The sequence below is a fragment of the Plectropomus leopardus genome, chromosome 2 (genome assembly GCF_008729295.1).
Source record: "Plectropomus leopardus isolate mb chromosome 2, YSFRI_Pleo_2.0, whole genome shotgun sequence".
Classification (NCBI taxonomy): Eukaryota; Metazoa; Chordata; class Actinopteri; order Perciformes; family Serranidae; genus Plectropomus; species Plectropomus leopardus.
Window position 1 is genome coordinate 3,954,021 of NC_056464.1, and position 288,358 is coordinate 4,242,378.

A 288,358-nucleotide genomic window follows, 5' to 3' on the forward strand; every position below is an offset into this window, starting at 1 on the left:
GGTGTTTGCATTAGATGTATTTTATATGTGCAATTTCAGTTTGCGCAGTTTGAGGGTTAATGGAAACCTGCTTAATGTAAAGAACCCAAAACTAAGTTTTATAAACTGCCGAAATGAAAACCTGAGCTTTTAAGAGGACAAAAGTGGAAAAAGAAAGTGTGGGATCCTGACACTCAGTGTACCATGAGCAGCAGGTATTTTGCTAATTTGACCAGACAAACTTTAGAGGCTGAAGCTAACTATTACTGTCCCTCGCTGGGAGACATACGGTGCTAAATTATACAGCTGACTTGCTGATATCTAGTGTTTTTAGGTAGACACAGGCATTTTACTGCTGTTTCAACATTGTTTGCATGCTGTGGTGCTGAGAGTCCCCACCTCTGAAGAGGTGAAGAGTCTTTATGCTGTTTGTTTTCTGATTCACCATCTGGTTAAAAAGCCGAACTATAAAATTCCCAAAAACAGCTTTTATCATTTATTACAAAGATTTTTCCTTTCACGATCTGTGATTTCCAATGTTAACTTTCATTAGGGATACAATTAAGTCAGAGAGAGTCTGTCTGTCAACAAGAAACACATTTTACATCCCCGATGCTCATTTCCATTCAGTCACACGTGAGGCATACTGAGCATCGGGTTTGATGAGTCACAGAATTTCAATTTTCTCTGATAAATAATTTCTAGTGTTTAGAAGACACCATGATCATATTCTGGGTTATTAAATAATGAATTAACAATCAGAATATCAATACAGACAGATGAAAATAATGAATAGGCCTAAATCATATAAAATGCATTCTGTGACTCTTAACTGAACACAGTTCTATATAAATAGACAAAGAGCATGAGTAATATACAAACCAATAATCAACAATTACACCAGATACAGTGTTTTCTGGTGTAATGTCCATGCATTTTCAATGAATCTGGCTAAAGCATGAATCTCGTCCTTAAAGAGCCAACTCAACATATCACATTCAGCCAACCAAAATAAGTTAGGGTTCTTCACCTGAACTTTTTCAAACAAATGCTTTCTCAGATAACTATACAGAGGGCAGAAGAACACAAATTAAATTCATTCAATGAACTGCTTCAACATCACACAAAACACACATACGTTGCTCTTAGGGAATACCTTTATATCTACCGATTTCTTTCACCAGAGGCAAGGTACCAGATGTTAACTGAGCACACAGGGACCTCTGTCCCCTCCTTAAGTTTAATGTTGAATAAGGTTCTGTGTGGTAATCTTCATTAATTTTAACATAACAAGACAAACCTACCAATTCGACACTGAAGCCTGCTACAACATTATGCTGTAGTAAATAAATTTTAGGCCAAAAGTAATAATCCACTTTGTTCATGTACTTTATTCATTATACATCAAGACGTGATTCACTTTATAAGTTACAGGACCATGTGGTATGTTGGGCTAGTCATGTATAGCTGTATCTACTCAAGTAGGCTGGGCTGGACTAAGGACTGCGCAGTGTAATCTGGTTTGCAGTTACTGAATTATAAAAAAGATCCTTAGTAAAAGACCAGAAACAAATGCTTTCTATATGAAAATGTTGTATTGTATATTGGCTGCCATGCATTCGAGCCAAACCTCCGAGGCTGAAAAATGAAGCCAACATGGAAATGCCAAAAATATGTTCTTTGAATGGCCTCTTGAGGCTCCAAAAACTGTCCGTCACATGATGCCCACAGGCCCAGAAAGACTTTTCCCCATGGACTTTGGGAAAGAGATGTCTGTAGATCAGTGGATAATTTTTTTTAAGAGCGTCAAAAAACTCATTTCACTATCTAGACTTAAGCCATCCTGTTTGACAACATTTGGAAAGCCTAAAAGAGCTGCAAGATTACATTTTCTAGACCACAATTCAAACTAGCGAAGTGCTTAACTGGAAGTCAGTCACTCTGCCGGCGCTCAGGCTCACTCAGCTGCATTTGGCCACCATAAGTTTATAGTACTAGAGCTTTTTATGCTTCATGCATCAATGAGCAGGTCTCAGAGGAATGAACGTGGTCCTGACTCCTGACATGCTGTATCCAGACTGTCTTTAATACATCCATAGTCCTACTTGATTGAATAATGTTGCACCTCCACACAGCACCATAAACCACCTTTAAGGATGTAGGAGCAGGACTGAGCCTTCCCCACAGTCCAAACACCCAGAGGTTCTGAGAAGCCAGGGTTACTACTGCAGAGACAGCCTTAATAAAGTTGTCAAAACCACTGCAGGATGCCCCGCAAACACTCAGCTGAAACACCTTTGTCTTGCAGTTCTTCAGAAGCTAAAATCTACATGCTACATAATAAAAACATCCCAACAATACATAGCTTCATGCAGCTATTTGCACAAAACACAGTCACACTTTCTTTCAGTGGTGACCTACTGTATTGCAAAACCCCAAAGCCAGCATCCTAAAATACCTGTTAGTGTTGAGAATCTTAACTGACATGAGCAAGAATGAACGATTCAGGCTGCTCTGGGAACCCCGAATCTTCTACCAGATGGTAATAGATGGAACTCTGAATAGAGAACGTGAGTTGGATCAGATACTATCCTCTGACAATTGACTGCTCAGAGATTGTTCATCTGTACCAAACAAGCAGTCTGTGATTTCAAATGCAAGTTACCATTCCAGGCTGTTATCCCATATCTTATAAGCCTCTCTAAGACTGCACAGTAAAAAATAGTAACATGAACGTCTGCTCAACACCATAGATTCAAAGCCTACATAAAAAGCACATCCGCTTTTGCAATCTTGAGCAGAGACTTTCAACATGCACCCATAGGATTACAGACAGTAATTCTACCTAAATCTGGGATTTTTTTTCTTCTTCTTTGTGTGTGTGTGTAACTGGCTCTGGAGTCTTTTTTGTGTGTAGCTGGCTCTGGAGTCAAGTAAAAAAGACATGGTATTGAAGAATGACAATTTTAGAGTAATTTAGGCCATTCAAATTGTACTTCCAAAAAAGTAAGAATACAGACAGACAGACACTGGTTTGCAAGTAGGTGTGTGTGCGTGTGTATATATATATAGTATTATTATCATTATTATTATTATTATTAATAGCAACAATAATAATATGCTTATGCTTATGCTTAAGTTCTTGCTATTTATATTTGATAATATGTTTTTCTAATTTTTGTCATTTGGGATAATAGGGATGTGGTTTGTTGACGTTTGCTCTGTTTATTCAAAATGAACAAAAAAGCCAATAAAGAGGAGGGGAGGGCAGAAAGACAGACAGGCAGACAGGGAAACTGACAGACAGACAGACGGAAAGACAGATAGGCTATATGTATTTCAATTCGTTAAATTAAAATTCGTTAAAATACCTATTTGAAATCAGTAGTAAAGCTTTTATTGTGAAAGCAGCCGCGCTTTGATTCCGGTCTGGTGCTGTAAACTGTCCTCTGACTCAGATGGATCATCAGGTGGCCGTTCATCTTTTGTGCTCACAGGCTGATCAAACTGATCCCAGAGCAGTTGGGGATCGGGTTTCAGCACCGCGGTCAGCTCCGGGCCCAGCCTCCTCCTCCTCCCCCCTCCTGCCCCCGACAGCGGAGCACCAACACATCAACGTTTCCTCCCTGCGACCCCTCCCCCTTTATATCAGCTCTCATGATAAATCCCTCCTATGTGCCACTGACTGCTCCACTTGAAAGGCTTGGAAATCACGCAGCCAACTCGACTCTACATCACTTTGGTTTTTCTTACTGAGACTGACGCGTCTGACGGCGTTTTTTTTTTCTTGAAAAGCATCAGTCAGAGACGCTCCTCAGTCAGCTCTCTGCTCCCCACAGCGGCTCCACCTGGTCTCTCTCCCTCTGAGCCTCACACACACATCCTCATCCGCATCTTTTTTCTTTCTTTTTCTACTTTTGCAGTTTTACCTTTGCAGCAGATAGCTTTAGACTCTCCATCCAAGCCTCTACAGCATGTTGGACCCGTCTTCCAGCGAGGAGGAAGGAGATGAGATCCTGGAGGTGGAGCGCAAAGAGGTGGCGGCCCCGAAGAGCCTCGGAGGAGCCCGGCTGTCACCGGGCCGAGCCTCCGACGGCAACGGCAGCGCAGGGCTGCAGCCCAGGGGCCGAGGGAGCGGCGGTGGCCGACCCTCCAGCCCCAGCCCCTCGGTGGGCAGCGACAAAGAAAAAGAGGACCTGGAGAGAAGATGCAGAGAGAGGAGGAGGAGAGGAAAAAGAGACTCCAGCTGTATGTGTTTGTGATGCGCTGCATCGCGTATCCGTTCAACGCAAAGCAACCCACTGATATGGCCAGGAGGCAGCAGAAGGTAAGAGCAGTGTGGAAAACCCAGACAGACACAACTTCAGAGCTGTTCTTTAGACATCCGTCACTTCTAGCAGCCATCGCTGAGATTCATGACACCAACTGTTGCTTCCACAGTCGCACCATGTCGCTGAATGCTCCAATATTCAAGAATGCGCAAATATAACTCAGTTTACTCTGTATTCGGAAATAATTCTTCACATCTTGAATTTATTGCACAACACACGAGGATTAATACTTTTATCTGTCGACAGTGATGGATGGAGGGCAGTCTGACATGATAGTTACACTACCTCACTGCACAGCACGAGCAAATGTCGACTGGATATCTCTCTTTCTTTTTTTTTGGAAATATCTTCTGTTCTTTCTCCTTCCACACAACATTATGGAAGGCTGATGACAAAGCTAAACTGCAAACGAAATCCAAACTAAAAGACGTACACAGGTGGCAAAAAAGGATGACATGCGCGCGCGCGAGAGACAGCGCCAGCATGTGTATCCATGTTGTTCCCACCCATTATAGTAGCTCCTGCATATGTGAATTACCTCAGGCCACAGAAGCATCAGTGCTGTCCCCTCCTCCTGCTCGTCTCTAGCCGAGCTCTTATTAGAACAATCTGTTGCACCGCTGCCACTAAATGACATCCTCAGTATGGGAGGGGGTTTCTCTACAGCCTACACTCCATGGCTGTGATGTGGCCCTTCAGGAATATCACTATACCTCACACAACCTGAGGTACATTAGAACACCATGAAATATGACATTTTTTGTAGTGCTATTTCTTAACTGTGTGGGGGGGGGTCTACAGACTCCCAGTGGTATGTACCGGTACTGCATGCAATTCAACACAGCATGGTCTACATATTACACTGTAGGTATCCTCCTGTGTCTGCTGTTGACGTTTTGGGATGCCGCAACAGAAGGCATCCCAGGATACAAAAGCACATGATTAGAGAAAAAAAATATCAGGGTTTGGTTCTGCACTCATACAGGAAGTGAACACCACACTCCCTGGTGAAAGTCCGGGGTTTATTGGACCACCATCCCTCCCACACAAGTCAAGTCAGCTTTACAGTCTTGTATCTATATGCACAGTATACAACTGAATGAAATGCTGTTGCTCTCGAATCAGTTGCCAAAGAAATTACATAAACAAGGCAGTATACATCATAAAATATAGGACACTATACTTGTATACAACATTATATAAACAAGATAAAAAAGACTTAAAAATGCATGCATATATATATATATATAAATATATATATATAAAATCAATTGAATTCATTAAAAATAGCATTAATTAAATGCTCTGTGATTAATTAATCTAAATTAATTGCATACATTCCTTTTTTTATTAAAGTATTTTTAAAAATTCAATTCATATTTATGAGCACAAATTCCACTCATCAGTGTACAACGGCATTAATTTTTTTCTGTGATTATTTAATCATAATTAATGCGTTATTTTGACAGCCCTAATGTATATATACATATATGTGGCTTTTTAACAGCTGTAGATTGACAGCCTCTAGTGGCTTTAACAAAGCACTTTACAAACTCAGGCAGTCAGAAACCTAATTTATGAAGTGTCGCGCAAAACCGTGTTTCTTTTATCAGGTTAACAGATTATGAGCATCTGTGTTAGCTCACAAAGGCTGTGCTTGAGGAAGTTGATTATTTGGCCATGAACGTGTGCATATTCCCATGACAAAGACCCACACCAGGGAAGCTTTACTTTGGCAGCCAATTACTAAAATAAAGGAAAAATCAGTGTTAGTATCTGTGCGCCATTCTGTCTAAAATAATTCAGGCATCCACAGTTTGAGTTAACCCAAACAACTCTATATTGATTCTGCTGTTCAGCTGAAGCTGAATCAATAATTCAGTTCACAACTTCTCAACACTGAATGTCTTTGTAAAATTAAACATGTGAAAGTAAGAAGAAGCAGGGCACTCTCTCAGTAAAGTGTCTGTCTTCAGATTGCAACAGCCAAAAACATAACAAATCTTTTTAACCCTTTGAAACCTGGGAAAGGGGGGGAGTGGGATGAATCAGCCAAACTGAGGTGTCAGCCTGACTTGTGATCCTCTTTGGAGAGAACAGGCAGTGGCTGGCCATGAACAGACTGCTGTGTCTCTATCAGAGGTCAGCTCACACTTGTGATTAGATATGGTGTTCAGTAAGACATCTGAGGATTGTATGCAGCATTCTCACTTTATTAGAGTAACAATAAACCTACTTGACAGTGTGTCATCTTCTGGCTTCAGTGTCGTGCTGAAAATGGGAAAAAACATGTTAGCAAAATTTTAAGTATTTACAACTTCAACTTAAAAGTTAAAGGTATACTATGCAGGATTTTCCTAAAAATCATACCCTCTGCTTGTATTTTCTTCTTATTTTTGTTTACTTGAGATTTTTCTCAACCTGTGTCAACCTTTGGATAGTCATGGGAAACCCCCAGCCAATAGCAGCATGGTGTGGCGTGGCGCGGCAGCTTTATTTGTATACATTTTATACAACAGGGCAATTCAAAGTGATTTACACAGTAATAAAATATAAAAAACATTATAAAAGATACAGATTTACAATAAAAGAGAAAAGAGATAAGATATACAAGGTAAAATCAATTACTAAATGATTTTTAAAAAAATGATGAGGTTGGGACCCTATTAAAACATAACATAACATAACCACCAGCAGTGGTGGAAGAAATTCTAATAAAACACTTGTTAAAATTCCTGCATTGAATATATTACTGTGAAGTAAAAGTATGTAAGTGTAATCAGGAAAAGGTACTTGAAGTATTCAAAGTAAAAGTAATCAATGTAGAAAAAAATCTCCCAAAAAACCCAAATGCCCTGAAAACTTAAAATTATAAATGAATAAAATGCAAAGGAGATGAAAAACAAACAAAAAAACAACAACCCCAAAACTCAAAATTATAAAAAAAAAACCCCATCCAAATGATAAGAAAACAAAACTCAAAAGTATTTTAGAAATTTGAGGAAAAAAAATTCAAGGTGATAAAAAAATAGAACCCTCTCCCCCTCAAATGATAAAAACACCCCTAAAACTCATACTTACTCAGAAAAAAAGAAGAAAAAAAAACCACCCAAAAAGGAAAAAAAAACCCCTAAAATTCATTATTATTTTTAAAAAGTATATAAAGATACCATGTTTATCACAATAGTTGTCAACTTCTTTCCTATCAATTTAGTGATTCTTTCATCAAGTAATTGTTGCAGTTGTACTTGTATAAACTGTTTAATTTATAACAAAACTCTTTTTAAGGTTTTATGCAAAAATGGTATTTTTTAGAGTAATATAAAGCTTTCTTACAAATGTAGTGAAGTTAAAAGTACAACATCTCCATCCAAAAATGTAGTGGAGTAGAATTTTATAGTGACATGAAAAGAGAATACTCAAGTAAAGTCAAAGTACCTTAAATTTCTACTGAAGTACAGTACTTGGATACACAAGTGTAAGCTCTGTAAAATGTGTAAATACCTGTGCTCATTATGAAGGAAAATAAAACTGGTAGCACAGTCACAGTGTTCACATAGGCCAGGCAGCCTGCCACACACACACACACACACACACACACACACACACACACACGCACACACACACAATTTCGCCATCATCAGACAGCCATATGACTTTCACTGCTTTACAGCTGTGAGGTAATTCTAATTTCTCCATCAGGTCATTTCCGTTAATGTGTAAAAACAATCACTTTCAGTGGACATAAATATAGGACAAATTAAAAAAAAAATGTATTCCTGTTAATCATAGACACAAACACATGGGAAAATAGGGTCCACTGGAGTTCCCCTTTTAGTTTTGTTAGAAAAGTTTTCAATTTCTTACAGCAACTGCTGTAATGGAGCCAGTGGAGCCAAAGTAGCCCCAGGAGCATGCTTAAGTTCTCAAAGAAAGACAGGTGAAGATCCTCCTCCTGTTTTCTCCATGTGTCACACAAATGAGAGCAGATCAGCCCCTCAGTATTCACCATAGTTCCTGTTATATTATGCCTGTGTCAACATGTTATTTTGGTGTCATCATGTGACTCTTCATGTACTTCATTGTCCCCGTGAGATGCTCCTCCAACTCTGGGGAGTGCATGATGAAAGACACTTTGATGTGCAGTGAGGGGCTTTCACTTCACTGTCTTCGTGTATGAAGTGATGCATAAACTGATGGTGGTTACGAGCACATTTGTTGACTACACCCACTTGCAAACTTGTCTCTTAAAAATAGCAAGCAGCTTTGTAATACCACGCTGACTAAAACTGAATGTAAATGACAGATTTCAGCATAAAGAGATGTAGTGGTGGAAATGATAAATAGTGCATTTAAAACATTAAAATGCTCCTTACATTAATGCATAAGTAGTAATTTCCGTCCCAAACCACCCACACCTGCATTTGTTTTCATCATAATTAATAATTTCTCTCCCACGCTGAACTCGCTCAGATGCGAAACATTAGAAAAGCTGACTCATAGGTGCAAATACTCTTACTCAGGTAGACACAGACATGAGTAACTTTCATTCATCATTTGTTCATTCATTGCTAAAAAAAAGAGGAAACTGACTGATCCAGATTTTCGAAGCAAAGAGAGGATGGAGGAACAAAGACATTTTTGTCACAGATTACTGCTATAAGTTGAAAGAACACTGTAAAAAGCTGAGGAAGGCGTTTGAAAACACATCAGCGTCCCGATTCAGACACAATGTCAGAATCAGTCTGTGTTACGAGAGGATATGTAGAGGTAGACAGAGAATGAAAGTCTAATTTGACATTCTGTGTTTAGATCACACTTTGGAGCTCATACGCCTTCTCAAACACATTTGCCAGTCAGCTGGGAAGTGGGTGGTACTGCGCTGGGCTTCAGAACTGTGGGCTGAGAAGAGATGAAGCCATGGCTGTTCCTTGTTAAAAGGTTTCCTTAATTTTTAAACCTGTCTTGTGACAAGTTGGGAGTTTTAGGGCTTCAAAGCTTTGTTGCAGGTAGAGCTGCTTTGGAGGCAAAAATAATCTCAGTGTTGAGTTAAACAACAATAAACCAACATGTTCTCATCCTGTGTTGTATTGCCGCTTTGCAGTGGATTTCCGAGTCTACATAGTATGCTCTAAGGTATCCTCCTGCATCTGCTGCTGACATTATGGGATGCTTTTACCCTGATGTCAGCCTAAAGCACACGGTGCGATTATGATGCACATGGTTATGTTTAGGCAACAAAAGCACATGGCAACCAACACAGGGACGACAACAAAAGCACATGCTGGCACTGATGGTTAGGATTAGGGCATGGAGGCACATGGTAAGGTGCAGAAAAAAAACCCATCACATTTAGACAGGAAGCAAACAGTCCGGGGTTTGCTCAACACATCGACTGCCCCTCCCACCCGCCCTATAGCCAACTTTGTGTTTCTTGTATAACATCGTTGCTTTCGGTGCTTTAACCTGACACCATCATGCAGCTTATCATGAGGTTGCAACAAGTTCCATCTGGCCAGCTGGCGGTGTATCATTGCCCTGTGAACAGTTCTGTCTGGCCGTGTTTTCAGCTGACACCGTCCAGCGGTGTATCACGCAGACACAAAAAGTGGCTTTCGGCATCGAGACCTTACGCCGAAAGCACTGGAATATCGCCAGTATTTGACTACTTGAATGAAATAAGCTGACATAACAAATAAAGCTGTTATGGTGAAGATGTTAGCCAACTTGATAACAATTTACATTAAAGCTTGGTAATACAACATATTCTCATAGAACAGGTGATAAGATATCATACGAAAATGTGCCTACAACAGTACGTATGAAATTAGCACCCGTGAATTACATTATGTCCTCAACGTAGAGTTATTTAATTAACGTACAGTTGCAGAGGTTAGTTTTTGGCAATAAAAGTTACTGTGGTTATGTTTAGGAAAGGAAACATGGTGAGGATGTACCTTAAAATGATTAACTCAAAGTTCACAGGGTTATGATCACGTGTCTCCAGAGGAAAGGCTGAATTTTTGTGACCCATTCGAAATACGTAAGATACAAATGAAATTAGGTGCAATGCTTTTCGTAAGAAAACATATGAACAGTCTTTAGAGCAGCGTGAATTATAACATAATAATAGTCGGGTAATAGTTTTATTGTTGGTGGGAAATAATTAGGCAATACCTTGCAAGTATCACAATATAATAATAGTCATGGCTTGGTATTAAAAATGGATATATCTGGGTAATGTCAATGTTAATTTTGTGAACAAAAACTATGCAGAAAAGTATTTGTCAACTACATTTTTTCTTGATGTAGACGAGCAATGTATTCTGGTATGATATCCTGTAGGCAAGGCTATAAGCTGTAGGTGGGCGAACATTCGACCTAGGGAAAAGATTGGCCAGAACATAAAACTATTTGAAAATCTCCTCAGTGAGTCATATTGACAACTTATTGAGCTGGGGAACAAAGGACACGGAGAACATCTGTTCATAAGGATTTCATGATCATGAATCAAATGTCTCATTGTGTTCTCTCACTAACTTTGCCTGTTTGCCGTTTGGTTCTGGACAGGTAGTGTCCATCTGGAAAGGGGGTTGATGAGGGCTGCTAGAGTGAACCAAAACAGCTGTAGGCTGTCAAACTAAAACTAACTAAAACTAGAGACCTTCTAAGACAAATATGGGCCAGGGCCCCCCTTGCTCAGACCACACAGATCTTCCATATCAGTCTTTATTTTGATCTCAGCCACGCAATCTCAGCCTGTAAAGTTTAGTGACTGCATCTTGCTTGGTAGTTATGCTATTGCAGCGACAAAATCATTCCTCAGACAGACATATAAATACCTGGATAAGTACTCAAAACTGCTTGTATGGAAGTTCCTGCTGTAATATGTGTCTCCAGGACCACATTTTCCCTGAGCAACCTAAGCAAATTGGTTTGATATCTTTCAAAAACATGGTGAGAAGGCAATTAGCAACTGAAGACATGGCCCAAAAAAAACAATAAATTAGTAAAAAAAGTTACAAGAAAATAACCTGAAAATAAGCAAATTTAAAAAAGTACATAAACAAACAAACAAACAAAAGGAAAACGATTATTTTGTAAAGAAATGTCTATGTATACAATTTATTCTGTAATGTAATTTTAAAAAAAAAATTAAAAATATACTTTTTTGGATTTTACCTTTTAAATAATTTTTTTATAACCTCCCCTTATAAAAGTACTTCATGTCATGTCACTTTTTACTTTTTTGGGCAATATGTGGGTCATTTCTTGTAAAGTTTGTCAGTGACTTTTTTCAAAGTTTCAAAGGGTTAAATATCTCGTGAAAGGCATCTGAATGCAGCAAAAGAAACCTGATGTTGATCCAGATATCAAAAGGTTGTTCTTAGGAAATGGATACAACTGAGCATGAGCCACATACTGTGATAAATGAAAAAAGGTTTTCAAGCGTAGCATCAAGAAGCGATGATAGTGGTTTTTGAGGAGTTATTGTTTGAACCCCAGTGAAGCTATGTTGATACACCTACTTGACATTCTGTCTGATGAAAACATCTCCTTTCATTAAACCCCCACGAGCCTCTGTTTCACTCCTGTGATAAACTATCTCTAGCACGGCTGATTGTATTTACCATGCCAATTATGGAAGAGCTGGGAAAAAAATGATGATGCTGAAGACACATTTTATAGTTATGTGTCATGCATACATACAATCCAAAACTTTGTTATAAAGGATTTTTCCATTTAATTTTTAAGATGTTTTTGTGTATTCAAGTAATTTCAACAATAGGAGAATTCAGGGAATTATCAGTGTAGCATGTACACTACAGAGCAAAATTAGACTTTTCTCTCTCAGTAGTCAAAGAAGTAATCCTAGTTTTTAATTGGACAAATAAACATCTGTAGCCTAATGCTGTCTGGATCTCTTTTGTTTTTATTCACATTGCTTTTCTCTCCTAATCAGGCCAGGGGGGATTAGTATGCCCAGGTGAGACACTCAACACCAACACAATCAGGCCATCTGTCTGCTTGTTTTCTGCACCACAATAGGTATTCTGATAAATCCACTCCTCTTTTCTGTCCTTTCATTATGCTTTTGTCATTTTATTCAAAATTGGCTTGGCCTTCAGCGTTCATACACATTTATAGCAATAAATTTCCATGACTGTTCCGTGTCTTTGAGGCAAATTTTCATGACCACTACTACTCTTATGGATGCTCCTCATCTTTTTTCTTTTTTTGTACACTGAAAACACAAAAAGGGCTACTGTTCACACAGGCAGAACCAAAAGGGATGGTGTTATCTGCTTCCTCGACCACACCGTTCTGATATCAGTGGTAACTGTCGTATGAGCGCAGTGCAGAGAGCTCATGATAAGCTAGCCAGTAGGGTACACGTGCACTAACATGAACACAGAGCCACCATAAGAAGCCCTAGAGAAGCTTAGTAAAAAGCAGCAGCAAACAAAGCAAGAGGGAAAAAAACTAACTTACTGTGCACAAGTTAAAGAAGCTGATTGGTTCACATTTCACTTAGGTTGTACCTTGACTTAACTGTCACAAATGATTGATTGATGGATAAATGGATGGATGGATGGACTGATTGGTTGGCCAGTTGGCCAGTCGGCTGCTCAATCAATCAATTGATTGACTGGTTGTTTGGCTGGTTGAGTGGTTTGTTGGTTTGTTTGTTGGTTGATTGACTGATTGATTGATTGAAGTTACAACACACACACACAGAGTTAATGTGACTTCATTCTCTGCCCAGGACACCATTACTCGATCTACTTTATCTTTCCATAGCAAGTGGTGGTTTGCTGCTATTTTATTACTTTGAATGGTGTACACTAAATTCATTCAAACACTTTCATTTGAAAAAGGGAGAACTGCAGCATTTAAAACCTATTGAAAATTGAATGAACTGATTTTCGCCCCTGATTGACAAAAGAGCTTCTCAGCATTATTATTGGAGAACTTGGCACTCACATCTATCCAGTAATGTAGATAGGGGCTCAAAAAAGAGCAGGATATAAAAATGCACCAAAAATAATTAATAAATAAATAATACAAAATAAATAGCTATATCTCTTCCTCGTGTCCTGTGAAAGCTATGGATTTTCCCTGAACACTAACTAGTTGTCATTGCTTTCAATCTCAGTGTGCATGGCAACACAAAACCAGCCAGTTAAAGAAAGGAAAACCTTTTTGAATTATGCCATCAAAGGTTTCCATCACATTGGCGTGTGTGTTTGTGTGTGTGTGTGTGCGTGTGTTGTGGAAACGGATCAATAGCATCTGCATAATTCAAGAGGACACCATGTAGCCTGCTAATGATGATGAAAGCCTTGTCAGTTGGCCTGTTGAGTTCGTGTACAAACACACCCACACAGCTAAACGCACACACGGAACACGCATGATGCTTGAGTGTACAGAGGTCCTTTGACACATCCACTTTTAGAAAGCAATAAGTGCAGTGTAATTAGGCTGGGGGTGAGTCATCATGCCAATCTAATCTATTGAGACGTTAATACGATACTCATCATCGCCGTCTGCAGGGTTACAGGGCAATTATCATGATGGGTCCGTAGCCTTTCAGACAGCCGATCAGAATGTTCTCCACAAGCTTCCTATCTCCATGATGCCATACCAAGCACAAGGCTGGAAGGATTAACCTACCAGAACATCAAATTTGGCACAAACCAAGCAGCAGTCTATGGGGCTGACAAATTAAGACAACCTACAAGTGTCAGTAACTGCAGTTCCTCGAATGGCTACTTGAGGCTGGCTCCAAAAGTGAGTCAATCTCCATAGATCCAATAGAAATATTAAAACGTCCAACTTTTCAGCAGAAATAAACATGTTTACAGCCTGCTACAAAAAAAAAGCAGTTTCGGTTTGTAATTTCAACATTCATGAGAACTGTACTGGAGGTTAATTTTTATATGACTCACCTGTCTGCTGATGGTGTCCTTGACTTCCAGTCAAATCTACACCTTATCCACAGCGCCAGCCTCTTGCCCAAATATGGTCACTGCTGGCTCCAAATGACCAAGATGACGACGGCCAATATGCCAAACTTTGAAGGTAAAAAGAGGTAAAAATGACTGGAGTGGTTATAATCTCTGGCACAGAGTAGTTAATAAAATGCAGGCTCATAAGGATAATAGCAGATAATAACTTTAATTTTACATTATCCATCTGTAAAGTTTGATAGACTACTTTCCAAATGTAAACAAGATTTTGGACAAATTAAACACATACAAATAACAGGAACAACAATATTGTCTATAATTGCATAAATGTCATGTCTGATCAAACTATAAATTGCAAACACGTGAAAATTGGGTCTCAAGAAACATTTAAGTTTCACAAAGACATAGCTGTGCTCTTACCACGGACATTACGTTATGTGTATTTACATGCTATGACTGTTTGATCCATGTGAGAGCAGCTGAAGACGTGAATACTGGGCGACACAGCTTGAACAGGCTGCACACGCCCCTGCGGCGACAATCAGTTTCTGGCAGACGATCAATTTTTGGCATGACAGGGTAACTGTCATGTCGTCCCATGACTCACACTCACCAACGCCCGAACACTGACCAATGGCCAGCCATCAGCTTGGTGTGTCAGGGCCTTATAGGCCAGTGATGACTACTGATGACAAATCATTCTTTGAAATATGACATTCTCAAAGAATTTCCCCTTATAGTTGGGACTAGATCCTGGTAAAGATTTGAGTCATTCATAAAGACTCTTAGCCCTTAAGAAAGCTTCTAAGGTGAGCAACTATTAGGGGTAGGGAAAAAGACTTTTAATAAGCTTTAGAGTTTCTTAAGCGGAGGAAAAAATGGTAGAAATGCAAAGAGGAAGGAGAAGTATTCTACAAACGTTGGATGACAGTGAGTTAATGAAATGCTACAGAGTAGATGGTTCTGGGGTAATGTTTGTGGTTAGTCTCACAACACTTACACATTTCCCACCCTACGATATCATGAAATAAAGTGATGATAATACTAAGAGATTTGGCAACTGGAAAAATGCAACAGTGCAGCAAAAAGCACTTTCACTGTCTCATATTTTGACACAGTTCGTTTTATTTCCACTGGGTGTCCACACCTTACAGGCTCACAGAAGGGCCTGTCTGTGACAACCAATCAAATCCGCTAAAAAATTGTCATGGCTAGCAACAGGATCAACCACACCTTCCCACTAAGGTTTCTGTCCCTTCCTTGCTCAGATTTGCTCTGAGAAGTCCCCTAAATCACTTCTAAGGTCCTTTCTTTAAATCTTTAGGTTAGGGGGTTCTCTGAGAGCATTCTCAGAATGTTTGGGAATATAGCCCAGAGTCAAGAGAGCAGAAGACGAACGGACATAGAGGCAGATTTCTGTCTGTCCCTCTACTTACTGATGAGTCCTTGGATTAATCCCTAATCTGTAAATGCAGATTAGTGAAATCTATCTTAATCGAAAGCTCTACACTTTGTCTAGAGTGTGACATTACCAGCTCAAGAAATGTATCACAGAAGGTTAATTTTATTGCCACTGAATGGGAAAAGTACAGTATTTTTGGCATCAGTGCCTGTTGGCTGGTGAGAGAAGTTGGTCGCAGATCAACTTTTGCCAGAATCACTCGCCAAAAGCCTTCCCGTTCCAGTAATGAGTGGGTGGTGTGTTTTGAAGCTGTCTTTATACAGCATCCATACACTCTCAATCGCAATGTCATTACTCTTAGATGAGGTTTTACACAAGTCTCACATGAAAGATTTTAAAAGCTTACTTGATTTTGCTTTAAGAACGTTCAGGGCACAAACATAGGGGCAGAGGCACAATTTTCTGTGTGTTTGTGTGTGTGCTGTAAGCATTTGCCACTGCCCTGTGTTCATGTGAAGGCATGTGTGTGAGTGTGTAAATCAGCTCTCACCCTGATGAGTACTTTCTCAATCCTTTGTGGGTCTGCTGTGCAGTGTGTAATCTGGGATTACACGTCCATTTGATGTTATGTCATCACCAGGGAGCTTGAGCATTTTTTCCCAGCTGCAGGAGGGAGAAAGGGTTAATGTTGATAATAATGTCTGGGAGAGCATGAGTGTACATGAGCTTATTCTTCTTCGGATTCCTAATGCATAGGTCATTTTATATGCACGTGCCTTAGTGATGGTATGGTGGATTGCACCTAGTAACCCAAACCAAAAATGGAAATATTTCATATATTTTGATCCAAATGTTGTCTGGTGTTCTGGAGGCAAGAATATGAAGGAATTTGCAAATTAATTTAAGGGTAATGTGAGTTTTTCTTTTAAATTCACTTTTTCAATGTGTGCTTTGATTCAGTCACTAGTAATTTAACATTTAAATGAACATTTATCCACAAAAATACTATAAATGTTGCATCAAATGTTAATTTAGTTTTGATCCAGTCTTCAGAAAAAATGTTGGCATTGTATGTTACTTCAAAACACAGATGTGTTACATTTGTATGTTACATAGTGGTTATGTTGAACATTTTGTTTCATTATATTTGAACAAGATTGTGGTTAACGCACTTGGTTATGTTTAGGAAAAGATCATGTCTTGGCTTAAAATAGCAGGTTTTACGCATACAATCTCCTAGCAACACAGCAATGTCTTTTTACTAGTTAATTGGAGCTTTATTTTGAACATGCCAAATAAAATAGGAGAACAAAATAAAATATAAGCAAGAAAAACAACACTAGAATGCCCATAGGCCATTCAGTAAACAAACATAAGTATTTAATGTCCGAAAAGGAGTAGGAGGAAGTGAATACTTGTCAAATCCTACCCCTTTTATTTCAGTTTTATAAAAAAGGTAATTGTAAACCTGAATATTCCTGCCATACACATCTTGATCTAATGAAACAAGTATAGTTAAAAAACAAAAATTAGTTAAATAAATGTAGCATATTCATGATTTACAAAAATGTACATGGCCAACATTTTCCTCAGGCAACTGGGCCGTTTAGCTTTGCCTTGTGAGCTCATATCCCATAAGACATCAACTTCTGGAACATTAGGAGTGTTTGCAGTTGTAATTGCAGCTTGTACCTCTTCAGTGCAGGGTTGTTATAGACTGTTTAGTCTATAAGTTTTTTTTAGTCAAAATTTATTTCAATATTCAGTTGGTGTTCCTTTAATTTTACAAGCAGGTTATCCTATTTTTTTTTCATTAAGTTGTTATATTTTATTTCTTGGAAATAGTTTTTGTACTCCAGCTGTAGCTTTACAAGGCTTCTTTTATTTGTTTGTCTAGAGCGTCCTCATGGGGCAGTCGCGGTAATGCCGCATTCCTGTGACGTCGGAACGTCATAGTTTCATTGTGTTGATGTTCTTTGACGTCCTTAAGTGGGAACAACACGGAAGCTACAAAGAATATGGGTTGCATTTTAATGCTGAGAGTGTTTAAACAAGTGGTTGATAGCAGTTTCCAGTTTATTTATATTTACATATATTATTTTTTAAGATATTTTATATTTAATCTAGGTCACTACACAGACAGCAACGATATATATATAATTTTTTACCTACAGTTGTTGACACTTCTTCCATATTGTCCGCCATTGCTTCTGCTATACTATAAAAGTAACATCACCCATATCACAGTGCATATCAAGTGACATGAACAGTCTCGTCACGTCATGTGACGGTCTGTTGTCATTTTGTGTTCATATTGTTCTGTTGAGTTAAGTCTGCTTGCTAACTCTGTGAGCTTATGTAGCAGCTAGTTGCTTTGCCTCAAGGGCTGTGCTTAGAGGAAAGGCTGCGTAGCTGATGTTAAAATGCCGGCTGCTCCAGTGTGTTAACTGCATTATTATTATTATGACATGTAGAGACTGAGACTATACTGTGTGTGTCACCATCACCACCAACTATGGAGATATGTTTGTCTAACAGGTATGTTTGCACATTCTTTGAGGAGAAATACTGTATTTATTTTTATTGAGCATTCTGTAAGCCTGCATAGAGATCTTTAGGATTTTTCATGGCACTTTATGCAACAGAGCAAGATGTTACAGAGATGCAAAGTGCACATTTTTATTAGTAGACTTTTATTTGCTAACACAAATGTATTTTTTAGTTATTCAACAAAGCTAAGAAGAAGCTGGAAATGTCAGCAAATTAAGGAAAACGGTGAGTTTCGGGAGCTCCTTACCTTATGAGCCATATCACTGAAATGATAAATGATTGTGATTGAACGATAGAAAGCGCTGCTTTGTTTTTTATGTCACACTAGAGGAAGACCCTGGTTTTTTCAATGTCACACCTGTCCCGTCTCTTTTGATTGTGGGATGCAGTGTATAATCACACACTGGAGCGGGATGATGATGCTGTTGTTTGGTTGGGGGCAGTAAAAAGAATGGACTGTTTCAGTCCTATAGTGCAATCACTGTGCAAATGTGTCTTATGTTTCACCATCTCCACCAAGCAGAAATGGTCATTTGAGTCTGCTGAGATTGAGCCAGAAAGAGGGGGTTACACCGTGTCACTTTAGCTGCTAGTTAATTAAGCCTCAGGTCAGGGCATCGTACCAGGTCAGAGCTAGTGACACAGGACAGGTGTAAATGAAATACCATCAGACTGTAATGCCACAGCAGATAAAGGTTAAATACACTGAGAGAGACTGAATGTACATCTTGTTCACATTATTAGTATCACTAATACATTTCTCATGTATGCCTTATGCTCAAAGGAAGATCAAATTAATTTACAAAAAAAATATTAAAACTGTGAATGAGGGAATTAGATCACTGTAAAGAAATGAAATGAAATCAGCCTGTGGTGTTAAGCAAATGAGGTTTAAAAAAATTATCCACAGCAATTTACAATTGCTGCAATTGGTAGTTTAATGGTGTAATCTATTTCTTTCAAACATGCTTGACATTTCAGTTCAACGCATAGTTAGAAATGCCACCTGCTGACTGAACACTTCTTTAAAGTCCTTGGCACAGAGGATACTATGTGTTTGTGTTGGTCATGGTCTTAGTTGATCATAATTGCTCCGTTGTTAGGCTTACACATTGTAGAAGACAAACAACAAAACTCTATAAACTCTGCATATATGTTCCACTACAGATAACTATAAAACAAAACATTTTTCAGCAGCTGCTGGAGGCTCTACAGAGACATACGAATGCGTCACCTGCTAAGGGATAGCTGTTTAGGTCATTATATGACCACTTCTGAGTGAGTTCTGCAGTGACACTGATGACAGAGAGGCCAGTTAGACATTCCTGTCCTATTGTTTTAATAAGCTTAACTTTTGAAAAACTTCACTCAGCAGAGGCATCTGATTGTTTTAACTGATAATAACGTAAAAGAACAGCCGCGCCGCTGTGCTGAGTAGTGATGGGGCTGGCCGTTGTCATGATAAACTATGAGATTGCAGAAATATTTCATGATCAGCAGATTTACTTATTTATTTTTTACTGATTCAGCTGTAGAAATCCTGCTAAATTACATTTCTCCTATTAGAAAGTCCTTTGTTTGGTTTGTTTTCATTCACACCACAAACGAACCATACCAGGGTTCACTTGGAAATGGGCCGAGACCCCTGTTTTTAAGGAGACCAGAGTTTGGTCCACACCAGAGTTCGTTTGAGCTTTCATATCAGCCAAAATGAATTAGACTATCCGAAGAAACAATCTCTGGTCCGTTTCAAGCAGACTAAACAGCTCTGGTGTGAAGGCTCCCTATAACTTGTCGGTTTTGGTCAAGGTCTTGGGTCAAAACTGTTCCGCCCAACGTGGGGCTCGAACCCATGATCCTGAGATTAAAATCTCATGCTCTACTGACTGAGGTAACTGGGCAATATTTCAGGGAATTTTATGAGATCTTCCCGCCACTTTTGGAGACCAATAGTCCCTTTTTTGATGAGCGTGGTAAACTTTGAGTATTGTGGATTTGGCCTCTGTTCACAAAGCATTTTTTTCCTGAACACTATCACTTTTTTTGTAAGTGTTCCCAATGAGGAGAGAGGGAAGAAGTGAATGGAGACTGGGAACATGTGTTTCGGCATCCATAAAGCTGTCCTAATTGCCAGCTTTCAAAGGTGCTTGGCATTGCAGTTACATATTCAACACGTACTTGGGAATGTGACCCGCTGACTGATCACTTCTCTTTGAAGTTCTTAGTAAAGACGACATTATGACTTGTTTGCTTTGGTCAAGGTCTTGGTTCAAAATTTGTACACCCAACGTGGGGCTCGAACCCACGACCCTGAGATTAAGAGTTTCATGCTCTACGGACTGAGGTAGCTGGGCAATTTTTCAGGGAATTTTATGAGATTTTCCTGCTGCTTTTGGAGACCAACAATCCCTTTTCTGTTGAACGTGGTAAACTTTGAGTACGGTAGATTTGACCCCTGTCCACAAAACATTTTTTCCTGAACACTATTATTTATTTCTATATGTTCCCCATGAGGAGAGAGGGAATAAAGTGATTGGAGACGTGGATAATGTGTTTCAACATCCAGAAGGATGTATTTGGTTGCCAGTTTTCAAAGGTGCTTGGCATTGCAGTTACATATTCAACACGTACTCGGGAATGCTACCACAGACTGAGCTAGCCAGCCAATTTTTCAGGGAATTTTATAAGATATTCCTGTGGCTTATGGAGACTAACAGTCCCTTTTCTGATGAACGTGGCAAACTTTGAGTACGGTGGATTTGACCTGTGTCCGCAAAGCAGTTTTTTCCTGAACGCTGTCATTTTGTTTGGTTGCCAGTTTTCAAAGGTGCTTGACATTGCAATTACACGTTCAACACATCCTTGGGAATGCCGCCTGTTGACTGAACACTTGTCTTTAAAGTCCTCACTCAAGATGACACTATGACTTGTTTGCTTTGTTCAAGGTCTTGGTTCAAAATTTGCACACCCAACGTGGGGCTTGAACCCATGTCCCTGAGATTAAGAGTCTCATGCTCTACCAACTGAGCTAGCCAGGCAATTTTTTTGGGAATTTTATGAGCTTTTCCCGCCGCTTTTGGAGACCAACAGTCCCTTTTCTAATGAACGTGGCAAACTTTGGGTACGGTGGATTTGACCTCTGTCCACAAAGCAGTTTTTTCCTGAAAACTATCATTTTGTTTGGTTGCCAGTTTTCAAAGGTGCTTGACATTGCAATTACATGTTCAACACATCCTTGGGAATGCCGCCTGTTGACTGAACACTTGTCTTTAAAGTCCTCACTCAAGACGACACTATGACTTGTTTGCTTTGTTCAAGGTCTTGGTTCAAAATTTGCACACCCAATGTGGGGCTTGAACCCACGACCCTGAGATTAAGAGTCTCATGCTCTACTGACTGAGCTAGCCAGGCAATTTTTCTGGGAATTGTATGAGCTTTTCCCGCCGCTTTTGGAGACCAACAGTCCCTTTTCTAATGAACGTGGCAAACTTTGAGTACGGTGGATTTGACCTCTGTCCACAAAGCAGTTTTTTCCTGTAAACTATCATTTTGTTTGGTTGCCAGTTTTCAAAGGTGCTTGACATTGCAATTACATGTTCAACACATCCTTGGGAATGCCGCCTGTTGACTGAACACTTGTCTTTAAAGTCCTCACTCAAGACGACACTATGACTTGCTTTGTTCAAGGTTTTGGTTCAAAATTCGTACGCCCAACGTGGGGCTTGAACCCATGAACCTGAGATTAAGAGTCTCATGCTCTACCAACTGAGGAGGCCTACTGCCTACTGTTACCCACAATGTATTACACGGACAGCTCACCTGTTGCTGTTGTGTCACCAGTGGCTTGAACCTAGCCATCACACAGCTTGGCAGACCTTCTCCACCAGATGGGGTCCTTGGCTTGCCCTAGTGTTACACTTTATTAATTAGGGCTTGCCAAAATCATATTTTTTTTCTTTTAAGGTCATTTACACTTCTTCTTTCAGGTAAACCACATTCCAATGTATGGTAATAACATTACAATTATACAGGAGACAAAAGCAAATTTATGTTTCATTTTTTAAAGTTTATTTTTTGCCTGTTCATGCATTTAATATAGTGCAATTAGAGAGTGACAAGAAAGGGGAAGAGAAAACGTGGATGACACACAGCTAAGGGCTGCAATCTGGAAACAAACCCGTGCCACTGCTAAAAACTCAGCCTACATGGAGCACACGCTCTACATGTACAAGATACAATAAGAAAGTTTAAAAGGGCACCCCGTATGACTGATGCAGAATAAAGAGGATAATAGTGCGTGTCCCAAGTAAAGCTAAATTAACACTGGGGGAACTCGGCAGTAATTTGAACATAACGGCGGCAAGTCTTTTCACTTCCAGTTGTTACAAAGGCGATATTCATCTCACAGGTAAGCCTTCATCACGATCGTTTACTTTATTGCAAACCGTAAATGGATACTACGCGGTAGCAGTTTTGCTATTGTTTGCTTCCACTTTCAAAAACTGGAAACCAGCCATGCCTGGCTCAGTATACTGCAAAATGGATCGAACTAAACAGCTATACTGCATACTACTGTCGAATGCAGTATATAGTATCTAAAACAGGCATCACCAATTGGCGGACCGTTGTCCGGATCCGGACCAAAACTTTGTCCTATCTGGACCCGTGGCCAAGTAGTAATTTTATTTCTAATAAAATGTAAGAATGAGAATATTTTTTAAGGAGTACTGCTGGGCAATTAATTGAAAAATAATCAAAACCAACATTCAGAACCTTTAACCGACATAAGGTTGCCAATGTTGGGTATTTCTGTCATTGACAAATTCTGTTAACCCTTTCCCCACCGGGGCTGCCAACTCCCACGCATCTGCCATATGTCTCATGCTTTCTGGCTCTGTCTCATGCTCTCATGACATCAAGGAAAATCACACGCCAAAACACAGGGAGGGCAGAAGTATTGAACAATCGTGTAAAAAAGTGAACGTCTTTGACTCTAGAACAGCTGAGTGTTTGACAGCCACAGCATTTCATTATCGCGGATCAAACAGCTGATGGTCCGACAGCAGCGCAGTGAGACAGACAAACAGAGCGCAACTTCTTCTCAAAGCACGAAAGTGTCTGAAGCATTTGCAGAGCTGGAAAGTGACTTCTTTAGACTTCTGCAGACTACTTTGTGTTAGTTTCAGGTTTAATCAGACTTTGGATGAATTATTTAGAAACACCAGGATGCATCGCTTCGTGTCTCATCCAGCCGCTCACGCTGAGCTCTCATTATTATTACCAGGGGCAGATGTAATGTTTTGGGGGCCTGGGGCCACAAGCACATGACCTTAGTTTCACCCTTTCTCTAACTGGGAATGTTGGCAGGCTGTTGGCAGCTATAGGAGAAGTAGGCCTACTCAGAAGCTTTTAATTCCTGAGTAAAATGAGTAATAGCACAGAAGTTTTAAGGAAATTGAAGTCTGAGTCCTGCAGTCAGGAGACATTGGCCTATTATCCACACAATGTGCTTAAATTTAAGTTTATTTAAAATGGAGCTTTTATATATAATGCTGGAAAGTTTAATAAATAATAATAAATCATATGTTTATTATACTCCAACACACCATGGTCACATGATACTGTGTCAGTGAACTATGAGGGCAAAAAAAAACCCCACAAAAAAAGCAAAATAATCATTCATTAATCTTAATTGATGTAAAAATGTTCAGCTAATCATGGTTGTGATTTTAGGTATGAGGTTCGGACCTTTGCTGGGAAGAAATTTTAGCAACTGGACACCTTTGAATTTAAATTAAATACTCCTGATGTAGAACATACTGCATACTGAGTTCAACTGTAGTATGCAGTACACCGTTTCGAAAACATAGCCTAAGAGTCTCATGCTCTACCTACTGAGCTAGCCGGGCAGTATAACAGGGAATTTTATGAGATTTTGGAGACCAGCAGTCTGTTTCAGATGAATGTTGCAAGTATTTTTAAATATTTCTTTAAAAAAGACTATTATGTCAGACCTCTGAGTGGTGTCCCAGACTGTTCTTCAATTTACAATTATTTCTAAAAGCATCCTCAGTAAAATGCTTTTCAGAAACAGTCATATTAGCCCAAAGATGAATGTTTGAATGAAAGATAACTATCAGATTGCTATATTGGTTAAGTAAAAGTTATCTGACAAAGGAAATTTGCTTCTAAAATACCCACTGCTTTCAGGCCAGATGTCAGTGTGATCTCTGTTATGTGTAAGCCAGATCCAGCTTCACTCCAGCAGCCATACTGCCTGGAGCAATTACTGGTAGGTAGATAGCACAAACACACGCACGCATGCACATGCTCACACTTGCTCGTGCACGTGCACACACACACACACACACATAGCAGTGTTATCTCAGTGTTTTCTAGCTCCCAGATGGCAGCTGTAGTGACTGACCATCCTCTACTCACACCAAAAACTCAGCTGACACTGCACTGCTGCTGTCTGCTTTTGCTTCTGTCTGTCTGTCCTTTTGTGTAGCAAATTGGGGTATCAGGTCTTCAAATATTTCCTAAAGGCAGAAAAGAAGGATTGGTGCTCCCATAGCTAACCTTTGGTATGGTATTAAGGCTAGCCACATCAGGACAGACAGGCAGCGGGCTTACAGCATCAGGAAGATTACAGAGGCAGTGGGCAAGCCAGACCAGGACAGGTAGGTCACTCTGCTGTGGTGTCCTTTTGCAGGTGTTCTGCTCAGCTCTCCACTGGTCCAATGTACAGTTGGGTCATTAGGATGTCAAGCCCCGGGCAGCCATCAAAGGTGTTTAGTGTACATGCTCCAGAAGGGTCCTTAGTCTGTTGTTGACTTTTGGACCATTCCCCAGAGGGGTTGTTTCTATGTTGCAGACAGCAGAGGTTAACAGTTCAAACTCTGTTTAAAAGGGTTGATCCCGGCACTGCTTGTTCTGAGGGTCTGAAACCTGGGCTTGACTCTTCCTAGAAATCTTGTGAAAGTTGTAACATACAGTGGAAAAGTTTCGTAGTTGGCATTTCTGCTAACTTTTTAGCTGTCATTCTTGCTGTCTAAAAACATCTAAGCCATTCTACTTTCACTCCACTTTTGTTGTTGTTTTTGTTTGTTTTTTGGTCTCATACTTCATGGACAAGGTTGTACTGTAAATATGCTCAACTACTAAAGCTTGGATTTTTTTAAATTAAAGAGTGCACATCTTATCTTTGTGATTTTGGAAATAATTGAAGGAAACACAGATGAACTAGTCATGGTTATTTATTGAATATTTTGAACAATTGAAATTAACGCACATATTTCAAACAATTTAAATCAAAGCACACATTGCTTGAAATGAAAATGTCCTATGAAAAAGGTCACATTTTAGTTTAAATGTGAAAAGCAAGTCACCTAAAAACAGTAGAAAATTACTTGGATTTCTTGCAAACAAAATAAATTATTAATTTGCTGTATATGATGTTGAAAGTCTCAGTTTTGATTAAACATTTGCCAAAGGCATTTCAACAAAGTTTTGTGTTGGAGTTTGTTATCTTCCAAATTTTGAATATTGACAGAAAGATTTAATTTTTTATTGTAAATGCAAATTGGTTTCAAATATCATCTATCAGTCTCATTAACTACCAATAGTATCTGTATCGGCCCTGAAAAACCAATATCGGTCAACCCCTACAATGTATCTTGCTTTTTATCATGATCTGAATCTTCCCATTCGTATCTCTATTTATCCCTCTGTCAAATTTTCTATTACTCACTCCTCTCTACTTCTTACTTTGTAGGATGGGATCTTTCATTGTTTTTTCTTTCTTTCCTTTTGGTGTCTGTCTCTCTTTCCTACTTTCATCCAGGAAATGCTGCTTTCTTTCCTCTTCTTCACTTGATTTTGTCTTCCCCCTTTTCTCTCTCTGTCATCTTCTCCTTGCAGTGGCAGTGGTAAGAGAACATTACATTATAACAGATGCCTCTTTAACATGCATAACTGGTGTGGAATGATATCTTCAGGAGAGAGTGGTTGTGGTGGTAGAGCCCTTAGGGGAAAATGGTTCTTGGGGGAAAAAATGTGGACCACATACTACTGTGTGTTGTCATGATTATACATGCATTCAAGAGATTGCATATATCTATGTAACTATATTAAACAAACCACATCCCCTCAGTCTGCATATTTGATGACTGGAAAACCCATTAACTTCAATAACAATATATAAAAGGAACATAAAGGATCCCAGCACTGTCCTCGGGTAAAAGCTTTCCAGCTAAACAATCAAAACTTAATTCAACAAAGTAGCAGGCCTTATTCTTAATAAATCAACTGAGAAAATTCAGCCCATATGAACATAGTTTATGTGTCAAAAATGTATGCATTGCTCATAAAGCAGCATTCATTCATTTTCTAGCCACTATGGGGAGTCACAACAAGCTGTTAACATGACACTGACATATTATCACCTTATGGTGAATATACTAACACCTTATAGCTAACACTAGCAATAATTTGAAGTTTGGTTTCTGTTGTTTTCTTCTGTTGTTGGTTTCTTATGTTTGCCTCACTGTTTGAGTCCTCTGGAACAAAGTGGTTACTTTTTGTCTGCTTGCTATTGTGGGAAATATAGACTCAACAAGCAGCATTCTTGAGTTTTGAAGGGAAAACCAATTTTGTATCCTTAGCACAATGGCATAAGTGGTTACTATTACCTTCACCAAGCATTGCTTGGTGGATACTGAACCCCGGTTTTCTTAGAGGTAGGACTATAAAGAATCCTGGAAGCTTTGAGAGGCTGTAATCTGCTTCTCTTGCACTTGCCAGGCAGAACAAGTGTTTATAAAGCAAAAGCACATCAGCAGGACCAAAGAGCTTATTTATAGGCCAATGAGCCTGTTGACTACACACATCTAATGATTTGATGATCGCTCAACTGTATAGAAAGTGAATGATATTAGCTTAGTGATTATGTTCATCACAAGGCTAAAACAAATTAGGTGTTTAAAATATGCTTGGCTTCCAACAGTTTTTCTACATTTGATTTAAAATGTATTACAAATGTTACACAAATGGCTTTATCTTCATTCCAATGAAACACATTTTGTAAGCTCAAATTTCTGCAAGTAACAGTATAGCTGGTGTGCATACTTTTTAACATAAATCTCAGATACTGATTTACATGGCATGCGCAGTCCAATTAATTAATTTTGCCCGAAATCAAAAGTTTGTCTTAAAGGAATTTATGTTTAGCATCAGATATCTTCTATCCCTACAACCATAGTTCAGATATGGCCTCAGAACCTGAATCTTGTTAAGAGAACCAATTCGATGAATAAGTAGCTGTGCAAATAATGTGGAGATAATGAACAAAGCAGTACTCAGCAGTGCTGCACAGCAGAAAGGGAACCTTTTGTATTATCTCTGTTAGCAAATTTCTCATTTCTCAAACACACACTGATACTGATCATACTGTCATTCACAGTAGGTCACTTGTGTAGACATGACTGCCTGAGTCTGGAACAGAAACAGTGTCCCAATTTATACTATACTGGCATGGTTTTAGCTGAGGCCAACTGACAGAGAGGGCCAACATGAATGTTGGTCATTTATACTCGCATAAAAATCACTTTGGTTTGGTGAACTTATGCTGAGGCTGTGGTGATGAGCTGCCCAATATATTTAATACATTTACTTCAGAATATGCTGTAGCCTCTTCTCTAAATTTGTGTGTATGCAGGGCTGGGCGAAAAACTGATTTTCTTGATTAATTCGAATTTGTGGTTCAGGGCGATTTTAAAACATGAAAATCTTGAGTTTTGCCTCTGCCACACACTCCCAAAAAGACACTGTCTGGTCATTCATTTGGGACCGGTTTCGGTTTTGTAGCGTCAGATCTTGAACAAACCACAGTCCTGCAAAGTTTATTTAAACGTTGTTGCAACAAAAGGCAGCAACACGACCACTTTGTTTAAACATCTCAAACAGAGGCAGCAGCCAAGGAGGCAAAGAGATGCACTGTGTCAGCCCACAAACAGCTGGTAAAAAGCGGCCGACATTAGTGGAAGCATTTTCCTGCTGTGTCCCGTACAATGTTAATGAGACTGAGACCCCCCGACTGAGAACCCTCCTGATTTTCCCAGGACACCCCTGTTTTTCCCTGCCATCTCCCGGTGCCCCCCCGGCGTCCCATCACTACTGTATTTCTTCCAATTTAGAGTCCCAGACCACGGAGGACTGGGGTCACGTCCGCTCCAGTATACGAAAGAGGGAAATTTGACGGAATATCCAACAGCAGCTGGTTAGAGAGTAAATACTGAAAATGCACAAAAGTAGTTGAAATGAAATGAAATGTGTCTGAATACAGAGTGTGCGCCAGGTGTGTGTACACATTTGGATACTAGAGCGCAGTTCGTGCCACACATTCCTGTTCGAACCAAAGTAACTGAGCCCAAGTGATTAATTTTACTATTTTCAAACGCTGACAAAAAGTGGGCCTAGTAAAAACAAACATCACATCTGGCTGATCACACAGCTGATTCATAGATCCATCAGAGCAGACTGAGAGCAGCCCAGTGACAGACCTCTCATCCAGCTGCTCTCTGCTGCTCTACTTGTTATCAGGGGTGGATTTAGTGATTTGGGGACCTGGTGTCCCAGCCTTTTATTATTATTAGGCTGTGGTGATGAGCTGCCCAATATATTTAATACATTTACTTCAGAATATGCTGTAGCCTCTTCTCTAAATTTGTGTGTATGCAGGGCTGGGCGAAAAACTGATTTTCTTGATTAATTCGAATTTGTGGTTCAGGGCGATTTTAAAACATGAAAATCTTGAGTTTTGCCTCTGCCACACACTCCCAAAAAGACACTGTCTGGTCATTCATTTGGGACCGGTTTCGGTTTTGTAGCGTCAGATCTTGAACAAACCACAGTCCTGCAAAGTTTATTTAAACGTTGTTGCAACAAAAGGCAGCAACACGACCACTTTGTTTAAACATCTCAAACAGAGGCAGCAGCCAAGGAGGCAAAGAGATGCACTGTGTCAGCCCACAAACAGCTGGTAAAAAGCGGCCGACATTAGTGGAAGCATTTTCCTGCTGTGTCCCGTACAATGTTAATGAGACTGAGACCCCCCGACTGAGAACCCTCCTGATTTTCCCAGGACACCCCTGTTTTTCCCTGCCATCTCCCGGTGCCCCCCCGGCGTCCCATCACTACTGTATTTCTTCCAATTTAGAGTCCCAGACCACGGAGGACTGGGGTCACGTCCGCTCCAGTATACGAAAGAGGGAAATTTGACGGAATATCCAACAGCAGCTGGTTAGAGAGTAAATACTGAAAATGCACAAAAGTAGTTGAAATGAAATGAAATGTGTCTGAATACAGAGTGTGCGCCAGGTGTGTGTACACATTTGGATACTAGAGCGCAGTTCGTGCCACACATTCCTGTTCGAACCAAAGTAACTGAGCCCAAGTGATTAATTTTACTATTTTCAAACGCTGACAAAAAGTGGGCCTAGTAAAAACAAACATCACATCTGGCTGATCACACAGCTGATTCATAGATCCATCAGAGCAGACTGAGAGCAGCCCAGTGACAGACCTCTCATCCAGCTGCTCTCTGCTGCTCTACTTGTTATCAGGGGTGGATTTAGTGATTTGGGGACCTGGTGTCCCAGCCTTTTATTATTATTATTATTATTATTATTATTATTATTATTATTATTATTATTATTATTATTATTAATAATAATAATAATAATAATAATAATAATAATAATAATAATAATAATAATAATTATTATTATTATTATTTATTATTATTATTATTATTATTATTATTATTATTATTATTATTATTATTATTAATAATAATAAATAATAATAATAGTAATAATATCTTTTTATCTATGGGTTTTAGCCAGCCTCTGGTGTTTCCTCACTTATGGTAGCATTTCCTCTGTTACCAGTTTTAGTGAGCACTCTTATTTGAGTGCTTTGATTAATTACAAAGTCCTGCTATTATCCATGTGCTTGTGTGCTTTTGTACTACAACTTTGTACTTACTAGCGTGCCGAGTGGGTGTGTGTAGGGGGAGACTTCTGGTTTTAATGTATAAAGCACCTTGTATATCAGTTTTTCTTGCATGAAAACTGCCTTACAAATAAAGTCTGATTGACTGAGTCTGATCAGAATACCTTGCAGGTTCACATCATCAATAAGTGCTAACTAAGAGCTTAAGCATTGGGTTTAGCAAAGTTAGTAAACTACGCTATATGCCTGTTCACTAACCTCGCTCAATCTGACTGCTGAATGAATTTGGGCATACATAACTTGTGGAGTGTTTCTAATGTTGTGTTATAGAGTTCAGGGAACTCTGAAACAGAGACGATCAGCTTTTCCTCCTTAACTCTCTGCCGTGCTTGCATGTGTTGCTTCTGGCTATGTCACATACATCTGGGTTTTGAAACATGCAGAGCACCAAGGGTAGCACTTCCACTTAGTTGGGTGCCACGCTCTCCACATAAGAAAACCAAAGCAAAGACAGCGTGGAGCGGTTTCAGTGCTGATCATTTGTGCGGCTTTACAGTCTTATGAATAAAAAATGTATTCTCACAAAAGCAAAGTTGTGTGAGGTTGTTACAGTGCCGTAAAGTCTTGTTCAGTTAGAGTTAGGATGGATAGTTAAGGGTACAAAGACTGAGTGAGTGCTTGATGACTTGTGGAATATTTTCAGCACATCTACAGTGGAATTACACAGTGTTTCTCACTGATGTGAAATATACTGAGTTGGTGGTCTACCACATGTGGAAAAAACAACAAATGGGTGTGAACCTTAAAATATTTTAATTTATGGAATATTTCACACACACATATTTCATATGTGTGTATGTGTATATTTCATATATATATATATATATATATATATATATATATATATATATATATCATAATTTTCTAATCACAGGTAGAGCTAGCCTTTATGACCTCCCTTTCTCTGTCTGTCTATCTGCTTGTTATATTTTTCCTACTACCCAAATCTAAAGCTACTATGGACATAGCGTAGGGCACATCAGGGCACTGCAGCCATAGCCACAATAGCAGAACGTACAGGAATGAGAATCAATAGCAGATGGTGTCGTTCTCTTGCACTGAAAAAAACAAAACAAAACAAAACAAGCCAAATAAACTTTGGCTGCTGTTATTACATTTGTGTTGCCTACCTGATTACAGCCTATGGGTGAAAAACACTTAACGTCATTCAGTAAGTGGGTTTTATTACAGATTTGTGCTAAACTTAAGCAATATTTTCAAAATGTTGTAGCGGTTATTAATAACTACGCTAGAATTTGGATTTTGCACTTGTTAAAGTAAAAGGGGCACCATTCTCCATTCAGGAGAAAATTAAATCTTAAATTGTGACAGTGTTAAGACATGTCATTACTTTAATCAATCTCACAATCTGTACCGTTTATTCTGTATACATTGATCTTGTTTCTCTCATGAAATAATATCCACAGACAACGACTTGGCGATAAATGAGAATAATTTATTTAGACTAATAAAATGATGAGTAAATAGAGGAAATAGTATGACATATAAAAGGACAGAGAACACATAAAAGGGAACCTACGTGATGTATGTTCAGGTGATGTAAATAATTAATTATGGATGATAGTGGAGAAAATACGTGACCATCTAAAGCGTGGATGCGCACTGAACGGTGACGTAGAATTTAGAAATTTGGCATTAAAGCTTCGCTATACGACTGATAGTTTGTGAAGCAGGTGTTGCTTCTAGATCCGTGGCAGAGTTGATGGCGAATCGTGGAGTGTCCTTCTCAGTTAAAACTCGCAGAAATAATCAAAAGTAGTCCCACTGGTCTGAGGGAGTCACTTTAAATTATTAATTTGAGTTTACTTAAAACAAATTACAAAAGTGTCTTTACTGACCAAAAACTGGTATAAAGAAAAGCGTCAAAGAGATTTAAAAAGAAAATGGCTTCAAAAGTTAAAGTTCAGCAAATCTCTGGTGAGCTGTTGCGGCTCCGCTTATAAAATTGAAGAAAAGAAAAAGTTGCGAGCACGGATGCACGAGACGCGCCGCGGTAAAAAGGAGCGAAAAGAAGCCTGAAGAGGCTTGAAGAAAAACTTGAGGAAAAAAAACTTGAGAAGCAGAGAAGCAGAGAGCTGAGCTGAGCTCACTCAGTTTTTATCTTTCAATTTGAGGTGCGGATGGAAGGCGGAGTTAGCAAACTTTTGCACCGAGCGATCGCACATCTGGCATTAGTTTCTAAAAGACCTGATGTAAATTAGGAGATATTTATGTCTCTGTACTTTATGACGAATTACGCGATCTAACCCGTGGTGTATACATTCACGAATCTCATCACCACTATAGTCTCATCACAGTAACTTCAAATACATGTTAGGAGACCTAAAGGCAATTTATAACGTAACACATGATTCTGAAGATCCTTTGCTCAATTCTGTTAAATGACCACACATAACATAACATCGTACCATGGATCCTAACAAACTTGGTGATTACTTAGATATAGGATTACTTTTTTACATTATACAATGAATGCAAAATAAGATGTAACTATAAAGTTGGTTACGGGATTAATGATAATTAAAGTCACTTAGATGGCAATAGGGCTCCATCACAAAAATGGAATAAAACATTCTTTTACCTAAATCATTCAAATTAAATGATAAAAGAATGGGAGTTGGTCCTACTTCTTCATCAAAGTACATAGACAAACTCTTACCTACAAAGAGAAGGATTAGAGAATTAAGTTAAACTTTAACTCACAACCTAGGTCCAAGCGATTCTATCAGATGTTAGTCTCAACACAAGGATGTATAATGACTTTACAACATGTTCTTCCTTTTGTCATCTCAGCAGTGGGGGCAATTAATGATGCTTCATGTGCCTGAGTGACCCCAGGAGGTCATTCAGATGTCTTACATCCTGTGGTATGCTGGATGTGGCCTCAAGAATGCCTATCTCCCACGCATCTTGTGATGGAAAGGGCCAAGTACTTGTACAAGTACTGACACTTTCTGTGGCTTAAAAGCAGAATGTGTTTGCAGATGTCTACATGGAGTATCAGTTAAGTTAATTAACAACCCTCTGTTGGATGTTTTGGGTTGTAAAACAATGTCTCTTGACGTGTCCCCCACTTGCCCAGGGGACGTTGAGCTCTGGAGTTCCTCAGAGGAAAAATGTAATGACAACGCCAAGGCAGTCCACTACAATGTCGATAAAACACTATTGTGAGATGACTGCGTTTCCATTGAGTGATTTTATACGACTTCTCTGGTGACAACATTCCAAAAGGCATGGTGATGGATGTTCAAAACATTAGCAGGTTTATTTCTATAGCAGCCACCACACTAGCCGTCATTATTTCTAATCTAAGGTGATGTAGGCGTGTTATGAGAGCAATAATGGAAAGGCAAGCCCCTTATCCTAGGGAAATCATGTTATGAGGGATTTCTGAGAGGTGATAGTCCACGATTTCACAGAAGAAATGTGGTTTCAAAACTTTTGGATGATCCGCTCAACTTTTGATGATGCAATAACAGCTCTTGTAGCACCTGCTGCATCATGAGGGAGCCAGTTCCTACTGACAAGCACATAGCCATAGCATCATGTGACCTAGAAAAGCCAAAAAAGTTTTTCCATTTCAGTTTTTCCAAATATGGCTTTTTTTGAATCACCTGAAATACTACCTCATGCAAGCTTAAAAACTTTTTTGCTCTAAATGGGATTTTTTTTTAAATCGACGTGGTTTCATTAGGCGTGTTTAAAATTTGTTATTTCAATTTGCACAATTTGAGGGTTAATGGAAACCCACCTAGCGTTCTTAAACATTAGTTTAACTGATGATTAGCAGAGATGTGTTGGACTTGTCTTTCACTTGGTGATCAGGTGGCCTCTCCCTGTTGAAGTGATTTAAGCAGCACTGACGTTATTATATATTTTTTTAAAAAAGCCAAAATACAGGAGAGTAAAATAAAGTACGTCACATTGTCCAGTGCCAGCTATGCCAACAGGATGTAAAGTTTGCACAGCCTGGTAACCTGGTACCTGGTACCCTGGTGTGACCATGCCAATAAAAGACATGCCACAGAATATCTGCATATGAATTAAATATATTACTTATTTTAGTAACATCTAGCAGTGAGGGTGCTTTTTGCAATGTGTGCTGACATGTTTGATTTGTCCAAAACTTCTCCAGCGGGATGATGTGTTTGATTTGTCTGCTCTGGGCAACTGTAGAAACAACATGGCAGACTCATTAGGAGAGGACCCGCTCTGTACATAAAACCCACACACTACACCTTTATAGACGTATCAGAAGGCGTAACTAAACCAAGTCAGACAACACACTGACCTACAATCTCACCAGCTGCACTTACAGTATTTTCATCTGACGTCTTTAACAATATTTAGTCATGCACTGAATTATGGATAAACATTAGCGCACAGCTGGCTCTACTGTAGTTAATCTGAACTGTGAACTTTGACCCCCATTATGGAAGCTTTAATCTCATGCTGCTTCCTCTGCTGCAGTGGCCATGGCAACGGTTACCGGGGCTGCGGGCAGACACTGGCCAATCGGTGTGGAGTCTTGTAGCAGGGATTGAGGCACTTCTTTGTCACTTAATTGTAGCGCTATTGTCTTTGCTGAAGGATGATTCAGTATTACATATAGTAATGTATTATTGCTTAACTTCATTTATGAAAATGTCAGTATACACATTTATGAGCCTCAGTATATGTCTGTATATATGGTTAGATTGTCGGTTGTAAATGGGGACCATCACACAGTGGGCTCAAGAGTATCATCACCTGTAGAAAAGCAATAGACCAATCAAAACTAAAGATACATAAGAGCTTCTCACACTCCTTAGCTGTGGGTGAATTTATTTTAAATGCTCATTTGTACACGTGACCAATGTTTACATTCTACAGTGTTCCCCCTAGAATTTCTTTCAGGCCCTGGTGGTACACACCAAAAAACCTTAACAGATGTGACACCTGGGATCACGTAATGGCGTGGTAGGCTTCAGTCAGATGACACAGGAGGATCAAAAATGTCATTATTTGCGTTCCAATTTAGGTTCACTCTGTATATTAAAAACAAAGTGAACACAACAAAGAGAGGATGACTGAACAAGCTGCATATATTTACAAAATAGTACATCATGTCACGATTGAAACTAGGACTTGAACCCAAATGCACGACTCAAGAGACAAGGTATCAAAAAAACAGTTTATTTAACAAAGTACAACGAAAAATCACTCTACAAGAGGAATGGCAAAAACTGAAAATCACTCAACTGAGGGAAAAACACAATAAACACTAAAGAACCAAAAATCACTTGAATGAGGAAAAAACTACAATCACTAGAAAACTTGAGCAAACAAAGTAGCAAACAAAACACAGCACTTGACCTGACTTTAGAGCTAAAGCAAACAACAAACAAAGCCTGACTTGACTTGGAACTTGGCATAGAAACGGTGCAGGTTGACTGACACACTGGACAAGACGAACGGGAGACGCAGACTATACACAAGGTAAGGGGGAACAGGTGGAAACAATCAGGGCAGGGCAGACAATCACACTGGCGGGAAACACAAAGGGAGGAAACAAGTTACCTGAAAAGAGAGGAGAGTTAACATTTCAAAATAAAACAGGAAGTCACGAGACAACATAGACAGAAGACAAGAAACAAATCAACATAACTTCTTGGACATGACACATCATGAGCAAAGTATGCAGAATTCACTGCTGCCCTTCATCTTTCTTGGCTTTGAGAAAAATTTCACCACAGCATCATTCTCCTTCGCCATCTTTATTTTTGCTCCATGGCTCAGTTAAGAAAAAAAGTGAATATATTGGGTAGTGTGTTAAACCGTTTTTTCTTTTTAAATGCTGGTTTCTGGTCATTTAGCTGACCTATGACCTTCTTTCCTTTTTCCCCTCTGCAGTCATTTAAACCTACAATCCCCGATTCTGGCAGTGAGAGTAAAAACAAAAACACTGTCAACACGTGCATATGTTGTAGCTCGCCATAGTTGATTAAGTAAAGCAAAACGATCTGCATGGGATGTTTTATTTTGAAAATTAACTGGATTGCATTGCATCTGTGACTTCCTGCATGACATGCAGTTTAAAGCAGCGAGCCACTTCCTCACTGCAGCTTCAGTCTATGATTGAGTGTCACACAACCAATGCGAAATTACTCAATTCATTATCAGAGTTAAATCCATGCACCTTGGAAAGTCTGGAGAGGCCTCACAATAATTTTATTTTATCCACAGTTAGATTAGCAGAACGCTAACCGGGAGGCTATCTCAGAATGGCAAAGGCATGACTGGCTTTGGCTTGCCTAATATTCTTACCCTAAAACTAACCAATTGTTAACTATTCCTGCTTCAGCTCCCTGACTATAGTCAGCGAGCACAGGGGAGATTTGTTTACCTGGGCCGAAGTAATTTAGGGATTAACTTTCTTTACTTTAACCGGCAGCTGGAAAGCAACACACAGGAGCTGCACTTAGTCTTGAGAAGCAGCAGCATTTATTAACTGAAAACTCTGACTTACACTGCACATTTACTGTCAAGATGACTACTTTTACTGCTGGGCAAAGACCAGTTTCTCTGCATTCACTGACACTCGTATCACTCACTTGCACGCTTTCGCTCGTGTAGAGGTTAAAGGAGGCATGGCACTCTTATAACACAATCTACCCAACGAAGGCACATTGCCATTTAGATGCAGAGCAACTTCCCAAGGGGAAAAATACAGTGTCAGTGTGTTAAACCCTGCAAATGTTTAGTTCTGGCGGGGGTCTCGTTGGCGTAGCACACTGCTAGGCCTGTAAGAACTGCACAAGATAAAATTATTTGATTGTCATTCAAGCTAGTGAGCTGCTGAACCAGAAGTCAGCCGCTGAAAGTTACTAGTCTCTAGTGCGCCTGCTCTTAGGGCTCTAAATCCGGGTACTTCCATACCGCAGCGCATTGAGTGCTTTTTCCTTCATGCACTACTGTCCCTGTGTCTGTGCCTGTGCTGTGAAGAATAGTGACGTTTAGCTTTGTAAGAAAAATGAATTAACCATGCACAGTAAATTTGTTATGTCCCCCTAATGCACAGATAACCCGGCAAATCATTAATTTCCCATCTGTTACCGTCTCTGCCCATTCCAAAGCTATCTATCGCCATTGTAAATAATGTTTAATTCCACTGCTGTCAAACTACATGTCAAAGTGAAAACTGTCCTCAGGCCTTTACACCTGCTGTAAGAACAACACTGCCACTCTTTCTGTGACATCTGTTTTTCATTAATGCTCTTAAAGATACATCTCTGTTGCTGCGCTGCACAGTAGCACCCTGTAACCCTGCTCCTCCCAAGCTCACGAGTGTTTTCATACAGAACTGTGCTAAATTTGAAAACACTTTGTTAGGAGGTAATTTGGGGTTTAAGGTGCTATATATCATTTATAGAAAGCCAGAGTGCCTTTGAAGTGGTACTATTATCTTGACTCCTGTAGGGTTTGTGGTTGAGCAGATGCTGTCAGCAGTGGTGCTTCTCTCTTCTTGTCCCTGCTGGCTCCTTTCATTACAACAGCTTTACTGAAGCATAACACTACAGTCTGTTTTTCAGCTCATGCTGGCTTTGGATGTCTGTCGGGCATCTCTTTAACATAACACCTTTAAATCAATCTCTTTACACATGCGAGCTGTGCTTTTACACATTTTTTCCTTTATTAAAGCAAAGTAGAGATTTACAGCACAAATCCATTACTTCAATGGTGCAGGGAGAAGGGATGAAGTCTGAGGAGGTCAAAACACCCATATCTCATGTAGGGGTGGGCGATATGTCGAATATACTCGAAATGTCTATATTGTGAACACTGGCGAAGTTTTGTTGTCCTCACCTCTGTAATCGGAGGATATTGCTGTATGAAGTGTGTGCTTTGTGTCATAGTGGCGTTGAACACATCCACTCTTCACAACTCCAACTGTCTCTGTGCAACTCAAACACATTGGTTTTGTGCTGGATTGGGGCAAAATGAATGCATATTTCTCTGTCCACTTGTCTTGGAAAACTTGGTTTTCTGAGTCAACTTTTCTTGTCTTTGCACATTTGGATAGTAACATCCTCACCACATTGGTGACATAATGTACACTGACAGAAGACACTGAAGTCAGTGTACACTGAAGTTTTCTCATGATAAATGAGAATGTGAACACCCATTAGCTGTTAACTAATACTTTATTTTGAACAAATGCCGATTTGCCGACCCTTAAACCCTGATCGTGGTCTGGTCCTGGTTGTGCCGATGCCGTGATCTTGCCTTTTGGACACCTCCCTATCAATATAAGCATGAGACTCTTATCATCACCCTCAACATCATCATAGAGTGCAATTAATAATTTCACACCTATCATTATTGTATTATGACATGCATCTGTTTCTATTATTACTGTGCCTCTCTCCCCCTCTCTCCCCCTCTCTCTTTCTCTTTCCTTTTTTGCCATGATTGTATTTCATTTGTTATTTACGACATCTGTTGCACATCTGTCCATCCTGGAAGAGGGATCCCTCATCATCCTCTACCGCTCTTCCTGAGGTTTCTTCCTTTTTTTCCCCATTTCAGGGGTTCTTTTTTGGGAGTTTTTCCTTGGGTGATGTGAGGGTCTAAGGGCAGAGGGATGTCGTACACTGTAAAGCCCTCTGAGGAAAACCATGTTTTGTGATAATGGGCTCTATAAATAAAACTGACTTGACAAACTGACTTGATATGCGATGACTTCAACATCATACATTTGCCGGCTGTCAGTGTCGCCATGACAATGATGTCAAACGGGGAAACAGTTATGTTTAAGGCTTAATCTGGGGCTAGGATTGATAATAGACTATTTTCTACAAAATGGACAATTTTTTGATAACTATTACTACTAGTAACTACTAGTTCCACACTTGTTCCGCCAGTGAAGAAGCTTCCTTTTCCTGATATTTGGAACATTTTCCAATCGTGACTTCTGCCCTCTTACATTCATAGTTTTCTAAACAGTCAGGAAAAACAGTCATCTATAGTCCTGTCCTTGTCTTGTCCTGTTGGTTTAGTTGCACTTTTTACACCCATGTGATTGGGCATTGACATTCTCCTGGCAGTCAAGGATCAATATTTAAGACTAATAAAGTGAAAAGAAACAAAACAAACTTTTTTGATTAAAGACCATCTTAATACAATTTCAGGAAATTTTTTATCAGCTCATATTGTATACTAGAGAAAAAAAAAATTTAGTTTTGTCTTGAATTATAAAATTAGGTATTTATTTAAGTTAAGTTTTAAGTTGTGGTTTTCACAAACTCTATTTCATTTTTCATTTCCTGCTGTCTCCATCAGATCAGTAAGCAGCAGCTGCAGACAGTCAAAGAGCGTTTCCAGGCGTTCCTCAGCGGAGACACCCAGATCGTGGCTGATGAGGCCTTCATCAACGCTGTCCAGAGCTACTATGAGGTGAGTCTGTATCATCTGTTGCATGAATAATAATAACTACGCAGTGCAGGCACCCTAATAATAATAATGGATAGGACTTATAGAAGCTTTATATGAAATGCAAAAATAAAACAAATACAAATGCAAAATAGAGAATACAAAAGTTGAGTTTGTTTTTATATGAGAGGATATTTAACCTCTTCATCGGCACACTCATTAAACAGATGTTTAATGTCATCTTTTTTAACCCTGGCATTCATAGCAGGATGCTACGATGTAGAAGGATTTAGGGTTAACTTTAATTTAATTTAATTTAATTTCTTCTTAAACCATGTTTAAGAAACATGACAAATAAATCTACCTTGTATCTTGTTCCTATAACCCTTTGAAATTGAGGAAATGACAACTGAGGAAATTGGCTTTATTTCTTACAAAACATGGGAAGATGGCAATGAGCAACCTAGGGAGACAAAAAATTTGCAAAGACAAAACCTACAAAAAAAAGTACATGAAAGAATAAACAAAAACAAACAAAACCCAAACAAACAAAAAGGGAAATGACAATGAAAACATGTGGTTTAAAAGAATAACAATTATGAAAAAAAAATATATAAATAAGACAATTGGAAATATAGTTTGTGGACATTTTTCCCTAGCTTTTTAGAAAAAAGTTTTTTTTTCTAAATCTAATTTAGAACTAATTACATTACAAACTATTTTTTTGCTAACACTTCTTGCCAAGTTCCTCATTGCTGTATATACTGCTATATAAGGGTGACCTCTGACCTAAGTGTAGATGAATTAATGAAAAGTTCTCTGTAGAATCAGTTCAATACTTGATGTTAACTCTATATTAATGTATATAAATAGGAAATTTCTGCAACCCTTTTTCCATTTGCAATGTCTAAACTACCTGTTGATTCCCCTGTGCAAACCTCTTCTTGATTAAATTGGATCTGTCCAAGCGGGAAAACTAATAATGGGTAGAAAAGTATCCAAACCTCAGCGGAGATAACTTGTCTTGGCTCTGATAAATGATGCAGAGTGTGCACTGAGCTCCGCAGGGCAGTCTTAATAATATGCTCCCGAACGACCAGGATTCAGTGGGCTGGATCTACCAAGAATAGAAGAGGGAAATAAAATGTGATTAAGGAAGAGCCAGCATCTTCTCTGCATGTCACATTTCTTACCAGTCTGGATTGCACTGCATTTACAAGTCATTTTCTACACAAAGTGACTTACAGCGAGAACATTCAGTTCTTGGATTACCTACATCACAAAAAGTCAGTAACAACGGGTCAAAGATCAAAACATTTGTGCTATTACAGCATTAATGTAAACAGAGAGTGATTATGTTCAAGCAAGTAAAGAATGAGGACTAAAGAGTTTGAAACTATCTATCCATTTATCTATCTAAAGAGACAGAGATACACAACTTAAAGGGAGATTTTTTTAAAGTTTATACATGTTCATTTTGAGATATTCCCCATACATATTACAAAAGCCTCAGTGGCTGTCATATTTTGAGCATCAGCTGTCAAAGCAGTGATATAAATTCTCTCAAGTACAATGGGTGAGTCATCAACGTCAGGCAGTTTACATAAGTAACTTGTTAAAATCGTGTTATGAGGTCTTTGTTATATTTAGTCCAATATAAATAGGTAACATAGAGAGTTGTTTATGTTATTTATCCCACCATCATTGATATCAGTGGGCTGGACAGAATTATAATAACACCTGTCAGTATAACGCAATACAGTTCAACAGCACCACCAACGACATCGTTCAAAATGATTTTAAAAGTCTCTCCAGATCAGTTAAAAACTGAAATTACCGCATTGAGGTTGTATGCCTTCTTGTATCCATCAAGTTGCAGTTACAAGATCTATAAAGTAAGCAGCTAAGATTAATGTCACCAATTTAGTATTCAGACTATGAATGTATTATAGTGAAGTCTGGATACTGCCCCAGGTGGGCGGGGCCTCATTCATTCCTATGTGAGCTGCATATTAACGCATGAAGCAGCTCTTTTTCCTGATGTAGAATTGTGTAAAATACCTGAATCTACTGGCCCATAGAGCACGCATGCTAGAGACTTATGGCAACTGAGCGTGGCCGAGTAAGCCCGAGTGGGGAACTTCCACCGTCAGAGCGACCGACTTCCGGATTAGCGCCTTGCTAGCTTGAATGGCGATCTAAAAAATGTAATCTTGTGGCTCTTTTACACTTTCCAAATGTTATCGATACATGCACAGCAAGTCTGTTGTGAATAGACTGCAAAGAAAAACTACATGTTAACTTAAAACTGCCATTACATTTTAAGTTGCTTAAACCTGGAAAGACAAGTTCAGGTAATTGATAACATGCTTCAACTTGTCTTCTCAAGTGCAGCCAACAAAAATGAACTTTTTTTGGTTAAAACAAAACTAATAGTTCTACAATGCACACTTCACATGCTACGTCTTCAGATTTCCTCTAAGTTCTATGATGATGTTTTGACACTGTTTTTTAAAAAGCTGATCCAAGAACAAATGTTGCAAAGGAGGACATTTGGAGATTTAAGGTTGCTGTTGGGTGCTAGAACAAAACAAAGGAGTGTATCTGTTGCCTTGTTGGCTCTGACACATTGACTGGCACTTCCTTATCAGTTAATGTGGCAGCACAAGCAAGCGAAATGAGAACGGTGTGATATTTAACAGAGGAAGCCGGTGGCACAGGTTATCCAATTCAATTAAAACCCACAGCTCTCAGCTCAGCTTTAGCTTCAGGCTAAACTGACGCAGGCAGACAGAGAGAGGGAGGGAGAGACACAGGGAGACAGACAGAAATAGAAAGATAGAGAAAACAGAGACAAAGGGTTACAAAGAGCCGGGCAGTGTCGTCAGGGGGTAACAGAAATTTACCACCCATCAATCACAGGCTACAGTCTCACCCAACACAAAAATGCTTAGTTTGTGGTCGATGTGTCCAGGTTTTAAGATATCTGTCTCTTAGAGTTCACAATACAGTGGAGGCAGATAGAATCTCATTTATGCTTTTCACAGCACTGAAAATAACATAAAGAAGAATGTGTCTTTTCAGAAACAGTGTCCCGGTGATTCTGAAAAATCCACAGTCCTCTCTGTCAGCAGTTTTCTAATACTGAAATTGCAAATGACATGCAGTATGATCTCAAAGTCTGTTATATGCTTTTATTATGAAAATATTCCCTATACTGCACAGAAGGGTAGCATTTTGACACATATCTCAACTTTGTGACTAGTACAGCTGCATGTAGTGCGGAGGATGAAGTACCCGAAAGCCATACTTGACACAAGTACAAATTTCTTACCAGAAAATGACTCTGGAAAAATTAAAGTCACCTTTGAGAATATTGGTAAAAGAATTGCATCTGATATTTACTGTAGTATTAAAAGTAATTGTATGATATTAAATGTAGGTCTACTTAAGTATTGAATGTAAAAGTACAAGTAAATGCTGGTAACAGAAGAAAGAAAATTAGTCAGCATTTTGACAATTATGACGTTTATTTCCTTTTAACATACACCACCTTAAAAATGGAGCCTAAATTAACAACAACTTCAAGAACAAAATTCAGTTTGTCCTTCCCTCCCATTCCTTCATTCATCTACCCACCTCCCTGCTTTATAGAGAGAAGCTAAGATGCTTAGGAGAAATGTAGTGGAGTAAAAGTGAAAGTTGACAAAAATATTAAAACTCAAGTAAAGAAGTAAAGTTCAGATACCCTCAAAATATACTGTAACAGAGGACTTTGATGCAGTATTATTACTTTGTTACATTACACCAATGCTTTAGTGTATCTACATACACAGCAAAATAAAATATATATATATTTAAATACAGATATCGAAACAAAGCAAAGTAAAAGTCTTAAAGCATTTAATATTAACTGTACTAAAGTATCAAAAGTAATTTTATGATATTAAATGTACTTAAGTATCGAAAGTAAATGTACGAGTCCACACTGGTAATAAAAAGCAAACAGAATTTTAAGAATTATGGTGTTCACACTTTTGCGTCATACATAACCTTAAAAAAGAGCTTGAACAAAACTAAGGTCTTTTTTACAACTTCAATGATTTGAAAAACAATATCCAGTCTTTTCTTCCCTCCTTCCCATTCCATTATTCATCTGTCTGTCCTCTCCTCCCTTCATCCCTGTTTTGTACTAAGTAACTAAATGCTTAGGGGAAAGTAATGGAGTAAAAGTATACATTTTATTAAGGAAATGCAGTAGAGTAAAAGTGAAAGTTGACAGAAATATAAAAACTCAAAGTACAGATACTACCAAATATATTTAAATACTGCAGAAGGTATTATTACTTCCTTTCACCACTGGTAGTAGCCCATGGTGTTGTTTAGCAGTATCCCTCTCTTAAGATCCACAGCCAGACTGGAGACAGCCTTCCTGATGACCTTGTTATAAATATATATATACAATAAATTTAGAAAACCTGTGGTTAACTTCTTTTCTTCACAAATGGCTCAGGTCTTCCTGAAAAGTGACCGCGTGTCCCGGATGGTGCAGAGCGGCGGCTGCTCGGCCAGTGACTCTCGGGAGGTTTTTAAGAAGCACATAGAGAAGCGGGTGCGCAGCCTGCCTGAGATTGACGGCCTGAGCAAAGAGACAGTGCTGAGCTCCTGGATTGCCAAATTTGACACCATCTACCGAGGCGAAGAGGACCCCAGGAAGCACCAGCAGAGAATGACGGCCAGCGCCGCCTCCGAGCTCATCCTCAGCAAGGACCAGCTGTACGAGATGTTCCAGCAGATCCTGGGCATCAAGAAGTTTGAGCACCAGCTCCTCTATAACGCCTGTCAGGTCAGTCCTCAGCTGTTATGTGTTTAATGTGGGCCTATCATATGTTACTCTGCTTGTTGGAATATGTGTGTGACACAAGTGTCTGTCTTTCCCTTCAGTGGATTATTTACTATGCCTAATCTCTGGTTTAACATCTGTCTAGAAACTTGATTAATATGTTGTCTTCCTTTTTCTTTGATTATTATGTCATTTGACACAAATCTCAGTGTGGAGGAGCACTTAGAGAGCTGTTGTACCATCTTGTCCTCATTTAAGAACTCCAAACTCATTGTCAGATTTTTCATTCATTTCATATTTCAGACAGACATTGTGTTTATAGTAGCTTGGTAGTAGAGGCTGTTGGTTTGTCAGTAATGGCTGATGTATCACTGCAGTTGGTGTTATTTTCAGTTTTTGTAGAAGCTGTGGTAGTGCTTGGTTTGAGCAGGTAATGATGTCTGATTGAAGAAATATGTTGATGTAAGGCTCTGGCTGGGGAAGATTACACTGCCCGTTCGTAACCCAGCCTACAAAGCTCTGATTGGCTTGTTTACACACCAGCAGACTGATTAGAGTCAATGAAAAAATGAGAGATGTGGTCTGTAATCCAGACGCTGTAACCCAAAATATTGATTTATGTATGTATTTATTTATTTATTTACAAGATACAAAATGCAGGGTAAATTTATTACTTATATTTTGAACAAGGTTTTATATATATATATATATATATATATATATTTGTATAAAATATATTTGTAATGAATATATTTGTAATGAATATATTTGTAGTGAATTTATTTATTTATTTATTTATTTTCTTATTTATTTATTCTTTTATGAACTTTCAAACTTAAATCTAAAGACCTGATGTTCTTACACGATCATAAAAGATTTCGTCTAACAATGGAGGAGACCAAGGGGAGTTGGGAGAAACATAATCTTTTATTAATAATGTAGATTCCCACCACCCCTGCCTGTTTGTCTGATCTCGCAAACCCTCCTTTTACACAATTTACTTGATGTTTTTATCTCTCCCTACCTTTTATTCTTCCCACTTTTCCCTACAGTTTTATTATTAACTATATAATATTGCATCTCTTTACTAGCTTTTCACTAACATCAGATCATCATGTATGAACGATCTTGATACATTACCATACCTTTTTTTACTTAAAATACTCCATGTATTGCGGCTTGTTCCACCTGTGATATATAAAAATGACTAGTATAAATTGTATTATTATTTGACAGCAGCTACTTTATTCAACTTTATTGTAACTGCAGTTCATTCAATAATTTTATATTTCAGAAGTTAAAATTAGTTAAAGGACATTTCAAAATATCAGGATATATACTGTGTATCGCGATAGCCTTAACATATCGCAATATTATTTTGAAGCCATATTGCCCAGCCCTATCGCTGAGCAAAATGTCACACGTTTCATTGCTCTGATTGGTTGTTTGTCTTGAGGCAGACTTTGCACATCAAACCATCCACCCAGACTTCCCAAGATGTTTCATGTCATGTTACTTCTGTCTAAAGAGCTGTTCTTATTCTCACCACAGCAGAATCACTGCATGTACACTTTTAAGTGTTTAGTTGATTTGAGGCTTTTAGCAAGAAATATGAAGCATCAAGTGAAACAATGCAAAAAGATGGTAATTTCGACGAGGCAGAAGAAGCCTGAATGCAGAGCAGCAGTCTGAGCATGGGGGAGGAACAATAAGACGGCTTCTATACATAGAAGATCCACTATTTAAGTGCCAGGTATTGCATCAAGTAAGAATGTGCTGCTGGATGGAAAATTAGTTATTAATATATGCAGAGTGTAATGATAATAACAGGGCAGAGAGCAGGGCTGTGAACGCAGGCTGATGGGCTAATAATGTGTCCAGGCATCAGCAGCTGGGGGCTGGTCTATAGGTAGTTTCAGTCTTTTGTCAGAGCCGAGTCCATCACAGGGGACACTGTTGGGGGTGAATTCTGCTCACTGTCAGGGCTCCTTTATCCCCTTATCTCCTTTGTTCTCCTTCATTCCCTTTCATTCCAGCAATGGTGGAGGCGACTGTCCTGGAGCACAGTAGTGTCCACTTTAAGCCACTGAAATCAGAAAACAACGTGCACAGACTGAGCCAATGTTTTTCACACCCAACAACAGAGCTAATTCATTTGAAAAAACCACAGAGGACAAAGATGAAAACATTTTTAATTGTTCAATCATTTTAGTATCTAGGTCTGAAAACACAAAACCCCTCAAAATTAGTCAGCTGAACAAGGCCAGAGGAAGTTTCTATATTGAGTATTGTCTAATGAACTCCAAATGTAAAATGGTTGTGTTTAATCCCTTTAAACCTGGAAGGACTTTAGTTTTCTTGCGCTGCATTCAGATGCCTCTCACATGCATTTAAACCTTTATAAACTTGGTTTGATTTCTTTTCAGTACATGGCAAGAGATGTTCCACAAAGAAATCAGGAAAAGAAAACAACCAGAAAATTAGTTTTACAAGTAAGAGAGAGGGAGAGAGAGAGAGAGAGAAAGAAAGTGAGATATTAGAAGTTAATAATAATTGAATAGAATAGGGGGAAACTAGAAAACCAGAAAACTATCATTATCATTGTTTTTATGGTTATTATGATATATATACATATACATATACATACATATAAATATATGATATTATTATTATTATTATTATTATTATTATTATTATTATTATTATTATATTATTAGTATTAGTATTTATTATTTTATCTATTTTTCTATTTATTTATTTACTATTATTATTATTATTATTATTATTATTATTATTTATATATTCATTCATGCATTCATTTATGTTTTCTACCTTTTTTCTTTTTTTTGCTAAATGTCAGGTAATGTTATTGTAACTCTTGCAACTTCTTCCCATGTTTTTGACAGAATTTAAGCCAATTTTCTCAGGTTTCAAGGGATTAAAGCAAAATATTATTTCTTCGTTAGTTTCTAATGAACCAATTATGCCCTGATTACATGTCCACCACCAGTTTCCATGGGTCCAAAGTGAGGTTTTCATTTTATTTATTTTTTTTATTTCACAACTGCACTATAAGGATGCATTTCAATTTCATTGTACTTGTGCAATGACAATAAAGACATATTCTATTCTATTCTAAAAAGTCCAAAGATGTGTAAAATACCTTATGAAATGAGCACAGAAAGAAAAAAAAAGGGAAAAAAAAGGAAAAGCAGTAAATCCTCATGTCTGAGATGCTGGGACTAGCTAATTGTTGAGATGTTTTACCAATTATTGGATTATCAACATTTCAGTAATTTTCAATAAAAGATTTTAAGTTGAACAATGTAATTTAAAGGTATGCTTATACCCATACACATGACAGCTACACATCTCTTGTTCATCACTAGAAGACCATGACCTGTAATGCGGTGACAGGTCCATGAAGAAATTATCATTTTAAAGTCATATTTGATCAACTAGATCATCTCTGAAAATCAACACATTGTGTAAAAAAAAAAGCCATATGTTTCGTGCCATATTTAGGCAATAAATATAGAAAAGAGATACAGGAAACCAATATTACACCGTTTCAACATTCAAGCTTGTTGCATAATTAATGTGACACAACAAACTGTGAAACGTTTGTAGGCATAAGCTGGAAAGCTTGTGGGAGGAAGAAAAAACACACTAGAAATCTGGCAAGAAAATCCAAGGCTTAAATAAATGCTTTTCTTTCAGGACTACAAACTTTTACACTCTAAATCTGAGAATGACAGCTTTTCTTGTAGTGTTTGCTGACGCTTTATACGCTTCATTTGGATTTTGTTACAAGGCATATCTAAATTTTCAAAGTGTAGAGGCAAATTTTGGCAGCCAAACAGACGTGTAAGAAAAGACAGCAGTGGTTTCCGTGAAGTAGCATGGAAATGTAATCATATAAAAAATTGGAAAAGTGCTGTCAGTACAGTGGCTCAGGGGCATATGTGAGGAACAGGGAGTGCAGGGCAGGCTGAATGCAGAACAGTGGTGAAATGAGGAGGCAAAACTGAACAGGTTACATCATCAAGGTGTACTGACATTGATGATGCGCAACATACCTAAACCATCTATAGCACGTGGTGTAAAGATGGGATGGGCGATATATCGAATTCACTGGATGTATCTCGACTTGTTCCACGTGCGATATATAAAATGACTGGCAAACATCAAGTCAAAATAATCTTGTTCTTTTAGCAACCGGCACGAAACTCGCGTTTTCCCTCTCTCTCCTGCAGCTCTCTGTCTGTCTGTCCTCAGACACACGCACACACACACACACACACACACTAGAAGCAACAGCAAAAACATCAACACGTCCTTCAAAATAAAAGCACCATGGGTTCCGCTCTGATTTATTTGATTATAACAATACTTTATTTAACTTTACTGTAACAGTACTTTATTTAACTTTATACTTTGCTTTATTTAACTTTAAAACAGTATTTTATTAAACTTTATGACAACAGTATTTTAACTTTATTTTATGGCAGTAGCTACTGTATTTGTAACTATAGTTCATTTAAATTCTTTTATTGTATTAGTTTACAGTAGTTTAGAGGAGATTGAACAGCTGTGGGATCCAAAATTGCTGTTTGATTGGGTTTTAAATTTTTTTTTTTTTTTATTTAAAAAGTTTTAAAAAATACACAATCTTGCCAAAATGTATGCTATATGCATGAACACAGCAATAATTAATTAAAAAAAATGTTAAGAATTATTTTTTGTCTTAAAATGAACACCGTCAAACTCTGCCTACAGCTTCATAACTGATCATGGAACTGTTAAAGTGATTTGTAAATCAATAACATAAACAGTGGCACTGGGCTTGCTGGTAGCCAACAGGTATCATTTTATGGTCGCTCTTGTGTCCTTGTGTATCCTAAAAAAGCTTTTTCCATGTCAGACTGAGACACAAAATGGAAGTTTTTTTTATTCTGCTCTTGTCATGGACAATTGCCTTTTCTGGAGTAACCACTCTGAATTAATGAGCTGCAGGCTGAGAAATCTGTTGCTGTCTTTTGCAATACAGCTCTGAATGGAGACATGGGGGAAGGGATAATAGGAGGTCTTGCTGGCGATGGCGAGGCTGTTGCTCTGCGTTTGTGATGCTGCTTTGCAATTCTGAATCAGTTATCATTGAAATGTGTGCTATTTTCATTTGTAAGTACATATAGTATACATACATATGGCTGTGTGAAAGGTTTTCTCTATCCATCCGTCTGACATCTGTGCAGTGTTCTTATTAGCCATATGGGCCTGATCTCAGGAGGAATGGAAGGAGGCAGGCTGCTAATAGAGAGAGGCTTTTATTTCTAATGTCCGCTCTTTATTATGAAGGATTTTTTTAAAATTATATTATAGTAAAAAAATGTATTTTCCATTGTTGTTTCTGCAATTTGCTTTCAAAAGGCCTAATAGTATATCAAAAATGCACTGAAGCACACATCTTTGGGTATTCTTATATTTGTTATTTTTCAAGTATAAATACACTTCAAACCGCTGTGTTATCCAGAGTTGGAACACAACTAATTGTCTGTCTTCCTTGAAAGGCTTTTATTGTGAAACATCTGCAGGAAATATGAATTGTAAGCACTCTCCTTAATCGATTGTTAGTAATATAACGATCAATTAATTCATCGTTTTTTTTTTTTTTTTTAAATTTTACTTATTTCAAACAATAACAAATGTGTTTTTCCCCAGTGCAAGCTCACAGCAACATATTGCTTATACTTTAACAGCAATGCATATCCTATTGATTGATTTCCCATTTCACATGTTCGATTCCCTTCTTAACGACCGATTGTTATCATCCCTATTTTGTAATTAATAGCATGAAAACAGGGAAACAGTAATTTTAGTAAAAAGATAAACTCAGTGCAGCAGTGGTGACTGCATTGTTGAACTGAAAGAAATAGTACTTTAGAAATGTATTGATTATGTGACCATGTTAGCTGTAATTTCATTTTTAACCCCATTTTGCCCCAAACTTTATTTGACATTTACCTTTAATAAAAAGCTTGCATTCCCTGTGTGAGCCATTTGAACCCTAATGTTAAAGGAATAGTTCAGCTTTTCTGAAGTGGGGTACTATAGGGTACTCCATAGTCAGTGTATTATATGCAGTAAATGTCTGTTGGCATACCCCCCGTTTAGAGAAACAGGTTGGAGTCCCACACAGAAGCTAAGTAATGTACTGCTGTGGAAGGGTCAGTAACAAAACATATTTAGTTTAAGTGTGCGCTTTATTTAAGGTCGAGGTGTGATTGAGGCTCATTCAGCAACAGCAAATCAGAGACTGCTCTATGCGCACATCTTCACAGAGACATGGTTAACCCCTAACATCCTGGATCGGGCTGTTGCGCTGGATGGGTGGACCTTGTTGGGAGCCATGGGCACACAAGACTCTGATGCAAATTCAAAAAATGCACTGCAGGAATTGAATGATGCCATCAGCAGCAACAAGCAAACTGATCTTCATAGTAGCTGCTGATTTTAATCAACTCATCCTTCAACTCCATAGATGTAACAGGATCAGGGACAAATGTAATTTCATTTTTTTAAACTTGGTTTAAAAAATGACTCAATCTAAAAATCTTAATCTAAATCTACTATCCTTCTATCTTCTATTCTGGTAAATCGGAACTAACCTGTTTAAATGCCAAAGTCACATAATAACACAAACTCAATAACTGTTCCAGGCAGCAGTAGATGAGCAGCTCCTGTGTTCAGTGATGTTAAACCACTGTTATTCTCGATGGAGTCTGGCTTTGAAGAGACTGATATAGAAGTTTAATTTTCCAGTTAGAAATCACTATCTGACAGCAAGGTAAAGCAGTGGAAATACTCTCAATGTAGCATAGACGTAGTGATACTGACTTTTTTAGGTGCGACTTAGTGATATGGATTAAGTGGAGATATGGCTGTGAGGATGTGTTGATCTGAATAAGTTCTTTGGAAAAGCTTTGTGTTCCATGTTTCTTTGAAAAGAAAATTTAACAACAGTTAAAAGCAGCAATTTGTGACCTCTGTGGAACCTCTAGTTACATTTCGCTGTTTTCTGTTATTGAGTTTCTTATTCCCATAGCTACCTGACCAAATGCTCATGAGGTGACCACCACAAAGATATGATTAAAAATCATACATGGAAATGACACCCTACTTAGCATGCTGCACTTGGCTCTTTTTCCTCTGCTCTGTAGCTGCATTTACACTGTCTGTCCAAGGTGGAAATATCTAACACAAACGGTACTGCCAGTAATGTTAATGTTAGCAGTGTTTACCAGCAAGCTTGTCAGACAGGTACAGGTCACGCTACTAAGATGAAGCAGCCACCATTGGACAGGTTTTACAAAAACTGACGCAAAAAATATATCAGTGCTTATAAATACTGAAATAAGCTGCTTGATTTGTAAAATCTATGGTGCTGCTTTTACCAATCAGTGTTACAAAACTTCAACTTTGAGTCACCACTCAGATGGCATTGTCATACAGCATGGAGGCAAGAAAGAAGAGGGAGCCACCAAAAGACACACTAAGGACACAGATGGAGCTCAAAGAGATGACCACTAGAGAGAAGGAGAAAGAGACAACAAATTACAGCAACATACACAGTTCACAGAATCCACAGAGTGACAAAATGCAGTCTGATGTAAGAGTAGGAAAACTGCAGAAAAGAATGAAAGAGGATAAAAAAGAGACAGGAAAAAGATGATTAGGGTGTGGAGATGAGCGTAAAATGGAAAGAGAGGAGAACAAGGGAGCTGAACTGTTTAAACAGGGGTTGGTGATTAGAAGGAGGCAGGCAGGAAGGGAGGTCCAGGCATTACAACAAACAAAGAAATTTCCACCAAATGAGCCGTTTGTTTCCAGTTATCAGCACAGAGAGTAAATATTGGCTTCTTGGTGCAGGAGCTGCACTCTGTGGCTAATAACTGCCAATTAAAATCCACCAGCACCAAGCCACAGTTAAAAACCTAATCGCACACAAGGCATATGGTGACTCTATAACAGAGCATTCACTGGAAACAGAGAAGGCTGATTTTTGAGACTTCAGTGCACAAGGAAATCATTGCACTATATGTAAATCCTCGTGAAAGCTCTGACAGATGGCTTGCTGAATTAAATGATGATCTGACACCAAGTAACTTCTGCGCAAATATTTTCTTACGTGCGTGGAACACATGCACATCATTTGCACTGGCTCTAAATCCAAACCAGCACATGAGGTAATCCTTTAATCCACATTGTGAGCTCGGAAATCCCTCCACTTAACGAGATGTTGCAACATCCTTTTGCCACACAAGCTTATGTCTTCACTTTGGTGGTACCCAGCAGGCTAATGCAGCGTGTGTGTAACCTGGAGATGACCCTGGTTGGGACCAGTTAAGCACAGATGCAGGTTACGGCAGCTGGAATGGGATTTGTTCCCCTGCTGTCATCTTTTGCTGACCATGGCTCTGGTTGTGTGCTTTTGAAGAAGAGCCAGACAGAGTGCCCCCCCAATGTGTTCCAAAGCAACATGTTGCTGCCCTCATTAGTGGAGTGACTGCTGTCTGATCCATGCACAATGAGCCAGATGCTGAATGTCTCCACACAGGAGCTCAACGCAAGAGACATGCAAATAAATTCTGTGATAGTGTAAATTTACTTTCCCACAGGTAGAAGCTGCAAAAAGTCTACACCTGCACAAGTCTACACAAGTCACTGTTTATGTTAATGAGCCCTTTACCAGCCCTGCACAGCTATAGTTGTGTTAGAAAAGATGTATTATTTCCTTTAGGTTTCAGTGCTTCCCACAGAATTATAATCTATGTATGTAAATTAGGAGTCGACAGATTATCAGCCTGGCTGATTATTGGGGCGGATATTTGGCATTTTGCCAATTATCTGTATCTGTGTTTTCCTTTAATAATCGCCAATAAAATTAATTAAAAATTACAAAGAAAGTGTCAGCATAGGAGGAGCTTTGTTTATGTCCCTCTGTGATCATTCCGTGTCCCCTTTCTGAATTTGGAGATTTTTGTGGTTCTTGAATGCAGCCCAGGCACAACTCCTCCCAGCTGGCACTGAACGTCAATACGGTGTCAATAAGACATTGGACTCTTCCGTCAGACGGACTTTAGATTATGGTCACATTCGAGACTTACCTCACCTGCAAAACGGTGATTTTTACTTTTTTTCACAAGTACTTCTTGTGGCAGTGCAGAGTTTTGATATTGTGTCTCAGAAATAAATGCAGAAGTTGTGTGAAATGCAAAGCCTCATGTTGGACCAACTCTTCATTTCCATGACAATAAAAGCTGAGGTATTTCAGCTTAGGCCACTGGGAAGCACTGACATGTTATCACCTCATTAAGATGATATGGGGAAGATTAGCAGTCACTTCCCTGTGTCAGCCTCATTCAACAGTTTGAATGACATCCTACAAGGGGCTCTTGTTAAAAAAAAAAAAAAAATCATCATTTTGCTGGTAAGAAAGTCCGTAATATGTGTGTTTTAGAGGTCGTGACTACTTTGTAGATGGGATGAATAATCAAACACCAGTAACAGTGATACATCATGGGAATGTTCATTTGTGCTTTAGTTACTGCAACATGTATGGTGCCAGAGAGAGGTGACATGTAACAAGGGCCCTTGAACCCATGATGGAGTGGTTACATAAATGTCTGATACCTCAGCTCTTTTCCTTCTGTCTTCTCTGTCCTTTGTAAATGGAAGCATACCCACTGATGCTTTAATCATGAAACTGACATCTGTGACCATAAGTCACATTGAAGGCCTGGAGCTCATTAATTTGGCTTTTTTTTTTTTTGATTGTGCTAAATCCTAATAGCAGTTATTCTGATGACTGACAGCAAATGAGTCAGTTGTGGTGTTGTCTTTGTGTTGTTTGTTGGTCACTGGGAGCTCATGAAGCTCAGAGAAACAGTTGTTTGTGAGTGTAGCTACACTGTGGCTGGACTTTGTCTGAAGCTTAAATACATTTGTTTAATTCAGCTTAAAAAAAGATAAACTGTGACAAGGACAGAAAAAGGACACATTACTGTATTTGTACATACATACATATATACATACATACATACATACATATGTGTGTGCATGCTGTGTTGGTTGAAGCATTAGTTCAGAGAGGCCAGTGAACACCCCACAGCAGCAGATGAGATGATTGTTCTCTAACAAACTGCACACATCATATAAAGAGCAGTGGGGTCAAAAAGCGAGCCACATCTCTTTTGATGAATGTGCCTTTGGCAGTAATGATGGCTGGAGCCGGGAGAGAAATTGAATTGCAGGCCAACGCAGCGGATATGTGAGAGGGAAGAACAGAGTGGGTGTTCTTTTGTTTTATCAGATGGGTTTTAGCCATTAGGGCTGTGGTGGAGCCAGCAGCCACTGAAAGCCTCTAAACTGGTCACAGTGGACTCGGAGACAACACACTGGAAAGCATGTCGAGACCTGGAACAGTCAATCCATGAATCAATGGAAAAATAATCAATGAGGATGCCAATAATCAATTGAAGGGTTAGTTCACTCAAGTGACTTCAACATCAGCAATGCTTTTCAAAAACCATCTCTCCGCTACTTTAGATGGTCCATCGCAAACTAATTTATAATGATAATAATAATAATAATCATAATAATAATAAACTTAATTTATAGAGCACTTTTCATACAAGTGATTCAGCTCAAAGGGCCTCATAATAAAAAGTGAGAACACACAAAAAGAAGACAGTAATCAAAACAAAGCTGGTGATAAGCAACATATTGAAGTCAATGTAAAAAGTACAGAGACCAGTGAGAAAAGACAAAATAATAGTCAACTAAAAAGTCGACTTTATTGTCAATTCTGCCATGTGTGTTAGATGTACAGGAATCGAAAATATGTTTCTCTCCATACCCAAGGTGCAAAGGAAAAGTACAGAGGAAATAAAGAAAATAAACAATTTTCATAGAAATAAAGTACCAAAGGCATAAAAAAGTGCACAAAGTAAATATGTACCAAGAACAGTACTAAAGATAAAATAAAAAAAAAAAAACATTAGAAAAAAAAGACATAATGTACGCTATATATATTCATATGTGCATAACAATGTGGTGGATGCAACAGGCAGGAGGACTGCATTGTACCAGGTAGTATGTACAAGTATAGCAGTAGAAACAGAGTTTATAGTGCAGTAGTTTAAAGTGCACTTTTATAGAACAAAAAAAACCCAGCAGCATTATTCATAGGTGATTGTTGTTCTTTTGTGTGTTTTTGACAGGGCTGGGTGGGAGCTTAGAGTCCAGAGTTTTTGGGGGCGAGGGGGGGAGGTGGTAGATATGGGAAAGAGTTCAACTTCCTGACAGTCTGATGGATGAAGCCATTCATGAGTCTGAGAAAATGTTTACAGAGCCCATTTTCCTTATAGCTTTTGGAAGGGTATTCCATAATTTTGGTGCGTAATTAACAAATGCTGTGCTGCCCGTTTTCTTGTATGTATAATTGTGTATTTAAAAACCCAGCAGCAGATCTAAGAGCTGCATATTGTAGCATTTTGGGTTGTTTTTGTGGATCTGTGCAGATGAGGATCGTTTTCACAATGTTATGTTATGAGGAGCAAAGGAAACACTGTTCCGTTTTTTAGGGCTGTTGCTGTCTAAACGTGGCCTCAGCTGCAGCGCAAACTTACTTTTTACTTTAACACTGCCCTCTGCTACAGGCAACTGCAGACCCAGAACTGGAGTGAGTTTGAGTGAGAAGATGGCACTCCTAAGTTTTTATCTACCGTCACCATGACGATGGCTGGTCGCTCCCAAACAAAATATCATCTTATGATGCATGATGACATGTTTAAGATAGGATAAAATATCATAACTCAAACAAACCTGATGATGTTACCATTCAGGACAGAAATTGCTTGTTGATGCATTGTCAACTGATTCGACGAATTGTTTTTAGAAAAATGAGTTTAACAATGAAGAGAAAATTGATCTTCAACTATTATGATCATCAATTAATCATATATGAAATTTTCTGCAAAAATGCTCAAATTGTCTGGTTCCACCTTGTCCAATGTGAGCATTTGCAGCTTTTTTTGTTTAATATCTTCAGAAATGTAATATGTTTTCTCCTTTTTACAATTCCCGAGAAGCACTTACAATTATAACAACTAAGTATAAAAAAAGACAATTGAGTAGACTGATAGAAATATGACAAGATCAGCTGTTCCAATTCATAATTATGATATAGGTTGTTTTTTATGTCTTGAGGCAGTTTTACTTTAGACTCTAGAATTTTTTTACTCTTAACTTGGTTAAAAAAAAAGTCCACCACAACATAAAATAACAACACCATGGCATTATTATGAGAACCCCAAAAGGTGCTGGGCCTTGTGCAGCAGTTCTGAGGAGTGGACAGGACTCTGTGAACTTTTGCTAAATTCAATTTGGAGTTGAAGTACAGCTGCAAAGGCTCTGCCCTTTGTCTATAATTTTCCAGCAGCATTTCCCATTTGTCTGAGCGACAGAAAATGTAATTGTAAACATGTGAGCCAGCCATTACCTGCAGCTTTTCACAGCTTTTCCCACTTTGTGAGTTTTTGTCTCATTCTGTCATCTGTGTCAATGATCTCACAGTTTGCTGTTCATGAAAAGTAAAGGAGACGGGGGTAGGATTTGCACTGTGGCTGATAATCCAGTACAAGCGCACCGTATTGCTGTGAAACCCTTCAACTATCTATGCGTATTTGCTATGATAAAACAGGGGAAAGACCAAATAACATGTGGATGTGCTTCATCAAAGACCTGCTGCTGTCCTGGTCAAACAGAGACCTTGAATATTTTGAAGTGCATCTCCATGGTTAGGCACGTATGTGTGTCTGAGAGATAAAATGTGCACTGATGACGACATACACCTCAAATTGATTCCTAAAACATTCAAATGGTTGTACACACACACACACACACACACACACACACACGCATACATGCATGGCACAGACACACAGACATGCACACTCCCCAGTGCCCTTTATCCTCTTGTATGTGGTCGCTATGGCAACTGTACACAGAGGCTACCGCTCCCCCCTCCCCCTCCCCGCTCCCTCGCCATGCCAACTTTTGTTCCTTTATCTGAATTAAGGGCGAGTGATTGCTTTTCTTGTAATCACGATAAGGGTTTGTGCCTGTTAATCCATCCAGAGGAGATAGAAACTAGTTTGAATTGATGGAGAGAGGAGGAGAGGATTAGGAAGGAGGGGAACTGACTGTGGGAGGAAAGCTGAGGAAGCAGTGAGGTTATTTATTCAATGTTGATGCTGATGAAGATCTACTAGTGTTCTTCACCTGTTTTGAATATTATCAGCCCAATAAATGGCAGTTATCAGATGGTAGATCTTTCATTACAATACTGCAGATGGGGCAAACTGCACCTACCAGTAGGCCAGTAGGGCCATATTAGGGATGTCAATGGTTAATCATCTACCAATTTACTGCAGAGAATACTGCAAAGACCATCAATTCCATCTGTCGATTTATACGTTAATTTTGCCTCTCTTTGATTTACTGCACTGCACTGGACTCGGGTCTGGCAGGAGCTAGCGAGGTAGTTGCGCAGCTTATTACTGCTAATTACATCATCCTGACCCAACAGCATTTCTGTAGAAACTTTTTGCCCACCCTCTGGTCTTACCCCCCAACTCCCCCTGGTGAGTAAGTGGCTCAATTATGGGCCTGAATATGTTACGTTGACTATGTTATCACCCATTGTCCTTGCTGATGTCCTCTTTTACCATCACCAGAATGTCAGCAAATTGATGTTGACTCATACCAAGTATGCATGAAACTTGTCCTCAATGGACAGCAGATCTCGTAAAAGAGTATTTGATTCTCCCAATTCCTTTCGCCTTTGAAGAATTTCGTGACCCTATATTGTTCTAGTTTTCTGTTTGTTTCTCCTTAACCTCCCTGCAACATACAGCAGTAGCAGGTCATCAACATCCATTTTCATGGAGCGTGTTGTGCGTGCTCTGTGCCGCTGTTTACAGCATGTTATCGTCGATCAGTGTGGATGATCACAGCGTTATCGTTAGAGTTATGGTTATAATTACAGTGCTTGGAGTGGACAGCCCTTTGAGGCTTGACTTCAGTATGACATCATGTCCTTCATGTACAGTTATGTAAGTAATGTACAGTTATGTCATGAATATAAAGTTATGGATGTTGGGTTTAGGCAGAAAAAGTCACCATGGATAAGAAATGAAATATGCTGAAGACGTAGCTTAAATTGACTTAAAGTTCACACGGTTCCAAACACGTGTCTCTGGGTCCCAGGGGAAGGTCTGGACTTTGTGACCGATCCATCACCCAGACAAAAAACCTTACAAGAGCACTCGGACTGCCTTCTTGTTTTTCATTGGTTGGATGATCACAGCCTCTCAAAATACTTGGGAAATGCACAAATTTGGGTGCATTACTTTTCATAGTAAAACATACAAACAGTGTGTGTGAACAGCCTGATAAAATACATGATAGAAACAAACATATGGCAAATTAAATTTTGCTTTTCTGAATTAGAATTCCGTATCAATATCAGACTATTCAAATAATATGGAAATATGTGTGCTGTGTCATCACTTCCTCACACACTCATTCACCTCTCCTTACATGTTAAACAATCATTAGTTGACTTGGTGTCAGGGTTTGAGTTTTCTGTCTGTCACTTCCTGTTTTTTTTTCTTTTTTTGTTTCCTCCCTTTGTTCCCTTTCCCGCCACTGGCGATTACCCTCATTAGCCTCACCTGTGTCTCGTTATGCCCCTCCCTCGTGTGTATAAAAGCCAAGCTCTTCCTTCTGTCTGTGCCAGTTCATCCTGTCTTTCCCGTGAGCAAACGCCACAGCATTTATGATTATTGATTCCTTGTGTATGACCTCCGTGACTAGTTTTCTGACCTGTGAGCCTTGCCTGGTCCATCTATACTGTTGCTGTGAATTTCTGATACCTGTGAACCAACCTTGGATTGAAATAAAGACCACGTTACTGACTAATCATCTGAGTGCTGCAGCATTACTGTGTCCGCCTGCCTGTGAGTTCTTGACACTTGGCAGTGTACAGTAGATTCAGATTTCGGACACCAAATCTTAAATCATATTGCATCATCACTAGGCGGGATTCCATTAACCCTCAAATTGTGCAAATTGAAAATGCATATATAAATGTGCCCAATGGAAACATGTCAATTAAAAAAAAAATTCCCATTTATCACAAAAAAAGTTTTTATGCTCGCATGAGGTGTTATTTTAGGCAATTCAAAAAAGCCATATTTCACAAAACTGCAACGGAAACACTTTTTGGCTTTTATAGGTCATGATGCTATGACTGTGCGCATTTCAGTAGGAACTGGCTCTCATGATGCAGCAGGAGCTACAAGAGCTGTTATTGCATCACATAACTCTTCAAAAGTTGAGCGGATCTTCAGGAAGCTCTGAATCCAAAATTCGTGAAATTCGTGGACTATCACTTATCAGAAATCCCTCATATGTGGCTGCTCCCACGTGTAAGGGGCTTGTCTTTTCATTATCGCTCCGTAACACGTGGCCTTTGATTGGAAATAATGACGGTTAGTGTGGTGGCTGTTATAGAAATGAAGCTGCTAATGTTTTGAACATCCATCACCATGCTTCTTGTTGTTATCACCAGAGGAGAAGTCTCAGAACATCATCTCACAATTGTGTTTTATTGTCATTTAGAAAATACTGGTTAAGTTTTGCACAAATCTGTAATGGAAACCCGCCTATTGGCAGTTGTTGTGTTGCATGTGTAAATAATTGGCAAAGCAGGTTGTGAACACTGTTCTCTACATTTTTTATTATGTACATGATATAGTGTGTTCATTTCACACTGAGCAGTTAATCCCTCAGATAAAATATCAGAAAATGAATACAGTGCACAAGACAGCATGCAGGGAGTGATTTCAGACTTACAGTTGCCTTAATGTATATTTTTTATTAGAGGATAAAATGAGTACATGCAGTGTTAAAAGCGTGACTCATAGTGATGAACCCACAAAGAATCCCTGCCTGATTCTGCACTTCCTCTCAGCTCTATGAAGAGTTTTAGCAACTTGTTATGGTTTTTCAACCCATTCACTCTTCTGTCATCAAACTCATTTCCAGCAGCAGCAGGCAGCTCTCAGTAAGCCCACCCAATGTTACCTGCTCAGCAGCAATCAGCAGGCAGACACTGGAAGAGAGTCGGTTGAAATAGTGAGCTAGATACAGGAGCTCGAGAGAAAATTAAAAGAAGAGGGATTATTGGACTTAGGTTGTGGCTAAGAAGCAAAACCAAATGAACACCAATATTGCTCTGTGCCTGCTGGACATAGTAGGGCTGTTAAATGATTATTTTTCTATATTGCAATTAATCACTAAATTTCAATAGTTAATTAAATTTTTTCTTGCATGTTTACAGTTCCATTGTTTTTTATTTCAGAAGAGTTTTTGAAGTCCATGTTGACAAGGAGAAGCAATTCTTAAAAGCTTGTCTTGATTGTGAATCAAATGACAGCATTTCTGTGATTCATACAGCTCCTGTATGTGTAAAATTATTTTTCCCTGTGACGTAAAGACATATGACCGGTCACAACATGCCAGCCTGAGGGCAACACTTCGGCTCAAGTCTTCCACCATGTTGGCTGGTCTGCAGTCAGTTTCCACCCATTTAGCAGTGTCGTAGTTTAAGTTTTTTTTTTAAAAATGTAGTTCCATCCACAGGTCTGTGGCAATTTGCACACTCCAAAATAGAACTTTGCTGTTTTTAGCGATATCGATGGGATTGGCTCCAGCCCCCTTGCGACCCTTGCAAGGACAAGCGGTTATGGACAATGAATGAATGAATGAAAAAAAACAGGAAACCAACTGCCTTAAAAAAAAATTTGTAAATATACATATTAGGTCCTAATTTATATTTACTTCATATCTAATTGTTAAGTTTACTTAAAATGTAGTTCTATACACTGAAGTTTGTAAAGTTATTGCAATTTTAAAAAAGATAGGTTTAATGAAATCCATCTCCAGCACAGGTACCAAAGGCTGTCTTAATGGTGCCACAGACAGGATCATTACAGTACAGCAGCATACAGATTGTTTTCTTGCTCCATACAGGTGTAGGCTGTAGCCGACGGTACAATGCTTTACGGTTATTAGTCCATCGCATTCTCATGAGCACAATATCTCAAGAATTTCAATACTTGACAAAGGCCCACTTGGACCCAACAATGAACCAATTGGATTTGGTGGACACAGGTCAAGGTCAGTCTAACTTTACATCTGTTGTATTCTGAAGAACACAATATCCCAAGAATGCCTCAAGGTAATTTCTTCAGATTAGGCTAAAACGTCCACTTGGACTCAACATCAAGCTCATTAGATTGGATGGTCAGAGGTCAAGGTCAGTCTAACCTCACGTCTGTCTCATTCCCGGGAACACAGTGTCTCAAGAATTTGGTAAGGGAATTTCCTTAAATTTGGCATACACATCCAATTGAATGCACATATAAACTGACTGAATGTGGTGGTCAAAATTCACTGTGAACTCCGAAAACACATTTTTGGCCGTAACTCAAGAACTAAGATACTGATTTTGACAAAATTCAAAAAACAAAAAAAGGATAAATTGATAAACTAATGGCATTCATTTCCCAAAGGTCAAAGGTCAGCCTTACTGTGACATCATAATGTTCTGCAAAAATACTTTTCTGGTCGTTACTCCACATCGTAACTCAGGTCCAGAGAGGGAGACATTTCGACAGATACTGAATTGACTAATCTTGGGTTTCCCCCCTGAAACTGTGCTGGATGTAGAGATCTTCTGTGCTGCTGGAGGGGAGACGTGTGTGAAGCATCCACATTATACAGTTTGTAGCTGCTTTGCAGCAACATCCATATTTGAAGTTTTGTCTACTGTCATGGCTTCATATGAGTCTGGACAGATATGGACGTAAACTGCAGTTTGACTGTTTGGGGGAGGCATACAAATGCAAGGTGGTAATTCTGGTTAGTTCAGTTTTGACAGTGACAGTGTTGTCCCACAGTTTATTCTGTAATCGTGAATCTACTGAGCAGCAGTGTACTAATGTGACAGGTTGGTGTCTAGCAGTGCAGGTATGATTTCCTCCTAATTAAAAGAAAATGAGCCTTTTTGTTGGTGTAAACAAACCTTTTACACCAGCAGAAATCATTTTGCCAGAATACCTATGTGTAGTAGCCAAACTGGTAGCACTGAGTGTGTGTGGAGCAGGTTCAGGAGTGTGAGTTGGGGTTTTACTGGATATTTATTCTGCATTTCTTGATTACTCTTGCTGGCCAGTTTTGGCTGCTGTGCACATGTTGCTGAGTGAAGTAGTGCAAAATAAACAGTGAAAGCTCTTGGACATGGCGAAAGGACTGCTTTCATGTGTTTGTGTATCTAGTTTGAGTTTTGTCTAGTAAACAGTTTATTGTTTTTGACACCCCTTTACAAGATTGCTTCAGTGATTTTCATTTACCCTCTTAACCCTTTGAAACCTGGATTGACATCACTTGTGCTGCATTTGGATGCTTTTTACAAGTATTTAAACCTTTGGACCCAGGGCAAATGGACTTGATTTCTTGAAAAAAAAAAAAAAAAAACATGGGGAGAAAAGGCAATGAGCAACTTGACAAGAAATGGCTCGCAAATTCCATGAAATTTGTTGAATAAGAAAATTCTGAAAAAAATTAAAAATGTCTGGAGAACTATACTTGTAATTACAATATGTGTATATTTGAAATTATTCAGAGTTGTCATAATTTTTAAGCCATTTTTTCCTTTTAATTTCTTATTTGTTTGTTTGTTTTGTTATATTTTCCCATTGTTTTAAAAATTTGTTTTTATTTAACTTTGAAATTGTTTTACTAAGTTTTAGTTAATTTTCTTGTGCTTTTTACTCATTTCTGGGTTTCAAAGGGTTAAATCAATCATCATAAGACACAAAGTCAGTAATTATGAGATTGAAAGGAGGCACACTAAATATTGTTCAGTAATTATCCTCACATGTATCCTTAATGCTCTGTGTGTGTTTGTGTGTGTGTGGCCATTGAGAGAGCAACTGGGGGAGCAGTAGTCATGACAACAGGTTTGGGCTGTCTGTTGTTCATTGAAGCAGAAACTCTTTGAGCCAGAGTTCCTCAGTATAGGACCCGGCTCAGCTCAATGACCCACACACTCCTGTCCCCGTCATTACCTCAGGGCGCAGTGTCCTCACATGCTCGTCAAACATGACATGGACAAAGTGCAGACACTGGGAGCGCTGATGAAAGGGAAACTCCATGTTATGAGTGCTTTGAAACACGTTTTTTTTTTTTTTTTTAAAGCAATGATCATTTCTTGTTCACATGAAAAGTGACAGGGGTAATGGTGTGAAGGATAAAAAGCCGAAACCTGCGTACTTTCACACAAGCATTTTCATTCAGAATATTAAATGAGACTGTTTTATGATTTCAGTTGCTAAAGTTTGGCTTTGTGTACGTATAAACAGGACTTGGTTAGGTGAAGGGAAAGACCATGGCTTGAGTTAAAACGAGTATTTATAACGTAAGATATAAGAGTCAGAACTTTTTTGAAATCTGACAAACACATGTAGATTTTATAGAAAGAAAGGCAGTTTTAGGTGCTATGGGTTGATAATGTCCCTAGAGGAGCTGGGTCCTTCGTTCCTGTTTTGAAAACAGTAGGTTGTAACAGTAGTGCATTTGGTAATTATTTGGCAATAGCTACATCATTTAACTCATTAGTAACTGTGGTTTATTTAATAATTTTATATTTTAGTAGTCTACAATAGTTTAGATCTAACTATTGTCTGGAAGCTTTTAGTCCACATCAACAACATCAAAACTTCTGTTCCTAAAGAGGGGGTCCTTCAAAAAAGAAGCACCATGGGTTCTAAAATGTATTGCAAAATACTTTGTTTAGCTTAATTATTTAATAATTAAGATAATAATTTCATTTTTCCGTAGTCTACAGTGGTTTACAGGAGATTTCAAAATCTAGAGATATTTATAATGTGTTGTGATATTGCCCAAACATACCACAATACCTTTTTTAATACATATTACCAAGCTTTAATTCTTAAAGCAGTTGGAGTTATTTTTCACTTGAACATGAATCATTCACTGAAAAGCCTGATGCAGTCATTTTTTTTGGTAGGACAGTGTCAGCATTGCAGCTGCTTGTAAAGCGTGCACTGAGAGGGAAAACAAGGTCAATACAATGCGATGACTGGCTTCCACTACCATCCTCGGAAAAAGATTTTCTGTCTGCTGACATCTCGGTCACATATAAACTCACCCAGAAGTAAACAACTGTTGGCATTGGCCACCTTTTTCAGAGTATCTATCGATGACACATTCGGATGTTGATGCTTTTGACAGCAAAAAAAAAGTCAAGGTCCTCTTTCTGAGAAAGCTGTAGTATTGAAGAGTGGCAGAGGAGCTGAGCTTAGTCAGTAGAAAAAGGGCTATGCTGGAATTCAAGGGAGCATATTTGCCGTTACACCAGGGACAACATAGTAACTGGATCTTTTGTTTTGGAGGCTTTCAGCACGCGTTCTTTTTGTTCCCTGCTGATCAAGACTCAGAGAGCGAAACATTTGGTTGAGAGGGTTTATTTTGCTTCACTGAACTGCCTTTTCTCACGGGATAGATAGATAGAACTACCGCAGTAGCTGAAAAAATGAACTGCTTTGTGCCTTTGTGTTTATGTTAAAAGCGATCAGATATCACATCAAAAAGTGATGCCATGTTTGGGAAACACAGTCTCATCCCAACTCATCCAGTTTGGTGTTGATGATTCAAGACTGTATGTCAGTTTGCATCTGTTAAATTGTGTCTTTTCAAAGTACACTTCTGTTTTCACAGGAAATGTACAGTTTCTGCTCATGCTTTAAAAAAAAAAACTTACAGCATAGTTGAAACACCTTGTATTTCTGTTAAATTCCCTATGCAACAGTAGTACATGGTAAGGTTTAGGGGAAACATGGATAGGCTCTACTATCACACAGGAAGTAAACACTAGGTTTGCTGGTGAAAGTCTGGTGTTAGTCCTTATATTACGTTGCTGCCAGCAGGTTTTCAAGCAGACACTGTCCAGCAAAGTATCATACTGCAGCTACAGGTTCCGTCCAACCTCGTAATAAACTCACGCTGCCCACTGGTGTAACATACCGCTTAGGTGTTATTCGACCTTGTTATAAATGTCATCTGCCTTTCAAGATATGTCCCAACAAATTGCAAGAAATTAGTAAAATATGACAGGAAAATACCCAGATTTTTTTTTTTTTAAAGGGGGTAGTTAAAAAAGAAAAATATCCAGAAGACTATTTTAATAATTACTATAATTATCTTTTTAATATTCTGTTACTTAAAAAATGTACACATATTTTTTAATAAAAATTTTCCACAAATATTTTCCGTAATTTTCTTTTTGATTTTACCTTTTTTTTTGTTTTCGTTGCCTAGTTTCAGGTACTTTGATTGTAACTTTTAACTTAATTTCTTGTGAATTTTTTTGCCATGTCTTGTTAAGTTGCACAATGCCTTCTTCCCATGTTTTTGAAAGAAATCACATCAAAATTTTTGAGGGTAAATTAAGAAAACATAATATTAATCTCATATTAATGGCCATAGTGCCAATAAAAAAATAAAATAAAATAAAAAAAACAACAAAAATGTGTAGTGTAAATTCTGGCGCACACAGGTGTGATTATCCTATTACTTCTCCTCCTTCTCCTCAGCTTGCTTTTTTTTAAAAATACCATATAAAAACAAATGTACACAGTGTCATGACCATCAAGAATTTGGCTTCATACCATGGCGCACTATTTTCACAGCAACCCTACTCACAACAAAGTAGACAGAAAAGCAAAAACATGGCAGCATGGCTTTGAAAAAAAAAGACAGGCTGCAGCTTCACTGTCTCCTGTCTCCTGTGTGATGTCAGCGTGTTATTTTTTCTGGATATCAGAGAATTACAACATGCGAGTAAACGCACATTGTTACTCTGCACACTTTGTCCATATTCTGTGGTGCATATCTTGGTGTGTGTGTGTTGTGTGTGTGTGTCATGAATGCATGGGAGACAGCAATATTTCAAACGTGCTCCTCAGTCAGTGGTAACAGTAGGGGTGGGTGTTCTGGCAAGATGTTAATGCAGACAGTGGGAGAAAATCAATGGCAAGGACAGATGGGTGAGAGAGAGAGAGCGAGAGAGAGAGAAAGAGAGAGAGAGTGTAATACCATCAGCCCTGTCTACCTGCCTGTTCTCTTTTCTACTTACCTGTCTGTCAGTACAATCAAGCTGAGAAAGTACCAATCAGTGAAAGGATATGAGAACATTTCCAGGCAGAAAATGAGTCTCTGGGTTCAGTAGGGTGGAAATGAAACGTATATGGCACATTTATAAATCTGACTAGAGCCAACTCGACATCTGAAATGGGCACTAGCATGGGAGGCCTCTAATGCCATTTTTCTATAGTGGTGTGGATGTTTGCATTTAAAGATAACTGTAGGATTCTTCAATCTATTTTCCCATGTTTTTGTTTCTTAGAAGCTGTTTTTACACAGAGATGACGCTATATGGCCACAACAAAGTCCCCACTTTACACCACTTCTGCACTTATACACAGAACCAACTGACGGTGGCATCATTCCTCTCCAGTATGTGATACTACACTTCATCATGGCATCCCATAATTTAAAAAGGCAAAACAGGCATGACTTCTAACACAAACGCATTCGCCTCTAGCGTGACATAAAACATATGTGTCAGCAGCACTTTATAAAAAATAACAAAGGCATAACATATCAATCTCAATTATTTACCGTCTCTGCTAATAAAAAAAATCAATATCAGTTTAAGTGTAGCCTATGCTATATTTAGAATATTTTCACTGCTTTACCTTGCTGTAAGACAGCCCTTACCGACAGGGATTTGAATCCGTCAAAAACAGCAGACTGCACCAGATTTTACTCCACCACATGCCAAAGATTTAGATACTGATTTTTTTTTTAGGTGGCTAAAGTATGTTTTGCTGTCGCCCCGTCCTCAGCAGGACATCACTTAGCTTCCGTGATGGTGTTGTGGAACTGCACTTTATTTATCAGAGGAAGGGACTTTTTTATTTAAAATAATTATAAAAAACTACCTTTTAAAGTTGCATGTCCCTTACCTAAGACAAAATTAAAAAACACAGTTCACTCCTCAGTGCATACAATTTTTTTAAACTGCCTTAACCGTTTTGCAGCATCCTTTCCCCTAAATAAGTAATGCACAGCCCCTATCTGTAAACACAGAGGGAGGCGGCAGAGTTCAGTTTAAGTCCGTCTGAGGTGTGTACATGACGGGATAGCTCGACTTCAATCATATTATCTGGGTATGTTAGTCTAATTTCAAGAAATTCCACTTGGTCCGATTTCAGTTGGACTAACATGTATTTTAAAAGTCCAGTTTTAGTCAGACTAACACAATAATTCCACTTTTTTATGTAAATGTACTGAGTGATAATGCATTGCATTTCGTATAACTCCTGCACAATAAAAGCCTCCCATTGGTTCGCTTAAGGAGCTGTGACGCTTGGAGGAAGCTTATTGCAGCCATTTGTCCCACAGTGGATCCCAATCTAGATTACAAAAAAAAAGGAAAAAGTTGGTCCACTGTTGGAATGCTTTTAATGCAAAGCAGCAACAATAGGAAATGTTGATTAAGGAAGATGCGGTTCAGTCAAATTTTTGAGTTGTATTTCGCATGTCTGATGGAACATTTTTAATAAATACAGCCATCTACCCCAGAAGTGCTACAGCTCACATTTCACTCACACTGTATGCACCAAAGCTTATTTTTTTACTCATGTCAAAGCTTCTCTCTTATGTGTGAAACAACACTGATTGGGTGTCTCTGAGTGATGATGGAAAACTGTGCCTGAATGCATCTTCTGTAGACACAGAAGCTGTTGCTGCTAACATGCTGCTAACATGCAGCCTTTGCTGTGCAGGCTGTTTTAGTAAGAGGCAGGGCTCTGTTTGTCCCTCATTGGTCACCAGATGCAGTTTGAAAGCTCATCCACGATGCATCTCCTCAAAACTATTTCGCCGCACGCTCTGCTTCAGAATCTGTGCCTGTTATATGTTGCTGGAGCACTACAAGTCACATCCTTCTGCTCAAATACATGGCTCAAAAGATTTTTCCATCACTGTCACATCTGTGGGTGAACAGACCATTAAGGAGGCTTCCTTGGCTGAGGCAGAGTGGCAGAAGGTTCCCTGGGTAATCCAAAAATGAGCTTTTTGACTTTGGTAATAAACACCATGTTTACTTCATATCAGCCTGGTGGTGGCAGCGCCATGCTGTAGGGAGGCTTCTCTGCAGGAGGACCTGGAAGGGATGTGTCAGTAGGCAGTGATATAAAAAAACCTGCTGCAGTCTGACAACGCACAGGACTTCAGAGAGATGATACAGCGACTCCAGACAGAAAGCCAAAGCTCCACAGTATCTTCAAATGTCCTGCAGTGACAGGGAGAATTCAATTTAACCAAGAATTTGTGGCAGGACTTGAATATTGCTGCTAACTCAAAGTTCCAAGGAAACTTGACAAAGGCAGATAACTTTTATTAAACCCTGGGCAAATTGGTTTGATTTCTTTAAAAAATATGGGCGAAAAACGCAAAGAGCAACTTGGCAAGATATATCCCATAAGCTGAAAGAAAATTGGCTTGGAAAATTATTCTTAAAAAAAGCTTGGGGGAAAATGTCCATAGAGCTATATTTATAATTACCATTATAATAAATTCAAAATTGTTTTTCAAAATTGTCAACTTAATTTTGGCTGTTATTTAGCGATATTTTCCTTGTTTTTTTTTTTACCCTTTCTGTTTTTTCATATTATTTAATTAATTAATTAATTTATTACTATTTTTCAGGTTGTTTACTTGTAAATTTTTTCTAATTCCATGCTCATTTCCTTCATGTCATGTTTTCGAAAGAAATCAAGCCAATTTGCCCAGGTTTCAAAGGGTTAAGGGTTAATTAAAAAAAAAAAATGTGTCTGTTGATTAGCATAACAAAATGTTGAAAGATTGTCAATTATTTTATGGGCACTGTGAATCCCCATCACAGTATTCAATTGTATTTATATGTTTTGAACTGGATTATTAGATTAATCTATTACTGATTTTGTCCCACACTAGGCTGTGTGACACAAATGAATTGTAACACATACTGTGAGGTACCTGTACTCACCATCAGCCGCAGCTGAAATTACCCACTGATTCAGGTGACTGCGAGGGTCTCCAGGGCTGCCTCAGGAGATTAGTTGCATCTCAGTGACTGGACTTCAGTGCTCTGTCTCTGCTCTGCCCTGTAGTCACACATCTCATTATGTGGCGTTTAATTAGTCTCAAAACCTGTGAACATAAAAGCCAGGCATGCGCATATTTACAAGCGGAAAATTGTAAAATTGCCTTGAGCTTACAGCCCCTTTCTAGTCCTCTGACCACTAAAAAGGACTTTAAAAGTACAATCACATTCACTCACACATTCACACCAACCAGACGCAACCTTCTGTGCTGTCCTGGCACTGCAGTATTATACGTGGTCGGGAGGTGTCAGTTGATAAAGCGGCCAGAATGAACCTGTCACGACTGTATGATATGCCGCTGGACAGCATTAGGTTGAATCACTGCTGGTCTTATCAGGAGCTGGAAGGTCTGTGTAAGGCAGGAGGGTCCAACAAACCCTTGACTCTCACCAGGGAGCCTGGTGTTTGCTTCCACATGGATGTTGAGCCAAATCATGATGTTTTTTCCTTAACCTAACCATGTGCCTTTGTTGACATCTCAGTGTTGATTGCAGCATCCTGGAATGTTAACAGTCGACACAGGAGGATAACTAGAGCAAATTGGCTCTGTATTTTGCCCAAGGACACTTTGAAATGAGGACTGGAGTAGCCGTGGATCATGCTGCTGATCTTCCGATGAGTGGATGACCCGTTTACCTCCTAAGCCACAGCCACCCGTGAAACAGATCCTGAGAAGGGAACCTTGGGAAAAGAAAAAAAAATCAGTTGGTGTCTGTAGCAAGCATAGACTGTAAAAATAATGAATGATGCTACAGTGATGTCATCTTTGGTTTGCGGACTCCTGTTCTGAAGCCTGAGTTTTGGCATTCTGGCCATCACCATCTTGTGTTTTTGGTGCCAGAAGTGACAAAATTTGGGTGAAAGGCTGGCGCTGTGGAGGAGTGAGGGGTGGTGCTGAATGAGTAACTGAGGACACCATCAGTAGACAGCCTGTCACTCAAAGCAGCCGCTGTTATTAATGTATAAATTTAAGCCTTAACAAAATGTGTGGGGAAAAATGTTTTTTAGGTTTTTTTTAGATTATTTTTTGGCATTTTATCCTTTATTAGATAGGACAGATTGATAGTGTGAAAGGGGAAGACATATAGCAAATGACCATGAGCGGGAGTCAAACCTGAGGCCACTGCGGCAAGGACACTGCCTTCATTCATGGGGTGCCTGCTTTATCCACTCAGCCACAGCATGCCTTGTGTGGGGAAAAATGTTTAGGGGAAAAAAGAAAAATGCCAGGGAAAAATATATGTAGAGTGATTATAACTATATATTTAAAATTATGTTACACAATTACTATAATGTTTAAAGCACTATTTCCAAGTCTTGTTTGCCCTTTTTTCTTTTTTTTTTTTTAACTTTCTTCTTTTTCATTTTTGCTTTGTTTTAACCTATTTTCAGGTAATCTTCCTGTACTTTTTTTGTGATATTTTTGTGTCATTTCTTCTTTTGTCTCAGTTAGGTTTCAAAGGGTTAAGGAACTGCAGTTTATGGCACTTTTGTATTGGCTTCATTTTTCAACCCAGGAGTTTGCTGCTTGGCAGCAGTGCATCCTTAATACAGTAGCTGATTTGATATCTTAGGTAAAGTACAGTCAGGGGTTCAGTCACCTCCCTATGTGGACTTTGTTGCTCTTTGTAGTATGTGACCCGACTTCCTGTGATGGGGGGGACAGCCTGCAGTGCAGAGATCACATTGTCACCGCTTCACGATGACGTGGATTACATACAAATTGTAGTGAATCACTTTTCGTATGTGGAAGAACAAGCAGTAAAAAAGCACAGCTTGATGCAGGGACGTACCATACATTATTCTGATAAAACTGCAAGTCACACATATCGCTCTGTATCCGTCTTCTGACATATTGTTCCCGGTTGGTTGTCTGTCAGATAAAACAGTTCCTGGCTTCCCTCTGCAGTAGGTTGTTTAATCTCACTGCTCCAAACGGCCCTCTCTGCCCACGCTTCCTGTACCATCTGCCCCCCTGTGAGGACATAAGGCATGCCTTGGAACAGTAGTTTATATAGGAGGAGGGGGAACCTGAGTTTCAGTCTAATGAAAAATAAAGACAGTATTTATTAGTCCTATGACTGGCTTGAGCCCAGGAGCTGCAGCAGCATTCTGCACCATGTGAAGATGAAGATACTGTTTTTTTTTAAAGAAAAGGAAACTTGGTAAAAAATTTTCCACAAATTGCAAGAAATAAGTAGGCTTAAAAATATTTTTAAAAGCTTGGGGAAATGTCTAGGTGAAAAAAGAAAAATCATAATTGCTTATTTAAAATTATGCTACAAAGTCATTATGATTTTAAACACTTTTTTCAGGTCATTTCCCTTTTATTTTTTTTACTAACTTTTTAGATAATTTTCTTTGTTTTTTTCGTTCTTTTTTTCCTTTTTTTTCGTTTTTCCTTTGGCTACTTTTTGTGTCATTTCTTCATTTGTTGCTCACTGGCTTCCCCCCATGTTTTTTTCTTCACTGTGAGTATGGCAACAAGCCATAAAATTAAAAACAAAATGTATGTTAAATAATTACAAATGATCATACAGACACTGACCTGCTGCACAGTGAATCTGTATAATTTATTTAAAAAATTAAAATGATGTATATTGTCTCAATGCCCTGTAACATGTGACAACCAAAATGAGTAAGTAAAAGAATAGGTCCCATACTGTTAAGGTTCGGAAGTTTCATTCGTGCTGGGCAGCGTTTTGGTTGTTCTGTCTGTGATGCTGATGCAGATCATCTCTCAGTGATAGTGAAGACAGATACACATCATCAGGTCCTCACAGCTGTGGCTGAACGGGCACTGTCAAGTTGTGAAACAAAGAGTTAAAGAGTTCTGAAATAAATATGTTTTGATAAAGTTTGGGCAGTTATTGGTTTGCATGTGTGCAGATAGATACGTTATGATGTCAGCAGCACTTTAAATAAAACTTTCTCCTGGTCATTTGTCTTCCCTTTTATCCTTTTTTCCTTGTACTAATTTTCAGGCAATTTTCTTTTACTATATACTAATTTCTTGTTAATTTTGGAATAATTTTTCTCATACTTTGGGAGAATTCAAGCCAATTTTCTGAGGTTTCAAAGGGTTAACTGAAGCAAAAGGGGGACCCACTCAAAAAAAAAGAAAAGCTCCATAGCATTACAAGTGACCAAACAAGTGAGTACATTTTGAACACAACCACAGATACATGATTCATGCTGTTGTGAGTCAATGTAGAACAGAAAACACCCAAAAAAGAAAACAGTAAAAGATTGTAGATACATTTTGCATACATTTAGTATTGCAGTATTGCAATGTATTGTATTAAGTATTGCAAAAAATATTACCAGTAAAATCTATGAGTGCCTAGTAGATTAGTTAATAAAACATATTTCATAAAGCTCATGAAAAACATGTTAAAAAAGACGTGGATTTTATCCTCAGTAACATATTCTCTATAACTAAATCTACCTAACTGCTCTTGGTATCTTGTAAGGGTGAGGGGCCCCATGATATAATACTGCCACTATAGTTTATCCACGATATAATGTTAGTGTGATTTCAAACATTTTGCGATCTGTTTAGTATTGCAGTTACATATATTTAATATCATTTTTCATGAATGATGTCCCCAAAGGACAAAATTGTTAAACTTCATGTGATGCAATATAGCTTTAAAGAAAAAGTTCCTTATGTCTGTTATTTTTAGCAGCAATATGAATCAGTGGTGACTGGTTTTATTATTCTAATAAGCTTCCAAAAATTTAATTTGTGTTTGCAATACTATCGTTTATATAATGAAAAATAATTACTTGCCGTCCGTGCATCAATACAATATTGCTACACAAAATATCGAGATACGATGCTGCATTGATTTTTTCCTCCATCCCTAGTATCTGCTGTCAGTTTTTTCTTTTGTTAATGATTCATCAGTGTTGTTATTATCTAATGACTATTATTTCAGAACATTTATTGTTGTGGTTCAGCTTGTTAATAGCACTGTGTGACTGTGTGTGTTCCCACAGCTGGACAACCCTGATGAGCAGGCAGCGCAGATCAGGAGAGAGCTGGATGGACGACTGCAGATGGCAGATCAGATAGCTCGGGTAAGAGACACAGATGGGTAGATGGATGGATGGATGGATGAATAAGTGGATGGATGATGGATGGATGGATGGATGAATGGATAAGTGGATGGATAAATGAGTGGATGGATGGATGGATAAATAAGTGGATGGATGGATGGATGGATGGATAAATAAGTGGATGGATGAATGGATGGATAAATAAGTGGATGGATGGAAAATAGGTGGGTGGATGGATGGAAAATAGGTGGGTGGATGGATGGATAGATGGATGGATGGATGGATGGATGGATGGATGGATGGATAATTAAGCAGATGGATGGATTGGTTAATGGATGGATACAGTGGTATTTGGATGGATTGGTGAGTCAATGGATGATTTATTGATTTACTGATTTAGTTGAATGTTTACTCTAAATCCATGTCAAAGTTTAGTTTCAGCGCAAATATACTGTCTTTATTTTTAGGCTGCACCATCATTTCAAACTGCTGCTATTTGTTTTCTCATCTCCTTCTGATCACTCGTTGGATGATGCTCCTTAATGAATTGGCTGCTTTCCTGTTTGACTCAGCACGGTGGAAGGTTTCCAAGGTTTGCATCCAGAGAGATGGAGGCCATGTACATTGAGGAGCTGCGGTCCTCTGTCAACCTGCTGATGGCCAACCTGGAGAGCATGCCGGTGTCCAAGGGAGGAGAGTTCAAGCTGCAGAAGCTGAAGCGCGGACACAACACCTCCATCATGGACATGGGCCAGGAGGACGAGAACACGCTGTCCAAATCTGACGTGGTGCTCTCCTTCACACTGGAGGTTGGTGGACTGAGATGAACTTGTTAATGATGTTGGGCTATTTGTTTTAATTGCATACATTAAACAGTGTAGGAACAAAGTGCTTTGTGAGAGAGATAGTTGATATTAACAATCATTATGTGTTCTTTTTTGTATGTTTTTCTTTCTTATCTTTATTGGATTAATATTGCATTTCTTGGCACATTACTGCCACCCACTCTTGATCAGTCTAAGAGCATGAAACCATCAGATTAAAAGTGTTTAATATCAACCGTGTGCTCGTAAGCGAGATACTAACAAAATAGATCAATCAGAAACACTCCTCAGTAGCGCTACCAGTGGTGAAAAACCTCCACAGAAATGTCAGGTATAAAATTAGCATGTGCTACATGACATGTAACACATTTCTACGCATAATTAGTTAACATGAAGGCCCATAAAAGGACAGTTCAGCCTTAAATCAGAAATACATATTATTCTCTGACCTGTTTAGCTGTTTATCAGTCTAGATAGTTTTGGTGTGAGTTGCAGAGTGTTAGAGGTGTAGATCCTTTCACAGTCTGCATCATCACAAACATGCACATTTTGGCAATGGAAGTGACGTTATTTACCAGCCATCCAGACCAATTCCAGCATCAAAAATGTCTGATTGTTGCGTATACATATAATGTATGCCTACAGGAGGATTCCTGCAGGATCACGACTGTTTCTGTGGCTTCAAGTTGTGAAATGTGTTGTCTGGACTGTGGACACAATAATGCTCATATTCTACAGCACCCACTTTAAATAATAACATTGGCTGCTAAAATATTGAGCCCTATTGCCACTGTGTATACATCATGAAAAAGTTAATTTCAAGCCCTGATTATGACTAAAGCCCAGTATACACTGTGCAATTTTGGGCTCTCAGACGAAAGATGACCATCTTGACAGAAACGTGGTGATATCTTTGATCTTTGGTCGTGGCTCTAAAACGGTGGTCCTACGTCGCACAGTGAGAGAGATGCAAGGACAGCCGTTGTCACGGTGGTGTGATCATAGACAGCCTGGCATATAAATATCTGATAGTGTCAGAAATTCGAGATGGGAATCTCACTGTGTAACTGCTTTCACGACCCACGTCCATTGGAATGTTATTACTAGAGGAGAAGTCACATTACATCACTCTAACATCCTGCAATTGTGTTTTTCGACATTTTGAAAATATTGCTTAAGTTTTGCGCAAATCTGTAATGGAAACTCGCCTATATTTGACTGATATATTTCAGCTGTGGACACCTCTGACCATATATACACACACAAATCAAGCATTCTTACTGTATAAAAATAGGAATATTCTGAAGTAAAAGTCCCATGAAATTACTTCAGATCTGAGGTGCTATAAAAAAACAAACATTTCTCCATAATTTCTAGTTATTATGCGATTGTTTTACTGGTCCGGCCCACTAGGCATCAAGTTTGGGCTGTATGTCACCCCCTAGCTAAAATTAGTTATTAGAGGAACAAGTATTTCTTATTTTTGGGCTGAACTGTCTCTTTAAGCAAGGCACTGACTGACAGGTTTGATGTAAAAAGACATGTAAAGTGGCAAATAAAGCTCTTTTTCTGATTTTGATTCTGATCGGCCCAGCTGCTGTCAGATGAATCCAGCTCACAGTGAACTGGGGATGGTTCCTCAGGATTAGTGTCTGGAGTCGCTAATGAGAAGAAATGCCTTCCAGGATTTCCACTGACTGGCAGACTTTTTGAACCTCACCTTAATTGGTTGACAGGCCATTTCTATGTTGAAAAGGAAGATCGGGGCAGAGAGCAATTTCTTTTCACCACCCACATGATAAATGACCTGTCCTAAAGCACCTGTTTATTCTCCACAAGGATCCATGAAGCACTATCACAATTACAATCAGAATCACAATCGGGTTTTATTTGCCAAGTACATTTGCACATACAAGAAATTTGACTTGGTGTTTGTTTGGTGTTTCCAAACAATTAACCTGGAGGAACAACGCAAAAAATATGGAAGTTTATATAGAATAAGATAAAAATATAGAAGCAATATAAAAATATCAAATGAAAAACAGAAAAAAGCAAAACAGTCCAACAGCACCATCACTGCTTAACTGCCTCCCTGTTTATGGTTTCTAGCGTCTCGGAAAAATGAGCCACTTTTCCATCTCTTCCAAATGATAAAAATACAATGTGGGTGAGGTGGGAGAAATTCTATCTTTTAAACAATGACTGTTCTCTTTAGCCTGGCAGCACCTGCCCACAATTCATGCATCTCTCACTGGGGTCTGGCAAAGCTCAGCAGACTTTCACTCAAGACAGGCTTCAGTTTCAGCAGACAGTTTTCATTCAGCTGTCTAATAGGGCTGTAATCAAACAAAGAAAGTCTTGGTTGACTAAAATTCTGTCTACTCTTCAACCAAATAATTGGCCACTTTGAAAAAAAAATGATGTGCATTATCTGTAGATTAACTCTTGGAAACCTTCCGTCATTGCACTTCACAAATATTTTAACCTTTGAACCCCGTGCAAATTGGTGTAATTTCTTTCAAAACATGGGGGAAAAGAGGCAATGGGCAACCTTGTAAGAAACTTTGCAAGAGATTAGTCAAAAAATATAAATTCATAATTATTATAATTGCATATTCAGAATTATGCTACATAGTTATTGTAATTATTTTAAGCACTTTAACCAAGTCTTGTTTACCTTATTTGTTTTTTTCTTTCCTTTTCTTTTGTCTTCTTGTTTTTTTCTCTTTTTTTTACTATTTTGAATTTGTGCTGCAAAAAATAGGCCTATAGTATATTAAATTTTATTTTAGATATTATAAAATAAATATTTTTTCATATTAAAGCAAGTATTACAAGCTAAGGGCTGGAGTGTTTCTTCACACCACTTCTTCTCTTCCTTCTGTTTGTCTGTCATGTCATGCATGACACGTTTGGCAAAGCAGGCTATGCTGCATGGCAAATATTTATGGCGATGGCCATGCAGCATGTGGATGTTGATCACCTCTCTCCGCTGCATGTTATTTACATCTCTTCCACTGCTGGGGAGGGAGAAGAAGAAACTGCCAACTAAGTCACTTTTCAGCCCCCTTTTCACTTTCCATCGTTTTCCCTCTCTCACCTGAGCTCTCTTTCTCTCCTCTGGTCTCCACATGTTCCTTCTCTTTTCCTCTCTCTGTACCCTCTTTCTCTCTCCTGCCCTCCTGAATCAGTCCATTAAAACTCTGGCCAAAGTGTCATTTAAGCATGAGGCAGTTCACAACAGTTTCACAAAATAAATTAAATAAATAAATGTAAATTTGGCAAAATCCAACCTGATTCAAGCCCGAAGTATTAGTCAGAAATTGAAACCCAGCCTGAACCTGGGGTTGGTTGTCCCAACTGGGTTCGAGCAGAGAATCAAAGCTCTAAGGAGGAAGAACCGTCAACCTTCCTATTAGAGGATGACCAGCTGCCCCAGCAACTGCTTTTTTTCAGATGGAAAAAGAAAAGCTTTGGTGGACGCGCAGCCTTATTGTCTGACCCATAAGAATTTAGTCGATTAAGAACAAAATGACCAACCAATCAACCAACAGACCACAAAGTGACAGCTCCATTTCAACTTAAATCTTTTCCATGCGCCACTAGACAAAACATATTGACGCTTACTGATGACGAAAGTATTGAGCAGAAAAGCTTGAATCAGTCTTCATGATTTTAAAGTGAGCAGGCTGAAATTTACAAACGTAGAAGTGGAATCACAGGGGTTGAAAGTGAAGTGTCGTCTATTCCCAATTTTAGTCTGTTCTTAGTACTTCCAAAAGTGGCACAACTTAGTCTGAGCAGCTTTGAAGATAAACAAATGAAATCCTTCTGCTGACTCAAATCCAAAGACATAGTTACTCTAGAGGCTCAGCACTCTGATTACAAGCAACACTCCTCGCCCGCTCTCTACAATTGTTCTGTGATTGCATAATGCTGCACCATCTGTTTTCTTTGCTGCTGGTTTTTTAAACTGCAAAACATTTTAGCCTTTGTCGATATTTTAACACATTGCTTCCCTAAAATAAGTCTCTAATTGTGAGTTTAACAGGCCAGAATTCTTTTACATTTACAGCACTGCAGTTTAAACAGTTTCTCAGAAGTGTAGGAGCCACAGGATGGCCAGTCACTTCATCATCAACATAATCCCTTGTCCCTTTGCAGAAAAGAAAAACACGAAAAAAAAGAATTTCTTTCAATAAACTACATGCAGAGTAGTTTTTTTTATAAGTCTGGGATATGTCAGTGATTTGCAGCACCATTGACTGTGACAGTGCACCATCTGAAGATAGCCTGTATTTTCTCCATGTGCCAAATACTTCATCAGGTGGAAAATAGTTATAATTACAAATTTCAAGGCAAAAGCCCAGAATGACACTCAGAAATAATCCAATGTGGGGCGCCTGGTGGCTCAGTGGATAGAGCAGCACCCCATATACAGAAGTTATATTCTCACTGTAGCTGGTGCAGGTTCGATTCCAGCCTCAACCCTTTGCTGCATGTCGCCCCTCCCTCTCTCCCTCTTTCACGCTTAAACTGTCCTGTCCAATAAAGGCAATAAAAGCCCAAAAAAATAATCTTTAAAAAAAAAGAAGAAATAATACAATGTATGTTTTTATGCTTTGATGGTTGTGGGATCAAAATCTGCAGTTTGAATGGGTTTTAATGGAGCACTTAACAGTCTGAATGTAACAATTTTGTTTACACAGTGTATTTTAGACTTATCGTAGCAGCTGAGCTGGAAATTCTAAGATTAAACAAAGATACACAATCTTGCAAAAATGCCACATGCATGAACACAGCCAAAATAATAAAAAAAAAAATTGAAGAATGAAAAGCATGTAAAATGCGCCAAACTTAAAACTTAAGGGTTCAGCCACAAGCACAGCATTAGTAAATGGTAGATTAAGATATGGAAAACTGAAACTAAAATTTCAACCCAAAGCCAATTTGGCACAAATATCCACTTGGACTCAACAATAAATTGATTACATCCACTTGCACGCAAGGATGAACTGACTCAATTTGGTGGTCAAAGGTCACTGTGACCTCACAAAACACATTTCTGTCCACAGCTCCATTGTGTCCTTGTGTCCGTCTCATTCTCAGAAACAATTTCTCAAGTTCGCCCTGAAGGAATTTCTTCAAATTACGTTAAAATGTCCGCTCGGACTCAACGATAAACTGCCTAGATTTGGTAGTCAAAGGTCATGCTCAGTCTAACCTCGTGTCTGTCTCATTCTTTTCAACTTGATATCTGAAGAAGGCCTGAAGGGATATTCCTCAAATTTGGCACAATCATCCACTTGGACGCAAAGATGAACTGACTGAATTTGGTGGTCAAAGGTCACTCTGACTTCATGAAACACCTCTTTGGCACACAACACGATAAAATGATGAAGTGATGAAATTTTTATTTTCAAAAGGATAAAGGTAAACTTCACTGTGGCATCATAATGTTTTCAGACATGGAAGTAAACTAAAACTTGACAGATTGGTGAAAGCATACAATAGGGAGGCAGTGACTCTAGTCAAACTATGTTTAAAATATGTGTGTGTGTATGTGTGTTGCAGGTGGTGATCATGGAAGTCCAGGGTCTGAAGTCACTGGCCCCAAACAGGATTGTTTACTGCACCATGGAGGTGGAAGGAGGACATAAACTGCAGACAGACCAGGCCGAGGCCTCCAAGCCCACGTATGTACAGCACACACACACACACACACACACACACACACACACACACGCACTCTGCAAAACAAACCCTCCATCAACCTCATCACACTTTTTCTTTGGGAGACACAAGGCCTTTACATATGCACACACACACTTACACACATCTGTCATACACATCTAATTCTGTTTCAACCATCATGTATTAGAACAGAACAGGATACCTTATTGTCACTGCACGAGAAGTACGAAGAAATTAAAAGTGCTACATCTGAACAGTGCAGATCTTTAAAAACAGACAAGTCACACATAAAGCATAAAAACCAATAAATACAGACAAATAATAACTGAGTTATTGCACATGTTGAATATGGCTCATGACAATAAGATAACGTGAATGTGTGAGATTTAAAGTCAAGTGAGAAGTGAATTCTTCTGGAGCTTTACAGTTCAACACACTGTGCTGAAAATGGTTTTGGTAACCAGAGCTTTGCTAATACCACACACTGCCATCTGCTGGTCAAATAATGTTTCTAAGCCAGAGACTGCTCTGTACACATGATTAAATATGAATGCTCTATGTAGTGCGCTGTGCATGTAGCACAAGTGTGACAGTCTTTTTGTGGTTACATGTTCCATACACCGTCCAATAACACATGTCCATATCCAATTTCATTTAACCCTGCAGTCCATATAATCAGGTAGGGGCTCATTTCACATACCAATATGCTCCTACAGCATACTTTGAAACCTGAGCAAATTGGGTGTATTTCTTTTTTTTCGAAAGCATAGGAAGAAGGCAATTGGCAGCTTGTAAAGAAATTACTCCCAAAAAACAGCAAGAAATTAGTATAAAGAAAATTAAATAAATAAATAAACAAAGGATGAGAAAATTACCTGAAAATTGGCACAAAAGAAGAAGAAGAAGAAGAGGAAAGACAAAAGAAAAGGAAGAGTAAAAATAAACAAAACAACAAGCGTACAAAATAATAATTCTGTAACATAGTCTTTGAGAAACATTGGAATAAAGGCGATGAGCAACTTGCCAAGATCGATTTAGAAAATTATTTTTTAAAAACTAGGGAAGAATGTCCAGAAAACTATATTTATAATAATCTTATCTTAATTATTATCCGTTTTTAAGTACTTTTTTTTCTTAATTATGCCCTGTTGTTTTTTTTTTGTTTGTTTGTTTTTTGTTTATTTAGGGTTGGTTTTTTTTGGTTTGTTTGTTTGGGTTCTTTTCTCAGGGGTTTTGGTGCTAATTTTCAATTTTCTTTTACTTTTTACTTTTTTTTTTGCAGATTTTTGTGTTATTTCTTCTTAAGTTGCTCATTGCTTTCTTCACATGTCTTTCAAAAGAAATCAAATTATTTGCTCAGGTTTCAAAGGGTTAATTATGAAAGTTACAAATTTAGTTTTCTGGACAATTGTCCCTATCTTTTTAAAAATAATTTTCTAAATCTTCCTAAATTTTGCATTTTGTGGGACATTTCTTGCCAAGTTGCTTGTTGCCTTTTTCCCCTTTTTGAAATAAATAAAACCAACAGGTTGGGGATTCAAAGGTTTAGTCGTATTAATGTCTACACAAGTGTTTGTGTGACACAGTACCAAGACTATGCTTGTATAAGTATATGAATGAAAATATCAAATATTGATCTCTCATCAGTGTTAAGAATAACATTTAATGATACACTGGATTAACAAATCAGTTTACCTCTTTGCCATTTACATGCTTGTCTCCATAATTAGGCGCCAGTAAAAAGTGTCAATGTTTTGGCGTCAGGTGTTATATCAGAAATCACATCTTGTCTCCATGGTAACCAGTCATTTATTGTCTCATCACTTACACTGGATTCAGCCATGTTTGCTACTGTTGACTGTTTATGCTGTTTTATGAGTACAGTCAGAGTAAATGATTGGAAAAAGGCCAGCACAGGAGACTACATCCTGACTGGAAACTGTGGTTATTTTTGTCAGCTGGAGAGCGTTAATACTGCTGGAGCTTAACAAAAATCTAGCTTTGTGTTTTGGCATGAGGACTGGCTAATTGAAACGCAAATGGATATTCCTAAAACACACTGCAGCTTTTCAGATATTGGGATTCTTTAACTTGTAGAGTCTTGAATTGGAATGTGGTGAAATTCAGCCAGATATACTCTAAATTAGGAACTATATAAGTGCAGACTACCACCTCCCAGAAATCGGCTGGTGTTTCCATTATTGCTCCATAACACGCCTACGTGACGAAGTCGACCACAATCTCCTTGGTCTTAAAAACATTCAGGAGCAGATGATTCCTGCCGCACCAATCCACCAATCATCCACCAGCTGCCTGTACCCTGACTCCTGCCCATCTCTGATACACCCAACCACCACAGAGTCATCAGAGAACTTCTGCAGGTGTCATGATTCTGACTTGAACTGAAAATCAGAGGTGTACAAAGTGAACAGGAATGGCCACAGAACAGTCCCCTGAGGTGCTCCTGTGTTACTGACCCCCACATCAGACAGGAAGCTCTCCAAATGCACAAACTGGGTTCTGTCTGAAAGATAGTCAGAGATCCAGGTGACAGTGGATGAGCTGACACCCATCCTGAGCAGCTTCCCACTCAACAGGTCCAGTTGAAAGGTATTGAAGGCACTGGAGAAATAAAAAAAATATGATCCTCACAATGCCACCACTCACATCCAGGTGAGAGAGGGCACACTGCAGCAGGTAGATGACAGCATCGTCCACACCTATATGGGACTGGAAGGCAAACTGAAGTGGATCGAGTGCAGGTTTCACCAGTGGTCCAAGGTGGGCCAGAACCAGTCTCTCCAGTATCTTCATGACATGTGATGCGAGGGTGACAGGTCTGAAGTCATTGAGGCCAGATGATAGTATGGCAGCCTTTGCCATCAGGATGTGTGTGTGTGAATGTGACATGTGTAAAAAGTGCTTCTGTGTGGTCATAAGACTAAAAAGGTACCATACAAATGCAAGTCTCTTTACCACTAATGAAGATTAGTTCTTAACAAAACAGAAATACATATTTCAATCCCAGAATTTAATTTTAACCTCATGGGCCATAAATTGGACCTCAGAAATATACATGTCAGAATATCCCTCAACAAAATGATTATTTGGTGACCTCAGTACAAATCGTATTATCAGTATTCTCATAGTCATTAGATCAAATCATCCTGATGAGTCACATAATCATGTAGAATCAGCAGACATAGTGCTGTGTACTGTCTAATCAAAGGACTATATTGTGTGAACTGTTGACTGCCATGGGCACATTATTGGTCCCTGTGGGATTATTAAAAAATAATATTGCAAAGAGCTGTCTTTTATCATTCCCTGTAGGAACACTGTAGGGACATTTTGTTCAGTGACAGTAGCCCAGCTTTAGGAAGCTACAGTATAATAACTGTTATCTGCTCATTTTCAATTTGGGTGGTAAGATCATAATAATCATGTCTGCTAATTACAAATGATTGCCACATTAGAGTGTAATGATCAGGAAAAGACAGTATCTGATTTTATCTGATAGTCTGTCGGGGATGTAACAAAGCTTGTTATGTTGAGATCCTTTGGGGTTTATCTTATGATCACATGAGAAAGCAAAGGCTGTTTATGCTAAAGATGACAGAATAGACTGTGTGTTTAACAGGAAAGAATCCTAAAATGAATCATCAAGACATTCTCATCTCAAGTGGTCACGTGTCGCTGCTTGTCAGTAGACTTTGGTGTACATATATGAAACTATCCAGTTGGTTAGGGTACACTTCCAGTCTTTTTAGAATGTTTTAGGATTGTGAAAGTCTTGTAGTGTATCCCCAGCTTTAGACAACAAAAGCACGGATTAGGTTTAAAAAAAAAAAAAAAAACAAGAAAACATCATAATCTGGCTCTACATTCTTAAAGAAGTGATCACCAGTCTTGTATGTGAAAGTCTGCGGTTTATTGAACTTCATGGGGACCTTCGTGCTCCTTATATTAGTCGTTACTGGCAGCACTTCAACCTTACGCCATCTAGCGTCGTATTATATGGTTGTGACAGGTTACATCCATCCACGTTATCATGTTCCGTGTTAGCTTGTCTGCGTATCATACTGCCGCACATACTGGAGCAGTCTGGCTAGCCAGCGGTATATCATAACACCGCTAAAAGGCTCCGCACAGCCTCATTACAGTTGACGCCACCCGGCAGTGGATCATACAGCTGTTAAAGGTGGCTTTTGGCGTTGGTATCTTATGCCGAAGTCACTGACAAAGCAGCAGTATTTGACAACTTCTGAATCAGAATAGGCTGAAATCACTTAATACAGAAAGCTATGGGTAATGTTACAGGCACTGCATTCATATTTCACTAAAGAGGATGACTCAGAAAACATTTGTGTACAAACTTGTCTTGGAGGGAGCTCAGAGATGCCAGGCTGGGTTGATAGATTAAATACAACCATTAAGCCTCTGCAGGTCTCTTCTCTAACCTTCACTTCATTGCTCTTTTCATCCACAATATTTATCTGACTCTGTCTCTGGTCATCCGTTTTTCTTGACTTCCTGTGTCCTCTGCTCAGTAGAGGATGTGAGTAACATGTGAGGTTTGTGGGGTGTTTAATGGATTTCTCCAGTGCACACATCATTACTCTGCACAACCACAGGCCTCATACCAACAAACAAGGCAATGTAACAGCGTTGTACATAAAAAACATCAGTGGCTGTATTTCTTCTTTGGAATTTTGCCTTTACAAGGCAGTTGACAGTGAGAAGGCAGACAGAAAATAGAGGACAGAGAAAGGGGTGTGAACGGCAACAACGGTCCCCAGCTGAAAAGGAAGCGGCTGTGGTTATGTGGCATGTCCTATAACATCTGGCTACCAAGGCGCTCCAGTGGCTGTATTTCTGATGTAGCAGATATGTCTTCATAGGGTTAATACAGGAAGACAGGTGCAGCAGAGCAATTATTTGTTTTCCAACTCATAACTTGTAGTCACCGTGGGCCATATTCATTAACACAGTGTGTTTATAATGTTACATTAATGTTCTCATGTCACAGCTAACATAGTTGATGTTGGCCCCACCCAGTGGTCACATTCACAGGCCACCTTACATCATGAGAGGCATCAGCTAGAGGAGACATTTTCTCATGGAAGAGATTTAGGGCCAGGCAGGAGAAATATTTTTGAGAGGAGAAAGTTTTTTTTTTCATCATGCACGTCGAGAATAACGTCAACATGTCGAGATTAAAGTTGATATACAATGTTGTGTAAAAAGTGGAAATGTCGAGAATAATATATCGCAATATATAATATAGCATTTTGTTTAATTGTAAACACTACAGTGAGGATATTTGGTGTAGACACGCAGCCTGTTGCCAAGCCAAGCTGAGATGGCATCATCAAGCACACTTCTGTTCCAATTGCAGAGTGACTGTCCTCTGGAGTCTGTACTCCCGAGTCGAGCTCACAAAGTTCGAACTAACAAGTTCACAAGTCCAAACTTGGTATTGAGAAGGGCCTTCTGTCATGATCCTAGGTTTTGTTGTAGTTTATTTCCTGTTTTATTCTGAAATTCAGTCTCTTCATGTGTCATGTCTTGTGTTACTTCCAGCCTGTTTTCTAACACACCTGCCTTCTATCAATCTCATTAATCCTTTCCTGTTATAGAGTCTTCGCTGCACACCTGGTCTGTATTGGTCTTGTTTGCAAGTGTTCCCTACCACACCCTCACTGTCAGCCAGTCCCTGTGTTTTCACTACCTGTCTCCACCTACTCCAACTTTGTCTTGTCCTTGTTATTGGTTGTCAATGTAAGTAACGGTCTTTCTCCTTTCAAATTCATCCCTGTTTTTATCATGACATCCTCGTTTGTTATCGTAAAAAATATGATAATAAATAATAATAAATCCTCGTTTTAGTTTTGGTTCTTCTTTCTTACGTACTTTGAGGTTTTGTTGCGTGCCTGTTTTGGAGGTTTTAACTGGTAAAGGACTGACTGGCTCAGACTTGGAGAGGGGTAGGACGTAAGGCGGAGAGTTTGATGGTGTATAAGAGTGATTATTTTTTCCAAGCCTAATCCAGAGGCAGCTTGCCTTTTGTTAAATCCACCTACCTGCCCCCTGCTCTGCATTTTGGTCCTCATTTGAACTGAAATCTTATGTACAACCTAGTTTTTTTCAGAAATCCTATGTGAATATTGCAGTTTTTGCCACACGTACCACTGTCATATTGTTCAATGCTTTATCTCCACTTTAAGGATTAAAACATTCTTAAATCCATATTAAAAACCAGAAAACATAGCTAAGTATAATTTAAATAGTCAAATGTCACATTTCCAAAACATGAGAATAACCTGCACCTTTTTTTTTTTCCCAAAATCATCCAAACACATTTAGTTCATAATTTCTATTATAGAAACCTAGATATTAGGATTCTGAGCAGATAAATGAGTCCTTCCAGCTACAATCAGCAGCAGTCAGTGCTAATGCTGTGTCATGTTTCTCTTCATGCTAATGTGTTTACACTATTTACTTCACCCTACACTGTGATACATGACAATGTGTTTCATAGGTTTGAGGTGTAGTTGACAAAAGCCACATCACTGATTTTCTTTTAGATGTTGCTGGGAACCTTCAATAAACCAGCAGCAGATGAATGCAGTGTTCTTGGAGGCAAATAGTTAACTGATCTCTAACATGGTGCTCTTTTTTTGTGTTTGTATGTGTGTGTAGTTGGGGCACCCAGGGTGATTTCACCACCACCCAGCCGTTACCTGCAGTGAAGGTGAAGCTGTTCACTGAGAGCACAGGGGTGTTGGCTCTGGAAGATAAGGAGCTGGGGAAGGTAAGAGACCACAGTTCTGATACATTTAACTCATGTGACATTTCTACAGTATACACTGGAGAGTGCACAGACAGTTTAGAATCGTTACAATGTGACTGTTCCCAGGTCGTGCTCCACCCAACGCCCAACAGTCCCAAACAGTCTGAGCTCCACAAGATGACCGTGTCTAAAGGCTGTCCGGACAATGACCTCAGAATCAAACTGGCCATTCGCATGGACAAGCCACAGAACATGAAGCATTGTGGGTAAGTGACAGTGAGATTGGGCAGGCTGGTAGCTGTAATTATTGAAAGATTAGATATGATGATTGATCAGATTTTCAGTTAAACACATTACACAGTTGTTTGTGTCACACTGATTCTGTATGCTGCCCTGACAAAAATAGCCTCTAACATGCAATGTTTCGATGTGAACAGCTGGATAAACCTTTTGTGCACAGTTTGAAGCAGGATTTACCAAAACAGGGACATCTGGTTAAATGGTAAAGCTTTTCCCGTAAAAACATTAAAGGTCTTTTTATTGTGCTATTTTATTTCATTGTGTGCAAGTGTACAAAATTCAGGGATTTAACCCTAGAGAATGAAAGTTATATTATAGTGTTAACATGTAATATTTCTCTTTTTTAAATGAGACACCACTCAAACCAATGTGTGTTTATGATAACAAAGAGGTGGGATGTGAGGGCTGAGTCTTAGATTAACACAGACATTTCATGATACCACAAATGTTACCAATGATGATGCCAATATCAGGAAAATTCCACAATTCCCAATTTATTACCAAACCAAAACAGTAAATCTCATGTACTTAAACATACAGTACACTAATTTATTAAAAACCTTTAAACTGAATTAAATTTAAATTTAACTATAAGGTGGCTCAGTGGATAGAGAGGTGCCCCATATACAGAAGTTGTATCCTCACCGCAGCAGCAGCCGGTTCGATTCTGGCCTCGACCCTTTGCTGCCTGTCGCCCTGTCTCTCTCTCCCCATTTCAGGCTTAAACTGTCCTGTCCATTAAAAAAACTAATAATAATAATTATAAATCCCTGATGATCAACCTTGAACCCAAAGCAAAGTGGATTCAAGACATTTTGTGGGCAAGGAAACATATAGATATATAGCCCACAGTAACAAAAGATCCCGACGACAAAAGCCACCTCTCGTGGTGTTATGATGCGCTGGTGCCAGTTGATAACGCCACTGGACAGAACCTGTTCAAGCCGTATATACATCGCTGGGAGGCTTCAGGTTGAAACAAAGTAATATAAGGAGCTGGAAGGTCGCCAGGGCTGGTGGAAGGGGTGGTTGATGAGTCCAGTAAACCCCGGACTTTCGCTTAACATATAGCGTTCAGCGCCTCATCATGTTGTTTGTAGCAGAGTCTAAATATGCAGTGCACCCACAAAAGTTATACAACAAAAGTTATCTCTTCTAGTAAAAAAAGGACAGCAGGGGTCCTTGAGCTATAAGAATAAAACCTTTTGGTTATCAACCTCAGAAGGTGTTCTGTATCTGTCCTAAAGTAACAAGACCACAAATCCATATTGGTGTATGACAATAAGTTTTATATTGATGAAGGTCAAAAGGTCACAGAATTAGTTGTTCCTGTGAAGCACTGATGACTTTTCATCTTGTAGTATGTCAGATATAGGCTTTAAATAGATATGATAGTGTCTCAATTGCTCCACACTACACTAATCATCAATGTGCACCATGTAATAGGTGTTTTACTGGAGGTTCTTTATATGAAACACAAATTTTTGCCTCCCTCTTGTGGTGATCAGTTGTTACTACAGAAACTTCATTTTTCTCGGCAGTCAATTATGAGACATGTTTATCTTCTGTTTATGTCCTCTAAAATGTCAGAGCTTGACTATTTTGTCTTTGTAAAGTTTGTCACGAGAGAGTTGTGGTCACATTCTTCTACTGAAGAAGGTAATGTCTGTGCATTTCCCTAAAATCTTAGATTCAATTATAGGTAGCTAGATTAGATTTGTCACTAATATGGAAGCCAGTCACTGTCTAATACTGCAAACATATAGGGGACAGTGGGGTAAAATGAGCCAGTGGATAAGTTTACCCCCCGCCCCCCCGCCTCCAATTTTGGAAACTGTGCACATTTGTTGTTATGAGACCATAAATTCAGGAAGCACCCATCATTTCTACCTTGCTGTGATAACTGGAAGCACATGGGATTATTAGAAGAATATACTGACACAAAAAAATTAATTTTTCTTCACTGTCAACACAAAAACGGGGTTAAGGGTTTTGGTTGTTTTTGTCAAAATGTTGTAACATCTCTCAAACAACAAAACTGTAGCATGAGAAAACAAAAAAACATTTGTGTTATAAGAAAAAAAAAACAAAGCAAGGTTAAATCTCACCTTCTGTGTTGGTGCAGCCTTAAATGGCCATCCACACCAAGAACAATAACTGTAGTTGTAAAAAGATAGTTGTAAAAATTATTCCAAACTCATGTGGATGGCAGAATCCACACCACAACTGTAGCAACAACAAAAGTGGCGAACAATATAGTTTGGATCACTCCTAGAGCAATTTTATGAATGATGAACATAATAACAGCCAATCAGAGTCTGTCTTACGTAGACATCACATCCAACATAGATCCTAACATCTAATTTGGACCACAAATGTATGTTTTTATGTGCGTAGTGTATGCTCTGTGCTGCTGTTTACATGTTTCCATTCATCAGTGTGGATGCTCAATCATTATATTTATAGTTAAAGTGCTTTGTGTGGACGGCCCTTAAGACTCCATATGCAACATCACATACAATGTTGTCTTGAGCGAACAGTGTCACACAGTGTCACACAGTGTCAGTGTGGAAAGGCAACTAGCAAAAAAATGTAGCAATGTACAGTACAGATCAATATTTACAGTTTTGCTAGAAGTGTTTCATTAAATTGCCAACTGGTTGTAAAGCAGAGAGCCTGCATTCAGTTTGACACACATGGTTAAATGTGTTGGCTACAAGTGTTAATGGTTTCAGAGATTGTGCTTGAGGAATCACTGCTAGTGTAAAGCAAAACTGCATTCACATAAATGATAGTTGTATTCCAGTTAGGGGAGGTCCTTGTATTGTGTGTGCTGGCTCACTCTAATAGCTTACTGTAAGATTTAATGCACCAGAGCCATTGCAATTGTTTTTGTCTGTATGGCAAGTCTCAGATTTCAGAGCCTCTTGTCATTGATCTGCAGCAGACTTAATAAATGAATCTGCACTTTGCAACTGTGCTACCCCATGCTGACTGAGATAAAAAAAAAAACAAGACAGTATATTCACTTTGATGGAATACCTACCTTGTGGACTGAAATTAAGAAGAACTTTACAGTCAGCACAACAGAAGTCATTGTGGACTAAACTGTGCATCAATGTCCATTGCTTTGACATAAAATGCATTCAATGACTGTCTTCCCAAATTCATAGTTTTCTTATTCACTCATCCACTACCAAAACTCTTACACTCCCCTCTCCCCTTGTTTACATTACTATTGTAAAAACTGTTCAATTTACATATAAAACCTTACATAACATAAAGCTACATTAAATTAGACTGTAATTTGCTGCTGATTTACATCTAAAAAGAAATCAAAAATGAAAAAAATGCATAAAATCAATGCCTAGAATATTTTTATTCCTTGGTAACCTCTGTAGCCCCTTTTCCACTGGACAAAAAAATACACTAACATCTGGATTTTGTATTTATTACAATGGGAAAGGGTATTATTAGCATTCGGGGTAAATAATTCTGCAGTAGTGGGGGGTATTAATCGGCTCCAGCTTTGATCGGCTTCAATTGACAGTGACCTTCTGCATCAACTTATGACATTTTAGGTATCCTTCTGCATCAGCTGTTTACGCTCCAGGATGCCGTTACCATGACGTTACACATGTTGTAATGACGTCATGGTGGAATGAGGTCATGGTGGGATGACGCAACCTGCATGGTCCTTATGTTTACAGAACAGCACATGGCAACTAAAAGGGCCTGTCACGATGGTTGACATTAGTCAACAAAGTCACGGATGATTAGGTTCAGACAACAGAGGCACATGACAACTCACATCCACACAAGAAGCATATCCCAGACTCCTGCACAAAAGTCAGTTGTTTGTAAGAACCACCTGACCTGTAAGCACACTCGGGCTCCTTATATTACATGTTTACCAGCAGCATTATTACCTGACACTGTCCTTCAGGAGTTCATGCACAAGCATCCGGTTCTGTCCTCCCGCATTCTCAAATGACATTGTCCGTGTGCGCTGCATATGAACGTGTCCAGTGTGGTCTGGCCGTCCGCTAGCATGCCCTAACAACGCCACTGGTTCCGTCTGAGCATGGTCTCATTTGACGCGTTTCAGTTGGACACAGAAGGTAGCGTGTGGCGTCAAATCACTGACAGAGCGGATGTGTTTGATGAATTCAGAGTGAGAACAGGCTGGGCCACAACCTGCCGACCCACAAAAGGGTCTGTCTGTGACAACCAATCACATCTGTTAAAAGAATGTGTTATACCTAGCAATGGGGTCAACCACATCTCCTCACTAAGATAAAAGTTTCAGAACCGTCATTGTTCAGAGTTGGTCTTAGAAATTTTATAATCACTCCTAAGGGAGGACTGCTCACAAGAAATTTTTGGGCTAAGTTAGGAGCTTACTCAGAGTATTTGTGAATACAGCCCCAGGTTCTCCATTTATTTCTGCCTATATTTATTTCTTGTACTCTAACACTCCTCTGGGATGACCATCATGTAGTTTTGGCATTTTGATGTCTTTCTGGCCGGCTTCAAGATAGAGATTATGGTTGTGTAATAGAGGTGTCTTTTGGTGTAAAAAAAAAAAAGACCAGGCATCCCTAGCCTAAGATGTAAAGACAGACACAACTGAACAAGTAACAAGTGTAATTTGCATTGGACAGCACTCACTATCCACCACACGAGTGAGTTTAGCCTGAGCACAAGCCTGCAGTGGCGGTGTGGAGTGGAAAAGAAACGTCAGTCAGAGTGATGAGGCAATGTTTTATATACAGTGATGCACACACACTCCCTTCTTCAAAGCATTGCTCCTTTGTCTGTAGCTGCGTCCCTTCCTCCCTCCATATGCTTTCTTTTTGGAGCCTTGGAGGAGGCTGCCGGGCTGCCCTGTAAGATTCCTGCTCTGCCTTGCTGTACCATGTTACTGGCCCCTCTGTGTATGCAACACACCGGCCGGGCCCTCATGTGTCACCTCATTGATGCTGGTTTATTTAGGACGACAGACAGAGGCAGCTTAGGGAAGGACCAGGGGGAAAGGCACACTGAGGCACACTAAGGCAAACTGAGGCGGGAGAGCCAGGGAGACCCACAGCGAGGCTGGGAGCAGCAGAGCAAATCAAACTGGGGTCCTCACCCTCAGATGTTCTTTTACAACAAAAGCCCTTTCCCCGTCCTTCTCCTTCTGTACCATGTTTTCATGTCAATTTGAAAAGAAAACTCACCACAACACACTTACTAGATCTAGCATGCTGACTGCAACACCAGCTGTATTTATCAATGAAATAATGAAGAAAATCATGATTTCCCTTAAGGGAAAAACTCATAGTGCACAATATCCAATTCTAAAAAAGAACACAAGCTGAAATTAATTTTTTTATGCTTGATATGACTGCATATACTAATTTTTATTTGTTTTCAAATATTAGTCCTTACTAAATACAGCAAAATTTTGTGCCTCTAAATTGTCATTATTTTAAATTAGTGTCTATTCTAGATCTCCAAAGATACTGAAAATGCTGAAAGTCATGTAGAATTTTCCATTTAATGCACAGTGATGCACCATAAAAATTGTGTTATGGATTTGAATAACTTACATATTTGCAGATTGCACATGCAGTTAAACACTAATGAGACTGATGTATAGTGTAGTGGAAATCTTGTCAGAGGAAATTTAACTGAATTTGTGGTGGGCTGCCACAAATAAAGCATCTGCCGCCACAAATATTTTTGGAGCTTTACTGTTTATTAGGAGTGGTCTTGGAATTTATATATAGTGTAGTTATTTTATTGCACCACACTCAGAGCAAGCAGCAGAATGTCCGGCGCAGTGAAATTGAAACTTAACTATTCATAGTGCAGGGTCCAAAAGTTTGCTTTCACTCCCTCTGCACTCTGCTTCTCCTCTCATCCTTTTATCTGATCAGCTCTGACCACATCAACTGATCATATGAACAATCCACGTCTCAAAATGCTTCTGAGGGATAAAAAAATAAGTCATGATGAGTTTCGTCTGTGCTGCGTTCGTGGACCTGTAAAAACATCTGAATGTAAAGAGGAGGCACAGAATGATTTTTTAAAAAATATTTTAAAGGGACATGCACACAAGATTACTGCCACAAATAGATCAGATTCTGTTTCTGTGGGAACTACAGGTTGGTTCATGTACATCACACTTCTTCATCATTACTATTAATAGATGAAGTTGTGTTTAAGCATCATCACTCTACTGTGAAATAGCTCTATAAGTCTGTGCAGCCCACAGGTCTTGTGACTTTATCTGTACTTTAAAGCCTGCCTTACTTCACTTCATGTTGTTGATAGATTGTGATTCATTACCGTTTCTTACTGTCAGGAGCCTTACAGTCCAAAGTCCTCTTTAAATGTCTGCTGTTTCTCATAGCAGACTGTTTTGCCCCTCTTACAGAGGTGTTACTGATAACATTAATGACTGGCTGCATTCCATTTTCCCAGTTGCAGGACTGTGCATGCTGCCTAACAGATGGTTCACAGGTAAAAATAAATGAAACGGGTGTTGTCAGTGTCATTGGTTAAAGTAAAGTGTTTTTACTGCTATAAAAAAAAAGTATCTACCTGCTGCGGGCTCTCTACATTTAGACAAAAAAACACAGAAAAAAAAGACCAAAACAATGAGATGTTAACGCTTGGATTTTTCAAAAAGGTGCGTTTCTGGTTGCATTAATGAAATGTTACCAGCAGAGGTCAGCGATGTACTACACCAACACTCTATGTATCCCCTCACTGCATCGTGTTGCTGTGATATCAGTCACAGCAGTACAGACAGAAGCAAACACATTCCATTCAGTTTACAACAGTTGCATAAAGGCCACACTAACAAAATCTCTGTTTTTATAAAAGTTGTTTTTTTTTCTAAATGACTGTTTTTTTTTATATCCCACAGATACCTTTGGGCCATTGGTAAAAACGTGTGGAAAAGATGGAAGAAAAGATTCTTTGTGCTGGTTCAGGTAAGCACAGAAAACTCAGTCATGCTGTCCACAAAAGTACAAGCCAAACAGTGACCTGTAAAACACAAACAAACACAGTGAATGATACTCTCTATACATTGGCTTCAGTATTACAGTGGGCATTGGCATTTAAGTTGTTTGCTGTCACTTTTTCAGTCATGAAAGGTCATAGCCGGGGTCAGACCTTTGAGTCTGCCCACTCCACTGAGCTGGAGTTGGCTGATGGAAACACAGTGTAACCAGTTCATTCATTTATTCACAGAGTGGTGAAGTAATGAGTCCTAAAATGCAGAGGTCCATCAGCGGTTTTGCACTTCTAGTTCCCTCATCTCAAAGTCTATGGGTTTTTTGAATGGGTTTTCGGTAAAATGCCTTAAATAAGTTCTGTGGTTAACACAGGCTAAAGATATTTAGACGTTTTGTTCTGCAACATAAAATACTTTAAAACATAAAATAACATAAAATATTATCCGTATAAACCCAATTTTGGAGCTTTTAAGGTTTTACTCATCTTAAGAAATGCGGTTGCTAACAAGTGGCTAAATTGGACCACAGTGTTTGTCGGGGACGTTAGACGTCATCACACCGGACACAGAAACTCATTGAACCCACTCGCTGCCTTTGCAGCTTTACAGCAACAGTCATGCTCAAACTTGTAAATTTATCTATTTATCATATTTTTCAATTATGTTTAAACGTGTTTTTACAATGAAGTTGAACAATTCGGGGTGGTGACGTTGAAGATGTAGTTCATGTATAGCCTAACAATAGCTTTTTGGTTCTTGCCATTTCATTAACGCGTCAAACACACAAAAGTGGTGTTCATCTGTGAAGATTATCATGCTGAACAACACATGGAAGACTCATAAACTTGTGTTCATCACAGAGCTTATTTTTGGTGATATTAGAAAATCCCATTCAAAAATCCCATATGGTGTTTGATAAGGGAACCAGTGGAAAACTAATTTCCTGGTTGGCCTACAAAAATATGTCATTCCTTCACCACTCTGTTAGAAATGTTTTTTCCAATGAACCTGCAGTCATTGCAGCTATGTTAGCTGCAAACCTCAGTGCTCCCAACCTGACAGTCTGGATCCTACCAGGTGCCACCTCCTATGCAGACAGGGACACTGGAGATTTATAAAACTGATATTTTGACATTTTTAAGGATATAAAGACATTTTTTTAAATGTATTATTGTGTCTTTGCAACCCCCCTGGCCCTAACTCTAACACGATATGCATGATCATACCTGCCTGCCATGACAGCATCCCTCTGTAAACCTCTGCCTTTGTCACCTCACATTTACTTTTTTTCACATATATATTTTGCAGAGATGAGTATTCAATTTATTAATGAGACAAATAAGATAACTGACATGAGACGTTTATCGTGCCGCATTGCGTTTCGCAGTGATGCTCTCATTTTGTCTTGTGTTACTAATCCAGCACGGTCGTCTTTTTTTCCCACAGCATTTCTCTGTTGCTCCTCCCTGAAAGCTTAAGCTCTCTCTCAGCCAGGCTGTAGTTTGCTTCCACCCTGTTTATTCCACTTCAGTTATGATTAAAGATAACGAACATCCAGTGTAAAAAAATACAAGATTAAGAGAGAACAATGCACAATGTGTTTGGAAGTCAAGTAATCATGTCAAATAATTGTGATCTCTATATTGATCAGAAAATAATCATGATTATGATTTTTGTCATGATCGAGCAGCCCTAAGTCAAGGGGCAATAAAAAGTAATGCGCAACAATTTTGGATTTTTTTCATATTAATTAAATAAATATGAATATACTACTACTACTGCTGTTACTACTACTTCTACCAATAATAATAATAAAAATAATAAGTATTGTTATTATTTAATTGAATATGTTTGGGTTATGAACTGCTGGTTTGTTACAACAAGGTATTTTCATATATCAATTTGTGCTTATGCTGCTACTTCATAGATCCCAAAATATATGACTATTTATGAAGTTTATTTCTTTTTAAACTACAGGACCTTAAAAATATGGCGTACATTACACTTGAAGGATATAAGGTTTTTCTTAAAATTTGAAGGATTTAGAGAATAAAATCAATTTTTTCTCCCCTCTGATTATTTCATTCACCCATTCCTCCCTTCTTTCCCTATTTTGAAGTCTGTAACTAAGATGCTTAGTGAAAATGCATTGGAGTAAAACTACAAATTTTATTCAGGAAACGTAGTGGAGTAAAAGTGAAAGTTGATGGAATTATAAAAACTCAAGTAAAGTACAGATAGTCCCAACATTACTTAAGTATTGTCACAAAGTATTATTACTTTGTTACATTACACCACTGTTAACAAAAGTATATCTTCCGCACTGACTGATTTAAATTCTTTCTAACCAAACCAAGGCAGACTGACAGTTTCTATCTTTTTAGAAGCTGTCATGCTGTTCATCAGCTCATCCAGTGTAACCGAGTACATCCGGTCAGAGGTCCAACATGTTCACAGGGTCACGCGTTTGGACACTTTCCAAAAGCAGGTTCTTTAAATCTGTTAAAGTGACTACTGCCTTTGTTTAGATAATAATAACAGAAATAAATCCATTACTTATTTTAGTTGTTCTATCTTCATCTAACCATCTTCAATCTAAAAAAAACACAAGATCAAATTTGGACCGAATGCACAGCGAGCTCCAAAATGTGATCGCAGCAGAGAGAGCACCCTGAGCAGCCGCAGCTCTGCTTTATGGCTATGATATTTCCATGGGCCACATGTTGTGTGTGCAGCGGGAAAGAGAGATGCAGCCAAGCTGTCTTCCCTCGGCTGTCACTGGAATGATGGAGAGGCCAAGCAGGCTTTTGTCAGGAGATGGGGTGGTGGTGGTGGAGGGGGGCGTGGAGGGTTGGCGGTAGCGGCCATTTCCTGGTGGCTCTGTATTGGGAGGTGGGCAGGGGGGGAGGAAGGGGGGGGTTGAAGGGGGGCGGCCTGTCTCTTGTGCGTTGCAGAGGATATGTCTCAGAGCTACAAGTTGACAGGGGATTGACAAAGTCGAGTGAACACTAGCTGGCCTAACACTCGCAGCTAGAAAAGCCTGAACGCCGCCAACTTGAAGCCTCCCACTTGCTCGCAGCTAAATATATAGCAAGTGACAAATACTGGTCAATAGACTGCGCACTCTTGTGTGTGTGTGTGTGTGTGTGTTTGTATTTATGTTTGTCTGTGTATGTGCACGGATGTTTGTCTTGAGGAGCAGGGACGCTATCTGGTTTTTGCTCTTTGTGTTTGTGTGCGTGTGTCTTTGTGCGTGTGTGTGTGTGTGTGTGTGTGTGTGTGTGTGTGTTTGAATGCACATGTACTTTTTGTTGCCGTTTTTGAGATGTTGCATGGTGGAAATAAACCTTGCAGTTTATTTTTATTTCTCTGCTCACTGTCTGTTTTTCTCATGCAAAGTCTTGTAAGTACCGACTGTTAGCACTTTGTTATCCATGTCTGCATTCATCAGTGCACACTTTAACCCTTTAAAGTCCTCACCAAGACAAAAAGCTATGGATTTTTTTTCTTTGCATTTTTTATGTCCTTTGGGAATAATAAGAAAAACTTATGTTTATTATTCTAACAGACCCCATAATTTTTAAATATAGACCTCTATTGAACTATTGAGGTAATTGTAAGACAGAAAGAAATAAATCAAAAATTCAAACCATATAACGTTATAATGCTTGTAGTATGTTAGTTATATAATACATCAATTTGTGACCATGAAATTAGTAGTAATACCAGTGCTTATATTATTTCCACACATGTATTCTAGATATTTAACATTATAGTACTAAAAAATCTCAGAAATGGTGAGAAAATCATGATGATAAAATTTCTGTCATTAAGTATATGGTTTTAACCACAATGAATAATCATTCCTTTTTTGATTCATAAAAAATGTAAATGTATTATTGTAGCTTCCTTACCTTACTGTGAAAGGCAAATTAAACTGTCTGGGTAAGCAGGGCTTTAGACAATTAAAAAAAAAACATACTTTATGAATTATGAATTATTTCACCATGAATTTAATGGAAAGATTAAATATATCATTTAACAACAATGAATGATCAGATTTCTTTTTTTTTTTTTTAAATGTATTTCTTGGCAAATAGTCAATTTAAATAACATAAGCTTAACATCACACCTATTAGCATAAAAAGGCCAAGTTAACTGTTTTGACCCTGATAAGATTTCAATTTTTTGTTTAAAGTTATATAAATTTGTTTCGTAGCCTCTGAAACTATATCATGTGGAACAAATGTGACTAGCTTTGAAACATCCCACCACACAGAACCCTCACGTCTAGTGTTTTCTTCCTGTCGGAGGTAAACTAAAAAGGTAGACTAAATGAAGACATAATGACATCTGGTGGGATTTTTTAGCATAACATTCCTAAACTGAATGGTAGAGATAGCTCAATCAGTATGAGTTGAGTTCAACACAGTATTAATGAAGATATGTAATTCAGAGTTTTAGTGCTTGTGAATTGTATTTTGTATCCCTTTATGTGTCTGTCTGCAACTTTGATGTCACTGCTGACTGTCTTGGTCAGGTGTCCCTTGGTAAAGAGATTCTTCATCTCAATAGGACCAAACTGGTTAAGTAAAGGTTAAATAAAATAAAATAGAATGTGCTCTACCTAACAGCTGATCTGTATGTTAAAGGGTTAACTTGATTTACATTTGTGCCTCCTTTTCATGCAAAAGACAAAATAGACAAAATAATGTTATACAGTCCTCCACAGTGTAAACATCTGGTGTAGATAATGATGAGAATACACAAACACAGGCCCTCTTTCAAACTGCAGTCTGGGTAGTACCGCAGTACTAATGAAGGACTGAGTCCATACAGAAAAGCAGACACTTGAAAGTGAAGATGACTTTATTAAATACAAACAGAACAAAGCTAATTAAGTCAAATCATTGATGCAAAATGCAACACATGAATTGAAGTATGTCAATGAATGTGAAAGACAACTCTCAGAGTCCAGTGATCCTACAAATGTTACGCCCGTACCACAGGAAGGGGGCATGGAAACTACAGTATGATGTATTTCCTGTTGACATGTGAAAATGAAACACCTTTAATTTCATAATTATTCTACTTTTAAAGATGATTTCTTTCATCTATTAAATATTTTTGCCGGCAGTTGCACGTTGTCTTACATGTCTGAAAAGGTCTACAGTCAAAATCTCTTAAAATCTGTGAATAGAAGACATATCTGGACAACTGATTTAGCATATTTTAGAGAAGGTAAAAATGGATCTTGACTCACATTAAATTCATCAGTGTTAAATGGAATCGGTCAGATGTTTGATGTCTTCCCTTTTCTCTTGGGTTTTGGGGAAATAAATGATGTGGCAGTACATCTTGTTATGGCTTAATGAAATAGTTCAATATTACCAGCTGCTACATGTCATAATGTCTGGTTTTCACTCAGTGTGTGTGTGTGTGTGTGTGTGTGTGTGTGTGTGTGTGATGATGTCAAAAATACTGAAGCCGATTTGAGTATTTTGAAATCATTCTGTGGAAAGACTTTTTAAGTGCAATAGGATGTTCAAGGAACAGTTAAAGATGCAGTGTGTAGTTTAGAGGACAAAAAGGAAAGCAGTTTGAAAGTGGGTGTGGTCCAAGCAATGGGACTGAAAATAGAGAGGTAGGACGAAGGAAAGCGGCCCAAATACAAGTTTAAAAAAAAAAAAAATCACACTGTGCTTGTATTGATGTATAAATCTATGAGGCAGGTAGGCCCATTTAGTCGTATTTCGTATCCTAAGCAGCTACTGATTTTTTAAAAAATATTTTCATTTTAATATAAGTTTTTTTTTGCCAATAAAATTTACAAATACATGTTTTTACTATTTCATATTTGGATATTTTTTCCACAGTTTTTTTCCAACTTGAATATTGAGTTATCTAATATTAATTTTCCTACACTTGGCATCTCTAGTTCTTGATACCTTTTGATGTACTATATCGAAGGATATGCCTGTACAATGTTGTGTTAGGAATATTGTGGGTAAAAAAAAAATAAAAACCAAAAAAAGGGAGCTAAGGGAGGGGGGTAATATTCTGAGAATTTCTGAGATTAAAGTTGAGAATTTACAAAAAAAAAAAACAGACATACGTTTGATAAGAAAAAACAGTCTCTGAATTATTATTGTTATTATCATTTGTCAAGAACCTTAATTTGTAAGGTTGGATCAAGCACCATCACATTACATATGTTACCAGTAATCATGGCAGATATTACTATAGAGTGGAAGGTGTTATTCAGGATGTTACCTGGCCATAAATTGCATGCCCTTCCTGGGTGCCCAAGCAACATCAAAATATGAAGTTAAAGTGAACAGGTCTTGTCAGCTATTCTGCCAAAAGTTATGTACACATTGTACATATCGCAGCTTTGTACATCCTTACAACTGATAATACAATAATCTGTCTAAGAATAATAATCCAACACCAACTCATACAAGACACAAACCCCAGTCTGATGGGTGAAAGTCCTGTGCTTCACCCATTTATCCAGCACAACTTCTTGCACATTTCTGACTTTATAATCTACAAAAATATTTCTCCATCATAGCTGCACTCCTGTTCCCCACTGTCCATGTACTCTCTCTATTTCCTCTCCCTCTTTGTCCATGTCTCTCTCTTTCTCTCCTCCACACCATTTACTTCCCCCTCATTCTCCCATCTTCCTCTCTTCTCCCTGTTGTTTATCACTTGCCTGTCATCTCTTTCTTCCTCATCCTCCACACTTTCTCTGTCCTTATATTACCTCCTTCTCTTCCTCCCTCCTGCCTCTTGCTCTCCCTCCATCAGTTCATCATCAGTGCAGTGGTTGTGGCCTGAGTTGCCCCTCCTCATAGCATCCAGGCCGATTACAGATCAGCTAAGCCTTGCGTGTTAATGGTGGACCAGATTTAATTGCACATACATCCACATCTGTCTTTCAGTTCGCTTCGACTGAATTCACTTCACTTTAGTTCACTTCAGTTTAGACTGATGCAACTGATATTAATTTACTTGTATAAATTTAAGTTCCTTTCACACAGTTCAGTTAATTTAATGCAGTTTAGTAAGTGAACTTGAATTCATTACCGTTCATTGAGATCGCCTAACTTGAGTTTGGTTAAGATAACTTTGTTTGCACTCACTTTGATTCAACTGATTCAATGCAGTTCCATTAATGTAATTTAAAGGGACTTTAAATAATAAAATTTAGTTCAGGTAATTTAATTTATATTCAGTTTAATTCAACTCAGTTAATTTAACTTCAGCTTACTTTAGTTTACTTAAATTAAAATTCAGTTCAGTTTTTGACTCTTGAGTCTGATTCACTTTATTCTTCTTCTTATTATTATTTGTTCACTTATTAAAAGGTTGACAGTTCTTTTGAACTTAATTCAGTGTGGGTCAAATAATTGTAATCTAGTATTTATTATATTTATATAATAAGTAATATAATTATATTATACAATCTACATAATCTATTAATAGATCATCTGTCTACCTCTTAAAAGGTATGGGCCGAGGGATAGATGTGTAGATAGACGGATGGGTAGGTGGATAGGGAGATATAGATAGGGAGATGGATGGATATATGGGCACATAGATAGATAGTTAGATAGATAGATAGGCCTCTGAAGTTTGTTTTGGAATACTAACACCACACACAGCAAATTATCTTCAGTCTTTGTGTCCATGTGTTTTCTGTGATGTGAAAATAAACAACTATAGCAATCCCCTCCCTCTTCTTTTCTCATTCTTCATCACCGTTTATCTCTCTCTCTTTCCTCTGCTGACTGACAGCTGAAAGAGAGAGAGAGAGAGAAAAAGAGAGAGAGCTGGTGTTTTGGGGTATGGGTGGAGGGAGGTCGGCGGTAGTTTAGACTCTGATTTGCCTCTGTTGTGTCCTGGAGGCCAGGGAGCTGCTGGAGAGTGGGTCCGGTTCCCTCCATCCTTAACTTGGCCTCAGGTCTCATCAGTGCTGTTGTGGGGAATCTCATTTGTCACACACACACACACACACACACACACACACACACAGAGAATGCAGCTGCAGCTAGAGTGAGAGCTGCCACTTGCAGCGGCAGAGGTGGCGACAGCGGCAGATTGGCCAGGCCTGGTGATCTGTGACGACAGGCCGGTATGACTGGCAGCTACAGTAGCAGCAGTCCAACTCCAGCTAGCAGAGTGTCACTACACTTACTGTTGCCACCACAGAGAGCAGTGACAAGAGCGACCTAAACCAGGGTTACACTGATACAGGGCTCAATACTGGCCTTTTATTAATCAGATTGAAGCCCTGCTAGCTCCCACTACAGGTTACATCATGCCACACAGGAGCATGAATTTTCTGTGTGAAAGTGGAGCTCTGGTTGATGGTGACACTGGAGGAAAGGCCAGGTAGTCACTCAACACATTCAAATTAATCTTCTATGGAGAACACCTGCAAGCTAACAATGCAGTGTGGTTTTTTTTTTTGGTCATCTGGGTTTGTGTTTTGACCTAATACATTAAGGTTCAAATGAAATCGTGCACTATGCTGTAGATCTGATGCTCTACCACCATTCCAAGAGGCCTCGAAAGTTTAACTGCCTAAGCCAAGGTGTTTAACCCTCTAAAAATGGCTTGATTTCTGTAAAACATGGGAAGTATGCAATGAGCAATGAAAGCAGAAATGACTCAGAAATTAGCAAGAAATTAATTAAAAAATACAAGAAAATTGGGCTGGCTGGTGGCTCAGTGGATAGAGCGGGTGCCTCATGTATATAGGCAGTGTCCTTGCCGCAGCGGCTGTGGGTTGGATTCTGGCCTCGGCCCTTTGCTGAATGTCACCCTCTCTCTCTCCCCCTTTCACACTCACGCTGTCCTATCAATTAAAGGAAGAAACACTTTTAACACAATTTTAAACATGTTATTACAGTAATTAATATAATAGATACTTACAAAAATGATCCTGCCAAAACCTTTTGGAAATTTAGATCAGACTTGGAAAATTCAACATATTCACTCCTCACTTATTATTGCTGGTCATGACCACGCATCTTCAAGTTAACCGTCTTATTCAGCCACTTCACTTTATTATAATGGAATTACAATAACACACAAACACACACACATACACACACACACACACATTGAGAGGCAGCACAGCTGTCACACACAGCTAATGCCATCCTCTGATGCTAATGTTTTTGTCATGTTTCTCTCTTGTTTATTTTATTCTGTGTTTGCACTTACTGTATGGGTCTTTTTTATATGGACCCTGACCCTGGAATAAAGGATTGATAGACTGTTTTTAAGTTAAATGGATGTAAATCAAAGGGTGGTGCAGTTACCAGCTAAATAATTTAACAGCATGTGATTGCATGAAGCATTGAATGTATTCCTCCCTGAGCTGGCTGATGAGTGAACATGTGTCCTCTCTGTGATTGGTGCAGGTGAGCCAGTACACCTTTGCCATGTGCAGCTACAGAGAGAAGAAAGCCGAGCCGGTGGAGCTCCTCCAACTGGACGGCTACACTGTGGACTACACTGACCCCCAGCCAGGTAACAGCAGCATATGTCACACAGCCGTGCAGTCCAGTCCAACATGCAATGCAAATGAATAAGTGTCACAATCTGAAGTAAAAAAATTGTTGTTAAAGCCCATGCACACCCACACAGGTGTTTTCACTTAATCTGCCTCATTAGATCGCTTCTGAGGACTCTGACGGTGTATATGAACTGCACTTGGTTAACATCTCCATCACTATCCTGCCGTTTTCTGTTATGCCTCTGCACTGGTGATAGCCCTGGCTGTAGACTATTATGTTTTCTAGTTGTCTGTGCATCCGTCCGTCCGTCCGTCTGTCTGTCCGTCCATCCCATTCTTGTGATCACAAAATCTAAAGACCACCTCAAGGGAATTTCTTCAAATTTGGCTGAAACATCCACTTTGACACAATGATGAACTGATTAGATTTTGTTCAATGGTCAAGTTCATTCTGACTAACTTGTCTCATGTTTGTCAATGCAAGATCTCAAGAGCAGCTCAAGGGAAATCAAATTCGGCACAAACCTTCCAGTGGACTTAACAATGAACTGATTAGAATTTGGTGGTTAAAAGTCAAGGTCATTGAGACCATTATCTGTGTCATTCTTGTGAGCGCAATATCTCAAGAACATCTTGGGGAATTTTTTCAAGTTTGGCATGAACCTCCCTTTGGACTCAAGGACAGCAGTGGCTCAGTCCATAGGGACTTGGTTTGGGAACCGGAGGGTTGCTGGAACGGAATGGAATGTGGACTGGTAGCTGGAGAGATGCCATTTCACCTCCTGCCAAGGTGCCCTTGAGCAAGGCACCGAACCCCCAACTGCTCTGACATCTCTCCACTTAATGCATGTGTAGAGGGCCTGTTTGTGCATGTGTGTATTTCAGACCTGTGTTTGTTACATGTAAATGAAAACAGAGTGAAAAGATTAAATTTCCCCATGGGGATTAATAAAGTATTTCTTCCTCTTCTTCTCCTAAGGTCAAAGCTCAAGGTCATTGTAACCTTCCAAAACATGTCCATAATTCAGTAACTACACTTGAAAAGTTATTTATGACAACATTTTACACAAATATCTAATCGGAAATGTTGATAAAGTGATGACATTTATTATTCAAAAGGTTAAAGATCAGCTTCAATGTGACATCATTTTCTGCAAACAATTTTATGACCATAATTCAACATTGTTACTCAGGAACAGAAGGGGAAACATTTGGTCAGATACAGCTTCCTGCTCTGTCCATCCCTCAGGTTTAGACGGCGGTCGGACATTCTTCAACGCAGTAAAAGAGGGTGACACTGTGATCTTTGCCAGTGATGACGAGCAGGACCGGATCCTGTGGGTGCAGGCCATGTACCGAGCTACCGGCCAGTCACACAAGCCAGTTCCTCCCACCCAGGTCCAGAAACTCAACTCGAGGGGGGGCACAGCACCACAGCTGGACGCACCCATATCTCAGTTCTGTAAGTTTTCAACTCTTAGACTCCGAGCTGTCTTTTAGTTATTCCCCCACACAATTCCTCGCCCCAGGCAAAATGTGGCCACGCCATCATCTATGATTCTGTTTTTTTATTTATTTTTTTGCTAACTTGATGGTGTAGCATCCGTTGTAGTTGGTCTGATGATTTTGTTTTTAGGAAATATTCTGGGCTTCAGGCAATATAGCTTCAGGTACATTTGTGCAAACCATAGATTCATTACATTTGTTTATTATTATATAGTAGATATGTTGGAGCTTTACAGTTCTTTTTGTTAGAACAACGCTGTGGTTAGCTTTAGACACAAAGACCACTTTAGTTATAGTTAAAAGGGTCATGTTTTGACCAAAATACCGGCTTTTCATAACACTATCCAAGCTGGAATAAAAACAGTGGGTCACTAAAAATGACCCACGTTTGGTGCCTCAAAAGCTGCTTGCTAAACAGTGACGGGAGTCACCCAGGTGACGCGGCATCTATCATTGACACCACCTCCTGATGGCAAAGTCAGCTCATATACACACATCACTTTAGAAATCTTCCCTCCATTTTCAATTGATTATCAGGGGCCAGGTTGTGGGGGCAGCAAGCTGACAAAGTACTCCGGACGTCCCTCTCCCCAGCAGCGCTTTACAGCTCCTCCTGGGGGACCTCGAGGTGTTCCCAGATAAGATATATAATCCCTTCAGTGTGGTCGGGGTGTGCCCTGGGACCTCCTACCAGTTGGATGTGCCAGGAACACCTTTAACAAGAGGCACCCAGGAGGCATCCTGATCATAGACCAGGGGTGTCCAAACTCTTTAGGAAGAGGGCCAGATTTGATAATGTGAAGATGCCCGGAGGCCAATGGTCCCTTCTTACCAACTATGAAGTTGATAAAAATCTTAACCTCATGTTCATTTTAAACTTGACTTATTATGAGTAATGCAAGGTTTGTTAACATTTAAGTTGAAAACATATGATTCTTGCTCTTGTCTTTCACAAGATAATTTAGCAAGTAATATTTTGTGTCACATCTACAGGTAGCTAAATAGTGCCAGCAGTTATAGGCAAACCTTATTCAAAAGTTTAATACAATAAGTGCCATAAGTCCAAGTGCATATATTTATAATTGTGCTTTTGGCTTTTCACAGTAAATAGTGACAGATGTTACCATTCAAATACAGGTTGACCTAGAAACGGGTAACTAACTGACACTAATGAGAAGGGTGATAGTGAGATCAGGATTTCAGTAGACAGGCCAGGTCTGATTTGAGGGCAGTGGTTGAGATGCGTAAGATGTCACAGAGGTGGAGGTCACATAGTCTTGACCTCAAGCAGTTTTTGTTAAAGTTCATGACAGAGAATGTCTGCTCACACAAATATGTGAAGCCGAATAAGCTCAGAATTTTCTTTGCAAATGTTCGCATTTCTGGAAACCTGCCTTTATCCAACTGCTGGTAAAAGTCAACAAGAGAAAGCTGCTGGTGTCTGCCGCGCCACTCGTTGTCACACTGCAGATCAATGAGCTCCAGCTGCAGCTGTTGCAGAGCATCATCAGCGTCCATGGAGAAGGGAGAGGACAAAAGCAACGTGTCCTTTTCAATAGCTGCAAAATCCCGAAAGCGTTCGTTAAACTCCAAGGAAAGCGATGCGATGGCTGTTGCATACCTCTTTCTTTGCGCACCGATGCTGTCCTGTGGAAAACTGTCCATAACTTCTTGCAAATCTGGGAAATGTGTAGTGCAGGGTTCCTTTTGAGACAAGTGTCTTAGGAAAAGGTCCAACTTGGTTCCAAAGGCCTTAATGTGTGCATATAGCTGGCTCACCACTGCATCTTGTCCCTGGAGACTAACGCTCAGTGCATCTAGATGCCTCGTTATGTCAACCAAAAAAGCCGAATCTGCCAGCCATACAGTATGTCAGTTCTTGCATCGGTGTCCCTTTTCAGCCATAAATTGTCCAATTTCCTCTCTGAGAAAGAAAAATCGCTGCAGTGCGGTACCCTGACTGAGCCACCTCACATCATTGTGATATACTACAGCTCCGTATTCAGCCTGGATGTCAAGCAGAAACTGCTTAAACTGGCTGTGATATAGGGCTTTAGAGCACTTATTGCCTTTACCACGGGTTTCATAACATGATCAAATTTGAGATGTTTTGCGCATAGAGCCTGCTGATGAATCATACAGTGGAGTTTAATGGCGTTACCTCCTTCTTCGCTGACCTTGTTGCAGATCAGTGTGGACAATCCACTTCGTTCACCAACCATGGCAGGCGCACCATCAGTAATAATCCCACTAACTTTACTCCATGGTTGTTTCATATCTTCAACAGCTGTACAAATAGAATCAAATAAATCTGTTCCTCAGGTTTAGCCTTTAAGGCTTTGGAGGTCAAGCAGTTCCTCTGTTACGTTCATATCATCATCAACTCTTCTCAAAAAAATCAGTAGCTGTGCAGTGTCAGATGCATCTGTGCTTTCATCGCAGGCTAATGAAAAACAATCAAAAGTCACTCCCCTGTCCCCCAAATGTCTCTGCATATCTGATGATATGTCCTTAATTCTCAGTGTCAGTGTTACGAGCCAGGCAAACATTAGTAAATTCTTGCTTCTTCTCATGGCAAACGTTCTCCACCATTTTCATGACACAGTCTTTGATAAACGTACCCTCTGTGAAAGGTTTGCCATGTTTGGCGTTTAACATGGCCACTTCGTAGCTTGCTTTGGTGACGTTTTCATTTGACTCACAGGCCTGCGTAATGACTCCAAAGGCCAAAGCAGCTTGCAGTTGCTTCACTTTTTCAGCACGCTGACTCCCTGTAAGCTTGTCGTATGCGTTAGCTTGTTTTGTTTGGTAGTTTCTCTTTACATTGAATTCCTTCAACAAGGCAACAGTCTCTTGACAAATTAGGCAAACACAATTGCTTTTATTTTCAGTTAAAAAAATATTGTAATTCCCATCTCCCCTGGAAGCGGTGACCCTTACTGTCAACTGTCCTCTTTGTAGTTAGAGGCGCCATGGCAGAAATGAGCAAAAAGGGTTCACAGCGAGGTCACAGAGCCAGATAGAGTTAGAGTGGTACTGCCACCATGAGGTGAAAGGCAAAATTGCATTTCGAACCTTATATAGTTTATTTAAGTCCTAGCGGGCCATAAAAAATACATTATAAAACCCAAGCTGCAGGCCGTATGAAATATGACCACGGGCCGTGACTGGCCCCCGGGCCGGACTTTGGACATGCCTGTCATAGACTGTATGTAAAAATGGATGACATGAAAGCTCCCCCCAAAATTAAGCTTGATTGCCCCCTGGTGTCTGGGCGCAGTCCAGGCCTTAAAGCCCAAACCACCTCAAATGGCCCCTTTCGAAGTGAAGGAGCAGCGGCTCTACTCTGCGTTTCCTCCTGATGTCTGAGGTCCTCACCCTATCTCTAAGGCTGAGCCCAGACACCCCATGGAGGAAATGCAATTCGGCTGCTTGTATCTGCAACCTCAGTCTTTCGGTCACTACCCAGAGCTCTTGACCATATAGAGAGTTAGGACGCAGATGGAGGAGTAAGTCAAAAACTTCTGGCTCAGCTCTCTCTTCACCACGACAGTCCAGTGCAGTGCCCACATCACTGCAGACGCTGTCCCAAACTGCCTCTCCATCTCACCCTCCATTTTACCCTCACTAACCAAGACCAGAGATACCTGAACCCCTTCGCTTAGGGCAGTAACTTTCTTCCAAACCCAGAAGGGGAAATCCACCTTTTCTTGGCAGAGAACCATGGCTTTAGATTTGGAGGTGCTGACTCGCATCCTGACTGCTTTGCATGCAGCTGCAAACCCTCCCAGTGCATGCTGGAGGTCACGGTTTGATGCAGCCAACAGAACCACATGACCTGCAGAGAGCAGAGATGCAATTCTAGAGTCCCCAAACTGGACCCCTTCCTCCTCCCTGCTACACCATGAGATCCTGCCCATGAATATCGCAAACAGAATCAGTGACAAGGGAGAACCCTGATGGAGACCAACACCCACTGGAAATGTGTTACACTTTGTGCCGAGTATGAAGACGAGCTTTCACTACCTGTTAGCGCAGTACTCCCCACAGTACTCCCTGTGGGATGCCATCATAAGCTTTTTCCAAGTCCTTAAAACAAACATTTGTAGGCTTACAAATGTATTTTTCTATATTATAATTTTAGCAACATTTCTTAAGGCATACTTTAGAATTGTGGCAACGATAATGATGAAACATACAAATGTAATGTATGTATGTGTAATGGTTTTGGTTTGCAGAACTGTAATGAAGGCTATTTGTGGTTTGCAGAAACGTCAACGCCAACATTTTCCTCTGATGACTGCTAGCAAATAAATTACACCAAAAGTTATTGTGGGGAACACAGCCAAACAAATGAATGTTAGCCTTGATCTTTTCTGGCTAATGATAAATGATGTCATGTTAAAAATATGTCAGCAGCTGACCTATCTGTACTTAAGCAAATCTCTGAAACGCTACCACAGAGATAAGGAGAGAGCAAACCTGGCTGATGTTGGTGAGCTGACATTTGGCTAACTCCTCTGGATTTAGCTTTATGTTTCAAACATTGGCTAACTTCAGATTTTACTGCACACAATGTAAAGTGTTGAGTGTTGCTTTTACAGGCCCCCCAGCCACATCCATCAACCACCTCCAAATTTTGGTTTCCTTTTCAACATAGATGAGTCCAGCACAAAGCCTCTCTAAGCATAACAGCAAAAAGGAAAGTTGACTGAGGTTCTGCCAGGTAACAAGCTTGCTAAACTATTATTGGAGCACAGAGACAAAAGGGAAAAACTTGCAATCTTATCTAATTTTTTCCTATTTTACTCTTCCTTCATAGTAACATATGAACATGTAGTCCTTTATTTTCATCACTCACAGCTTCTTGTTCTTGTGCTCTGACTGTACAACTGTCCTCACAACATTTTTTTTTTACATATCAGCCAGTGATGCTCTTAATTTGTCCTCCTCATGCTTGTGTAGTGTACATGTGTTCAACTGTTAATGTTTCTCTGTGTGCTGCTTCGCTCTTTGTTGTAGAACTGCTGTAGTGTTAAAGTGTCAGTGGCTTTGCTGTGTGTTTTTATGTTTCTCTGTTTGTCCCTTCTTCCTTTTCTTCTTCTTCTAAACCCTGACCCTGCTATCTTGTAGCTGGACTCAAGGGTAAGTGCTTTCCTCCCCTTCCTTCCTCTTCCGTCCTTTTTGTTGTCCATCACTCGTCCTCCTATGAGAACTTTCTGTTTAGTTGTTTCTGTGGGAGGACAGAAATACACGACATACTCACGTGCATGCAGAAATGATTTGCTCTGGCTGTGCTTCTGTGCAGCAGGGACTGACTGGATTCATGTTTCATGGATCAGCCTACAAATGTGCTGAATTGTAGGTCAGGGTTACATGTTTTTGATTGCTGCAAAGCTAGAGCATGTTTAACTTTTGGACAAAATGTGTGATGGTTGCCATATCACTGCCATTAGAAAAATTCCCACAAATCTGCCTCATTTAGGATAAGACTATAGCATTTTGCAAATGCGGTGTATTTTTATTGATGGAGAGGGCGTTTTTTTGGTTTTATACGTGTTTATTGAAATTGTTTTGAAGTTGCTTGCTCTGCAAACAGTGGCTGCACTGGTGGGGAGTGTTATTAACCCTTTGAAACCTGGAGTACAAGTACAAGTACAAGTATTTAAACCTTTGAGCTCTTTGAACTTTCTTTTCACATTTTACTAATGTCTGGCATTTTTGGGAAAATTTCTTGCCAAGTTGGTCATTTTCTTTTTTCCGTACGTTTTCGACAGAAGTCAAGTCCTCAAAGAGTCAAAAAGTTTGTGAGAGTTGTCTGAATAGTTGTCTGAAAACCGATGCTGATCTAAGTTTCAAAGGGTTAAAAAGGTCATGTCTGGGCTGCCTTAACATTTTAGGTTGACTGAATATTTAAAGACAAGTTGAGGACATTTTTGTAATGATTAAACTTGTTCTCTCAAATTTAAGCCAACTTAAAAATTAAAGGCAGTGCAGAAACTAACTTCTTTCAAGTTTTAACAAACAGTTTATTTTTACAGTGAGCTTATTCTCCCCATCATGACAACTGTATGGAGGGTAAATTTTTATAAAACTCTCTGGTTTATGTTTTATTAAGGTTTAATGTTCCTCATTATTAAGGGAGGCTGCTTTGATTGAAACTTTGTTGATAGCGTTCTTTACTTTCAGTCAGAAAGTACCTCGTACAACCCAACTTAAAAAAAATCCAAACTTTTCCCTAAGAGAAATGGGTGCAGACCAACACACCCCATAAATGAGAACCTGCTCCCTGCGTGCATTCCTGTAGGTGAATTTACTGAGCGAGCTGTTTTTGACACAACCACTGGAGTCCCACTGAGTCCCAGCAGCTGGTAATTACCAAGTTAAAAGTGCCAGGCAATGAATTATACAGTGTGGTTGCCGCACAATTAAATCAGGCAGCAATCAGTCAATGTTACCAAATAACTACTTGTCAGTTCACACCTGGATCGGTGCCAATGAATAATATAACATCATGTCACCCTCACCCAGCCACCCGCCACCCTCCCATCAAAATAGACTACATTAAAACACTGTAACAACAAAGGCAAAAGTAAGAGTTTTGTTTTCAGCTGCTCAGAGGTGAAATCAATCTCCACAGTTTACTCTTTTTTTCCTGTTATGATGACTGACTTTTATGTGTTTTGACATATTTTAGTGCTGTAAAATAAAATTATAATTATACTGTAGTTTGAGTGAAATTGTGTAGTTTTTTTGTTCTCCACGTTTAGTGAACTGATTTTCTCTTCAGTTGTCCTTTTTATTGATAAATATGCACATGGTCTGATGTGAATGCTAATTTCAAAGCTTTTACTGAACTTTCTGTATCTGCAAAATGTTTACAAAATATTATTTGAAGACGTCCTACAACATTCGCCTCTGGCAGCTGAAGCACAATTAAGGTTTTTATGGTTCTGTTTAGTCTACAAACAGAACCATACAGTAATAGGCTACTCCACTGTCCTATTTTACAGTTTCTCTGACATGTCCACACTGTAGGATATGTGTCGTGGTACCTGGTAACCCAACCCAAACGACCCCGCCTGATGTGCCATGCATCACTAATCACTGTGCAAGTTCAAACTCACATTCGAAGCAGCGCCAATACACTCACTGGGCTCCGCTAGCGTCCAAGTGGACTGTAGTGTAGACTGTAGTCCTGCATCATTTTATCCTTCCTGTTTCTGTTGAATGTGTTCCTGGTAATGATGGCTCCTCAACACACTCAGTCACTCTCTGACTGTGATGTAAGGAATGGATTTAAGGCTCATTAAAAGTAATTTAACCCCAGAAAATCTCAGTTTTTCACAGCCCAGTGTTGGCAGGTATGTGAAACTTCTATAGATTTTTTAGGTGGCTAAAATATGTTTTGCTGCGGCCTAGTCCACAGCAGGACATTGCTTAGCTACTGGGCAGGTGTTGTGGGATTGTACTTTATTTATCAGAGGAAGGGGGTGGCTGGGGTGTAACTTTTTATTTTAAAATAAATACAAAATACTACCATTTGAAGTTGTATTTCTCCCACCTAAGCCAAAATTAAAAACACATGTCCCTCCTCAGTGTTTTTTTTTATTTTTAATTAATGCCTGACCTGTTTTGCAGCACCCCTTTCCCCCTCATAAGTAACAAACAGTCCCTTTCCCTAACCACTGAGGGAGGCCAGTGTGGCAACTGAGAGCACGCTGAGAACACCCGAGTCCAGTTAAAGTCCGACCAAGGTGTATATGTCACGGTGTGTTACGCCAATCGCCAGAAATTCAATTGAGTCTGATTTCAGTCAGACTAACATGTTTACATGTACTTTAAAAGTCCAGTTTTAGCTGGACCGACACAATAATTCGACCCTCTCTAACATCCTGTAAACTCACTGACTCTTGATATGTTCAATCAAAAAACTTCAGCTGTTAGAAGCCTTGACAAAATTATGACACATATGTTAGGTGTTCGGTAGTTAGAAAGGTGAGGTGTCAGAACATCAATGAGGATACTCCCAAGTAAAGATCTAGATTATTTTTTCATGGTCAGCCCACAAAAAAGCAAGCCATGTGCTAAATAGCCCTCAATGCTTTTTGACCATCAAACCCGGAACCAGCAGTGTGTCCACTGCCTCCCGGTTCCTCTCCTCTGGATCTATAAATGAATAGCAGCCATCAATCATTGTCAGGGCCGTCCTTCCCCAGCCCAGACGGACGGGGGTGACTAATGTCACTGCATGTTACTGTCCAGCCCTCCCGCCTCCATTCCCACTCACTCACATCAAGCAGACCTGACAGGCCACCAGCTACAGACCAAAGGGGCACCACAATGTCACCTTTTTAGATTTTTGGGGGAGGGTGGCAGGGAGGGGGACTTGTTGAGGGGACACAATCAGCTCCCAGCATCCTCTTTGTTTTGTTTGTTGATTGACAGCTGGGGTGCCCGTGTTGGGCAGTGAGGAGGACTTTGGTTGACAAATCGCTTGATTGCTGCGTAGCTCGATATAACCTTCATCCACATCTATCCCAGGTCTATTCTGACTGATGGGACACACTGTGTCCACTCACCACTGTCCATTCAAGAGATGAGTTTAATTGAATCTTTGACGAGTTGGGCAGTTTTTTAAACATAAATACTCATTGTGGAGTGTTATTCTGTTAGTGTTTGGGTTTGCATTGACCATACAGCTTACAGCAGCTCTTTCCAGCAATTAAAACATGAGCATTGTTTTTTCTGTTTTGGGAGGCTCCCTGTTTGTGTTGTTACTATGGTTGTGTCCAAGTTCACTTTCTTATTCGCACATTCTTTGCCCCCTCCCTGTCTCAAAATGTGTTTTAAAACCTTAATTAATTTTCTGTTAGATTAAGCTTACATGGTGTAAAATGATGAATGATAGAAAAGTTGAATCAAACAATCAAAAACCACCAATTGTTACACCAAAAATCTGTGCTGGGGCCAGACAACTAGGAGGACTGGTTGTTGCCGGGGTCTCAAATTATCTACTGTGTGCTTAGCCCGTTCTTCCAAAGTTGTTAAATACAGCCACTTTGTAAGCTATTTTGTCTTATGAAACTGACACCAAAAGCCAGCTTTCACTGTCAGTACGTAACATTAGCAGACGGAACCTTCTGTGGTCTTGTGATACGCTACTGTTTGGCCAGACGGCCCATTGTGTGACAGTCTGATCAGCAGACGGGCACTGTCAGTTGATAATGCAGCCAGACACAACCTATCGTGGCAATATGATATGCTACTGGACAGCATCAGGTTGAAACACTTCAACAATGTTATATAAGGAGCTGGAAGGTCCCTACAGGGAGGGCGGTAAGGTTTGTGGATGGGTTCAACAAACCCTGGACTTTCAGCAGAGAGTCCACTGCTTGCTTCTTATATGAATGTGTTTGTACCTCCTGGTACGCACAAACTCGGACTTGGTCTTGCAGTCTTTCACAGTGTCTACACCTGCCACCCATCAACAGCAGTTGTCCTCGTCAGTATCTACCACACTGGATGGGTGCTGCTTTGCACTAAAAGTGTTTCAGCAGCACTCACAGCCCTATACAACACATCAGCTAGTAGAAAATAGACGGATAGACTTAATCCTGAAACAGTGTTCAAAGCTGCATCGATTAAAGTTGACATGCATAGACATGAATGATAATGTGACTTTGCATGACCACAGCTTGACCTCAGACCTCAGAACTGACCATTAACCTCCAGATCACCAGTCACGCAACTAAAGCTGCCTGGGAAACTCTGCTGTCCACCTGAACTTTACCCTGCCTGTTGAGCCAAAACTGGCAACCCTCACCAAGGGCCCATAATAAAATCAATGCTGGACACATAAGCTAACAACTATTTGGCACTTTAAAAAAAAATGGCACCACTTGTTTAGAAAAGAGTGTTATTACATCAAAACTGAAATACTTGAATAGTTTTACAAAACTTTTACCTATAATAAAATATAGCTTTTTACACTCTTCAGAGTTTTTAAAATGTGCACAGCATTGCAGTATTGTGGGCATTTCAGAGGATTATTTGTTTGATTTCTTTGTTCCACATAAAAATTAAGTACCATTACGTTATTCTTGACATTGCCTTCTGTTCCTGTTTTTGTCTCTGTCTGTCTCCTCATCGGATGGGTAAATGTTTGTGCACAGATGCGGATCGAGCCCAGAAGCACGGCATGGATGAGTTCATTTCAGCCAACCCCTGTAACTTTGACCATGGCTCTTTGTTTGAGCTGGTTCAGCGCCTCACTCTGGACCACAGACTTAATGACTCCTACTCCTGCCTGGTAAGAGTTGCTTTTGGATATTAACCCTGCTTACTCTCTCATCAGCCCATTTGCCAGAGGAGAATGTTGGCATTGTACGTTTCTGCAAAACGTGGATATGTTACATTTCTACGTTTTATACACAACATATAAGTGTTTCTTCAGTGAAATGACTTTATCATCGGGAGGTGGTGAGGAGGGTGGATGGCATCACCTAGGTGGGACAGTACTGTAAAGCCATGTACGGGGAAAGATTGCGAGTGGGGTATTTACTGACGTATTTACTGACAACACCTGTTTCACATTAGAGTTCAAAATGCGTATCTTGGGGTTTGTTGAACTCCAGATCTTCCTGAGCATGTTAAACACCACCCTGGCCTTACTGATCCTGCTCTTTATGTCGGCTGATGTAGCTATTGTTTGGTTCTGTGTAATAATGCAGAGGCAGTATTAAAAGGGGACTTCGTTGCGACCCTAAGACACCATGGCAAGGATATTGCTTTTGTAAGTGGCAGTGTGTTGTGTGTGTTTCCTGTAGGGCTGGTTCAGTCCTGGTCAGGTGTTTGTCTTAGACGAGTACTGCGCCCGCTATGGCGTTCGAGGCTGCCATCGGCATTTATGTTACCTGAGCGACCTGCTGGAGAGGGCGGAAAACGGAGCCATGATTGACCCCACCCTGCTGCACTACAGCTTCGCCTTCTGTGCCTCCCACGTTCATGGAAACAGGTATGAATCGAGGCGCCCCTAAGAGTTAACCCTCTGAATCCTGAAACAGCATAATTTTTCTTGTGCTGCTTTCAGACACCATTTAACAAGTATTAAACTCTTTGAACCAAATTGATATGATTTCTTTCAAAAATATGGGAAAAAGGTAATGAGCAACCTGGTAAGAAATATTCCAAAAGTTGCAAGAAATAAAAAGAATTGTTGTTTATAAAAAGCTAGAGGAAAATGTCTAGGGGAAAAAAACCCCAAAAAAGGCTAGGGTAAAACTACATATATAGCTAATTATCATATATATATGAAATTGTGTTACATAATTATTATATTTGTAAAGCACATTTTTCCAGGTAATTTCATATATTATTATTATTATTATTATTATTTTATTATTATTATTAGTTGTAGATGTAATAGTATTGATATTAATTCATTTATGTATCCATTTTTTATTTTATTTTGTTTGTTATGTATTTTTTTTTACAAAGTAGAACTTTTAATCAAGTCTTTGCTCATTTTTTAAGTAATTTCCTCTTTTGTTACTCATTCCCTTCTTTCAGTGTTTTTAAGAGAAATTAAGCCAATTTGCTAAAGTTTCAAAGGGTTAACTACCCTTGAATGCTAAAGTCATTAGTATAACTGTCAAAACTGAAGTTGGAGACAGAAAATGATAAGGGGTCAGTCCACATCACAGGTACATACATGATGCCATATGTGACCCTCCCACTCTGTTTTATATACTTTTTTTTTTTCACTTTGCATGTTGTTGGCATGCTCACTTTTTTCTTTTTCTTTTCTCTATTTTCCTGTATAACCCTCTTTCCTTGTCACATTCACAAAATTACATCCCCTCCACTGTTCCCAAAAACCTGCACTTCCACACAATCACACCTAGTCAGCGTTTGTCCAAGTTGCTAAACTGGCCAGTGTCAGAGGCCGAACTCGAACGAGCCCTGTTCCCCTTCACCCCCGATCTCCCCGCCCAAACTGCTAAAAGAGAACTCAAAATCGTTGAGTTCATGAAGAAAATGGAATTCAGACCCCCAATTTTCTCAGGATCTAGAAGGTAAGTTACCTCATTAGGCAGGTTTCCACAACATTACAGATTACAAACCTAAGCCATGTTTTTGAAGTGACGATAAAACACAATTGTACGATGACTGCATTTCCATTGAGTGATGTAAGACTTCTCCTCTTGCAATAACATTCCAAGAAGCATGGTGATGGATGTTCAATTTATTAGCAGCTTTATTTCTACTGTGGCCACTGCACTAGCCGTCATGATTTCCAATTAAAAAACTTTTTGCGATAATTTTTTTTTAATTTGACACATTTTCATTAGGCGTATTTCATATTCACAGTTTCAGTTTATTCAATTTTCAGGGTAATGGAAACCCTCCTATTGTCTGTGTGATACAATCTAACTAAGGGGAGAAATGCAAACACCTATTTAAAATATTGAACACATCTTATTGTTGACTTACTTCTGAGATCTAGAGATGTTGCAGTTTTTTTGATCAGTTTTTCAAAGACTTGAACGGCCAAACAAGTTTTTAAGCAAACCAAGTTTAACCCAGTTATTTAAGCCAGTGAATGGATTATCTGTTTATAACAACCCTGTACGACTACAGTGAGTACAACATCTGTAGCATATAATGGACAGAAAGCCCTGAGGTCAGGGGTCTGTAACCCTGGACACACGTTCCACCATTTGCACACTGCAGCTTAACCCTTTGAAACCCCATCCCTTCTCTTGTGCTGCTTTCAGACACTGTTTTCAAGTACTCTAACCTTTGAAACAGCAGCCAGTTGGTGCGATTTCTTTCGAAAACATGGGGGAAAAAAAGGCAACAGGCAACTTGGTAAGAAATGTTCCACGTACAGCAAGAAATTAGTACATTTATAATAATAACAATAACTTTATTTATATAGCACCTCTAAAAGCAGATGTTTACAAAGCGCTTTCACAGACAAAGCAAAGGCAGGAACTCAGAAAATCATAAAATAAACATTAACAAACATGCCAATCACAAATGAGTGTAAATCAAAGTCAAAGTCAAAATTTGTATACAAAAGGTCAACAAGAATAAAGCAAAATAAAGGTAATGAAACAGGAAGGCCTTGAAAGGCAGATAAAGTACTAAATGAATAACGTTTTAGAAAATATAATAAATGCAATAAAAAACAAAAATTAATATAAGAAGATGGCATCAAATTAATGAGGTTAAAAAGGTAAGATAAAACAGATAAAAAAAAATAGACAGATGTAAGTGAAGTAAATAAATTAAAACATGAAAAGATGGTGAGAACAGGACATCAGAAGGATAAAGAATGGATAAAGCAAAATGAATAGAGGAAGAGAGAGAAAAAGAGAAAAAAATGAATAAATAAATAAAGTTGACATCACATAAAAGCAAATACTGTAAAAATGGGTTTTAAAGAAATGATTTAAAAGATCTTACTGATTCTGCAAAAATCATTTTAAAAAAGCTAGGAGGTAATGTCCAGAGAAAAAAGAAAAAAATCTCTGTAAAAAATAGTATTAATATACTAATTATAATTAATATTTATGGCTAATTATCGAAATTACATATTTAAAATTATGTTACAGAATTATTCAGAATTTTTAAGTAACCTTTTTTTCCCCAAAATGTTTCATATGTTATATTATATTTTTCTATTTATTTTACAAATTTTCAGGTAACTTTCTTGTACTTTTTAGTAGTTTCTCGCTATTTTTTGTTCTTTTTTTGAGTCATATCTTTTATATGCAGACTCTCTTTTGGTAGAGTACTTCTTTAACTCATGGTTCACTAGCACACAACTAAGTATTAATTGTATATTTTTGGAGCTGAAGCGTTCATTATGTGCTCTTCTGGAATATATATGGCCTATCATTTAGTCATTCATTGTATGCGTACTCTGGGCACAGATGGAGCAGCAAAGTGAAGTGAAGCTTGATGCAACCCAGGTCCCAAAGTCAGATACAACCTACTACACATTAATTGTCAAGAACACATAATAAATTAACATCTTATGCACCTGTCCATTCTCATGGATGAACTATCGAGATGCAAGAGTAACCAATCAGAGCAGCCGCAGGGCTTCATACCTGTAGTAGCAGCCACATACTAGTGAGATGAATGGCTGGCGTGCTGTGACGTGGATACAAGGAAGCAGAGCTGCTACAGATCAGTAATTGGCTGAGCTTTATTAAAAACATCAAGATACAATGCCTTCAAACAAGCAATGCACAGAATTGACATACTGCTCCTTATTTCACACAGAAGCCATCTAAAGGGTCTTCACTATGGCTGTGTTCGAAATCATCCACTCATTCACTCACTCCCTATCCACTACATCGTGTATATGATGTAGTGAACTACATCATATACACGATGTAGGGAACGACGGGAGGAGAATTCGGACACTACGCGGTAATTTCCTGAACGTGGTTGCGTCAGCAGATGCGCCATGGTTATTCAAGTATAAATAGCATCATACTAAAAAATACAAATGTAATGTTCAATCAGGAATGACAAATATGAATTCTGAAATTTCTTTTATTGATGAATATGCACCACTAGAATATATCCCATCCATGCAGAGCCGCATTTCTGCGGCCGGAGAACAGCTGGTTGTGCTTAACACGAAGCTTAATAAGCTTCTCAACATCTTCATCAGTCCCTTGGAACAAGAAACAGAAAAGCATTTATTTTTCTAACACACCGCCAATTGGGAAAAGAGAACAAAACGTTATGATCAGATGTGAGCGGGTGTGCGGGTGTCTGCTCCTAGCTAGAGCTGCAACTACCGGCAAGCCCTAGCATTAGCCTTAGCGTTAGCGTTAGCTCGCAGATACAAATAACAAACCGGATGCTTCTCCACCAACAAATCCGCTCTCTCTCTCCCTCTCCCCCTCTCTCTCTGGCGAGCCTTGACGGCAGGAATCCACTGTCGTGGGGGTAAGGGTGGGAACATCTGGTGACGCAACCAGGAAATCCTCCGAAGGCTAGACTGTCCCAATTAACAACCGTTAATGCGGCCTTCGGAGGCGACTCCTTCGGAGGGCCTCCAAAGGCCGCCGGGCTGCGTCCTCCGAAGGATGCAGACCCTGAATTGGGACACAGCTAATGACTTTCAGTTCGTGGACTTTAACTACAACCTTTTGCTACAGTTAACACTAATGTTCGGTTATCAGAGAACAAGAATACTAAGACTAAATTTAACAGATGACATGGTGAGCTAATATTACAGAGCTGAAGTTACCCATAATGTTAGCAGCTATTAGCAACTTAAGCTAACATTAACTAGCATAGATTGCTGCAAGGTGATGTTATACACAATGTTGCAGACATAATGTTTGAGGTTATATGATTTTGCAGCAAATTTTACTAACACTATGTTGCCTTACCTTAGGAGAAATGTAGACATCCTTGTTTATCTGTTTTATGTTAATCCAAAGAGATACTTGCTCATTTTATGTAAGGTTAAGGGAACAGGTTAAAATACACTCCGTTCTCTAGCCTCTCAGGATACCTTGTATCTGTGTTGCTTTTACCTCATGCACATCGTTTGGCCATTTTTTAAAAGTTATAACCCCCTAATAGAACTGCAGGAAAATCAAAATTTCTGATGCTTTTCTGTGGAGGTCTATGAGCAGGATTTCAGAGTGCATTATGTAGCTGTACAAAATGTGACTGGCTTGTGGCGTACTGCTGTTGCCTCAATTAGCCTTGGCGTTGCTCTGATCGTACCTACTAGTCCTTAAGCTATTTGCTACATTAAGCATTCATTGCGCTGGGTCTTAAGGTTTGCTTTCACTCGCTTCTGCAGTGCTGCTCCTCTCATCCATTGATCTGATCAGATGGACAGATCAATTATCCATCCACAACTGAAACTCCACAAACTGCTGCTGAGGAAAAAAAGAACTCATGACGAGTTCTGCCAGCACTGAGTTGCACTGCTCTATGTATTGTAATACTTTCTCCCAAAATGAGTAAACAAGTTAACAATCCTAAATTGAATTTCAAAATATATCTGTCTCTGTCTGAAGTTTTAGTAGCATATTCTGAAAGTTGGTTTTAGAGGAGCAGTTTTCAGTCAGAGATCAAATGGTGTCATTTCCTGAAGCTTCTGTGGTACGTGACATAGGAGTCATCTGGCCTTTATTCCAGTCTGTACCCTGTTATCTAAGTTGCAGCATTTACCACTCGTCTAATCCGCTGTGATGTGCTTGGACATCAAATCTGTCAACGTCGCAGTTGGCCGTCTGCAGATGAAGCGTAACAAAGATAGACGAGGGCCACTCTGGCGCTGAGGGCAAAGGTCAGGGAGGGCTGTCTGTCAGTGCCCACCACACACACACACACACACACAGACACACACACACACACACACACACACACACACACACACACACACACACACACACACACAAACACACACCTCCCCCCATCCTTCCAACTAAACCCATCCTCTGTCCATCCATCCACCCAGCCATCCCTGTGTCCTGCTGACAAACATTGACTGAGGACTGAGGCCTTTTCTGATCAACATGGACAGATGGACAGCACTCGCTCCAAGAGAAACAGAGAAAAAAGAAAGATGGTACAAATAAGACAAATATGATGAGAAAAGGAGTTTATGTAAAGTTTGTAGAGAGTGAAATTTGGGGGTATGAAACTTTTTCACTAAAAAAAGGTTGATATGTGCAGAGCAGTTTCAACTCCTGCCGGAGGACCACGCTCAGCACACGTTATTATTGATGTCAAAAATAGATCAACCTACATGCACATTCACATCTAAATGTAGATTTTTTCTTTTTATAAAGTCCAAAAATAATGAGTCCTGTGTATCTACATATCCCCACACATCAAACAGAGACCTGCTCTGCCAGTCCAGCCGTCGTGCCTGGAGGTCGAGGCATGACAGGTTGACAGGTTGTCATGTGTGACGGCCGAATATCTCTGCTGCCAACGCTGCTGCGTGTGCCCCAGTGCACACACCTCTCCCAGACCCCCCCATCCAAACAACACACACACACACACACACACACACACACACACCCCACCCCCACCCCTGCCTCCTAATAGCCTGCTGGCCTGGAGCTGTTGGTGCACCAAGTTGGACTTGGTTGCCCGGTCGCCTGCTAAAGTGTCAGGATTTGACTTCTGTCCAGCTAAATGTCGACTCTGTTTAGATCGACTGTTTGTTAGGAAGTGGCTTCAGAATAAACAAACAAAATATGAGCTGCTCTTTATTTGAAATAATAAAAAGGTTCATTATATAAAATTTGATGTGAAACAATATGGATTTAAAATGTAGCCATATAGCTTCTACAGCTACAGATCAAGCTCTGTGGTTTTAAAAATTAGTAAATGCACTCCTAACAGTGAGCGTTTATGTGGTTTTCAGTTTCTTATGTCCTGTTAAACATAAATTCAACATTTAATATCAGTTAAATCCACTATAACTTAATAAAATAGGGCAGGGTAACTGTAAACTGAATTGCTTTTCGGAGATCAATAAAGTCCTCTGATTCTGATTCTGATTCTGATTCTGATAAAATAATCACGAATATCGGCATTTTAAGTGTTTTAATTTTGGATAGTAACTTAACATCTCAAAGATTTTTTAAATGATTTAGTTTAACAATCGGTCTTTTCTAAAATATATATACTATATATATTTCTAGAATTTATTGATTAATTTGTAAATTAAGTCATTAAGACCCTACAACAGACACACTAAGAAATATAATTGCAAAAAACAAAATTCTGCTAAAATTGTTTTCCACACCACATTTGAAAACTTTAAATGTTTTTTTTAAATTTTTTAATTTTTTTTCAGATGACCCATTCAGGCAGCAGATATGTAAGTAAACTAGCTACATGATCTAAAGATAGCCAGCAATAATATTCCTTTGAGAAAATGGAGCTAGATAATCTTTTGCATTTTTGCCTAGAAAATGACTTCATCATCAAAATAATTTACAGATTCTCTGGCAGTAAACTAATTGATTAATCAACTTATCATTTCAGCTCGATACTGATTTATTCTGGAAATGAACATGTTAAATTTAGAGAATATATTCTGAAAATGAACAATTTGGGATTACAGTGGGCCACATGCTAAAGCTGCATTAAAAAAAAAATGGCTGGAGATTTGAAAGCAAACATGTTTCGTGGCGTTCCACCTAAAGGACTTGACGTGGTTGTCCCCCTGAATATAAGAGGAGATGTGAAAGTGTTGCTGGCTCGCCATCCCTCTGTCTGTCACTGATGGCTCATTTGCTTGTTGTCGTCATTGGAGCTGTGAGGTCAGGAGGTCAAGCAAACATGAGGAGGCTGCCAAGAAATAACGCACGGCCGGAAGAAAAAAAAGAGAGAGCCCCACAGGACATAATTAGTGTGAAATTTTCCTCTTTCATTTTCTGTCACAATGTAAAAGGTGTGATGGTTTTTTACTTAGAATTTTTGTCTTTATAATTCCTCTTCCAGATTTGTGTCAAGCTTGTTTATAATATTGCAAGCCACTTAAAAAAGAAGGTACAGGAAAGTGTATACCAAAGCCATGTTTGGATCAGGAAAGCCCTACTAAAGTTTCAACATTGTGAAAATCATCCTAATGTACACGGATCTGCAAAAACAAGTAAAAACGCTGTAATATGCATGCCAGGCCAGTAGTTGGTGGTAAAAAACACCTTTATGCTCCTGCACATAGAGGTGTTCTTCTACAGAGCAGTGAGTGTAAACAAAGAAGAAGATGATGGCAAACGCATGCATGAGAGCGGAAAGCTTTGTCTGGACGTGCGGTGAAATGAGACTGTTACTTTGAGTGATGCTGGATTATAAAGCATCTAGGCTATTTGTCACAGGATCTGTGCATTGCCAGTTTACGCTATGACAGAAGAGGTGGCTTTTTCAAGAAATTACACTCTGGACCCCCGGTTTCAAAAGTCTGCGTTTTCAGGCATCCAGAACGCCTTTGTCATGTGAACGAAAGGCCAAACCACAAGAAAAGTTTAATGTTTCATGCAAGAATCGTTGCCGTGTAAACGGCCCCATAGAAACTCAGGCCACTGATTGTTAGGGGTGGGAAAAAATGGTTCCACTCAAGTTTCATGTTTTTGTTTTTGTTTAATTTACAGTTTTTCAGTCAATTGCTTTGATGACTGAATCAGTGTAATTAAAGCAGTTGTCGATGGTAATCTGGTAGTCTAACAGTAATGTGACATAATATACGTTAAAGAGCCAAGGCAAGAAGGTATACAATGGCAGACGGTGCGAGGACAGGCACCTTTAGCTGCTCAAATACCAACTCAAATTCAGCCAGCACAGTGTAAACTCCCGGCTGGATGAGCAAACATTTCTGTTGCTGCCTTTACACAGATTTGCCCCAGCCGACTGTGATTCCCACACTGGGGTTCTGAATTCAAGTTCCTGCTGTTATTCATTTTCTGGGTGGGCCTTTTGTTTTAGGTGGGTAAAATATGTTTTGTTGCTGACTGCAATCCACAGCAGTACAAACTCCACCCTGCTTCTCCAAACTGGGGGATAGCGGACTGACATCTACTGTATGTAATACACTGTCTATGGACCCCATAAAAACACACTTCAAAAATATTGAACTATCCCTTCAAAAGTTAACAATAAATTGTGATATTGAATAACAATCCCTTAAAATCACAAAATATAAAATCAGAATCCAAGAATCCTGATAGTGTATCAGGCCGGCCCTACTAATTATCATAAACAATCATATACAAAAAATAGCCACCACTGTGACAAAAAAAATCATTCAGGGTTATTCATTTTTACATCACTAGTATAAAGTACACCAGTTTGTTATGATGGTGTTTCAGGCTACATTCATGCTTTTATTAGTCTGCTCTCAATTTTTCAGAAATGAAAACGGGCACCTCTTCTTATCATTTTGGTCACTCCTGTAACTTTAATACCATTATTTTAGTGTTAAATTGTTTTTTATTTTTATTTATTGTTTAATTATTTTAGTTCACGCACTCAAACGCAGTTATCTCGTCCTCAGCTGCATGATTTTCAGCAGCCTGCAGAGGCCCACAGGTGGCTGTGACACACTGACACTGTCTGCTCAAATACCCATGAAAACCGAGACGAGCCTTGCCGAGATGATGCTAAGCAAATTGGTCCTCCTCAAAATCTAACAAGCACTCACGAGGCAGTGCAGCAAATACACTCCCCCCACCAGCACCACACACACACGCACACGCGTGCACACACACAGGCACAAGGAGAGAGTTTCTCACTGTCTGCTGAAATGACATGTCAAAAGGGGGGAGAGTGTCATGTCTCCTGCTTCTCATCATGCTGTCATGGCCACCAGTCCAACGCTTCTTCTGTCACATGCACTCTGCTCACACTCCACCCAGACCCAACCATGTCACAAACAATAAACACATCACATACACAAACACACACACACACACACACACACACACACACACACACACACACACACACACACACACAGGCACACACATACCTTCTTGAGAAGCTGTAATTGCTACGTGTGTATTGAAATAGTAAAAAATAGGATGTAACACTGCTAATACAGACAATGCCTAACCTTTGTATCTGTAATTTTACATGATATTGTGCAAGCTTTTTTTTTTTTTATTTTTAATAGACTTTTGTCTCTTTTTTTTTTTTTAACAGTTTTTTTTGTGTGTTTTTTTTTCTGTATATGTGTGTGTTTGTTGTCTATGGCAGTCTTTAATTGTTGTAATGTATGTGAAGATGTAATAGAGAGCTTGCCTCAACATATAATAAAGTACAGATTTTAACTGGTCTTGATCACTATACTCAATAACAACCTTAACGAAACACAGCTATCGCTCTTGTTTGTGTTTTTTTGTTTGGGGGGTGGGGGTGCGGACATGTCTATGTTTTCATGCTGTTATGTTAATTAGGCGAGTTTCTGTGAATTGCGAAGAAGAAGAAGAGAAAAACCTCCCCTTGATAACAAAAATGATGCTATGGCTATGTGCTTGTAAGTAGGAACTGGCTTCCTCATGATGCAGCAGGAGCTACAAGAGGTGTTATTGCATCACATAACAACATCAACATCACAATTCCTCTTGCTCCATAGCACACCTACATCACCTTGGATTGGAAATAATGGTGTGGTGGCTGCAATAGAAATAAAGCTGATTGACTAATGTTTCTGAACATCCATCAACATGCTTCTCCAGAGGAAAAGTTGCAGAACATCACTCAATGGAAACGCAATTATCTCACAATTGTGTTTTATCAACACAAATCTATAATGGAAAATGGACTACACTTCAAATAAGGACAACTCTGGCTATATGCAGACTCAAAAATAAAGCATTTTTATTGTATCATTTTATATATCATACATTTTCCAAAATTACAGACCCACAATAGTGCACCTTGAAATAGTTAGGCCTACATTTCAAATTCATGAGGTGAACACATTTGTAAACTCACCAACACACTGCTGAGACCTGGCTCTGGAGCTCTTTAATCTTTTTCTTGTGTCCTACAACGGTTTGTTGTGTTCTTAGAACCTGAGGAGATTCGGAGAGGCATTAATAACATGTGAACCTACATGTAAATGAAGCATTGATATCCAAAAATATTCACCGTATGTTTTGAAAGTTTCAGTTGGTTGGTGTACTTGATTCCCCAGTACTGAGAGACAGGCTGTCTGGAGAGACTGCAAAAGCTTTCATTACTTGTCCCTGCTGTTGTCTTTAGGCCTGATGGTATCGGCACAGTGACCGTGGAAGAGAAAGAACGCTTTGAGGAGATCAAGGAGAGACTACGGGTGCTACTGGAGAACCAGATTACACACTTTAGGTAGGAACCCTGTGCAGCAACGATGCACCAATCTCATTCCAAACTGGACTGCCAAGAGTTCACATGACAGTCAGACCTGTCTCTTCCATAGGTACTGCTTTCCTTTTGGACGGCCAGAGGGAGCACTAAAAGCAACTCTGTCCTTGCTTGAAAGAGTAAGTCATTCTTCTCATTCTTTTCTGCCGGAAAAATATGTGTAATTTTTTAACCCATTAATTTAGCTTTCCATCATGAAATAAACAGCTCAGAGACAGCTGATTTCTGTGCAGCCAATATGTTCTCGCTCCCAACTCTTTTCAGCTTGATGAGTGGCCAAAGGCTTCAAACTGGCAGTCTGTGCTCGCTACATGCATAGCATCATTTTTAAAACTGACTTTCTTTTTAGGTTCTGATGAAAGATATTGTTACCCCTGTTCCACAAGAGGAAGTCAAGACTGTGATCCGTAAGTGTCTGGAGCAGGCGGCTCTGGTCAACTACCAACGCCTGTCAGAGTACGCCAAACTGGAAGGTAGGGTCCCCCTCCATCACTACTGCATTGTTGTGCATGACATTTTAGAAAAATTCAAAATGTTCACTAAGGGTTAAGAAAACTAATCAAATTACAGGTGAGAACATTTAGTGATTTGGGATTGACTTCTATAAGTTACAACCAGGGATGTCAGCGGATAACTTTTAATCACTGAACCGCTAAGAACATTTTTCAACGGATGTCGGTCTAAAGACTAATTTTGCTACTCTTCAAGTTAGTAGTAATACTAACTATACTGTAACATATGAAAAAAAACAAACTAATAAGACCTTAATGCTACATTGATTAATTAGCCTTGATTGCTCTGTACTGACCACCAGAGGTTCAGCAGGGACCTAGCTAGCAGTTGCACTTATTTGGCGATTACTTCCGGTAACAGTGTCCTGACCAGATGCTGGCAGAAAAACTTTGTTGTGGAAACATTGTACCCACGTCCCCAAGTCTTCCCCAAGATTGCTCTGGTGAGTAAGCTGGTCAACTATGAGCTGCAAAGCCACATTAGCAATGTAAACTGCGTAGCTCTACTCTACAACTACTAGCTCTGTTAACTGTGTTACCTCTGTTGGAACTGTTAGAGGTAACAGCATGACTAGTGGTGCTAACATACATGAGTTTACAATGCTAAGGGGTTTGCAGCTCAAAATCAAAACACTTACTCATCAGAGCAGCTTGGGGAGAGAACGGAGGATGGGTAGAGTCAGGTCGTACACAGTGCAGAGTGGCCAAGATAACCAATGAAGAAGAGCGTGGTTAGTGAGAATATTATGGAGGGGAAAAACTCTACTAAACTCTGTTTTTTTAATATTATTTTTACAATTTAACTGTGAAAATTATTTTACAGATAATAAGAGTAAACAAAGAGTTTTTTAAAAAAAAACATTTCAGCATTTTTTTGATATACGTATGTATATATATATATCAGCATATATATATATATATATATATATATATATATATATATATATATTATACAGCTTTTTGTTTTACTTTGAAAATAAACCAGTTAATAATACCCAGTTAGCTTCTGTCAGGCTTTTGGGAGCAAAGTTACCCAAAACTGACATCCCTACTTACTGCTAATGTACTGTACATATTTAACACAGATATGCGTTTTTCCATAGGGATCCTTAGGATGAAGCAGCCGCACAGTAGCCTACTGTTGTATATTTTATATATGGTTTTCAAAACGAAACCTAATTTCTCCTCTTCACAGCTGCAGAAAGGCCTAGAATCCCCTTTCATAATGTACTCAATGGCATGACAGTTGTTTTAACCCAAATGCTGTGTTGATTTTGTCTTACCTTCAGCTTATTTTAGTAGCAAATGTACAGTAAGTAAAAATGCATTCAATTCAATCTTTATGCTGACTCCGCCCACCATGCCTCAGCTTCTTTTTCAGCCGAGTGCTAAACTGCCTCTGTCTCCCACTTTGACCTCCGTGGTAGCTTAAGTGATGCTCCTTCTTTTTCCTTTCTCTGCCTTCCTCTTCCTCGCCCTGTGATGATTTCCATACTCACTCTTCTCTTTGTCTATTGGCTTTTGCTGCTTCTCATTAACTGCTGATTGAAAACAGGAAGGCCAATAAACAAGACATGATGGGACTGCCCCTTGTGGCAGTTCAGTGTTTTTTTTCTGTTGCATGGTCCAGGTTGTCTTTCGTAGGCATCATAAATATTTGCAGACATCTGAAACATTTTATCCCAAATTAAGCAGGACACTTATCTGGTAACTACTTTAGGGCTATCCTTTATTTGTTTGTTTGTTTATTTTTGCTTTTTACAGAAATGTGATAATTCTTTAAATTTCTCTTAACACTGATATATGGAAAATATGCTTATTTGCTGTCTTAGCCAGAGTGAGATTAAATGATTATCTATTTCATCCCTCTATATCTGTTACAAAAGTCTTGGATTTTGTTAGCTTCTCTTGGCAAAAAACTCAGCTGAAAGTAAAAAATACCCCACCAACAACTCCTGTCTTATATACACGTTGCGTCTTGTTAGGAAGCTAGTCACCAATCCATTCAAGAGCCATCTAGCTTTTTGTTCACGGAACAGACCTCACACCTCAAAACCTAATTGTGAGCACTGGCTTTTAGAGAGGCTGTGTATAGTCACTGTATTATACTGTTTTGTTGTTGTTGTTGTTGTTTTGTAAACATAGCTGGAATGCTAACATGTCCCAAAACCTAAACTTGTGTAGTTCTACGTTTCCCAAGTACACAAGGCTGAAATGATGAAGATGATGAAATACCACAGCTCAGAGGTGACTTTTTCAGTTTGATAGAGTTTGGCTAAACATGCAGAGGATTTACCTGTACCGGACACACAGACGTAAAACTGGTATCATTTTTGTATAGATAATATACCTTTCATACTGGGGACCCATGTGTCACTAAAAGTATTTGAGCACATTTATTTGAGATTGTTGACAGAAGTTAATCCCTAAAAGTTATAAAAATAAAAAGAAAAAATAACATTGCAAAAAGTAGAATTACAACCTTGTGGTTGCATGCCTCCACAAACCCTCAAGTTGCACTTAGAATTTACATCCAAGTCTGTGAAAATATGGATGCTCCAGTTTTAAGGTCGGCACCCAAGACTAGAGTCACCAATTCAGTATCTTGCCAAATGTCTCCCCTGCTGTTCTTGAGTCATGGTGTTTAGTAATGGCCAGAAAAATGTTTTTGCAAAATATTATGATGTCACTGTGAAGTTGACCTTTTGGCTATAAAATTTCTTCACTTTATCGTCTATTAGACATTTGTGTAAATGTGTTATTTGTTATTTGTTAGCATATGAATTATTGAGTTATGGCCAAAAAGGTTATTTGGGAGGTCACACTAACCTTGACCTTTGATCCTCGACAACCAAATTCTAATCAGTTTTTAAATCGATCAATTCAATTTTTAAGTAGAGTGGAGGTTCTTACCAAACTTGAGGAAAGTGCCTCAAGGCCTTTTTGAGATATTGAGGTTTCATGAATGAGACAGAGGTAAAGTGACCGTGACCTTGACCTTTAATCACCAAATTCCTGTCAGGTCATTGGTGAGTCCAATTGAAAGTTTGTGCCAAATTTGAGAAAACCTTCTCAAGATGTTCATGAGATATTATGTTCACAAGATTTAGACGGAGGCAAGGTCATTGTGACCTTGACCTTTGACAATCAAATCTTGCCAAATTTGAAGAAATTCCCTCAAGGTGTTCTTTAGATATCTTGTTTACGAGAATGTGACGGATAGACAGTCCGACAGAGATACATTCATATAGAGGGACAAAGCAAAACTATAATGCCTCAGGTCACAGCCATTGGTTAATCTCTCTTTCTAACTTGTCCACATATGCACTTACTGCCTCTCTTCATCCCTTTAACAGTGTTAAATGTCAATTATAATAAGAATCTTATAATAAGATCTTCTTGATCAAAGCCAAACAGTGTTTAACCTGCATTCAGGCCAGATCAGATGGAGGTTGCGTAGCTTAAATCAGCACACATTGAAGAGTGTACAAGACAGCAAATAACTACATTTCCCAATATGTTGTTATTCAGTAAGCCCTATAGAACTACAAAAAATTGTCAGTTTAAGACGATGTCTGTAAAGAAACCATTACCTATCTCCCTGAAGACACTAAGGAAGATGAACCTTAGTTTCTCAGTTGTGATTGTTGACTATCCCCAAAACCCTTTTCCTTCATAGTAGTGCTTCTTTACCGATGGGAAAAAAGTCTGATATTTCGGATTTTACCTCTGCTTGGCAGAACGAATGGTTAATCCAAAGTAGACAGCCTTTAATCTTTGAACTGCTGACTTTGGCATTTCAGTGAAGGGACATGATCCATGGACATGAATCAGCAAGTGTCATCCAAGTCACTATGAGAAATGATGATGTGATTTTGGAACGAAAGCTCTCAAAGGTGCTTTATGTAACATTTTAATTAATAGATAAATTACTACAACTCAATTCATTTTGACACACCAGGATTGTTATGATTAAGAAATAAGATTATTTAATATCTTCTATCAAGCATTTTATGTATGCTGGATTACTTCCAGCCCAAGGGACAGTTCCTTTAATGTACAAATGGGTCAAATTAAACTATAACGTAATTCTTGTCAAAATTCAAACTAGATTTTGTTAATTTTGATCTACTGATAATTCTGGAATATTTCAAATTAGCTATACAAATTGTAAACAAAAGAACTACCCAGAAGTATCCAAAATGAAGCAAAGTCAGTATGGTTTGATTGGAATCTATTACTGGGACAAATGTAGAGAGAAGCTCGAAAAAGCAGTGGCACACTAAATAACTTTAAAACAAAATTTAATGTAGTATTAAATAAGAATGATTTAGTGACAACTGGAGACAGTGTAAAATTTGTCTGATTTTACTTTTGACATCAGGAAGGTTGTGTTTATCAGAGGGGTACGCTGTAGCGTCAGCCACCTCAGTGTAGGTCTAGGACTTAGTTCTGTAAAAAAATATTTTTGCTAAGTTGCATTGTTTAACTGATGTTTTTGGGGTGATTTTCTTTCTGATTTGCTAATAGTAAATTCAGATCTCAAAATTATACCAAAAAGTCCTCCAGCCCAAATGACCACATAGGTCACATGTTCCTGCCCTCTCATACGACAAACAGGAGCATCACCCCTCAGGTGGGGTAGGTTAAGGACAAGAAACATTGTTGGGCATTGTCACATTACGTACTTATCATGACGTTATGTATGTCATGTCACTTGTCGACGTGTAATGTGCTTAACATGAATAACATTATGCAAGTAACTTAAAACAATTTCACAAAGGACACAAACAGCAGTCTCCTGGGTGAAAGTCCTGTGTTTGTTTGCTCCATGCATCACCTCAACCTCCTCCCTACATAAACTTTGTTGCTTTATATACTGTGTCAACTTCTTCCTTTGCGGCCATTATATTACTATGGCCACTGAAGATCACCACAAACACTAAATGTAAACATTGGTCATAATAAGTTGCTTGTACAAATAAACTATAGCTTTTTGGGGGAGGACGTGCTCAGTGATACATAGTGCACCTTTGATAAAATAAATCTTTGATTTAAGTGTTGATACACCAATGTGCTTTCATGGAAAATTTAAGATACTAAATAGCGGCGCAAACAGTGCAGATAATGATCCTGAAAACCTCTTATCGGTCGAACTCTAGTGACCTCTGTGCTCGCTTCTCTGACCCTGGCCTCTCGCATGCCTCGGTATCCTCCCTCTTTCTCTGTAGGGAAAAAGAGAGAGATGTATGAACATCCTGTCTTCTGCTTGGCGTCTCAAGTCATGGATTTAACCATTCGTGAGTACCTTCCTCTTTCCCCAGCCCCAACCCCCACCTCCGCACATTTTTACTTTTCTCTACAACCAGTATGCACGCCAACCACAACAAGCGTTGTCACATTTTTGTCATACCTGACGTCCTTTGTTTGTATCTGTTGTTTTCATCTCAAAAGTATTTTTGTTACAGTTTCTTGATATGTTTCAAGCCCAGTTTGTCTCTTAACCACTCAGAACACATTCTAATGTCTCTGTGAGCTTGTTTTCCGTCTTGCTCAATCTACTTGTTCTTTGTCTGTCTGCGACTTGAATGCATTTTTACTTTGCTTGTGTGTAAATCCTTTAAGTGTTAAAGATCATGGTACATTAAAACAGGCCACCTACTTAATGTTGTTACTAAAAGGTTATCTTATTTGATGCTAAATCCTTTGAATGACACAATCTTGAATCTTTGAATCTTTGTAATTGTCAAATGAAAGGATCCTATTGTGGAGGTGCCTCTTTCTTTGAATGAAACTACCCAGAAATACTGATACTGACAGCACTGTACAGTTATACAACCATATTAACAGGTTTTTATGATGTTACAGATTTCTTTATGCTGGATTTTAGGTCAAAGTGATGGCGCTATGCATTTTGTGTCCTTTTTTCTTTCTTCTTCTTAAGTCTTCTGTGTCACAAATCACAATCTCTTTTCTCTCACCCTCTACCTGACACTTCCCCACCTCTTTCCACCTGTTCTCCATCCTTGCAACCTATCCTTTTAAAAAAACAACAACAAACCCTTAATTAGTGGAGAAGTCTCAGGAAAAACTGAAGGATCCAGGTGACGTTGTACTGTATGTCTAATCTTGCTGTTAGCTCATTTCTCAGTCTACCTTAAACCATACCACCATAGATCCTGCCACTACCTTCCTGATACCTGAACAGTGCTCGCCAAATGCACGGGAACTTCAAAGAACATGTCTCAGGAATGTTGTGAACCCCCCCGAGTCTCCTCACCCCTCCATGTGGTGTTTCTCACTGCTCTGAATGATCAGAATGGAGTCACAACCTTTGTTGAGATTGTTCAGTTCCTGCATGACTTAGAAGAGGGCATAAGAAATAACACATTCACTTCAAAAAGTGAACCTATAAGTAAGTAAATGCGTGCTTAGTTCCTTAAAAAATAGTTCCTACATGAAATGGCCCTACAAAAAGGTTGTGATTCTAGGTGTTATATTGTAGGCAGCTGGTCCTGCTTGTGTTTCTTGAAGACGTTTCATCTCTCATCCTAGAGACTTCATCAGATCAGTAATTTAGAACAAGCCTCTCGGATGAAAGGTGAAATGTCTTCAAGAATCTCAAGCAAGTCCAGTTGTCAATGATATCAAACTTAGAATTTCTATGACCTGGAGGACTGAAAATCTTCAGCAACCAGTTCATGATTTCTGGAAAGAGACATTGCTGTTGAGTTTTTTAAAACTCTGTGAAGTGAAGTTTCTAACAATGACAACCATCAAAACCTTAGCTGTCCTGTCTCAGGTTGACATAATGAAGCTGTCAACTTGCTGTCCTGATTAGATCTTGCAAAGTTGGAGTCCATTAGCCTGGCATCTCCAGACGAAATTGCAAATGCGATTTAGTATAAAACCTCCCAGTCATTTTTGAATTCCAAGCTATCAACAGACGTAGATCAAAATACCTTTAGATGCAACTAGATAGACCTACAACCAATCAAAGCAATGAAGCGTGAATAAGCACTGTCCATAAACAAGTGTTTATTGAACATGACTGGCCGCACCAAGGCTAGGCTGGCTGGAAATAACTTGCTGAAAACAATTATTCCTTTGTTTCCGAAACTACACTGCCAAACTCTGACATAATAGCTCTGACTTGACAGACATTACTTGATCCTAACACCCCCTCCTCTTTTACCTAGTACAGAAGTCTTATTCTGTGAAAGCTTTCAGCCATGCTTCCATGACTAAAGCTCTAGCAGGCAATCATCCATCATCCTGCTGTGTTGTCCACAACATCTCTGAGCCACAAGAGTTGTGCCAGTAGGTGGACTGAATGTAGTCAGTCATGACTCTGACATGGCCAATTTAACCCCTGTAACACACTATGTGTGTGTGTGTGTGTGTGTGCTTGTGTGCACGTGCGTGTGCATGTGTGTGTGTGTGTGTATGTGCTCTTATCTGGCAGGATGATGCTGCTGACATTAGAGTGAGACAGCATGAACCACAACACACACACTTTGGTGTGTAAAGATATATAGTGTTATTTCATTTCAGTGTTCTAACCTTTAACCCATTGAACTTCTTGACTATGTGGCATGCTGGCCATTACAGTAAAATAAACACACAAAGACGCACAGAGCATTCTTGCACTGACACAAAGCAGGTAGCAGTTTTGACAGTGCCACTTACATTGCAGACAAGATGGAAGAAAAGTTCCCTTTTGTTCATCTCTGAATATCCAGAGTAATGTAACTCTACTCTTCCAAGTTTTTTGCATCATTGTGGCTTCTTTGTAGGATGGGTAATACTTAAAATCTCAAAGTGAATTGATTTATACTTCTGAATTTATCCACAATCCTCTACAAAGCTCAACCTCTAACCCAACCCTACCCTGCCACTACTGTAAGTGATAAAGCAAAACAAGGTATATAGATATATTTGAGAATAATAGATGAAATGGAGGCACTCTGCTACTATCATGCTTATGCCACATGCCTCTTACCAAAGTCAATTTTAAAACCACTAGTCAGCCAAAACCCACCTTAAGTTGATGCTACTAGACAACAAGTCCATTCTCTGGCTGTGACATAAATTCTTTCTCTGAGTATACAATAGGACATTGCATTCAAGTCAAAATAACCTTAAGTACAGTTTATTACTGCAAGTACAGTGAGATATAACTTCACCAGCTACAAGTCAGATACTTCGTAGATAACCAAAACATAACCACCACATTGCTGCATGATGAGTGTTCAATGTACATGCTGTTTGTATCCTTCATCACACCCGTGTTTCCTCTGGATGACATCATTACTCTTCTGTCACAGTGACACAGACATGCAATGCATTCACACGATCACTATATACCACAGACCATCACTACATCCAGCCACCTTACAGTGCTTTCAGCACTTGTGTGGATCATGCTATAGCAAAAATGCTTTAGCAAGAGACTGCTGCAGGGATGACAGTTTGTACCAATTATTTTTCATTAGTCCAAACCGGAAGTTAGCATCGCTCTGATTCCCTTATCAGTCTATGGGGTTTTTCCATTGGATTTTGAATTATAGCAGGAAATAAGCTTTGTGGCAAACAAAAGTTTATGATACTGACACGTTTTGTTCAGCAAGATAATCTTCACAAATGAATATTGCTTTTGTGATTTTTTAAGAGTAAATACAATCACCAGAGGTAAAAGCTAACGTCAAGAACAACACCACAATTGCTTGACTTCAGCATCCCCCCCACTAAGCTTAAAATTTGTAATATGATTTCGTCCACTTACCTCTTCTACAAAGGCTTCTCCTTTTCCTTTCAGTTAACACAGCCTTTCATGGCTGTGTTAACTGATTAGAATAGTTTGCAAAAGCTCTAGTCTTGAGAGGTGATGTCTCTCCTCTTCTGGTGGACAACCATAGGACAGGAATATATATGTAAGCCAATGGTGAGAGAGAGAGTAATGTTTTAATCTTGTTTGAATTGTGTCATGAATTACACATATGATGTTTGTCAATTTAAAAGATAATTTTTCAAGTCAAGAAAGTCGCAGCTTGGGGCAACCTCTAGCTCACTGGGTAAAGTGTGCGCCCGTTATGCCTCAGGCTCCTGCAGCAGCCCGAGTTCAAGTCCGTAAAAATACGTAATTAGAATGACTACACAAAATGTGCAATTAATGGCATAGGTCTCTCTCTCATTGAAGCTACATTGCCTGTGTGTTTCATATTGGGATATACTCAGACTAGTGACAGGTCATTCTCGTTGTATTGCTTTTCACTGATAAAAAGACCCACAGTCGCTGGATAAAATAGATCAAGTAAGACGCCATTATATTTGTGTGTGGAACATAACTGAGTTACCTAGCTTACTAGCTTGTGTCATCGTGCCAGTAAAAAGATGTAGTTTACTAAGTGATTTCCCACCTACCAACCTACAGCAAATTGCGACGATCTTAAATTGCAAAATTATCTTTAAATTGGGAAATATCATATGTGTAATTTAGGGCACAATTCCAATTAGATTTTTTTTAAAAACTACTTGTCTCTCAGTGTTGACTACTGTACATATTTTTTCCGAAATAAGGTGCCATTGAGCGATATGGGAAGGGGGCAAACTTCACCTCTCTATAAAAGCAACAGGGCTGTAAAGGTGGACAAGTTTTGTAGTTTTGTATTCAGCGTCATGTAACATATCCTCATAGAACGATTCCTTTGATATCCTACAAAAATGCACACACTACAGTTTGTATGATATCCTATGAATTAGCGGCCCACAAGCGATGTTACGTCCATTACGTGAAGTTATGCAATTAATGTATTGTCATGGAGTTTAGTGTCATAAGTTTAGTTACTGTGATTCGGTTTTGAAAAAATGTCTCTTACATCGGGAAAATCACAGAGGAAAGACCTGTATTTTATGACCCACCATTGGCCCCAACTTGAGTAATTTGACCTCTTATTGGGACCGCTTACTTCTTTACTTCCATCAGCGGATTAGTCAAGTGATCACAGCACTCCAGATTACAGGTGTATGCACAGATTCCTGGCTCATCATTAGGTAAAAATTAGGTACATATGTACAAATTTTGGTGCATTACTTTCACAGGAAAACATACAAACAGGGCATGAGAATAGCCTGTGTGATGACATTTTATGTACCTGACAACCTTTAAAGCCTCATTTAGCTACTTGTTAGTAACCCTCTTTTTCAAGACACGTAAAAGCTTGGAAATGAATGTGAGTGGTATTAACTGAGGTATATGACGCTGTTAAACAAAACGTGAAATATCTTATGTCAAACGCAGCCCTTATTCCAGGCATATAACCAGAAACCCTTTCAAAAAAACCCATCGACTTCAGGACGAGGGAACTATGGGTGCTGAGATGCTAAATAATTTCCGGGTGTTAGGACTCCTTCCTGCAGCACTCTATTTAGTAACCTTGGAATTACAGTATAACTAGGGCGAGGCAAAATGTGATTGATGTTGCTTAAAAAAAATGTAGTTTGCAATTATTACAATTGTAATGTAATCAGTGACAATCTGACCCCAATTCACACTTTTCTATGCTCAATGTCACAAATACATTTCAGTCTTTAGTCGAAAAGTACTAAGGTCTGATACCCAGCCCTAGTTATAACAACTTGATATTTCATGCTTGTATTTTTAATATGACCATGAGATTGTCCCAGTGATTCAGGCTGAGGCTGTAGACTGGGCTAAGGATCACTTTTGAGGCAGCAGCTATATCCAAAATTTGTGAGTGACTTAATCCTGCAGCTCCAATGTTTAGAAGTTGGCAGGATAATATGCATGCTGTGTACCTTTTTACAATCTATGTTATGTATAACACAATACACACTTTTATATCTTAGACTAGGGATGTTCTTGCACACTTTAGGTTGCATGCATACAGCATTAACAGGAGACAGAAAAAGAAGTATAGATACTGATCAGACTTGGAGGCTAACCGCACTGACCCTTGACATTTTTGCTCCAGAGAATGTAGGGCGGTTAATCACCCCGGCTAAAAAACTGGAGGACACAATTCGCCTGGCAGAGTTGGTGATTGAGGTGCTTCAGCAGAACGAGGAACACCATGCTGAGGTCAGTGTAAATGTGCATGTATCACACACACACACACGCACACTCACACACAGCTCTGCAATTTCATGGCAGTATGTGCTGGTGTCTGACTGAAAGAGCAGTGACCATGGATGTAGAAATGTAGACACCTTATTGGTCGCAGGACTGTACGTTTAAGTTGCGGCCATATTGTAAAAAAAATGCAGTTAAATGGGGGACCTGCAGTTTTTTGATTAAACGCACTGTAACATTAATGATTATCAATTTCAATGGGTCATTGTAATATTCATTGATTATGATTTCATTGCCTGAGCACACTCTGGCACAAAATGTACCGTTTGTAACTTGGGAGCGCTGTTGGAATGTACCGTTTGGTTATCCAAAACACTGCACTCTTGGAGTGTCAGAGAATATTGTAACTTTCACCAATACTCATTTTAGAAAAAGCTGCTCAAAATTTGGTTGGTACTTCTAATGCTTTTTTTTCATGTTTTTGTGTCACTTGTTGAAACAAGTATTTTATGAAAAGTTCCACTTATAAGTGAGGTGAAACAGACTATAATATAAGCACTCAGGGAATGTGTGTTTTGTCAATTTGTGTCCTATAAAACTGTTTGCTTTTTTTAACAGGCTTAGATTGCTATTTTGAGAGTCAAAAAACAATATGGAAAGGACCCTTTGTTTGGGTCTTTTTTGTGTCCAAGTTTTGCTAAAGCAGAAGTCTCGTTCTGAAATCCATTACCGAGAGGCGGTAACAGAAGTTGTTCTTGTCTGTTCACTGTTATGAAAGCATCATGCTGCCCTTTTGAAACCACATTTGTCAAATTTCAGTATTCCAGCAGCCACAGGGTGTTGTCTCCCACTTTGTTACATCAGATTTATCAGTCACAAAGCCTGGTTTGTATTTGGGATATTGATTAACTTCAGAAATCGTATTTGTGGACTTTCCATCAATTTGTTTACCTTTATCTTCACTATATAGTTTTTATGTTCATCAAAATACCTAAAGGGGATCTCAACATTATTTTCAGAAGATAAATTGAACAAGTTATTTTGTATCCCTTCTGACTGGGCTTTACTGTAAATACAAAGTATTTGTAGCAGGGACCACCTGCTTCTTTGAATCATCATACTATGTCTTATCTGCACAGCCGGCCCCGTCTGACACAAAGTACACAATCTAAAGTGTAGGCAAGTTGGTAGGAGCGGGCGAGAATTATCAATGAGGTCTGTCCTTATATCACAGCAGAGCAACTTCTATGTTTGTCTGGCTGTAAATATACTTGAGGATAAGAGCAAAAAATAATAAAATCAGAGAGAAAAGAAATGAAGAAAACATTAATTTTTAAAGGTTTGTTTTAATTAAAAAGATCCTCAATCTATCCAATGTTTCTATTCACTCACTATGAATGCTGTGCTGTGTACATTATTGTGAATCACTATTTCTGTCAATTCAATATTCACTTATTTCCTCTCTGCTTTTCATTTCAATGATTTATTTGGTTTGCGGGGAAATGTTTGAACAGGGAAAAGAGGTATGTGATTGTCTTAGTGCCCCATCTCCCACCCTACCCTTACTGTAAGTCCTGTGCATGCACTTAATGATACAGCTATTGTTGTAGAGGATCATTAATGTTTCCCTTCTCAACAATGACCCAGAACCTCCTCCGGCTTGTGGTCACCACTAATCAAGTGCTTGTGGCAGTGCTTGTTAGCTTCTAAGCCAGCAACAGTTTTGCCTTTGGTGACAAAGAACAGAGACAAGCACTTAAACATGTGTTTTTTTGTTGAGCTCATTAAGCTCCGCCCTGGGAAAACAGAATGCAGAGTTGTGACTTTTGATGCTGAATGTGTAACTTTGCATCTCAAAAAGCACAACTCCGTACCTTGTTTTCTAGGAGTTACCCTAAACCATCCCTGAATATAGGTTATCCTGTGTTTAGCCATGTGTCATTTATTCTACCAAGTCCAGTAAGTAAGCTTGAGGAAGGTGTTGTGTCACCTTTCCTTCCCCTTAAGACACCTATTCCTCTCCATTGGATCCTTGGGCACACACAATGGAGGAAATGTGAGGCATGCTTTGTGCGATGACAAATGATGTGATCACCGCCCTTGCATTTCGATGAAATGCACTATGCTGATGCTCATTAATGTGAGCACATCGGTGAACCAGGCTAACCAGCGTTAGACTCCAACCCTGGCAAATATTTGATTAAATTACTTTTTTGGGGTCAATTCACAATGAAACCACATTCAAAACGTATTATAATTTAAAACAATTTACCTCGATTAATTTTTTGACTCTAAAGCTGGTTATTGCTTATCCTATTTACTAGCCCCATTTTGTGCCCCTCATGTGATCACCCATTTTAACTTCAAGGCTTTCTACTTTACTACATGTAACTTATACAAATGATCTAGTATTTGGTCAAAAAATGGGGAGTTAAACTGCAGCAAGTTGTTTAGCGGCGCTTGTATGTTGATAACCATCTAAGATTCTTCTGTCCTACCTCGATAAACAAATATTCCTCCTGCTGTACAATGAGTTTCATTTGGGGCATTTCAAAGCAAAATGGTGACAGAAAAGTAGGTCTACTAATTGCCTAAACAAAGACGGCAACTGGACGGGTAACCAGACAGGGTGTATTATGAGTTGTGGATATAGTGTCATTAGATGTTCAATCATGCCATGACAAGTTGCTCAACGAGAACATAATGCAAAAGGTTCTTGACCTCTGATATATGAGTGTTTGTCTTTCTAGCTAAGCAGGCTAATTTTCCACCCACTCACACAAATGACATGGAAAAAAACAACCCATTCTCATTCCTGGGGCTTAAAATATGGCAGCCTGGTCAGTGGCCCTGTCGGGGTCTGTATAGCCTCATTCCCACAAAAAAATCAGGTTCAGTTCAGTTTGTTAATCATTAGACATTGCCAATTACATTTTTGAGTTTCCATTGTCAAAAGGCAGAAAGCGTGCAACTCCCAACCAGACAGCTAGAACTGAGAAAGCCTCTCTGATTAAAACATCTTCAAAAAACTCAAGCAGGTCCAGTTGCCTATAAAGCATTTAGAAATTATATTTACATGAAACCAAGCAGGTTAAAGCTAAATTCATGTCACTGCTGTTTCTTGCGGTGGGATGGACTAACTTTGGGAGTTGTTTTGTGTCCTCTGAAATGTCACTGTCAGAAATGGAACTGGAATGGAAAATCTCTCTGTTTATAAATGGAAATACAACTAATGAAACTAGTTCATATTCTAAATCTTTGCACACTGCAGTGGATTGGTTTGCACTGACAGCAGAACGTTGAAAGAAGAGTTCCTAGAGTTGTTAAGGTTTAAGAAACATCCTGAAGCATCTTTTAAGTTTTACCTCTTGCTTCTCAAATGTCCAAATGATGATCACATGACTGGGCACTTCGTAGATATACCTTCTTGCAAACTATCTCACCTACTACCCAATGCTACGAGCTCCCATGGCAAGTGCATGCACCCACCCCTCCATCCCCTCCACCACCGCCACGTAAGCCCATGGGTACATTCACATTACAGTGTTGACAGCTTGATGTGAATGAGCAAACACCATGGTTCCTCAGGGGTCCCTCTTAAGAGGCCCGGCAAGAGTGGAGGTGCATGGAGGAAAAGCGAGTGTTTTTGATGTGCATGAGAGAGCCCGGTCCCTAACAGTCACTCCACTGCGTCTATTTGATGGGGAGATATGAGCACGACGCAGCTCGCTAGCTCTTTTCTTCTGATTGACTCACTGAAGGAGCTGCGGGTGAGTGTTTAAGTAGCTCCCTGCCATGCCTGTCAAGGAGCTGCTGCTGTTTCCTCTGTGGGCCAACAGAAAAGTGTGTGATTTTTTTCCGTGCACAAGCGCTGTGTTTTTCCGCTCTGAGTTGTGAAGAATGCTTCCCCGGGGATCGCGCAGTGGCAACAACTTGATTTCATATGGTGAAAAGTGAGAGACAGAGCGAAAGAGAGAGACAAGAACATTTGCAATAGATCAGTGGAGTTGCATTACATTGTCAGCCGTTATGGTAAATGAGATTCAAATTGTTAACTGTAAATTCCAATCAGGTGTCCATAGAGAGCACATATATGTCCCTTCTCTGTATCTAATTTGTCTTTTTTCTTTCACTTTCAACCTGTTGCTTTTCTTCCACTTTCTGTATTCTGTCTCCCTTTCCTTTCTGTCTTTCTGTTTTTCCACCTGAAGGCCTTTGCGTGGTGGTCGGACCTGATGGTGGAGCACGCCGAGACCTTCCTGTGTCTCTACTCAGCTGACATGGACGCAGCTCTTGAAGTGCAGCCGCCCGACAGCTGGGACAGTTTCCCCCTCTTCCAACTGCTCAACGACTTCCTGAGAATGGACTGTGAGTGAGAAGTTATTAAAAAAGAAAACACATTCAGCTGTGAGCATTGGGACTGAAGTAGCTGAATGTGCAGTTGGTCTAGTAGGGGGTACTGTAGAGGGTTGATCAGTGAAGAAGTGGTCACACACTGGGGATGTAGGCCTGATGAAGGGCAAAATGGAAAGTCAGAATATCCACCCACCCAGTTAATTGTGAGAAAATAATTTAGTATATATCATGTAATTTAAAATCACATACATTACATGAACTCAGCTATATGCAGATTCAGAAATGCGGCGACCAATATGCACAAACCCAGAAAAATAGATGGAACAGAGGACCTCAGGAAGAGCAGCAGAGGATGATGAGGGATCTCTCTTTCAGGGCGGACAGACGTGCAATAGATGTCGTAAATAACAATTAAATTACAATAATGACAAAAGGGAGAGAGAAAGAGAGAGGGGAAGAAAAGGGGAGAGAGGGGGAGAGATGCAACAGAAATAATGGTAACAATAGCATGTCATATTACAATAGTGATAGGAGTAAAATTACTAAATGCACTCTATGATAGCATGTGATGTTATGTGCAAATACTGTGGGTGTTGATAAAAGTCCCATGCGTATATTAATAGTGGAGGCATGACTCATAATAATGGCAGTAGAAGGTCGCGTCAGGCATGATCATGGCATCGGCGTAATTAGGACCTACAACACAGGCGTGGCTTCAGACAGGACCACAGCAATGGCAAAACCAAGACCACAATCAGGGCAAGCCAGGAGACAGTATCAGTGCAGCCACAGCACGAGCACGACCAAAGGTTGTCACCACGATCAGGCACAGCCAAGATTGCAGCCAGGATCCGGGAAAACTAGGAAACAAGGGAGCAGGAATGCTCCGGAGTGGCAACGGAGTTAGCGTAATGCAGTAAATGAAGGGATGAAGGGAGCAAGAGAAGGAAAAAGAAGCTCAGTGTATCATAGAAAGTCCCCCGGCAGATTAAACCTGTCAGCCTAACTATGGGCTGGTCCAGGCAACCTGAGCCAGCCCTAATTATAAACTTTATCAAAGAGGAAGGTCTTAAGTCTACCCTTAAAAGTGGAAACGGTGTCTGCCTCCCTGACTGAAACTGGAAGATGGTACCATAAAAGAGTAGCGTGGTAACTGAAGGCTCTGGCTCCCATCTTACTTTTGGAGACTTTGGGAACCACAAGTAACCCTGTGTTTTTAAAGCACAGTGATCTTGACGGTTGGTAGGGACCTATGAGCTGTGACAGATAGGATGGAGCCTGACAATTTCTAGCTTCGCAAGTAAGGAGGAGGATTTTAAATTCAATTCTGGACTTTACAGGGAGCCAGTGCAAAGAAGCGAAAACAGGAGAAATATGGTCCCTTTTTTTGGTTCCCACTTGGACACGTGCAGCAGCGTTCTGCACCAGTTGGAGATTTGTTGGGGCAACCAAATAATAGGGATTTACAGTAATCCAGCCTAGAGGTGACAAATGCATGTACTAATTTTTTGGCATCTGTTTGGGATAGGATATGTCTAATTTTTGCGATGTTACGCAAATGAAAGAAAGCAGGTGAGGTGTTTTTGGACCAAGAACAATAACCTCAGTTTTGTCTGAATTGAACATCAAGAAATTGTGGCTCATGCAGACTTTTATGTCCTTCAGACATGTTTGAAGTCTAGATTACTGATCAGTTCAGTTCAGTCATCTGGTTGCATAGATAGATACAGTTGCATCTCATCAGCATAACGACGACATGTTGCCTAGGGGAAGTATATATAAAGTGAAACAGATTAGTCCAAGCACAGAACCTTGTGGCACTCCGGAGCAGACCTCAGTATGCACGGAAGATTGATCGCTTAAACCAGGCTAGTGCCGTTCCTTTAAGGCCAATAAAGTGTTCCAGCCTGTGCAGTAAGATATGATGGTCGATGGTGTAAAATGCAACACTGAGATCTAATATGATTTAAACAGAGACCAGACCTTTATCGGAGGCAATCAATAAGTCATTAGTAATTTTTACTACTGCCGTCTCTGTACTATGATGAACTCTGAAACCTGACTGAAAGTCCTTGATTAAACTATTATCTTGGAGAAGGTCACAAAGTTGATGAGCAACCACTTTCTCAAGGATTCTAGAAATAAAGGGGAGATTAGATATCGGTTTCCAGTTAGCTAAAATCTCAGGATCGAGAGTGGGATTCTTTAGAAGAGGTTTAATGACAGCTACTTCAAAGGACTGTGGTACATAGCCGTTAATATTTATTAGATTATCTCTAATAAAGAATTGTCAGTTAAGGTTAAAACTTCCTGAAGTAGCATAGTTGGGATGGGGTCTAACAGGCATGTTGATGGCTTGGATGCGGAAATCAAAGTAGAGAGTCGGTGAAGGTCAATGGGGGATAAACGATCCGAATAAATTCCAGGCCATGCTGCCATATCCAAGCTACCTGTGTCTGAGGTCGGGTCGGTGAAGGGCAAGAGGTGATGGCATGGCATAGGGCCTTTCTATATGTTTTAAGATTGTCTTGCCAGACTAAACGGGACTCTTCCAGGTTGAACGCCAAGTACCTGTGAGGAGGCAGCTGGGGTTGGTGGATAGGTCAAACAAACACAGGAATTTCCTCCAGGAAACTGGTGTTTGTTTCTGGTGTGAAACCAAGTGAAGTTTGAATTTTAGATCTGTCATTTTACTTTCACTACCTAAATTTACTTTAAGTCTGTAACGTGACAATGGAAAACCCTGTTTCTTTTCCTAAACACTAGTCTACATCACTTGTTAAGTCATTAAAATGACGACAACCAATCATGATTGTTTCCCTAAATCAAACCCATGTAACTGTATTCTCTAAATGTAGCATGTAACTTAACGTTGAGTATGTAACATGACAACACCCAAATCTTGATTGTTTCCTAAACTGAACCTACATTATATAACTTAATTTTTCTAAACCTAACCTATGTAACTTTATTTTCCTAAACCTAATCTACGTAACTTTATTTTTCTAAACTTGGCCTACGTCACTTTACTTTTTTTATACCTAACCTACTCAACTTTATGTTTGGGAACCTAACCTCTGTAACTTTATTTTTCTAGATCTAACCTTAGTTACTTTTTTCTCCTAAACTTAACCTATGTAACGTAATGTTAAGTCAGGGTTTCTTACACATTTATTGGCTGCCACAAATCCAAGATTTTTAGAGCTGGACCGTTTATTCAGAGCACTCTTGGAATATTACATTTTTTGGATGTTTATAGCACACTCAGGGCAGAGACGGCGTAGCAGAATGTCAGTTCATTCTTCTGGGTCTAAAAGGTTGCTGTCACAACAGCTGCTCCTCTCATCCTTAAATGTGGTCTGATCAGCTGTTAATTTGGAGGACACAGAATGATACTACAAATACTCATTAAACTATATCCATAATTATTACAATAATATATTGAAAATTCTGTCACAAATTATTATTATTTTTAAGCACCCTTTTTTTCAGTAATTTCGTTGTTTGTTTGTTTTTCGTTTCATTTCTATTATTTTCTTTTTTTCCAAATTTCTTGTTAAATTTGCTAAGTGCCTTCTTCCCATGTTTTTAAAAAAACGTCAGGCCGTTTTGCTTAGATTTTAAAGGGACATTACACAGAAATGTTTCCGCAGTCAGTTCTTTTGACATTTTTAGCATCCAGCTCTATTATTACGATCAATCGCAAAATAAAGACCATTCCTAATAAAGGTTTACAGCTGTTGTTCCCTTTGCACTACAATCTCCCAGAAACACCTCTCAAATGTCTCTGAAATCATTGCTGTCAACGTGAGATGTCTAGTTTTAGCCTGGAGAAGTTTACTTACAGTATTGAACTGCATGTGTGTGTGTGTGTGTGTGTGTGTGTGTGTGTGTGTGTCTAAACAGGACCACGAGTGTCTAATTGAAGATAATAGTCAGGTCTTGATGGTGGTTGCTGCAGGCCAGCCATGTCTCTAATGAACTGCATGCACTTGCCTGCAGGAGCTCTGTGGAGCTGTCCATGGTCCTGTAAAGGAAACACTTCAGTGTTCATAATGCAGACTCAGTCTGCGGGGCGCTAATTGTGCCTGAGGAATGCTTCCCCTTTTCGGTGTATCAGTCAGGAGTCAAGGAGAAGGCAGAGCGCGGTCCACTCATTCAGCTGAACAAAAACGACTGCAAATAGCTTGTTATGCTCACTTAGTAGTGTCATCAAATTGGCCACCTTCTCATTTGAACATATCTTGGCAATAGCAGTACATTGCAGTGGACATAGCTACACCAACCAACAGTTAACAGAGAGAAGGGTATTGTGCAGTGCTGGCAATAACACAGTGGCTATAACAGACCCCTGCTGTCTGTGTCAGTATCCATGTGTGCTACAAATTGAGTATAATTCGGTCAGATGGACTCTAGGTTGCAGGATATGGACAAATAATCCTGTCCTATCAGAGCGTAATGTTAATGTTTTTAAAACATACAAAAAAAAAACTGTAGTATTGCATACCTTTAATATTTATTTATTTATTTACTTGTGCAATTTGATCCCAATTAGTTGCTACCAGGGTAGTAACTTTTCTTCCTGGGGTCCAAGCATAAAAATATATACATAACACACAAAGACATAAATATTACTCTAAAGCAAAACCCATATACCCATCCCAAACCCTATCAAATCCAATGTATTTTAGTCTGAGTGCAATATCCCAAGACATTAAATAAAATGATAATAATAATAATAATACATTGAAAAATAAGGATATACAATGATGATAGTAGTATGCATAATAAATTGAGAAACCAAAATGAAATGAAAAATAATAAAACTCTGCTTCCTTAGTAATAGAAACCATAGAGTTGCTCAATAACATATATTTAACCAAAGAAAAACAAAATCCCAAAGAAGATCCACACCAGAATAACAGTGAGACCAAGAGAGATGCAGTCTCACTGTCATACTCCAGAGTACAGTGTACAGGTCATACTTCCACTAGTACCAATATTATGTTCCTTCACTAGAAGGAACATAATATTAATGCATGTCTTGTATTTTGCTTCGAGACATAATGATATTATTTTCTTTATCAGCAAATTTTGATCTTTCTGCTAAACAATTCAAAACCCTTACACTGACTTAAACTGATACAGGTAATGTTATTCTTTATTTTTTAATGTCCACAAATCTCATGAAAAACACAAAACCATCCATGTGTTATTCTCTCTTATAATGCTTTATGACCTCCTCTCCCTACAAACATGGCAGTGCAATGTGGCGGAGTCCATCAACGAGGACCTGCTGCTCATGTAGATATAAACGTCTCATTCTAAGATAACAAAAACACAACAGTTATTACTTTCAGGGGATTTTGCACTTAAGAAAACATACTTATTAAATTCAGTTCCACTTGCATATTCCATAATGCATCTCAATAATGTCTCGCATGTGACCTATCCTGCCGCGTAAATGTTAATGTCTTTCAAACTACACTCCCTCAGTTTGTTTTTATTTCATGAATGGGTGGAGTGGTGGCTCTGCTTTTTTAGATAGAGGTTGCAGTTGACTTGATTCTTAATTTGTGCCTTGGAAAAATCCTACGGTTAGAGTGTATATTAAAGTGTAACTGTCCTCATGTCTTGATCATTTGTAATTTTGTCTATTCAAAAACAATGCTCATGCTCAATCTCATGTTCAAAGTGTGCTAATTAGTGAAATTGGCCAATGAGCTTTCTTACTGAAAAAATACCTATGTAAACCTGACAACACAATCCTCCCTCCACATAACAGCCCTTGAACATTATAAACATTTCTACAGATTAGGAATATTGATTTTGATTTGTCATATCTAATCATTTAAGTTTATTCTCCACCTTTAGTGTAAAAGGGTGACTTTCCGGTGTAATGAGCTTTCAGCTGTTCAAATTCAGAACATGTGATGATCCCTGAGCCAGGTCCATTCACTGAACGATGACGGCAAGATGCAATTTGATTTTAATGTGGATAATTTTCTGCATGTCTTACAATTAAAGAACTGAGATAAGAAGATATATCAGTTGAGGTAATGTCAACAAACAGCATTTATTTAATTAAATCATTTGATGACAGGGATGCATGTTCTTTGTTGATTTTGCACCATCGGGTGAGGTTGCCAGGTTATCACAGGCCTAACACATAGAGAAAAAACCTTCATGAACAACTTGAAAATCAAAATCAAATGTCAGTATGACAACATCCAAGGCCCAAGTGTTTGTGTATAGCTATAAAATAACATAAACCTGCATCTGTCAACCCATCCATCATGCTTTGCAATGCTGCTCTTTCTTGTCCACTTCATATTCACATTGGGAGCTGAGCATTTGGGTGTCTGCACAGATAATAGTTTCAATCTCCTTAATATCAGCAATAAAATAGAAGTCCAAGCTGTAATTCCTGCGATAAAAGCAAAATGTTAAAAAAAAAAAAATGAACCCAGGTTTGTGTGTTGTTAGAGAACGTACCGCCATCTATCTGCATCCTATACAGCCTTTCCTTTACCTCTTTGTTTCTTCTTAGTTAAGTCTGCTGTAAGGTGAATGAGACCAAGTTATAACTGCCTAAATTTAAATAAACCACTGGAAAATCTAAATTTCTGATGCTTTTCTATGGAGGTCTACGAGCAGGATGTCAGAGAGCATCGTGTAGCTGCACGTGATTGGTTCGTGACATTCAGGGGCGGGCCTTAGTCATAGGTCAATTTTGTGACAGTGATGTCAGTTTATTATATTTTTTAGCAGGATACATAGGGGTTGGTGCATTTTGAGCATATCTGAATATTAATTATTCTGCAATAAATACAAGGACACTATATACAAACAAGCTCACCATGCCCATTTGCCATCTTTCCTTTTCTAATTACTATCCTCAAACAAAACAGCAGTATTACTGTGTAGCACAGTACTGTGAGAGGGTCCGTCTGCAACATAGGATCCAGCAGAGCCCCCACTGCCCGCACAGCGTAACAAGCATGCACTTTAGTAAAGCGTATCATCATGGGGGCATCTTTTCCACAGAAGGTCATCTGCTCTGTTGCCCCACAGCGGTGCACTTATGTAGCAGTAAATAGCCTTAGCACTAGACAGGCGCCAAAGTCGGCCTGCCATTCGAGGAGTTAATGAGGTCTAAAGCAGTGGTAGCTGGGCCGCGGCGAGCCCTGCGAACACACTCCTGGACACAACACATCCAAGTGGACAGCAGCCGCTCAAGTGGCTAATTGGGAGAGTGGTAATCAGGGAACACAACAAACATCGCACCTACTGTGTATCATCGACCTTGACTCCAGTGCCAACACACACAAACACAAACACATACATGCTCAGAGGGGGAGAGAAAAACAAAGGGAGAGAGAGGGAGAGCAAAAGCAGACGCACTGCATGGAGCCGTGAGGCATCACATTAGCACACACTGGCCTCCATTTTATCTCCTGTGGTCTTTGTCAATGTTGCCTTTTTACCAGTTGGGAGCCGGCGGAGACTGGGGGAAATGTGTGTGACGGGTTGGATTTAGAAATACCCCGAGACTCTACCCCAAATCTCTACAAAGATTGGAAAGTGGATGTGCTGTGTCATACCTGCTAAGGAAGTGTCAGTATTAGCCAATAAAAACCTGCCTCACCTGTCATTGTTCTTTATCACCATCTAGGACAGAGCTTTTCTGTTTTACATCTCGCTGCCCTTCAGATTTGTCTTGTAATCCAACATGAACATAAACACAAAAACGTGTAAAAAGCCCCTTGGGGTCATAAATAAACACACAGAACAGGAGTGAAACATTAATTGTTACGCTGGGTTAATAGATATCTGTTCAGTCAAGCGCACATGAGACAGCATTATGGATTTTTGTTGGCATTTTCATGTGTTCATAATGCTGCACATGAAAAAGCTGAACATAAGAATTTGGGTTGAACTGAAGCTGTTTTCCTATTTCCTGTTCCTTTTAATCTTGTGCACAATGCACATCCTGCTCATGGTTTCAAATGCTTTCAACAATCAACAGGTGGCAGTAACACGCTAAGAAACATAGCAATGCACTGACAGCGACAGCGAAGAGGAAGATTTGCAGATAACTAGCAATGCGGACTGGGTTTTTTAAAACCTGACTCAACCCGGCCTGCTATGAGAGCCAACCCGTCATGCCCAACCCATACACATGTGCATTAATCAATGATCTGAACCCAAACCCAAACTGCAAACCCTGGAGCTCAAAGTTTCTGGTAATAACCTACGAACTCTTGCCTATATTGTATGTCATTTCCAGTAAATATTACAATTTAAAACGTGTGTTTTCTGTTTCAATAAGTACAAAGGACAATTAAACAGCAAGACTACATGTTAAGGCTATGATCTCAAGCGCACAACCTACATAACCTACAGTGTTTGTTTACATGAGGGCACAGCTGATTGGTGCAGTGGTTTGTTTACATGAGCACACAGCTGATCAGCTGATCTTTCTAGATAATCGCATCAAGTTACTTATAGTTCGTTTTAAAGGGGCTCTCATTATAAAACAGTCATTATACCACATTAAGTTATTGTGCCTACATGTCCTCTGAAATTTTCGTACTTTCCAGTTATGCAGTCGAAATTACAACAGAAAAAAGCAACAAACATGAACACTAGAAGTACATGGGGTTTTTTTTGTGGCTGATGTTCACGAAAAGCAAGTATCACAGAGCTCCTTAGCAGAACAAAGAATCAGGAATGTAGATGGTATTTTAATTTGTTTTTTAAGCTCAAACAACATTATAATCAGCTAATATTTTCTTAAATAGCTAGCTAATGCATATAATAACATGTGCAACTACTAAAAGTAAATCAATAGGACAATATATAATTTTTTTACCATCAGTTGTTGACACTGTTTCCATATTTTCTGCTGCCCTGAAACATCACACAAACATCACAACTTGACTTTGGAGGGCCGTTCATGTGCTCGTAACTTGTAAATATGGTAAACATGATATATCCGAGGAGCATGTAAAGGCAGCATAAGCATTGTCTACTTGGAGCTTAGCTTTTCTTTGTCATTTCCATGCTTTAATTCCTCTGTTCCATGCCCTCAGATAACATGTGCAATGGGAAGTTTCACAAACACCTGCAGGACCTGTACGCCCCCCTAGTGGTGCGATACGTGGACCTTATGGAGTCCTCCATCGCCCAGTCCATTCACAGAGGCTTTGAAAGGGAATCCTGGGAACCTGTCAAGTAAGGATGCCTTCATTTACTCTTCTTTAGCTGCATTACAGATGTGCTGTGTAGGATTAAGTCAAACATCTGTGTACAGATTTAGTTTTGGTTTGGACTCCCCAAATGCTCTGGGCGAGTCTTTTGAAAGTGAGTGAAGGGAAACTGGTAGGCAATTATCAGATGGCCTAAACTTAAAGAAACATTTCCAATAATAATATATTTAACACTTAGAAACCTGGATTGACACCACCTTTCTTGTGCTTTGTTCAGAGGCTTTACGCAAATATTGAAATATATACTGGGTTTGATTTCTTTTAAAAACTTGAGAAAAGAGGCAATGAACAACAGCTCAGTTCAATTCAATTCAATTCAATTCAGTTCAGTTCAGTTCAGTTCAGTTCAGTTCAGTTCAGTTCAGTTCAGTTCAAACAACTTTATTAATCCCGCTAGGGGCAATTAGTTAAGAGCAGCATGTTAAAACTACAAATACATGCAAAAAAACACATGTAACAGCATTCATAATATACAACCATGCTATTGCACCAGGAACAAAGGAACAGGGGATAAGAATAAAGTGCAAGTAGTTGATATAATAAGCAATAGCAGTGCAATATTAATCATACAGTATACAGCTGAAGGGTCAAAAGATTTCTTATGGCAGTTTGTTTTGCAAGCAGGTAATACGTAGACACCCTGATGGCAACAGAGAAACTTCACCTTCAAAGGCAGGTTAAAAAAAATTATTTGATTTAGGATTATTTTTTTAAAAGCCAGGGAAAAATTGTCCAGAAAACTACATGTATAATTGTCACACTCATATATTTAAAATTATGCTACAGCATTATTATTACATTTGAAGAGCTCTATTCCAGGTCATCTAGGTTCCTATCTCAGTGAGTGAGTGGAAAAGAGAGCTTTATCTATGTTTCCTTGGCATGTTTACGTTACGAATTCTGGACCATCATAAAACTCTGACACACTTCAAATACCAGCCAGCACGCTGTGTTTTTATTTATTCATTACGTATTTATTTATTTATTTTTGTTTCAGCACCATGGATAGCACCATAGTAGGCAAGAGAGGAGGGGAGAAAAAAATTTTTACCTTTCCTCCCAGGGCTTCCGAAAAAAACTTGAAACATAATGAAACATTTCTTCATATGACAGGTACACACGTAATGTAACTGGGGTTTGCAGAAATGTACATTGGTAACATTTATTTTGGCAACTGGGTTGCACATACTGCCACTGAGGAGCAACACTTTCCATCCTTTTATCACTCCTCCGTTTCTACTCTGTGTTGCAATTGTGGAACATTGTGTTTTGCAACACCACACCTGAATTTCAAATTTTCTGCTTGCAATTTTCCAGAACTATATACTTAAATACATACTTAGTACATAAATATATATATACATACATACATACATACATACGTACTAGATGTCCATATGTAATACAGAATAAGCTACTAAATTACAATTTTGTTTTGTATAACAAAATCAAAGAGTGTATTTTTAACTGAAGTGTGTGTTTTTATGACTCATTTGCATCAGCTTTGACATAGAATCTCTGTTTTCTGTCTGCCGTGATTCTGTTTCTCTCCACAGGAGTATAACGAACACTCTGCCCAATGTCAACCTCCAAATGCCCAAAGTACAAAATCTAACAGTGCCAAGTGTTAACCTCCCACAAATGCCCAGCTTTTCTCCACCTGACTGGATGACAGCTAATAATGACTCAGAGTGTGTATCAGCCTTGTACAGCCTGAAACATACACACATGTCTTTGGCATGAACGTGGCATCTGACATATGACCCCAGATATATAACTATTATATCTATTACTTTTAAATAACGTACATTTATTTAGAAAAATTACCAAAAAAACGAATTCTTGAAATACTATGAAATACTATACTAAAAATGCCAAATACCAACTAATGTAAAATACTATGCAGTTTTGTGCATTAAAATTAAAATCAACATCACCTTGTGACAAAGAAGACAACTTCTTTGTCACATGGTTTTTACTGTAAATCAGTCAAATTTGTTTAGCATCTATGAAACATATTTTTATTCCTTCATGCAGATGAATGCCATGGTTGGAAGTATTATGTTTTCAGGATGACTGTCAGGCCCTTTCTTGTGGACATCTCAAAAATGCCTTCAGGGGATTTTTTTTTTTTTTTAAGTTTGACACAAGTGTACACTAGGACTCAAGGATGAACTGATTCGATTTTGGCAGTTAAAGGTCAAGGTCTCTGTCACCTGTCTGACCTCCGCCTATTCCTTTCTCATGAATGCAATATCTCAAGAAAATCTTGAGGGAATTTCTTCAAATTTGGCACTAATATCCACCTTGACTCACAGAAAAACTCAAGGATTAACTGATTAGGTTTTGGTGGTCAAAGGTCAAAGTCTTGGTCGCTATGACCTTGCACCCATCTGATCCTTGTGATTGCGATATCCCATGAGGGATTTTTTTCAAATTTGGCACGAACATCCACATTGAGTCACAGATGAAGTGATTAAAATTTAATGGTCATAGGTCAAAGGTCAAGGTCATTGTGTCCTCATCTGTTTCATTTTCATGAAGGTGGTATCTCAAGAACACTTTAAGGGGTTGGCTGATTAGACTTTGGTGGTCAAAGGTCATGGTCACTGTGACCTCACAAAACAAATAATGGCTATAACTCTAGAATTCCTTTGCTAATCATTTACACAAATATGTTTATTAGGGTAAAATGATAAAGTGATGACAATCCATTCAGAAGGTACATCAAATGTAATGCAAAACCAATTTTCTGGCCAGTATTAAATGCCATAACTCAGGAACAGAAGGGGAGACATTTGGTCAGATACTGAATAAGTGACACTTGTCTTGGGTGTCCACCTTGACACTGTGATGATTTTAAAAAATATAGTCACTAAGTAAAAACAAGGCACTATAGTAAAATAACTATTCAGAGCTCAGACTGAATATAATCTGTATGCAGACCTTTCCAAAAAGTACATTCTATACTTTTTTAAAGAGAGACAAAAGGAAGAGGCATAGAAGCATAAAATATACAATTATAATTTCAGGAAAATGTTAATAGAATGAGCATTTTAGTGTGTTTAGCATTAGCATTTAGTCATTTTAAAGTAAATACACAATTTTCTTTATTGGTATAATCAATTAATATTCTTTATTTGCTTGAACAATGTGTTATAGCTGCTGATTTCACTGAGGGTTTTTCTGTTAATATGTGTGTGACCTTGTGAGAGCTATCATTAAAAGCACTCAGCATATCTCTGCAAACACTTTGCACATCATCTATAGCACTTTGAAAACTTAAGCAGAACACACCACTAGCGAGGATCAGAGGTGTAAAGCTCCGTCATAACATCCTGCAGAGTGTGACGCCATCGCTGTAACACATCCATCCCTATTCCCTCATCAGGAATCACGGGCTACATATTCTAAAATACCAGCCCTTAAATTTATTGTTTAAAAAAAAAAAAGAAAGATACGAGTTGTATTTCAGCCTTAACTCTATATTTAGCAACTTCCCAAAGATAAGGTGCCAACAGAGATAGAAGACTAATTTGTTCTTCTAAGATCAGGAGAGTTGTAATAAAAACTTGTTATCCAAAAGGACCCGTGGAGGCAAGCTGAGGAGTGTTTATATTAATATTAAAGCATAGAGCTGTGGCAGCTTGTTGCTGATGGTAAGGTTTAACTCTTGGGGAGTGTTTGGGCAGTTTATTTTTTGATACTTTTGCATATATACAGCATACATTTTGGCAAGATTGTATATTTTTGTTTAATCTTTGTATTTCCAGTTCAGCTTCTAAAATAAGTCTAAAATACACTGTAGAAACTTTATTGTTGCATTCATACTGATATGTGCAAAAAATGTGCCATTGAAACCCATTCAAACTGCAGTTTTTGATCCCACAGTTATCAAAGCATAAAAACACACATTTTATTATTTCTCGGCTTTTGCCTTGAAATTTGTAATTTGTACTATTTTCCACTTGATGGTAACTTTTTTTAACCATATTTGGCCTGTGGAGAAAATACATGCTATTTCCACTAGGTGCACTGTCACAATCAGTGTTGCTGCAAATCATAGACATATCTGAGGTTGTGATAAAAAAAAAAAAAATCTATTAAGCATGTAGTATATTGAAAATAATGTGTTTGTGTATTTTTTTCCATCTAAAAATAACATCAAAAAGCTAGCATTTAAATGGTTAAAATTCTGAAAATTAATAGATAGACTAGGGCTGATGTTGGTTTAAAAAATCAACTCAATAAAAGTAGAAAATAATATTAATAGATAAAACTTTTTAAAGAATGATTTTGAAAAGCACATGTTGTGCACAGTGCGATCCAAGTGTGTGTAATATTAAAGTGGGCCTTACAGGGTTAATACAGGCCCAAAGCCACGTTCATGGCACTGTCACGGCATGGTGTGTGTGGATGGATGGAGAGGGCAGTGATTTGAAAATGGAATCTTAAGATTTTCTCTCCCACATATGTATTTCTTTATGGACTGAAAAGATGCAAAAATATAACAAGACAAAAAATACAAACCAAGGAGCAACTAAAAGAGAAACATGTATACTCTGCATGCTGCCTTCATGGATAACAATTGCTCTTTACATAAATGAAATAGGGTTATTGTTGTACATCAAAAGACATTTAAAAGTGAAAAAAAGTGTTTGTTTTTTTACGATTATTTTTTTGGCTTTTCATGCCTTTATTATAGCGCAGTTTTAGAGTGACAGGAAAGGTGGAGAGAGAAAGGAGATGACATGCAGCAAAGGGCTACAAGCCAGAATCAAATTCAGGCCGCTGCAAAGGCCTACATGGGGATGCCAGCTAATCGAAAACAAGAATCCCCAGTGGTGACGGTTTAATTGTCAGTAAACACCGGTTTGTGACATAGTTCCTTTTAAAATCATCCTAAAATCTAAAGTAATATATCCTCCGATAATTACTTTGGCAGCATGTTTCAACAACTGCATTTTCACTGAAACTGAAACAAAAACTGCTGAAAATAAAAACAAAAGAACAGTCATGCCCTAAGTGGTGGCTTCTGTCCTGCTCATAGATTTGCATCTTATCATGTCCAAAAGTTCCCTCCACAGTTCCCTGATGTTGTAGTACCCTGATCCTGGCCTCTCTGTAATTGTTTGGAGTAGATGGCCCCTCGTGTCTGAATGTCTCCCTGCACTGTGCTTCAGTCTGCTGGGACTGGGTAGAGAAGGAAGTGATTCTCTAGATATACAATAGTGTCCAGCGGTAATAAGATACCAGCAGCTGCACTAGTCTTGTTAATCCCAGTCCTAGCAGTCCTCCACTTTACCTAATCACGCAAACCTATTTCCCAACTGACATTATCCCTTTTCTTGTGCACATTTTACAAGTATTTAAACATTTAAACCCTAAGCAAATTGGTTTGAATTCTTGTAAAAACTTGCCCCCCAAATTGTACAAATTGTATAAAAAAAATTGTACAAAAAAAAGGTGTCAATGAGAAAGGATGGACAGATAAAAAAATCTTCACAATATATGTATATATATAATTATGATACAGAATTAGTATTACTTTTTAAGCACCTTATTTTCTTTTTTTTTAACTTTCCTTTCCGTTTTTTTTTTCTTTTTTTGCAAATTTTGGAGTTAATTCTTTTTAAGTTGTACATTGCCTTCTTCCCATGTTGTCAAAATAAATCAAGCCAATTTGCTCGGGTTTCAAAGGGATCCCATGAAACCTGTAGTTTTAATGCAGCAAAAGTAACTTAATTTAACAAAAAATACAAATATCCTGAGAATGGATTTATTGATTTTTTTGGATGGACAGATAAAAAAATCTTCACATAACATCGCATGGTCCTTTGCTAATATTTGTCTTTGAAAATGATTTCTTGGGTGGGAACCCCAAACCTGCCCAGCTAAGAATGAGACATGTATCATTCCTTTCCTCTGGAGTCTGCTTTTGTTACCCATAAATGAAGTACACATTGCAAATATATACTATATATACTTTATTTTCTGAGCACACATTTAGAAGCTATTTCCGTTCTGTTATATGCCTCTGCTGTTTTCAAGAACACACACACGCACGCACACATTGCAAAGACGTGTAACCTGCACCCACACATTCACAGTCTAAGCCACTAATATTGCTTGGTGTGTAAATGACAGGATGGAATACATTTTCACCTTTCTCACAGTGCAGGGTGTATCGCGTGGCTCCTGCTTCCCCTCAGCAAAGACTGATTTAACTGCATGTGGTCTGCATACTGTACATGAAGCAGGGTGTCAAGGGACCATCTGAGCAGAGCTTTTTACATGTTTTGCAGTGGAGGAGTACAACTAAGAGAATTTATGAGATTACAGAAAAATTATGACTGACAAATATTCTATTGATTATTTCAAACAAAAATCATAAAAAATACTGCATTTTCTCTTCTTTTCTATATAAGATGAAAGAGTCCCTTTTTATTTCAGAATTAGGGTATAAATGCAAAACACAACCTATGCAATGAATGCATTTCTGGACATTCACAATGTCCCCTGCTGTTATCAAAACCGTTCACTTGGGACAGAGGAAGCTGCTATGGAAAGGTTTGCTTTAGCTAGAGAGGAAAGCAGAAAGGGCGAGTTTGAAGAACTAAGTTGGTTGTTTCCCACTTGTGAATGATAAGTTGGGTTCTCTCTTTGGCTCTTGTAATCATTTGGGCGAGCAGGGTTGCAAATGTGCTTGTCAGTGTGGTTTGGCCATGTAATTGTCATTAAGGAGTAATGTACCCTGGTATACCATAATACCTCGCCCAAGCCTAGTATCCGTATTAAATTTTTTTTTTTTCATTGCAAATGATACCTTTTGACCTGCTAATTGCTTAGAAGTATCTACCGTCGAGCCACCAGACTACAGAGCAGCTTCTTTGCATAGGCTGTGAGACTCATAAACTCCTCCTTCAACGCCAAAGAGCTGTAGCAGGGTTTAGAAACTAATTTTGATTTCTTTTTTTTAAAACTACATTCAAAGAGGAGGTAGTAGTTAGAGCAGGTCATCCACTTATTTGAAGATTGAAGGTTCAACCCTGGCTTCTCCAGTGCGGATGTCGAAGTATCATTGGGCAAGATACTGAAGCCCAAATTGCTCCCGATGGCTGTGCATTGGGTGTGTATGTATGTATGCGTATGTGCGTGTGTGTGTGTGTGTGTGTGTGTGCGTGCATGTGTGCGTGCGTGTGTGTGTGCATGTGTGTCAAGTCCACCTCTTTTTTCCACCAAATTGACGCGAGGACAACTCGATTCAAGGTTCCAACTCAAACTTTTATTTTATTTTTAGTTGGTTGGTCGTCTTGTTTGTTAGGTTGTAAACCTTTAAAGACAGAAAACAAAATCACCATCCAGCATAGAACCAAAAAGTTGGCACATTACCCATTTTCAATTAATTAATTATTTAAGCCTTAAATTGAATAAAGAATAATCAAGAAAAAGAGTAGTGTTTTAACATTTAACAGAATATATATGTTATATTTTTACTTTATTTAACTCAAAATTAAATATCTTCATAGCTTATTGGACAGAAAATCAAAGTGCGAAGCAAATAAACATTCTACAGACCATTGGCGTCTTTGGCCTGAATCCAAAGGTGGACTTGGGTCTCCTCTCCTTTGTCTCCTCTTGCTCCTTTCTCCTCTGTGTGTGTGTGTGACTGTTGAGCTTCCCCAGTCCTTCCCAGGTGCTCTAAATCAGAGTGCAATCAAGCACCCTCTTGCCTCTCACTGTTGCACTCTGGGAAGTGTAGTCCCATGTACTGAGACTCAGCTCAACAATGTGTGTGTGTGTGTGTGTGTGTGAATGGCTACTGAGTACCAGATGGCACCTTCACCTTGACCACAAGTGTGTAAATGTGTGTATGAATGTGACATTTAGTGAAAAAGCGCTTTTGGTAGTTGGAAGACTGGAACAGCCCTGTACGTACAACTGCAGGTCCATTTACCAAAGCAGCCACTGAAGCATTTGATTTAGAACCAACACTCCTGTTTTCCTGTTTCCAAAGCTCGTTACTCTGACATGCTGACTTGTGCTTGTGGCCCCGCAGCAATGGCTCGGGGACATCAGAGGATCTCTTCTGGAAGCTAGATGCTCTGCAGACCTTCATCAGAGATCTCCACTGGCCCGAGGAGGAGTTTGGAAAACATCTGGAGACCCGACTGAAGCTGATGTCCAGTGACATGATTGAATCATGTGTAAAACGGTGAGATGCTGTTTAAATACATCAATCATATCTATGCATTTAGTATTGATTTTGTTGTAAAGAGGGTTTTAAAAACAACAACAATGAGCTGGGAGGAGATACTGGGATCCAATGGGGGAGTGTGTCTTCCCCCTTAGGGAGTGTTTGATATTACGAGTTTTTCAGAATTCATTTTTTGATCATTTTGGCTGTGTTCATGCATATGGCATACATTTTGGCAAGATTTTGTTTAATGTTGGAATGTCCAGCTCAGCTCTAAAATACACTGATAAAGCAAATTTGTTACATTCATACTTATAAGTGCAAAAAAATGTGCCATTGAAACCCATTCAAACTGCAGTTTAAAGACATCAAAGCATAAAAACACACATTGTATTATTTCTGGGTGTCATTCTGGGCCTTTGCCTTTAAATTTGTCCATTTGACTGTTTTCCACCCGATGATGTGATTTTTTTTCATTTATTCATTTTTTTTTTTTACCATATTTGGCATTTGGCCTGTGGAGAAAATACATGCTGATTCCACTAGGTGCACTGTCAGAATCAATGTTGCTGCAAATCATTGACATATGCCAGGCTGTGATCATCAAAAAAATGGAAATATTAAAAAAAAATAACTAACCAACTACTGCATTAAAGGGTCAAAATCCTGAAAATTTATAAATATTTGATATTTATGATTAGGACTGATGTTGGTACAAAAATAAACTCAGTTTCCACATAAAAAGGGCAGTAGAAAACAAAATGAAACTTGTTTTCTGTATCAGTGAAATAACACATAGAACAAATCCACATTTCTTCTTCCATATTCATATCAACCATCTTTAAATTATATAAAGCATAATTCTCGCTACCATATTCATATTTTATCACCCTAAACGTTTGCAGTTTTGATTTATATAAATCTAGCTGATTGAACAGTGTGGTTCCTGGCATTGTGTGCAGATGGCTTTGAAACAGCATTTAGAGCTTCATGTTTGGGAATAGGATCGAGAGAAAGTGTAAATGCACATTTGATTTACTTTAGCTGGTGGGTGAGTTTGGGGACTGGTATTACCTCAGTATTTTTTAAATCCTGGCTGTGGCTCTTCACATTTCTGTCTTTGTCTAAAGGACACGGGCAGCGTTTGAGGCCAAGCTTCAGAAGAGTAGCCGGGCCACAGACTTCCGCGTGCCACAGTCCATCTGCACCATGTTCAACGTCATGGTGGATGCCAAGGCCCAGTCTGCCAAGCTGTGTGCCATGGACCTGGGACAGGAGGTAGGAGATGTTAAAAGAGATGTCCTTCAACAGAGTGGCAGCCCTGTTATCCCTATGAAACCTGAGCAAATGGACTTGATTTCTTTCAAAAACATGGAATTAAGGCAATTTACCAACTAATCAAGAAATGACCCAAATAATCAGAAAAACATTAATAAAAAAGTTACAAGAAAATTACCAGAACATTTTTTAGAAAAAAACAAACAAACAACAAAAAGTAAAAGGCATACAAACCAGGAAATGACTTCGGCTGAAACTGAAAAAATAATAAATATGGCTATATATGTGTCTGCGTGTTTTGATCATTTTAAAAATTATTTTCTCTCTTTTCTTCGTTTAAGCATTTTCTCATAATACCTTTTTTGGGTTTTTTTTGTTTTGTTTTGTTTTTTTAATTAAATCAAACCAATTTGCTCTGTTTTGGAAGTTTTTAATTGCTTGTGAAAGCTGTGTAAATGTGGCACAAGAAAACTTACTTTAATCCAGGTTTCATAAGGTTATGGGACAAATCATTTAATCTTATGCACTTTACCTGCATCTGACTCCTCGTGGACAGTTTTGCTGGTTTTTTTTTTTGTTTTTTTTAAAAAACATGGAAAGAAGGCAATGAGCAGCTTAACAAGAAATTAACCAAAAATTTGCAAAAAATAGAAAAAAATAATTGTAAAAAGTTACAAGAAAGTTACCTGAATTTTTTTTTAAAAAGGAAACTAATGAAAAATAAAAGAACAAAAACAGGAAATAACCCTCAAAAAGTGTTAAAGTAAAATAAAAACATATATATAAGCAAAAATATTAATATTATTTTTCTGTAAATTTTATTACATAGCTGTACTAATTATATTATGACTACTTATTATATTATGAATGGGCACAAATTATTTAAATTTTTTCTCAGAAATTGAAGAATATTTCATACCAAGCTGCTGACTGCCCCATGTTTTTGAAAAAAAAAAAAAAACAAACCTGTTTTCTCGTGTTTCAAAGGTTTAAATGCTTGTTAAAGGCATCACTGCACAAAAAAGGTGTCAAAGGGTTAAATCACAAACAGTTTAAAAATCATCATGCTCTGGAGCTGAATAAGAATAAATTATCTGTGTTTTTTGTGAATGGCCTTGGTGAATGGTCTTTTTTAAGTTATGTTTTTCTCTGTTTCTCCAGATTTCTTTCTTTGTCTTTGACTTCTTTTGCAGTAATTTTACATGTTTCATGTTGCCTCTGTCTCTCTCCTTGTCTGCTGCTTTTTTCTCTCCTCTCTGTCTTGTGAAAGTTTGGTAGAGACTGGGTAAGTGTGGCTACGAATTCAATTGAAATCTCACCCTCTAGTTCCCAAATGTATAATTAGTCATCAGTTTTCGCTGTCTGTCTTCCTCCACTTGAATTGTTTGGATTTCATTAGCATATGTGTAGATAGTATTGAATATACATGGAGTAGAAGTGAGAGATCTCATATTTCGCAGAAGCCCGAGACTGATACCAATTACTGACAGTGAATTAATTATTGCGAAGTCCTTCACTGCTCTGTTGGTGCTACAAGGCTAAACAAAAGGATTCCTCACAGTGATGCTGCGTCTGAGTTTCCATGACAGCAGCTCTTTAGCAGGAGCAATCAGCCCAAAGTCCTTCACTGGCCTCTGCTGTAAAAAAAGAACCATTCATTAACATGCAACCAAGACAAAGTGATAAAAAACAGACAGAAAGAAAAGCAGGTCAAAAAAGGCCCTAAACAATAAATAAATAAGCCTTATTAAAATATGAAACTCTGAAATCATAAGCAAATTGGCTTGATTAATTTCAAATCATGGGAGGAAGTTAATAAGTAAGGAAAGAATAAATTACCCCAAAATTAGCAAGAAATTAGTAATAAAAAATACATAAAAAGCAACAAAATGGTCTGGAAGGTCGGTGTATTGTTAATGCAATACACAAGACACGCTGTCACCCCTTTTCACTTGTTTGGTTGTGTGCTGCTTTTGTTACTGTGGATACCTGTGTCACTTTCCAACTTACGCCTGCTCCATACGAGGATTAAAGGTTACAGCCAGGCACAACACATAAAAGCCAGTCTAACTGGTGCACTGGTCTTAACTTTCAGTTGGTCGTAACTCTTCCCGTCTCGACTCGTCTCTAAGTCCTACTTTACAGCCAGGCCTAAATCCAGTTGGTGCACTCGGCTCTGATGATCACACTACTTAAAATATTTTTGATATCTTCTCTATCATCGTGTGCTCCACTCTGAGCGTCACTCTCCTGGTGGCTCATGCGCGAAGCTTTGAGCCGCAGAAAAATTACACCATGGGAAATAATAACGTAAATTTGACTCGGGATTTTGTTTTTGTTTCCTTATTTTATTTTATTTTTCTTTGTGAATGGCCCTTTTTTATTTATCATTCTGTGCCCCCTCTCTTAATTTGGACTTTTTTTCGGGTCGCTGTTTTCCAACTGCACCCCTTATGAATGGTCCAGCTCAAGAAGTAGAAAATGTAATATCATAAGTATAATAGCCAAATTCTTAACATTGGTGCACTTAGTGTGTAATTCCATGAAATCAATATAAATATGCCATTAATGTTCACTGTGTCCCTTTACTGTCACTTTATGGTGGGGTTACCGAGTGTGGCTGAGAAGATTAACATGTTTCAATTTTTTCTCCTCTGCAGAGACAGTACCATTCTCAAATTGACAACCTCATTGAAGAGACGGTGAAGGAGATGATAACTCTGCTAGTAGCTAAGGTACAAAATACTACAGGATAAATTTACACAATGGATGGATTGTACTGTTGTGTATAAAAGTACTTTATATTTATACCACAAGCACCATATTGGAGGAGTATGTGAAAATAATAGTCAGTAGCTAGATAGCAAGACTACCTCTTGTTAAAAAAATCAATCAAATGACCACAAGAAGATGCAAAATGATTACAAAGACATAAAAAATGAAGAAACTCAAAACAACCATAAAGAGACTCAAAATGAACTCAGAGACACAGCTTCAAAGACACTCAAGAAGACTCAAAACAACCACTAAAAAACTCACAATGACAAAAACATTAAAATTACTGCAAAGAGATACAAATCAACCACTATGAGATGACACAAAGAAATCCAAAACAACCATGAAGACATTCTAAATGACTACAAAGAAGCAGAAAACAACTACAAAGAGCCTCGAGGAGAGTCAAACAATCACAGAGACACAAAAAAACAAGATAATCTTACTAGTTTAATAGAAAAATACTGGAATAATTTTTCAGTGGATTGAAAAGCCTACAATTTTTAGTCCACCATGAGAGCATGAAAAGCGGCAAAACGTGAGATTTTATTTATTTATTTCATTTTAAACTGCATGACAGTATAATGTAGACTCAAATTCACCAACTCTGAAATAGATTTCTGCGTACACATTCATACATTAATAATTGAATACCCAGCTGTCACAAATGAATGGAGGTGTTTTTTACTGTCAATACTACTGTTGCATTTTAATGACTTTGAATAGACCTCTGGTTGTAAAAGACTGTTTGTACTGTGCTACTTCTGCATTTCCATGTGTTAAATAAATCCACTGCTGTCGTTTTCTTCTCCTCTGTCTCAGTTTATGGTCATCCTAGAGAGTGTTTTAGCCAAGCTCTCCAGATATGACGAGGGAACGCTCTTCTCATCCTTCCTATCTTTCACAGTAAGTAGCACATTAATGTTGTTTCAACACCATCTTCTTTTTCTTCCTAAAACACAAACAGATACTCACCGGCTTCCTTGCTGGAGAAGTTCCCAGTGCACCATGTGAACAATCGTGATCACCCTCCTTTGAAACCACAGTGGAACTCTGAAATCTGAAAGGGATAGTTCAGATTTTTTTACAAACAATAAATATTCGATTGGTGCGCCCCCAGTTTTAGGGAAACAGACAAGAGTCAGACTCAGAAGTATATCCAACTCAACCACAGTAGGTAGAAATATGTCCCCTTTCAGCTAGCTGCTATTGGACATCCATCAGCTGACCTATTACATCACATACCAAACAAGGTAGTTTTTTTTCTCCTACGAATATATACTGTTCTACTTCAGAGTCAAAGCCCGGCACAGGGCCTAGGGAGGATGCGCAGAACACCTAGGCCAATTCAGGTCTGGTTGAGGTGTGTATATGAAAGAGTAAATCGACCCCCAACCACATAAGTTAGGTGTGTTAGTCCGACTTTGAGAAACTACAAGCAGCCCTCTCTTTGGGAAACCACACTTTAAGTGCGGAAGCTCCGCTATTCAATCAGTTCTGGATCTTATTTGTTGAATCACCATCGTAACAAAAATGCATTTAAATTACATGTAATGAGCAATCCTCTGTATTTTAAAGTCATTTCTTATTTTCTTTGATCTCAAATGCTCATTTTAATACAGTTTGACCTTTTTTGAGTTCTCCTTGAGCACCAAATAGCTTAACACCTCAGCTGGTTTCCCACAGGATTACAAAAGCCAGGTTATTGAATTTGTGAGTGCACTTTTGCAGTTGAAATCACCACATGAACCACTGTTGCCACTTCAGCACAGAGCTCCAGGCTGTACAGTCTCACCACAGTAGCCTTTGTTCTGAAAAGTGGTGCCACAGCTGGAGTTCGGACTGTTTTTTCACCTGCTTCTCTCTCTTTTATGTCAAGGTGAAAGCTGCCTCAAAGTATGTGGACGTACCTGTAAGTGAGACTCATTTATTTTTCTTTCTTTTTATGTGTGTATACTTATTATACTCTTAAATGTCTAAATGATCTCATTGATCAACCCTTAGGACACGCTGTAATATTACACACATTTGTATGGGTTTGTGCACAAAATGCGCTTTTTAGAATCAAGCTTTAAAAAAATATTATACACTAAAATTATTTTCTACTTTAATTGATCTCATTTTTTTTAACCATCATTAGTCCTAATCATAAATATCAAATATCCATTAGTTTTCAGAGTATTAACCCTTTAAATGCCAGGTTTTTGTCATGATGCCAATATGTTTTTAGATGAAAAAAAATTAATAATTATTATTATTGTTATTTTCAATGTACTGCATGCAAAGTAGATTTTTTTTTTTTTTTTTGATGATCATACTCGAGGATATGTCAATGATGTGCAGCAGCATTGATTGTGACAGTGCATCTAGTGGAAATAGCATGTATTTTCTCCATATGCCAAATATGGTAAAAATGACATCATCAGGTGGAAAATGGTAAAAATTATAAAATCCAAAGCGAAAGTCCAGAATGACACCCAGAAATAATACAATACACATTTTTATGCTTCAATGGCTGTGGGATCAAAAATGTCAGTTTGAATGGGTTTCAGTGGCGCATTTTTTTGTAGTATGAATGTAACAATTTAGTTTCCACAGTGTGTTTTAGACTTTCTAATTTTGTTTAATTCTAAGATTAAACAAAATTACGCAATCCTGCCAAAATGTATGCCATATGCATGAACACAGCCAAAATAATCAAAAACTTAAGAATGAAAAACATGTAAAATGCAAACAGTCCCTCAGGGTTAAAAATAGCTTTACCTCAGAGTTGCTGAGTTGTTTTTCTGACATGAGAGGCTGATCATGTGAATTTTCTCAGTAGGAAAGTTGTCATTCCGACTTTTCCAACATCACATTAATGCATCATTTGTCTGTGCACATCAGATAATTAATAACAATAGCTGTAAAGTAAGAAACCAGAGTATACCAGTATGTAACTTCTTGTCTCTCCATATCGACATTGTTTTCATCTAGCCTATATAACAGCATAATGGAATGCCCAAAATTTAGTTATGGCTTTTGATTTTGGTGTGCAACCCCAAGATTTTCAGGGGCAAAGGGTTAAAAGCTTCATGTTTTATTATTGTGCAAACTAATGTAAACATACTCAGTAGTTTAACCTCTCAATCCTTTCTGTAAAAGTAAACTGACAACCATAAACAGCATTTATAACAAACCATTGATCTATAAAATTTCAAATTTAAAGTTGAAGGTGACTTAGAGGATTAGATTGAGGGCATTTTGTTCCCTTGTGCTGTGCGTGTGTTTGTTTCTTTTGCATGTACAAATATTTGACCGTGCTTTCACATGTAGAATAAGAATCAAGATGGCCTCGGCTGTGATATTTCCACATCAAATGTCCCCGTGTTTTCTCTCCCAAATGTCCATTCATATGCATGTGGCCAGATACTGACAGACAGCCATGCCTTGTGCCTCGCTCTCTGTGCACTACACATTGCGAGTCCATGTTGTACAACACATGCCCACTCTGCTGTCAGGGTGGCGGCGGTGCTGGTGGTGGTGGTGTGTGTGTGTGTGTGTGTGTGTGTGTGTGTGTGTGTGTGTGTGTGTGTGTGTGTGTGTGTGTTTGTGCATCAGATCTGTATTAGCTGCCAACACTTAGGCCGCAGCAACATGCCAAATTTCAAATTAATGCCTTGTCAGTGAATTTGACAAGGCACTGTGTACACTGGCAGAGGTCGCAGTTTCCAGCTCAGCATGCTAATTGTGTCCTTAATGTACAAAATTAGAGTTTTGCTGGTAAAAAGACACTCATTTACACATTGTAAGAGTCGGTGCAGATGTGTTAACTGAGTTTAGGAGCAGTTAGTGATGAGTTCTTTACGTGACTTTTTGAATCGTCGGAGAAAAGAGAGAGAAACGGAGACTAAAAGGTTTACAGAGTGTTATGTTGTTTTAACAATGGTCAGATATGTTGATGTAAGAAAGAGAACTAAGGATGGAAACAAACATCCTCAGTGAATATCAATCTGCCTCCCTCATCAAACCCTGCTGAGTGTCTCCAGTGCTCCTGTTCACTTTGCTCAGACTGTGAGTGTCGTTTCTGTCCAGGCTAAACTCTGAACATGAATGACGACGCTGTAGTCCCTAAATCTGCATCCTTGTGAATAAAATACTTCTTTGGAGATTTCTCCGAATAATAACTGAAAAAAAAATGTAGAAAGTGGTAGCGCAGAGAGCTCTCTCATTACTCTTCTCCTATGATTAATCCTGTTTAAATTATTTGCACAGTATTTTATCTCACTTGTTTTTAGGAGTTGTGTGTCTTTCTAGTATTAATCTTTTATAGTGTTGTTTGTTGTATGAGCGAGCGACGTCCAAGACAATTTTCTGTCATGACAGACAATAAAGATTTTCTGATTCTGATTCTATTTGTGTATATAGTATTTATAACTTATTTCTCCAAGATTTTAGGCATCTATAGGTTTGCTGCATCAGCATCTCATTGTACTTGTACAGCGACAACAAAGATACCAAAATCAAAAACATCTCATTTTCAATGGAATTGAAATTGGCTTTAACTTAAATTTTGTCAAATGCATTTGTCACCTAATGTATCTTTTAACAGAGGTAAGGGCTGAGACACATGCTGCGTCTTTAATCGCCTGGAAAGTTGATCAAGGGCGCAGAGGCAGGTTGCATGTGAAGTCACTAAGCGACCATGTCCAGTGCCTTATCATAATTCAGCCCGTTCTTACTGCGAACCCGTTAAATACGTCCGCTCTGTCAGTGCTTTTGTCGTAGGAGCATGACGCCAAGAGACAACTCACCAACCGGAACACAGTTGGACGGCGTCAGATGAGAACATGCTCAGACAGAACTGGTGGCATTACTGTACGCTGGCAGTGCCGGATGGCACCTGGCACTCATGCAACGCGCTTGGGTGACATCTGCGCATGAAACGCTGAAGGGTCGGATAATAACGCTACCGGTAACAACGTGATACAAGGTGCATGAGTGCACTAAGTGGATGGGCACAAACAATGATTTTCGTGCAGAAGTCCGGAGTTCGTTTCTTGTGTGGATGTGTTTTTTTCTACACCATACCATGTGCCTCTTTTGCCTAAAGCGAACTACCCATGACTTTGTTGCCTAATCCAAACCATTGGCAGGCAGTGTTTGTTGCCATGTGCTGTTTGAACATAATGACGTGCTGCTGTCATCCCACCATTTGCATTTGTTGACATCACTATTAAGGTATCCCAAAGCGAAAACAGCTGACACAGACGGATACCTAAAAAGGTAGACGCAAAAGGTCACTGACAGAGCGACACTTATATAAATACAATACACGTTCTTATTTCATTTTATTTTATTTTTTACAATTAACACTTGAAATAATGAATAACAAGGTAGTACAAAATGTTAACCTTAGTGTTTCACTTTTACCGTTTTACTTTAAGAATTCATTTAACTTATTTTTTCTTTCTACAAAATGAGCCAATACACTGGCAACGAGAGAGATCCCAGGTTTAATAATGGGAATACATATGTAACAACATTTAAATTGCTAAACTAGAATAAAAAGTTAGATTTGAAGTGAAATCAAACACCAATTATTAATTCTGTTTACTATATCAAGCTGAAAAAAAGCTAACAAGGGCCAAGTGCAGAACACACCGCAGCGACCAGGGCAACAGACGTTCACCGTCATCCGACCATTGGCTTGGTGTGTCAGGGCCCAAACAAATCTCACACATCTCTTCTTGAGTCCTGCAGCTAAACTGAACTGAACTTGTTTAACAAAATTTGCTTCTTATGTACGACAATTTAACACATAAAGTGTTTTTAAACTGCCAGAGCCCCTTTTTGTCTCCTTCACCTAACACTTACATAAATATAGATATCATAGATATCTCTAATATTTTTACTGTGAATATTCCAGATCCAAATGTTTTTGAAGACCTTTCTGATGTTTTTCCTGGCATCGAAGATTCCCATAACACAAGTTAGCCCATAATCTAATGGGTAGATTGAGATGAAATTTGCTGAGTATATTCAATTTTATTAACCCCTTGACCCCTGCTCTTATCCTCTGGACCAATTTAAAATTTTCAGAAAATCCTCAGCATCTTGTTGAACCTGTCAACACTTAAAATTGATGGGATGTCATGGAAACTGTAGCCTGTAGGGGCCACTAGCACAGCTTTAGACCTTTAGTCTTGTTGAATTTGGTGTGTCAAAAAGATAATTAACTCTATTAAGTAAAATCTCTCAGTAATCATTGAATGCAAAACATTATATTTAACATGTTTATGTGGCCATCAGCTTTCACACTGCTGTCTGAAACAGGTCCTAGTTTGCTCAACAATGTCTTTTTCTCCTCTCTCTCCTCCTCATCCTTTGCAGAAGCCGGGGATGGACGTTGCAGATGGTTACGTGACGTTTGTTCGTCATTCCCAGGACATGTTGCGGGAGAAGGTCAACGAGGAGGTGTACATAGAGAGATTATTTGATGTAAGTAAACCGCAGCACCTCCTCCTTCATCAGGGGGAGGCTTAGTAATGACAAGGTTTCATTTACTCTACCTGTGATTATCCTCCGGAGGAGATTAAAAACACGTCACTCCTAGAGAGAGCGAACCAAAGTCAATTCATAACAGTCATGTGAACTCCTCAATGTACATGTCAGCTTTAACCCTTTGAAAGCTGAGAAAAGTGGCTCAATATCTTTCAAACTCATGGGAATAAGTCAAGGAGCAACAAAAGAAAAAATTACCCTTAAATTATGAAGAAATTAATAAAAAAAAAAAAAAAAAAACTAAAAATTAGTCAAATAAAAAGAAAGAAAAAAAATGCACCAATATCTTTTTTTTTTTTTTTTTTTGTAACTTTTGTAATTTTCACACACCTTTGAAAAAAGTTTTTGAAGGTCTTTGTGAGATGGGAATTTCTGATTCCTTCCAGAAAAAAAAAGAATCCAAAATGCATTTAACATGATTGACAGCAGTGGCGGAGCTAAATCACGTAAAAACTTTTGTAACAGTAAAATGAAATAATCCAAAAGTAGTTGCAATTATTTTTCATAATAAGCATATGGAAACATTTTTAATGATTTTTTCATATTTATTTGTGTATTCTGGTATATTTGGTCTTTTGTGTAGGTTTTGACCTGCAGGTTTCATGTTAACGCTGCTGTGGTGCAGACTCATGTCTTTTTGGGTCTTTGCAAGTCACTTGGTGAAGCTGACTGTACCTCCACATCAGTGTCCTTCGCCATAGCTGCAAACTGTAATCAACTCAAGCTGTAATCAACTTGCAAAACAGTCTCCTGACACTGTTTGCCTCTGTTACATGAGATGAGGTCAGGCAACACCAAAACAATTAGTAAATCTCTAAGCCCGGCTGCTGAGCCTCCCCTCAGCTCATGGGGAGATTTCTCCTGAAAATGTGCTAAAACAATCACTGCAGTGGGATGAGTTGCACACTGAGCCACAGCTCTATGGAGATCTGCTTCTCTTTTTAAAGTCAGGCGTATTTGTACATCGTCGTCCTCTCCACCGCCTTGCCGTTTCCTCCTTTGTCTCGTAGTGTTTGTGTGCAGTTTGTGCTGATCTTGAGGAGGGATTATCCTAAGCGGCGCTCTCTCTTTCTTAGTCAGCAAACAACAGTTAATCAATTGAAAAAGGGGCACAAAAGATCACTTTGTAAGATGGCTTAGCAGCCACCAACACAGAGCTTACAAACAGGTTGTCTCACCAGCTACCTTTAACAGTGGCATTAAAACTGAGGGGTCGGTGACTCTGGATCACTAGATCACAGCTGCTACATTTGTCAAATGGCAGTTTAAAATGTGACACACCGGCCAAAACACAAACTGGATACATCACACACACACACACACACACAGAGAGAGAGAGAGAGAAAGTAATCAGGCACACAACAACCCAGTCACCAATCACATTGTACATGTCTACAACCCACAACTATGTTACATATATATTTTAATTTAAAATTTAAGAATAAGAATTAGAATGAAAAAAACTATAGAAAAGCTATAGGAAAATGGAAATAGAAAAAAAGAAGTATGCAAGAAAAAAATGTCTATTATGTCACAAAATTTAACACAATGCACACATAAATTGACAAATAAGAGGTATGCTGTATTAGAAATATAAGAAATCCACATATCCACTTAGAACAGGTCGTTTGATATCCTAAGAAAATGCAGGCACAACAGTTTGTAAGATACAATGCCAATTTAAAGCCCCTACAATGATGTTACTTCCTTATAGTTACGCAATTAACATAACTAGGTTATTTTTAGACAATAAAAGTTACTGTTACCAGACAGAAATGTTGCTATTATACGCTGGCAAACAACCAGAGAGCAACAGGCGTGTCCACATGCAATGCTCACGGGCTGTGTCACTTATAATGTGGCCAGACGGAACCGGCTGCGCGTGCATGAAACACAGAAGGTCGGCGTCAGGTAATAACACTGCTGGTGACGATGTAATATAATGAGTGTGCCTATAGGTGGACAGGTCCCAGGTGGGCTGCTGACAGGTCCCACAAACAACTGGATTTCCTGTGGGGGTGTAGCATTCCCATGTGTATGTGTGTTTTGTCTTTTTTTAAACACACTACCATGTCCCTGTTTTGCCTAAACTTATCAATCCGTGACTTTGTTGCCTGATCCCAACCATCATGACGGTCTGTGTTAGTTGTCATGTGTTCATGTTGTGTAAACATGCTGCCTCATCCCATCATGTGCATTAGTTGACATCACTGTAACAGAATCACTGTAAGAAGTAAACACAGACTGTCACTGGCCAGGCGGCTCCATGTGATGACTTGGCATAATAACGTACTGAACATACAGATGTACCATAACAGCTGTTTGCAGAAACTTGCTGTCTGTGACTGGACTGCACAGTAGCTGGAATCTGTCTAAGGAGCAGAAGTGATAGAGCTGCTGCTTTGGAGAAACAGGTGACCCTGGGTAACAGGGCACACGCTAAGATGCAGCGATGCATGGGCTATGTAGAAAAGTATTGGTTTTGGTGTTTGCAAAGATTCTCACTGATATTTTAGATATTAGCTCTGGCTGAGTCCTGTGTTTGGGTTCCCAGCCAGCCGTCAGCGGGTCAGATCAACCTGAGCCACAGCACACAGAACACAACACTAAACTTTTACACATGCATTCAGATCATGTAACACTCCCTCAGGCCTATCGCTGTCTGAGAAGTCCTTTGTTTTAGGCCCCAGATTACTTTGAGTGTTTAGGCCTTCATCTAGTACTTAAATTGATCAAGAGAGGATGTATCAGGATCTGGCAGCTAAATACTTTCCTGGGGGGCACATTACTATGCAGTAATCTGGAATTACTGTAGAGACAATAATCTGGAATCTCTAAAGAACAGAGCCACAAACATGTTTTCTTCAACTCCAAGTGTCAACCAAAATCAACTCATTTCTGAATTTCACAGATCTTGGAAATAAAAAAAAAGATATCCTTTTCTCCTATTGTTGGATTTTAAGAATCTGCTTCATCCAGGGCTCAAACACAAGACAGTCTCCTTCCTTCAACTAATCCAAAATACTTCTCAGTCGTAGTGCTATGTTTCCATGTAGTTTCTTGATGTACGTCCTGGGGACTTTCATCCTAAAAGCAGTAATCAAAAGATCATTGCCTGTAGATCCTGGTTTTTAGGAATTGCTTTTATCTACAAAAACCCAGCATGAAACACAATAAAGGATCCCCCCAAAAAGCTGCAGCATACACAATAACAGTTTCCCTAAAAACATAAGTAACATAACTTTTGATAAAAACACAAATTTAGGTGCCAAATAGCCACAGGAAACAAAGCAACTTGTTCCTAAAAAACACCCAAATTTTGGGGCTAACATGTTGTAGGAAAAATGATTCCCTAAAAAACATCCACATTTAAGGGCTATAAAGCAGCAGGAAACACATTGACAGTCCCCAAAAGCTACACAGCTATAAAGGCCTATAAAGCTGCTGGAAAAACAGCTGCAAAATGCTTTTGTGGAGTAAAAAGCTCAATTAAAATTTAGCTTAAAAAGGAGCTCATAAAAGCTCATTAAATAAATAATGACTAGTTGAATTAAAAACACTTCAGCTTTAACCCTGTGAAACCTGAACAAGTGGGCTTGATTTCTTTCAAAAAACATGAGAGAAAGGCAATGAGCAACTTAAAAAAAAATAAAATGAAATAAAAAAATCTAAATGTATTTTTATGATACTTATAAATATAGCAGTCTGGCCTTTTTTTTTTTATTATTTTTACAAAACATTTTAATAATAATCAGCTAATTTCTTGCAGTTTGTGGGACATTTCTTACCAAAGTGCTTTTTACATTTTCTTCCATGTTTTTGAACAAAATCAAACCAGTCTGCCCAGTGTTAAGATTATTAAATACTTGTGAAAGGCTTTCGAACGCAGCACAAGACAAGTGATGTCAGTCGAGGGTTAATTATCTTCATTTGACTGAGGGTTGAAGGGTTGATGAGACAGAGTGGATACACTGACAGGGACATGGTCCAGGTTGTGTAATCCTCTGCATCTGATCGGCTGTCAGGGCTTGGTCCTGGCTGTGGACTCTGTGCAGACTGAACAGTGGAGGCGTGTATACAGTAGCATCTATCTGTCCATGCTGTTGTATTGAATGGAGGCCTTGAGGTGTAATCCGTCTCCTACCCTCTTCCTTTCTGTCCGTGCTGACAGAGGATGACAGAGAGGTGTCCGGTGCTGGATGTTTGCTGTTTGTTGCTGCATCTTGACCCACTGCTTTGCCATGTATCCTTTTTTCCTCCATGAGAGCGTCTCTGCTGGGATTTGTCTCACCCCGGCTCCTCTTTGTTGTCATTCCATATTAGTTCTCCCCGCGGCGTCATCGAGGCCCATGAAGGTGTCTCTGGCTGCTCTCTGCAGCTCTGTTGTGCTTTTCTTGTCTCTCCACCCTTTTTTTCTTGACTTCTCTCTCTTTTTTGTCTGATTTTCTGGTGGCGACTTACAACATGGAATATTAGTGCTTGACTCTGGGTTTAATAATAATAATAATAATAAACTTTATTTGTATAGCACCTTACATACAAGAAATACAGCCCAGTGTGCTTTACAAGAAGGAAATTACATGCACCGAGTACTTCACATTAAAAGACAAAGAAGACAAAAAGACATAATAAAACCTGCATGTAAAAATAAAAAAGAATCACAATAGAACACATAGAATGCATCTTCATACGGATCAAACCCAATTGATAATACTAGTAAAAGTGAGATTAAAATAAGGATAAAAATTGAATGCACATAATGCATAACATAAGATGGAAAATAAAACACATTATATAAACCCCACTGACACAGTAAGGTTAAAAATGAGTGTATAAAATGCATAAAATTAAAGGCCAAGTCTTTTTCCTATATTTCTATTTTTATCCTTCACCCAGAATAATCTGCATGTTTTTAGTCTAGGATTCTGTCCCAGTTCCACTTTACAAAACCAAACTAGAGTAAACATATAATGTGCTAATGTTGATGCTAAACTACCATGGAGCTCAGTATACAATACATTGCTACATTTCATACTTTAAAAAGACTTAACCATGGCAGAAGAGGACTGCTAGGGCATAAAAATGCTGACCCTAGGCTGACATTTATTCCAGAGCAAAACTTTCACAAGTCAAGTCATCAAGTTGTGTTTAGTTTTGTGTTGTCTTAGTAACAGCACTGTAAATATGGCATAAGGTATGGGTTTAGTCAGAAAAGCACACATAGAAAAAGCAGTTCAATGACTGTTTTGGAGCCAGCTTCAAGTGGCACTGCGTTAGCTTGGGTTCTCATCGTACCATATGATTTTCACCCATAAGCAACACAAAATTTTCACTTGATTTTCATTATGTAATTATAATACATAAATCATTTTTTTAATTCAAAATTAGTCACTAGGTGGGTTTTGATGACAGATTTACGCAAAATTTTTGATGAAACATAATGACTGCATTTGCACTCAGCGATGTTCTGCGACTTCTCCTCTGGCGATAACGTTCCAAGACGGATGGATGGCGATGGATGATCAAAACATTAGTATTATAATTTCGTTGCAACCACCACACTAGCCATCATTATTTCCAATCCAAGGCGATAACGGCTTGTTATGTGAGTGATAATGGAAAGGCAAGCTATGAGGTGATAGTCCACGATTCCACAGAGGAACTGTGGATTCAAAACTTTCGAAGAGTTATGTGAGGCAATAACAGGGAGCCGGTTCCTACTGACAAGCACATAGCTATAGCATCATGTGACCTATGAAAGCCAAAAAAGTGTTTCCATTACAGTGTGAGTGTGAAAACGTTTTTGAGTGTAAAAACTTTTTTGTGATAAATGGGAGTTTTTTTGAAAACTGACATGTTACAATTAGATGAATTTTCTATTAGCAATTTCACTATTCACAATTTGAGGGTTAACTGTATACATCTTAGACAGTTATGTAAACACTTGAGGCCCACCTAGTTTGACTATTGGAGGCCACCAAAGCAGATACCTCAGTGCTTGTGTGTGTGTGTGTGTGTGTGTGTGTGTGTGTGTGTGTGTGTGTGTGTGTCAGTGTGTTGGGTTTGGAGGTTTTCATGCTCTTAAAATAAGGTCACGATGGACTCCCCTTAATCTTTGCTTTGTTAGGCGCCCCCTTGCCCTCCCTTGGTGGGCCGCTGACTGCATTTATTTATGTCTGTTTCCCTCAGTGGGGATTACAACAATAAGGCAGCTCATTACATGAAATATTATAGATTATTGGTTTTACTTCTGTCCTTTCCTCGCTTTAAACTGTTCCACACACAGTTTTTGTGGACATTTTTTTGGAAGGTTGTTTTGACTCGTAGTTTTCAAATAAGTTTCACACTGTCTCCATTTTGGCAAGGCACTTTGTCTATGATTTAATCTTACAAAAAATGGATTTGGGGAGAAATTTGTAGAATTCATTAAAAAAAGAAAAAGAAAAAATATGTAAACAAGGAAGAAAGAAGAGCAAAACAATCAGCTGCAAAGACAACAAAGTGCTTGAAAAACAATCTTCACTTGTCTTTATACTGTATAATCCATTTACTTTTTTTAAGACTAGAAGGACATTTTATGATGTTTTGGTGACCTGCCAGGACACATTTTTTCATGCCAGTTGACAAGATTAAAGTCTTAAAACTTCAATGGGCCATACTATACAATGAAATAACTCTATCAAAGTCCCACCACCAAAACAGTCGACTGTAAAGAGATTACATTTCAAATCACACCAACAAATCAGGTCCTTTAAGCATGTTTCATTTCACACATCCCTGACAAATGTGAGGATGAACAGCATGGTGTGTTTAGTCTGGTTACAGCAAGCTGAACAGAATGTGACCCTGCCTTTGTGATATGGAAGGTTAAAGGTAGGAGACAGAGTGCAGGCTTAGTAGAGACATTTGCACGTGCCCATAAGTAATTAAGGTTTCTTAAACATGTTTGGCTGTGATTCCGTCCGCAGACAATAAGCCTGAGGTCATGTGTAATTATAATTGGGGTTATGACATGCATTTAGATGCCTTCTAATATCAGCGACAGTGAGCAGATTATTTCACCATGGCCTCATAATTTCTATATGTGTCAACACCCACAAATTGACGTCTGGAGTGACAGCAGACAGGCCCATATGTGGTCTAATGCTGATAATGTTAAACAAACACCAGCGTCTCAAGAAATGATTCATAATGTGAGACATATTAGCAAGTGCTAATACCCATGTTCTGACACAGATTGACGGGTAGGGGGGCTTGTCGGATTAGGACGTTTTTAATTGATTTGACCCACTTGTTGGACCATTCATATAAGGGGGGGGGGGGGACTTTTTTTTTTTTTTTTTTTTTTTTAAACCAAAAAAGGGAGATCCCATTGATGTTTAAATCAGATTTACTTTATGCTTCTTTTTTTACAAACCACAATCCTGATCAGCAATCCAATCACGGAATTCTTTTAATATTATATTTTCCTGCTGTTGTGGAAATTGCTCTGACGGCAGGTGTCTGTGGCATCATGATTAAACTCGCATAGAAATCCCCTTTCGAGAGGAAACTGTTGTGAAGTTGCTTTGAGAGAGGAGAGAGGCCACAGAAAACAGAGCTCCTTCGAAAACACTCCCCAAAGTTTGTGCTGCTCACAACTTTCTGCTCCATCAGTTAGTCTGTTTACATATTTCATTTTTAATAGCATATTGCAGGTGCTGTCACTGACTTACAGTATCTTTCTCTCACATCATTATGTGGAAAGAAAACAGTGATGTCACGTTAAAGCTGGGGACAGTCCTATGAATTATCAGACCAGGGTGGGGGACAAGAGCCTGTACTCTTACTGTCAAGTATCATACTGCCAGCTCTTCTTTTTTTTTTTTTTTTTTTTTTTAAGTTTTTGTTTATTCAACATAAAAACAACACAAACATCATTTAGATGTTCACAATAAATTAACAAACTTATTATATTTTTGGTCTTTTCGTTCACATTTTCAACATTACTAAGTACCCATTTAAAGGTCATATCATTTACCACAAAGCATTCAGTAATTCGGCATTTGTCTCCCACCTTGCTGTTCACAGTCAAAGGAAAAGAATACAAAAAATATACAAGTACGACAAATGAGTAATAATGACAATTAAGTATAAGCCAAGGTTGAAAACCATAGCAAAACAGAAAGAGAATGCCAGCCCGTTCTTATTCTAAAATTGTTAAATACCGCAGCTTTCGGCATAAGATCTTGGTGCCAAAAGCCACCTTTGGTGTCTGCATGATACGCCACAGGCCATCATCAGCTGAGAACTTGGCTGGACAGACCCGTTCATGGTGTTATGATATGCCACCTGAAGGAACCTGCCTCGGCAGCATGACGGTCTTAACTGATGGTCAGTGTCAGTTAAGAATGTGGCTGAATGTAAGCTGTCGAATCCACATGATACACCGAGTATATATTTAGGTTGAAATGCTGCCTGTAACAACATAGTATAAGGACTAAGCAGCACATGGTTACATTATGTCATCAAAAGCACATGGCAACTAATGCCTGGACATCAACAAATGCACATGCTGGCATGCATGGTTAGAATTAGGGGAAGGAGGCACATGGTAAGGTGTAGAAAAAGCTTCAGATTCAGACAGGACGCGTCACTGGACTCCTGTACGAATGTCCAAGGTTTGTTGGATCCATAAACCACCCTTATGGATCCAAGGATTTTGTTGACGTAATGTAACCACGTGCTGCGTAACCCCACCACATGCAGAGGGATACCTAGAGAGTAACATGTAGATGCAGCTATCCACTGCAAAGTGACAATATGTGATGACTTTGGATGAGAATATGTTGGATGCTGCTCAGTGTTCTCAGGTCACTATGAGAGGGTGCTTGAGAGGATTCTCAGGCTAATCGTCAAACCTAAGGTTCAGTTGAAGCAAGGCAGATTCGATTTAGATTGTGGTGCAGTAAACTAGCTCTTTATCATTGCTGTGAAACTGAGGCAGGTCTTGAAGTATATGTGTGCTTTATTAGCTTCTCCCCTGGAGTATCTTGGTGAGGATGCTGTGGGTGTAGGGTGTACCAGAGCAGAGCCATAGTATTATATGAGTACATGAACTGTGGTGAACTCCATCCAACCAGTTCCTGGATATTCTTCCTACCCCACCGTCAAAACACTATGTCATGCAATGAGGTTTCTCTGCCACATAAATACCTTAAAAAGTGCCCTGCAGTTTGACATTTTTGTTAGGTATGATGAAATGTGTGTGTGTGTGTGTGTGTGTGTGTGTGTGTTAGGGGAATAGCGAGAAATTAATTTGGTCCCCTTGCAACCCCCCCCCTTCCCCTGGTTTAGTTCTTGAAAGAGTGGCTGCAGAGGCTCGGATTAAGACAGATGTGCTTAAATGATACTGAAGGGGGGACTTAGCACGGCACAGCCTGGGGATCATTGATTAAAAAAAGCCATGTCTTTAGCCTGAGCCAAATCCAGTCCTGCACTGATACTCCACAGCTTCCTGCCCCATGAAACTCCCCCTGTAACAAGTCCCGGCAACCAGCATGCCAGCCAGGTCAGGGGGAAGCGGGGAAAGGAGTGCAGGAAGAAAGAAGCAGACAGGGATGGTGCTGTAGAGCCAGTGAGTCTTGGAGCCACCTCCTCTTTTCCCCTTCCTTCCCCCCCGGGCTAGAGTTGCAGCAGATACTGGGATTACACAGGTCAATTATACACTTAATCTGCCTTCGCCTGGAGGGGATTAGGAGCGTGGCTCATTGATTGATTTGAAGTATTTCCGTTGACCTTGGGCAGTTATCAGATTCACAAGCGTGGTGAAATTGCACTTCTGTGTGACGAAAGTTAAAGCGCTTTTTAATCGCTGCTGCTCCTCCCGTCCTGCTCTGCTTACCAACTGCTGGACGGCTGTGGCGGAGCGGAGCAAGGGCAGGGGTCAGGTTGAGCTGCAGATTGGGGGATTTGAGATTGTTGTCGCCGTCGTCGCCGTTGTACTTTGGTCGTGGCGGGTGGGTTTGTGAGGATGGGTGGGCTGTGTGGGGGGGGGTTGTCGTGGTGACAGAATGCCTAGCGAGCGATGTAACTGCCGTCATACCACTTGGCTGTCCAGAGACATTTCACCACTTTGCCGGCTATGGTCACGAACTGCCAGCCCCAGGGCCATGCCAAGTGAACAATTTAATCAACACTGAGCTCAGACTACACGCAAACTTAACTCCTGCAGCCTGTCAGATGTCTCAGTCTGCTCCACAGACTTGCTTATGTAAGGACTGAATAAAGAGGACAGGTTTTTTTTTTCAAGTACTAACAGAAAAAGTGAAAACTATTTTTCAGAATTTTGAGGAATTACCTGAGGCAAGGAATCATAATTGACATAACTTTATAACTGGAAGGTCATAAGTAAAGATATGAAGATATATATTTGACAAAATTTTAGGGCTATGTAATATGCTTGAAGTGTCAGTATGATGATATTTATAAGAATCTCTTAACATATTTAATATTCAATATTCAAATATGCCCAAAGTGCATTAGCAAATGACATTATAATTATACATAAACATTCCAGATTTGTTGGCATTTGTTCATATTACACCATACTTAAGTTCTGCATGTGTCACCACACTGTCTCTCTATTTCATTACTTTCAGATGTATTAGAAAACAAAAAACTAGAATGTAATATGTGTGCTCTGTAGGCTTTATCACTAATAGCTGTTATTGTTGTTTAAAGTGTCAGTAAGTCATGGAAAATGTCATTAAAAAGTCATAGTTCAATGTATTATTAAGAAAAGGCATATTGTAAAAATGTTCAAATGTCAATGTTCTTTCTTATTAAAAAAGACATTAAAAATGTCATAGAATAGTCATAGTGTGGGCACTTTTCTTGTGTGGCCCCCCAGTCATTTGCAGGCTCCCTAAATTAAGACTCTGTCATTGAAGCTTTAAGAACCCTGAATCAAAGTTTGTTTGTTTCAAAATTCTCTAAAATGGTCAGTTTAGTTTATTAGTTTCAAAAAATTTATCGATGGGAAAATTCCCTTCAGGCCCCCAAGGAGTGGTTGGGTGGCAGTGGATTGAAAATTGTCCCCCCTGAATGTTAGATATTCGATTACGGTCCTGACTACCGGCAAAATGATTACACTGATCTGGTTCGACAAAACTCCCAACAAACAACAAAACGTTAACTGATGTTATTAATTCCTGAACAAACTTTGCTTTATATCATACATTTCTACAGCGACATTTTTTAAAATGACACAAAACCTAATATAATAATGTCATCAAGATACAATTCTACTGAAGGACTGAAGTCTCATGACATAATGCACTCATAAACCCCCCCGATACCATTAATAAATTTTGTCTTTTTTCAGATCGGTTTACTGTTTCTAAGAGACAATGAGCAGAGGTCCTTTCCCATCCATCCACAACAATATGACTGCAATACTGTGATGATGTCCTCTTGTTGTTTTTCATGCCAGTCAGTAATCTCTTTTAGGTTGAAGTAAAATATCTATAAAAGGATTACACAACCAATAGGGAGGAATATAATGGTGGCAGTCATTGGTCACAATAATAAAAAAAAGACCAGCCATGCAGGATAGGTTGGATTGACTGTGTGACTGTTCAAAACATGCTCTGAAAAGGTTTCACTTCCGTTTAATGAAGTCTGTAAGCAGCTTAGGGTCCTTAATAATTACTGAGGGAGAGCATTTTGTTTGCCCGCTTCGTTCCTTTTGGCTCTAAATCCTCTGTGAGCATTCCCAGCGCCGTGTCGCTGGGAGGAAACGGCGAAGGACACTAAAGCCACGATCATCCCGAGAGTAGGAAAATACAAGTTTAATGGAGACTTCTCCTTTGTCGGGTCCCGCTGGTTTATTGATCGGGGCCGGCAGGGTGAATTGATCAAGGGCACACATGTCACCTCTCGGGGTCTCTATCACCCTTTTTACAGCCCCCTTTGCTCCCTCCTTCCCTACGCCTTGTTAAAAAGGGAGGTATGGTGGCATTTGTTTGATTAACTTGTCTGACAAAAGTGACAGCTGCTCACGGGCGTATGTGGATGAGTGGCCCAGCGCCGCTCCCTCTTTGTACATCTGTCAGAGCCGGAGCAGGGCGAGCGGGGTGAAAAGAGACAAATTGGACCCAAAAAGAAGGCCATTCACCTTCCCCAGACCCCCCTCTGCCGCTCCACCCCTCTATCCTATTCAGGTGCTCGGCGGGACCCTCAAGTGCTTGCTGGCTTATTCCATTTTCACTCCCCCTATAGAGTTCCCTGAGCCCACAAGTGTTTTAGCCCTCTTTTTCCTTCCCTCAATCCACCCCTAAGCGGCTCTTTGTAAGTAGAATGGCTCACTTTTCTCAGGGCCTGAAGCCGGCGGCTTTTTTTCTTTCTTTATTGTCCACCACAGAGCTTTTCTGTCGCTCATTGTATGTTTACTCAATGACTGGTCGCTGACCGTAATTCCAACTGTTTAGTTCCTCACAACATGGCCCCCCCAAAGCCCCCTCCACCCACTGCCCCAAACATACACCCATCCCCTTCTCCAAACCACCGTGTTTTTATAAAAGTTGCTCCTTATTTAGTCTCTCTTGTCTGTTGAGCTGACACTTGCGGGTAGAAGGAGACGGCTGTTTTGTAAGAGACCCAGATTGTCGACGTGAAAAGAAAACCCAGACCTGAGATAAACATTTACCTTTCTCCTGCGATGCTACGCCCGCGGTTGACTGCCATCCTGTTCCGCAGCGCTCCCTTCTTGACCAGCTGCCCAGCTGAAATGCCCGCTGAGCCCGTTTTTGTTGGCGTCCCAGCTGTGCTCAGACTGCGGTCAATGGTCAGCCGGGTTTTGCCTTTTGTGTCCGCCGCACAATCAAAACAGTTTGAGACCTGTGAGCTCGATGAGCCCAAAACTTTACTTTAGTCCCACTCTCAGAGCCCCTCTGCTCCTTCCTCCTCCTCCAACATACCCACTTCTTTCTGTCAAAAAGAGAGGGAAAGAAAGAGAGAGAAAGTCAGTGGATGACAATATCCAGTACAAGATGCTGAGCCCCATTGAGCCTCTGTGAAAAGCGCCTTTCTTGTACATCCACACTGAGGCAGATACATTTGAAAACATGTTTACATGTCCCCTCACACTTGTGCTTTCACATAATCCTCTAAAAGTTTGGGATCCATATTCCAATGATCAAACATAAGGATATGGGTTAAAAAGAAGGCGCAAAGTTTCGCATAATCACTCGAATACAGTCATGACGTTTACATGATGTTAGAGAAAGATGAATTATTGTCTTAGTCCGACTAAAACTGGACTTTAAAAATACATGTAGATATATAATCGGATTAAATCGAATTTCTGGAAATCTGACTAACACATGGAGATAATTCGTCTGAAAGTAGAGCTATTCTGTCATGTAAACACCTTAATCACCATTGACTGGACTGGATGATCTGTACGTACTCCTCAACACCACGCCTCCCTCAGTATTTAGCAATAGAGACTGTTCGTTACCTATGAGGAGGGAAGGGGTGCTGCAAAATGGGTCAGGCATTTTTTTAAAGCATTTAGAAGGGTCTTGTGTTTTTAATTTTGGCTAATTGCTAATTGTAACGTGGATGGATGGAACCTTTTTCAGTGTTATGCAACTGGCATGGCCGTATGATACACTGTTGCGCGGCATCAGGTTAAGACACTGCTGCTGGGCCGCCCACTAGCTCACACAGTCGAGCATGTACAAAGGCTGCAGCCGCCACAGGTTCAATTCCACCCTCGGCCTTTTGCTGCATGTCATCTCCTCTTTCAACCTTTAACACTCAAGCTGTCCTGTCGTATAAAGGCCAATAAGCCCCCCCAACATAAATCTTTAAAAACGTACATTTTTTCTTACTTAACCACTCGCTTCTCTTGTTGAAACCTAACCCGTACATTTGTCGCCTAATTCTAAACATGTGCTTTTGTTGACATCCTTGTTGGTTTTGGCATCTTGGAACATCAACAGCAGACACAGGAGGATACATAGAGTGAAATGTGTAGAAGTGAAAGTCCACTGAAGCAGCGATATGTGACGGCTTGGGATGAGAATGTGTTGATAGGATCTACAGTGTTGATTAGATGTATATTAAAGAAAGCAATAATTAAGGTGTTTTTCACACTTCAGTCATTTGACAGCAACAAGAGGACATATCAGGGACAACACTTGAAGTGTGTGACAAGCTTTGCTTTCATGTAGAATGACCAATCACTGATACAATGTTTACTCCTTAGTGTTGCTGCTACGCAGCAGTACCCAATCACGTCTGTTCAGGCTGACAGCTGTGTATTAGGCTACGTTTAGATGAGAACAACCCAACTGAAACTTTAAAAGTCTTTCTAAAAAAAAGAAAATCTGTGTTCATATAATAAAATGGTGAGAACAATCCCTGTGTACACAGATCCGCAAAAACAACCAAAAACACCATAGCATGCATGCCAGGCCATTAGTTGGCAGTGTAACTTTGTAATGACACACCACAGAAGAACAACACACGCATACACAAAATGCAGCTGTGACGTCACCGTTCTCACAGGATCTGCGCATTGCCAGGTTACACAGCAAAGGAAGGGGTGGCGTTTTCAAAAGATTACACTCTCAAAAGTTTGCATTTTCAGGCCCCCAAAATGCAGTTATGCGAACAAAAGTCCAGACCAAAACAAAAGTTCAAGATTTCACGCAAGAACCATTGCTGTGTAAACAAGTTTTTCAATGTATCCACAATGAGTCAGTATTTGTGTAAAACGTTGTGGGTTTGGGGGGTTGATATTTCGATAGTGTGGATGGAAGATCAGGGAGGAAAGAAGCATTTTCACATTTATCCACATTAATGTGGACGTGGCCTCAGGGATGACATCATCCATTTCAAGATTCTAAGCCCCATTAACCTGCAGGGAAAAGCTTCATTTGTTCTCTGAGGGTCAAGCTTAGTTCTGCTGCTGGATGACAAGGTGAGCACGGAGCTGGTGGGATGGGGGCGTGGTGATGTTGGTGCTGAGATTGGTGGTAGCCGACCTACCGTGTGAGTTACTATGGTAATTGGGTGCCGTCATCAATGGGCCCTCTCTGCTGAGCTGAGGAGCCAGACTAGAATAGGCCAGCGGTGGGCTTTGAAAAGCAGAGCAGGTAGGATTAGACGAGCCCTTTGTCCGAAACGCATAATGTCTTGCAGTCAGATTTAAAGCCCCTCCACCTCCACCCACACCAACCTTGTTTCCTTGTGTCTGTCAGTGTGCATATGTGGGTGTGTGTATGCGTGTTTGAAAGAAAAAGTAGTGTTGCTATATGGCACTGAGCGGCCTTCCCTCTCCTTCACAGGGAAGCCTGCCACTTGGCATTAGTGTTGCCGCACCAGCAATCATCATTCCATGCCTCCTGCTAATTGCAGACACAGCTGGGTCTCAGCAGGACACGTTCTCTCTCTCTCTCTCTTTCTCTTTTTCTCACTCTCAAACACACACCAAGTTGTTGGATAAATGGTCATATGGCACTGACAAAGGGATCCCAATCAATAGCTGTTATTTCTTATTATTGGCTTGTAGTTAGCAGTAATTTCACTGTGAATGAGATAATGAATGTATTTGGAATATGGGAATTTGCTTTGCATTCATTTGAACATTTATTCATATTTAAAGGGAAACACCACCTAAATTAAGAATTCCAGTACATTATCTCCATTACCCAGGAAAGTTCAATCAATATATTTGAACATAAGCTACTTTCTCTCTCAAAGCCAAGAACGAGTGAAGTCTCAAACTTGTTTTGCTGGTTCCACTGCTAAACTGCACCAGGTTGACGGATGTTTTGCCACTCAGTCTGACTGAGGGGGGCGTGTTCCAGGGGGGAACTGACATTAACGCATACCCTCTATTGGACTAGACACTTTTTGATACCCACTGCCATGTACACATTTCTGTTGGTGCTCAAACAGTCCTGAGCTGGTTAGGACATTTATCAATTTGAAAAATTTTGAGCAGAAATCCTCATCATCAAGGGCATATACTGCATCTCGCTGATTCCTCCACTCACAGTAAAATTAAGGATTAGTGCAAGTCTGCTATAGATCCAAAGTTATTAGCACACTAATAATGTAGTTCATTAGCCACTGCTACTGTCTATGCGTGGACGGTGTTTTACCTAACTACATAATCAGAGTATCAACAAATTCCACTTATACATTTATAAACATGTGGAGACTTTCACTGACTTTTCATCTACATGCCTAACCTTAACCCTTACCCAAACCAAGATTGTGATCTTTTCTACTTTTTCATCCTGAATATGAATCCCAAACTGCAGCTAAGCCCAAATCATCACAAATTTCCACTCTGCAGTGGAATTCATTTATATTACACTTCAGGTATCCTTTTGCTGCTGCTTACTTTAAGGGATGCTTCTACCATGATGTCAACAAAAGCACATGGTGGGATGATGCTGCACATGGTTATGTTTTGGCAATAAAAGCAAATGGCAACAATTACGGGACGTCAACAAACGCGCATACAGGTACAGATGGTTAGGTTTAGGGAAAGGAGGCACATAAGATGTAGAAAGAAAAACATCACATTCAGATGGGAAGAAAACACTGGACATCCACATGAAAGTCTGGGGTTTGTTGGATTCATCCACCCTGTAGGGACCTTTGTGCTCCTTAAATTAAATTGTTACTGGCAGCAATTCAACCTGAAGCCGTCCAGTGGCATATCATGCAGACACAACAGGTTTCATCTGGTCTTGTTTTCAACTGATGCCGACTGTCTGCATATTATGCTGCCAAGAAAGGTTCGGTCCGGCCACCTGACACTGTACAACAAGATTGCGAGCAGTTCGGTCAGCTTCATTCTTAGCTGACTAGATCCAGCAGCGTATCGTGCAGAAGGAGGTTTTTGGCATCACAATCTTACACCAAAAGCAAAATAAAAGAAGTGTTATTTTAAGAGTTTAAAATGAGAACGAGCTGGCTAAGCACTCAAAGAGGTGTGACACAACTGTGTGTCACCATGTTTCTTATTGTAGGCACTGTTAACATGTTTTTAATATCGGTGCGAACATGATCTCTTTTTGTTCGTTTTTCTATGACTCTAAATCACTACTTTCTTTTTCGATATCTTATAGTGTCAAGTGTAAACATTTGCAAGAATTTACACCAAAGATATTGTGAGAAAATAAGCTCAGTTCTCAAGTGAAAACAAAATGATGAAAACAGATGATCAGAAATTACACTAAAAACTCAACTAAATTCTAATTCGAATCAGTAAATATAAGAACAGATAATATGAAAATAAGACTGTAATCTGAGCAAGGATTCAGTGCCAACTTTCAATTCTTCACAGTACTCAATGCCCTTCTGGTAAAATCCAGTCAGTGCTTAACAACTATTATGGTTTCTAGCTCAGACCTAAACTTTGAAAACGCGCACACACACACACACACGCACACACACACACACACACGCACCCACACACAGGAGCAGCAGCAGAGGCAGAAAGAGGCAGAGTCCCAGGTTGCATGTAATCCCTGTGTACCCCCTATGGTGAGGCTCCTCCTCAGCTCCAACATTCCTGCCTCTCAGCAGTACAAAAGCTCCTGAGCTGCCCCACAAAAGAGGGCCTCTGACCTAACAAATCGGTTGGCTTTTTGGGGGTTGTGTGTGTGTGTGTGTGTGTGTGTGTGTGTGTGTGTGTGTGTGTGTGTAAATACACGTCTTATTATTTTATCCTACCTTTTATCCTACCTATCAGGAGCATACTTTTTCCAGTATTTTCGAGCATGCAGGCGTACCTGCAACTTTATTCTTACTTTATTCTTACATAATATCATATTCCTATTTTTACTCATAACTGTATGTTTGCACTAAAATGTGATTTTGCTGATGTAGATCTTCTTGGGTCCTACTGGAAGCCCTGTCTTTGCTTTTAAGCTGCTTCTGCACACGTGCTTAACTGTTCTTTTGCGTATTTTTGTGTAACTACTGAGGGGCGTTTGTTTTTGTCCTCAGAACATCCCTTATGGATGGTTGCCTTTCCTTTATTATGTATGTCCATCCGCCCTCCAGGGATTTATTTCTATGTATACTACTTACATTTGTGATTTATTCAGATCTTATTTCAGTACTTAATCAGTATGTTTGCAGTATTATCCTCTGACCGGCAAGCAGTGCAGTAGAGGTAAATAAAATATAAGTCAAGCTATTTCAATGTTGTATATGTGAATATATTGCCAAAAAATTTGGTTTATGGCACTTAAGTGAGCAAACTCTATCAGAGGTTCTGTCAGCTGTAGGTAGGTTTGGTCGGTTTGTTTGTACTGCTACACTTAGTAGTGTTGTCAAAAATATTGATTTATCGATTCATATTGATTGTGAATATTTAACAGTTTTTTAATGTTCTTAACAAGGACATTAAAGCAAAACAGGAGTTTTAACACATAATCAAGAGACATGTTTAATAGGTGGGTTTCCACCATAGATTTGCGCAAAAGTAACTGGCATGTCCCTTATACGTGGGAGCGGCCACGTATGAGGGATTTCTCGATGGTGATAGGCCACGATTTCACAGAGGAATTGTGGATTCAGAACTTCCGGATGATCTGCTCAACTTCTGAAGAGTTATGCGATACAATAGTACTTTTTGTCACTTCGTGCTCCATCCAGCACTGGACTGTATTTCCTTGTTCACTGGAGACAGAATAAAGTCTGCACCTCATTTATCATCCATAGAACAGGGCTGTACGATGACATTTTCAGAACAAGCAGAGCAGGGCTTTAGTGCTGCTTGAGCACACAGGGAGTGCACTTTGCCCTTTTTTTTTCAAGAGAGGATTAGAATATATGAAATTCACATAATGCAGTCACAATCAATATACAGTTTTTTAAACGCTGGAAGATCCACTCATTACTAAAAGTCAGCCAAAAGAGACAATAAAAACAGATGAAGTGGTCAAAGTTGTCATATTGAAATTTAAGGTGTGTTGATGGATTCACAACATCATCTCATCCACTGAGTATTATTACAAGAAAACATTCCACCTTTAAAGTTGCCGGCATTCAGTCCACCTTATTGACTTTTTTTTCTCGGTCTACAGCTGCTACAAGAGGCTGCTAAACTTCCTTTGATTTATAATTACAGTTTAGTTATGTGTGGAAAAACTTGTCACAGTACAAACAGCAGTCCAAGCAGCCACAGCTCAGCCGTCAGTAGCGTTGATTCTTCACTGACCAATAAACAGACTGCAGTGTTTCTAGCTCCACCTTTTAGCACTGGAAATGTGTGCTAGTTACCCCAAGCAGAGGGGTGACCAAAAATGGGGATGATATGGAACGGTTCCATTGGCACCATCCCCAACTTTTCACGGTGAAAACACAAAAAAATGCATACCAAATTAAACTGACCTGATCTGAACCCGAGGAAGCATAGATTATGTCATCAGTTTAGTTTGTAAAACGTGTCAAATCTTATGCGTGTTTCAGCTCGTCATTCTTTCCAGTAGTACTCTCAGAGTGAAGTGAAAGTTGTCTGCTGACAGGGACACATTGCAGCTCTGGTGAAGCTTGAAACCACAAGCTTTATGTGTCGTTTGCCCTTGAAATCTAAAAAAGGCCAGTTCCCTCTCATTACACTCCATAGCAAATATATGCAAAAGGGTCATGAAAGAGGTGAGTAGGTGGATGGGGAGGGGAAGAAGGAGAGGTGTGCCATTTTTTTGCATCAGATCCTGCTGGTGGCAGGCCCCCCCTGCCAAGCGCCATGTGAAGACTTGGGTGTGAACACTGGCTTCAAGGCGAGGTTTGTGTGTGTGTGTGTGTGTGTGTGTGTGTGTGTGTGGGGGTGTGGGGGGGGGGGTGGGGGGAGGTGGGTGGGTTGGTGTGAGGTGGGCGCAGGACGGCGCTCTCTCTCCCCCCTCTCTCTCGCAGGGGGGGAGGGACCGGCAGATGTATTAGTGTGTATGTGGGAGTGTGTGTGTGTGTGTGTGTGTGTGTGTGTGTTGTGTTGTGCAGAGCGTGCATGTCGCCTGTGTATAGGTAGGGGTTCATCAGCATGTCACGAGGTGACAAAACACACACAAATGCACACACACAAATAACCCAGTTGAAGGAATGGAGGCCCTTCCTTTAGATGGAACTCGTTAGAATGTCACAGATTTGATCCCTGTCGGGTTATGGCATTATGTATTCAGAGCCATATTACGCTTGTTTTGGCTGTCAACAAGCGCTAGCCCCCTGCTGATCCCCCTGCAGCCTAAAAAAAGAGAGCTTTGGTGAATTTGTCTGTTCGGATGATTTTCTTTTGTTAGTCCCTGCCAAGAGGAACAAAGCAAGAAGGACCATCACTGTTCATTTGACAAGCTCAACAAACGTCAAAGTCACTGTCAGTATGTGGACACCACGTCTTAATCCTGCCCTGAAGAACTGTTACCTTGTCTGGAGGGTTGAAGTGAAACTGTAGCTTTTATATGTGGCTATTTTGAAACACAGAGTTTGTTTGAAGAGTTCAACAGTTGCGTGTTAGAGAAGGTGAAAAGATTGCTCCAGAAATGGTGTAAAGAATACCATTTGGTTGGGATGACGGATAAAGTCATAGCAGGAGAAACAACCAGCCTTCCTGTTTGGAATGATAGTGGATCAGGATAAGAAACCATATCAGTGTAAAAAGAAAATCATACAAAGATGGCAAAAGTTAAAGACTTGAAAATTAAATGATGCAGTCGATTGTTTTGAAGAGAGGCAAAAGACGACTAAAAGATTATGAAGAAGGTTAAAAGAAGTATTTCACCAACAAAAAGAGAGTCCTCACAAAAAACTGGGCTGTCTCTATAATAGAAAGACACAAATACTTTTGTAATTGTTGCTACATAACCAGAGACAACAGAACAAGGACGCTTTTGCTGAAGAGGTAAAAAACCTGCAACTACTAGAAACAGTGTGATGTACCAGACTAATAAACATTCCTGCTGGTGGGTGACGTAATGTGCGCTGGTCCGAGAGAAACAATGACAGCCGGAGCTCGCATTACTGCTACACAGATGTTTTCAGAAACATATTTTAGCTTACTGAGGCAGGAAGCTGGCAACCCAATAACAGAATCTTGGTTTATATTTGAAAAATGACGCATAGTTTTACCCTTTTATCTCAGTTTTTTGGCCTCCAATTTGTGGAAAGCAGTGTGGCGCCCACTTCCTGTCCGCAATCTCTCAGCATCACAGCTAAACAGGGCGCTAAAATGTCTTTCTAAAAACATTCTAGGAGAGAAATAGTCAGCGCAGTAACATTATCTTGAATTACTGAGTTATTCAAGATAATGAGATAATAAGAGATTCGGGTAAGTCTTTTGAACCGGGCCTACACTCTTCGTGCCCCAGTGGCAGCAGCATGGTTGGCGGGCGACGCAATAATGTGGAAGTATAGTCTGCAGTTCGAGCAACAGTCCCAAAGAGCCAGTGAAACTCTATAACTCTGCGATACTCATATTTCACAACTTGGGGACAACAATTTGGGGAATTTTTTTTTGTACTCTTTTCTGTTCTGTGAATGGAGGGAGAAACCCTGTTTTAAAAAATACCTGCGTACATGAGAACTAGGTCTAAGTGGACTTCAACTGTTGCAGTGCATTAAAGGCAAAAGACTTCATGAGCAGTAGCAGGTGATTTGAGAGCTCTCCAAAATCAGAATGATTTTGAGAAGTTTTGAGAGAAAAATCTCTTCATTGTCATTGTTAGTTGACTTAAGATTTCAAAGTGTCCTGCATCAGCACTTTGCAAGAAAATATTTTAATGACATCACCATATTCTCAGCCTGTAACCCTTTGAAACTTGAGCAAATTGATTTAATTTCTTTCAAAAACATAGGAGGAAAGCAACAAGCTTAACAAGACATGGCCCAAAAGTTAGCAAAAAAATTGTTAAGAAATTACAAGAAAATTACATGAACATAAGCCAAAAACAAAAAAGAAAAGGACCTAGAAAAAGTGTTGCTAATATATATACATATATATATATATATATACATTTCAGGTAAAAATTCTTGCAATTTGTGGGACTTTTTTTTCAAGATGGTCATTGCCTTTTTTGCCCATGTTTTTAGAAGAAGTCAAACCAATTTGCTCAGTTTTCAAACAGTCATATGGCTTGTGAATAGCACCAGATGTCAATCCAGGTTTCAAAGGGTTAAGCGGATCTTATCAAAATAGTCTAGAAGCAATAAATTAGCAGTCAAACCTAAAATGCATTGTCAGTACGTTGACATCAAGCTCATCTAAGTCAGCTTTGTGCTTGTTATGTGGAAACTGTGTGTATTTAGATCTGTTCACTAAAATGATGGCAAAAATATGATGTGGAAGCTAGGATTGTAAAATTATTTTAGAAGACTATTATCCAGTTTCTATGTTAGGCAACATTGAGCATATTAATTGAAACACATTTGAAAATACATAATGAGGTAAAACCACATCTGGCCCCCTCCTTTACAACTTTATACAGTGGATCCAAAGGGAAACTCGAGGGGCTCAGGGCTGATGCATCACATAAGCAGGGCCAGCAGAAACAGCTGGGAAAATGAACAGCTGTGTACCTGATTGTGCATGCAATGTCAAGCACGTAGCCCATCTGCCTGGAAGCATTCTGTGATTACTTTCCTAAGAAGATGACTCTCTCCAAGACAACTTGAGAATAATGCTCTCCACAAGTATCAGCCTGGTATTCATGGATTGGATAATCGCCGCTGATTACATCAGAGACTGTGATCTTGCAACAGAGTTCAACTGATATGACTAATTTTGGGGGCTTCTTAGGACCATTTCATCATGGATATATAAAAAGGACAGTTTATGCAATGGCAGTTTAAAAAAAGTTGTTTTCTGATTGACTGGAAGGTATGTTGCACTGTATATCAAGTATAGTTTCAGTCAGTATTTTAACCAGTTTTCAACACCATTAGGTGGATTCCCATCACAGATTTGCACAAAACTTTTTCATATTTCAAAATGTTGATGAAACACAATTGTGAGTTGACTGTTTCCATTGAGTGATGTTTTGCGATAACATTCCAAGAAGCATGGTGATGGATGTTGAAAACATGAGCAGCTTTATTTCTATTGCAGCCACCACACTAGCCCTCATTATTTCCAATCCAAGGCCAAACAGGCGTGTTATGAGTGAAAATTGAAAGAAAAGCCCCTTATACATGCCAGCGGCCACGTATCAGGGATTTCTGGGAGGTGATAGTCCACGAGGAATTGTGGATTCAAAACCTCAGGATGATCCGCTCAACTTATTGAAGAGTTATGCGATGCAATAACACACATCTTGTAGCGCCTGTTGCATCATCCCCGAGAGAGCCAGTTCCTACTGACAATCACATAGCAATAGCATCATGTGACCTAGAAAAGCTAAAAAAAAGTGTTTCTATTACAGTTTTGCGAAATATGGCTTTTGTAAATCGCCTGAAACACCATCTCATGTAAGTGCAGAAATTTTTTTGCGATAAATGGGAATTTTTTCGAAACGTTGACGTGTTTCCATTAGGCGTTTTTTATATCTGCAATTTCTGTTTGCATGATTTACGGGTAATGGAAACCTGTCTACAGTGAACGGTATGGTAAACTGCTTCCTTTACCCTCACACTGCTTGACTCACTGATAAAACCAACCCAAAAATGGGTAAGATCTGTTGGGTGTAAAAACTTTCACCATGATCTCACAGTAATATATGAAATGACCAACCACAGCCTTTGAACACAGGATTAAGTGGTGGCTGCACAGTGTGCGTTACTGGCCACACAACACGGTTTAGAAAAAGATCATGTTTCCAGTTTAAATAATTGCACTTGATACATTTCGGACACACATAACATAACATGGGTCGAAATAGTAACCATGGCCCATTGCATGTCGTGTTTCAACAGGGTATTTGTGTCTTCACTATGACAGAGAATCCTAATTAACGTTTCATCTGCATTCTTTCCATGATCCTTCACCAGTGGGCTGTTATGGAAAGCATTTCCAGTGTTCTGTTTTGTTGTTTAGTTTGGTGGACTTGTCAGATACAAGTTAACTGAGGCCACGTTTAGACAAGAGTGGTCCTACTAAAAACAGTCTTTCCTTTGCATACATTTTTTTTTTTAAAAAAGTTCATGTGATTAAAATACTTTCATATGATAGCAAGAATCATCCTTGTGAACATGGATCTGCAAAAACAACCAAAAACGCTGTAGTGCGCATGCCAGGCCAGTAGTTGGCGGTGTAACTTTGTAATGACACACTATAGAAGAACACCATGACATGTGCAAAGTGTGGTCTTGATGTCACTGTTCAAAATTGGTTGATGGTTTAAAAATTTTGCGTTTTCAGGCCCCTGAAATGCCATTGTCGTGTGAACAAAAAGCCAAACCACAACAAAAGTTTAATGTTTCATGTAAGAACCGTTGCTGTTTAAATGGCCCCTGAGACAGTGTCCGTCATTTTTATCACTGAATTTAATGACTGAACGGAACTGCAGCCATTCTATTTTAATTCTATTTGGTTATGTCAGTGTCCTTTTCGAGACAAGATCTAGAGTCAAAGTTAAACAGGTACTTCTGAGTTTTGTTCAAGAAGTAAGAAAACATGTATCAAATCACATTAAGATTTGTAAAAAGTTATTCTAACCGTTTCTAATGGGGCTCAAAAATTCAGGCCTGACCCCACATGAAACGAGACAGTTTCTATCCAAGCCCTGCACACACTCAAACTAAGACAGCAGTTTTAGTTCTAACTCTAATATTTCATTCATTATGATGGGTGGATGGCAACAAAGTCCGTACATTAGAAATTTTTAGAAATTACAGCTTGGCCTGGCTCAAACACAGCGGTTTGGGTCGGGCCCAGTCTGGTTTGGGCAGAGAATGAAAGCTCAAATTAAAACTAGTCAAGAAATGTTAAACATCTTTACTCATCAGTGCAAATCATACATTTGAAAAAGTTTTTTTTCATCTATACCTAATACAACACCCTCGATCCTTGAACTGGAATAAGGAAAACTGTGTAAATCACAGAAAGTTTTTCGTGTCATAAAATCAGTTTCAGCATTCCTTGTGTCCTGTTCTGGTGAGAATTTAAACTATTTGTGCAGATATCTCCTGATGAATCAACAGTCACTTTCATTGTTTTTTTTTTGGTTTTTTTTAAATGAAACTGGTATAACATTCAAACTGGCATTAAAAAGATCTTAAAGTTGATGAAAATCACAGGCATTATGTGTACACAAGATGTCCCTGACAGACCTCCAAAATGCCAGTCATGGCAGCAAGAGGACTTGTGACATAGCTGTCAAAGCCTCTTTTTTTATATAAAATGAAGAGGAGTAAAGCGGAACAGGACACAAAATGGCTGCTGCAAAAAAATGGCTGCAGATGGGAGCTGTGTGTGGCACGGTGCAAAGTCTTAAGAAAAGGAGAAGCGAGGGAGGAGAGGATGATGGAGAGAGGGAGAGCAGACAGTCAGTGGATCAGTCACTCCAGGCCTGGCCTCTCGGCAGGGGGTTGTGCTCGGGGCGAGATCACAGGCCTGCTGCCACGCCGAAGCCTTCACAGGCACACAGCGACAGATAGGAAGCTGCTGGCACCAGGTCGCCTCACTGATTCACCCAGGCACTGCTTCAGCTCAGCCTTCCTCTCTTTCACCCGCTGAGCCTGACCTACATGCAGACCTTATCTCTACCTCTTCTCCCCACCTGAGCAGGTTTTTGTTCTTGTGATTCAAAATTGGGCAGAAAGTGCAATCATTTGTTTTTGCACCATGATGATTCATTGTTAGTGCAGATGGGCAATTTAATACTCAAGTTAAGTAAGATGCCAAAGATGTATTCCAAAAGTTCATCTCCGGGACTGCGAAAACTTTCAATTCGATGTTGTTTTGGCTGTTATTTTGTCTTTTAGGCTACTTTCACTTTGATGGTCAGTACCGATGTGCTCCCTATATCCAATCACTCATGTTTGAAGTGGCCCTTATCTCACATCAGTGTGACCGGACCTCTGCCCTCACACGCACCCACTAATGTCACACCCATGCACTTTGGAACAACAACAAAGAAATGTCACATTTGTGAGACACATGCGTTTGGGTAACAACCGATGACATAGCAGTGCGAATGACTTGCTGTGGAGGTCGGATGACAACTCATCACAAGTTGAAGATGAGTTTGAGCAGACAAAGGAACATAAAAGCCATAGTGATAGCTCTGTTAGCAGCTATAGCTGGTAGTTCAGTGGAGAGAGAAAGTGGGTGCGGCCAGGAGAGGAGCCAGGAGTGATGGGACTGGAGGGTTTCATGGAGGAACAGTTCCTTTAAAACTTTATGATATCCAGACCAGGGCTAATTTCAAATATCTCTGTAGGCATCTCTGCCATTGCAAGACTATATAACAAGTTGCCATCCCAATTTGTCACTTATGGGGTGTTTCCAGCAGCAGTTCAGTTCAGTTTGGTACTCATTTTTCATGTTTCCATGGTGAAAAGTTGTGGATTGGACCTTTAGTACTTTTGAAAAGGTTCCATTTTTGGTCACCCCTCTGCTTGGAGTACCTAGCACACTGATCCAGTACTAAAAAGTTGAGATAGATATTTGCAAAAAAAGCAAACACAGTTTACATCTTTGTGTTACTATGGCCTCCTACGTTAAAATAACAAATTTGTAATTGTTTATGAAGCAACTTTGTCAACATCTTTATTTCGTGAATTATCTGAGTATCCACAAGGAGCTGCTTAATATTGAGTGATTTTATATCTTATCATCTACACCCCTTGATGTTAGACGAATATGTGGTTGAAAACCTGGTCAGTCAATATTTTGCAGTGAGCAGAAAATACCTTTGACTTTACACTTGGTCAAATTTGATAGACACAAGACCTCAGATTCAATCAATATGACAAAAAGTTGTTTAATTTCAAGGATAAAATCTGTCTTGTGCAACTTATAAATTACCCTTTGGCATCTGGTCTGTCTTAAACAAACAGACATACACACTCTGCTACCCCCTTCCTGTTCCTCTCTCTTCTCCAGCCCCCCATCCATTCTGCTGTGACCCTGACTGTTCAAAGTCAGTCGGCTTCTATTAGTATCAGCCCCGCTCATCATTATCCATCAATTAGACTGGCAACAGCCAGGGCCCACAGAGAAACATCTGCAGCCTTTCGGCTCTGTTTCTGCATGGTTGCTGTGCTCTGAGCTCACTGTGCCTCGCAGAGGTCACTGTTCACAGAGGGCTCGTCTAAATAAAGCATAGGGAGAATTTTAAGACTGCAGCTTATAGCACCTGTGTAAGTAGTGGTAACAGGACCAGGGCTCGCTCTGGTACCTCGGTATTTCATGTGCACTGACTGAATTATGTTTACTGCACAGCAAAGCAAAAACAGCCAAGTTCTGAAACTCAGCAGTGTACGGTGGCCCTGAGAGGTCAGCTGCAGACACAGAAAATATAACCGAACACAGAACCACTCCACAAGTGGCACACACCTACGGAAACTGTTTCCAGGAAGTACTCAAAAGTGATGCACACGGCTGGGACACACTTGTCGTTGCGGTGGTTTGTGATTTATGAAGTTGTTGAAGTCACCTTTCCATTAGTGGTGTTTTTTTCAGAAAAGGTATATTAGTATCTGACTACCAAGTAAGACTTTCTGTCAGTTTGTCCTTAGTATATCTTGAGAACTGCTCATCCAGTGTACTTCAAACTTGGAGGTGTTATTGCACTCAAGGATGTACCTTTTCAAATTTGGTGCAATTTAGACATGCAACACATTCAGTTTTAATAAACTTTGAATAAACAAGCGCAGATTCTCTGTGGAGTGGTGGTGGGGGTTCAGGGCTCCACAGAGAGCAGACTGTGAGCACAGTATGTCTTGCTGTGTGTTACTGGCCACAAGTACCATCTTTCTTTAGTATATTTCTTTGTCATATTGACTTATAACCAGGGGTGAGAGGAGACCTGTACAGGCGGTTCTCCAAACCTCTAAAAGATTCAGTGTGGGTGTGCAGTACCAGGAAGAGGAGACGGCAGGGGCTGCCTAAAGCATTTTTTTTAGTCGAGATGTTAACAGATTCGAATGTCTCAGATAGATAATTCATAAGCGAAACACAAACGACGACACGACCTTGAAAGGTAGACAGCTAGCTACATTCATAGGCTGAATTTCATCAAAACTAGCCGCCCTCTGATCTTTATTCATATTTGATCAGCACTGCCTAGTTTTACCGTTTGACCGGTATCTAGGCATTGGTTAGATGGAGGAATGTACATGTGTGTTCATCTATGCCCACATTGTTTTGATACAGAGCTGGTTGAAAATCAACAAAGTATTCCTCTAATACCAACTTCACCTGGCTTTTCATCAATAGACTTGAAAATTGCCAAACACTAAAGGTGTTGCTTGGTCCAAACTGATGGACCTTAACTCAATTTGACCTGGGAAATTCGCTCCAATATCCGATTGGACCCAATAATTTGAAAACATGTACCATCAGACCCGTTTGTGCCCAACCTCAGATGTGGGTGAAGTACCTGACAGTCATACTTGAGTAAAAGTACAAATTTCTGACCAGAAAATGACTTTGGCAGAAGTAAAAGTATTTCATCATTTCGTGAGTAAAAGTATCTGATATTTACTTTACTAAAGTATCAAAAGTAATTTATCATATTAAATGTTCTTAAGTATTGAAAGTAAAAGTAGAAGTAAATACTAATAATAAAAAACAAGCAATCAGAATTTTGAGGGTTATTAAGTTAATTTTTTTGACATACCACCTTAAAAATGGAGCGTACATTACATTTGATGAAGAACAAGGTCAAGTCCAGTTTTTCTTTCTCTCTACTTTCTATATTCATGTGACTGTCCCTTTCTCCCTTTCTTCCATATTTTGTAGGAAGTAAATGTGTAGGAGAAATGTAGTGAGTAAAAGTGAAAGTTGTCAGAAATATTAAAACTCAGGTAAGTACAGATACTTCAAGGTGAGAGTCCTAGGACCCGGGCGGGTCTACTTTAGAGACTGGACAAACCCAGTTCTAAACATTGTTACTAAAATTGCTGTTGTCTTTGTTGTTGTCAGTGACCAGTTTACAATATTTCTAAGCGGCATAGATCAACATAAAGATAGAAAAGTTTAACTTTTTGTTGCATTAATGTGGACATGCTACACATGGTTAGATCAGTTAGAGTCTCTACATAATTGTTCAGTTTATTTTTCTGAAACCATGAGCAGCAGAGTCTAAGAGTATAAGTCATCAGAAGACAGATGGCTAATAGAGTTCTCTCTCTACCTTTGAATTTATGAGAAAGTCTAAATTTGTTTTCTTTCCTTGATAAATGATCTTCCTTTTGCTGGCAAGTATCCACTCATTGAGAGAATATCAAGAGTTTTTATAAAATTAATCCAAGTAGTGAATGTTGCTGAGCTCAATACCTGTCTTTCCACCACTCTACCTCCAACTTGCGGAAGCAGCTGCTGCAGTTTGTTCACTTTACTTTTACTCTCATAATCTGATCCTATGTTTGTAATCGTAATCGTAACGTTTTTCTTTTGAGAGGGTCTTATCGCATCCACTTGGGAATTAAACATAATGATAAACAGACCCAGATCCTGTTGTGATCTAGTAGAATGGGACTTGACCCAGGCCCAAATGACCATACGAAAATGTGATCCCGAAATCGTACAGGTCCTAGGTTAGGTCTTAGGTCCTAGAATGTCGTGAGATCAAATAAGACTTCCAGACTGACTGACACTGCAATACAGATTGGCCCTGTTTCGCAAAGTTCAGTGGCAGTACGGCAAAGGCTATCACCACGACACATATATTTGTATATTGTCAATAATAATGTAAATAATAGGGAAGATCTGGCTTACCAGGACAAAAGCTTGTCCATTTTAGTGTATTTTATTTTAGCATAGTCCAGTCTTATTAGGGACATTGTTGGACACAACCCAGTGCTGTCACTAGCTTAGTTTCGTGTGTAGTTCTGTAGCTGAAAGTGACAGAAATATTTGGAGCTCTAAGCTTTCTTTTCCCCGAATCACTTACCTGTCTCTCATTAAAAAACTCAAGAGGCACACATTCAAGAGAGTGACCTCAACATTCAGAGGCAATACAGCTGGAAACATACTGCTAAACTGACAAGCAAAAGGTTTGTATCATGGACTTTGATGTGTGCCAATGGCAGAACATGCTTCTGAGCACCAAGAGCATCATATGCCTTACACGTTATTAGGATCACCACTAACTGAAGTCTCACTGGCTGCTGGATCTTCCTGAGGTCCACGCTCCAGACTTGAATAGATCATAAGCCTACAGGACCATTTGATGGGGGCCCACATGACAAGAGTAGAAAATGTTTCCTAAACTTCCAAGGCAAGACTCTAAGAGTGTGGCTGAACTGCCAAGTGTCATTTTCTAATGGCTTGATGAGGCCGTGCGGCCGACACGACATGAACATCTTCAGATTAGAGACGTCGTTGTGCCGAGGATTTGTTTGTCAGCTTGGCGCCGCCGGCCTTTCCCTCAGTGATCCACAAGGAAACTGTCACGATGATGCACTGCAGGGTCGGCATCACATGCTCTTTCTGCCAAATACACCACCAGCAAAGTCGATGGATCACAGATACTAATTGCAAAGGTTATGAATTCATTGTTTTGAGTGTTGAAATGTTTCTTTTGATGTGTGTGAAGTTCACAAGCTTTGAGTGCATTTATTTTATGGAATATCAGACAATGATACGTACTGTGTGCTTGTGTGTCTACAGCAATGGTACACCAGCACTATGAACCTTCTGGGAACATGGCTGACTGACCGGATGGACCTGCAGCTCCACGTTTATCAGCTGAAGATTCTCATCAGGATTGTCAAGGTAAAAACAGTTGCCCTTTACATTTATGAATCACATTTTTAAATGTATTCTTATATGAATTCTCTCAAAAATCAGTGACACGGTTATAAGAGCTTGTTGTATAACTCTGCAACATTATAACATTTCTTTGTGGCTTCCCACCTCAATTGATATTTATTATTGTTAAAATTGATTTGTCTCCTCTATTCACACACAGTGTGGTGTTTTTGTCAGTTGCACTTGTTACTTGTTTTTTTCTTTAATTTGGCCTTTCTGGCAGAGTGTAGGCTTTTAACAGTGAGTGACAGCAGTACACTGATGTCCAGTCTTCCAGTACATTTCATACTTCCGGAAATACAGCAAACAACATGAGTAGGTGGAAACAGTTTTTTTGCCTGTTTGAATCAAGCAAGTGAGCAAACTTTATTTATATAGTCTATTTTATTTCACCTGGAAGCACAAAGTGTGGGGTACAAGATGTGGGCACAAAACAAAGCCAATCAAATCCATTAACAATACAAATAAAAACAAAAAAATAATGTTATTAAGATGAAGAACAAACCAATAAAAATATGTGACAATATAACATGTGAGTCAGAACTGCTAACAAATTTTTAAAAAATTAAATAAAGTAATAATACTAAAGGTAGAGAAGTGTGTTCCTGTGCTACCACAGCTGTCCTGCATCAGCCTTGTTAGTCCGTCCTGCTCCTCAGTTTCTCAGCCAATCAGCTCGCTGCCCGCTCTTCTGCCTGATCACCTTATTCCCCTCAGCTGAGCTCCTCTGCCCCTTTTCTCTGCCTGCACATCATATCATCCCCTCATTAGTCTACTTTGTATTTAAGTCCTAGCTTTCAGTTAGTTTTTTTTTTTTGTTGGATCCTTGATTTGATCGTGTGATATTTAGTTGCTGTTTTATTTTTATTTTATCTAGTCTTTATTCAACCAGGTTTGTCACACTAAAATCAAAGATCTCTTTTACAGGAGAGACCTGTCAAAGAATAGCAGCAACACAGAGTTTCAACAACAAGTATAATTAACATGTAAGCACACAGATTTGAGAAACAGAAAGATCGGATACACAAAAAGTCTGGACTCAGTAGATTTCACTGTGGTTTTAAACACATTCATGGTCACCATTTCTTGAAGCTCATTTTGCGTCACCTTTTTTTCTACAACTCTTTTCTGACTTTGGGCACAACAAGACCCAAAAGTCACAGTCTCCATATTTGATATTAAAAAGAGAAGATACGTAAATTGGAAATAGCTTTGTAAATAAAACAGACCAGTGACAGAGGCAGTGTGTGCTTAAAGCAGGCCAATTGACTTTTGAGTATAAGACACAATGTTGAGTAGGAGATCCACAGTTTTTAGTAAAGCTCAGAGCTCCATGATACACACCCTCCTTTAGTGAGCAGGACCATCCATATACAAAACATAACCATAATCAATGACAGGAGAAAAGGTAGACTCCACCAGTTTCTGTTTCACACAAAAAGAAAAGCAAGACTTATTTCTGAAATAATTGCCAAATAACAATCTCAGCTTTATCGCAACATGCTGGATACTGTATGTGCTTTGAAAGAGAGGTGGTCATCAATTAAAAACTCAAGATATTTAAAAGTAGATACCTACTCAATATGTTGACCCCTTCTGCTAACAATTTTCTCAGACAAAGCTGATTTTACTGATCTTAATAAAGTAAAAAAGTTTAATTTTTTTATGCATTCAGGAAAAGTTGCAGCTGAAAGGGCTGTTCTTCTTGCATTCTATTGAGAGCATACTGGAGACACTCATAAGCCTTAGCAGGAGTGGGTGCAAAGCAGTAAAGGGTAGTGTCATCAGCATATAAATGAAAAGAAAATGTTTCCTTGAAATTAAAAGTGATCTTTTGACTTCCTTTTGCCTGTTGTCTTGTGAATTTAGGTCCACCTGCTTCATATCTTACGGCAATTTCTGAGACTGTATATAAAGTGTATGTCTGAGGTTAAGGTTAAATGCTGTGCTAAAATGGACCACTACTCTCTTGCTCAGATGAAACAGAGGCTCTAATAATCCCTTTGAGACTAATTCAGCAGATCTTTAACCTTCTGATTGTTTTGTTTGTTTGTGATAGAAAAAGTACCGTGACTTCCGCCTTCAAGGGGTGCTGGACTCCACATTAAACAGTAAGATGTACGAGACAGTGAGAAACCGGCTGACCTTGGAAGAAGCCACTGCCTCTGTGAGGGAAGGAGGGATGCAAGGCATCTCCATGAAGGACAGTGATGAAGAGGACAACGATAACTAGATACAAGGGGCCTGAAAACGACCAGAATGTCAACGCTGTTCAGAGGGTGAGCGGTATACTGCCTGAGAACCCATGCAGCCTTTCCACGAGGTCAAATCAGATTGGGCTAACATCCAACTTTTTCCCTCCATTGTTTGCTGTTTCAGTTCTTCATATCTATTATGGTTCCACATTTCAGTTTGAATTAATGAGAGGAAAAGGCATTTTGTGTCTTTAAACTCTTGCAATATGCAAGGCTGTCATTTCAATGAATTCATCTGAAAATTCCCCACATAGGTTCACTGAGATTTAATTCCTCCCAACTAAAACTAAATCTAAGCAAATGCATTCGGAGAGTATCCAAGAGGCCAAAATGTGACATGAGTGTGCAACAAGCACAGATGTGACCGTGAACCCCATGTGAAGCTGACTTATAAATAAGATAAGGAAAGGCAAGTGATTGCATCCAACACTGAGTTCATTTATTAAAGGCATGAAACACATCGTTGTACCTTTATGTTTTGCAGCCCAAAATGTCTACAGTCTTTGTTCCGGAGCTTTCCTTTGGCTTGTCGCTAAGACATGCTAAGACTCGCTAAGACTCGCTAAGATACTCTCTTTCCTTTAGGCAGTTTGTTTGGAGAACTTACGGCATACAACAAAGGACTCAGGCAATGTACCCTCAGGGAAGGGTTCATATGATATCCTACAAATTAGCGCCCAACGAATGACTTCATGTCCTTAACGTGAAGTTGCATAACTAACATACACTTACAGAGGTTAAATTCAGGCAATTAAAGTTACAGTGGTTATGTTTAGGTAAAGAAACATTTTAAGGAGGTATCTTAAAATGAATCAGACAGTTCTGAATACGAGTCTTGAGGGGAAAGTTTGTGGTTTTGTTACCCAGCCACAACCCCAACCTGCTTTCCTACAAGACCGCTCCAGACCACTTCCTTGTTTAGTCCCTTTGGCGCACTGATAACATGATCGTAGCCTTCCAAAATATGAAGATTATGCATGAATTACGGGCTCACAATTACATTTCAGAGGAAACGTAAAGTTTATGAGCACAGCCTGTTTAAGGCCCCAGTGCTGTGGTTCCAAGTGATACATGTTTTTTTTTTGTAAGCCTGCCAACAACTGCATGATGCACTCTTCTCTGCTGAAGTTGCATTTGATACATTCCTCAACTGATGGTTACTGTTTGGTTTAAGGTCCAACTAAGCAGCCCAAAACAGAATTAAAACAAAAACATTCTCAAGATGTTTTCCAAATTACCCCTGAATGTTCTCAAGCAATAGGGCTTACTATTTTCTCCTCAACCTAACTAGCAAGGTTTCTTCGTGGTAAAAGCTAGAAAAGTGTGCAGTGAGTGCAGTTACTTTATGTAGCATTGTTGTGGAGGGTGTGAAAATGGTTTCATATTCCTTTTCTTGGTTATTGGTTTGAATCATTTTTCAACCATAAAATCTAAACAAAATGTTTATAATGATGCGCTGTGATAAGATATGACAGTAACGACACGTAACGTTCATCTGTTCTCTGCCAGCTTTTCAAAGAATATCTGATGTTTTTCTGACTATCTCAACTGTCAATAGCAAATGAAAATCAAATCATTATCAAAAATAAAACTTATGGGTGCAAAGATTGAATAATTTTAGTAAAAAGGGATAAAAGTGTAAACACAATCCAGCCGTTTACATCTCAAGGAAGCATTCAGTCATCTTGAAAAGTCACAGTGTTTGCCCTCTTACCTGGTGTCCTATAAGTAGGCCATTATCAATGTAATTTCTTCTCTCTCTCTCCTCTTTTATTTAGCCTAATATTGTCTGAACAGGTCTAGGTTCATCGGTGGAGCATAAGTCCGAATCTCACCCAGAGAGCTTTGGCAGTTTGTCAGTAGTTGTCTGCTGGCTAACCATAAGACTAGAAAGGCGCAATAAAAGTGCAGTCCATTTACCATTTACCATGCTAGTGGGGTTAGCCAAGTTTAGGGATTGTCATTGGTATAGTATTTGCCAAAGACAATAAGAACTGAAAGATCCTTCCATGTCATCCATGGTCTGTACAAGATAGTGGACATGACACCACCCATTGATTTGCACTCCTGTTTCAAATCTTTTGTTTGGCATTTTGGCCATCTTGGATCTAACACTACCTGCTGGCTCATTAGCATACTTTTACAGCTATGGTTAACTGCTATAATGCTAATACAAGCTAAAAAAAAAAAAAAAGGCTTAAAACTGTTAAAACTAAATATAATTGTCAGAAAAAAATAACTTTAGAGGGGTCTTTTGGTACAACCAAATGCTTAACAAGACATTTTTAGGTGACCCAAATGTTACAGTTGGCTTTCATTAACTGGAAACACACTGAAATAACAGAAACTAGGCTATGGCTATGCCTGTACTCTGAATCTGTGGTTATGCCATGTTTACAACAAATTACGAACCAAGTTGTCACTGTGGTAGCACCGTGTCAATGGATGGCACCCATCCCTGTTACTCACAGTGGCCACACCCATAATTGTACATAACTTTAAGCCTTAATAACAATTACACGGCTGAGTTATATAAAAAGTTATCCCCCATGCGGTCATCATGAATGGGGGAAATTAGCTTTAGAGACCAAAACCATTTTTGTATCAGGCTGTAAACATGTTTATTTCTGCTGTAAAATTGGGCATAATTAAAATGGTGTTGTATGGGGATTGACTCACTCTTGAAGTCAGCCTCTAGTGGTCATTAGAGGAACTGTAGCTTTTGTCACTTCTGCGTTGGCTTTATTTTTCAATCTCCACAGGTGGCTGGCTTTGTGTCATTATTATCTCATGTTTGGGAATGTTACTGTTTACCAGCAAGTTATAGCAACATTGAAAAATGCACCTGATTTGATGACAGATAATCAGATTTTTTTTTTAAATAATCAAAGTTGTCTGTATCTCTGGAAACATACTAAGCTCTTTGCTATTGCTTTTGATTATTTGCTCTGACTCTGGGTAAGACGGCAAACAAAATGTTCAAATGTTCTTTCAATGACTTTAACCTCTATATGACCAGGATGTGGTCCTGTAATGGAAAATGTATCAAACAAAAAAATAATTCTGTGCAACTTGCTTTTATATTTGCAAAACATGCCCCCAAGTGTCCAAGACACTGTAAAAGTTGATATACAGTATAGAGGAAGTTCAACTGCAGCAAACGCTCAATCCAACAGAGTCCGTCTACAAACTCTCTACAAACTGACATTGCCAGAACACATCTCACCTAAATAGTTTTTTAACACAAATAAATGTACTTGTCAGTTGCCAGGTTATTATTTCAATAAAATTGAACAAGGAATCATCCTCTGGGGAGCAGGATTACCCACACCTCATTTTAAAGCAAGTATCTTGGTATGGTCACAAGCGATGGGCAAATGGATGGATGACTGACAGCTGACATTGCCATCATTAGGATTTTATTCAAAAGAAACATTAATGTAATTAACCCAAATTTATCAACAATATATGATCAATTTGAATAATTGTGACAAGTAAAAAACTAGTTTGACCCAAGCCGCCAAATGTAACACATTCAGTTTGTTAACTTGTTACATATATGAGATAATTTGCATGAGATATGAAATTGTGCACACAAAGGGAAGGCACACACTTATCAAAAAAGTTTAAAAAAGTAAAAAAAAAAAATGTTTGGGAAAGTGTGTCTTTTTTGTGCAGTAAAATTGAAAGAGAATTTTGATTTTTTTTTTTTTTAAATTGGAGGTGTGTTTGTGTTACTATACCATCTGATGACTTCAGTGTAATCAAATATGGCCTCTACTATACATTTGACTCCCACTTTGTGTGAATGCCACAAGTTCTTCCATCAGAGAGTGAGAAAGCTGCATGTGTCTTTTACGAATAGAAAGTGATGCTGTGTTACTAATTTAAGAATCGGTGTCAAACTGCCTACGTATGACTCTATCCGTGACAACACAAGTTGTACGTGGAGTAAACACGAACTGCTTGTGGTCTCACAGCGTTGATCCTTTGATTTCCACATCAACCTAACACCTCTGACTTTTTCCTTCCTGTATTTTGTTTACTAGATACCTTAGCGAGGCAATACACATATCATTTGGTTTTTATCACACCGAGAGCCTGTTTTCAACCTTTTTCACATTTTCGATTTTAGTAAAACAAATTCTCTATTTTAGTCAAATATCATTTAAATAATACAGTTGATTTGCCATCTATTATATATGTTCTTGTATATGCCCTGTGCTTCATTCCAGGATGTATGGTGGAGCTGATCCACATTTTTATAATGGAAGATGGGAAGTAACGTCTGCCTGTACTTTCCCCTCTGTCAGCTGTTTTCTATACTGTACTCCTAGAGCTGTGTGTCGCCCTGTGTGCAAGTACAGTACACTGCATGTCCCCAGTATTCACCCCCTTAAGTGTTTTTGCTCCATTTGTGCAGTTACCAGTGGGTTCGTCACGCTTCTGCCTTCTAGAAGAGCCCACCAAGGCCAAGAACATTTAAATAAAGTGAATGGCAAACGTGGAAAGTACTTTTCACCTCATTAATTGTTGTTGCTGTGAACTGACTGAATGTGATGATGATTTGCTCAAAAACAGGTCTATAATCTTTTGATTTGTTATAAGGTGGGTTTCCATTGCCTACATATTACACTCTCTGTATCCCTCTGCATCTGCTATTTATGTTCTGGGATGCTGCTAACGTGAAGTCAACACAAACAGATGTTGGAATTACACTGCATGTGGTGGATTTGGGGAAGGAGGTACATTTTAAGGTGCAAAATAAAAATGTCCTGTATGAAAGTCTGGAGTTTGTTGGACCCATCCACCGCCCCTCCTGCCCACTGTTTAGGTAGCGTCATGCCCCTTATATGATGTTATTACCTGCAGCATTTCAATCTGACGCTGTCCTGTCGGGGTATAATAACACCGTGACCAGTTCTGCCTGTCTGCGTTCTCAGCTGACGCTATTCAGTGGCGTATCATTTGGGCGTTAAAGGAGGCTTTTGGCGTCTCGATCTTGCACCGAAATCAATGTCATAGCGGTGGCATGAGGAATGGGATTGGTAAGAGTTAGGATATTAATGTCAGGGTAAGCCAATCAGGGGCAGAGTAAGGTGAACTGCTGCTTCGCCATCCAAGGAAGAGCAAATTCTTATCTGGAACTAACATCCGGCTAACAGAAGTTTCATTGAGTCACTCTATGATAAGTTCTATTCAGTAAAAATGAGTACTGGGCAGCAGTAAATTATAGCATTATTATGACATGTAAATGTAATTTTCGACAAGAATCTTTAATACATAAAGTTGTTTAATGGGGAAATTTGCTGACATTTTCACAGCAATTTACAGTAAAATTAAGAGGAATTGGCTTACATACAGTAAAAAGGCTTTTGGAAGAGTTTTTTTAACAATGTTTTTCTTTCTGAAGGTTACTTTAAAGGTTGCTTTATAAATGTTTATGATTGAATTTGTGCTCATGTGTTATGAAGGGCTGAATTACTTTAAACAGTTCAGTTTTTATAATGAAGATTTCTTGGTTTCCCATGCCCAAAATGGGTAATAAATAACAAAAACAAAATAAACAACAAAAACAAAATGTCAGAATTGGCTATCAGACAAATTATTTTCAACATCCGTATCAGTTTCAGCCCAGAACTGCATCTCTATTAAAAAGCAACACGTATAGCTTCATCTATATACTGTTATTTACTGTCACTTTTGCACAAAGAGCTGACCACTTAGAGTGGATGAAGACTGTTGTGTCAGCAGACTGTAAAAAATACATATTTGTTAATCCGTGGCCTCCTTCCCTCCCCCCACAGCAGCATTTTCTTAAGAAAGAGAGTCTGAGATTAATGTCAAGGATTAAAGCATCAGTCATTTTAAGAGCTGATATTATCTAGGAGAAGGAGATTGAAAGAATTGCCAGAAGATCAAATCAGCAATGACCGCAAAAATCAAATCAAGAGCCCAAGATGGAAGCTGAAAGTAAAGTCGGGAGGATTAGATATAATATAGCCCCAAATTAAAAGAAGACAGGATATCTTTTAATTATGTTATAAAAGGGGGGGAAACAAATCCTTCTTAGGCGAACAGGGAGAAAAACAGATTTCAGACAAGAGTGGAGGACATGAGGTAAATCCAACGGCTGGTGAAATTTGACTTTCTCCTCGGATGACACCGGTGGTAGATGCAAAAAAAAAAGGGTTTATTCCCATGTAGTTACTTGCCTAAAATGAATATTTTTTTTGCAACTGGACATTGACCTGTTTAGTCACTTTTATCACTAAACTCAATGAACAGATTAAGTCTATATGAATGTTTTCATCAGACTTGTCTTAGAGACAGGTAACAAGAGAATTACTCAAAATTGTCAGTTGATGCTTTAAAGGGATAGTTTGGACCTTTTTAAAGTGGGGTTGTATGACATACTTATCAATAGTCAGTGTATGACCTACAATAGCTGTATGTTGGAATGCCCCCAATTTGGAGAAGCAGTTGTAGGTTCTGCCATGGAAGTTTAGCAATGCACTGCTGTGGATAGGGGCAGCAAGAAAACTGATTTTAGCCGCCTAAAAAAAAAATCAATATCAATCTGATTGGATGCAATATTTAGAACACTTTCACTGCTTTACCTCGCTGTCAGGTAGCCATTTCCCTTGGCACAACTGTATAATTTTCATATTCCTACACTCACTTGTAATGCTATATATGTCTTACTGTGCTGAAATTTGGGGAAATACATATAAAACAAATTTAGACCCTATGATTAAACTTCAGAAAAAACTCTTAGGATAATACATATTTTTTAGAGGATCCTACAGTTTAAAATTTGCAGACGTTGTGTTTTAAAAAATATTGCAAATACATTTTGGCTGCTGCCCCCATCCACAGCAGTGCATTGGTTAGCTTCCATGGTGGCACTCCTGTCTGCTTCTCCACACTGGGAGCATTCCAACAGACGTATACAGGAGGTGATGGTGACTTTTTCTCTTCTTATTACCATAACTGTCACTGTATGCGCGTTATTGTTTGTAACCTTGATATATTTGGGGGTTTTTTTCTATACTAAAAGCCAAACCCAGGGACAGGAGTTGGAAAATAGCACTTAGCTGATCATTTACAACAGCTTGTTTGCAACAGGCTGAATATGTCCTATATATATTATATATATATATATATATATATATATATATATATATATATATATATATATATATATATATATATATATATAGATAAGATAGATAGATAGATAGATAGATAGATCGATAGATAAGATTTGGCATTGTTTGCACTAAATCTGTAACTATAACTAAATCTGTAAAAAGAAAAAGAATTCTTTAAGCGCAAAATATATACTTTACCTTTTTAATATATACCTTACCTCGAAACAACACAACATTTTGTGGTATGGGGTATTAGTGGTATTATAATACTGATGGTGGTATTTTACCGCTGGCAGTAGTATTTTACTGTAACACAACGCCATGTGTTTGGCATGTGTTTTCTATGTTTATACCAAATTGCTTGAAACACCAAATTATAAAATGAATAGCATTTTTAATCAATTAAATATATATATATATTTTTAAATTTCATTACAGCCAAGTCATTATAAAGTGGAGATTTACACATCAATGTGGATTTCACTCAGAGCGTGTTCACATACAGTATTGTATACCTAAAGTCGTCGTGATTCCGTCATTACATTTTTTTGTTTCTTTCTTAATGTAAAATCCAATGGCAGCACTGAGGTTTGCATTAAAAAGAGAAGAGTTTACAAAATAGTAATCAATAACTGAAAAAGAGAGACTTTTTTTTATCCATCTGCATGTTGGTTTCATGCGCATGATGTCCTGAAATTGTTTGTCTATCATGAGGTTAATTAAAATATATTGTTATTTTCCCCACATTTCTTTTATTATTCAGTATTCTCCAGTAATTTATCTTCAGAAATAACCTTGCAGGTGAAAATGAAGGATGACATAAAAAAAAAAACGTGACGTGACACGCTCTTTACTGTCTCCACAGAGGCCATTCTTTCATATCCTATACATATAAATAATCAACAGCAAAAACACAAAGCAGCCCACCTATTTTAACATCCAATCTGCTGTGTCTCTGAGCTGCCTCAGAATATCATTCATTTAATTTCCCCGTGAATATCCAGAGATGATTGGGCAGTTCTGTGCAAAAGACGACACCAGGACGGATTAATGGGCCCGGAGATTTATGCCGGCACGATCTGAGCTGCTTTGGCTTTTAAGCTCCAATCAAGAGGGGAAATGGGAAAACGATAACTGTATGAAAATAAAAAGAATCTCCAACTGACCATCACAGTGAGATCTGGCCCTGAGTCTTAGCGCTGACAGGCCGCTGCTGTACTGCGGGGAGTCCTGCAGCGATACGGATGTGAGAACAAGCCGTTCCGACACATTGAGTCCATCAAGCCGTCGCCGACATGATACGTGTGGAAAATGACAACAGGAAAATGGAAAGATGAAGAGAGAAATCAGCCCATGTGTGGACATTCAAGCTGCCAAATAAATTGCTCTGTGATTTGTTGTGAGGAGGCATTTCATTTATGATGCGTTTTCGAAGTGTCCTTTAAGGTAAACGGCATGAAAACAGAGCGGGCCTGCAGCCTAGGAGACGGGGTTATTTTTGTGCGGCTGCTTTGCGTGCCAGAAGTGTCAAAAGTGCCCGCCATTTGAGAGGGCAGGTAGATGTCAGATCCTTTTAATAAAAGCGGCCCCCAAAGCCTCTTATGTTTCCCTCCCCGTGCACCAAAACCTTCTTATCGTGGCCTTAAGAGGGGACAACAAGCCCTCTGATTAATTTTAGATCTTTTCCATGAAAAGAGTAGCTTACAGTTTAAAGCAATCTCACTCAGTGTTCAGGCAAACACGAGGGCAGATTGTGTTATACCTCAGGGATGAATATTACTCAGGACTGTTTGTTCTGTTTCGTGGTGGCATACAGTAAAAGCCCATATGGGGATCAACAGTATCACAGTCTTAAACTGGGACTGCTGAGGCCATTGTTATTATTATATGCATGTCAGGAGTTAATCCTCGCTCATGCAAGCACACCTCTTTCTTTTTACCATGTATTCCCTCTTTTAAAGGCTTTTTGCAAAGCTTCAACTGTAAGTGGTAACACAAAGAAGAACATTTCAATGGCACAAACAAGCAAACAAATTGTATAAATTATCTTCCAGTTGCTCTTCAATGTTTTTCCCGTTTTTGTTCATAATTTAGGTATTTATTTAAATATTGTGGCCTCTGAGGAATTACAAATGCCATTTTTTTCACAATATAACATAGACTAAATGATGACCAAATAACCCTTTGAGTCTCGTGCTGCAGCCAGACGCCTTTCACAAGTTATTTGTTGACTCTGAGCAAATTGGTTTGATTTCTTTCAAAAACATCGGGGGAAAGGATTTGACCAACATGGCAAGAAATGTCAAACAAATTAAAATTAGTTAAGGATAACAAGAAAATTACTTTTTTTAAAAAACAAAAAAAGAGAGGATTATTATTAGAGTAAAAAAAAGATGGGAAAGAAATATTTTTATATTTAAAATTATGTTACTGAAAAAAAACAAATACTTTATTGAACAACCAAAACGTGTTTAAAAAAACCCATTAAAAAACACAATTTTTTCTGCATTGGCAATTTATGGTCATTCAGTGTGTCTCATATACACTGGGGATGTTGAGAGCATATCTCCATCAATTTATAAAGCATAATTTGTTAAATTGATCTGATAATAGCTTGAATCAGGAAATGTTAAGAAACACAAGAATACATTTTGAGAAAAGGTTTATTTGCTGTCTGTCTGTGTGTGTGTGTGTGTGTGTGTGTGTGTGTGTGTGTGTGTGTGTGTGTGTGTGTGTGTGTGTGTATCTGGACGGCGTGGCAACTACAATCAAGCACCTGGCAGAAGTTCCCACCTGCAGCTTATCTCCTCCTCATCAGCCTCAGTATAAGAACCCGAGCTTCACCTCCACTCTTTGACACACCATTCCATCTACTCCTGTGGTATGTGTTGTAGCAGCTATGAATGATTCACATTTTTAGTATTTTGTAAGTGAGTAAGTGTTATCAGTTTGATTTTCTAGATTTTGCCAGCATCTGCTCTTCATGTCTGCACTCAGAAATAAGAAACCACTCTTCCTGCTCAGTCTTTGTGCCCTCTTGTTTGCCTACAATCTCCACTTTTTACTAATTTCTTGCTGAGTTTTAAGTCATTTCTTCTTTCTCTGCTTATTGCCTTCTTTTCCATGTTTTTGAAAGAAATTGAGCCAATTTGTTCAGGTTTCACTCATCAGTCATTTTTAAAATTAGATTTCAATCTCACAAGAAAAAATATAATGATAATAATAATAATAACTTTATTTATAGAGCAACTTTAAAAATAGTGCTTTGACAGACAAAGCAAAAGCAGGAACTCAGGGAATAATACAAATAGACATCAACAATCAAGCCAAACAGAGAAAGCAAAAAGGCCAGAACAAAGTTTTTTTTAGAAAATATAAAAATAAATGCAATAAAAGATGATAAAAAATCATAAAAGAGGAAATCGAACAAGATGAGACAACATCACATCACTGGGGCTGAAATAAAGATAGGATGATAAAAACAGATGAATAAGAGAAAGATGAGCAAGTAGATATATTAAAACATGACAAGATGGTAAGAGCAGGCCATAAGAAGGATGGGGTACAAATAAAGAGCATTTAAATGAAGAGAGAAAGAGATTGAAAAATAGAATAAATAAAGGTGACATCAAATAAAAGTAAGTCTGTAAAAATTAGTTTTAAGAAGTGATTTAATAGATGTCACTGATTCTGGGGCCCTAATGGCAACGGTTCTTGGTTCATATGGGGTCAGCATTTTAGAAATGTAAAGTGGTGCAAGACCTAAACGTACTTTAAAAGTAATCAGTAAAATCTTAAAATCAATTCTAAAACGGACAGGGAGCCAGTGGAGGGAGGATGGGAGTGATGTGATGTTGTCTGTTAGAACCAGTAAGAAGCCAAGCTGCTGTGTTCTGAACCAGTTGGAGGGGGGAGTGTGATTTATGGGTTATACCTGTGAAGAGAAAAAAAAGGGCAAGTAAAGGTAATATTAATATTACATCCACCTCCACCATTTTGGACTATGTTGTGTACAATTTTATGCACTTCATTGCAATGGATGGCACAACACTAACACTGCTACTCTACAAAGCTGCAGAGTGAATGGCTGTGGGTGCAACAATACACATAGAGATAATAATGCCACCTTCAGGGCTCTGAAAAGTCCTGGGCTGGTCCCATCAATAAAAGATTCAAATGAACTTGGACAAGCATGCATCGTCTGCATATTATCTGCCAAACACAATAAGGCCCTGATCTTTCTACCAGTCCAGTCATTTCTTTGCAGCCAGAATTCATTTTAGATATGCACTATTGCTCTGAGGGTTTCCCCTGTACCTCATGACCGCCTAAGGACTCCTGAGCAAGTCTCGTCTTCACCTGACTCACTACAGAACCAGAGGCTGCACACACACACATACACACACACACACACACACACACACACACACACACACACACTTGTCGACCAACTAGAATTGTATAAAGCAAATGAACTCACCGGAGAGCTGCTTCAGTTCTTCACCGATGCAGAAATGATTAAAATGAATCACAATCACAAACATTCAAACAACATGCCCTTTGGCTCGAACTTCTCAAATGGTCAAACATTCCCTCTTTTTTTTTTTCCAGAAACCATTACATTCAACGAGCTGATGTCAAAATGTTTGCTTTGTCCACAGATACTAGATAATATAACCAACTAAAAGACTGTGAAGGTGCATTCACACACATGCACAATATGAATGGTAGTTCAAACTTGATGGAAGAACAAAGGACGTTTGCTGTTCTTTCACTCCCGGTCAGTGGATTAGATATTACAGCCCATTCTTATTCCAAAGTCATCAAATACCTCCGCCTTGTCATTGGCGTAAGATACCGACACCAAAAGCCACCTTTTGTCGTGGTGTAATACACAGGCAGGCAGTGTCATTTGATAACACAGCCAGAATAAATTTACAGTCTCAGGTTGAAACAAGGTACAAGGTAGATTTATTTAAATAAAAATGTGTCCTTAAATCCTGTTATATCTTGTGGGGGTCAAGAGAGGAGTTCAGGATTCTCACAGCCAGAGAAACAAAGCTGTTCCATAGTCTGATGGTGCAGCAGCGGATACTTGCATTTGCATTTGTTGCCTAAACCTAACATCCCAGCTGTGATTGTAACATCCTGAAATGTCAACAGCAGATGCAGGAGGATACTTAGAGCATAATATGTAGATGGAGAAGTCCACTGACAAAATGGCAATATGTGATGACTTTACATGACAATCTGTTGAATGTTATGGTTAAATTGTAGACTCTTTCAAACTTTTCTGATAGCTTGCAGTTTAAAAAAAATAAAAAAAATTGATTCATGTCTGTGATTCACCTTCTCTGTTAATTGACTGATGATCGCACAATGTCTGACTGTGACACGTACTAGTCCCATGGCAACAAACCCCTTCGAGTCACAGGAACACAAGTGAAAGTAACGTTTGACATGTCATCCCGTGTGCCACCTTGAAAAAAGGTGTCAGGGCAGCTTTGGATGTTCAGTTCTTTTACTCTGGGCTGCATTCATCTCAACATCAGCACTCAAAGGAGCGGAGGGCATCAAAGGCTGCCCCCCCTTCACCGAGCCGTGGGCCAGTCCGACTAACCTCACAGAGGAAGGAGAGGGGGAGTTGGGGGTCACAAAAATAGATGTGAGCAGGGATGTTTGGGGAGAACACAAAGGGTCTGGAGTGTAAAAGTGGCCCAGGGGGTGAATGTTAAAGGGGGGGGGTTGGGTTCTGACAATCTTCAGTCCCCTGAAACTTCAGGGGACTGAAATGAACTGAGGGGCAGGTTGCTCAAGTGGTTGCTTTATTGAACCAAAGTCTGCTATCTCCACACTCTCACTCTGAGACCAAGAAAGGGAGTCTGCAGAAAATACATTCCCAGAATATGTCACGTGTGTGCGTGTTTGTGTGTGTGTGTGTTCAAGACATTTTTGTGAAGTGAGGTTATTGTGTTGCTTCCTAATTCAAAAAAGTAGTAGGTTCAGTCATTTGATTCTCTTTTGAACATGAGGTTTCCGCATCGACCGCGTTTTAGTTATCCTTGTGTGTCAGCTGTTTACGCTCCAGGATGTCATTACAGTGATGTCAGCAACTGCATGTGGTGTTTTGGGGGCCTGAAAACACAAACGATTGAAGCTGGGTTCCAGATTGTAATTTTTTGAAAACACAACCACTTCGGTCTCTGTGTAAACTGTCAATGCATGGATCCTGTGAGAATGGTGATGTCACAGCTGCACTTCCCACATGCGCGTGTTGTTCTTCTATGGTGTGTCATTACAAAGTTACACCGCAGACTACTGGCGTTGCATGCATACTACAGTTACAGTTATTTCAGTAATACATAAGTGAGTGCTTACTTTGTAACCAGAAAGGGGGAAAAAAACTTGATCAGGAGTGGGATAACCTTGTGAAATACAGTTAGAAAAGGAAAAAAATGATGAATTTACTATGATACGGTTAAGATTAAATTGAGGAAGCTGTGAACAGAGCTAGAAAATCAAAGTTTCTCACAAATATAGCAAAACCAATGAGAGTATGTTTGAGGAGGCAAAGGCGAGTCAGTGTGACAGGCCACATGGCAGCTGGGGGTCTGGAGGGTTCAGGAGACCAGGTGAAGACATGACAGGCTGAAAAAAACCCTCCACAGTGCTTCAGGACGGAAACTCAGGCTGACAAAAAGACTCACGCAGGAATCCAGTCAAACAGTCAGTTCTGCTGTTCCCAGCACAAACACACAACATCGCCTTGACACACCAGGTTTTCCTCTTTGTTGGCAGCCTTCGCCAGAAACTTTTTGCCTTCTTTCAGAACAGAAAAAGGAAGTAAGCAAACACTGAGTGCTGGGCACAAAGTCAGCACTTACAGTTTGTGTTCCTACAGTTCTGGTTTTGATACAGTTTCAATAACTGACAGTCTGATTTGATGTTGGCATGCTAAATAAGATGTTACGTTAATATTTTCCGTGTTTGTGTGTAAAATGTCGGCTTCATTAGTGTCAGTGGAACAAACAGCCAATGAAAATGTGCTGAAATACCGTACTCCATCCACAGTTGTCACATGTTGCCACTTTGCAGTGAACTTCCGCAATCTACATGTTACGCTCTAGCTGTCTGCGTCAGCTGTTGATGTTCCAGGATGCTGCTACTGTGATTTCAACAAATGCACACGGTGGAATCATGCTGCACGTGGTTATGTTTAGGCAACAAAAACACATGGCAACCAATGCCAGGGTTTCAACAAATGCACATGCCTAGCTGAACTTGATTGACAGGTCATGACATCATGGTGTGATCCTGTGTGTGTGTATGTCATGGATGTATTATAGTGAAATATGTACGGTGTATGTGAGGAAAATAGAGGAAACAAGCATGCATGATGGCAAAAGGAGAGAAGAGAGTAAACAGACAACATTACAGTTAATAGAGCAGGTAAAAGTTAATGTATCAACAAGCTAATGAACCAACACAGGAGGCAAACTAAGGAGAAGCGACCGGGAGCTCAGGAAAAGTTTGGTTTGGTGATTCAGAAATTGAACTGAGATGTAAAGTTTTGAGCTAGAGTGTGACAAATAGGCCTGTGTTTTGTGTGCTTTGTGTTGCAGTGCTTTGTGCTACATGGTTATTATGCTTTAGTATGATTATTGTACTACTTATAGACATATAGAACAAAATCTTAAAGTCCTGTATGCAAAAACAGGTCAGGTCCTATGGACAGAGTGAGAACCACTCAGAAGATCCCTTTCCATTGATGGCGAGCCTCCCAGTGGGATCCTGACAGGACACAGAACCGACTCATCGCATACTTCAAGTTGCCTGGACTACTACACACATTCATCCAAGAGCGCATACTTGTTGTAGGACCAGTGACAAACATTTTAAAGGAGAACCACTGACAGTGGGTTGACTAATACTAAAAGTGATCACAAAGCGGACAGACTTAAAGAACTATTCACAAAATAAAACAAAGAGTCATTTATTTTAAAGGGCTCATTTTTTAAATTTTTCATACGTTTATGCAGATGTGTTTCAAACTGTTGCTTTATGCAAGTAAAAGTAACTGTTCACAACTTACCTCACCTGCTACTTTCATTTATGGGTATAGTTTATATCACTTAGCTCATTCGCAACCTAGCACAGTGTCACTTACTCATAGTGGGTTACATGGTTACAAATGCACAGCAGTTCGTATGATATCATACACATAGAGAACTCCAGTAATGAGTCCTGAAACCCGGAAATCTGTTACTCAAAGTTCACATGGTTCCGAACACCTGTCTTCAAGGGAAAGTCTTTGTTTACTCTCGTTAGCAGGGTTCTAAATTAACACCTGCCAACCTGCCAAATGCAGGTTAAAATTCATTTTGGCAGGTGTTAATAAAAACTTACTAGCCAGTTTGGCCGGTGTTGCACGAGGCATTGCATGCATGATACATAAGGCTCTGTTCTCGGTCATTTGTCCCCCGGCAGTACTTTCTACATTTCCCATGAACACTGTGTGGTAATGCTACATGATGACGTTTCATACGCCTTTTGGCTGCGCGCATGCCCGAATTTCCCGTAAATATCATTTGTTAAAGGCACAATCCAAGTTTGATGCCATCTTTTGATAACTAAAGTTGCATTTGAAAATGTATAGTTGTTCACAAGTGCATAATGCATATTGTCTGTCTGACCCTGCTACAAGGTCAGACAGACCTTTGAGAAGACCTGGCCTACTGTGAACAGAATGCTGCGCCATTGGTGTCCTGACGTCCTTGATCTTTTTGATGCTCTCCTCACCATCCCTGCGACTACAGCTGACTGTGAAAGAGGACTCAGTGTTATGAAGCAGGTAAAGAGTGACTGGCGCTCACGCCTAAAAAGTGAGACCCTCTTTGACCTCCTTAAAACCCAGTTGTGCTCACCTGACATCAAAGATTTTGATCCAACCAAAGCCATTGACATCTGGCATGCTGACAGTTTGTGCAGGCCTAAGTTTGTGCGCAAGCATGGAACAAAAAGAACAGAGGGTGGCTCAGATTCAGATGGCACCTCTGGAGAAGAAGAGCTCTGAAGACATTTGATTCAGATGATAGATAGATAATAGATGATAGATAGATAGACAGATAGATAGATAGACAGACAGATAGATATATTTTATTGATCCCAAACTTGAAATGAAATGTATGCACTTTCTGTGTATATTTTGTTGTATGTATTGCACTTTCTGTGTGTTTTTCATTCCAACAATGTTAATAAAATGGTCAAATGCATTCAGTGGCACTCATAATCTCTCTTATTTTCACCGTGGAAATTCTGATTGGCTGGTAAAAAAAGTTAATTTAGAACCCTGCTCGTCAGCACAATGATCACATGATCGCAGCCCTCCAAAATATTTGGCTCACGCATGAATTACTATCTCATGATTATGTGGGATATGTATGAATTTGGGTGTGTTACTTTTCATAGGAAAATGTATGAATGGTTTAAAAGAACAGCCTGGGAATTCTGCTTTGTAAACGACTGATCAAAACTCTCATTGCTTCAGTTTGTGATTGATCCAATTACTGTTTGAGCTCTGAAAATGATTAAACTAAATATCAGGTCATCTCATAGATTTGCCAGACAGATGAAGTTTTTGTGAAACTGTACAGAAATGTGTGCAACCACTACTCATGTGCACACAGACAGAATGATCTCTTGGCAGAAGTTAGCTTGTGAATGAATGTCAGATGTGGAGCTCAGACCACCAGAGACAACTTCTCGTTCTATAGCACTATACACTTTGTTAGAGTTAGGACTCTAATTAAGAACAGCTGCAGAATAACTGCTGATTGATTCTCCATTCAAACACCTCCACCTGAATCCTCGACTCCTCTTCGTTCCGCATAAAAAACTTCCTGCATCAGGGAGGTAAAGGTTCATCACTCACACTCATACAGAAACCTTTAAGTGCGCTCTGTTTGTCGTCACACTAAAAACTGTAGTACACTGTGTGTAAAGTGACTATCGTGTCATGTTTGTTGTGTCAGCCAGCGTGAATCTGCATCTATTTGCGTCTTTGCATTGATTTTATATGTAATCTTGTTGCTCGCATTGCGTTCAGTGTGAAAACACAATTTTTGTTCCAGTTTACCTCACATTGCAACAATTACAACTTACTGCAGTAGTGGAGCAGGTTGTAACAATGGAACTCCTTGTATTTGACATCAATTCATGAATCATATGATATAGGGGTGTGCCATATCATATCATTCATGATAATACCCGTATAATTCTTAATATGATATGAAAAATTCATATTGTGATAATGGCAATAGTCCAACTTGTTGATGTAATGTCATCATCCCGTCATGCACGGCAGCAACAAGCATGGCTGAGAGAGTTTTTGCGACCAGTCACGGTTATTCTTTACAAACTAAAGAAATAAAAAATATTTTTTGTTTGATATTTACTGAATATCTGAAGGCAAACTCTAACGTTTATGCCAACATGTAGAGCAATACACATTTTTGTTTAAACTGTATGTTCTTGAAATTATATATTTTGTGTCTTTTCTGTATTTTGTCATCTTGAAGAATCAAAAAAATATTGTTATTGCAAAAATCCCCACAAATATTGTGATATTATTTTGGGGTCATGTCGTCCACCCCTACTGAGATATAGTTGGAGAAGTTAGAGATTTTGCTTTTTGTAGTAGACATAAAGAGTTACTTTGTGCCAACATTTGAGGGCTCTAATACAAAACCTCAGCCAGTTATAGGTACTGAGAAAAAAAAGTGTTACAACCATAGTATAAAGCAGATGTAGTATCACATCCACCTTCCCAAAATGTTTTTACAGTTTCCATTTAAATGCATCCTGTGCCTGGATGTTTCAGTGAAATCATCTTTAACAAGATGAAATGAGCACTTTCTGTGGGAGAATTCCTTCCTTACTCACACGTTCCCGTCTCATTTCCTCAGGTTTAACGTCAGTGAAAGTTGTCACCATGGTTGGAAAGTGTGAGGACAACTGTCTGTGATTTCCTGTGCTGAGATGCTGAGATGTGTGAGGTTACAGTTGGGCACATTATCAGCATGTTATGTCATCAGCAGTAGGTTGACATGGAAGCATGTTGTGCTTATTTAGGAATCTGTGAAGAGGTTTGATGTTTCTGAGGTGAATTTGACACTGGAGACGAGGGTTTGCATATAGCTTCTCCAAACACTGTAACATCAAATCTTTGATGGTTTCTGAAAAGCTTTGCTTCTTTGCTATCTAATCCTTTACTTTAAGGATTTTTATTTAAGTATTTGCATTCCAAGAGTTAAATTTAAGCACTATAGCGCCCTAAAAATACACACAATATACCAAATATACCACAATGCATTGCATTTAGATAGATTTAGTTAAGTTGAATTGAGCACTGTTTATTCATGACCTTGTAAATGGAAACTTGACAAAAACCATAACAGAAACAGGGATACTGATATCCATACCTGTTATCACATGACAGAAATTGCATATTTAGATCACTGGTGATAACAAGTTATCCATTTCCATGACAACAGAGTAGGGGGCAAACTTTCATTTTTTTTTCTTCATTTTTCTTCTGAATGCCTGTATGTCCCTTTGTATCAATCTGTGTCCCCTCTCTAAATTCAGAGGTTTTTGTGCATCTGTGAATGCAGCACAGGCGGAGCCCTCCTTGAGTTCTGTTTTTCCTCAGCAGCAGCTTGTAACTTGCTGGTTGGATATTGATCTCTCGATCGGTTCACAGCTGATCTGATCTGATCAGTGGATGAGAGGAGCAGCGTTTGTGAATGAATGCAAACTTTCAGACCCACAAATGGAACAGTTTAATTTAATGTCAACGTGGCTGCTGCTCTTCTGCTCTGTCTCTGCCTCCAGTGCGCTCTGCACTTCGACAATGTGTTGCTATAAATAACAGTATACATATATATATTCTAATAGCGCTTCTAATGAAAGATCCAGCTCCAAAAATAAAATATCTATTCGGCAGAAGTTTTTATTGTGGGGACCCACCATAAATAAATAAGTGTGTAGGAAGACCATTATTTCTTTTTTTTTTTTTTTTTTTGGCAACTAGTTTAGAGTTTTTATTATTTTACAAAATGTATCCAAAATCTCAATTAAGTACTCATTCTATAAACTACCAAGTGTTCATTATGTATGAAAAAGTGAATGAGTAAATGAGGGAGGGATCAGACAAAGATTAAGTTTGATGAACAACTTAAACTGAGTCCATTGTTGAAGTTAACTGAAGGATTTTCACAATAGGTCCAAATTTTTAACCTCTTTTCTGGAATCCTCCAAAGGCCCATGTTTAGAATCATGGTTTTTAAATACAAATTAACATGCTGATTGCATTTCATAAGCTGGCCCACATCATGAATGTTGTTTTATGCTGACTGAGCCTACCCATGTAAATATTTGGGAGAACTGTCCCGAGAATTGCAAAAGATTAGTTGGTATAGAAATTCTTATTTTTAGTATTTAAGAAAAACTTTATATGCAGAACCTTTACTTGTAACAGAGTAAACTTTCCACTGTAGTACTACTACTTTTACTCAATTTAAAAATCTGAATACTTTGTCCACCATAAAGCAGGAAATTAAGAATCTGATAGTCAGTTTGTTTCTGGTAGATGACCCCCCTTGAGGTTTTGATACAAAAACCTATACAGCCATGCTTCCACATGACCCTGGAAAGTTTTAAAAGGAGGCCTAAAACAAAGTGGGCCCTCTTTGCTCAGACACTGTGGGTCCACTGTGAATGGATCGATGAAAACTCTTAGAAAAACTATCTCTCATTGGCTCCAAATTTAGTAAATAAAATAAATAAAAACTTAACTGTTTTTTTAAGCAGCACTGAAAAAAACATCATAACTGTGAAGAAAAGCTTTGTCACATCCAGCCAGTGTGTGTGTGTGTTTTGTGTGGGTGTGTGTGTGTGTGTATTTTAGATGGACCCCACTTGATGGTTTTAGAATACATAAAACCATATACAGACCTTGCTGTCCACATGAAACCACTGGTAAAGTTTTTAAAAGGAGGCACTCAAAACAAAGAGTGGGCCTTCTTTGCCTCATACACTGTGGTGTCCACAGTAAATGGATCGATGAAAACTATTAGAAAAACATATCTCTCATTGGCTCACAAATTAGTAAATAAAATAAATTAAAACTTAACTGTTTTTTTAAGCAGCACTGAATAAAAACAACATAACTGTGAATAAACGAGCTTTTGGGGGACACCATGACTGTGAAGAAAAGCTTTGTCACATCCAGCCAGTGTGTGTGTGTGTGTGTGTGTGTGTGTGTGTGTGTGTGTGTGTGTGTGTGTGTGTGTGTTTGTGTGTGGGTGTGTGTGTGTGTGTGACCCTCACATGCCTGCAGGCAAGAAGCAAGAGTCCCTTAAATCAATGCTTGAGCTAATTGCAGTTAGAGCTGAATGGAGGGGCCTGGGTGACAGCAATGGGATCAATGTTTATTGTGTGGATGAGCTGGCAATTGTGCCTGAACAAACTCAAATTAGAGTATTTTTGCCCTATTTCCATATGAGTAGCACCGAGACAACAGGCATTAATCCTTCCATGCTGAGCTGCAGGTGTAAAACAAAAGAAAGTAGGGACGTCTTTTAAGGTTATTAACAGGAAAACTAATGTCATAGGATGGCAACATGCTGGGTAAGTCTATAGGGCTGGAGGTAAATCATCACCTTCCTCCACCTACAGTAAAACATGGAGCATCTTTGTGTTATTCAGCTGAGCCGGGCTGGTTTTTAGTCGGAAATGTATAATATCACGAAACACTAAATCTTACCTTCTGCTGAAAAACTACAACTTGTTTTCATTAATTCTCATTACTTAAAAAAACTCCTAAAAGATACAGTTGTTTAAACTTTAAAAATAAACTATATGTTTTAACTTTAAAGAATTAAAAAAAAAAAAAAGAAAAAAGTGAACTGAATTTGAAAATACAAGTTGAGCTAATTTTCTAATAATTCAACTTGTCTTCAATATTTAAGGCAGCCCGAAAATGAACTTTTCTATGTTCAAACAAATACTTTATTTTTTTTTACTGTGTATTTAATCTTGAAACAGCTACAAAAACTTAACATTAAAGAAAATAATAAACTTTAAAAAGCTAGAGTCCAGACTGCCTTAAATTTTTAAGCTGACTCAATTTGAGAAGACAAGTTGTGTCATAACTAACTCAAATACTAAAACTAAAACTAAATAAGTAGATAAATAAATAAATACTGTAACAGATTACAATTGGATATATTTTGTCATTTCATTTCATGTTACTGGTTACCAGGGGTGTATAGCACCAAATTCTGGGCTCTGCGCATAGGTAGTCGCTGTGGGTTCTCAACCCTGTATCCTGTTCTGTGGGAAAGACATGACAGTGACAGACTGAGACATATTGCGCCTTTAAGAGGTGAGAGAGCCTCCTTTTTTTATTACTGTTATTATTATTTGTTCATTTTTTATACATTCAGTCATTTAACTGACTTATTTAGCTACTAGTAATTAAGTTATGGCAACTAAATACAGTCACAAAGTCCTTTCGCTTTCTTCCCTTTCCTTTCGTGCTTTCTTTTCTTTTTTGGAACCCTGGTTTCCAGTTCTTTGGAAAAGACATGACAGTGTCTTTTTTTTTTTTTTTTTTTTGCAGATTAAATCGTTTTTTTTGCAGGTTAAACCATTTTGCACCCTTAAATGGTGAGAAGGGGCCTCAGAGACTTTCACTTTTTTTTAAAAGTCCAGTCTCTCACCAATTCATTCAGCCACTTTTATGGCCCGTTTTACTTAGAGATAAAAATGTTCAAATAAAACCAAATAGGAGGAGGTGGGCCGTGGGTCTCACTTTCCACCCACTGAGATGCCCCCTGCTAGTTTCTCCCCTATAATGCTGTTGTAGTGGTATTATTTATTTATTTATCTATTTATTTATTTATTTATTTAAAGTTAATGCTCAGTAATGATAATAACAAACCTCTTTTGACATATTAAAAAAATAAATATTTGATAACAGATCTGGATGGAGAAGTAATTATCATAGTTGTTTTTCAGTCAACCCCTTCAACCCCCCGCCCTCCCTTGTGTTGCGTGACCTTTCCTCTCTCCCCGCGTCTTGATGGGAGTCCCTCAGGTAAAATGGCCTGCAAACACATGAATTGAACGCGGCCCTTGCGGTGAACAGAGGAGCGGCTGCTGCTCAGTGTAACTCCCACATAGCACTGCGGATTCCAGCAAACTGCTTGTATGCTCCTTTAGAGGAGGAAAAAAAGCCTCTCTTTTCATTTGTCCTTTCTGTCCAGAGCTAAGTCTTTTCTTTTTCCTCTCTCTCTCCCTCTTTAATCCGTCCGTCTATTTCAGGAAGAAAAAAAAACACAAAACCAGGTTCACGCAGTGCTTTAGTGGCTAAAAGTGAAAGAGCTTGTGTTTTCTCTTTCTCTCTCTCCCTCCTCCCCGCGTTGAGTTGAGCCTTGAATCGCTCTGGAAAATTGCTTCTTTTGAATAGAGGGAAGGAGGAACAACGTTTAATGGGATCCAAAGGGAGTCTCTGCTCTTAAACAGGTGGAAATTGAACGTCCTCGAATTTATCCAAATAGTAAGTAAGTTTATAAGCCGGTGTGGAAAAAAGGAGGGATCCCATCTCTGAGGATTAGCAGCATTCTACTCAAAAACATTTCCCAAAGTGAAAAGAAAAAGATTACTGTTGTGAAGCAAATGAAAGCCAGGGACAACTTTTCCAACCTCCAAAACACCACGATGATGATGAGAATATTTTCACCTTTCCTAGAGGTTTCATATTTATTTACATACACTCTTAGAAATAAAGGTTCCAAAAAGGTTAATTCTTCAAGACAGAGGTTCTACCCAAAACTGTTTCTGAAGAACCCCCCCTTTTTTTTAAAAAAAAAAAAAAAGGGTTCTTTGTATGACTAAGAGTTCCATTAAGAACGAAAGCCACAGGTAGTGGGAGAAAGATCTATGGGTAAGGTTGTCAGTTGCTATGTTTAGAGAACACCTGGGTAGGATCGAGATTAAGCCCTTGGAATATGAAATGGTTCTCTGTAGAACCTTCTGGGTGGGTGTTTAATTAAACCTTTGGAATATACATGAGTTCTTGGTAGAACCGGAATGAGTTCTAGATGAAACCCTTGAAAATAAATGCGTTCTTTATAGAATCCCCTAGGTGGGTTCTGGAGAAAACCTTCAGACTATTAAAAGGGTTCTTGGTAGATTCCCCTGGATGGGTTCCAGATGGAATGTAATTGGGTTGTCAGTAGAACCTCCTGAGCGGGTCCTAGATGAAAAACACTAAAAAAGAAATATAAAAAGGCCTCTCGACAGAATCCCCTGGGTGGGCTATAGGTGAAACTCTTGGAATATAAATGGGTTCTTGGTAGAACGTCCTGGGTGAGTTCTAAATGAAACCCTTGGAATATAAATTGGTTCTCAGTAGAATCCCTTGGGTGGGTTCTGGATGAAAAAAAAAACCCTTAAAAGCAGGAAGGGCTCTGGATTGAACCCTCAGAAAGGGTTTTGGATGGAACCATGACACAATAAAAGGGTTCTCTGTAGAATCTCTCATAGGTGGTAATGGGCGCAACCTTTACATGTGATTATAGGTATTACCCTTTATGTTAGGTTCTAGGTAGAGCCCTCTGAGGGGATTCCAATTAAAAAAGGTTGTACAAGAAATCAAAAAGGATTCTCCTGAATAAGCCAAAGACGCCCGTGTGGTTCTAGTTAGCACCTTTATTTCTAGGAGTGTATATCACCCCTAAATTTTTCGGGAGGTGTTTGAGGTTGACGGAGGCGTCTCGCTGTCAGCAGCGCAGAGTTTGGGTGCCCGCTGATGTCAGCAGACGGTGCTGCGCGGTGCCGAGGAGGGGCGGCGCTGCCAACATGAGACACGGAGCAGTCTGCTGGTTTCTCCACACTCACCCTCTGACCGGTGCAGAGGTAAACTCCAACACCGACTCAACTTCATGCTCCCGCATTCTACACCAGCTCCTCCGACTACAACATTTTTTTTTTGTGTCTTTTTTTTTGCCCTCTCCTTCTTCTTAACGAGCTCTGTAATGTCCTGTTAATTTTGTGTGCACTAGTTAATGAGCATTAATCCATCACCCCTGGGTGCTGTTGTTGCAGGGGGGATGGCCATTTGAATGCAAATGCGTGACACTGTGACAGCAAGGTGCTTATTAAACTGATGTGTCCTCCTGTCTCTGCTGCTGGGAGCTCAGTAGAGTGAAAAGACGCGGGGCAGCTGCAGGAGGAGCGGCTCGGACTGTTCGCCGGGAGTTGCTCACACCAAGTTCTGCTGCAAAACAAAAACAACAACAACAACAAAATGGCAAGTTCTGCTTCCTTGGAGACCATGATGTCCTGCGGAAGGACCGGACCGTCCGCGGCTCCCAAGACCCTCGCCTTCTCCATAGACCGGATCATGTCCAAGAGTTCGGAGCCGAAGGGGAGCGCGGAGGAGCGGGCGGAAGGGAAGAAGCTGCTGGGGTTGTGTTCCCCGATCCCCTGCATGATCCCGCTGCAGCCCTTCAGCTACGACCTGCAAGCCAAGGCGCTCATGAACTACTCGGAGCTGTGGAGGGCCAGCTTCAGAGGGACTTTCTGCGGCTCCGCAGCCGCTCCGTGCAAAGGGAACTGCGGCATGTGCGGTAAAGCGGACCCGGGCTTGAAGCAGCCGCTGCTGACGACCGGCAGCAGGGTGGTGAAACCGCAGGTGATCCACCAGGCCGTGGCCGTGCCCAGCGGAGGCTCGCTCTACTATCTCAACTACCTGGACTCTGCGTACCAGCAGTCGGAGCTGCTGGCCGGACACTGGTTCTCCAACCCGCAGGCCCAGGCCTCCCTGTCGGCGCACCACAGACTGCTGCTGCTGGAGAACGCCAAACTCGCCGGCGTGGGGACCGACAAGCTGCCCACACCTCAGTATCCGCACAAGGAACATCTGCCGGGGCAACTGGACCAGATCGTGAAGGAGAACCACGGCCTGAGCGCGGAGAAGAACGGCGTCAAAACGCACAGCAAACTCAGCAGCAGCGGCAGCAGCGCAGCAGACGGAAAACCCAAAAACTTTACGTGTGAAGTCTGTGGAAAGGTAAGTTATTTTTCAGTGTAATATATATTAAAATTAATAAGAATTAATGATGCAATTTTAGAAAAAATAGATGATTAAATCCACTATATACTTGGACTTTCAAAATTAAACTAGATGCTTAAAATGTGGATTTATCATTTTATTAAATATTAAAAATGAAAAAAAATCTGTCGATGTTTTACACTAAATCGAAAATTTATTTTTAAACAAAAAAATCACTAAAACAAAGAATAATTCAGCAGCAACCAGATGTTCCAGATCCAGATATGATCTAAATTAAATCATTTTTACGCAGCAAATTTGACTCGCACTATTTAATCGTTGGTGTTTTTGTCAGAACTATTAAGAACAACATCCTCGATGTATTTTTTTTTTCTGTATCCATCGCAGGTTTTTAACGCACATTACAATCTGACCAGACACATGCCGGTGCACACCGGGGCCCGGCCCTTCGTGTGTAAAGTGTGCGGTAAAGGGTTCCGGCAGGCCAGCACGCTGTGCAGACACAAGATAATCCACACACAGGTGAGGCTGCGCACATGGATGTTCCCCCCTTTAATTTCTTGATCAGTTTCCGTCTTTAAAATTTCCTCGATTTTTTTATTTCGTTTTAACATATTTTTTGCCCTTTGTAATTTATCCAGGAAAAGCCTCATAAATGTAATCAGTGTGGAAAAGCGTTCAACAGAAGCTCCACTCTCAACACTCATGTACGGATCCACGCAGGGTACAAACCTTTTGTCTGCGAGTTCTGCGGGAAGGGTTTCCACCAGAAAGGTAAATAAATTATTCTGATAGTATATTTAAAATACTCCCTAAGGGCGCGAACTGCGAGGAGAATTATTATTCCAAACATAATTCTACAGAAAAAAAAATAGTAGCTAAGAGCTGCCGATCCAGCTTTTACTAGTTTTTTTTCCTGTAGAATTCTGAATTTATTTTAGCTTTTATTGTTGTCCTTGTGTTGTCCCTAAAATGTTTAAAATATCCCAACTGGCCTTATATGCCGCAGATTAGTGTGCCTGTACTCCAAAGCGTGTGTATACAAATAGAAAAAGTGGTATCTATTTTTTTCTGTTGCGTCCCAAAAAATATTTTCAAAACGAAAGGAAAAAAGGTTCGCGTATGCTTATATTATTATATCTATTTCTAAGACTAAATATTTAAATTTTAGGATTCTGTAAGAGAAGAAATGCCCCGTTGAGTTGAGGAATTCCTGCACTGCTTCTGGTTGACTTTTTATTTTGCCTGTCTCCTCATGTTATACTCAGTCTTATGCTGCAGCCGATATTTTCTCGCTGTAATGATATTCGGGTTTTTCGTGCATTGTTGGACTGATATTAAAATAGATGAGCATGTGTAGTAATTTCACTGCATTTAAGGAAACAGTTCTCCCCCCATAAATAATGCCAGCTTCATACTTCATTCGTAGTCTTTTCTTTGTGAAGGAATCCTAGGGATTTATCTGCCGCTGAAATAAATGTTATCAGGAGCAAAAGCATATGCTGCTGCTCTTATTTGCCAGTGAGGGGAATGAAAGGGCGAATAATTGCAGGCCCAGCGATGCTCCTGATGCGATCAGTGGAAATCAGAGCTGTCACTTTGCACGGACTAATTCTCCCTTGAAGACGGCAGCATTTGCTCTGGGTCAGCTGCTCAGACCTCGACCAAGTTGGAAAACGGGGCCTTTTTTTGTTGAGTTGTTGCCACGCTTGATTTTGACAAAGTTTGACAACTTCTTGACTTCGACGTACAAAACTCTGATTAATGAAGGCTGGGCCGCGCACAGGGACAGAGGAGGCTCTAACTTCAACTGTGAACTGCTGACCTTGTAGGGGAAAAGAAAAGAGAGGGAAAATAGGCCTCTACCATCCTCAGTTTCTTACAAGATTCCCACCGCAGGGTTGCAGCATTGTACCGGTTTCAAGGTATACCGGTATGAAAATTTATGTTTATCAAACCCTGCATATATTTGCATATGGTATTGGAAAAAAATGCAACTCAACAGATGATATCACCTTTATTAGCTATTTATTATTTTGATATTTTCTGGGAGAATGTTTAAACATACTTTCCTTTAAAAAATGGACTGAAGTTTTATTTGGTTTAATATTTATTTATTTTTATTTTTTCCAAAAAAGACCATTCTTTTCTCATTCTTTTGACCCCCTTGAAACATGAAATTTGCCTGATTTCATTCAAAAACATGAAAAGAAGGCAATGAGCAACTTCAAAAATCAGAAAAAAATTGTAAAAAGAAAACAAACAGAAAAAAGAAAAGTGTAAGGACCAAAAGAGGACATGACCGGAAAAAAATATATATGAATAATAATAATTTCTGATTAATATAATAATTATTAATATTGGGTTGTTGTTTTTTTTTTTTTTTTTTTGTATTTTTCCTTTCCTATTTGAAAATTTTCTAATTATTCTATTTTTTAGCTAATTTTGAAAACTAATTATCTTGTCACCTCTTATCTTGGAACCTCAAGTTCCTTATTACCTTTTTCCCCCATGTTTTTGAAAGAAGTCACAAATTTGCTCCATGTTTCAAACGTTTAAAAAGGCACAGGAAAACAGATAATGATCTATATTTTAAAGGGTTAAGGATTAACACTTAGTGTACCGTGAAAATTTCATACTGTTGCAACCCTAAACAGGACTGTGTCTCATTGTCCCCTCCTGTTTTGATTAAGCCTCCTTTATAAATGACCCTTTAGTTATTTCATCTGTAAATTACAGGACAGCATTCTGCCAATTAGGTATATCATTCACATTTTGTGCAGCTGTATATCTTTGTTTTTAGAAAAAGTCAAGAAAATTGCAGTGCACACAGGTGAAATCAACCTTAAATAATCCAGATGATTTCTATGATTTCAAGCAAAACAAGACAGGCTTTTTAAAGTGCATATTGGCTTTCTAATAATTCTACAGCTCATATTTTTGTTTTTCTTTTTGTCTTTTTTGGCAGTGGAGTGAAGCTGCGGTGAATAGTGATTGTTATTAATGATCATGTTTCATCAAATTGTGATTCCATGCATTGTTTTGCAAAGACAAGAAATATAATGTTATGTTTGGTTATCTAAATAGAAAATAAAATATTTGTTTTATCTTTGACAAAACATTTTTAAAAAAGTCAGCATCCAGTCTGCCTTAAAGTTGACTGAATTTGAGAAGACAAGTTGAATCATTACGAAATTACCTTATTAACTACCTAAACAGCTTAAAATTTTAAGGAAGCCCAGACACTATTTTTTTAAGTGAAAAGAAACTGCTTTTTTCAGTGTTAAGTCTTAATTTGGGGGTTTTTTCCACACAGGAAAATGCATGTTATGGGATGTCATTTTCACTTGAAGCCACAGGAAGTTTGATGTGATGTCATTCACACTCTGAAGCTGTTAAAATTAATGAGCTGCCGTCTTGATAAGTGCTTTTTAAGAAAATACCAAACTGCTGGTTCAAGCTTCTTCAATCTGAGGATTTACTACTTTTTGCCCAAATTTTATAATTTGAAATGGGACTATTGGTTTTGATTTTAAAAAGTTACAAGCTGCCTTAGATTTTTAAGTTGACTGAATTTGAGAGGAATTAAGTGCAGTCGTTACAAAAATTACCTCAACTTGTGTTCCTATATAATTTTTTACATTTATACAGGAAATAATAATAAATCATCAATACACAAGCATTAATGAAAATCATAGTAGGAGTGTTCATTCATCTAATCCTCACTTTATTTCATGCATGTATCCATTGTTCCTTTTTTTTCAATTTCCCAGGAAACTACAAGAATCACAAGCTGACACACAGCGGGGAGAAGCAGTACAAGTGCTCCATCTGCAACAAGGCCTTCCACCAGATCTACAACCTGACCTTCCACATGCACACGCACAATGACAAGAAGCCCTTCACCTGCGCCACCTGCGGCAAGGGCTTCTGTCGCAACTTCGACCTGAAGAAACACATCAGGAAGCTGCACGACAACATCTTCTCGGCGGCCACAGAGGCCTCCAGAGAGCTGCAGAGCTGAGGCACGCTGCTGCTCACTCCACCATCCACCATGGACTGTTAGGCCTCAGACAGACTTTCCTGCTTTTGTGGCCTCGTTGAAAACTTTTTTTGAATGAGAGAGAAGGTGGGGTGGTCCAATAAAATTGGACGTAGGATCCTATCAAAAAGTTCCAGCAGTGACACAATACAGAACAGACCATGAAGTTACAACAACACCTCATACTTCACACTGGGTGAGAATATTTTAGGGATTTTGATAGAATTTTTTCCTGCATTTCACGCATCCAAAATGGGAGAAATTGTCTGTCTCCATGATGGAACTGTAAATAATAGGTTATGGAAATAAAAATGTTATTTAAAATGTGAATCATTGCCATGTTGTGTATTTCACAGAAAAAAAACAATGTTAATGTGAATAAATAAGTTATAACTTATGATGAAAACTGAATGTTTGAGCCATGTTGTTTCCATTTTTTGAAGGCATTTCAAAATAAAACAATGAATAATGAAAGTTGTACGACTAAGTTCAGAAACATTTGTTTTAGGTTGAGTTGACTGGGGCAAGACATGACAGCATTTTAGAAAACGCAACAAATTCAAAGACACTTTCAAAATAAGAGTATGTCACAAATTAGACAGAGTAAAATGTGCAATGACAAAACAATGAAACAGGAAACAGTAACATTAAGTCATGTTTTCTTTAAAAATCTCCAAAATCACATGATTTATCACGGCCAGAAACAGCCAGAGGTAAAACATTTGAAGGTTCGGGGAGGGATACAAAAAATAAAAACTTGAAGTCACACCGAAGCCATTCCTCTACTCTGATAAATAAAGTACAGTCCTTAAGTACATTCAGCCAGTGCACACAAACAAAACAAAACAAAAAATCATGCCTACATTACATAAAAAAAAAAATTGTTTTAACTTAAAGAAGTTAGTGCCCAGGCTTCCTTAAACTTTTTAGCTGACTAAATTTCATAGGACTAGTTTAGGTAATGTTGTAATGATTCAACTTGTCTTCACAAATTCAACATAAAAGTCTGTCTTCAAAGTCAACATAAAAAATGTAAGGCAGCCCAGACACTTGCTTTTTTTCCATGTTTAAACAAACTGCTTATTTTTCAGATCTTTGTTAAACAATTTCTTTTAACTTTAAAAATACTTCATATTTTAAGTTGATTGAATTTGAGAAGACGAGTTGAGGCAATTTTGCAGTGATTCATCTTGTCTTTTCAAATTCAGCCAACTTAAAAATGAAGACAGCCAGGACACTAATTTTTAAAAGCTGAAATACATTGTTTATTTTTACAGTGCACATTTAAGGACAATTGAGAAATGTTATTTTATTTTATGGGCCTGTAGCTTCAGTCTGAACAGATGATTTTTCAACTGTCCTGATTTCAGTGGGGAGCTCATTCCACTGTGAAGCCAGGAAAGCAAACAGTCCTGACAACTCCAAAAATGATAGCCACACACTGTAAAAATAAACTTTGTAAAATTTGTTTTTACTTAAAAATGTTGCAGGCTGCCTTAAATTTTTAAATTGACTGATATTGAGAAGTGGAATCACTGCAAAATTACCTCAACTTATCTTCTCAATTTCAGTCAACTTTAAAGGTAGCCCAGACACTAGCTTTGTTTAAGTAAAAAAAAAAGGTTAATTGTTCAGATCTTCTTCAGGTGCTACACTGTTAAAATAAATTATTTGTTTTCACTTAAAAAAGTTAGTTTCTAGGTTGCATTTAATTTTACGCCAACTGAATTTGAGAAGACAACTTGAGTCATCACAAAATTGCCTCAACTTATCTTCTCAAATTCAGTCCACTTAAAATTTAAAGCAGACACTAACTTTTTTTTTAAGTTAAAACACATGATTTAATTTTACAGCATAAATGATTGTACAGGCATCTGTCTGCTAAACTTTGTGTTATTCTTTAGTGTTGGTAAACCACATATAGACTCAGGCCGGCGCTACTGTATGCTCTGCAGCCACTTTGCTTCCCCATTTATTGACAGACACGATCTTAATAATGGAGCATTTACACTTGACTCTAGTGTAATAGTGCAAATGATCAGAGATAACATGGGCCCTTGAAAGCGAATTACATTAAGCAGCTAAACGGCTGGGGGGACGCTTGATTGGGGAGGAGGGTTGGGGGGGTGGGGGTTACTGTCGCATCCGGAGCCGCTCATCAGAACAGGAGATAATGGAGCACTTGGGCCGCAGCTCCTCATCTGGGCCTCCGCGTTAATAGACCACGACTTATTCTCCTCACGGCTCCTGGAACAATATTATCCCTGCACACATTCTGTCAAGAGGCAGATCCGTGCTCCCAAATGGCGCTCTTTCTATTAACAGCCAATTAGCGCTGAGTTGGGCTGGCCGGGCCTGTAGAAGCCTGGCACAGCTAATATTGCCACATGAACGAATGCCCTGCTCACCTATTTCCATCAGCCAGCACCCACACGGCTGAAACGAAGAAAATATGTTGGGTGCAATGAAAATGGACTCATTTAGCTCGTTATTTTGGTGCAGAATGAAACTTGTTTCAACTTCCACAATTAATAGAAGCCTAAAATGAAGAGCTTTACTCAAGCAGAAGTTGCAAAAAGTTCAACAATTTAGACATTTTCACTCAATGGAAGTGATAGGAAGATATGAATATGAGATAAAATGACTTATGCTATATAGGCTAGTTGGATTTTTCCTTTACTTTATTCAATGTTTGATCAAAGTTAGTCTCTCCAAGCTGGCGCCTAACGTTGTTAGGGACTGTACTTTATTTGTCAGAGTGGCTGGGGTGCAACTTTATTTTAAATTTCCATATTTCATTGTTTCTGGCTGTGATATATAGCGTTATTTGTAAGATTTTTAAAGAAAACATGCCTTTCAAACCCACTTAAGGATATCAAAAGTAAGTACAAAACACAACCATTTCAAGTTGAATGTCCCTCCCTGAGCCAAATAAAAAAATATTATCCTCCCCAGTGCTTTTTTTAAGTGCCTCCCCCGTTTTGCACCACCCCCTTTCTTGTTAAGAGATACACAAAGAACAGTCCAATGTAAAACTAAGGACAATGGTATTTCTAAATTTCTAAGGGTCATCTACATTAATTTAAGTGTTAAATTAGAAAAAGAAAAAGAAAAAAAAAATCTTCTCTCTCCTCATGTGTCCAGCCTCTTACTGTCGAATTTAAAAGCAAAGAAACAACCCCGCCCCTCCACCCCCCAATGCTCAATGCCAAAACACAATTTAAAAAGATAACAATGTTGTCCATGTTTATCGCCTTGTGAAAAATGATTTCAAAAGAAGTCTAAATATTATTGTGGTTAAAAATAAAAAAAAAGGTAGAGGGTCAATTTATTAGTCATTTTAAACAAAGTTGAAAGTTTAAAGGCTACAAGAGGAGAGAGCCTACAATATTAACACCAAAAAATATCAGAAACTGTTAATTTTTTCAATTTATTTTAAAGATTTGTGTGAATAATTGTAGTAGCCTATACAATACCCCTGCAATTCGTTAAAATCTCAGAAGGCCTAGACCAAAAACATGCCATGTCTGCCCCTGTCCATCTTTACACATTCCACTGGAGCAGAATATCCACAAATCTGCAATTTTTTGGTATACGTCTCCACATTTTCATACGAAAAACGCTATTTACAGAGGACAAAACATCATATAGCTACATCTGTAAGATGCACGTTGTATCTAAAGCACAGCCTAATGTGTGAAACAGAAACACACGCGCGCCCAGCAAACACACACTGAGTCCGCATCCTGCAGGACATGAACAACAATGTCGGCACAGTAAACAACCTAAAGACAAACAGGTTGGCCTTTTCTCTGCACTCCTTCCCCTCCCCACCTCTCCAACATCTGAGCAACTGCCTCGCTATCCACAAACACGTTAATTGACGAGCGGGAGCTTTAATTAAGGCGCGCTCACGCGGAGGAGATTAGAGGCGGGGGCCGCGAGGAGGGGGGGCGCGAGAGCGGCCGGGAGCGCGCGCTAATCGGCTGTCAACAACATGAGGACATCTTTCTTTTGCTCCCTCCGCCACCGGGGGGATCACCGGGGATTCAGGCAATTTACGGGCCACAAAGGAGCTGGTTTGAGACAGGAAGAGAAGAAAGGAGAGAGGCGGACTTTTTGTCTGGCCCGCTGAATTGATTGTAAATGGGAGATTAGCGGGAAGCTTCGGCAGCGGCCCGTAAGTGCCCGATCGAGGAGGAGGGAGAGAAAGGGACCAATTAAGTCTACCAAATGTTAACTTACATCAGTTTCCCCTCAGTTTAGCCCACATGAAATTCCAATTAAAGCGTCCCGCGCTGGCAGCTTTTTTTTTTCTTTAGAGGACTGTGGAGGGGGGACAGTTTGTGTCACCATACAGCCAGCAGACAACGTTCCCACAACAGCTCACAACCTTCAGGCTGTGCATTTAACATCCAGATAACACTAACAGTAGGCTAATAGCCCCACTAAAACTGTATTGATAATGGTAGTGTGAAAACATGAGTGGGCCTAAATCAAGGTCAGTTTGATGCAGAAGCCCTAAGTTGCCATACATTCATACGTTTTTTCTCCTCCGTTTTCCCTAGATAATATGATAATTTTCTTGACATCTCAAGGTAACAACACTGTTTTTTGCCCAAGATAATGACAAAATTCATTTGAGATCTCAAGACAACAAAACAATGCCGTAGTAGTAGGTTATTCATTGAAAGAATTTATTTGAATCCATTGAGTGTAACAATGTCAGAGCCAGTTTTGACAAAGTGAGAGATTAAAGCAGAATGATATGCATCCTGAGGTCCAGAGCCATTAACTTAACTCGACAACAGCTCTGGTAATGTTAACATTCATGTTTAAAATTCACTCATTCATTTGTTAAAAATATTTTAGAACAGAAAGCATAAAAGCACGAAACAAAAGTTTATCAACATCAGTGTCCAGGGCATCCATCAGTCAGTATGGCATGACATGTCACATGTGATGTAAATCTCAGGCCTATCACATTTAACTTGTTACCCGAGATTTCAAATTAATTATGCTGTTACCTCGGGAAAACACAGCTTCATTATCTCCAGAAAATTATCCTGTTATCTCGTGAAAACAAAGTAGGGCTTCCTTAGTATGAATCAAAAACAAACAAGATTAAATAACACAAATTGGGCAGAAGAGCCTTATAAGAGACCAAATAGCCTATAGAATTCAATTTAAATGCCAACAAAAGAAGACCTTTAACAATTTTACACCAAAACTATGCAATAAAGTAAGTACAGAGAAGAAAAAAAATTACCTAATCCTAAGAATGTGCCTTTGTTGACACTCTGGTGTCGGTTGCCAATTGCTTTTGTTGCCCAAACATAAACACATGCTTAAAGCATAATCCTACTATGTGCTTTTGTTGACATCATTGGTAGGACATGCAAACTCCAATTGTAACCCTTTTGCATTTAAGACAAAAGCTACCTTTTACGGCTGTATGATATGCTGCCGGCTGGAAAGAACCTGTAGTGGTGTTATGATGTGGCGCCAGACAGCCGGACGCCATCTGCCATGGCAGCATGATACACTGCTGGACAGCATCAGGTTGAAAAGCTGCCAGTAACAACAGAGTACAAGGAGCACGAAGGTCCTTATATGGTGGGCAGAAGGGGCAGTGGATGGATCCAACCAACACTGGACTTTCAACCGGGATGTCTGTGTTCACCTCCTAACCATTTGCCCCTTTTGCCTAAACCTAATTATGCCTGCTTTGTTGCCTAATTCTAACCATGTGCTTTTGTTGACGTCCTGGCATTGGCTGCCATGTACGTTTATTGCCATCGCTGGTAGAGGCATCCCGGAACGTCAACAGCAGATGCAGAATGATACTTAAAGGAAGTCCACTGACAGGGCAGCAATAGGCTATGTGAAAATATGGGTTGAGAACGTGTTGTACATTACATATAGATTGCTACTTTATGCCTAACATCTGAACGCGTGATCTGATAATGTTCTGCTCAATGCAGGAAGGAATGCAGGTTTACATTTTTGCTCTGACATGGAAATTGAGAGTATGTTTTGTATTCAGAGCACACATTTACAGAAGCCCCCCTCAAAAACTTCAAATCTGGAAAGAATGGTGTGTTGCATTTTTATCTAATTGTTATTTGTTTAATTATTGTGTTTATACACAATTTCCATCCATTTGTAGATTTGCACTTTGTCAGGGCAAATGGTGAAAACCAAAGAATGAAGTTTAACACTAGTTTAACAGGATATATTGTATTGTATTGTATTTGCAAAGGAGCACATTAGAAAGGTAATATTGAGATAAAACTCTTTCTGTGCACCTAAAAGGCTTGGACTGGGCCATGATGATAGAAAAGCCCCCCCCCCCCCCCAGCCCTCGTTAGGGAAGCACTGGCCCTTTGGCACAATGAGCCTCCAGGATTCATTGTAAAGTGCTGAAGGGTTAATGAGCAGTGGCTTCTCTTCACTCTTTGGCTCTATTCCTGCTTTAAATGAGAGGCGGTTGAAAAGGATGGAGGATGAAGCGGGCCACAATGGAATTCAGACATGTTGAGATGCCGTGTTTAAAAAACACATTTATGTTACATTTTCTTATAAGCACATTTGACATTATGTTTACTGACGAAAACGCTGTCATTGACCCTGATTTGGCTTGGAAGCATAACCAGAAAGCCCTGAATGTGTCGGGGCTCAGCAGCAGCACTGAGGAATCCGGGGTGCGATGCATGGAAATGAGCCACTCAAGAAGCAGCCGAACACACAGATTAAAATGGAACAGCCGCGGCATTCACTTGCCACCTCATTTAGATTCTTTTACAGAGTCAACCCCGAGCCTTTCTCCACCAAAACCTCATCAGAATGTCTTAAAGACAGTGGCGAGCAGCTTGTCCCCGGGATGTGCCTGCCCGCCTGCCTTGGCATGTCAAAGGGCACGGCGGGCCAGGAGTGCTTGTTGCTGTGAGGGGAAGTGGTTGGGCTGCTGGGAACGGAGCAGGGAGGGAGCTCTCATAGCTGATCTGCTGTCAGACTCCTTTCTCTGACCTCCATCCATCCCTCCGTCTATCTGCTCTGTAGTTCCAGGGTGAGGAGCTGAGGGGGACCCACAACTGTCTTATGTGGAGGAGGAGGTGTGATGCCTGGCCCCATCAGATTTTGCTGTTTGCTGCAGTCCTGACAATCAAAGCTCACACCATTATTTTTTTTTTTAATGATATTTGACCCCAAGACCAAAAAACAGTCTAAAGTATTTAAGTATTCACTGCTCTGCTGTCATTTTTTTTTTCTTGTCATGGGGTAAGATCCTTTAAAACAGCACTTTGACCATGACACACTGACACGTATTCTCATGGAACGGGTCATATAATTTACTGTCAAATTCATCAGTTTGTATTATATCATACACATTAGCGCCCCGCAAATGATGTCACATCATAAATGTACAATTATGTAATTATTGAACACCGTTTGGGACTGGTTCGTTCAGTTTTTTCTTTGAATTTGGGCAGATTACATACAAACAGTTAGTGAAAAACAGCCTGTGCGCCGACACTTAGGCCTTCACTGCATGCTAAAAAAAGAAAGGCTAAATTGAAATAAAATAATCTGCAAACAAATACGAAAACTGATTAATTGTATCATATAAGGACAAATGCTGAACATTACTAGTTTTCTCTTGAGTATCTTGCCTGAGGGGAAAATGTAATTTTTCACATTTTTTTTTACGCTTTATCTTTTTATTTTATATTTTTTTCACACATTTTGCACCTGTGACTGAATTTTCATATGCAATCGTTCACATTTCAGTCATAAAATGTACGACCCAAGAGAGGAATCTTTCCAAAACCCTTCAAAAAATTGACAATACATTATGAAGGTCAAAATAAGAACACATTACAGCATATGGCACTTTTTACTTGCACATTTATGATGAAATTCTATCCCAGATCACTGTGCATATGATCACATGTAATTTCTATTATTTTTTTTTTTGTGAAAAGTCATTTGTAGTCAAAACCAATTACTTGCTGGACCTGGGGGGCTGGGCAGAGCCTTCTCTGTTACTGACCCCACCCTCTGGAACTCATTCCCCAAACCCCTCTATAACTGCACTGACCTCCCACACATTCAAATCCCATCTCAAGCCTTTTTAAATCTGCTTTAATGTTTGATTTATGCATATTTCTTACTTTTCTGTCTTGCTTTTACTGATTGTGATTTTATTCATTCTGTGTGGTTTTACTGGCTTTAATTGACATTGTTCTTGTGTCTGTTAAGCGTCTTTGAGTATTGTGAAAAGGGTTTAGAAATAAATAAATGTACTATCATTATCATTATTACTATTACTTAGCATTTTCGTAGTACGTACTATGAAAGCCCTGAGAGGCAAAGTAAATTTTATTTTATTTTTTTTATTAACTTTATTTATTCATTTTGGTGGACAATAGTGCCAGAGACCTAAGTTTATCTCCTATGTAAACAATATTATCTCCTATGTAGGAGACAAACTTGGCCGACATTCTTTTTCACCTTGCCTTTCAGAGCTGCCATAATAAACATGCAGTGGATGGACACTAGGACCCAGACAATGTGGCCTCTCAGGGTGACAGCACCTGAACTGTTAAGAAGCTGATGGAGAACAGGTGTGTCAGCCTGATTCCTGATCTGCGAGCACTCCTGCACACACGCCTCCCTGGTGAGCCAAACAGACTTTGTGTTTGATGTAGAATAATTTTAGTGTTGAGCTAATATAGGGGTGAAAAACACACACTGAGGTGTTATATTTTTTTTTTTACAGAATCTTAAATCATTGTGTTTGTCATTGCAAAATGATTGAATTATTGGTTGGTGCGCCACACCACTGCAGCAAGACACTTTAACTTTTAACAGCTTTTTAAAAAAATATTACGTTAGTGACCCTAGTTAGTATATATTATATATATATATATATATATATATATATATATATGAACTTGAAAGTTTTGCTATTTAAAGACCTCAGAGGTTGAGGAAAATCTACAAGATACCCGTGCAAAATGCAAAATGCAAATTAACACAGAAAAGGCCTCTATGGCTAAAAGCATGTGTAAAAACAAATCTTCATTTTTTTTCTCAAGCTATAAATCTGCACCTTGCATAGTTCCTGGCCTTGTATTACTCTCTCTTATTTTATTTCTGCAGTTGTTTTTTATTTTTTTTGTCATATTTTAATTAGTTTTTACTTAAAGTGCTTGTTAGCTCTTTTGTTGTCATGCATTTTTAAAATTCATATATGGATTTTATGTACAACTAATTGGCCTATTAAAAAGGTAAACAAAAAAGTTAACAAATTCTATGGTGGCTACAACTCTATGAACTAATCTGAACACAGCAAATCAAGTCAGCAACTGATACATTTCCCAAGTTCTGTTTGGCCTGGCTTGCATTGTAAACACACTGTGAGCCCCTGATAATAATATGATGTGATTGCGATACAATCATATAGGGAGTCAATAACTGCATGGCTTGATGAATTAGATGGGTGGACAAACAACAAAATCAAACACTAATATTGTCCCATTTAGTGGTAAAAAAAAACCAACTGTCGTGTAAAAAAAACCAAAACAAACAAACATAAAATGATGCTCATGTCGTCACAGACGAGACAAATCGACACAAAACAGTCTATTCAGATATGCATCTCTTTGTCCGGCTAATTTCAAGCAAATTAATTTGATCATCTGCTGCTGCAAACCAGCGAGCCATTTTCCCCATCACGCTCTGGCTGCACTCAGCTCTTTTCTAGTGGCATTAAAGCAGTGTGTCATTGTTAGGGAGGATCAGTTGATTTGGGGATGTCCGGTGCCACAGCTAATCCTTTTGACCTGACCTGGCCCCGCTGGGAAACAGCCTCTCCTCCTTTACTTTAGGCCACCATGTTAATGATGAACCACTCAGCTGGCTCACACAATTAAAATACCCCCTCAGACAAAATTAAACTCTACATGATGTTACACAAGCTGAGAGGATGAACATTCACTTTAAAAATAAATACATAAAAAAGAACATGTTTTTATGCTGAATTCTAAAGGATGACTGAGGAAAGTGATGTGGTTTAATATCAACTGATTCCAGTCACCATAAATAGATTCAACATCTTTTACACAGCTGATTTTTGGCTCAACAGTTCAGTCTCATATCATAATACATTTACTATATCTAAATGTATACATTTTGTAATTGGTGGTTTCTTACAAATCCCACCATTTTTCTATTAGCTCTCATAGTTGTCAGGGATTAACCATCTTTGAAAAACAGATTATCCGGGATCACTGCTGTTGGTTAGTTAGTTTAGCCAGGTCAAGCCAACAAGAGCCCGACTAATATGAACTCATGTAGCAGACAGCCCACTGGAGATCTACGTCATGCTAAGGTTGGCTGCACTAATTTTCAACCCTCAATATAATAAATACACAGCACTAATCGTATCTGAAAAGTTAAACACTATAAACACAGTATCACAAAAAATCATGAAATAGAAACAACATTTTAACAGCGTATTACGTGGTGGGCATAACGTCTTAAAATGACATGTCGCTGACATGAATATTGAAGTTTGGTTGTGAAACAGCAGCAGCTTACGTTAGAGAAAGACACGTGATTAAGTTTGAGGAACAAAAAAAAATACTTGGTTAAGTTTGGGAAAAGGATTTTTAAATACCTACTTCAGGGATGTAACTGATGTATACCTACATATTTTGTGTAGTTACATAAAGCCTGTAAAGTCTACTACAAGTTTTGGCTTCACATGGGACACAAACAGCGGTCTCCTAGTTCAAAGTCCATGTTTGTTTGACCCAACCACCCTATGCAGACTTTCTCGCTCTTTATACCTAATCTGTGTGTCCACCACGACAAAAAAGCATCATGACTTTCCACTGGCATTGTTGTGTTTTTTTGGGGTATCCCTGTTTTTGTAACTTTTACTATTTTATGCTCATCACCATATAATGCATAGTTACTTAATGTCCTTTTCACATGGGTCTGTGAAACCCACATATAGGCCTACATAACAGGCCTACATTAGAGGTGTAACATTACACATACTTGTGCTATTAGGTACGAGACTTCTGGTTCAGTATGCATTACAAACTGAAAAAAAAAAAAAAAAAAAAAAAAAAAAAATATATATATATATATATATATATATATATATATATATATATATATACACATATTATGTTTTTTTTTATATATACACTGTGTATATACAGACAAAAAGAGAGGAAAAAGAGAGACAGAGAGAATATATATATTATATATTTTTCCACATTGTATTGTATTTAATTTAACTGGGATATTAATTGGGAAGAAGGGCAGGATAAGAAGGATATGAAAAGGAGGGTATGGATGATTTATTTGACCAACCAGGCACAAGTGTGATGAGATGTTCCTTTCTGCCTTTAAAGTTTTTGTTTTTTGGGTATTTTTTTTTACAGTGAAATCCAATCAGGCCGAGTAATTACTCATGTGCTTTTCCTTAAGTTAACCAATTTGAGTGTTTGCTTTGACTGGTGTATGTGATAGTAAACTGATTAGAGCGTGATAAAGGCCTTCATTAAGAATCCAACACAACACGCCGGTGCCATGCGTGGCTCCATGCCACGGCCGGATCAATATCAACAAAAGGCGCAAGTACACAAACACAAAATTCATACGCGTCCTTTCAGCTGCCCACTTAATCCATCCGTCGATATGAATAGCGCCGCACATTCTGACTTCACCAGGCGACATCCGCGGAAGCACAATCGATACAGTGACTGAAGTGGAATTCCGTGAGCACAATCCCCCCGCCGGGCTTCTCTAAGACCAATAATGCAGCTCAAGTATATTCAAGACCAGCCAGGGACGGATTTTCACATTAGCCCTAGAGAGCAGCCTCTGTTTAAGTGCACAAAATCTGAAAAAGAAAAAAGACTTTTCTGTTGGAGGAGGCTATAGGAAAGCCGAGGAATATGTGATCACAGTGACACGGGGCTGTTTGAGAGGAAATGTTGCCCTTGTGTCTGTGCAGTCCACAGGGAGCAGAGCAAGGCTTCCTTAAGGCCAGTGTTGCTTCGTCTTAGCGTACATCATGAAGCCTTCTATTTAATGTATGGCAACATGACAACAGTCAAGGCCTCTGTGATGGAAAAGACAAAGAGCTGGCAGCCTGGGCTCTTAAGTAGAGGTGACATCCCATGATCAAAGGAGAGACTCTGGACTCAGGAGCTCGCACAGGGTCAGAGCGAAGCCTCCAACAGCGCCACCAGGCACAACATTCAGCAGCCGCTCTGATCTGTGACATCTGAATTTTAGAAACTGCGAGAGCAAATACAAAACGTGCAACTCTCCGACAATTATAAATTTGACAATCATTTGCAATTTAAATCGCATTGGTAGCTGATACAAATCTGTGATCTCCCCGTGCTCGAGATCCAAACAAATGCAACAGACCCAAAGTGTGAAATAACAGGCTGCAAAAACGCAGCATGCCAAAATATTTTCCCTCCTCCATTCTTTCCCTCCCCTTCACTTGCCCCTGCTACACCCGCAGCATATCACTGAATGAAATGCAGCGTGCAATTACCCATTATCCAATCAACTGGAGTCGACACTTAACCATTTGCGCGGCTTTGGGCTCAGCCAATTATCTGTCAGGGCTCTCAGTGGGCTCTCAATAGCCCGAACCGCATTGCATAATCATATGGCTCCGGTTTATGCCACACCACCAGAGACGGAGGAGGGCTGGAGGAGAGCCGGGCTGCTGTCTGAGGGGTCATTGTTGTTGTCGGCGGCTGGCAGGATGAAACGCGGTCTGGTCAGTGACAACAGTGGCGACTGGGCTCCAGCACCCCGGGGCCTCGGCCATTAGAATACATAATGCAGGGCTAGTCATTTGGAAGGGCTCCAGATCGTGCTCTTCAAAACCCTTTTAGATAATTTGCTAAATCGCATCTTCATCACCCCTCGTCTCACCCTCCCACTGACCGAGCCTGTCACCCAGGATTGGACACATGGCCCTGATACCTCCCCCACCCTCCTTGAATCCTGGCCTTGACCTCATAGCACTTGCCCCCCTGTCCTAAACCAGCTCCCCACCACCCAGCCCCTACCAGTCCAGACTAGTCCAGTCAGTCAGTAGTAGCTGGTAGCTAGTTGACCCCTGAGGGCCTGCAGCACTGGGGCCCCAGCTGAGGAGCCGGGGCAGCTGCCAACCACCAGCCACTTCAACCCCGGCTGTCCGGATGATTGCGTTTGTCAAGCCGCCACTCCGCGTCAGCCCAGCGCAGGTTTGATCACGGACAATTAGGGGTTAAAGAGAGAGGGAGAGGGGGTTGTAGAGAGAGGAGGTAAAAGTGATGGACTGGGGGGGGGGGGCTTTATCCACCCTGGCAGAGAAAAAGCGGGTGCCCTGGTTTATGCATATGGCAACAAATTGGTGGGATGTTCCATCCACTCGCAACTTCAGTTCTGTCAGCCACATAAAATGTGAACTGTTTTTTGACTCTCATGGAAACAGTCCCCAAAAACATTACGAGTGCAGCTCAAAGACCCTAAAGGATTTACCAGAGCAGTACCTGATCTTGATATTAACATCATATTTGCTTTAAGTCTTATTTTATGGATGTATTATGACATAATGTATAGACAGATTTTTTTTTTTTTTAAAAAGTTAATTTCAACAAAATTAGCCAAACCTTTGAGGAAACCTCCCACACATTCATTTATTTGTGGTGACCTGCCACAATTAAAACATCTGCTGCCACAAATTGATTTTCTAGTGCTATTTAAACATATATACTATTCATTTATGGCACCACTCTTGGAGCACTGAGTGTACTGTTGTCACCAATGGAGCAGAAGAACACCAGGCACAGTTCAAGTAAAACTGTCCATTATGCTGGGTGTAAAGGTTTGCTTTCACTCACACTGCACTCTGCTTCTCCTCTCAACCATTAATCGAATCAGCTCTGACTGGATCAACTTATCAATTATCTGCACCGCACTCAAACTGCTGCTGAGGGATAAAAATAACTTATGAGGCATTTCTGCTCCTCTGCATTCACAGACCACAAAAACAAACCTAATTTAAAGAGGGGGCATAGAATGACAACAAAAAAGAGAAAAAACAAAAAAAGATTTAAAAACAAACAAACAAACGATGCCTCTTAAACCTCCATAATACATCAAACAACACAACAGTAATAATAAACAACTGATAAAAATCCTCCTGTGACAAATGTATGAGTTTAACTCATTTTAAAATGTTGACACTTGATAACTGTAAGATTATTTTGATGTTGTAAATATATATTTTGAAGGATGGTGCTAACTTGAACTAAGCATGATTCTGGCAGTCAGTGAGGGACAAAGGGAGCTTGTATTCTATCAATATGAATATTAATCATGCACTGCTGCAAACAGGCTGTGTGGACATCTAGAGCGAGGGTTAAGTTTTTTTCCACAGACAGCTTTTTTCAAACCTATGACACTGGCTCCCTCTAGTGACTTGAAACAACACTGCAAACACACAAAACAATATTTTCAGCAACTCATGTTAGATTTTAGACTTTTTCAGATTTTTAATGCCACTCAGAATCAAATTTTAGACCAACTTTACAAAAACCAAAATTGAAGGAGAAAAAAAACTGACATCAATTACTAAGGTTTAGGGACAAACCAAATTGCTTATTATAACAAAAAATATGACTTTTTTGGGCAAGATAAAAAGTCAGATGATCTAAATGAAATTTTGACTTTCTTCTCGTATCTCGATCTGTGTTATGTTAATGCAAGAGGCATTAGGTAGTGTATTAAAAAGAGATATTACCAATTATTTTGAGATTTTAACAATTCAATGTGAGAGGAAAAACTGTCATGAACTTTATTTTAAAGCATTCTCAATTCAAAAATATATCAAAGTAAAAGTATAAGTAAATTGGCAAAAGAGGTAAAATAAATTAAGTAAATGAACACATTTTTTTTTAGAATAAAAAACAATAATGTACATTTGTTAAAACAATAAGTGCATAACTATGATAAACCATTGTGAGCAAAATGCATCTCCCTGTTAATCTGCCATTCATCTGCATCCCCAGGGTCCGGAACCAAGTGTTGACCTTTACAGACCAAAACCTCTGACATATTTCTAATAATAACAATAATACATTTCATTTGTATAGCATCTTTCATTCAAGAAATGCAGCCCAATGTTCTTTACAATAAAGAAATTACATGCATCAAGCGCTTCACAGCCAGTGACTCAGGCATCTGCTTGGCACTGGCAGGACAAATACTTGAATTTGTTTCATTATTAGTTATTTAATATTCTTATTTTGATATTTTTCATATATTTGCTTTCATGGTTGCAGAGACATGTAAATCACAAAACAATGACAAACATTTTTTTTTTGGTAAATTTAAACGTGTGTGATGATTATGAGGTTAATCAACCGAATATAGGCCTAATATCACCAGCTCTCCAACTCGTTCAAAAAACATCTTGCTACACCTACTGTTCGTTACTGACTTGACCTGGGCATAAATAAAATATCCCATCAATAATGCTCCACCCTGTGTGCGATTCTGGTACTGCAGGTGCTAAAAACTCAAAAGCATATACTCAAGAATCAATAGCCTAACAAAAGCCACAAAATGCCTCCAAAGACGTGTAAACATGCAGCCGAATTTTTTGGGGTCTATTTTTTATAGGTTTTATATTCCAATGATGCCTGTAAAGAAAGACAAGTCAAAATTTGCTCGTTTGGGTCATTTTATTAGAGTCTTTTTAAAAACTCAAGGCTCTCTTGAGTTTTTCCTCGATGTCCCTCAATCTTTGTTGTGTGTCTTCCCCCAAATTCTTGCTCAGGTAATGAGAAGTCAGTTCCTTCTCACTGATGAGACAAAATAGGAAGAAGTGATTAAAATTACTTCAGCTCATGCAATTATTTCACACATGTATAATCACAGTGTAGCATAGTTAAATAGCACCCACTTGAACGTGAGCTAACGTTAGCTGTGAAGATGAACACGCTTATGTGCGTCCTTAAACGATAGTTTACAGATAACATTGGCTCATGTGCAGCTAATTCACATCAACTAACGCTACACCTACAATTATATGAAAAATATTCCTGAAGTAAAACTTCCTTCCATTATTTATTCCACCAACGGCGAAGACGATTGTCACGTGTAGGAGCTTGGGAACTGGGGAAAGAGCGGGTAAGAAGAGGAGAGGGGTGCAGTCAGGGGTACATGAGGGGTACATGGGCGGCAACCTACTAAATGTAAGCTGGGTCAGACGTTGGTGCAGAGGCGGAGTCAAACGTTTGAGTCTGCCCACACTGCAGTCTCCGGGTCTGCAGTCAGGGGCCTCTCCCACAAGCTGCCACTGATTGCCCCAGCTTGCCAGTGCCACTAGAGGGATCTCGCTGTCTCTTGTGCGTTCAGAGGCTGGGCGTGGCTTCCTGCTGCCGGAGCTGTGCACGCACAGCACACCCATGACGCACACCTGTTGCTGATTAAACACCCTGGCTGTGTTCGAAATCATCCACTCATTCACTCACTCCCTATCCACTACATCGTGTATATGATGTAGTGAACTACATCATATACACGATGTAGGGAACGACGGGAGGAGAATTCGGACACTACGCGGTAATTTCCTGAACGTGGTTGCGTCAGCAGATGCGCCATGGTTATTCAAGTATAAATACCATCATACTAAAAAATACAAATGTAATGTTCAATCAGGAATGACAAATATGAATTCTGAAATTTCTTTTATTGTGAATATGCACCACTAGAATATATCCCATCCATGCAGAGCCGCATTTCTGCGGCCGGAGAACAGCTGGTTGTGCTTAACACGAAGCTTAATAAGCTTCTCAACATCTTCATCAGTCCCTTGGAACAAGAAACAGAAAAGCATTTATTTTTCTAACACACCGCCAATTGGGAAAAGAGAACAAAACGTTATGATCAGATGTGAGCGGGTGTGCGCGGGTGTCTGCTCCTAGCTAGAGCTGCAACTTACCGGCAAGCCCTAGCATTAGCCTTAGCGTTAGCGTTAGCTCGCAGATACAAATAACAAAACGGATGCTTCTCCACCAACAAATCCGCTCGTTATGACAATTCGCAACCCTTAAAAGGCATAAAACCACCACGCCACTAAAGTATTACACGCATCAAATGTGTATATTGTAATTTTACTTAAATTTATATACAAAAGCGGCGGTTGGTGCGGCGGTTGGTGCGGCCCATCGTCTCCTTCTTCTCCTCTTCCAAAACACGACCGCATTGCATTGTGGGATACGGAGCACAAAGTAGTGTACATTGCTTGTTCACTCAATTTTGCGGTGCATTGTGGGTGTTTTCTCGTCCACTACATAGTGGATGAAATTAATCGCGGAGAATTCGAACAACACTACAAAATGGCGAACACACTATATAGTGCACTACATCCGTGATAGGGCGTAGTGTTTCCGCTCTTCCTAGTGGTACTGTCGGCTTAAGTCCAGTGTTGTTTTCAGTGAACATTCTTCCAGTGTGATTCTCCAGTGTTTTAGGTTCATGACAACTTGCTGTTTCTTCATTTCTAGTGCTTTTCTCCTCAGAGAACATACAACATACTGCATTCGACAGTAGTATGCAGTATAGCTGTTTAGTTCAATCCATTTTGCAGTATGCTGGGCTTGCCATGGCTGGTTTCCAGTTTTTGAAAGCAGAAGCAAACAATAGCAAAACCGCTACTGCGTAGCATCCATTTACGGTTTGAAATAGAGTACACAAGTGATATATATAGACGATCTTGATGAAGGCTTGCCTGTGAGATGAATAACGCCTTTGTAACGACTGGAAGTGACAAGACTTACCGCCGTTATGTTCACATTACTGCTGCGTTCCCCCCCAGTGTTCATTTAGCTTTACTTGGGACCATTATCCTCTTTATTCTGCATCAGTCATACAGGGTGCCCTTTTAAACTTTCTGATTGTATCTTGTACATGTGAAAGCCCAATGACACCTAATGAGACGATCCCTGTCATCCCCATTCCAGGTAACCAAAAACAGCACTTTCTCACATTTACAATCCTCTTACAAAGCTGCCAGCCTGATGTGCTGGTTTATGAGATGTTTAAGTTGTTTGGGAGTAGGGATAGATCAAGATATGTGTCTGTTTAGTGTAATATGTTCAAAAGAATGTAGTTTGCATGTATGCCAGCTCTAAGTACATTGAAGAGAATGTACTTGACCCTAATTACAGTGCCATACACATCCCACTTTGGAGCTGTAAAACAAAACACATTTGCTTCCTTGCCTCAGCCTACAAACACCAGAGCCTTTTTTATGACATTCTATACCATGACTTTTTTTTTTGGACATTCAATAACTTTTTCAAAGACATGCTAAACTATGACTTTTTTTTGACATAGGATAACTTTTTAAAGACATTCTAAACTATGACATATGATGACACATTGCCCAGATTGATAATATAAATTAATAATTCCAACTAAAATTTCCACATTATTAGAAAAAGGTGAAGGATTTGTGAGCTCTTGACACAGTTAATTTTTATTAATTTATTTATTTATTAATAAATTTAATCACTTTTGCACAACATGAAACAGACAACCAGTATGATTCCAAAAACATTTATTATATTTATTTATTATATATTATATTATACATTTATTATAAATATTATATATAGTTTAGAAGAAAGTTATGCAAAACAAACACACAATATGTCCTAACTGCTAATATATACACATATATAGATAAGTGTGAATGTGTGTGTGTGTGTGAGAGAGAGAGAGGGACAGAGAGAAGGTGTGTGTTGGTGTGCTCTGATAAAAATATGTTTGGTATCCTAACCTCTGCCTGCAAAATAGTGCTCACAAGGCATTGGTTGCTTCCTGAACCCCCCACAATACAGGAGTGGATAGATATAGTAAATTATATTTATCTTATGGAAAAGATTACTTTCTCACTTCGCCTTCAGAGGAGTATGTTCATTGGGCTCTGGACCAAGTGGGTGAAATATGTAAAACGACCAGATTTTGTGGAATGTATTGGATAGATGACATTATGTTTTATGTTACCATTTTCTTCTTATTATTAATTTCATTTATTTATCTATTTTTTTATTTGCACTGCCAGGTCTCCTCGTGAAGTATCATCGAGTTGATATTTGTACACATGATCTCTCCCAAATTGTTAATAGTTCTAAGGAGTTCTCAGGAAAAAAAAAAATCTGAACAAGGGAAACTGAACTATCTATATTAATGTATGTTCTGCACCATTTAGTGCTGTCCAGAAAAATAAAGAATTTCCAAAAAAAAAAAAAACGTCATAGTGTAGTATGTCGCCCCAAAATCAACAAAAATGTCATAGTATAGACTTTTGACCAAAAATCTGTGAAATCGTCAAAGTGTAGTATGTCAACCAAAAATCAAGAACGACATAGCATAGTATATGTTGTCCCAAAATCATCAATTGCGTCATAGTATATTGTGTTTTTGCCAAAATCATCAAAAAAGTCATAGTATAGTATGTCACCCAAAATCACCAAAAATGTCATAATAGTATGTCAAAAATCACAAAAACGTCATAGTATAGTTTTTAGTCCAAAAAATCATCATCAAAAGCATCATAGTATCGTATGTCGCTCCAAAATCAACAAAGCATCATAGTCTAGTCTCGCCCCAAAATCATCAAAACGTCATAGTCATATTATGTCTTCCCAAAATCATCAATTACTTCATTGTATAGTACATTGCCCCAAAATCATTAAAAACGACATAGTCTCTGGTTTATGTTTTATGCAGCGTCTTATCTGTATAGATAGAGTTAGATAGAGATAGATATATAGGTCTATATATATATATATATGTTGACATAGATATGATCATATGATAAATATATCATATTTCTATATTTGTTAAATTCTTAGGCACAGACAGAATGTAGCAATCTAATCTCATTGTATTCTGTACAATTGTAATTAAAGCGTCTTATCTTATGTTTGCATCGAGCAGTGTGTCAGGAAAAAGGGAAAGGAGCGGATGTACCAACTGATATTAGCTTTGACAGCGTCAGCTGTTGGATGGACCCCGATCAGCTGTGGCTACCTCCCTCCAGCTGGTGTGTTCCTACCGGGAGACACGGCGTGGACCCTAGGAATCTCCGTTCACTGAAACGTGCTCCGTCTTCATCGGTTTCTATGGATCTTCACTTGGCTTTGTGGAATGTGAGATCAGTCACAAACAAAACTTTCTTAATCAAAGATTTCTTTACCTCACGGAAACTGGATTTTATATTTCTTACGGAAACCTGGCTCCGAGAAGGTGAACTTGCTCCTTTTTCGGAGCTCCTTCCCCCTGGATGTAGCTTCTTCAGCTCCCCCCCCGTATCACCAGCAAAGGTGGAGGATTAGCATCCGTATTCAAATCCACCTTTCCCTGCCGGCAGCCTCCAGCTGTTAACCGCTGCACCTTTGAGCTCCAGCTCCTCGAGGTAAACTTCTCTGTGACTGTTCTCTGTGCGGTGGTCTATCGTCCACCGAAATTTAACAAAGACTTTATTCGGGATTTCGCGGACTTCATGTCGGGGGTCACTCTTAATTACGACCACTTTTTAATTGTAGGCGATTTTAACGTGCATGTCTGTTGTGAGACCAGACCTCTGGTCAGAGACTTCCTCAATCTCATTGACTCTTTTAACCTCACACAGTCTGTTTCGGAGCCGACACATGACAAGGGCCACATTTTGGATCTGGTATTGTCATATGGACTAGATGTACGGATTAACGAGATCTGTCATACTCCCGTGTCCGACCATCATCCTGTTTTGTTTTCCCTCGCAATACCTGTTGCCTCGACCACAAACTCCGCCCCCGTTCGCCGCTTTCATGCTTTTAACTCTTCCACTCCCTCGCAGTTCTCCCGCTGCTTTTAAAGACTCTTTCCTATATTCTATGGATGATCTTGGCGATCGCAGTGTTGATGTCTGTGTGTCTATGTTTGATTCACTCTGCAATGACATTTTGGACTCTATTGCTCCCGTGACTGTTAAGCGTGTTAAGCCACAGACTGAGCCTTGGCTGAACGAGTCCACCCGTGCGCTCAGACGCGCATGTAGACAGGCAGAAAGGAAGTGGAAGAAGAAGGATAGGTTACAAATTAATTGGGATCTCCTTTGTGACTGTCTCCTAACCTATCAGCATGCGGTGAAAGCTGCTAAAACTGAATATTTCTCCACACTTGTTTCTGTGAATGCTCACAAACCTCAGGTCCTTTTTAATGTATTTGATGCTCTCGTCAATCCGTGTGATGCTGCCTGTGTTGAGCCTTCTTCATTGCTGTGTGTGAGGATTTTCTGCAGTTTTTTATTAATAAGATTGCTGTCCTCAGGTCCCTGCTATCTCCGTCTGTTCAGGATCCCTCAGTTCCTACAGCAGGCTCTGCGGTCTTTCAGCAGTTTGAGCCTGCTACGCTCTCCACAATCACTGAGATAGTGGAACATTTACGTCCTGCTAACTGCCCCTCTGACAGCATTCCATCCCGTTTGTTTCAGGAAGTTTTCACCTCAGTTCAGCTTTTTATTTTGCTTCTTTTAAATCTTTGTCTCAGCTCTGGGTGTGTTCCATCTTCTTTTAAACATGCTACGGTGCAGCCCCTCCTGAAGAAGAAAAATCTAGATCCCTTGGTTCTGTCTAACTATAGGCCTATTTCTAAACTCCCTTTTATTTCCAAGGTTTTAGAGAAAGTTGTTTTTAACCAACTCCGAGGATTTTTACAGAGAGCCAATGCTTCTGAATTGTTTCAATCTGGTTTTAAAGTCTCTCCACAGCACCGAAACTGCTCTTTTTAAAGGTTTTTAATGACCTTTTACTAAATCTTGACTCTGGCAACTGTGTCGTTTTAATTCTCCTAGACCTAACAGCAGCATTAGATACGGTGGACCACTCAATCCTCTTATCACGCCTTGAACACCGTGTAGGCATAAAAGGTACTGCTTTGAGCTGGTTCAGTTCGTACCTCTCTGGGAGATCCTTCTCGGTACGCATGGGACAGTTTTCCTCCTCTGTGGCCCCTCTGACGTGCGGTGTCCCCCAGGGGTCAGTCCTGGGCCCCCTACTGTTCTCCCTCTATATGCTACCCCTGGGGTCCATTTTTAGGAAGCATGGTATCCCTTTTCATTGTTTTGCAGATGACGTACAGGTGTATTTGCCGGTGAAGGCACCTACTAAAGACTCTCTGCAGGCTGTGTTTGACTGCTTAAAGGACGTTAAAACATGGATGGACCTGAACCTGTTAAAATTAAATGAAAACAAGACGGAGGTTGTCCTGTTTGGCCGTCCCGACCTGGTTCAGGTCCTTGCCAGCTCCCTTGACCCCGTAGTTCCGCGCATACAAACCCATGCCAGAAATCTTGGTTTTATTATTGATGGTGCCTTTAAACTGGACAAGCAGGTTAGTGCAGTGGTCAAGTCCAGCTTCTTTCAGCTAAGGCTTTTAACCAAGGTTAAACCGTATCTCCCCCGAGAGACCTTGAAATAGTAATCCATTCTTTTATTACTTCTCGCTTGGATTACTGCAATTCCCTCTACTGTGGTATTGACCAGTCCGAGCTTAACCGCTTGCAGCTCGTGCAGAGCGCGGCAGCTCGCCTCCTTACTGGCACGAAGAAGCGCGAGCACATAACTCCTGTGCTCTCTTCCCTACACTGGCTTCCGGTTAGGTACAGGATCAATTTTAAGATTCTTTTATTTGTTTTTTTAAATCTCTGAATGGACTGGCCCCGAGGTACCTGGCTGACCTTGTTAATTTACACCAACCCTCCAGAGCCCTTAGGTCTGCTAACCTAGCCATTTTAGATGTGCCTCGTTCTTTTTTAAAATCTAGAGGGGATAGAGCGTTTGCGGTCGCAATGTTGCATATAAATATAGATAAAATGAATATAAACCCAATAAAACTAATCATGCTCCGCCAAAGGCTAAAGTGAACAGGTGCGTCTTCAGTTGGGCTTTAAAAGTGGAGCATGATTAGTTTTATTGGGTTTATATTCATTTTATCTATATTTATATGCAACATGTTTTTATTGTTGCTGTTGTTTGCTGTTGTTTTACTTGTTATTCTTTTTATTGTTTTTACTGTTTTACTGTAAAGCACTTTGGTTGGCCACTGGCTGTTTTTAAATGTGCTATATAAATAAAGCTGACATTGACATTGACATTGACATTGACATTAGGGCTGCACCTAATGATTAATTAATGATTAATGATTAATCTATCGATTCTTTTTTTTGTAATTGATATCACTATTTTTTTATTACTCGATTAATATAACAAATTTACTGAAAATAACATTTTAAAACTTGTCATACCCTGCAAGGCATTATTCTAAAACAAAAAATAGCCCAGTCTTAACTGGCAATCTGTGTTTTACAGTCTGATATAAAGTCTCTCTAAAATAAAATTAATGCAAGAGCTTGTTCCACTCAAATAAAAGGAGTGTAGTGCAATCTACATTTAGAAATCTAACAGCAAAATAGATAAAACAATGTAAAATTCAAGTCACTTTTAGGAGGAGTAACAAAACAGTTACTCTGTTACAGTAACTAATCTCAAATCTAGCAGTCCAACAAAACATCTTACAGTCAAATAAATACAATTTGAATAACACTAACTTTTCTCTGACATAAATAATTATAACTAGTTCATTCTCTCTGCATCAGAATAGTCCAGCCTTAACTGGGCCTTAAAGCATACGGCTGTCTGCTGATGTGCTGTATTTTCATAAAAGCACATATTCCACTCATTTATGAAGTTATACAAGCTCCTGCACAGCTGACAGCCCCATCCTGTACATGTTTCAAAATAAATTGCATTGTATCAGCAACTGATGGCATTCTGTCCACAGAGACACAGTCAGATAGCTTTTGTTTTGAAAGGGAAGCAAGGAAGTTGAGGTGAAACAAACATCTTTGTATTTCCTCCTCTCTGTGACAGAGAGAGACTTTAAACTGCAGTATAAAGTGGTACAGAGTCAATATAACCATTCAGTTAGTCAGCAGTTTATTCCTGCTGAAAAATGCGAGCCTCATACACACACACACACACACACACAAAAAAACGTTTCTCTAGATGTGCTGCAGCTGACACGCAGCTCAGACGCGCCTAACAGGCGCTGCTCAGGCGGGCAGTGTGCACGCTCTAACCCAATACACGAGCGCCGAAACAAAAACAACACGATCGGCGCTGCTCACGCTCTCATAGTGCGCGCTGAGTCAAACGGTGCGACGCGTCGACGCACGTTATGTGAATCGACGTATTTACGTAATTGATTACGTTGATTACGTCGATGCATCGCCCCAGCCCAGGTTGATATTAACATCTACGTTTGGAGACTGCTAGAGACGCAGCGGTGTGATCTGAAACATAAACTAGATGGAGGTGCATTTCAGCTGTTGCAGTGACAGATGTGTGTGCTTCTTTTTGAAATAATGATTTTCTTCACTCTGAATATTCAAAGGCAGTCGACATTTTACTTGGAAAGTACCACGTTATTTTCACAATTCTGCAAGAATTGCTATTTGAAACTACATTTAAAATTCTACAACTTTTATTATATCATCAGAAAAGTGCAGTTTACAGATAAAGCTAGTCACTGACATGGTGATAACAGTGATAATAGTTCTTTAAGGGTCAAGGTAAAAAAAAAAAAAAGAATCCTTAAGTTATTGGTAACAATCATTACAGCTCTTGTTATATAAATATTCACAGTCACTTGACGAACAATGCAAACAGCCTTTATAAGAGATATTATTAACTTTCTTCCACATTTATTTTAGTTTTTCAACAGTAAAAGGTTATACTTATTTTTCCTAGTACAATTTACATGATTTTATACAACCTTAACCTTTCTGTTACGACAAATGTCCAGTGATCAGTGTACCTGTATTTTATGTGGATAACCCTTCCAGAAGCAATTTTCTTCATCTCTTTCCTCAGTCTCTCTACACCTGTCCACACTTACACTTGCTGTCTTAGATCTTCACTTCCTCTCCATGAGCAGATGGAGGAGTTCTGGACAGGGAGCAGGACAGGTGCGGCATCAGGTTCCCGCAGCTTCTCCATGTGCATCTCCAGGCTGTGGATGTGTATTTCCAGCTCCCCTCTGCAGCCCTGCACCTCCGACAGCACTTCACCCATCAGCATTTGCATCTGCATTGGGGTTGATGTCCGTGGTGGTGCGTGCAGGTCCATGTGGAAACAAGAAAGAAAAATGAGAAATGCATCAGGGAACAGCAGATGCTACTTTGTTGAGGTTTGGCCATGCAGTGATAGAAAATGCAATCATTGCCTCTCACCTTGCAGAGATCCACAAGAGTGTCACCCTGATCTACACGTGTCCTCTTCTCAATCCTCACACGTCACAGCCTAGGGACAAAATGATTTACCAGTTTTATTTGCAATAGGAGGTTTATATGACAAGGAGCAGTTCAATCACATTACAAATGAACAACTCAAACAGCACTTTGTCAAAAGTTTCTATTGTTTAGGCAAATGTAGTTTTAATAAAGAGATTTTTTGGTGTTCACACTGCAAAAATAAGATTAATATATACAAGCCATTCAGTGTACTGTTGACATTATTATGATTATTTTCTTTCTGGCATAATATGACTTATTTTTTCAATGAAATACTATACTACAATACTTTGACTTTTTTATAACATACTGAACTATGAGTTTAATTACAAAACACTATACTGACTTTTCTTGACATACTATACTTTGACTTTTTTTTCTGACCACATACTATACTGTAACATCTTTTACTGATGACATACAGTACTTTGATTTTTTTTCATGGCATACTATGACTTTTTTACGACACTATGCTACAACGTTTTTACAACATCTATACTACATAATGTATATTTTACAATAACTCACATTCCTCTGCCCTCCCTGAGCTGTTGATTCTTAAATATTTAAAACCTTCTTTAAGAAAATAACTTTTCTTTTTTCATTTTTGTACATGCTATACTATGACTTTCTACTTGCTATACTATAATATTTTTTATCCACTTAATATACTTAGGTGTAATATACTTGACTTTTTTTAAAAATGAAACTATACTATGAAATTTTCAGCATACTATGAGTTATCGACATACAATACTGACTTTCTACAACATGCTATAGTATGGCTTCATTATGACATACAATGACTTTATTTGGCATATTTCTATCCAATTTTATGAGATATTACGACATTACAGACTTTTTATTTTCGAAATATTTTGCTATAAATTTTTTATGACATATTAACTGTGACTGTTTTATGACAAATTAAGCTGGGTCTGTTTTTTAAATACATACAATATCTATATTATCTATTTATACTACATTTTTATGACATACTATCCTGCAATATTTTTACAATATTCTACACTGATTTTTTTTTAAATGGCATACTATACTATGACTTTTTTTATGACATACTATACTAAGACTTTCTTTACAGATGTACTTAAATAAGACTTTTTAATGACATGCTATACTTGGACTTTGTTTTTCTTTACAAAATACAATACTAATACTAATTACTAATAACTAATACTATGATTTTTTCTTTTACCATACACTATACTGTGACTTTTTATTTATGACATACTATAGTTTGACATTTTTATAATATACTGTACTATGACACACTGTTGATGTGCAACATGTGACCATCGCAGCGATCTTTCAGGCACCATCACCTGCTTACCTATCGAGCAGTCCTGGGTTTTGGGAGAGGAGGCAGGCCCTGGTCTTTAGCGTTGCTGCGTCTCTGTTTGGCTCTTCTGGGAGGCTGCTCTGGATAAGGAGCAGGGTGAGGACCTTTACCCAGAAGGAAGTGCTCCCAGGCTGGGATAGACTCTTCCACAGACGCCCAATATCTTGTCTGAAAGACAGAAATGATATCCAAAGCTGTGGAACACGCTGCCTTTAGATATCAAAGAAGCCACCTCCATAAATATTTTTAAAGTAAACTAAAAATGTTTCTTTCTCAATTAAGCCTTTAACTTGCTCTAACTTAGCTGCTTTGCGCTCTGCTCACTCGCATACTACTGCACATCTTTAAGATGTTTTTATGCTTGTTTACAGTGTCAGTCAGTTTTATTTTATTTTCCAAGTCAAGTATCAGGTGGGTTTTATCCATGTGAAGATGCATTCTATGTATTCTATTCTTATTTTATTTTATTTTTACATGCAGGTTTTGTCTTTCTGTCTTCTATGTCTTTTGATGTGAAGCATTTGTTGTAAAGCACACTGGGCTGCATTTCTTGTATGAAAGGTGCTATACAAATAAAGTTTATTATTATTATTAATAATGTAACCTGTATATTGTGTTCCCTTAATTACTTCTGTCACACAGGACATACAGCCTACCCAAAATAATTGTCAAAACTGACCTGAAATGTGAACTTGTGACGACACTCAGGACGGAATGGATCATGAAAAAAAATTGTCCCGTTCGGTTCACTTGTCACGGTTCAGGGCATGTGTGTATCGTTCAGTTCAGTGCATGCACAAGAAAAAAGCAACAAAAAAAAAAAAAAGTTGTTTCTTTTTCTGTCACATAAGTGGAGGGGTGAAGTGCTGAGTGTCCTCAGCTTTTAAACAGCCTCTCAGTGAAAAGCCAAAACGCAAAATCCGCAACGAAAGCAATGGAAGCTTTCATAGCCTGACGCTGCGGAGCACAATGTGGGATTTCAGCATATGATTAAAGCAATCGAGCCGTGGTATAATATCCCCTCCCGCCGACACTTCAGCAACACGGTAATTCCCAAACTTTATAAAGAGACACAGTATTGTTTGACACAGCACACATAGCCCTTACTACTGATGGATGGACCTCCAGGGCCAACCGGTGATTCCTAACTGTGACTGGCCATAACGTGACTTCAGAGTAGGAGGTGAAAAGCTCTGTTTTGCAGACCCGCCCCCTTTATGAGAGCTGTACAGGTGAGCATCTCTCTGACGCACTCACACACGCAGCGACAGAATGGAAACTAGAGAGAGGCAACAGCACAATCCTAGTTACTACAGACAACGTAATAAACATGGTGAATGCAGTCAATGCAACAGCTGGACTGTAATAACGCAGTCTCAATGAATCAGCTCACCCGACTCCCAGGGATTCAAACATGCACAAAAGGTCCTAAAGGTGGCAGTAACAGTGTATTTTAGTGACAAGAAAACCTATTCTTTTATCAAGACTTAAAGAATAAGTGTTTATGTTCTTATGCCAGATTTTGTTTAAGGCAAACACTTGTAAACGTTTTTTTTGCCAAAGAAATGAAAAGCATGTTGAACTCAGCAATGTCTGCCCTCTAGCTGTACAACAGTCTTTCCTAGCTTTAACCTAAGACTGTCACACTGATGTGCCTAATGCCAAACTGCCTCATTCTTTTCAGTTTTGCAACACTATATGACATATCCTTGAGAATATCTGATTTTTTAAATACTGTAAATGGTGGATTATTAGGCTGGATATATATATATAACATAACTGTGACTCAACGTGACTAGACCCCAACTGTGGATTGTTGTGACTCATTCCACCCCTACAAGACACTGTCAGAAAATTCACACCGTTGTTCACTTGTTACCTCCAGAGCCAGGAGACTTGGGCTTGGCAGCTGTCTTCCTCCGAGACGATCCTCTATCTTCTGTAAATCCTGCAGGAACAGACAGCAGACACAGTTATCTACACACTCTTTATGCAAATCTTTGGTCCTTTCATTTAGTCAATAACCAATAATTATCTAAATGTTTCAAATCAAACTTTAAATGACCCCTGCAATGTGCTACTGGGTTATAGGTTAGGAATGACCCGATTTCGATCTTCGCTCAACGTTTCGTGTTGTTCACTGTTGAAAACCTTGACCTAGTCAGCTAGCAAATGTTGTCAAGAGGAGACTTTACAGACAGGTGAGTTGATTTCCACATCCTGATGAGTGACTCAGCCACACAGCACCACCGCCCGACGCCAGCCATAAAAACCAACACTTGCAAAATAAACATAATAATACATTTTATCTGTAAGCGCCTTTCTCAACACTCAAGGACACTGTACAAAGATAAAACAAATACAATAAAACAGAGCACAAATTTAGCACAACTTTGGTGGTGCTGACAGAAACAGTCCATGCTGGCTTTAACCCCTCAGTCATTGGTTGCAGCTATATTGATGATTTAAATTCAATTAATCCATTTTTTTATTGATTAGCTGTTTAGTGAGGTCAGCCTTTTGCCTGCAGTCACTTTTCCTACAGAATAGGTTGAGACCTTGTTTTTTTTTTTTAAATAAAAAAAATTATTTATCTCATTTTTGTTTCACTCTCTACTACACTCATGCAATCTGACAGAGAGTAGAGCTGGGCAGAGGAGGGAATTTATACGTGTTATGTTAAGTGTTGCAAAACACTGCAGCTTTTGCGAGTGATGCACCACCTGACAAAGATCGATACTCTAAAAGTCGACGAGTAAATAATTAATGGAGAGACATCGGCCCCAAGTGTTGGAAAAGCTTGCAAAAATATCAGCATTTTTATAGACGCATACAATGTGGAACTAGCACCGGTGGCGAGGATGCAAATGTTAGCTCTGCTAAAGAGCAAGCAGCAAATCAGCACTAGTTGCTGAAAATGTAACAGGGAGTACCCACACAGGCGAGCTACATTCAAATCAAGTTAAAAAAGTTGCGTTGGATGACCCCAGGCTTGTAGGGGCCTCAATTTTATCAGTAATATTATGGTTCTTCTGGAGCCTGTCTTACAAACCCTTCCTACCTGCAGCAGCGTGGCGTTCCTGTGGCAAGCGGCCTCCGATTCTTTCACCTGCTGCTTCCTCTGGATCTTCAGCTGTTCTCTGCAGCTCTTCATCTGCTGCAGCAGCTCTGCTCTCCTTCCTAAACTGATACAGAGGAGAAAACAGCTTTGTCAGACGAATAACACAGAACATGAATACTAGTGACTGGTGGGTTTATCTGTTACAGCACAAGCACTTCTGCTACTGTTCAGATTATTAAACAGCACCTTAAGAATGTTTCTTATTTCAATTAAATATGTACTGATGCTGTATCAGGCTATGCGTACTTTTACACAAACCTGTATACCACAACATAGGCAGCACTGTTTGTACTGACTGTTTGACAATGAACAGAGCTGACTGGTTTAGCTATCAATTTGGTAACAATTGATCAGTAATAATTTTTATAATCGATAATCACTTTTAATTTTTTAAGCAAAACTGACATTCTCTAGATTCCAGCTCCTCCACTCACAATGTTTCTTAAATAAAGGCAATAACTGGCAAATTATTCAATAATGAAAGTATGTGTCGCAGTCTAAATCATAATTCACTGGGCAAGCGGAGGTACCTATAACCTCAGGGAAATGTTTTGCTTTATTGAAAACAAACCCAGGTGCAACTTTGTAACTTGTGTATCTGTGAAAACAATATGATACTGTTGATCAATAACTTGAGCTTTGGGTTCTCTGTGTCATTCAATCAGCTCATTGTGACTTTAATGTTGCAGCTGTTGGAGCTCATTTTAAATGCTTTATACACTGGTGGGTATTCAAATCTATAATTAAACATCATAATTTATTTGTTGACTATATTTTGTTTTATTAACATAAGTTTGTAAAGTAACTACAGGAGATAAACAAGTGTAGTGGAGTAGAAAGCACATCACTATTTCCCTGTGAGATGTAGAGGAGTACAAGTACAAAGTGGCTTAAAATCGAAATACACAAGTACAAACACCTTATTATTCTCTATATTTTAAAGACAGCAGTTGCAAAGTATTGTTTCTACTCAATACTAATTACTAACAACTACAAATATTTGACATCATATTTCAGAATTAATTGGGGAAATAAAAGTTTTCAGAAACCTGTTTTTAAAGCCAAATATGATGCCATAGTGCATTTAAAAATAAAACATGAAACTAGCTTGTTATTTTAAAAAAAAAAGGATGATATGAGATGATGCGTTAGTATTTTTACAAGCTCAGGTAAACAAGGATGTGTCATCATTTTTCTAAGTTCAGGAATACTGTCTGGTTATGTGAGGTAAATGCGGATTTGTCGGAGCTCACACAGAAACATGAGTCGCATTTTCTGAAAGGGAGCAAATATCCGCAAAGTAAGTCTTTAAAGTCTGAAAGCTAGCTAGCTGCGTGGACAGCAGAGCGGTACTCGCCATGGCGGACTCACAGAGCCAGTTCGCACTGTTATCGATCAAAACGGATCTAAACCAGTTCATCTAAAAGATTTCAGACTCACATGTCTTCGTGTTTCTCATTTATTTCCGTTTCTTCGGGTAAAGAAGCAGACACTATAGGCAGCAACATGTTTCCCTCTGATCCCCAGTGTAGCATTAAGCTAACAACGGTTCTTCTTACTCTGTGGTGCTTTAAGGCAGCTGGCATGCTTCAAGTTGCACTACTGCCTCCTGCTGGATCAACCCGAAAACTGCCATCCTATTCTGTCACAATATTCTAATGAGTCCAGTTGATGACAAAATAAATAAATAAAAGTTATCCCTCGTGCATAAATGCTCAATCTCATCTTTCACACTTGCCGGCCCTCGTCCTGGCCTCTGCAGTCATGCATTTAACACCTGAGTCAGTACCTGATCCATGCCGCTTACCCGACCCGTTCGCCATCCTTCAGCTGGATCTCAGACAGCGACCTACAGCAGCTTCACTTGCACAAACAGGTGCGTCAGTGCCTGATCCGTGCCTCTCACTCCAAATTGTTCCCATACAACTTTAGGGTAACTCCGTCCCTAATTTTCTTAATTGTGAACAACATCATTTTTGTTTTTTCCACAGAGAACTTAAACCCCCACTCTGCTCACTCCTCAATCTCCACACAGTCCATCTCAGTGCAATCTAACATTTAACCGCGATTCCTGAACGCACAACAGGTCTGGTTTCTCCCTCCTACTGTACATGAACTGTTTAAAATCCTACCCATTAACAATCGAGCTGTATAGGACCACTGTAGGATTACAAATTGTTGCTAGTATCAACAAATAAATACAGTGACTCTTAGCTCGACTGAACACTTAACTCTTCTCCAACTTCCTCCCACCTAACACCCCTTAAATTCAAACGATGGACCGCTGCTTTTACTATCATCTGGATTCTTTCAGTTTAAGATTTAACATCTGCAGTCGCATTAATTGCTCCTGTAATAAGTCACCAAATTCGTCTTTTCTTCCACCATCGTCTTTTCAACGTATTACATGACATTTGCCACCTCTTGCTCATTCCCACACCCTCTGCCTCTCATTCTTTCTCTCCTGACCAGCCCTCCTGACTGCTGCAGCATAACGTACTTTCTCCTTTACTCTAATCTGCTGGACTGTAGGGAGGACTGAAACTGACAAAATCGAAAATAAATAAATAAATAAATAACTGTGTTAATAAATAAATGAAAATGCCAAAATGACAATATTTATGTAATTTCCCATTTAATTGATCAATTTATTCATTTACCCATTTAATTTCCCATTTTATTCATCAATTTATTCATTTTCATATTTACTTGCTAATTTATTAATGTATTATTTCCACTGCGTATAAATTCCCTTATTCTTTTAATTTCCATTATTTTCCATTTTTACATATTTATTTATACTTATTACTTTTTAAATTTACTTAATTATTTATGCATTTATTTATGTATTATTTTCCCTATTTGCCGCCCCCCCCCCATTTATTTCCTCAAACGTATTTACCTCTCTCTTCTCTTTTCCTCCCACATTTCCACTTCGTTAGGCAAATAAGGGGGCTAGCCTAAATGTGCCATGGGGGTGTCAACTTCTCGCCTCCACAGAACTGCAGCCTCTCTTCCCCACTTCACACCCCCAGCACGCCGCAGCGTGTCCACCTCCACAGCACCGTTACAGCACTACGGCGTAACACCCGACCCACGACGTCCTCATATTCCTACACCCCTGACAATAGCGAGTCGCCACAGATGTATTTCGTGGAAGGTATTAAAAGATGAGTTATCATTTTTGTAAATTCAGGAATACTGTCTGTTTAATGTGAGTTAAATGCGGATTTGTCGGAGCTCACACAGAAACACGATAGCATTCTCTGAAAGGGAGCAAATATCCGCACAGTAAAAGTCTGTTTAAAGTCTGCAAGCTAGCTAGCTGCGTGGACAGGAAGGTGATACTCGTCATGGCGGACTTACAGAGCCAGTTCACAATGTTTTCGATCAAACTGGACCAATACCAGTTCATTTGAAAATTTTCAGACTCACATTTCTTCATGTTTCTCAATTAATTCAGTTTCTTCGGGTAAAGAGGCATACATTGTTGGGCAGCCACAGCTCTCCACTAGTCCTCCGGAGGCTAGCATCAAGCTAACAAAAGTTTGATATACAACCGGAAAACACGTATACTTCAAAATAAAATCACACTTTGTTTTAACTGAGAAGTTCTACATCTGCTGTTGGAAAGAAATATGATTATATTATACTATAATAACTTACATGATATAAGAATGTGACTAATTTTTTTTTATCGCTGTGTATTGAACGTTCTGATAAATTATCAGAACACATGCGGTGTTTAATCTGAAACTACTGTTCGGAAGTTCCTTGGAAAACTGAACAGCTGTGCATGTTGAGTTGAGGCATTCAGTTACCATAGCAATCCAAACATGAGGTGCCGCCTGCCAGAGCCCTTTAAGTCTATTCTCGTGCACTACTGCCTGCTGCCCTCTGCTGGTGCTGTTTTAGAATGCAGTTGATGAAGTCTAAGCACATGGATTTTGTGTTTAACTCCCAGCAGCTTTTGTATCTGTTTTGTACACTAAAGTAAAGCATTTTGTAATTGAAAAGCTTGTGGGCCTACTGTATGAAGTAAACACAGGTGTTATTTATAACCCAACACAGAGGCCAATACCTCTTCCAAACCAGCTGGTAAAGTTACATTTCCTCCCGTTTGTACATTCTCTAATGAAAAGAGTACTTTCTTGTCAACTGTTATGCATACTTAATCAATTACCCTACCTGTACCTGCCACCTGTAGTGTTTATGATTGTCAATAATATACTGATCAGAAGATTTCTCTCTTTTTATACTGCAGCGATCTAGGATCCACTCAGAGACCTTGAGCTTTTAAAATGCTATTCTCTTAAATTTAGGAGCATTTCTAGGTCAAATTTAATTTAAAATAAGCTTCTATTCCTACACTTTTGAAAGGAACTATTTTTTGCTTATACCGTCATATGGTTACTGTATACCTCATGAAAAATGAAAAATTAGATGCCGCCTAAGCCTACTCAGTATGCTAAAGAGAGTTAGTGGACTAAACAAGAGCTTAAACCCCTGTTATTACTGGCCAATCACTAACAGAAAAACACACAAAAAGCACAAATATTATTGCACAAATGATTTCAGAAAATTACATCAAAACCCATATTTTATTTTATGTATAGCAATACCATTTACATATTAAATAACACTATAATAGAATGCTTTGATATAGCTTTCAACGAAACAAAAAAAAAAAGAAAGAAAAAGAAATCCATCTTTTTGTCTTATTTCATGTTACAAAAGAGGAAGGAACAGCCACCTTTCCAAAACGGGTCAACAGTGAGGAAATCATCTCATGACTTACAAGAGAGAAAGCTATTCCATTGTTCACGCCTGGCAACAGAATCATAGCCTCCAGAGAACAAAAGAAAAAAAAAAGAAAAAAAAAATCCAAAGAGGGGAGAACATCGTAATATCACAATCACTGCCTGACCATTAATGGAGGGCGTGAAGCTGGAAACTGGAATGTGATGATGACCACAAACTGGATGCACAGACACCTGGCTTCCACACGATCCACCACAAAAAGCAACGCTATGAGTGAATTCCAATGCAGGGAACAGACTGAAAGTATTTGTGATTCCAGACCAGACGTGTGTCCGACTGGAAACCTTGCGAGAGTTTTGTAGTACATGTCAAGAAATGGTAAAAGAATGAAAAAATTTGGAAAATTAGAATGACTAAATTTCAAAATCTGAAGACACATTTCCTCTGACACAGTCAATACATACACAGTTTCCGGATACGGACTGGGTTACAGAGGCAACAAAATATTATGTACATTTCTTATTGACGGTACAGCTGCGTGTGTGCTTGTGGCAACACAGAACACTTTTCATTCAGAATGATCATTGATCAGAACTGCTTGGGGACAAGAACAATGATGAACTGAAAGTGCTTGGTCACACCAGCATTTCTAACATCAACCTTGCAGAAATCGGTTAATTTCACTGTAACATTACATTCAATATGCACATCCATGCCGATAATCAACTGCATACTGTCTTGACAGTGCTAAACTTTGAGGGATTAGAGTTCAAGATGAAGGCAGCTATAATATTAGCTGTGACACAACATCCACCCGCTCTGTCGCAGAATAAAGTGTTTCACTGTTAATTATGGTCGGCAGTCAGTTGATAATAGTTTTTCTTTGAATCGACCGCTTTATCTAATTATCCTGTTAGCAAGTGATAGCAAGCTAACTCATATGGCAAGCTAGCATACTCTGATTGACTAGCACCATGGATGTATAAAGAGAATTGGAGGAAGCACCCAGTGCATTCCTTTGAAAGCTGCATTGGTGCTTCACAGGTGTAAAATTACGGGCTACTTCCGGTTTACCCTCTGCTAACTTGAATGGGGATGAAACGATTTATTTCTGCAGATCTGGAATTTTGAAATGTTATTAGACGAAATAGATGAATTCCCTGGTGAAACAAATCATTTTTTCGGGAGTTGGGATTCTCAGAAAAAAAATATCCACCGATTTACGGACCATCTTTCACCATGTGAATGGTGAACAGGTCTTTCTGGGGCCAATGGCATCACGTCACAGACTAGGAAAGTGTGTTTCAACTTTTGGCCACTTTTAGCAAATTTGCTTAGAATTTTGGTGCACTTTTTAGGGCCGTGACTAGCACTAGCATGTTTCCGGCTAGCTAGCATGTTAAAAGTTAGCTCAGTAGTGACAGTTGCTCACAAATTTTCTGATAGGGTGCAAATTAATTTTGCTGAGCCACTTTCTGGTGTGACCAAGCACTTAGACGCAAAGTGAATATTAAAAAAAAAAGGTGAGAGAGAGAGTAAAGTGACACTTGGAGGCAAACTTTTCTAAGGTAACTGATACAAATACAGATATAGTGTGAGGGGGAGAGAGGGGGACTGGAGCATCCAGTCAGGAGAGAGAAGTCGGAAAAACAGAGAAAAAAGCTCACCCAACACCTTTTTCTGTACGGGGAGGATTCAAGTCTTTGGTTAAAGTTTGTAAAATGAAAAATCCAAATACGTTTGCCCCCCTCGCATTCGACACATCATCTGTTTTGTGATGTGTGAAAAAAAACAAAAGTGTTCATTTCACGCCATCAAGGTTACAGAGCATCATCAAAATCAGCGGCTAGGTAAGAACATCCTCGTGTCAAAGAAATGTGTGTGTGTGGAAATACGCATGTATGTACTGCAGCTAAAGCAGGAAAAATTTCAGACTCGGCTCTTTGCTTGTAGGCCATAAAACCACAGAAAAATACATCTCTGGAGAAAAGGGAGTGAGGAACGGAAACTATGTACACAAGGCCTTGAGAGGTTGGAGCAAGTGATCACACCTCTGTCAGCGAGCACGGATCGGGAACGGACCTCCGCCTGTTCTGTTTTCTCCGAAATGCAGTGTTTGCTAGTTAATCTCTTTGATAAAACACAGAGAACACAAAATTTTAAGGAAAGCGCCTTCTTTCCAATTTGTGACTTATTAGAAATGAGCCTCTGAGGTCTTTCTAGGCCTGCTATGGCAGTGGGTTTTAATGACACTGTGGATGCATGTAAGGTAACACAGCTCAAGTATGACAGAGAGTTAGGGACCGCTGACAACAAAAAATGCTAAAAGCAAAAAACACCTTTACTTTCAACACATTTAAGCTGCCATTTACAATAATGTAACATGAACGATGAAGCACTGTGTGGTCGTTTTTCATTAGAATAGTAGAGTATAGTAAAGCACAACTAAGTGTTTGAATATTAACTATTTTCCACTTTTACTAACCTCAGTTGAGACCCAATAGTAATAGTTAATTTTGGGACATTATGAAAACATTAACAGTGCCACTCCATGCTACAGGAAATGCATCGTGATGTTAGACATACTGTATCACTATCGTCTTTGAAATTTAGACACACCTGAGCGTTAACTTTCATCTTTCATTTTGTAAACACTACACATGACGGTTGGTACAGGCAGCGTAGAGGGACATTTCATTGTCAGAAATATAGAAGTGGAATCAAAAAGAATGACTCTGAACAAACTCTAGATATTCATAACCAGCAATGAAGACGTCACAGAGCGATGGATAATGTAGTGGCTTGGTATGATTCGTCAGAAAATCAACTACAAAAACAGTTATGGTAGTCAAAGCGCAAGGCTTCCAACTGATGAATTTAAGGACCAGCGTGTAGGATTCAATGGTATCTAGCTGTGAGGTTGCGTGTAGGACAGGGATACTCAATTTCCTTTATTTGGGGGCCACTTTTGCAATATGACAGAAGCCCATTGGTAAGTCGCAGCAGCCCTGTACATTTTTAGGAAATTTCTGTGACTTTAGGATATTTCTAGGATTTTAGGACATTTCAAAGATTTTTGGGACAGTGGGGGCATAGCTAGGACCTCTGTCGGGGGGGTGTGGGGGATCCTCCTCTGGCACTATTTTTTTTATAAACAAGCTCTATTTTGATGCTTTTAATGCACTCTAGCACCTTGTGTATACTAAAAGTACAAAAACAATTCTCCGTTTGAACTCTGTTTTTATTATGAATTAGAAAAGGACTGGGGGGCCACCAGGTACTCAGTTGGGCACCAGATTTGAGTATGTAAGTCAGTTGAGAATCACTGGTGTAAGAGAATGATGGTTGCAGAGGCAAAAAAGCCAATGGCCCTATCTCAAGCCAGTGTTTGGTTTTTCTGTTCTGGGCTACTATAAAAACATGGTGGACTCTGTGGAAAAGGACCTGCTCTGTATGTAGATATAAACTGCTCATTCTAAGGTAACAAAAACACAACGATTTTTACTTTCAGGGGATTGCAAACTAATAAAAACAAAGCTATTAAGATTCGATCCCCTATAAGCCAATAGATGGCCCTAAATCCTTCCAACTGGCCCTTAAATGCAAACTTTATGGGGAGATATTTCTTGTCTTAATCTCCATTATTACACCGCGTGCAATTATCACAGATGTACTATCAATAAAATCATGTTAAAGACCCTTTAAAGCAGAAGATAAGAAGTATTTGGCAAAATTCTCTGTCCCGACAGCATAAATTAAAAAAAAAAAAAATTGAAAGCCTACTGCAGTGAGACTTACCTATTATGGACTAGACTAACACCTAGAGCCCAAATACTTTTAAACCCTGTTTAAGATTTCTAAAACCTAACTTGTTGCATAGAGCTTGTTTTTGAGTCTGCTGTTCCCCTGCATGTTTTACTGATTAAACCCTGTCATGACACACTCAGGTGCAGGTGAGGGCTCCACATACAGGCCTCTGAGTTCTTAATCCGTGCTTGTCTGTCAGAATGAATCTATGATCGCAAAAAAAGAAAAAAAAAAGAAATGTGATTTTTAAAAAGATGGATGGGCAATGTCACATTGTTGCATCGTCTGTTGTAGTTCGTCAAATGTTTTAAATGTGAAATAACAACTAGTGGCATTTGTATGTGAGTGTGCGTGATGACGTAGCAGCATACAGACAGGTAGAGGACCGAGGGGGTCCGCTTCCAGATGGATGTGGATCAGCTGTGAGGAGTGGAGCGTTAAACTATTGGTGGAAATCAACCTGCCTGAGGCGGGAAGCCACAAAGGACATGTACAAAAATCACAAAGTTATTATGATAAGGATATATTTATATATGTATACATACAGTATTTCCATATATTAAAAAGCATAAAATGAATTATACAAAGAAATAATAAAATTTCACAGTAGCAGTTGTTACACCACCTTGGTTATTCTAACATGGGTGTGACTCGCTAATATGAGGGAGAGTGACGAGAAAAGAAACAAAAAAAAAACGGTGATGGGGAAATTACTTTCAGAAAACAAGCGCTACTCGTCTGTGGCAAGAGGTTCCAAGATCTCGGTTCGTGTGATAAATGAGCGGTAATTTGAGTTCTATAGATGAGCGGGGCGGAGGAGGTCACATTGAGCTGAAGTCGAACAGCATTTTGTCACTGAGGCGGAGAGTTCTCGCCTTCCTCTGTCCACTCTCTTAAATCAACTGGTAGGTGGCAGGCAGAGCAGTGTCCTTCACAGAAGCAGCTGATTTAAGGGCCAGAGCCATGGAATGTCGAAAACAAATAAAAATAAAAAAAGTCAGAGCTCGAGTGGAGAAAAGCCAAGTGAGTCAGCTTTAGTATAGGCAGTAACACTGACATTACATAGTGCAAACAAGAAAAGACAGAAAAGTGTTTCTCGTTGCCTACTGACGCTGTCGTGAAACTGAAAAACGCAGGTGCAAACCCTTCAGTAGGAGAACATTAAGACATAAAATGGCGAAAAAAATAAATATCAAAAACTTTTTATCAGTGTAAAAAAGTAATCAGGTTATTCATTTTAACCAAGAGTCTGGCAAAAAGGCCTCAAAAAGTCTTGTTCACAATAGTTCCTTGACGTTTTACAAAGTTAAGTGCCTCCTTTGTGGGCTCAGGGACCTCGGGGGGGAGGGGGATGTTCTGGCCCCACAGAACTCTGTCATCTCACCCTGGCCCGGGGCCCTCCTGTGGGGCCGCTCTCAGACAAGCGACTCCATGCTCTCTGCCTGGTCAGACTGGTCGGACATGGACACCATGGTCCCGTTAATGTCCCTGGCCAGAAGACCCGAGCCGTTCTCCTTGGTGCTGACCAGGCTGAGCAGAGCTTTGTATAGGTACTGGTACTGGTCCTGTGGACGCATCAGGGACAGAGACAAGACAGACAGAGAGGACAGGTGAGAACATTACATTGTGTGACAGACATACATCTCCTCCTCGAGCTATAACCTCTAATTATACTGAAGCTGAATAGGTTTGCTGTGTAAAGCTGCCTTATGTCCTGATACTGTCTTATTATTATTTGCCATTACATCATCATACCAAACTAGATTTTCACAAAATAGATTCTGTTTTTTTCTCCAACTCTCAGCACAATCTTAGCAACCTGCCATGTGGATGTAAAATATTACCATCAACTATGTGGTGTACACAGAAAATTTGCTCTTACACATACATCATTTACTTTAAAGCCTCTGGAAATGTGGCTTCAAATAGTAAGAACACACATATTACATCAAAGTTAAGTGTCTCACTAAGCACATACAAAAATCTGAGTAAAAATTAATGTTCCCAACTATTAGAAGTTGAAAACAGCTCATTTTGAGGATAACAGCATTTCTCCAGACTGTGTGGGCGAGGCAGATCAAGTTTTGATTGACACCTCCTTGGATTCAACCTTCATCAACTGCCTCTCGTCTCCACGACAACAGCCATGGAGCAAAGCACAGTCGGTGTGGTTACAGCCCTATCTGTTCCAGCCCTCTGACTCTACCTGCGTTCATAAATCCAATCTGAGCGTTCTATTTCTCCATGAATCAACGAACGGTTAAGTTCATCACACATTCAATCCGTTTGGTGTTTTGCTGCTCCTTCTCCCCAGAGTGCCCAGACTGCGCTCCGACACTCCCAGAGTGCCGTGCTCTGAATAACCCAAAGGTACATTTCAACAGTGCTCCAAATTTACCAACGGTCAAGTTTGTGCCAGAATGCGCTCAGGCACTCAGAGTGAGTGTTTCCCCAATATACCCTCTGAACACTCAGAATCAGAAGATTCTCAAAATAAAACATTTCTCTCTGTCACTGAATGGCGAGTTTACAAAATGCTTTGTTATTGATATTATTTTAACATACAGTCAGCATAACATAGCGCATGCAACAAAAGCTGAGATGCACCTGTTTGATATCAAAGCTATGAATACAATGATAAATGATGGCACTGTAGAGTTAGCTAACTCGAATGCCATGTTATTCATTTATTTTTATTTCATTGTAACATACTCACTGGTGTGGATCTGTGTAATGTTGGTAAAGCCAGCTAACAAACACAAACACTACGTGCTGCACATATAACGTTACGTTAGTTAAAGACTTTACAGAATGATATTGCCATGTCTGATCGAATTACATCTAGAGTACTGAAAGAAGCACTGAGGGATTTGAGTTTGGCATTTAAATTAATATCAACTGACAGCTGACTTTGAATTTTGGATTGGCTTTATCCATATAACATTATATGGATCAGGGATAACCACGCACAAATCAACCAGGCGCCAGGGGAACTGTGAAAAAACTAAATTGACAATATTTCGAATTTGGATCAAGGCTAATGTCTGATCATTTTTGATGCATTTTATTATGCATGTAAGCCCCTAAATTACAATTTGGTGATTTGGGTTCCCAGAGGCTTTAACTAGTGCAGTGCCTGCGTAAAGCATGCTTTTAGCCTCTGGTATTTCAGCTTGCAGCTTTCTCAAAAACTGCTCATACAAACAATTCACAGTGAACAATACTTTTTTGAGTCCTGAGCAACACATCTTGGCCCTAATCAGCTATAGATTTAATTTTCTGTTTATATATGACAAAATATTAAATCGTTTTGCTATTCTAACTCATTGTTGCTCTGAAATAGTGTGGAAAGGTGGAAAAACATTCAACTCAATGGTATACTACTTACCTACTGTGTACTTGTATTTCTATTTTAGAGGAAAAACATTGCGGGTCTACTGTTGCATTCAGCTGGCAGTGGCAGGTTAGGCTACTGAATAACTTACAGATTCTGATTTTACTTTTAACAATCAAAACATGATGCATAATTATTCATTAAACTATTCAGCATTATATGAAACCTGAAAGCTTGTTAAGAGTTCTTTTTGGGATTCCTCTATCAGTGAGTGAAGCAAACGCTATTAAAAGCTGTTAAAATTAGTTTGTCATTATATTTACAAAAAAAAAATGCTGTTGGTGATACAATCTTTGGATGAATCATGGTTTTCACTATTTTATAAAAATATGCAATTGTTATTCTTTTGAGTATCTTACAACTAGTATTAAGATCTGACAAATAAATTAATTGCATTACATAATTAGAGTACATGTAGGAGAAATGCTATAATATAAAAAATGTGTGATTGGTCCTTCTTTAAACAGACTTAAATCAGCTTTAGTGACTTTGCTCAGTTTTGTGAGGCTTGAAACCTGCTCACTGCTGCTATAGCTTTAATTTTGGATGATTAGAACTACTTGCTTCTGTTGATGGTTAAAGATTTGAACCTGGAATCGTGGTTTGCGGATGTATTTTTAGCTGCAGTTGTCAGACTCACAATGTCTGTGAAGACTCCTGGCCTCATGAGGTTGATCATCTTCGCCACTTGATAGACATCAACGGCACCTTCGCTCTCCAGTTGCTGAGACAGTGTGGTGAGGGCACATAGCATGCCGGCTGACACTGATCCCAACCTGAAGGACGGACACACACACACACACACACACGCACACTGTCAGGGTATGTGCTTAGTATACATCTCCATGATAATACCGAAAAAGCTTATATAGTATTTTTTTTCTTTTGCTGATTTGTCAGCATATTGCTGATATTCTATTGCCATGATGAACTACGGAGCACCTCAAGGCCATGTCCTCGGTCCTCGTTTTTTCTGTATTTACATGTTTCCTCTGGGCAGATAGATACTCAACCTCTGTCTATTATTATGGCAATAACAGTCAACTCTTTGTGTCTATAAAACCAGGATCCCCAAACAGACTGACTTTATAAAAATAAAAATAAACTGTCCAATAACTAATTTAAAAAAATCTGAAATAATATTATTTGAGTCTCAAAATTATTACATTACATTGATACAATTTTTTTCTGTAATCTGTGAAGCACTTTATAACCCTGTTTTAAAACATATTATCATTGTTATTTTATTATTATTATTGTTGTTATCGACAATAATCTTATTATTACTTATCTATTTTTTAATATCAACAGGGCTGAAAACAAGTTAATCTCAAAGATGGAACAAGAGGAGAGGTCCTTAGGTTATCAAAATGAAATCTATTGTCTTTGTAGAACTGACTTGGCTTTAGGGTGCCATTACAGCAAACATTGTGGAAAAATACAAAAATCAGCATGTGGTGCCTTCAAAAAAGGCTTCCCATGCTTACTGGATGATGCCATAGGCTATAAAACACTTAATGTTGTAGTGCTTAAAACAATAGGAGTCTACATTTTGAAAAGCTTGTAATGGCTATAATGATTCACATTTTGGTAAATGACAAGCAAATGGCAGATAATTCCCTTTGTCATCACTTGATTTATAGTCCCTCATTATGAAATTTAAATGCAAAAGAAAAACAATCATACACCAGTTTTACAAGGTGGAACACACTTCATTTTGGCCCATTTTTGGTTTTTATTTGTTATGACTGTTTAACTATGTCAACACTCTACTCATGGTGTACCTCTGCTCTGGTGTTGGAGCAGAAACTGATGATTTTTATTTTAGAGCAGCAATATGCCAAAAACAACTTGCCACCTACTTTGACACGTTTTGACAGCAGATGTAGTGTACACTTCATTATTACATCATCATTACAAAACTGCTTGTAAAGCTTTTTGCATATGCGTAAAGAAAAAGACAGTGTTGTCATCAAAGTGAGTCTCTGTCTCTTTTATCCCATTTCCTAAATTAGCCCCCATTTCAAAAAGTTCTTCTAACAATCAAATATAAAATCTGCTCAAATTAGCTTGGTTTTGTTCACAACGTGGGAAAAGGACAATGAGCAATGAAAGAAGAAATTAGTAAGAAGTACAGCAACACAATTTTAGACATGTAATTCTGATAATTAGAAATGAATATAGTTTTTCCCTAACTTTTATCTTTTTACCTTGACATTTTCCATATAGGTTTCTAAATTCATTTTCTAATTCCACTAACTTTTTGAATTATTTGGATCATTTCTAACCAAGTTGCCCTTGAGACTTACTTGTGACTTGTAAAACAATAACTCGGCCCAAACCTCTTCTCTGCAGTTTTTTTGATATACGTCATTGCTGCCTTTTGTAGAATTTTACTGTTTATAAATGGTCTCTAAGCAAAGAAATGGCCTTTCACTTTTACTGTCTTTCTGATTTAAACTTGCTGTTGATTACATCCATTGATTATGGGTAAATCTCTCAGTGGACTCTCAAATTCCCTGACATGGGGTGCTACGAAGACCTTCACGACTCAGCGTCTGAGTCGTCCTTGACAGCAGCTCTGCCAGGGAGTGAAGACCCTCACCGATCAGCAATGTCACCTCTGAGATTAAAGATTTATTAGCGAGTGAATCCACCTGGGGACGACAGCTCAGCCCTGCGTGAGGCTCCCAGGAGAACGCTGGGTCGCCTTCACAATGTGAAGGGTCTCCTCTTCCATTAGCGGGCCTGTCAGGAACGCAGCAGAAACCGCTGCTAACAACCCATGCCTGGCTGAATAATGAGCGTGCAGACAATTAGGATGAGCCCCTAACTGACAATCTCTTAGGTGCTGCGAGCCGGCTGCGCCATAGCAACCGCATGAAGTGCTCAATTAGTCACTTTTCTTCTTCAGGATGCGACAAGCAGTCTTCATTATTCTAATGAATAAACATGAGCAGAGCTGCTGGATTAAAGTGTCGTTCAAGAGCACTAATGTGTGTCAATACTAAAGACACTTTTATTACGTTTAATTGGGCAGTTTCCTGGGGTACCTGTGTGTGGGGGGTTTGGAGGGGCTGTCACTGGTTGTTTATAAGTAAAACAATGAGTGTCTTTCCTCATTTTACTTGCAGGATATTGGGGCAGCTGGTATCTGTATGCCTGTTGGGCCGATTAAGTTTTTTGTTCACAGACAGAAATATATTCATCTGGGAAAGGACACTATGGAAGTAATTAATATTGGGGACACCAACCACAGTGCATTATCATAAAAACAATATGAAATTTAATAATATGGGAGCAGTAATTAAATCCTGCAGTGATTTATTGTTAATTATTTCAGCAAAGTCTCAGGTTATTGCCCTTTTTTAATCATGTGCCTGAAATCAGAGCCGGGTATCAAAACTCAATACTGTAGAGTACAAGCTAAAAACTGTATGTAAGTAATATAATAAATCAGACATCGACACTGAAATGCCCGGTAAGATTCTGACCTCCCCTTCTGCATATTTATTCTGTTGATGTTTTGAGAACAGAGATCTGAGAATATTTTGAATTTAACCAGTCAAAACTGATTTTATTGAGCCCCTAAGTCCCAAAAGGTGATATTTATTATCTTGTGAGAACAAGTTATAACCTTGTGGGACCAAGCTATATTCTTGAGGGAACAAGGTCTAATCTTGAGAGAACAAGTTATCCTGTTAAAACCAAATTATTATCCCGTGGGAACAAGTTATAATCTTGTGGGAAAAGTTATTATTTTTTGCACAAACAATACAAACTTGGACTGTACGCGACTCAGAATTATGTCAGTCGAATCTGATCTAGATGAAGAGAAACAAAGCCAGTTTGCTCAGGTGTCAAAGGGTTAACAAAGTGCTGGTGCTTCGATCACAAATGTGCAACAACATTTATGCCAACTCTAGATATTAAACAAAGGCCAGAGACTGTATTGTATTAATTAGCTGTGAGCTGTAAATTTACCACGTTTTTTATCTTGCGTTGTCGCCTCCCTCTCCCTTCATGCTGCAGCTGCAAAGAGTAGCGTGGAAGTCAAGAGCACTCACTCCAAAGCAAGATCTGGGGAATGAAACCTCCCTAGAAGTACACTGCACAGAAAAAACCGACGGCTCGACTTGAAGCAGTCTCAGTCGACTGAGGGGTCTGAGGCTGAAGATTCGAGCCTCTGACTTTCAAGGGTCAGCCCAAACAGAAATGATCAACTTTCGGGACTTTAGGGGGCTCTGCAGATTTTAATGACTTTTCATTTCATACGAGTGGATTTCCTACCTTGGATAAATAGGCCCATTCTTACCAGTCATTAAAACATTATCATGGTCAGTGATTTTGAAGTGAGATGGCAATGCCAAAAGCCACCTTTCACATTCATAAGATTTGCTGCCAGGCAGCGTCAGTTTGTCACGTGGCCAGACGTTTTTGCAGTGTAATGATCCGTCGCTGGATGGCATCAGGTTGAGGATCAGACTTTGTCATACACATAATCATTTTAACATTTCCTTGCTGGTCCCAAATTGCTCAGCTGTCCGTCTCTGGAGTTTAGGGCTAATTTACATGAAGAGGTTTCTGGGTAAATTGAAATTGTAAGCCGGCAGGCTTTAAGCTCTTGTGCTAAAATTAATAAAAGACGATAGAAACAGCAGTTTGATATGGGGCCAGGGGTAACTATTTTCTTTTTTTTTTTAAGTTGCTTTGAAAATGTACAAGAACAGTTCATTTAAAATTGTAGTGCATAACTCTGCCAAAGGCTTATCAATATATCATAAGACATGACAAGTAGTGTAGCTCCCGTCATCTAGTCATCTCTAACTATAATTTAATATGCTGAACCCAATGACATTAAGAGTTATCTACTGTAATTTTCTATTTTCAATCAGCTTTTCTAACTTGACGCATCATAATTTTTGTTCCTATTTCTAAATCAGCCCATGCAGTGATGTGGTGATAGATTATCAGAGTAAATAAGTGTGTGACTGACTCATCGTGGACGATTGTTGGTCCATCGCGGCTGGCTGCCTCCTCTTTAATGACATTGATGAGCTCAAAGGTGCTGCTGATGGGTGCGTCGGGTTTCGGCCACTTGGGGCACTGAAAGTGACGAACCTCTAAAACGTAGTCATCCTGTTGCACAGACAAGAGGGCGAGACAGGCAGAAAGACAACAAGACAGAGAGACGAAGGTTAGATAAAGAACGCTGGGTTGACCATTTTTTTCTTAATCCGACAGAGAGAAAAGTGTCAGTATTTGTTGGTCGATTTCCAGGATGGGAGGCTGGTTCCATTAATCAGTCAAATGTATTTACAGGAAACTCTTTACTTTTAACTCATACCCCTGTTTTGTGGTTAAGTGATTAATGGAATCAACAATTTTTGAAACTGCTTTGCTTGGGGGGCCACTTTTGCAAAATGACAAGAGACCAGGGGCCAGTCACAGCAGCCCCATACTTGTTTGTAGCATTTTAGGAAATCTCTAGGAATCTCTAGGATTTTGGACATTTTTAGGACTTTAGGACAATTCTAGGACTTTGAGACATTTCTAGGATTTTAAGAAATTTCTGGGATTTCAGGAAATTTCAGGATTAGGAGCTCAGCTAGGATCTCTGTTGTGGGATGCTACATTTTTTTCAAGCTCTGTTTTGATGCTGTTTCATGCACTCTGGCACCTTATGTATACAAAAAGTACAAAGGAATTCGAAGAGTAAATCACTTTCTATTGTGAATAGAAAAAAGTTTGGGGGGCCATCTGGCACCCTATCGAGGAACAGGTTTGGCCTGCCGGCTGTTAGCTGAGTACCACTGTTCTACAGGGTAAGTGTTAGAGTGCCAAACTGTATTCAGTAAGAACAATTCAATCAATCAGACAGTGTTTTAGATCTCTCTCTCTCTCTCGCTCTCTCTCACACTCACACTGAGTTACCTGTGTAGCTTCCAGGATGAAGTCGTGGATGCTGATCTGCTCCTCATTGGACAGACAGAGTCGGTCTTCACTGATGAGGGTGACAGTGAACGCCTCACAGTTCATGGCCTCCTCCCGACTGGGCCAGTACACAAACTCATCCTCTGCCTGCAGCAGAGCACAGAGACACTTTCACTACTGTGTTTATTTATTCACTTCATGTAACATTGTGTCACAGGATACATTATGACTGTAGTACATTTATTGTGATTGAAAATACACCAGTGAAAAAAAAGGTTTACTAAGGGCAACAATTGGACTAAAATTCCGACTTTGATTATGAACAAGAGGAAAATAAAACTTCTGAACATTAGCATCAGCTGGCTTGCTGCCCGTCTTGTGAAATGACCTCTCTCTGCTTCATACGACTGGTGCATAACACCTTTGAGTTACTGAACCTGCAAAAGTTGAAGTTATACTATCCCTTCAGAGTTTTTGTCCCCTGATGTTGCAATCAAGGGACTCCAATTTCCTAGATTTTCTGAATGCCAAAAATGTTGCTGTGACCCAGTCTTTCAATTACTGGCTTGTTAAAGGTGACCCAATTACGCAGCGTTCCAGTTAGTTAAAGAGCACCTATTGACCTTCTGTATAACTGGCAATTTGCAAAGCCTCATTGCACAGCCTGCAGTGCTGCTCTAACACCAATGAAAGCTTCTTGTAAAAGTGCACATCTTTTTACTACAGCTACTACAATGCTATTTTATAACAGCAACCAGCCTTATATTATTAACAGAGATGTTCTTATTTGAGAGACTTTGTGGAGTGTATCGCCTTACATGGTTATCTATTAGTGTGTGTACATTCCAAATTGTTACGAGTTTAGACGAGTGTCCTGATTTATTTTATTTATTTTTATTCTAAACTGCTTATATGACTTTCGTTGTTCCTCTCCGGTCCTGATCATGTCACTTTCACTCACAAATACCTTGTATTTGGAATGCAATAATACAATGCAATAAGTGTATGTTTCCTACTTCGAATAAAAAAAAGTTTTATTCTTTGCAATAAATAGTTAGTTTTGTCTGCTTGGAGATCATTACAGCGATCCCGGCCAGCCTAAAATAGAATCTTTTTCCTGTTTGACATTGTTGTCATGGAAACGTTGACAGCCGGTGACAAATGATGTTAAAGTCATCGCGTGTCAGAGTTCAAGGGTTAGCTAACGCAGAAATTCAAAATTCAACCAGTCAAGTTATAGTTTACATCCAAATCTGTTCAGTTTGTTTGTTTGTGTTACGCTTTATTCAACTGTACAACATCCTTGGGTATCATGTAAGGTGCTACTTAAATCTACAATATTATTATCATCATCATCATCATCATCATCATCATCATCATCATCATTATCATCATTATTAATAGCTAACGGGCCTTAATGTCCTGCTGGCACAAGAAAGCAAGAGTTTAGCGTCTTCTGTCAGTGTACATTATATCACCAATGTGGTGAGGATGTCACTATCCAGATGTGTAAAGAAAAGAAAAGTTGACCAAGAAAACCAAGTTTTCAAAGATGAGTGGACATAGAAATATGTGCTCAGTTGGAGTTGTGAAGAGTGGAAATGTTAAACGACACTATGACCAAGAGCACAGACACTTCAAACAGAATACAGAAGCGAGGACAACAAAACTTTGACAGTTAAAATCTTCCTATGAATCAACAAACAAGCAGTTTGTGAGATCTATGACACAGCAGAGAGAGCTGCTGGGCAAAAACATATCACATTCTCACCTATCGTTCCGGACTTTTAGCCTTTGAATATCAAGTATGTGAGCCCCTGCTCTAGTAGCCCATGGATTTATTCAAATGTTTAAACATATGCAGAGTTTATTCACAACTCCTGTAAACAGACTTTGTTATGTAGAGTCAGTGCAGTTCCCTTTAAAGGGCTGCATAGTTGCTTCTGCATCCTCTCAGTTCTGATCTTACAGTTTGTGTAAATCTGCTTATGTATGCATTTTCTGAATTCATATTGCACCAAAATGTTATTGTCCCATGCTTAAAAGACTGTGGCACATAAAATCACTGAGGGATAGCAGATTTGCAGAACATTTCTTTCAACTCTTCTCCACTCCATAGGTTAAAAATCCTAACCACACAATGTCACTCTCCTGCTGTCCTACGGAAACCCTGCAGACACACAATCAACGAGCAGAACGTCTGCCCACTATGTGTGCATATGGACATCTGTGTTATGTGAGGGATACATATGAGGCTTAATTCACACCAAATGAGGCACTTTGGCAATACTCCACTCTTGCTATTCATCTGAGTGTGGGTAGTGCATCTTGGCAGCAGCAGTGGGGCTGAGGGAGGGGCTCGAAACAATAAATAAAATTAAAAACAATAAACATAGCAACCTGCGCCACAAAATTGATTCAGAATGAGCTTTTAAAAAAACTTGAATTTCCGCCTTGCTGTTGTATGCCTCCGCAAATCAGTCAAGTTACAGTTTACATCCATGTCTGTGAAAACATGGATGTTTCCCACACATCTTTCCCCAGCACAGTTTCAAGGTAACACCCAAGATGAGTGTCACCAGTTCAGTACCTGACCAAATGTGCCCCCTTCTATTCCTGAGATATGACATTAAGTAATAGCCAGAAATGTGTTTTTGTAGAACATTATGAAGTCACAGAGAATTTGATCTTTTGGATGTAAAATGTTTATCATTTTATCTAACTAAACATTTGTGTGAAATTTTATTCTACCTAGTGTGTTAATCCTTGAGTTATGGCCAAAAACATAATTTTTGAGGTCACAGTGACCTTTGTCCAGCAAATTTCAGTCAGTTCATTATTGCCTCAAAGTAAATGTTTGTGCCAAATTTTAAGAAATTCCCTCAAGGTCCAACTTAACTTAAGTTGGATCCTTTTTTTGGTTGTTGTTTTCTGGTTTAGCTTGTCTAATGTGGTTTAATTTAATTAAATTATTTTTTTCCTTTTTTTGACTGTGGATCCATTTTTCTCTATATAATTTACATTTGTGTATAAAGTCTGAAAGTCATTATATTTGAATGTTTTTTAAATGAATTTTACAGTGAACTGCCCCATGAAAAGTCAGAACTCAGAAGAAGTGACATGTGTTTGCATTGGGGTGACAATGCTGCTGACCACACTTACACAACATGACACATGCGTAAGTCTGGCTCATCAAGATGAGTGTGTGTGATTCATAATACCTTAAACACAGGTTTAAGAGGGAGAAAACACAGAGGTGCACATGCTTGGCAAAGTGGTAGATGGCACTAATAACCCTTTACCTTGCATACGTGTGTGTGTGTGTGTGTGTGTTTCCTACCAGCCCATGGTTGGCAGGCAGCATAACAATAATTTGTGCATTGTGGTCCCAGATCATTCTCCAGAAGTCTTTTGTGGTGTGAGGCAGAGGATGCTGGGTAATGATGAACTCATTACTCCGGTAGTAACCCTGTTCAAAACAAACAAAAAAAAAACAACAACAAACACACAGGTTATGCCACATTAATTTGGATTTAGGTTCTGCTCTAAACACTGTAAACACATATCACTGACATTACTGAGTAAGTAAATCTGCAGCTTATTATCAGTGATCCATCTGCACTTCTGGGATTTGGTATCATTTTAAAAAGATAGCTCTGAACTTTGGAATTGGGGTTGTATATGGTTCTTATTTATAGTCAGTATATCACATACAGTAGTAAGCAATCAGCATGCCTCCAGTTTACAGAAGCACGCAGGAGTCCGACATGGATGTTAACCCATCTACTGCTGTAGATGGGGTTCAGCAACAAAATGTATTAAAGCCACCTCAAAAAAATCAATATCAGTTTAAGTGCATGCTATATTCAGTCTATTTTCACTGCTTGGCCTTAATGTCAGACAGTGATTTTAAAAAAGAAAAAAGAAAAAAAAAGTCTAGAAAATGCTGTTTATAATTCTTATATTATATATTCAAAATTATATGTATATGTACATATTTAATGTTTATATACACATACATATTTTGAAAAATATATACATATTAAAAAAAACACCCAAAACAATATATATAAATTCTCACTTTTTGGGATCATTTTCACGTTTGTTTTTTTTTTTTTTTTACCTTTTTTTCCTTTGCTAATTTTTTGAGTCATGTCTTGTTAATTTGCTCATTGCCTTTTCCACGTTTTTGAGAAAAATTTAACCAATCTGCTCAGTTTTCAAAGGGTTAACACCTTAAAGTTGTTTGTATTACAAATTGGGTCATGCAAGAGAGGTCTCCATGGTTACTAGAAACAAGTGATGCTGTCAGATGTGTATATCAATATACCCAGAGTGGATTCATGACCAAGTCAGCATGTCAGCCTCTGAATTTATGTCACACTAAATTACTGGAGAATCCTATTAAACATTCCCTGACTTTGTCACAGAGATCCTAAATTTCCACATTCCTAACACTTGATTTTCTGAAACTGTTACAAAATCAGGCAGTGTATATTAAAACACAGAGCCGGTGATACTGTCTGAAGTGATAATCTGCTGAGTCACAACATCAAAGAGAGATTGGAAAGAACAATGATTTGACAGAGGAAGAGGAAGTGCTGACCATGATGTAAGAGGCGTTGATGTAATCCGTGCCTTTGATGCCGGGCAAAGGTGCTAGGCCGACCCTCGCTCGCTCCGCTGCTCGCAGAGAGAGAGAGAGAGAGAGAGAGAAAGAGAGAGAGAGAGAGAGATTTACCAATTTATTACAACAGACCCATCACACCCAAAGGCCCCTCTGTGTGCATTCATTCATGCTTTTTGTTTTTGGTTGAATGTCAGCGGTTCTTGGAATTGCTTGGCTGCTGATTCAGGGAACTGTGGAACAGCCAGTGACTGTCTACACGTTGTGTAATAGCTGCAGAGAACAGAGAGCAGCTGAATAATAATAATAATAAGAAGAAGAAGAAGAAGAAGAAGAAGAAGAGGCAGCCTGTAAACAGAACAGTAGTCCATATTAAAGCTGTAGTTAGTAACTTAAAAAAAAAAAAAAAGTTTGTCATATTTGCTTAAACTGTCACTGTACCACTACAGAAGTACATGAGACACATTTCTTAATTAATTATTAATTAATAAATACTTGCATTTTATGTACCGATATTACATTTTATAAGTTTGACATTACTGTAAATCATAAGAATTTCCTAAAAGTCACAAGATTAGTAAATCATCAAAAGCAAATATACAAAGCTAGCAGGACTTTACATGTATTACAAAATTCAAGAACCTTTCATTCATGGCTGAACAGCACAGACATATGATTCATAAATAAGATGCTCTGTGCAGCATTTTTTTATAATTCAGATGCTGTGAACTCAAAGGTATTTGTTGAATAAAGCTGAATGCTTTGTGATTGCAGCTGTTTTTCTGGGAGTTCTTATTTTCTGCTGTGTGGTTATTACTGCTGGGGGCACTTTTCATTTCACATTTAATATGTTTTTACACACTTACATGGCACCACGGAGGAATTTCGATTTTTCTCTTTGTTGCACTCCTTCTGAGCGTTGAAGCATTCCATGAATCTGGCATTACACTGTGTTACCAACTAAAAGACAAAAGAAGAGGGAGATGAGGTTACACTTTGTCAGACTTCATGTGACACACCAACTTATGAAAGCCAAGAAGTTATTTCAATTTACATAAGTACGCTGAGATTTTGGAAAATATGTTTTGTATTGTACCTCGAGTTCAGAATGACACTGTACAAATGTGCACTACAAAGTATAAAAATCTACTTTGCAGTTTTTATCGAGATCAAAATGTATGTATCTCCATTCACAGAGGCTTATTATTAATAAGCCTATTAAATTAATTTTTGAGCACAAAGCGTGCCATGTCTGTGAGAAAAAACTATCATTCCGCACACACTCTCCATCTGGTCGAGTCCTTGGACTCAAATGTGGCACATTGTGATGAATTAACAGAAATGACCTTCCTGTTGTCAACACTTTATATCAATGTTTATCATACCCAAAATCAACATAAACCAGGACTGGATTATAAGATTATCAGGAGAATCTTAATGTATTTAAAAGACTGTTTAGCTAGAAAGCTAAAACAGTGAAGTCAAGGAGTGCAGTACAGTGAAAAGCTGATAATATTGAGTTTAAACAACTAGTAATTTCCCTTTCCTGCCACAATTAGCCTTTACATGCAGTTTTTTTAATGCTTAAATTAGGTTAATTAAGACCCCTTTCATATTACTAGTACAGAGCCATGTACAGATGTCACAGATGCATGGGAAAAAAGGGTCAGTAAACAGTACAAAGCAGCAGGAAGGGTTGTAAAAAGTTTTAGTGGTTACTTATTTTTCATA

General features: G+C 39.1%; 4 protein-coding genes and 3 non-coding genes across 9 annotated transcripts in view; 2 read left to right on the forward strand and 5 right to left on the reverse strand.

Annotated features, from left to right (window-relative positions):
• The first annotated feature begins 3,953 nt into the window (after positions 1-3,953).
• cadpsa (Ca2+-dependent activator protein for secretion a) lies at positions 3,954-204,822 on the forward strand. Its single transcript, XM_042495019.1, is given in 31 exon segments — positions 3,954-4,178; positions 4,181-4,306; positions 39,651-39,764; positions 44,254-44,586; positions 74,010-74,090; positions 74,642-74,878; positions 80,468-80,589; positions 87,290-87,401; positions 87,507-87,646; positions 94,600-94,666; positions 104,130-104,238; positions 105,474-105,686; positions 115,906-116,042; positions 116,560-116,747; positions 127,505-127,606; positions 127,698-127,761; positions 127,992-128,115; positions 139,149-139,255; positions 140,761-140,769; positions 143,458-143,614; positions 152,698-152,839; positions 154,431-154,565; positions 160,934-161,089; positions 162,202-162,349; positions 163,620-163,634; positions 165,010-165,084; positions 165,947-166,030; positions 167,004-167,036; positions 171,497-171,604; positions 202,449-202,553; positions 204,649-204,822. Coding segments are annotated over 31 exon segments (3,942 nt in total).
• On the reverse strand, positions 20,515-20,587 carry trnak-cuu. Its single transcript has one exon. It is a non-coding gene; the product is annotated as a tRNA-Lys (tRNA).
• trnak-cuu lies at positions 21,199-21,271 on the reverse strand. The gene has a single exon. It is a non-coding gene; the product is annotated as a tRNA-Lys (tRNA).
• On the reverse strand, positions 21,572-21,644 carry trnak-cuu. Its single transcript has one exon. It is a non-coding gene; the product is annotated as a tRNA-Lys (tRNA).
• Positions 204,823-229,372: 24,550 nt separating the features above from the next.
• fezf2 (FEZ family zinc finger 2) lies at positions 229,373-234,185 on the forward strand. The gene is made up of 4 exons (XM_042493955.1): positions 229,373-230,137; positions 230,528-230,662; positions 230,782-230,914; positions 233,914-234,185. Exons 1-4 carry the CDS (start codon positions 229,373-229,375, stop codon positions 234,162-234,164), a joined length of 1,284 nt encoding a protein of 427 aa, XP_042349889.1. The 3' UTR covers positions 234,165-234,185.
• Positions 234,186-258,718: 24,533 nt separating this feature from the next.
• c2h3orf14 (chromosome 2 C3orf14 homolog) lies at positions 258,719-267,621 on the reverse strand. Of its 3 annotated transcripts, none has more exons than XM_042499082.1 (6): positions 267,540-267,621; positions 264,045-264,168; positions 262,863-262,931; positions 260,975-261,151; positions 259,564-259,633; positions 258,719-259,417 (listed from the first exon to the last, which is right to left on the reverse strand). In XM_042499082.1, the coding sequence occupies exons 1-4, from the start codon at positions 267,590-267,592 to the stop codon at positions 260,975-260,977; spliced, it is 423 nt and encodes a 140-aa protein (XP_042355016.1). In that variant the 5' UTR covers positions 267,593-267,621; the 3' UTR covers positions 258,719-259,417; positions 259,564-259,633. The 3 variants fall into 3 exon arrangements, with proteins under 3 accessions (XP_042355016.1, XP_042355007.1, XP_042355024.1); XM_042499073.1 differs by lacking the exon at positions 267,540-267,621 and adding an exon at positions 265,545-265,649; XM_042499090.1 differs by lacking the exons at positions 258,719-259,417; positions 259,564-259,633; positions 260,975-261,151; positions 267,540-267,621 and adding exons at positions 262,109-262,262; positions 265,545-265,649.
• Positions 267,622-274,070: 6,449 nt separating this feature from the next.
• Positions 274,071-288,358, reverse strand: part of ptprga (protein tyrosine phosphatase receptor type Ga) — a 517,840-nt gene continuing 503,552 nt past the window's right edge. The window contains exons 23-29 of the mRNA XM_042498811.1: positions 287,494-287,587; positions 286,607-286,683; positions 285,341-285,469; positions 282,001-282,147; positions 281,063-281,205; positions 276,707-276,842; positions 274,071-274,237 (exon numbers count right to left, since the gene is read on the reverse strand). Coding sequence (XP_042354745.1) covers positions 274,088-274,237; positions 276,707-276,842; positions 281,063-281,205; positions 282,001-282,147; positions 285,341-285,469; positions 286,607-286,683; positions 287,494-287,587 — 876 coding nt within the window. The 3' untranslated portion in view covers positions 274,071-274,087. The remainder of the gene's footprint in view (positions 274,238-276,706; positions 276,843-281,062; positions 281,206-282,000; positions 282,148-285,340; positions 285,470-286,606; positions 286,684-287,493; positions 287,588-288,358) is intronic.

Bases quoted from the DNA above. Each gene is read 5' to 3' on its own strand.
- fezf2 (XM_042493955.1), top strand. From the start codon at position 229,373: ATGGCAAGTTCTGCTTCCTTGGAGACCATGATGTCCTGCGGAAGGACC. The intron at 230,663-230,781 runs GTGAGGCTGCGC...TAATTTATCCAG, and splicing joins ACAAGATAATCCACACACAG to GAAAAGCCTCATAAATGTAA. The intron at 230,915-233,913 runs GTAAATAAATTA...TCAATTTCCCAG, and splicing joins GAAGGGTTTCCACCAGAAAG to GAAACTACAAGAATCACAAG.
- c2h3orf14 (XM_042499073.1), bottom strand. From the start codon at position 265,639: ATGCTACACTGGGGATCAGAGGGAAACATGTTGCTGCCTATAGTGTCT. The intron at 264,169-265,544 runs GTGAGTCTGAAA...CCTCTGTATCAG, and splicing joins AATGAGAAACACGAAGACAT to TTTAGGAAGGAGAGCAGAGC. The intron at 262,932-264,044 runs GTAGGAAGGGTT...CTGTTCCTGCAG, and splicing joins GGAACGCCACGCTGCTGCAG to GATTTACAGAAGATAGAGGA.